Source organism: Copadichromis virginalis, linkage group LG18 (genome assembly GCF_057382275.1).
Source record: "Copadichromis virginalis isolate Kocher_CV1m ecotype Utaka linkage group LG18, C_Virginalis_male_GT1.1, whole genome shotgun sequence".
In the NCBI taxonomy this organism is placed as follows: domain Eukaryota; kingdom Metazoa; phylum Chordata; class Actinopteri; order Cichliformes; family Cichlidae; genus Copadichromis; species Copadichromis virginalis.
The window spans coordinates 1,684,049-1,965,143 of NC_140635.1; the positions used below are offsets into that span (position 1 = coordinate 1,684,049).

A 281,095-nucleotide genomic window follows, 5' to 3' on the forward strand; every position below is an offset into this window, starting at 1 on the left:
TTCATTTGTTATGACTGTGCACAGTCTGACAGCTCCGGTCTCAGCTGATTCCCAGCTTCCTCTCCGCTCCTCTCCCATCTCACTAAAAAAGGGGAAGGAAACCATCATCAGTCCGAACGCCATCAGCTGTTCTCACCTGCGTCTCCAGCACCGCCCCGTTGAGCTCACTGCACCACTCCTCCCCTGCAGCCGTGCTCGGTGTTCTGACAAACCATCCTACTTTGGCAATTTTAGCTGTTAAAGTACGTTTCTAGCTCATGTTGACAAAGGTAGGATGGTTCGCCACTGAATTTTAGCAGTTTAAGTATGCTTGCAGGTGACATTAACAAAGGTAGGATGGTTTGGCAGTTAATTTCATGTTGTGCGCATGCGCAGAAACAACGGGTAGGATGGTTTGCCAAGTAGGATGGATTCCCAGAACACCTGGACCACACCTCCGCCACAAGCGCTTTAGACTTTTGTTCTGCATTTTTACATTTCACAAACAATCACCCGTCTCGGAGCACCTTAGCCAGCTCAGAGCTCAGTCAGAGCAATTGGACTCAGTCCCATTATTTCATTCCCAGGTTTGAATTTCAATATCACTTTAAATTCTTCCATCATTACTTCATGCCTACCATCTTCCTCTTCAAGTGCTCGCTTCCGTGTTGGCGCAGATTTCAACCTGTCCTTCCTAACCCCCACGTTTCTACTATGTCCAATTTATTTCAATCAATGTCCATTTCCTCATCGTCAGAAAGCCCTCCACTACTACTTGCCATTCTGACCCAGTCACAGTCCAGATTATGCCAATCCACCGGCGATCGAGTGTTATTCCAAACAGCAAGCCTCTAACCGAACAACTCCTGCCCGAGCCAGCTGTCAAAGCGGCGGCGCGTCGAGCTCCCTCTGTCAGGTAAGTGAGACAAAGGAGAAACTTAATAGTGGCTGATCATCCCACAAAAACACATAAAAGGGGTAAAATACACAAAAAAACTAACTAAAAAAAATCCAATTCCCCCCATGATCCAGAGTTATGGTATGAGCCAGTTTGCAGTTCTCCATACAGACTTGCTCCGCCCCTTTTCCACCTCTTGGCTCATCAATCAAGAGACTGGAGCAGCTGCAGCTGAGGTAACTCAGAAAACAAAAAGATTAAATCATACATAACAGTGTCAACTAAAATGTGCGCACTTATTTTAGAATACAGTGTTATATGAGTATTTAAATTAATTCTAAACCAAACCCAGTTATTTATTATCCTGTAAATGAAATTCTATGTTCAAAGAAAGAAAAGTGTGAATGTTGTTGGATTGTGTGTCCACAGGTGTTTGTATTTTGCGCCGTAATAAAATGACGGTAAAAGGCTCCGCCCACTCTCTATCCATGTCTTACCATGCAACGACTCTGTGAATGCACTGGAGAAGTGTAGTGGTAGAGTCCTCCGTCAGGAATGAGATATGTGTGTCGACTTTTTATTCTCCCTTAAGATTATCGTGCCATAACGCTGCCCAGAGCAGCTCTGCTAACAGGTTATGGGCCCAGAGCAGCAGTAAAGAGATCCTAGAGATCCTGTAACTGCCAAAGGAAGGGCAGCGTTTCTTGGAAAGCCGCAGGTTACCGGCAGGTGTTAAAAGTTTGGCACGATTGAGTGAGTAAGCGTTTTTGTGCATCATGAGCAGACGCACGGCAGAGTCGGGCAGTCGATATTCCCGTTTGCAGTTTGATGGAGATGAAAGGAAATATGAGATATGGGAAACGAAGTTCCTTGGTCATCTCAGACTACAAGGTTTGAAAGATGTCATCTTAAAGGCTGAGGGTGATGAAGAAGCCGATGGTGAAGATGATGACAAAAATGCAGAAGCATATGCAGAGTTGATACAATTTCTGGATGACAAAAGTTTATCGTTAGTTATGAGAGATGCAGTTGATGACGGACGGAAAGCCCTAAAAATTTTGAGAGGTCATTATGCAGGAGTGGGCAAGCCAAGGATCATAAGTCTGTACACCAAACTTACTTCTCTCACAAATGAAAAGAATGAAAGTGTGACGGACTATATTATCCGAGCAGAAGCAATTATCACAGCGTTAAAAAATGCGGGTGAGTCATTAACTGATGGACTTCTGATCGCAATGATAATGAGAGGTCTACCAGAGAGGTTTAAACCCCTGATTGTGCACGTTACACAGAGCGAAGCAAAAATCACATTTTCAGAGTTTAAAGTAAAACTCAGAAGTTATGAAGAAACCGAGAGAATGCGTGCGGCTGTAACTGATGACAACGTAATGAGGACAAAAGTGCAATTAGACCAGGATTCTACTTCATGGCGAGCAGATGACCGAAGATCAAAGAATAATGAGATTGTGTGTTTTAAATGTGGACTAAAGGGACACACTGCAAGAACGTGCCGATCCAGAGTATGGTGCAGTTTTTGCCGGAGTAGTACACACAAAGATGCGACCTGTAGAAGGAAGCTAAGACGGGATGAAGCGAGAGGGGTTGTGGAGAAGGACTACGCGTTCAGGACGGGCTCCGAACCCCAGAGGGTCCCGGACGGCGGCCAAGAGATGCTGAATAACCAGCTACTGGTGGATACGGGAGCGACGTCACATATCTTTACGAAGATCGAGAGTTTTAAGACTTTTGATGACACATTTCGACCCGAGGCTCATTGTGTAGAGTTGGCTGACGGAAGGCGGAGCAGAGGAGCTGCAAAGCGGCGAGGAGATGCTGAGATAAGTATGATTGACAGTAAAGGACGCAGTCACAAGGTAACATTGAAACAAGCACTCTACATTCCATCGTTTCCACAGGACATTTTGTCAGTAAAAGCAGCTACTAGTAACGGAGCCACTGTGGTTTTCAAACACGGGGACAGTTTTCTTAAACATGTTGATGGAACAAAATTCCCTATATATGAACACGAGAGACTGTTCTTTATAAACACTGTGCAAGAGTTTGAAGAGAAATGTAATGGATGTTTTGATATGCAAACGTGGCATGAAATTCTAGGACACTGTAATTATGAGGATGTTCAAAATCTGCAAAATGTCGTTGATGGAATGGAAATTAAGGGTAAAATCAACAAAAACATGCAATGTGAAGCCTGTATACAAGGGAAGTTTACTCAAACTAGGAACCGAGAACCAGATGAAAAGGCCAGGGCAGCATTAGAGTTGGTACATACGGATTTAGCTGGTCCGATTACGCCAAACTCTAAAGAAGGGTTTAAGTATGTTCTGTCGTTTGTTGATGATTATTCAGGTGCAACATTTGTATATAATCTGAAACACAAAAGTGATACAACTCAGGCAACTGAAAGATTTATTGCAGAGGTGGCGTCATATGGGAAAATCAAGTGCATTCGTTCTGATAATGGAACTGAATTTACAAGCAGACAGTTCAGAGATTTATTAAGTAGACACGGCATTAGGCAGGAAACTTCGGCGCCATATTCGCCTCATCAAAACGGAACAGCAGAGAGGAACTGGCGTACACTTTTTGACATGGCGAGATGCATGTTAGTTGAGAGCGAATTGCCAAAGTCTTTATGGCCATATGCAGTACAAACCGCGGGAGTGATTCGGAACCGATGTTTTAACAAACACACAGGTCAGACAGCGTATAAGATGTTAACTGGAAAAAGACCTGATCTTTCTAGAATGAAGAAATTCGGATCATTGTGCTATGCTTATAAACAAAATAGGGGAAAGCTGGATCCAAGATGCGACAAAGGTGTTTTCTTGGGATATGACAAAAATAGTCCAGCATATTTGATCTATTTCCCAAAAACCGGGAAAGTTGAAAAGCACAGATTGATAAAAATACTAAATCCCGCGACAATGGATCAACAAACACAGAGTGATCAGATGTATGAAGATGAGGTTTATGAATCCAGAAAAGATGGTGAACCCAAACAGACGAAGGATGAGGATATTCCAGATGGTAGTGAAAGCAGTCAAACGGAGTCCGAGGTTAAAACTGATGATAAAGTAGATGCTGGAGCTACACGTTATCCATCCAGAATCAGAAAGAGACCTGATTATTTGAGTGATTATATCACGGATGTGAAAGAGTGTGAAAATGAACAGATGCAAACCAGTGTTGATTATTGCTACAGATTGTTGTGTGAAATACCCACATCATTTAGCGAAGCTATTGTGTCAAGTGAGTCAAAAGAATGGGAAAGAGCGATGAATGAAGAAATTCAATCCCTTAAGGAGAATGACACATTTACTTTAACCACTTTACCAGAGGGTAAGAAAGCAGTGGGGGGTAAATGGGTTTATGCCGTTAAAAAGAATTCAGACGGATCAGACAGATATAAAGCTCGATTTGTGGCTAAAGTGAAACATGTTCTGAGGTATCTAAAAGGTAGTCGAGGAAAAGAACTGTGTTTTAGGAAATGTTCAAGTGGAAAACTAGGTCTACAAGCATACAGTGATGCAGATTGGGCATCCGATGTTTCTGATAGACGCAGTATGACAGGTTATTGTGTAAGCCTAAATGAAAATGGTCCTTTGATATCATGGAAAACCAAAAAGCAGACAACTACAGCACTATCAACTTGTGAAACCGAATACATGGCATTAGCAGCAACAGTTCAGGAATGTATGTATTTGACTTATTTGATTCAAGATCTTGATGAGTTTGAGTATGAAATACCTATGATTTTGGAGGACAATCAGGGAACAATCGCTTTGTCAAAAGATCCAGTGAACAGACAAAGATGTAAACACATTGATGTGAAATATCATTTTATAAGGTCAGCTGTACATGAAAGGAAAGTGCTCATTGATTACTGTCCAACTGAGTCAATGGTAGCAGATATGATGACGAAACCAGTTTCAAAGTCTAAGTTAGAAAAATTCTCTGTATTTGTGTTTGGAATGTAAGATGTTTTTTCCGGAGGATTGTTTTTCCCCAACCTGTGTACAAGTGGGGGTGTTGGATTGTGTGTCCACAGGTGTTTGTACTTTGCGCCGTAATAAAATGACGGTAAAAGGCTCCGCCCACTTCCCATCCAGGTCTTACCATGCAACGACTCTGTGAATGGACTGGAGAGGTGTAGTGGGAGAGTCCTCCGTCAGGAATGAGATATGTGTGTCGACTTTTTATTCTCCCTTAAGATTATCGTGCCATAACGCTGCACAGAGCAGCTCTGCTAGTTAGCAGTGTTACATATAAGCCTCTACACTAATATTTGGTGGATATTACCACTGTGTGGCTGTAACTGCAGCCATCACGTCCTCAGATCAGAGGATACTGACCTAAGGCTGATCTCCAAAAGTTGATTCTGTTCATCTGGACGTCTTCAGCTGGAGAAACGTTTCGTCACTCATCCAGGTGACTTCTTCAGTCTCAGCTGACTGCAGGTTTCCCCAACCTTATAAACAGCACATTTGCATTGAAATTAGCTACTGAAGGGGAGGTCAGCTCCATCATGATTATGCAAATTCTCCAACTTTTGGAGATTTACTTAGGTGGATGAGAATGCATCAAGACTAAGACCCTGTACACCATGAGAAATGACAGCTGGACAAGAGAAAACACAAAGGAGCTTCTTCATTAGTTAAACCTGACAGTAAATATAATGATTTCCTGGTTCTTTGTGTGGTTATATTTGCTACTTCCAAGTGAGAGATGAAGAACTCTGGTTGTTTTCTTGGATATTGTTAAAACGAGAAGAATTGTTGCTCTCAGCTTGTCTGGAGAGTAACAGTGCTGCCTCTAAACTGGACTCTTCTTTGTTTCGTCACAGCTGACAAACTCTGTAACTTCATGATCTAGGATGATCATGAAGGTACAGCGCAGTCAGAAACACACTGACAGCATCTCTCAAACAAAGAGAACCTGATCAAAGATCACTCACAGCTCGAGTTTCATTCATTCATTATTGTTTGTATAGTTTTTTTGTTTGTTTATCAAATCTTACTGGGCATCCTTACCCTTAATCTCACCTCTCTTCTTCCTCTTCTATCCTTCTTACATCTTTCTCTCAGTCACATCACACAGCAGCTGGACCTTTATCTGGCAGACACAAACATGAGTGTTTGCTGACATTCGTTGAGCAGAAACGTTAGAAAATGTTCTTCCCTTCATGCTCATTCCTCGTCAAGATGCTGAAGTCCTGACTCAAAATTTATATCAAATTTATGCTGTAAATAACACACATTTTTAACATATAATTTAATATTTACCTGTTTCATGTTTTTGTGTGATAAGCAATCTTGGTCAAGTTACTTGAAAAAAGTAATCAGTAACTAATTACTGATTACTTCCCCAAAAAGGTAATCCTGTTACTTTACAGATTACTTATTTTCAAAAGTAATTAATTACTTAGTTACTTTTTAAAAACACGATTTACAGCCTGAAGAGGTGATAAAGTAATAGATCTTTCACACAGTGAACAGCAGACGCTAATGTTTTTGTCACTTTTTACAGAATCTAACTCAAAGTAAGGTCAGTACTTCCACGCTTTAAACGCTTTTACTAGTCCCTAACGACCCCAAAGCGCTTTACACATCCACCTTACTTAAAAAAAAGTAATCGGATTACAGTAACGCATTACTGCCCATCTTTGATGATAAGTGATTACACCAATAGGATTTTCATTATCTGTTATTGTTTCCTTTATTTGGGTTCAGATCAGTGTGAAGTTTGAAGACACACTCTTTATTTTCTTGTTTGTTTTGTTTTTGAGTCATAAAGAAATAACAAAAAAGCTGTATAACAATGACCCCAGGAAGTGTTTCAGTGGGAGAAAAGTTTTGTCACTAATTCAGGTAACTCGTTCAGTCTTAGCTGACTGCAGGCTTCCAGCCAATAAACTGTACCTTTGCACAGCGACTGACACCAGCAGCGTCAGGAAAGCGATTCCGCTCCCTGAAGACCAACACAGAGAGACTGAGGAGGAGCTTCTTCCTGCAGGCGATACGGTCTCTCAATCACACCACCACACAGTCCTGACCCACACATATGGTTCTTACACACACACTGGAGATTCTGGACATTGTTTTCACTTCATCACTTAAATCACTTTAAGCATATTTGCACTGCACAAGACATAATGTGGATTGCACAACACTGGTCACTATATTCTTCATTTCCAGTTAATACTTGTACAGCTGCTGTTATTGTGTATATATTTATTTATATTTCTTCATACATTCTTATATAGTTCTATATTGTGTATTTTGTTGTACAGTTATTTTATTTAACTTTAATTTATATATTTTATCTTATTCTTTCCCAGTTAAATTTACCCTTCATTCTAATTTGTGTTGTACAGTTATTTCATTTTTAACCTTAATTTATATTTTATTCCTTCCTAGTTAAATTTACCCTTTTTAATTTTTCATATTTATTTCCTATCTTATTCATAGCCTTTTCCTTTTTTTTTCTTTAGGTCACGATCAGTTGTCTAAGCATTTCACTGCATATCGTACTGTGTATGACTGTGTACGTGACAAATAAAATTTGAATTTGAATTTAAATTTGAATTTGACCAGCAACGAGCTGTGAGGTCAGTTTCATGATCATTAATATGCAAACAGTCTTCACCATTGATCAGTGGTGATGGCAGGGAGAATGCATCAAGACATGTACAATAATGTCATTATTATTATTATTATTATTATTACTACTACTACTACTAAGCAAAGAAAGCAAGCAGACAGATGTATTTATATGTGAGTGTTGTCACTGATTGGAGTCGTGCAAAAACCAGTATTAGTGAATTATAACATTATTTCAGCCAAACAGACCCAAAAATAATTTAATGCCAAACTTTAAAATAGAGGGCTGGACATCTATTCATGGTAGTCATGGTAACGGTTTGTGTTGTGGGTAAAACGGTCACTGAACCCGGAGGAACCACGAAGGCAGACCTGCTGGTGAGATTTGTGGGTCCGTCTGCTGTGTCGTCACTTTGTGATTGAAATCACTGTTCAGATCAAACATGAAGTTTTCTGTGAGAGCGATGTGACAACAGCGGAACGAAAGTTAGCCGCCCTCCACCGCCGGAACTTCCCTATGTGACACCAGGCGGAAGTAAACAGGAAAAAGCTGAAGTAGCCTTAACTTTCCACAGGTGTCGGGGTCAGTAAAGTTCGAAGGTAGCAGAGTGTATAGTTGTGTGTGAGCTGCGGCAGCAACGATGCCTTCAGTTCAGTATCTGAGAGAGTTCATCAACGAGCGACTAACTGCTGCTGCTGAACAAATATTCTTGGAGTTTGAAAAAACGATCGTCCAGTACGAGGAAGAGATCGACCGTCAGCGCAGACTGCTGGATATCACCTGGAAACCCCAAATCAAGCTGCACAGGACGGGTGAGTGTCCCTCTGGTGGGCTGGATTCAGTCACACAAACCGATGTTCTTCCGTGGACCACAAACAGCGCACTTTGACCTTCAGTGGGCCGGTGTTCCAGATCTACTGGCGTTTAGATCAACTGGCGTTGGTCGAACAGATGTGTGGCAGTCTTGCGTTTCAGGAGCTGCTACCGACAAACCAGCAAAAAAACGCCAAATGTGTCACCTGTGACACTTGTGAGGTTGTCTCAAACACACTCCGTCAGTCTTGATGCTGGTGAACAACAAAATGTTTAAAATGTGGCGAGTTTACCTGGTGATATCCTCACGCGCGACGCGATCGCGAAAACAGCAAACAAGTAACACCACGCCGATGTTGTTCACGGGACAGCAAGAGTCAACGATCGGGAGACTCTTGTCGTCGTCATCGTTCCCCTCGCACGGTTTATTTCTCCGGTTTCAGCGTTTTTGCTTCACAACTACAGCGAGCAGTTTACTTTGTGCACTAACATGGACTCGAGTCAACCAGCTGTAGGCTGTAGTGCCACAGCCTACAGCCAGATCAACCTGTGACACACATCTGCACCACGTTTGAATTCGTGTCATGCACATTTGTACCTTTCAATTGTGTGTTTGTGCGTCATGCAAACAAACCTTTGAAAAGAATGAAATGATATCATATATTCCTTATTGGCCTACATTTGTACAAAATTCCAAATTATATACACAAAGTCATAGAAATCACCACTCCAATTGGTCATCATGATTTTGATATTCTCTTTTTCCATAACAATGAAATACGCCTTGGACAAATATGACACATCAATATTTCATTAGTGTTGTCACATCACATCCTGTAAGCATCGTCTGCCTGTGTCTTTTACCTGGAAATTAATATTTCCAGCCAATATAGGCAATCCATCAACATGGCTGGAGTTATATACAGTCTGTATAAGTGTGGTCAATCTAATGAAGATTTGTAAGGAGACGGCAGTTACTGTGAATCCACAGCAGTTACACAGTGATTAGTAATAAACAGCCAGTGAGAGTGAGTGGATTTAAGAAAGTCAGTGACTCAGGTGTGTCGCTTGGTTTGTCATCTGTTTGTGAGACTGGAGGAGACGTAGAAATCTTTTGTTTTAAATCTTAGTTAGGAAGATTCCTGTTTGAAAACAAGCACGTTTTGTGAGAAATGCAAGAAGCACATCTGCAGAAAGCACACAGTTACATTCTGTCCATCATGTGGACAAAACTGAAAATGTTGAGCATTGAAAAACTGAGAACGTTGGGCAAGTTCAACAGAAATGTGTTTGTAAGAACGAAAAACCAAACTGTTCCTAAAATAGTTATGGAAAGTCTAACTGTTGTATGTCTGTGTTCTACATGTTTATCTGATGGGAAATAAAGTTGCTATTGTTTTATTGCAGTTTTTGGATAATTCTGAGTGGATTTACACAGTACAGGTCAAAATGACCCGCAACAAAATCAATGTCACTTTTTGTTCTTCAACATAATACAAGGGTTAATTTCCAAAACTTGCTTATGATCTTCAATTTGTAGCAGATCCACTATCACACAGCAGCTGGAGCAGTTTCAAATGGAGGTCAGTCCACTGCTACCACAGCCTACTACTAGATTAACTTGTGACACATCTGCACCTGCTGCTATGATGAGTAGAGGCTGAGTGGCTGCACTAAACCCTGGTACATCCAGATCTACCCACAAACATGTTGAAAGATGCAATGGCAGCAATGTGGATTGTCAACACTGAAAACAATCAGTAAGCAAAGACAACAGGGATCATTTGTTTCTGTTTATTTAGCACCCACAACATTTGTAGTCGCCTTCTGCACAGGGGACGTCCACACACACTGTGTGGTACCACTTTCCACAGAAGGTGCATTCAGTCTGCAAGATTGAATGAGATTGTCAGAGTCATTGTCTGACTGTTTATTACTAATCACCTGCTGTACATTCACAGTAACTGCCATCTCCTTACACATGTTTATTAGATTAACCACACTTATACAGACTGTATATAACAACCAACTCTAACATGTTTGTTCGCAGAGAAAAGACACAGACAGACTACGCTAACGACATGTGATGTTACAACACTAGTGAAATGTTAGTGTCATTTCATTCTTGTCAAAGGTTTATTTGCATGACGCACAAACAGACACAATTGAAAAGTACAAATGTGCATGAAACGAATTCAAACGTGGTGCAGATGTGTGTCACAGGCTGATCTGGCTGTAGGCTGTGGCACGTGGCCAGAGGTGGCGCTGGTTGACTCGAGTCCATGTTAGTGCACAAAGTAAACTGCTCGCTGTAGTTGTGAAGCAAAAACGCTGAAACCGGAGAAATAAACCGTGCGAGGGGAACGATAACGACGACAAGAGTCTCCCGATCGTTTACTCTTGCTGTCCTGTGAACAACATTGGCGTGGTGTTACTTGTTTGCTGTTTTCGCGATCGCGTCGCGCGTGAGGATATCACCAGATAAACTCGCCACATTTTTATACATTTTGTTGTTCAACAGCATCAAGACTGACGGAGTGTGTTTGAGACAACCTCAAAAGTGTCACAGGTGACACATTTGGCGTTTTTTTGCTGGTTTGTCGGTAGCAGCTCCTGAAACGCAAGACTGCCACACATCTGTTCGACCAACGCCAGTTGATCTAAACGCCAGTAGATCTGGACCACCGGCCCGGTGAGCGTCCTCCTGCCCCTGGAAAGTTTAACTACGCATTTAATCCGCATATGAGAGAAAAAACAAAGAAGCCTAGTTTTAACCGCGTGTCTGCTTTTCTGCTGAGGTCTGTCAGCTCAACTCTTTGTCGTGTAAAGTTGTAGAAAAGCTTCTGGTTGCTCTTTGTCCGGACTGTGTCGTCATTATGAAGCAGGAGAGTTTCATTCATTTCATTCGTATCTCGGCTACCACAGGAGAGGTACACCCTGGGCAGGCCGTTTAGCATCACCAGTTAACCTAACCCCACTAAGTGCACGTGTTTGGACTGGGAGGGATCCAGAGAACCCACTCAAACACGGGGAGAACATGCTAACTCCACACAGGGCCGTGAGCAGGGGGTGGATTCAAACTCAGGAGCGTCTTGCTGTGAGGCAACAGTGCTACCCACCACAGCACCGTGCTGCCCTGGATCACAGTCAGTGTGTTTCTGCTGTGGATTGTTGGATGCACTCAAAGTGTCCAATCACAGTTTGTGTCTGTGACGTAAATGCTGACCAATCAGAAGGAGTTTCTCTGTTCTGTGTTGTACATCAGTGGCTGTGTTTTGGGGTTTGTTTTAAAGACATTGGTGCTTAAGTTTTAATCGTATGTACTGACACACTCACTCATTTAGCTGAGACAACAACAGCGCCTCCTTCCTGCTCCGTCCACACAGGAGAACACATGACCTTTTCGCTCTCTTTTCCAAAACACTTTCTGGTATGACGGAATATTTGCTCCAGGAGAAATTTTCCCTCTTTCCAGCAAACCTCCTCCTTCTCTCTCCTCTGTACAGATACACAATATGTACTATACACAAACCCTTCCTGAGAGTTTCCCTCAGCATGTCAGCTGTGCTTTCCAGTCGTCTGGGAACTCTTCCCTGCCACTCGGAGTCCGTCTCAGCTCCTCCTGAGCTCGGAGCAGCTTCCACCATTTATTCCCTTCCTCTGTCTTCTCTCACTTCCTCTTATTGATTTCCAAAGTTATCTTGCAGACTTCCATCTGATGCCCCCAGCTATGTCTCCTTCAGATTTCACCTTCTGTATAAGATGGAGTTCACCTGTGTGCACCTTCCTGCAGTCTCATACATCCCTCTGTGTTCCTCCCTCTTGTTAAAGTTCAACACAACCTTTTCTATCCTTTCTTTAAAGGCACTCCTACCCAGCGCCTCCTCATCACCTCTCCTCCCTTCACTTACATGTTTGTTGAACTCTCTCTCCCCCTGCAGACACTCAGTACTGCTTCATCCAACTTACTCCAGAATTCCTCTTCTTCTTCTACATAACCGACCCGTGTTATCCACATGTGTACATTGTGCAGTATAGACACACTATAAGCGACTCAGAGGCCTTTTTTCAGCACGCGTGTATTCTCTGTTTTGGCTTTTCTCCGTGTAGTAACTTTGAAAGCTTGTGTGTGTCGGAGTATTTGCCTTTTTATAATATTATTTATTTCTTTTTTGTGTCCTTTTCTACTTCCAGACCTCCCACTGCGACTCCTCTGCAGAGAGGAGGAGGTTCTCCCTAAGCAGCAGCTCTGGGACCAGGAGAGGAGCTCCAGTGTGGAGCAGGAGGAACCAGAAGCTCCACAGATTAAAGAGCAACAGGAGGAACTGTGCAGCAGTCAGGAGGGAGAGCAGCTGGGACTGGAGGAGGAGACGGATACCTTTACGGTGACTGCTACTTACGAGGAAAGTGACCTCAGTAACGCCACTCACTCTGACTCCAGTGTGTTTGTTGGGACTGAATCCAGAGAAGCATTCAAAGTTTTAAATAATTCTACCCAGATCGAGAAAGACATCAACCATCAGCCCAGAGAGCTGGACGTCACCACCAGTGCTGAGACAGATGTGCACAGAACAGGTGAGTCTCACTCTGATGGTCTGGTCCTAATCAGAGCCCTGTTACACAATTTATGATGCAGCTGCAGTTATTTTTCAGAGAGAAATACCATGAAGTATTGTTATAATTAAAGAGTTTCAGCATTAGACTCAAAGTATGTATAAAACGAGTGGATCCATGTCAGCTGCAAACCTACGAGTGTTGTTTGGTTAATGTTGTTGGCTTGGTGCTTAAAGACATGCTTTTGTTGTCATTCAGTGTACAGCAAGTGTACAAGGCACACAGTTTCATTACAGTTGGCGCGACACAGGATGAATATATAGAAAAGCTCTAGTACATTTTAGTTGAGTGCGCATGCGCCATTAGCGTGCTGCCTGTTGTAACCCCTAATTTCCCTCGGGATGAATAAAGTATTCTGATTCTGATTCTGATACATATAGTAAGATGTGTATATATGACGTCAGTGAGAGTTACAATCGGTCTAAAGACTTTAGACCGTTTGTAACTCTCAGTGATCGTTTGATTTATGGACCTGCAGCGCAGTTTGAGCACAGACACGGCTGGTGACGTCAGACTTAAAGACCGGATTACATTTGCACTCAGTAACCTTCCTGTTCTTTCAGAATATAAACAGAATAAATCCACCAACAAAGCCTCATTTAAACTGGTGGAGACGTGTTAGCTGTTAGTCTGCATTAATAAAATAGACAGCAGTTATTTGAGACCTTCAACAATCTCTTGTAGAGTGATTCCAGTCAGACTGTAGCTGTCTTCCGGGTCAAACGATCACTGCGGCGTCACAGAGTTACAAACTGTCTAAATCCTTTAATCTTTAATAAAATAATCAGTGTGGCTGCTCTATCAGCTGTAACAGTTAAGTTTAACATTCAGGCATCCACGAAAACAGAATTTATGAAGTTTAACCGAGTTCGAAGTTAGCAGGGAGTTAGCTCGCTAGTTTCCACCTAAAGATGATACAGCATGTTCATTACCCCGAACATGATTAAAGGAACAATGTATTTCACTGCTTTTCTTTTTCTGGGCTCCTATTGTCCCTGCAGACCTCCCACAGCAGCAGCTCAGGAACCAGGACAGGAGCTCCAGATTGGACCAGGGGGAACCAGAACCTCCACAGCGCACAGAGGAACAGAACAAACTCTGCAGCAGTCAGGAGGGAGAGCAGTCCGTAGTGACAGAGACGAAAACTTCTACGGTGACTCCTGCTCACAGCAAAAGTGACCACAGTGAATCAGAAGCAAACCGTGACCAGCTCCTCACTCACGGCTCTGCTGCAGCTGAGAGCCGAGATCAGGAAGGAGGGAAGAAGGGCGATTCAGACTCTGGAAATCCAGAGTCAAAACTTCATGTAAACAGAAGTCAGAGCAACAATTCTGAAGAATTCCCACCATCAGCGAGTCGGTGTAACACTGACACGGGTCGAAAATCTCTCCAGTGTGACATTTGTGGAAAGTCTTTTAAGAAAAAGTGCCAAATGAAGGAGCATTACAAAATCCACACAGGTGAGAAACCATTCACCTGTAATACATGTGAGAAAAGTTTTGCTCAGAAGAGCACTTTGCTGCGCCACATGACTGTCCACACAGGAGAGAGGTTGTTTTCCTGCCACATATGTGGCAAAACTTTTAGGCAACGCGGGAATCTGATGATCCACCTGAGAATCCACACCGGTGAGAGGCCGTATTCCTGCACAATGTGTGAAAAGACTTTCAGTCAGAGTAGTCATTTGTTGGGCCACATGCGAAGCCACAGAGGAGAGAAGCCGCACCAGTGCGATCACTGTGGGAAATGTTTTTCCGAATCATCGTCACTTAAATTACACAAAGTGATCCACACAGGAGAGAGGCCTCATTCTTGCCAGTTATGTGGGAAAACGTTCATTAAACGCAGTAACCTGCTGCGCCACATGAGAACGCACACAGGAGAGAAACCGTATGTTTGCGAGACCTGCGGGGAAAGATTTACTCTGTCAACATCGCTAAAAAGCCACAACGCGATCCACACGGGAGAGAAGCCGTATCACTGTAAAACCTGTGGGAAAATGTTCCGCCAGAGTCATCATTTGTTGTTTCACATGAAAACACACAACCAGCAGAAGCTGCAGTGCTGAAAGTTTTGTGGAGAAAACAAGTATCTACCAACAACTATTTTGATGTTGTCACGTGTAAAACTGTGTTCTTCATTTGATTTTGATTTTCCGTTCTGCGATGAAGCTTTGTTTCTCTAATGCAGGGTTTCTTTTCACAGTGAGTACCACCACATAAAATATATGGCTCTTAAATTACCAGCCTTTGACCAACATTAGAGTACAGTAGTATACACCTATTAAACACCACATGCAGTTTCTTATATGAATGTTATTTATTAGAACTGTCATAAACAGGATGTGACAGGTGACAATAACAACTGTACTGCATTAAAACATTCTCAGCAGGTGGGATATCCAACCTTTAAGTGATGACGTATGAACAAACTACTCTGCATTTATTAAGGCTGTTGTGTTTTTAACATGTGTCACCAGTGGTACGCATACCACATTTTAAGAACCACTGCCCTAATGAAAACATAACGCGTCTTTTAGAATATATTACATGTTAGATTCCTTTTCCTTTTGGAGAAAGCCATGTTTAAAGTCTTCTTGCTGTGGTTGGTTGGATGCACTGAGAACCTGTCTGACTGACCAGCAGGACTGAGTTCATCCATCTTCTGCTGCTGGGTTTGGGACAGTAGCCTGAGCAGAGAAGCTCAGACCTCCTTCGGGGGAACACTCGGGTATTCCCAAGTCAGGCGAGAGGTGTAATTGTTCTGGATCTGCCTCGGTGCGCATCCTGTGATTTTGTTCTTTCATTTTTTTTATCCTAATTTCTTGTTTTGGGAGATTTCTTTGACACTCTGGAAAAGGACTTTAACTTTTCTAATAGCATTATATCGACCTCTCAGAGATTCCAGTTATTTGTACGTTCAACACGTTTTCAGTGATTTTCTCCAGCAGCTTTTGGATCATTTTCTGACATTTTAAATTTATAATGGTGGTGTAAATATTGAAGTGGAGAAGTAGTTTTTCACCTGGTGTCATCCATCTGCAGTTTTCGAACAGCAGCTGTAACAGTCACACAAACCTTTTCATCGTTACTTTGGTTTCTGTGTGCGTCTGAGTGTCATTTAAACCAGCAGGTATGAGACAATCTCTCACTGATAGAAATGTGTGTTCTTGTTTTTCCGTCTCGTGGTTATTTGTGAATTGTGGGTTCAGATTTTGGAGCGTTGAAAGTGTCAAAGAATTTAATTTCTTTAAAACAGCTTTAATTTTTCCTTTTTCTTCTTTTTTTTAACTGTTTGAGTTTTAAAGGAGACATGAACAAACTGTAGATGTTCAAAGCTGTTAGAAACATTTTGTTATAAATAAAGGGTTTTTTCTTCTAACAGTTCTGTGCTTCCACAGCAGCTCTGTCTCTGTCTCTGATCTTTACTGCTTCATTTCTCTGTTGTCTTTGTCATCAGTCCAATGACACAAGAATCAGAGGTTTAACAGTGTGTGGCTCCCTCTAGTGGATGTTGTGGAGTATTCTGTTGTCTTTGCTCCAAAGGTTTTTGTACAGAGTTTTGCTGTTTCCTGTCACTGTGGGCTGCAGAGCACAGTAGTACACAGCAGAGTCAGACAGCTGAAGCTTCTGGATCTTCAGAGGAACTGATGTCTTGTTGAGTTCAGCATCAAATCTGTGTTTTGGGAACTCTTGAGCGTTTTCAGTTCCAGAAGCATCTCGCCGTAAAACATATTTCAGATAGTCGTTCACGTCCTGTTTGTACCAGAACAAATATGGAAATGTAGAAGTTGTTTCATATTTGCAGTAAAGTGTAACTGTGTCTCCTTCAGCAGCAATGACATCTCCTTGTTCCTGGATCACTTTGTCTTCTCCTTTACACTCTGAGGAAGAACAGAACATGCAGAGATGGATCAATAAACATGGTTAAAATGGTAAATGGCCTGTATTTGTATAGCACTTTACTAGTCCCTAAGGACCCCAAAGGCCTTTACATATCCACCCATTCCACTGGTGATGGCAGCTACATTGTAGCCACAGCCACCCTGGGGCGCACTGACAGAGGCGAGTCTGCCGGACACTGGTGCCACCGGGCCCTCTGACCACCACCAGTAGGCAACGGGTGAAGTGTCTTGCCCAAGGACACATCGACCGAGACTGTCCAAGCCGGGGCTCGAACCGGCAACCTTCCGATTACAAGGCAAACTCCCAACTCTTGAACCACGATCGCCCTCAAAAAGTCACCATTAATCAGACTCACACATTTATTTAAGCAGAGGAAACATGTTGATGTTTGTATCTCACCAAAGAAAAGAGCAGCAAGAATAATCCACAGCCAATGTTCCATCTGTACAACAAGGTTTAAATCAACAGGAGAAACTAGCTGATGTTCAACATTCAGTCTGAGAATTGTTCTCTTCACAGCAGCACTTATTATTGACACAATGGTTGAACACAGTGCAGAAGGAGAGCCCCGCCTACTGGATGATGTCGCCCTCTGTCTCCTCTTTGAGTCTCACTTCTCTCACTTCTCCATCACTCAGCTAAAAGTGAGACTCAGAGTCAGATATGTTTCCAGATTAGATGAGCTATAAATGTGGAGACACCAGAAGAATTTCCAGAACCTGACTCCTGGTGTTTATATATATATATATATGTGTGTGTGTGTGTGTGTGTGTGTGTGTATATATATATATACACACACACACACACATATATATGGTTTATTGTTTAGCATGCCTTTAACATTATGAATCCATGTTTCACAAAGCCAGTACACAGGAATTACAACACAATACATGAAGAGAGACTTAAAAACTAGCAATAAAAAGTAAAATAAGTTATTTGTGTGTGTGGAGCAGCAGATTTGCAAACAAGCTGGTAGATTTGAATTGACTGAAGGATTAAACTCTGTGGTGAAACAGCGTGTGACGCCTGTCGGTTCAAATGTCCATCAAAGAAATGTTAAAAAAAAAACTTCCTAATTTGTCTTTTTAATCATAAAAGAAAAATAGAAAATGGAACCAGCTGGGCCAAATGGACAATGACTTCTAATATGCACTTAAATATTGTAACCAAGTTACCAAGTCTGATCACCAAACCAAGCAATGATACAAAACAGTAAAACAGATTCAATCAAACCTTTATTTAAAAAAAGGTTCATCATTTCACATGAAACATTAAAAACTTTCAATCTCCTTAAAACGTGCAGCTGTTGTTGGATCTTTTTCACTGTAGCATCAAGATGTGACTCAAAGGACAGAGCATGATCGAGAACAAACTTACTTCCAACTGTCCACCAGTTCAATGGCTGCACTGTTTACTACTGTTAGTGCAGGATGGGGGGATGTCCTCCTGGAGTCAGTTACCAGGTCCTCAGTTTTCAAGGTGTTGATCTTTAAGAATGACCGATCGCACCAAGAAACAAACTCATCCACAACAGGCCTATGGGAATATTCTTCACCATGACTGTGTCATCCACATATTTAATGAAATGCCTGTTAGGCTGTGTACTCCGACAGTCATTGGTGTACAAAATATACAGTAGGGGAGAGAGACAACATCCCTGTGGTGAACCAGAAGAATTCAGCTGATTGGAAAAACAGCCGTTTACTCTCACACGCTGACATCTGTTAGTTAAAAAGTCTGAACCTACACAATGGGATGTTTCTGCCTCGCGCCATACCTGGTTCCATAACATTCTTTGTGTTTCATTTTCATTCATGTTTCATTTACTGAAGCTCAGCTCTTCTATGTTGTTTGTTTTATTAAATGTGAAGGACTTTAACCTCCTAAGACCCGAACTCTTCCACAGCAGCGTTTTTAATTTCTCTTTGATATTTGGGCTGATTGGGACCTGATGAATGTAAAAACAAAGAATAACCAGATTTTTTTAAACCTGATTTTTGTTTCTAAGAAAAATCAGAGCCACATATGAGGATATTTGTTTAAAATGTCGATAGAACAGTGGCAGTATAACGTCCTCGTAAGTGGATATCAGGCCCTTGTAGAGCAAAATTGAGTATTTTGGTTTAAATAACCCAAAATGTGATGTCCACATATGTGGACGCCAGGTCCTAGGACTTTAAAGATGTGGTCATCACAAACTTATCATTTTCATTTTTCAAAGGCTAAAAATCACATCATCAGCTCCTTTAATCAGCAGCTCACTGATAAGGTTTTTAGAAACCTGGATGGAAACAATAGTACCATCTGTGACCCACTTAATGAACAAATATAATGAACAACTGGATAATTAATTCAGGCAGAGTTTATTTCAAAACTTTAATTTCCAACAAATGAAAACAGCAAGGTGATGGAGATCATCCGGGACCCTCAGAAAACCTCAGTCCACCCAGTCAGAGAAGCACAGCAGTCATAGATCCTGCTGCTGCCTCTGAAGTAAAAAACACAGATAAAAGCAAAATACAATAAACAGGCTGACTTTTATTTTTTTTACTTTTCTCCTTTATAATGAGCAGAAATAACTCGTTCAGTACCAGTGGAATTTTAGCTAATTTGATTGTGGTCTCTAACTCTCTGCTGGTTTATTTATTTATTTCTGATTTTGGTGGAAATTTGACCGGATACACTCTGCATGGACCCTCACAGCAACGGAGAAAAACAGAAACTGAAAACTTATGGTGGTTATAAAAGTGTTTGGGGATCAAGAGAAACAGACACGTTCGAGCATTACGAAGCGGAACGAAAAGGCAACTCTCCTCTTCTGCCGGAACTTCACCGTGTGGCACCAGGCGGAAGTAAACGGGGGAGAGACGCTAATCTTTTTTTCAGCAGGAGGTCGGTTGTGTCGTGTTGTGTTGTGTGTGAGCTGAGTGTGTGAGCTGAGTGTGTGAGCTGAGTGTGTGAGCTGAGTGTGTGAGCTGCGGCAGCAACGATGCCTTCAGTTCAGTATCTGAGAGAGTTCATCAACGAGCGACTAACTGCTGCTGCTGAACAAATATTCTTGGAGTTTGAAAAAACGATCGTCCAGTACGAGGAAGAGATCGACCGTCAGCGCAGACTGCTGGATATCACCTGGAAACCCCAAATCAAGCTGCACAGGACAGGTGAGTCTGTGACGTTTGTTCTGTAGCGATTTTTCGGGCAAAATAAATCCACAGTGTGAGTTACAGTGGTATCAATATAATCAACCAGCGCCAAAATGGACACATAAGACGATCAAAAGAGCAATTTTTAATTTCAGTTCAATGTATATGGCGCTAAATAACAGCAACCGCATCAAGACACTTTATACTGTAAGGCAAAGACTCTACAGTAGTGCAGAAAAAACTCCAGCAATCAGATGACGCCCTGTGACCATGCTGGTGAATGAATGTTAGGGGCCTCCAAGTTCTTAAATCTTTTTAGAGCCCTTCTTCAATTCAATTTAATTCCCTTTTATTTATACAGCGCCAAATCACAACAAAAGTTGCCTCAAGGCGCTTTATATTGTACAGTAGATACAGAGAAAAACCCAACAATCATATGACCCCCTGAGCAAGCACTTTGGCGACAGTGGGAAGGAAAAACTCCCTTTTAACAGGAAGAAAGCTCCAGCAGAACCAGGCTCAGGGAGGGGCGGGGCCATCTGCAGACCAGTGAGGAGTGAGGAGAGAAAGACAGGACAAAGACATGCTGTGGAAGAGAGGCAGAGATTAATAACTAATGATTCAATGCAGAGAGGTCTGTTAACACACAGTGAGTGAAGAAGAAACACCCAATGCATCATGGGAATCCCCCGGCAGCCTACGTCTATTGCAGCATAACTAAGGGAGGATTCAGGGTCACCTGGTCCAGCCCTAACTATATGCTTTAGCAAAAAGGAAAGTTTGAAGCCTAATCTTGAAAGTAGAGATAGTGTCTGTCTCCTGAATCCAAACTGGAAGCTGGTTCCACAGAAGAGGGGCCTGAAAACTGAAGGCTCTGCCTCCCATTCTACTTTTAAATACTCTAGGAACAACAAGTAGGCCTGCAGAGCGAGAGCGAAGTGCTCTAATAGGGTGATATGGTACTACAAGGTCATTAAGATAAGATGGGGCCTGATTATTTAAGACCTTGTATGTGAGGAGCAGGATTTTGAATTCTGGATTTAACAGGAAGCCAAAACAGGAGAAATCTGCTCTCTCTTTCTAGTCCCTGTCAGGACTCTTGCTGCAGCATTTTGGATTAGCTGAAGGCTTTTCAGTGAGATTGTTGGACATCCTGATAATAATGAATTGCAGTCGTCCAGCCTGAATTAAGAAGCAGAAAGTTAGCGGCCATCCAGGTCTTTATGTCTTTAAGACATTCCTGCAGTTTAACTCATTGGTGTGTGTTATCTGGCTTCATGGACAGATAGAGCTGGGTGTCATCTGCATAGCAGTGTAAATGTATGCTATGTCTTCTAATGATGCTGCCTAAGGGAAGCATGTATAATGTAAACAGAATTGGTCCTAGCACTGAACCCTGTGGAACTCCATAATTAACCTCAGTGTGTGAAGAGGACTCTCCATTTACATGCACAAATTGGAGTCTATTAGATAGATATGATACAAACCACTGCAGCACAGTACCTGTAATGGGTACAGACATACATACCTTTGCTTTGATGCTTCGTTTAATGCACGGCTCTGTTGCACGCTGATGTGTTAAATGATGTAAACACGAGCATTTCATCCACTTTAGCAACTAAACACAGACCTGCAATACAAACAGATTCAGGAGCAGCGTGTGAATAAACAACATTAAGTCCTCACAGCCTCCAGATTTAAGTCTGCAGGGGGGCGTGGGGTGTAATCCACCGTATTCATTTCTAGGCTTTCATAACATTTTTCAAATTAAAAGTGAAATAATATAAAATATTGTATCAATTAAATTGCATTAATATTTTTAAAATATGCAAATAAAAGCTTTTTTGACAAGTCAGTAAAATTGTACATGAACCAATAAACTCTGAGCCACGGGCCCGAGGGTTGTTAGTTTGACACTGAATTATTATTAATATTAATTGATGTTTGTGCTCTTCTCAGCAGCACAAAAACTTAATGTCAGAAACTTTTCCAAGAAAACAGAGTAAAGGTACATTTTTTGCCTTAATTTAGATTCCATATAAATCTTAATTTTATTTGACTTTGACCTTCGACTGTACTCAAAAAAGTTTGATATTTTTTGTGTTTAAGAATTTTTTTTTCTTTAAAAGTTACATTTTGATTAGATCAAGACAAAACACAAAGATTACATGAAGAGGAGATGCTTACATAAGGCCAGTGACTCAAGAGTGGAGGCAGAAAGCTGTTCCAAAGTTTTGCAGTTCAGCATTTGGAAGGTTTACAACGGTGCGGAAATCCTTTAAGACTTTGAAGTCGGACTGGGATTTTCCGTCAGGGCTTTCTGGTCGTCACCCAGAAGCAAAGCAGCCCCACAGCATCACACTGCCACCACCATGTTTGACTGTTGCTATGACGTTCTTTTTTGAAATGTTGTGTTAGTTTTACATCACTTAAAACGGGACTCAAACCTTCCAGAAAGTTCAACTTTAGTCTCGTCTGGTCTCCCAGATTCTGTCTTGCTGTTGAATATTGAGCTAAGTTCTTTATGTGTTGTTCTGTTTTTCTGTGACATCCTGGATGAGTTGTTGCTGTGCTCTTGAAGAGATTTTGGTAGGCCGGCTCCTCTGAGGAAGGTTCACGTTGGCTCTTGCTGTGGTTCGCTGGAATCACTTTGTCAGATGGCTTCTTCTTTTTTTTTTCATTCAGCAGGTCTGGCAGTAACGAGGCCTGCATGTTGGCAGTGGAAAAAAACCTGGTTAATCACAGTGCATTTATTTCACAGCACTGCACTGGTGGTTTGTAATGAACCAGGAAAATAATTTACATTTGAGTACTACTAAACGAGTCGGTGGTCAGTTAGTTTCATCATTGGGAGGGGGGCATCTTGGTTTTGTTAGTCCAAAATACTGAATTAGTGTAGACATCCATTAATTTGGAGCCATTTTTACAAAGTGAAAGAAACCTTGCTTCTCAGTACTCTGCACTGCCACAACAGCTGGGATTGAAACCCTAACTTGCTACAATGAACGGTGATTGACACGCTGACTAAGTAATAGGAATATATGGTGATGTCCTATTGTCATAACCGTGTTTGTTTATTTTTCTTGTCTCTTTCTGTCCTTCCAGACCTTGCACAGCAGCATATCTGTAAGGAGGAGGTTCTTCCTGAGCAGCAGCTTTGTAACCAGGAGAGGAGCTCCAGACTGGACCGGGAGGAACCAGAACCTCCTCAGAGTACAGAGGAACAGCAGGAACTGTGCAGCAGTCAGGAGGACGAGCAGGTTGTAGTGAAGGAAGAGAATGATACCATTTTTAAGGTGACTGTTACTTGGGGGGAAAGCAACCAGAGTGAAGCAGAACCAGACAGTGACCAGCTCGCTGCTCACAGCTCTGCTGTAGCTGAGAGCCAAGATCGGGAAGGAAGCAGGAATGTCAATTCAGGTTCGACTGGAAATCGAAGCAGAAGTCAGAGCAATGATACAGAAAGCTCTCCCATGCCAGCTGATAAGTGTAACACTGATACAGGTAAACAGCCTTTGAAAGGAGATGGTTTTCCCTTAAGAAAATGTAAAAAAGCCTTCAAGAAAAAGTCTCAAAAGAGGACACGTCACAGAATGCAAACAAGCGAGAAGCATCATACCTGCAAAACGTGTGAGAAAACCTTTAGTGAAAAGAGCGTTTTGTTGCGTCACACAAAAACTCACACGGGAGAGAAGATTCATTCTTGCAAAACGTGTGAGAAAACCTTTATTCAACGCAGTGATTTGATGAACCACATGAGAATCCACACCGGCGAGAGGCCATACTCTTGTAAAACATGCGGGAAGTCTTTCAATCAAAGTGGTAATTTGATGGCCCACCAGCGAATCCACACCGGTGAGAGGCCATATTCTTGCACAACGTGTGGAAAAACCTTTAGTCAAGGTAGTAATTTGTTGAGCCACATGCGATGCCATACAGGAGAAAAGCCTCACGTTTGTGAGACCTGCGGGGAAAGATTTACAACGTCAGGGTCGCTTAAAATCCACACCACGAGCCACACAGGAGAGAGGCCTCATCCTTGCCAAGCATGTGGGAAAACCTTCACTACACGCTGTAACCTTCTGCGCCACATGAGAACGCACACAGGAGAGAAACCGTATGTTTGTGAGACCTGCGGGGAAAGATTTACTCTGTCAACGTCACTTAAAAGCCACAAAACTATCCACACGGGAGAGAAACCGTATCACTGTAAAACCTGTGGGAAAATGTTCCGCCAGAGTCATCATTTGTCGTTGCACATGAAGACCCACAAACAGCAGAAGTCGTAGTGCTGAAAGTTTTGTGGGGAAAACCGTATTTCAAACACCTTTACACTACTCCAACAACTATTCTGATTGGCAGCATTTGTTCTGATAATATCTGTTCATTTTTCTTTTTTTTGTAAGAAGTCCCTCATGAACAGTTGACCTCCTCACCCGATCACTAAGGAAGGCCAGCACCACCCTTCAGAGGATGCTCATTTCTGCTGCTATATCTGTGATAACGTTCTTTTGACCTTTTGAATTTCAGGGAGTTTCTAGTTTTGGGAGATTGCTTTGCGATTCTGGAAGAAGGGTTTTGTAACTTTTCTAATAACGCTATAATCAACCTTTGAGTTCAGCATGTTTTCAGTGATTTTCTACAGCAGTTTCTTTGTCATATTATTACAACTGTGTAAATTTATAACAATACATTCAAATATTAAAAAATTGGAGGAGCATTTTGTCAGCTGATGGTCTTCATCTGCAGCCTTTGAGATTTTCTCCTGTGACGGAGTCGCACAAACTTTACCTCCATCACTTTGGATTCTGAGTGTTGTTGAAAACCAGAGGATACAAGACGATATCTGACTCTGATTGAAATATCTGTTATTCTTTTTTACTGTGTCTCAGTTGTTTGTGGGTTATGAGCTCAGATGTCGGAGTGGTGATATCTGACAGCTGAAGCAGTTTTGTTTCTGTTTCTTCAGAAGACAAACAAACTGTAAATGTTCGACATTGTTAGAAAATGTTCTTTATAAATAAAGTTATTTTTCTTCTAATAGTTTTGTGCTTCCACAGCAGCTCTGTCTCTGTCTCTGATCTTTACTGCTTCATTTCTCTGTTGTCTTTGTCATCAGTCCAATGACACAAGAATCAGAGGTTTAACAGTGTGTGGCTCCCTCTAGTGGATGTTGTGGAGTATTCTGTTGTCTTTGCTCCAAAGGTTTTTGTACAGAGTTTTGCTGTTTCCTGTCACTGTGGGCTGCAGAGCACAGTAGTACACAGCAGAGTCAGACAGCTGAAGCTTCTGGATCTTCAGAGGAACTGATGTCTTGTTGATTTCAGCATCAAATCTGTCCTCCTGGAACTCTGGGGCTTTATCTGTTGCTCCAGAGAGAAATTTCCGCAAGATATATTTTGGGTAAGCGTTTACTTCTTGTTTGTACCAGAACAAGGTGGGTGTTGTTTGACTTGCAAAAGTACATCCAAGTGTAACTGTGTCTCCTTCAGCAGCAATGACATCTCCTTGTTCCTGGATCACTTTGTCTTCTCCTTTACACTCTGAGGAAGAACAGAACATGCAGAGGAAGAGATGGATCAATAAACATGATTAAAAACTCACCATTAATCAGACTCACACATTTATTTAAGCAGAGGAAACATGTTGATGTTTGTATCTCACCAAAGAAAAGAGCAGCAAGAATAATCCACAGCCAATGTTCCATCTGTACAACAAGGTTTAAATCAACAGGAGAAACTAGCTGATGTTCAACATTCAGTCTGAGAATTGTTCTCTTCACAGCAGCACTTATTATTGACACAATGGTTGAACACAGTGCAGAAGGAGAGCCCCGCCTACTGGATGATGTCGCCCTCTAGTGGAGCTGAGCCATGTGGAAAAATCTTCCAGTACCTTGTGTTTTTGTACATCCTGTGTTAACCTGCTGAGGCCTGCAGAGTCTGAGCTGTAGCTCTTGGGTTTGTTGCAGTTTCACTGAACATCACATGATCAGACCTTGGGATGAATTTGCTGGGACTTCCTCACCTGGGATGATTGGCAGCTTAAATGGTTTCCACTTGTGAATAATAATCTCACTGCAGACAAAGGGAATTAAAACAGTTTGAATACGGCCTCATAATCTCTCCACTATGTCTTTTTGAAACTGACCCACATCTTGTATGGACGGCACGCTCCAAGGTTCAGGTGGTTTGTGCTGCATGTTTCCCTCAGACGCTGCAGGACGTTACAGTGGAATGTGCTGACAGTCTGACCCTGAGGGATAAATGCATAGCGAACAACCCTTTGAGTTCTTTAGGAACCAAAGATTTGCATGCTCACTGTGGAGATGATCTAATGCCTCCTCTTCAAACTCTGACACTGTGGACTCTCCACTGAAAACTGCTATTTGGTGTTTATCAGAGTGGGAACCCAAGAGAGCCCCAAAGTTTCTGTTTGGCAAAGAAGAAAATGTCTTAAACTAAACTGCATCAAAATATGTCATCAGCATATTTTTGTGATTTTATGTCAGGTTATAATTTGTATTTGATTCAGAACTTTCTAATTCATGTTTTCACTCTGACTCAGTTCAGGGTTGATTGTGTGCGCTCTGCCAGCTCGAGTCTCCAGTAGATTTTTTTTTTCATTTGCTGTGTTTTGTGTTTGTTTGGTGCTTTAGACGTGACATTAATTCAATAAGGAGAGATCACTTGGAAGAACTGAACGTGATTTTCTGAGATGGAGAAGTTAATCAGTGTATTTGGAGATTGGACTCTGATGGAGTCCCAGCAGTGACAGAATCTAGGACGGGACTCCCGGCGTTTTAGATGCTGCTGGTGGTGAAGATGAATATTTAGGCTCGGATGGTGCTCTGACTGATTTGGGTGAGGTGGAGATGTGGAGGAGATGGGTTCAATGAATGAGTGGCTGAACGGAAGAATAATGGAGAGCATAGACATAAACCACACAGAGTGGGAGCTGAGTACAGTGAGCACATTTAGAGTTGGGTGAATTGGTTATTTGTAAGCTTTTATCACATCTTTGTTGGCATTCACTCTTCTAGCATGAGCTCTTAAATCTCCGTGCAGCTTTAACTCTGCCATATCGAGCGCAAAGTATAAGACGCGTTTCTTGTCTTTGTAAAATATCTGCACAAAGAGACTGTGTGTTGAAAATAATAGTAAATCAGTTTGTGTGCTTGACTTAAATATTCCCCTCCCAGTGTAGTGCGCTTAGAGAAAGCAACTCCCAGAAATGCACAGGTAAGAACTGAGGGTCAGGTCAGGAGTTTCCACCTCTTACATCAATCTTCTCACTGAGCTCCCTTTATAAATGTCAACAGTACATTTTTTATGTCAAATCCATAAAGGATACCATCTCATTGGCTGAGTAAATCAGGGGGTGGAGCCACAGAAAATAACTTTCAGGGTCTGTTGGAGCAGTGAACCATCTGTTGGTGTTAAACAATCCAGCGAGCTGCAGCGACACGTTAGAGAAATCCACACGGTGATTTTTACAGCTGGTCTCGTTGCACAAGCGTCTGCACAAGTTTCCATATCAGACTGTAAAGTTTAAGGAGGAGAGGATTTGATTGTGTTCGTTTATTTTTAATCCCAGCAGAAGATCAGATCAGAACACACTGAGAGTGTCGATTATTCCCACTTTGCTGGAGGAACTCAAAGATAATCTGCAACCTCCAATCCTCTAATACCTGAATCAACATTTCCTGCAGTATGTTGACAAAAATTAAAGACTTTTAATACATTTTTATTTTTCATCAGGCTTCATTTCAACTCTGGAACAAACACTGAGAAAAGAAATACTGAATTAATGTTATCCTTTATTTAACCAGGAAGTGAATCTCTTTCCTTCAGCTTCACAACATTTACACTTCAGAGGCTTTGAATTTCAGGACCACAGACAGCGACGATGTTTCCTCCTGACTGTTGATGCTGATATAAAGTGTTGGTTTGTGGTTGGTGTGGATTTGCTGCTCGTGTGAATCCTCCCACAGTGTTTCATTAGCAGCTGTAACCACAGTGACTCTGATAAAACAGGAATTAGCAGAATCCATCTGATATGAAGCTGTGCTTTGAATACCACTTCCCTCCTCTTTGAAGAGTAGTCAGATATCTGTGTTCAGGTTTTTGTACAGCCTCTTCTACACTTTGTATCACTGTGTTTCTAGAGCACAGTAGTAGAGAGCTGTGTCTGCCAGGGTTAGGGCTGCTATGGTCAGATTAGTTGATGTAGGTGATGTTTCTGATCCATATCGTTTATCAGGAATATATTCACTTGTGCTGCGTTTTGCCCCTTTCCTTAGTATGAACTGAGGAGCCTGAAGGTCAGAATCATGTCTGTACCAATAAAGCCAAGGAGTATCATCACTCGTCTCATAGCTACATGTGAGTTTGACAGATTCTCCTTCTGTTTTAGTGACTTCAGGTTGTTGAGGAGTGATTGAGTCTCCAGCTGTTAGTCCTGGAAAAAGAAAGAAGAAAAGTAGTGAAATGCAGTCTGTATATCTGCTTAATGCAGCAGCTTCAACTAAACTTTAATCCCTGTTCTTAAACTCACCTATAATGTGAGATAGAAGCAAAAAGAGGTGCAGCAACATGTCTTTGGAGTTATTAAAGCCAGACAGACAGCACATGAACAATGTTCTTCCACTGCAGCACAATGACCAACAAATAATGTCATTGGATGAGCTCAACTTCAGTGGGCGGGGCCAGTTTAATAGCTCAGCCAATCAAACAGTTTTGTGCTTCCACAGCAGCTCTGTCTCTGTCTCTGATCTTTACTGCTTCATTTCTCTGTTGTCTTTGTCATCAGTCCAATGACACAAGAATCAGAGGTTTAACAGTGTGTGGCTCCCTCTAGTGGATGTTGTGGAGTATTCTGTTGTCTTTGCTCCAAAGGTTTTTGTACAGAGTTTTGCTGTTTCCTGTCACTGTGGGCTGCAGAGCACAGTAGTACACAGCAGAGTCAGACAGCTGAAGCTTCTGGATCTTCAGAGAAACTGATGTCTGGTTGAGCTCAGCATCAAATCTGTCCTTCGGGAACTCTCGAGCATTCTCTTCAGCTCCCGTACTGTCTCGCCTTAAAACATACTTTGGAAAGTTGTTCACATCTTGTTTGTACCAGAACAAATATGTCGCATATGTAGAAGTTGTTTCGTATTTGCAGTCAAGTGTAACTGTGTCTCCTTCAGCAGCAATGACATCTCCTTGTTCCTGGATCACTTTGTCTTCTCCTTTACACTCTGAGGAAGAACAGAACATGCAGAGGAAGAGATGGATCAATAAACATGATTAAAAACTCACCATTAATCAGACTCACACATTGATTTAAGCAGAGGAAACATGTTGATGTTTGTATCTCACCAAAGAAAAGAGCAGCAAGAATAATCCACAGCCAATGTTCCATCTGTACAACAAGGTTTAAATCAACAGGAGAAACTAGCTGATGTTCAACATTCAGTCTGAGAATTGTTCTCTTCACAGCAGCACTTATTATTGACACAATGGTTGAACACAGTGCAGAAGGAGAGCCCCGCCTACTGGATGATGTCGCCCCCAGTGGAGCTGAGCAGTGTGCAGAAGTGTGTTTTTGTACACAGTTTTGGTGTTTCCTGTCACTGTGGGCGTCGCAGCAGACTCTCACTGCAGCAGATCAGATCTGAAGAGCCATTCATCTTTGGTCGTCAGCATCTTCTGGCTGTTCTTTTGTTCTACTTCATGTTCCCGGGCGTAAGATGAGGAACTCACATAGTTTTCATGGATATTTCAAGCCGTACTGACATTAGCAGCTTCCACAACAGTCATTTGTATTTCGTGTATGCTGTGTTGTGAAAACCTCTAAAGAGTAAATAAAGATACCAGTCTCTTCAGGTGAACAGAAAGCTTCATCTGCATTACTCAGGAGGGTTTGTCTTTTCTCCAACACTGTGAACAAGATTTTCTCTTAATGAATTACCTGGTTAAATAGTCACTGCACCATCTTGTGGTAGAAAAGTGGTATTGCATAGTAAAGTGTTGCCTGATGTCAGTTAATCTCTTTTTAAGTGACAGCATGAAATTGTTTTGCGTTCTGTTGATAGCTCACTTTATCTTTTTTAAAAACACTGAAATCTTAAAACAGGTACATTTGAATGTTTTTGCCAATTTTTTTCAATATTTTATTTTAATTTTTCCAGCATAGAAACCCATCAACAAACAAATACAGCTCAAGTGCTGAGATAATAGGACAAGAAATAGCACAATAATAATCAATAGAGAAGGACAAAAAAAAAGAGAGATTAGAAACTACAAGTATCCATAATCTGGAACGTGCACAGCCAAAAACTGCAATTTCTGGATTGGGTGAGATGGAGATCCCGTAAGCTTTAGAGTACCAATCAAATATTTTGGACCAGAAGTTGGTCAATGCCTGGAAGCGTGAGCCAATGTGCTCTCTGATACTTTACATCTGTCACATATGGGGAAGTTGAAGGATAAATTTTGTGTAGAACCTTGGAGTAATGTAGCCGATGGACAATTTTAAATTGTATTAACTGATGTCTGCTGTTAACAGAGCAGGAATGAATCTTTGATAAGCATTTGTCCCACATTGATTCTGATATTTCTATAACCAATTCCTCCCTCCAAGCGTCTCTTATCCTCGTAGTCTGCACTTCAATGCTGTCATCAAACAAATGTACAATAGTGTAAATCAAACGATTGGAGTAAGGAGGGCTCAGGAGCACATTAAAAAATGTTCATGTGGAACATCTTGGTAATTCTTCATATTGGATTGCATAAAATGCCTGATTTGTAGGTAACGGTAAAAATGTGAAGGCGGTAAATTGAACTTTTGCTTAAGCTGATTAAATGATGCAAATTTTCCATCTATATAAAGATCTTTGAATTTGATTCAGCCCTTCTCCTTCTAAACATAGCAGGATTCATCATCCCAAGGAGGAAATGAAAACATACCCCAGCCCTTCCCCCCAAAACGCGTCCCCCAGGACCTGACGCATAACATCCCCTCTTCACTTCGAAGGGAGCTGCCGGGCAACTGGCAAGATATCTTCACACCCACCACTCAGAATAAAAACATAAAAGTGCTGTGTATTACCACCACCATGTAACGGGAAAAGCAAACATTCGCTGAGAAAATGTTACACCAGTAAGGATGTCTCATCTGAAGTTGTTGGTATAATGTTGTACTTGAAAGTCCAAAGCCAGTTCTCAGCATGGTGTCTTTTAAGGCTGCAGGCCCTGAATTGGGATACAGCCCACACTTCAAATTTGGGGAAATGAACTGCACATTTGTCGACCGCATTTGGAGTACACTTCGAATTGGGACACCCTTCGTCGCGTCGCTGTGACGTAATCGGTCTACAAATGCGTACTACAAAGCGTGCGGTCGCTGAATTGGGACACAGCCAATGTCTCGAAGCAGACAGTCCAACAGACACTGCACACTGCTGGGTTCCAAGGATGCAGATCAAGGAGGACGCCACTTCTTCAGATACGACACACGATTCAGATAAGGCGTCTGGACAAAGAAAGGAGAAGCTTTCATCCCAAAGAACACCATCCCCACTGTCAAACATGGTGGTGGGAACCTGATGCTATGGAGGTGCTATTCAGAAAATGGACCAGGGAACCTAATCACAGTAAACGGCACCATGAAAAAAAAGAGCAATACATGAAGATTCTCAACAACATCAGGCAGTCTGCAGAGAAACAGCACAACACTGACCCAAAACACACAGCAAACGTGGTGAAGAAATGGTTAGCAGACAAAAACATTAATGCTTTGGAGTGGCCCAGCCAGAGTCCTGACTTGAATCCAGCTGAGAATCTGTGGAGGGAGCTAAAGATCAGGGTGATGGCAACAAGACGCTCCAGCCTGAAAGATTTGGAGCTCATTGCTAAAGATGAACGGGCAAAAACACCTGTGGAGACAAGCTGGTCGGCAATTATAGGAAGCGTTTGATTGCTGTAATTGCCAATAAAGGCTTTTCTATAGAATAGTGAGAAGGGTATGAATAATTCTGGACATGACACTTTTTGCTCAAATGTAAATAAAAGCTGAGAAATATTTTTTCCCACAGTGATGCCTCTTGTACGTCATCTTATCTTTTGGGAGATGCCTGTGTCACGAAAAACAAAACAAAACTTGCAGGTTGAATAAAAGTAACTAAGTCAAAATTTGCCAGGAGTATGAATAATTACACTGTTTGAAGGGGCAGCATCTCCTAAAGCCACCCGATTCTCGTCCACTGCGACGTTTTTGATATAGGCTCCAAACCTCTCTGATCACTGCCAGCTTACCTTGTTGTCGACAGCCTGGTCTTTACCTCCGACTTTACTCTGTATCCCGTAAACTGTTGGTGAATGACTTTCTGTGCACAACACCAAAAATCAAAAGACTCACATGTGCTTTGGTTTCTTTCAGGCTTATCTCGTTGCAGTTGTCTCTGTAAATCTGCTTTCCCTTCAAGCTGGTTTTTACGTGTCCCACATCCTTGATACTTTTGTCTGTGGTCATTCTGATGAGACTTTCAGCTGAAAGCTTAACTTTTAAGTGGGGAGAAGTTCCCACTCTGTGACAGCACCATCACCGTGGTCATTCTCTTCTCACTGAATTTCTCCTCATCATTTCTTGGTCTGGATGATATTTCGTGCCATTTTCAGCTTCTAACACTTCCTCACTTTGTATTTCCTGGCCTCTCGCCTCCTCACCACTCACTCGACCAGCCACGGTGCTGCCACACAGTGATCTGTGAGCAAGGCCTCAAAAACATCTGTCACAGCTGTCTGTGAGAACGACCAACACAGTTGTTCCCAAGCAAAAGAGGCTCTATTGCCAAATGTTCCTATGGTGGTTGCCAGGAAACCCAAACGATGTGTGTTGCTATGTCCATCTGAGAAACGGGGATGTACCTGAACTCATTTACACCAACTGGTGTCTGCTCCATTCATTTGTAATGACCGGTCATCTTTGACTAGGAACACCAAGATTGTACGAATGTTGGATAAAAACACACAAAATTGTATGTAGACTAAAACATTTTGTGTGTTGAAGTCCTCTTTGTGGACAAAGACATGGAAGCTCAGATCAATTTAAACAGACATTCTTTAGACGTCTTGATGCTCATGCGACATTTCTTTTAGAGATAAAATGTTTAAATCTGTCAAATTTGAACACGAGAGTTGACCCCGTCTCCACACCCAGCTCCTGAACCGATTCTGGACTGAAACGACGCTAACGGCCTGATTTAAAGGTTGGTGGTCAACACACAGAAAACTGGACCCAGCATTAAAGGAGAACATAGTTGGTTTTTATTTAAAGTCTGATTCAATCTTTTCTGAAAGTCTACAGAGAGACAGAAACACAAAAAGCCTTAAAGTAAAGCTCAGATCTCAAACGTGACTACAAATCTGCTGTCAGAGCACAAACCGACGAGGACCCGCCGCCCTGAAGCCTCCCAAACATCTCCGAGTGGAATGTCATCGACGATCCAAGTACATCAAGTAACTCATATGAGAGTCAGCAGAGATCTACGTGGTGAGCTTCTGACACGAAAACAAAGAGGATCTTCTCCTTGACACTTCTGGTCGAATTCGCCCTCACGTTCAGGAATATTTTATCTTTATTATTGTTCAAATACACTTTGTAAATGCAACATGAAAAGCACAATCACACAGAGAACAGACACGTCTCTCTGAAGTCCGCTTTCGTAAAATGCCCCACCAGGAAAATAAAAACAGGCTTTCATTTCTTCCTCCTCAGAACTTTATTTTCTAAACATGGAAAACTGTTTCCTGTCGGTTCAAACTGTCAAATCCTGCTCAAGCCTGGCATCCTGATTAGCCAGCTGTCGCTCTAAAATAATGACAGCGTGACGCCACAGATGCCCCCAGATCCAGCATCAGCCGTTCCCACCGCATGAACCTTCCCGGGAACTCGTTTAGACCTAAAAATCTACTTAAAGATGGACGAGGATCGAGTTTGGCTTGTTGTTTTAAAGCGGTTAAATACGACGGCAAAAATATAAAAACAAGACACCTGCAGTCTAACCTCTGCCTGCGTCATTTAATGAAGGGCGAGCCACAGTAACGAAGCGAATAACATCCAGCAGGTCATCATTACCCGGGCCGGGGGAAGGGTTTGAGTTCAGTGCCTCAGTTTGGAAATTAGTATTTATCTTTTTAAACGGCAAATATAGAAACACAAGTGTGCTGATGATACCACACTGAACACTTTATTGTTAGTGGCTGATAAAAACTGAGCCGTGAACTTTGTTCAGCTCCTAACGTGATGCGTTTACATCAGATCCTGAGTTTTCCCACAACGTGATCACAAAGTCGAAGCAAACACAGGCCAGCCGATTCTTGAGGGCAGCTTGAGCTCAATGGTTCAACTTCACTGTAGCTCAGAGGTCACAGGACAGAAAAACGTTTCAGTATTCATGAGGAGAAACTGTTTGGTGTCATGGCAACGGTAAATCTGTTTAGGATCCTGCTGCTCACACATAAACATTCCCGTCGTCCGAGCACAGAAAACCGTGACGTCAAAGGTGGCGTACGAGACTTCATTTGAAAGAACATTTTCACGTTTACGCGCAGCCCTGAAACCTGGTCACTGGCGGCCTGAACGATGTTTCAGAGGACAGTTAATGAGCTATCCTGTTTTCCCCGTCAGTTTGGAACCTCGTGACTTTTTGGATAAACTAAACAAAACGGTGAAACCTATTTGGGGCTAAATCCTTAGGTTATGAAACAAAGCACACAGACTGCAGATCCAAAGTTTCACGCGGACTCTGTGATGGTTTTTCTTTTCCACAGGTCCGACCCGCCCCCCCGCACTCCTCTGAAAAGTGAAACCTGCAGTAAAGACCTTAATAATTACATGTTTTCAATAAACTGCACTGCTGATTAATAGACAAGTGAAATACTGACGTTGGTGTTTGGAGCTAAAGTGTTTAAAGCAGACTTTGTTTCCCTGCAGAGCTGCTCGTGATCTGCTCTCAATTATTCAAAGATTTGCTTTCGCAAGGTTTCAGTACTTCTTTCCACTGAAGCGAAAACTATTTTAAAAAGATATCTGCTCTGGTTTTACTGGCGTGAGATCAAACTGGGCTGCAGGTGAACCTTCTTCTTTCAAATGAAGCGAAAGCAACAAGAAGTCCGTTCATCAGCGAGTTAGACGTTTTACATTTTTTCTGAACGACGTTGCAGGTTTGTTAGAAAAAAATCAAATGAATCTTTAAACCCTTAAAGAACGAAAGGAGAGCAGCAACGGCGAAGGACCATGAGAGCGCCGCCCTTTTTCTGTCAGTCACAGGAAGCTGAGCCGCTCTTACAGGATTGGTTAGAAGCAGCAGGAAACGAAACACTGAAGGAATTTTTAGTCGTCACAAATGATTCACTGATTAAATAAAGAAAATAGATTCTTCATTAAAATAATTTCTTAATTGCTTCATATTTCACTCTGCCTGTGCTGAGCGAGTTACTCAGCGTGTCCTCACCTCCTCACCACCTTCTGCATGTTTTTACTTTTATGTCATTAAACTAAATATTTCTGTATTTTACAGCAAACCGGGAAATATTTTTGGCCTACTGGAACCTGCAGATTAACCAGTAATCAAATACACTTTTTTAGCTGTTATTTCTTGGTAGCTTTTGAGTCTGGTTAGGGTGGCTTTACACTGAAGGGGGCGGGGCTTCACTCACAGGTTCAATAAAAGCAGAGCTACAGGGTCTCCAGACGCTCCGTTCCATAATAATAATAAAAAAACAAATTTGCTGCACAGCCTCGAGCTGCAGTCGTGCTTCTCCAAGAAAGGATAATAGAAAACGTTCTGGGCGAGCTGCATAAAACCAGTGAAGAAGAACGGCAACAAAAACAAACAGTAAATGCAGGTAAGCAAGCAGGGTTACATATTTCCATTTTTTCTTCATTACGTAAAGAAATAACAGGAAGAAGAGGTCAGAGAGGAAGAGAACCCCGAAAATATCCAAGCAGGAAGCTAATAGACATACCTGTATCACCCGGAGGGCGCAAAGCTAAAACGGCTACGAACAAATCACAAAGTACATTTTCTATTTTTTGTGTTTTTTTGTTAATAACTGCAATCTCTTGAAGCTAACAGTGACACTATCCCTACGGTCGACAGGGTGTTTATGATCTTTCCTCAGTCTTTCCTGCGATGTTCATCGTGAAGCCACCCCGTCGTCGGGCACCGACACAAGCGGGCGCTCAGCCCGGGAGGCGTTACACCCGGCTTCACAACGTCCAGTCCTGATTCTCACGGCTAAGACACAAGTCCAACTATGGCAATATATATTCACGTATATATTTATATAGCTGAAAACTTTCCTTCCTTCCTTTCTTCCTTCCTCCCTCCTCAGTAATGAAAATGAATGGAGATCAGAAAGTCCAGTCTTGTTTTGACCCCCCCGTGCATCACCTGGCCTCCCCCCAAACCCGACAACCACATCATTCTGGCTCTCGAACGGCCCCGCTTCAGTCTACAGCGGCGGCGGAGATGCTAAAAACCGGCTCTCCATCGGGACCGAGCAGACGTCCAGGAGGTCGTTCTTTTTTCCGTTTTAATTTTTTTTTTATCTTTTTCCAAAGAAAGAAGAAGAAGTTCTTCCAGATGACGAGTTCGTGGAGATGTGGCGTCTGTCCATAACGGGGGGGCAGTGATGTGAAGGGGGGGTGGTTCCTCAATGTTCAGATTTCCACCGGTTGAATGAAACCCGGCGGTGGCGTGGTGCGTGGCACCGCGGTCGAAGAGATCCCGCGCCCTCCGATCCAGGAGGGGCGTCACCGCTCCTTGACAGCCGAGGGGGGTGGGGGTGGTGATTCAGCCTCGTCGGGGGGTCGTGTTGCCTCCCCAGCCTCCACCGTTTCTCGCCGGTTTAATTTGAGTTGGAGCTTGTTTTCGTCAAACATCTGTGGTTTTTTTCCCCTCCGTTTCTCCTGGTGGTGGTTTGTTGACGTCCGGACACAAAGCGCCGCCTCGCGCTGCCGTTCAGTGAGGCGGGTTCATGGCGCCGTGACCTCGCTGCTGCTTCTGCTTCTGCTGCAGGAGGAGCTGCTCCAGCGCCGAAGGGCCCGGCTGCATCATGGAGCTCGACCAGATGGACTGTGGGGGAAGGCAGAGGGTTAGCGTGAGGCTAAATCCAGCAGAGGTCGCACAAGGGAGAAAACATCAGCGAGTCAGACGATAAACACGACTCATTTCTTCTCAGGCGTCTGAACTTGTGGGCCTGGTGTTACCTTGAGGCTGTCAAGCAGCACGGTGGAGGACGACTCCTCCATTGGAGAGTCCTGATTGGTCCAGGAGCTGCCCGTCGATCCAGCCTGGTGCCAGCTGCTGTCTGATGCAGAGGAGGCCGTGGTTGGCAGGTAGTCCAGACCGAATCCGCCGACTGCTCCTGAAACACAACGAGCACACGTGAGGCCCTTCTGTCACGTGACCTTTACTGGCTGTTTATTGGCCCACAGTGTTCGCTTCTTGATCAGCTGCTCCTCTGATAAAAATGTTAAACCGTAGACTTTTGTTTTGAAAAAGTTAAACTGAACCAAACATGGTCAAAATCTAAAGGATCACAGACATCAAACGGCTCCGTTAGCAAGAGCATTTTCCAGGCTCACCACTCTTGCTGGCCTTCCAGCAGTCCATTCCCCTGCGGTCCCGGTTGTCCGGAGTCCCGATGGGCCCAAAGTTGGAGAAAGGCATGGCTCCGTGGTTGTGGGTTGGAGGGGAAGACGGCAGGCTGCTGGGATTGGACGAGTGAGGAGACTGGCTGGCTGGCGTAGAGTGATCTGCCAATCAGAGCACAGTTTCCATTAGCCGCACGTTCCGCCCAGCACGAATGAATATTAATCACATCTCTGTGACGTACCTGAGCTGGCGGGGAGAGAAGGGGACCACGGGGTGCCCTCAAACAGCGTGTAGAGGGACGTCTCCTGGTGCACCATGGGAGCGTCGGGCTTGGAGCTGGGCGGCAGGTTTTTACCGTAGGCCTGACTGAAGATGCTGTTCTGGTTGTACTCCTGCACACAAACACAAGCTGCCGTCAGCCTCGTATTTATCATTATTATGAAGGAAGACTTCAGTGACATCATCTATTGCTAACAAGCTGAGCAAACCACGAGTATTCAAATGTTCACATTTACCATCCGTGAACCGATGCTGTCATTTATTGCCTGCAAACTCTTTGTGTTTGTTCCTCACTGTGGTCGTACCTGCCACTCTCACTTATTTCATTTGACTATTAATCCATCCTATTCACTAAAGCAAAGTCACGCAGTCAACATCATCATTCTTCTCAGGCTGATGGTCTTAAAAACTAAACTCTGCGCAAATATCGAGTCTCACAAGAATGTGTGATGGTGTGTGTTTGCATTAAGTAGAGCTGGAGAGGTCAGCAGGACCGAGGCCAAGGCTCTGACCTGCATGGGGAAGCCGGGTATGGGCAGCAGAGAGGACGACTGGCTGATGACCTCGGGGCCGCTGTCCACTCGGGTCTGGTTTGGCAGCTGGAGAGAGAGAAGATGATGACTGACCTCAGATCAGTGCAGGAGTGAGTCATGAAGCTGTTCCACAGTAAAAGCCCCGGGGAGGAGTTTTATTGTGAAGCAGCTGCATCACACATCAAGTAAATCTTTGTGATGTGCAGCTGGTGGTTTCTGAGGTTTCCAAACTGGATCCTTGAAAGTCATTGCAGGAATTTAAATGCGTCGGTAATCAATCACTCAAATCTTAAACACAGCTCTCCTAACTCAAGCCTCACATTTGGAAACCCAAATCAGTTTCAATTGATTTGTTTCCGAAAAAAGGATCCATAATATTTCAGTCTCCAGCTGTTTCCCCGTGTTTCTCTTAAAGTTTGAAAACATACAGCATGCGATTACTGAAGCCGCCTCATCCCAGAAAAATCCCCTCCACTGTTAGCTCTCTACTTCTGTCACAAACAAGGCCAGGCCAGCGTAACAAAGACTGAGAATACTTTCAATTAATAAATTCAAGCTGTGCTTCAAAACATTGAACATCTTAGAAGTAAATCAATGAGACTATGAGGCATGTTTCAGTTTGACCTCTAAAGTCCAAGCCCAACATAAACTTGGCTGATCTCTCGTTGTAGATCACCGTCGTGCACCTCAGAGCAGTTTTCAGCTTGGATGAGTTTTACGGCTTTGGGAGGAAGTTCTGTCCTGGTGTATCTGAGCTTCAGTGAGGAGCGCTACAGCTCCGACAACACCATCCTTAAACTTGATTTTCATTTTGAGAAGGGCGGAGTTAACCCTGCACTCTGAGCCGCAGGCGTCAGTTTGACCCTTGGTTCCCTCAGATAGCTCTGACATTAAACTACAAGTAAAAACTGGCACCGTGGAAGACGACTTCAAGGTGCACAACCCCATAAAAGTCAAAGGATGAACACGGCTGGACTTTGCGGCTAAAAACAGTTCGGCTGTAGTTTTTTTTAGTTGAAGCTTTTATAAGCAAGAAGAGGGTGAGTCTGTGATTAAAACACGACTTCCTGGGAGCGATCTAAACATAGCAGCTGAGCTGGAAGGTGTCTAGATACACCTGAGAGGGTGACCTCTGCTGGGAGATCAGCCAAATTCATATCAGGTAAGGTCTATCAAAGGATGATGCTTGCATGCTGGGATGAACTCCTTTGTCCCTCTAAATGTGAGGATTCTGCAGATTGTGACAATAACTCTAACATCTGGAAATGTGAGCAGCTCTGGTGAGCAGAGGGTGGCTTCAGACTAGATGCAGGGAAGTCAGGGTTTAAGGATGGGGAAGAGTGCTGGGTGAGGAAGACAGGGCTACATACAAATATATTTGGTCCAGGAGCAGTGCTAAGAGGGCCAGCCAAGGCCTGGAAGAAATCAGGAGGCTTAGTAAAGACGAGCTCCTCCTCCTCCTCAAAATCTGCTAGAGTTTTTAACAGGTCAGGAGGTAGAAGAGGCGAGCTCTTGTTGTCCTAGTGAGAGATGAAGCAAGAAGAGGAAGAACAGAAAGAAGAAAGAAAATGAGAGGGGGAAATGTAAAGAACAGAAAACGAAAGAAGGCAAGCCAGTAAGACCGAGGTGGAGAAAAGGGAAGTTACGCTGAAGGCTACCAAAGCTTGCAAGCTGACAGAGAAAAAAGAAAAATCATCACTAAACAAGTCCGAGCGTCTGCTCATGACCAGGTTTCTTTACACATGCGGAAAACTACCACAGAGTTTCTGATATCAGTATAGAGTGAGCTTCAAATTCATCAACCTTCTGTGAGAGGCAGAGGAAAAGAAGAAGTGTGGGTCCATTAAACTTTTCTAAAAACATTTTTATACTGGCAGGAAATTCTTTAAAAATCTAATTTAATCTCCTTTAAACCCAGATTACCTGGAAAATGACTGATGTACATAGGGCAGGGCGATATGGCCAAAAATATATATCACGATATATATTTGAAAATTTGTGATAACGATATAACGATATAATGTCTGCGAGACAAAATGCAACTCCACAACTTTACTAGTGCAAAAAAAACCATCCATTCCTTTTACTTAAACAAGCAGCTGTTTTTATGTGCATTAAGGCTTTATAAACATTTAACAGTGCAAATGCAAATTCCTTGCTGAAAGTTTAACCAAAAGGCATTTCCAGTAGAAATGGGCTGACATATCCTGAGCATAACCATGTATAATATCCACTGAAGTTAAAAAGAGGTGCTTTGCAACATTAAACTGCAGTGTGCAGTATGTATTTTTCGGACCATAAGGTGCACGGGATTATAAGGCACATTAAGCGAAACAAAGCAGTCAGATAAATCAAACTTTATTAAACTCATTCTTCTTGCTTCCTCCACTTCTGTACCATTGATTCATTAATGCTGTATTCTATCACAGCGGCTCTATTCCCATGTTGTTGCAGTATATTAATGACTAACCTCGTATTGTGGATGGATTAGCTCAGTTGTTCTCCTGACTGAAGTTTGGTCCGTTTACAGCATCCTGCCATGCGATTGCATTTGTCTCTAACCATGAGGAACCTTCACGTTAACTTTTATAAGTGGAAAAGTGTTAGTGTTCGTCCTCCAGCTTCACTGTTTATGTTATGCTAACATAGCTGTGTCGCTAGCGATCACGTAGCACATCATTATATACCAGCTAGCCCAACTTCAGTAACCCTACAAACGTCACTGCTGTTTAGTTTCCTGTCTTCATTTATGTTGGAAGTGATAGCAGAGCTGTACGTTTGAATGTTTTCAGAAATCTCTCAGTCAGAACATGCTATATCATGCTTAGGTAACTAGCGAAACTAGCGAGCTAACTTCCGCTAGCTTCCTGCTAACTTCTAACTCCGTTAAATGTAATACATTTTGTTTTCATGGATGCCTGGAAGTTAAACTTCATAGTTACACCTGGTAAAGCAGCAATGCTGATTGTTTTATTAAAGATGAAAGAATTTAGACAATTTTAAACTCTCAGTGATGTTCGTTTGACTTCGGGACTTTAAAGGATGGAGTTTAGGACCCAGATTACTCCCAGATTTACAAGCACCTTGGTCCAACAAATACGGCAATAACGACGGCCGCTTGCATGTTGTACAAAGAAAAAAAGTGCTTTGTTGTGTATCTGACGGACAAACACCAAACCAGTTAAGTTGCACCATTTTTACAAAACAATCCTGGCTCATCCGTTTCACTCAACAATCTACTTTCCCCGTTCACATTCTCCGTTACCGTGCGTTCTCCGTGCTTTTTCGGCACTGCGCATGCGCGTTTTACCCATATTCTATCTCGATATGTCATTTTCTTATCGTTGCCTAGCGTTGTACCAGTATTACCGTGAACGGTATAATATGGCCCAGCCCTAGATGTACATATAAGCCAATCAAATTTCTCCATTTACTTTGTAATGTGTAGCTATGGAGAAGGCATGTTTTATTGAAACACACCGACACAAGTAATCTCGCCTCTCTTTTCCTTCTTGAGGAATTAATGCGATACTTAAATATTATGTGCGATATATAAATAATATTTAAATAGTACAAACGTGACTTTTGGCAAATTTTAACAGCCTGAATCAGGAGAAACGATTACTGCAACAACAGTTACACCCAAGTTTAGATTTAGATTTTAGTTCATCTAAAAAATAAATAAATAAAAAACCAAAGTTAAAAGAAAGAAAGAAAAAAAAAAAAAAAGCAGGAAAATAAAGAAAAAGAAGCAGAAAAAGCAAAAAGCAGCAAAACAAACTCCTCCCTCTGCGTCTGCTGACAGCAGCTCACCTCAAACGGGGGTCCCCGGGGCCCATCCTGCTCTGAGCAGATACCCCCCGGCGATGGCCTCTTCATTCTGTCGGCCAGCACAGCCAGGCTGTCCCCGATCCTGTAAGACGAGTCCCAGTAGAAGTCCTGTAACTTCACGTCGGGGTACTTCATCTTCTTGTCCATGCTGGAGACCTGAGCCGACGACTGCAGCTGGTGCTCGTACATCTTCAGAGGATCCTGAGCTGCCATGTAGAAGGCCTGCTGCTGCTGCTTCTGCTGCTGCGGCTGCTTGATGGGCATCTGCATGGGAGACACCTTCTGCAGGGCCGCCTGGGCCTGGTTCCACATGTGACTCGACTGCTCCTGGACCTGCATGTACTGCTCAGGGCGGGAACACAACGAGAAGGAAACATCAGTGGACAGTTCAAATCTGAGGCGCTCACACTCAGATTTCCATGTTTTTGATATTTTGAGACCTGAAACCAAGTTACATTTAATGGATGTAAAGAGAGTAAAACACGCTGAGGTAAACAATGAGCTGCCTCAGTGTGAGAGCCTGGGAGGGGTCAGCACAGAGACAGAGGAGAAACGAGGCACGCTGGTTGTGCTCAAGTTCATTAGCGATGCTCACTATAAAAGCTGTGAGCAGGAAAGAGGCACTCTGAGCATAAACATCACATTTCACTAAAAAAAATGGAAAAAGAAGTGTTTCAGCCGCGAGTCTTTCAAACAGGAATCAGTTTAGGAGCCGAGTTAATCGCTCTTTCAGCTGATGACTGTATGAAGGTAGTGACAGTCATGTGACCTGACCTGCTGCAGTCCTGGGTGGTGAGGTGGACTCTTTCCCATCCCAACCTGCTGGACTGGTTTGGTGGGTGACTGCTGCTGACTCATCGTCAGCTGGACTGACTGCTGCAAGGCCTGCTGGGAGGGAGTCTGAGTCTGGCCCTGCTGAGCCTGGGACGGGCCGTGTCCCGAGGATCCCGGCCCCTGACCGGGCCCCGGGCCCGAGGGCCTCTGCTGACTGTAGGGAATGTGAGACTGCTTCCCAGCTTGGACCTGGGTGCCCGCCTGGGTGTGGACAGGCTGCTGGAGGAAAGGCCCTGGGACGGACACACCGGTGGAGAAGGTGAAGCCCGGATTCACCTGGAGTCCAGGGAAGGCCACGGGAGAAGGGATCACATAGGCTGAGGGAGGGAAACCTGCAGAGGAAGCGATCGGGATCAGAGTTTGGAGCCACAGAGACAACAGAGATGAAGCTCACGGAGAGGCATATTCGTTTAAGATGAGGTCAGCAGACCCAGTTTGGTCTGAAGTTCAACAACAAAAAAAGTTTGGACGAGCTCAGTGGTTCAAACCCAGGCTGAGCCCCTCTGTGTGAAGTCTGCAGATTCTGCATGTGGCTGTGCACGTTTTAGACAGAAGCTCTGGTCTTTCCCACCATTGAACATGCAAAAATCGCCCTAATGGTGCCTCTGGGACCAGTTCAAATTTAAAGTTTAAATTTAAAGAAAAAGGTCCAAACGTACCGGGTCTGCTGGGCAGAGGCGGGAAGGCTCCTGGATGATGGATTGGGATGAACTGGGATGAGCAGGTGGTTTGAGTCTGAGTGACAGGAGTCTTCTTAGCCTCAGACACCGGAGTCTTCCTCAGCTCTGTCTGTGCCTTCACCTGAGCGAAAGGAAACGCATCATCACGCCGGCTCAAACCTGCAGCTTCATCAGTGAAAATATTTCAGCGTCTCTACCTGTTTTCCAGCATCGGCCGTTTTCTCATGGACGCTCTTCTTCAGCTCGCTCTTCCTCTTACCGTCCCTCTTCAGCTCTGTTTTCCCACCAGCTCCGTTGCCTTTGGAGAAGTCTCGGCGCTCCTTGCCACCATCTTTCTGATGGTGGTTCCTTGTGGGGTCACGGCTCTGCTCTCTGGGTTTGATGTTCTCTTTGAAGGTGACCACTGGACGGTCGCTGCTGTCGGGCCACGAGCTCTGAGTCTTCCCCACCGAAAGCACGGACTTCAGGCCGGAATTCCCGCCGTCGTTGGCCGTCTGCTCGCCATTCAACGACTCCTGCAGCACGGGTACCTCCTTTTCCTGCGGCTCCTCAATGGCCTCTTCTGGAATGTCAGTCATGAAGATGAGGAGGCCATCCTCGCTCACTCTGCACTGGATCAGTCTGCAAAGGGGAAACAGCCATGACACACCAGTCCGTACACAGCACGACGTCACAGAGCGGAGTAACACTCACCCCGGCTGGCTGTCAGCCACCCATTTGCCCAGGCTGATGAGTCGCTGGTGTCGGGCATGCACCGGCAGGCCGTCCCGGTCCACCAGGATGCCCTGATGTCCTTTGGTGAAGTCCAGACACCTGAAACACAAACACACATCAGAACATCTGCGCTGACCAAACACTTTAAACAATCACCAAGAGAGGGAGGCGAGTCGTCACCTCAGAGCAGGACGGAGAGCCAAGAAACCCTGCAGCTCAAACTCCTCAGGCAGGGGTGTGACTGTGGAGAAAACAAACATCCTAGAATCAAGAATGAACTTTGTAAAAAAATTAACCAACGAGTTCGATTAAAAGTTAAAAAACAAATGTTTTGGTTTATTCAGACAGGATTTAAACTGTGAGGGTCGCAGGTTAAACTGCTGCAGTGCTAACAGTGACCGAAGGGACTTCACTTCCTGTGAACCTCTTTGTATCAAAACTGGCTGAAAATGCAGCAGATGCACAACAGGGGGCGCCTGTGAACTAGCTCACTGTTCACAAGCAAAGGACTTTTTTTTTTTTTTCCCCCCCATTCGCCCATAAAACGCCAGCATTCTGCTAATGCACACCGACTAAAGATTTAGAACAGGACGCCGTCCCATGATGGCGCCCGTTTGCTGGTTTTGATGGCTGAAGGTGATGCCGTCTGGAAGCAGCACATCTGGAGGATGCTGTAAAGCGGCTTGTGGATCTTTGATGTTTCCTAATACTTCCCTAAAATTTGAGGAAAGATTCCAGATTCAAAATAATTACTCCAAGAAACGTACAGAGTAGCAGTCATGGAGTCATTATAAGAGGATTTATTCTGTGAACACAGCCTTTTGTTTTATTGTCAACTTTAACCTGGAGAATGAAACTGTAGTGAGATGAAAGCACGCTAGCAGCAGTTTTCCTGCTTTCTCAGTGATCTGTCACTTACTAAGGCGACGTTTGCGTATTTTACAGCGGTCGGTGTGAACAGGAATAACAGAACAGTCTGAGCTCGTCTGCTGTGTGTAAGAATCAAAACGTAACCTAAAGTTACAAAGTAGTTTCCAGGAAATTAGGAGCAATGTCCCACCTGAGGAGCAGGACAGGTCGTCCTCTTTGGGCTGGAAACTGTTGAGAATGGACACGAGCCAGGGCCAAACGCTGAGAGAGAGGAAGAGGATGCAGAGTTACAGCTTCAGTACAAAACTCTGCTGATTAAGAGAGAGAAAGTGGGCAGGACTTACTACTGCCGTTTAACAAGAGCGGCCTCGTGGAAGACGCTGGGCCTCAGTTTGAGCCAGTCCAGCGACACCTTGATGGCCGGCAGCGGGCACTCGCCCATGATCTCCTCCCCGCGGTTCTTGTTGAGCAGCACGCGGCTGCACATGACGCCCAGGAAGGACACTGAGGAGACAGTTTTGAGTTGTTGCAGGTTACACGTATGAGTCGCTGTACTTCTAATAAACGTAAAAGCCACCATATAAATCTGACATGAGTATCATTCAAACAAAGCAGGAGCCGTCCACGACTCCATCCATGTAATCGGCCATTAACAGTTTTCGGTTCTTACTGAAAAGGCCGAGGAGCTGGAACCAGCTGATCTGCTGCTCGCTGCTGTAGCTCTGCTCGCTGCCGTCAGCCGTCAGGTCTCTGAGGTGGTGCAGCTCAAACAGGTTAATGACGGTGATGTGGACGAGCTGCTGAGAGCTGAAGGCTTTCTGCAGGATCAGCCTCTGCACACGCAAACACACAGCAACACCCGTGTCATACAAACGGACTCGCACAGATTTGCACGTCGCGGTGCATCAAACAGCGTTTAGTTGTACCTGAAACTGCTCCTCCAGTTTCTCTCTCAGGCCGTCCAGCTTGTCCAGACTCTTACTCAAGTAGACGTGACCGTGAAACTTGATGAAGGCCTTGATGAAATCGGACACGCTCCACTTGGTTTTCACTTCATCGCGACTGCAGGACCACAGAAGGAGGATTTAACAGAGCGGAAATGAGACATCGTCACACTTCGAGACAGTTTAAAGAGTTTGGTTTTCCCTTTTCAGATGAAATCTTAGATCATTTCCTTTGACTCTACAGCGGGTGAAATAGTGTTTGTGCTGTGAGCTAGTACCTCTCCAGAGCCTTGGACAGCGCCTTCTGCAGGTTGGTGGAGGCTGCTGGGAAGGGGAACTTGACTGCAATGCTGCGGCAGTAATAGAAGATGGTGGTGAGGTGGTCTCCTTTAGAGGAGGCCAGGATGGCCAGCTGGTTGTAGGGCTGACCTGCAGGAGACACGGAGAGGCAGCACATGAGCAGGGAAGAACTACAAACATGGCTGCTTCTCGTCATTATGAATACCAAACACCAGAACACACATATCATTTCTTTAGATTATATTATTCAGTATCAGTGTTTTACAGCAGAGCTTTTAAATGTCAGTAATTCATCTTTAACATCAGCTGTCCCTCACATGTGACACTATTTACAAGAGGCAGAGTGGTAACTATAGCAACCCCAGCATAATTCAACCACATTTCTTTCTCAGTACTTGAAAGCTGCAAGAATTACGCGCGTATGACATTCAGATGAAACGACTCAGTGTTTGAATGTGTTTAGAGCTCAGCTGATAAAGGGACAGATTTCCAAAAACAGCTAAATCTAAAAGCCAGTTAAAGAAAACGTGCGGGGACTCACCGTTAGATGGAACCAGCTGAGCTGCGTGCCGGTAGTAGGACTCGGCCTGGCTGGTCTGGTTACGATATCGAGCTGAAAGACAAAGACAAAGAAAATAAGCTCTGAAAAACCAACATCAGGGCTGGTTTTTCAAATGAGCTTCCCGTTCGCCGCTCACGAACGGGAAGCTTTTCTCACCGATGTCTCCGAGATGGACGAGGCAGTGCTGGCAGATGTAGGAGCAGGAGCTGGGCTGAGGGGTGACGATGGCGCTGGTGTTGCTCTGCTTATTGCTGATGATGCCGAGCTGAGACGACTTCACGTGGCAGGGCAGGTCCACGTTGAACACGGTGCACAGCTCCTGCAGTAACTGGAACACGGCAGACACAGTGAGACGTCGTTTGAATGGTTTCTATCGGTGGTGATGTGGGGCTTTAACTCCATTCACTTTGTCTGTGTGTTAGCAGGATTACTCCAAACAAAAATCCTCCCAGAGGCGGAGCCTAGACCAGCTTAGAAATGACTGCAGGGATTATTTCTTTAGAGCAAAACTGGACATTTTTTCATAACTTCACAAACACAAGGTGAGCCTACCTGTGTGTAGAAGCCACTGGCAGCTTCCAGAAACAGCGACAGGTTGGCCTGGACCTCGCTGCGGTTGGGGTTGGCTCGGTTCTTGGCCTGGCTCTGAAGCGTGGTGATCTGGTTCTTGAAAGCATGATTCCACCTGCAGGCAGAGAGAAACCCACATCAGGACCCAGATGATTGGTAAAGGGATCCTGACTGGCCAATCAGCAGCACGTAGTCGGTTGACGTCACATTTTCGGATCAGCTCACAGCGCTTCGAACAAATACATCCTAAAAAGTACCAGCTCCTTCTGCCTGATGGAAAAGCCCACAAACTGAGTCGAGGGCTATATTACTGCCTTTTTATGTGAAACTGATCTTTGGTGTCAACACATCAAAAATTCTAAATATTCCGACAAACTTTTGACTTCGTGAGAATTTCTGCAGTAACCAACAAGGAGCGACAGGCTTTCAACAACTTACTTCACAGACCCCAAATATTAAAAACAGTCTCCAGGTTCTCATATATCAGACATCTGTGTGTGTCTGGAAGCTGTGACGATGTGTTTTATTGGTGGAGCTGAACTGGGGCCAGGAAATGACAGTTTAGCACGAAACACAATCGACACATCTGTCCATTATTACGACTGATGATCCACCCACAGCTGCAGGCGGAGACGTGACCTGTAGCTGCGATACATGAGTCAAAGCTTCACACACTGACTGCGCGCTGAATACATCAACACAGAGGGAACAAAGTGGACTCTGCAGATTCATGGATGTCGGACCTCCTCTGTCATCATGCTGTAACCATGGTGACACCATGCGGTCCAAAAGCTGAGCTCAGTTTGTCTTCAGTCACACATTTATTATCACCATTTAGCCACCAAATGTTGCATTAATGTTAAAGGATGTTAGAAACTGAGCACTGCAGCTGATTTGGTCTCCATCAGCTCCATCAGCTCCACCAGCGACTCTGAACCTGCCTGCTACGAAACACTAATAGTGAGCGACTCCCGTTCACACTTTTTGAACCAGGTTATTCTAGAAAGACTTTCTTGTAGTTTTTTTACTGATACCTGTAGATTATTGCTCGTTATTTCCCTTCACTCGTGTCCTTTTTCTCTGCAGTTACAGCAACACTGGTCTAAATTAATTGAACTGAAATTGTTGGAGAAAATTATGTTGTGTGATGCAGAGCGGAGGAGGGGCGGCTTACAGGTCCTGCTCCACCTTCTTGTCCAGAGCATACTCCAGGTCTGTCACCAGCATCTTCTGGTAAAGGTCCTGCAGGGCCTGCCGGGACGTCCACACCTCTGCTGCCCCCAGCTTTGAATCTACACACACACACACACACACACACACACACACGGTTTAAGGACAGCACCAAAGCAAAGTGGTTCTGATGGAAATGTAAAAGACTAATCTGAGACTTTAACAGTGAAAACACAGGAAACTGCTTCAGTTCAAATGTGGTGGTTTATACGTTTGCTTGGGGAGAAAGGGGTGCTGGTTTGATTCCAGTCAGAGACACGAATCCACTTTACGTTGGGTCAGGAAGGGCATGCGACCTCACACTGCCAAATCAAACACAAGCTACCCCCTGGGAGAGCCCCTGTGACAAGGGAGCAGCTGAAAGTCCCTATAAATACTTGATACACTGTCTCTGAGACACAGGAGCTTATTTTCGAAACCGAGCAGAACCTTCTTGCGAGTGCTGATGACATTTGTGCAACTTTAAACTTCCTGTCACGGGCAGACGGGGGAGCCGTGCTGCGGTTGGGGCCGCAGCCCGGTTAGTCGATAACATCTCAGAAACAACAACTAGCAGCACGTGCTTTTGTACGTGACCACACAAAGGAGATGCTACAAGCACGAGAGGGCGAGCTGTCAAACATATGGCCTTGGGACCAGAACCATCCCACCAAACGGTCCAATCGGGACAAACCACTTTGGAAAGACTGTGACCAACTGGAAGCCAAGAATCCAAAAATACAACAAAGAAGATGTGTGGAGCAGTTCAGATCCTCTATGAGGCAACAATGGGACAACATTCCTTTCCCAAACATCCAGCAGCTGCTCTCCTCGGTTTCCAGCCGTTTATAGACTGTAGTTAAAAGCAGAGGGATGCTACGCAGTGGAAACATGGCCCTGTCCCAACTTTAATTACACCTGCTGCTGCCCTCAAATTCAAAATGAGCTCATTTAAAGTTTTCTCACTTTAGAATTTGACAGCGTCACGTTTTTGGGATTTTATGCACCTGCAGGAGAGCAAAGCATCATATGTCACCTGATTTACACACAGTGAACGTCTGCCTGATTCTTCATTGTTTTTCTTCTTCACATTTTTATTTATTTGAATTCTTCTGTTTAATTTTTGTCATGCATGACATATGCATCTCTGTTGGACACGCCCCTCCCTGTAGCTGCCCGGTGGAGGACGTGTACATGGATGTATATGATTGGTGGAGTAGAAAACACAACACAACCAATCTGATCTAAAGTGTAACAGAGATGAGTATTAATGACTATTTACATTATCTGCACCCAAGAGCTAATTGTTTATACTAAATTCTGGCAAAAGTCACCTTGATGACAGCAGACACACAGTTTGAAGCCTTTATGACAAAAACAGCATCAATCCAAGAGTCTGAAATGTTAATAAACTCCAACCGTGATGGCGTCCAGCATCTCCGTGTTCCTGCGCCGACTGACAACAAAGAGATACCGACATGCCTCCAGATAAAAACATGCAAATGAACCATCATAACCGAGCTCGGGCTCACTGGAGGCAGCTCAGCTAGACAAACTGGAAGGTTTCCAGTCATCGTGAGAAGCCGCTGCTCTGCTTTAAAATCAGGCTGAGGCAGCAGGTCTAATGGATTCACTGGTCTGCTGTAAGACCAAACAACGACTTCAGCTTCAACCAAACTGGAAGTAACACGTCGTCTGTGTTGATTACAGCTGTGGTCTGGTAACAGATGATTTTCCTGGTGTCTGAGCCAAGACCTTCTCCTCCTTCCTTCTGATGATCGTTTTTTACAATTACAGATGACTCTCTGAAAGCTAATGTCGGATTTGTGTTTGTGTAGCTCTGTGGTTACACACAGAGGGAACTGAAGCTACAGAGGCGTAGTTATGTGCAATCATTCAAAAAGCCAGCTTCAAGCCCGGCTGTGATGACCTGTGCTATGAAGGGAGAATACTAATTGGTTGACTGGTTTTGTCGGATAATGTCCTGACCACACGGACCGTGTACCTGCCGGCAACCAAAGCCTGCTCAACCCTGACTGAACCACAAACTAGAAATCACCTGGTGCCAAAAAACAGCACATTCTAGACATTTTTCTGTTTTACTTGTGGATCAAATGCTTATTAACCAGGAGCTGCATCTGTATTTGTCAGTTTTCTCTAACTCGTAATATTTAGCTGAGCTACAGCTTTACGTTGCTAAAACACTGATTTAGTTCTTTTTAGCATGAAGCCTGCAAGTGAGCCCCAGACCTCCAAGTCCCCCCAATAACAGCAGATTCCCAATGTGTGTGCAGGCTCCGCGTAATAATAACTGCAGAGCGACAGGAGCTCAGTCACACCATCAGCTGAGCTGGTCCAAAGAACTGAAACATTTCATCACATCAGCAAAATAAGGAACCAGCAGGGTTTGTTCTCCCTGAGGCTCTTCAAAGAAACGTTCGCCTGCGCTCACGCTTTCATTTAAAGCTCGCGTCTCTGTTTCAGCTTACATACCTCACAGCTTTGTGATGCACATAAGTCTCTTAAACAGAAATCATCACTTTGAATCAATCTTTGAGTTTTAACTATCGTTCATCTAAAGTAAACTAAATAAGTGTGAATTAAATAAACCCTGGCGTCGTCGTTTACAGAGAAGTGAAAGGAAAGAAGTGACGAAGGGCTATCTGTCAGCGTCCACGTCGACCCGCTCGATACAGGCCGGTGAGTCAAAACTGCTGGAAGTCCGTCTGCTTCCCTTCACCTTGGTTTTAAAGCAGGTGCCTCACACACATCAGCAGCACTTTAACCAACAATTTTCATCCAATTTGCATTTTTCCATTTCATTGATGACAAAAAGAAAGTGCAGAGCCGCTCGTCTCAGCAAGCTACACACCACAGCGGGACGCTTTCAAAGTTAATGTCAGATATAAAAATATATATATATAGTTCAATAAAAAAAACCTGAATAAGCAACAATTTTTGTAGTTTCTGGAGGTTTCTGCTGTAACAGGAATTTACCAACTTTTTTAATTCTGCTTTCCAACTTTTAGTATTTTTCAAAGATGATTTAAGAAAACTTCTATTTATTTATTTATTAGCCCACACAAATGCCAAGAAAAACAAATAAATAACAAAGACTTGACATAACTGGAGAGAGCACAAATTACTGAGAGAAAAGCTGAAGGCTGAAGTTTCAGCTTGTTACATCTTCTCTTTTCACAGTGTACGGTCTAAATACCTTCATAACTCACCTTCTAAAACAAAGATTCACATCAAGACTTCTGCATAAATGACCTTTTAATTGTGTTGCCTTCCAGCTGTTTATGCACACTGAGTGTCTTAAAAAGCATCTATAAATAAAATGTATCATCAACATTATTATTCTTACTACACTTAATGCCTTTTAAACACACGAGTTACCCAGTGGGTGTCTGACCTGATGCCTGTATTGCGAGGCGGGTTTGGAGCTTACTGAGGTACCTGCAGGTTTAACCCTGAGTTTTGTTATGAAGGAGGTTCACATCTTACCAGGATACATCACCATGGCAACTTATGCTGCAGACCTGACCTGCTCTGGAGTAGATCATGTCTGAGATAAGAAACCAAGTGGTTTAAAATCCTTGCATACTGACCATTCAGATCCATGAAAACAACTTTACCATTCCTCAGAGCTCAGTGTGCAAACAGGAGGAGGAGCGGAAACTTTAAGGAAGTCTAAAGTTCAAATTCTCAGAAGAAGCTTGTTGACATTTATTATTAAAAAAAAAAAAAAACTGGCTATAAACGGGGAACCATTTACACTTTATTACCTCGTATCAGATTTGTAAGCAGACTGAGTCTATGTTTGAATTCTGTTTCATTTTCCTCTCAGAGCATTAAACACAACCAGCACTGCAAAGGAAACAATAAACCTGTCTCACACACATCTAAACATTCACTTTGTGGAGCAGCTGTAATCCGATCCTCCCGTGTCTTCATGTCTGTTAACTTGCACAGTCGACACTTTTGCAGGTTCTCTTTCCTGGCTTCAAATAAACTAAACTTTATTAACATCTTAAAAGCCAAGTCCACAAAACTTACAATCCTACAGAGGTTTCCTTTCACACATATGCTCATTCTGATGCCTTCAGAGTGAAATGTGTTTAATATCGTATGTGCATCTCATAGTTTCGTTTTCCCTTTCCATCGCTCTGCTCCCAGCAGATCTCTCCATGTTTCTGATTGGTCAAATGCTCTGACTCGTTTGTCTGAACGATGAAGGACTGACCCAGGCTGACTTATCAAGCTTTTAACCACCTCTCAACCTAACTGATGATCTCAGGTTCAATGAAGCCACATTAAGAAAAGTTATCCTCAGACTGCTGAACCTGCCTGAACTGCAGGCCTCCAGAGATGAGCAGGTGAAGGATGAACAGGTGTGTGAGTAAGCAGCGGTGGGGACTTACCTGTCATGTCAGCTTTCAGGGCCTCTGCCTGTCTGCTCGGATGTAAACAGAGAACAGGAGGTTAGAGGCGCGAACACACACAAACACACACAGAGCATGACAACCTGACAGCACCTGTCTCCAGTCATAACAAAGCCTCATACAGCACTTCCTTATTACTGACGATCCACAGATACTACGGAGGCTGCTCCGCCCGTTATCGCTTCATTAAAGCACTAACAGCTCAGATTAAACGTCGTCAGCACGGCACGGAACAGATATCGGGCTCAGCCTACTTCCTGGATACAAAAACTTAGCAATACAAATAGATTTTCGTTACAAACCCGCCCGCTGATTAACGACCACGCGCTGTTTATTAACACCTGTGCACGTAAACCATCGGCACAAACACTTAAACATGCTGATGAAGTAAAGCTGAAGGAGGCGGGTGTGTGAATAGATGCCCAGAGTTCATATGTGACAACCTCAGAAAGGAAATGCTAACATGACATACGCAGGTGGAAGCTAGCTAGCGGGCTAAAGCTAGCAACAACACAGTGGGAAACGTATGGCGGGTAAACGCTCATCTGGCCTTAAATTAGCACACCAAACATCACACCTGTGCGCAGCTGAATGTGATTTAAATAAATAATCCACATCTCAGACTAAAGGAGCGTGAGGCGGCGACATGCAGAGGCGCCGATTGTTTGTTGATGTATGAAGCTAACAGCTAACATTAGCTAAGGGGGTGGTCCCTGGAGCAGCTAGCTCCTGACATACTAAAAGCTGAGCCAAACAAGCCTCCTGTCGGGTCAAAACGTCCGGTTCTGACCGCTCCTGGGCCACCGAGCGACGGACAGAGCGCTCCGCGGTGAACTTACCGGAGGTACTGGGCGCAGAGGTTCATCCTGCCGGATCACCAGTCTCTCAGACAACGACTGGTCCCGATGCTAACGTTCCTCCCGGCGCCATATTGTTCCTGTCTGACCCACACAGGGCCGCTGAGGTGGAGGAGGGGGGGGGGCTGCTGTTAATAATTAACCAATAATTAAAAATATATATAAATGTGTGATAATGTTATATCAAACCAGGCGAAGCATTTTAGTAATACGCATAACAAAATATATTTAATAAAAAAATCATAAATAAAAACCTGAAGTCAGCTGCAGATGTTGTCGTTGTCAGGTTAGAGTCTGGGTAAACAATACTGTACACAAACTGAAGTTCTTCATTTTTCTGCGACACCAGAAGTGGAAAAGCCCCGCAGCCGGTTATGATTTCAAACTGAAAGAAGTTTCCTACAGATGAAAACACAGTAATCATCAGCAGACAGAGCAACATGAAGGAGAGACACTCTGGGTGTGAATGACATCTATGGATAATATAAGAATATTACCCTCATTCCTCGCAGCTGCTGTTTAACCTCTGCCTAAAGAGCTAAATAGATGTTCAATCTTTACCTCTAATTTTAACTCTGAAAACTATTTTTGAGGGTTCAGACTCAAACCTGCATCACAACCGAACATTATGTCAACAGAAAGCTTTGGTTTTTTGCACGATTCCATCACTTTTGATGTTTCATAATTATGTAGTTTGTAAGTTATCTGGAAAACTCAGAGTCGACATGTAGATGCAACATTTTCACTTTGATCCTGATGAAAAATGGTGACATTCATCAGTTTGTCCTTGAATGTGAGCTTCATGCTTGAACCTAAACAAAGACGCCACCCTTTTATTTTTATGCCACAGCTCGACTCTTTGAAGTTAAATAAATGTGAGTGACCAAACACTGGAAACGTCTTTTTTAAAGTCTTTTTATTCAGCGTACACATACAGATTTCTTTTTACTGGCATATCAGACACTTTAAACCCGTTTGACATTCAGCTCCAACGTGAAACGACAGGAAAATGATAGCAGATGATGACGACACGATAAAGGCATGTTTTTATTTGCTGAAACCTGCTGCAGTAAATGTTCATCACATTGCCTTGTGCCTCGACCTCTCAGCAGCACATATATTTATTTACTTTGACCTGTTAGGTTTAGGATTCATGTGTCAACCTCACAGCCTGAGGACCAAATCTGGCCCAGCACACAGCTGAGAATGATCCCCCAAACAGTACACATCATCTAACTGCAGCTGTGGCCTGCAGAGCACGTGGAAGAAAGCTGAGATCGCCCCGCTGTGCCCCGATACCGACCCAGCTTCATGAGTGGGACCCAGATATGTTCCATCTCTGCTTTCAGCATGAAAACGTCTTGAAAATGGAGACTTGATTGCACAACAACCCAAAACAGAAAACGTTAACCTCGGTAACTTTCTCAGGTATGCCTGAAACAGCTGGCGTTACCATGGAAACTCAACTCAGTCAGTCAGTAAAATCACAGCAGTGATAAAGTCACCTGATGACAAACAGCACACATGTATCGAATACTGAAGCTGTTTACCTGCAACACAAAGTGCCTCGAGGTGACGGTTGTTGTGATGAACTGAATTACATATAAAACATGCAGATACATAAATAATCTTTACACATCATTTAGAAAAGCAAAGAAGCAAATCTGTGACTTTGATGTTAGAAATGTGTTGTATCAGTGAAACATACATTTTTTTTAGGACTCATCGAAGACCAGCACCTGTCCATCGAGGTGGACGACCTCACCAACGGCCCAAAGGTTAAATCGAATAAAAATAATCTCAGTTTAAAAATAGTCAAACCTCAGATTTGAAAATCACCTTGATACCTGAAGCCCCTCCCCCTCCCTCAGGCGTTTCAGGCCGGCTTGGTCTTTCGCGTGTGGATCTTCATGCGGCGCAACAAGTGGCTCTTCTGACTGAAACATCTGCCGCAGGTTTTGCAGTCCAGCGTCTCACCTGTGTGACTTCTCATGTGAGTTTTTAACATCGCGGACTGAATGAACCGTTCCCCGCAGGTGTCACAGGTGTACGCGCTCTCTCCCGTGTGCGTCCTCATGTGGAGCGCCAGCTTATCGCTCCTCACGAAGCCTTTTCCGCAGGTGTCGCAGGCGTACAGCTTCACGCCCGTGTGGATCCTGCGATGTATCATCCGGGACCTGTGCTGAAAGGCTTTTCCACAAACATCACATTTCACCCTCTTCTTCCCGCGTCTGTCACACAGTGGCGCTCTAACATGTGAGAGTCGTTCACACAGTTTATGCGTGCTGTGTAAGTATAGTGACCATGAAGGGATCGCTCTGCTGCCCGACTACCAGCTGCTCCTCCTGCTTCCCTTCGATCTGTGGAGCTTCTGGTTCCTCCTGGTCCACACTGGAGCTCCTCTCCTGGTCACAGAGCTGCTGCTCAGGGAGAACCTCCTCCTCCTCACAGACCTGCTGCTGTGGGACGTCTGGAGGGATAAAGGGTTGATAATGTCACAAAAAGAAAAAAAGATCACAGCTGATCTACATGCTTGAAATCAGGGCTGCTGAGTCAATATTAAGATGATTATCATGGAAAACATAATGGACAAGAAGGAACTGATCTTTTAAAATGTAGCGGCTCTGCAACTTTAACAGTTCATAAAACTTCAAAGCTGGAAGTAACGTCTGATCTATCCTGAAATGAACCAAGCCAGCACAGGGAAGTGAAACTTAAAGTCTGCATCTGCGGCTCTTTGTGGCTGCTTCCACGAGAGGTTTCACTCATGTAGGGAACATTTGGTCACCACTCAGGAAGCAGCTTCCTGCTTTCAGCCCATGTTTGCGTTATGACGAGCTGCAGACGGGAGCTCCTCGACCTAAACAGGTTAGAGGAACTGAGAAACGGGGCCGCCCGGCAGGAGTGTCGGAGCAGGCTTTTGTTTTTCCATCAGGTTAAACTGGTGAAGGTTTGAGGCCAGCACAGAGTGAATCCACAGTTCCAAACGATTTCAGGAAAACTGGGAAAAACTAAAAGGTCTAAAATGTACACCGGTTGTCTTGAGTTCTCCTGTTTTCACACATGCACCTCTGCTCTCTTTGGCAGTGCGTCGCAGCTGATAACCCTCCATCTCCTCCTACCCCAGCATCCTCCTCTGTCCTCCTTCATTACACCCATGAACCTCCTCTGAGGTCTTCCTCTTTCCCTCCTGCCTGGCAGCTCCATCTTCATCCTCCTTTGTCTGATATATCCACCCTCCCTCCTCTGCACGTGTCCAAACCCTCTCAGCCTCTCCTCTCTGATGGACTCATCTCTGATCCATGCTGCTCGCTGAACATGTGATCATCTTCAGCTCGGCCTCATGTCTTCGTGTCAGAGCCACCGTCTCCAAACATCCATCCCAGCAGGTCTCACTGCCAGCTTTAAACTTTCCCTTTCACTCCTTTCACTTACGCTGCTGTCCTTTTGTCACAGATCACCCGTGACACTCTCCACCCTGCCTGCCTGTTTCGATGATTGACCCGAGTTATTTAAACTCATCTACTGCTGCCCCCTTCAGCTTCCCCTGTCTCCCTCTTTTTTTTTTACTGCACTAAGATGTTGACTTTTGACATGTTTTCTGTGTTTGCAGTTGTAAACGTGAGCGCTAATTTCGTGGCTGACCTCAAAAACACCTTCTACGTCCATCAGTGCGTCAAACCTGAGACCCTGTGATCCACACTAGCTCACACTCAGGCTGTGCAGGAAACCCACGGCCTGTTCGCTCGCAGCTGAATAAACGTCCCGCAGAGCTGTGATCAGGATCCTCCCTCAGAGGGACACTCACCTGTCCTGTGCAGCTTGATTTGGGGTTTCCAGGTGATATCCAGCAGTCTGCGCTGACGGTCGATCTCTTCCTCGTACTGGACGATCGTTTTTTCAAACTCCAAGAAAATTTGTTCAGCAGCAGCAGTTAGTCGCTCGTTGATGAACTCTCTCAGATACTGAACTGAAGGCATCGTTGCTGCCGCACAGTCTCCGCTCAACAGAAATAAAACTACTATCTGTTTACTTCCTCTGTGTGTCACAGTGAGAGGTTCCGACAGCGCATCGGCGTCTAACTTTCGTTCCGCCTACACAAACGAAGCGTCCACGTGATAAAAGGTAAACACTGAAAACTAACGGGTGTGAAGAAGGAAAGTCAAATATAAAATCATCTTCGTGGAGATTTGAATTTTATTTTTAACCCATCAGAACATTTTTGATGCTTAAAAGTTACAAACTCTAGAACATTCCTGTTGTCCGTTTTTCAGATCTAATAATGGGAGTCTGTTACTTCCCGATCGTTGTCTCTTGAGTCACCACAAAGCCTGGATGCAGTGTAGATGAAACTGCTTTCAGCTGCTCCTTTATTCACACCGGGTAGCTCCACATGTTAGCTTTGGTACTTTTTACTCCAGATGTCCTTCCTGATGTGTCCCTGAAGGATTTGTGTCTGCTCTTGGGGTCAAACCAGGGATTTTTCACTTGTTAAATGTAAACCCCCACACTATCTGCTTTTGATCAACTAAGCATGTCTAGAATGAGTCATCTTTCAGACAGACATCGGCTGGGATTGGAAAGCGTACGATATCAGGCAGATTTTCAGGAAAACATTCATGAGTCCATTGTTCCCTCATTATCCACCTTTTCAGGGCACAGACACTGACTCGTTCACAGTGTTGGGAAGGTTACTTTTAAAATGTATTCCGTTACAGAATACATGCCCCAAAATGTATTCTGTAACGTATTCCGTTACGTTACTCAATGAGAGTAACGTATTCTGAATACTTTGGATTACTTAATATATTATCGTGCTTTTTACAACAACGTGAATGTACTATTGCTGTGTGATTTATTACTATTACTGAAGGTCCGCGACTCCGAACTGTAGTAAAGGGACCTCTGACTAATACGGCGGGGTCCCTGTCGGCTCGTAGCCGAAAAATAGCTTTACTTTGTTGTGTGGGTCAACTTTGCTAGCAGAGACAGAGAGAGGTGTTGAAAGACTGCTCCAACGGAACTTATTGTTTCGGAGGGAAACACGAACGTGGTGTACAGTCGAGTCTTAATAGCTTACTTACAACTGGGCTCGTCAGGCACTCTTCTTGGCTGCAGTGGTTATTATTATATTTACATGCTTCCAGCTCCCGTTTTTCCTCGACGACAACTCGTACCTTTCCACTCCCCTTTTTCTCCCTCCTCGCGCTCACAGACCCATAACGTGTATGGCAGTCCATTCTCCCTGCAGCACGGACTACACTGCCCATGATGCTACATTCTTTAGAGCTATGCTTGTAGCATTCAGCCTGTTAGCTTAGCACAACAACAACAACGAAAAGGCGCTCTCTCACCCAGGAAACACACAGTCGCAGAGAGAGAGAGAGCGTCGCCCTGTAACCATGGCGACCGTAACGCTGCCGCCTGGAACAACAGAACGTAGCTGTCAAACAAAACCCAAACAGTCCTGACCCGCGACAAAATGAAACAGGAAAGTACTGCAGTGTAATCCATTTATTTCAACAAAGTAACTGTATTCTGAATACCACCTTTTTAAACGGTAACTGTAACGGAATACAGTTACTCATATTTTGTATTCTAAATACGTAACGGCGGTACATGTATTCCGTTACTCCCCAACACTGCTCGTTCATCACAAGCAGCGTCTTCCGCAGCTGGAGGTTACATCCTGGCCTCCAGCAGATTTGCACACCATTAGTTTAGTCACGGAGAAAAGGGGCCAGAGAACAGATCAGGGACTCAACTCAGAGTTTAAGCTGGCTCACATTTTTTAACAGTGCACCATCTGAGTATTATCGCTCTGTTCACCCAGATCATTAATAAATAATGCACTAAGCTGCATCCCTGGCCTGCATGGGATCACACACCATGTGATCACACAACATCACACAAATACTTGATAATCAGTGCTCACTAACATCCACATAAAATCCTAGAATGTCATTCAGCAGGACTACCTGGATGCTCTGTTATTACTAGTTAACTGCAGCTTTTGGTGCTTCAAGAGTGGAGGGAGGGAAGTGAAAGCAGGTTCTCAGTGGGCCGGTTCAGTGGAAACTAGACTAAGACTGGGTGACAGGAGAAACTGGCCTAATGCAGTTTTCACTCAGGCCAAACGTAACTGAGCCAGAAGTGCAACAAGTCGCCCAAATGCGTCTGTGATGCGGGGTGACACACGCAGTGTATGTCTACAAATGACCTGCAGGGGGCAGCGGTGCGCCTGCGCTGAGTTTAGTCTGCCAGGAGAAGAAGAAAACCCACTCAAGGTTTATTGTTAGCTTAACTCCTCTGAGGGCTGGAGTGGAAGGCGGTGGGGTTTTCTTTCTTACCCTGTTTCAGGCCCGTGTTTCCGCAGGTGCAGTAATGATGACCTTACATCGGGACCTGAGACGGTTTATTAACGGCCGACTAACTGCTGCCGCCGAAGAAATATTCCTGGAGTTTGAAAAAACGATCGTCCAGTACGAGGAAGTGATCGACCGTCAGCGCAGACTGCTGGAGATCACCTGGAAGCCTCAGATAAAGCTGCACAGAATAGGTGAGTCCACGCTCAGCGAGAAAAACACTTCACGGAGGATCCTAACCGGAGCTCCACGGCACATTTACTCAGCCAGGAGCTGAACACGAGCTGCGGGACAGTAGGCCGTGTATTTCCTGCGGGGTTTGGATTGTTGCGGGAAGAAACGAGTGAGGCCGAACTAACATGGCTGTGATCGGCACACAGTCCGTGGGCCCAGCAGCACGCAGAGCTGGGCCGGGCTAGAGCCGCTGTCAGCGGACAGCGAGGTGGCGATCCGCGTTCAGCTCTGCTTTTACGCGCGGGGTGATTGATGAAGCAGGAGTGCTGGGGCCAGAGTGGGCAGAGGGTCACGTCATTAAATACCTCTCACCTGAAAACAATTCCCGGTGAAAGTTCGACCTCTGACTGTCTGCAAAGTGTCAGGGCCCTGCTGCCATTGGTGCTCTCAAACATCCTTGAAGGGTTGGAGGGAGGCTGTGTAAGATTCCAGCATCTATAACGGCCCTGAGCTCGGTCCTTCACAGGGTTCAGGGTACATAGCTGCTTCTATGAATGAACCCCTCCAGTTTTTGTTCTACAGCAAACGGTGGAGGCATGTAACCCTTAGTGGGGGTTGTCCCCTGTGAGACAGTCCTGAGGGACGTTACATGAGTCGTGTGTGAAAATGTGCTTCACAATGACCCGGATGGCACAGACATGTACACGTCCTCCCAGGCATGACACCCGAATCCCTTCAGGGTTGCACCAAGAATCAGTGTAAAGTCTGTAAATCAGACCTGTGGAGCTTCCTGCTGTGCAAAGCAATAAGAGAGAAGCAAAAAAAAGTAACTTTTATACACAAGGCGCAAAATATTCTTTTAAACAGTCGGCCGCATGTCTTCTTTATTAAAGCCTGAATATGGAAACTCTTTCATCCAGCCTGTGTGATATTCCCCAGTTATGACACCGTGTACCAAAACCAGCTGTTTTAGAAAGACCACGTTTCTGTTCATAACGTATCCAAAATCTGTGACGGTCTTTGCTCTCATTTTTCAAATATACATCTATGAAACACTCCTATGTCTTTCTCAATAGAGCCTCACCTGTGGGATTGTCACAGGGGACTGTGGGAGGTCTCATGTGACCAACGTGCTGTCAGTAATGGAAGGAAACACTAAGCACGTAGGAGGCGCATCTGTAACAGATGGAACGGATGGTTTTGTACAGATGTCCATGAAAATGCAAACAAACACATGATCAAAGCGTTAGTCCAAGAATCCCTCTGTTTGAAGAGTCGCTCGTGTTGTTGGTTCCTGCAGCTGCGACGGGGGTTTGATGTCATTTGATGTCGTGCATGATTAATAGTGCGAGCCACCCGCTGTAGCGCTGATTGCTGATTGTTTGGTGGCTCAGAGAGGAGAGTGCAGCTGCAGCTCAGGAAAGAGGAAGGAGACAAAAAGAGACACCAGGGAGTTTGTTTATTTTCCACTTCCTGCTTGAAGACAGAGCAGCGCCTATAAATAGCAGCAAGAGAGGAAAGAATCACATTTGAAGGCACCGGATGAAGGCATTACTCTGCGACCTGTGACAAACACGTCGTCGTTAATGTGTCGTGAATGAAAGCGTTGAATGGAGAGGCCGGAGAATCAGTGTCTGGAGATTAATGAGAAGCCGAATGAGGAAACGGGCTTGACACTGTTAGCAGCAGCAGCTCTGCTCGTGGTCACCTTCCTGTTTTTATTATTGAGCAGCTCTGTGAGCCCAGATAAGAGGAAGTAAAGCTAAATGAAGAATCAAAGCGGACACGTGTGATTCAGCTGAGGAAGAACATCCGTGACATGCAGACCACACTCATACCTGGTTTTTCTGTTCCAGTATTTACTTTCCTTTTACTGACAGCAGACGCTGAGCCACGTCAACCAAACAAGCAGTCTGTGGTTGAAAAGCCTGAGATCCCTGAAATTTGAACCCTGCTGATGGTTTCGCCCTCAGCTCAGTCACGGTTGGATCTCACAGAGACACACGTCCATCTTTATTGGTACATGAATCCTATAATTACTCCTTATCAGAACTGTAATCGCTGCCTTTTTGCTGACCCAGTAATTTGAAATATCTTTGAGCCTTTCCGGCTCAGATCTGCACTCCTCTACGGTCTGCTGGTGATTCGTTCAAGGACTCGTTTAAATGCAGAAAACTACATGTGCTGCATACAGCAGCCTGCAGTTACTAATGCCTGGGATTTTGACTTGATCACAGACTTGCATTCAGAGCTGAAGTTGGTGCATGAAACGTTAATGCTGTCTGACTCTTTCCAGTCATGAACTACATTCAGCCATCGATGTGCACACACTCTGCTGCTGTGTGGTCGTTGTGCTCCTGGGACTCTCTCAGAAAAGACTGATCTCAAACAGAATTATTGATCAATAAAGTTTAAAAGGATAAAACACACCTGACAGGAGGTAAAGTTTGTGGGTCAAAAACGGGGACGTGCAGCTAAAAGTATTTTGTACTCTGAGCTTTGCAAATGACACACATGAAGCAGATTATGTGTTGATTATCGTTAAATTCCAGTTGTGTGTATGAGCAGATGTTTCTCTGTCATCGCACCGGTGACCTTCCTTTTCTCTCTCTGTCCCTCCAGGCCTCCCACAGCACCATGACTCCAACAGGGAGAAACTTCCTACAGAGCAGGAGAAGCTCTCCAGCCTGGAGCAGGAGTCACAACATGATCGTAATAAGGACGAGGCTCCTTCTGAACAGGAGACCTCCAGCCTGAAGCTGGATCCTCCTCAGCAACATGACTGTAATAAGGAACGGGTTCTTCCTGAGCAGGAGGGGAACTCCAGGCTGGAGCAGGAACCTCTGCAGGTTAAAGAGGAACTGGAAGAACTCCACACCAGCCGAGTGGAAGCAGCGCCTCTGCAGATTAAAGAGGAGCAGGAGGAGCTCTGCACCGCCTACCAGGCAGAGCACCTTATAGTGAAGGAGGAGGACGATACCTTAATGGTGACTCTTACTTACGGGGAAAGTGACAGTGAAACAGAGCCAATCAGCGAGCAGCTCCTGTCTCACAGCCCGCCTGCAGCCGAGAGCCGAGATCAGGAAGGGAGCACGAACGCAGCCTCGGGATCGGGCGCAGACGCAGAGCCAAAGCCAACGAAGAGACTCGCTAAAAGCAGAAGTGACAGTGCAGAGCGCGCTCCCATGTCAGAGAGTCAGGGTAATACGGACGCAGGTAAAAAGCCTTTGAAATGTTACGTTTGTGAGAAAGTTTTTAAGGATAAGTCCCAAATAAAAAGACACGTCAGGATCCACACGGGCGAGAAGCCGTTCGCGTGCAGCACCTGCGGGAAGAAGTTCTATCAGATATACTTACTGAAATATCACGAAAGGACTCACACGGGCGAGAAGCCGTACTCCTGCAAAATATGTGCGAAAAAGTTCAGGTGTAGCGACAGTCTGTTGGTCCACATGAGAATCCACACGGGCGAGAAGCCGTACGGGTGTAAAACGTGCGGGAAGAGATTCATCTGCACGTCAAACCTGAAGAGCCACACGAGGATCCACACGGGCGAGAGGCCGCATTCCTGCAAAACCTGCGGGAAGAGCTTCACTCAGAGGGGCAGCCTGACCGTCCACATGAGGACGCACACGGGCGAGAAGCTGTACTCCTGCAAAGCGTGCGGGAAGCGTTTCTGTCAGAGCGGGACGCTGCTGATCCACATGAGGACGCACACGGGCGAGAAGCGCTACTCTTGTAAAATTTGTGAGAAGAACTTTACTCAGAGCAGTCACTTGTTGCGCCACACGAGGACTCACACAGACGAGAAGTCGTCCTGAAATCTCAGCAGGGGGCCGGGGTGAAAACGCCCCCTCCCGGGCAATAAGCAGAGCGTTCGGACGAGCTCCGGCACCGTGCAGGGCGGAGTCATAAAAGCTGGCTCTGGCCCGAACAGCACTGCATTTGTAGCTTTCACAGTATCGCTTTTGTTCTAGTATTTGGTAAAGTGTCCGACGCTGACCCGGGTCGCCGCCTCTGAAATCTTAAACATTCAGCGACGGTGCACCGACGGCCGAGTGCGTTCCCTGTGTGACGCTGTTACAGTGGCTTTGCATGATTCTCTGCTCAAAGCGATCTTCACCTGACAGCGAGCTGTGATGCAGCGTCCGAGATCGTCCTGCCTCCCTTTAAGCTGACTTTTTTTTTGATTGGCTGTCCGTTATTGTTGTACGGAGGGTGTCAGAGGCAAGACTGAACATCAGTACAGGTATTAGAAAGAATAACCTTTTAAAAGCGGCGATTCTCAGGCTACATCCACACGTACACAAGTATTTTTCTAAATGGAGATTTTCCATTTTCAATAACAAAAACAAAAAAGTATAAAATCCACACGTGCATGTTTGAGATCTCCGTCCACATGTAAACGCAAAAAATGAAGTCAAACGCTGTCGAGAACATGCCAAATCCTAACCATGCAGAAATGTTGGCCAATCAGAAGTCTTGCAGGCCGGGAGGGAAAGAGTAAACAAAGAAACGAGTCGTACGTGTGGACAGACATTATTCCTCAACATCACACTGGAAACAGCAAAAAACAAGAAAGTGTGTAAGCGTGTAAATACTGCAGGCAGCACGACTAACACCAACAGTTTGTCTGCACCACTGTAGAAATCCATCATGTAAACAAAAGGCGCTGCAAGACTGAATCTCTCGTCCACACGTAAACACAAAAACTGAGTTTTTGAAAATCTCCACCCTGGGAGGAGTTTAAGTCTCAGTCTTCAGTGCTCCAAACGGCGTTTGGAGGGTGGATGAAAGGCCAAACGCAGAGAAAGAGCTGCATCTTCAAAACTACGTGTGGACGTAGCCTCAGTGCTGCAGATCTCCAGACTTTCATCGGCGCCTCATCAGATACGCGCCGATACGTTTTTACCAAACAAACTGAGGATATTTAGGATCTTTTTTAATAAGCAGCTCGTTAAGATCGTCGCACAGACGAGCTGGTTCTGTTCGTAGCGTCAGATTAGCTGTCGCTCTCTCTCCTTTGGCTCATCTGAAACTTTAATATTCACATCTGTATTTTAAACTGCGTAAAAACAGAGCGCGGGCTCGTTACTGATGCGTGTCTGGGTCTAACGTGGTTGTGAAATCAGAGCGAGCCGGGCTGTGTGTCTGTTCTCTCTTCTGCTGCTCTCACGGTTGTCGTGTTGCGTTGTCGTCTTCTCTGTACTTTTGTGGAGGATTGTGTAAGGGCGCTGAGTCCCACATGCTCTGCCAGTGTTCTGTTACTGTGTGTGCCACTCTTCCACAGAATAAACATGCAGATCCAATCCCTGCGGTCACTGGTGTTTTTTAACCCACGAGCAGCCAGTTTGGAGCAGACGCTGTCTTTGAGGTTTGATTTCTGTCGGCGATCATGCAAACAGGTTCATTTCAGAGTCCCTGCAGCTGCTCCTGAGGAGTGGAAGAAAAACTAGAAAGTGGGATTCAGGAGATCATCCAAGCATTCCTTCCTCTCCAGCTGACGTCAGGAGTGTGGGCTGAGAACCGCTTCCCCCGCCTGAGTGGCCTCAAAGTCGGCTGGTAGTCCTGCTCCAGCAGCCGCAGTGGAAGATTTTCCCCAGGCTGATCTCCCAGCTCCACTCCCACCTTGTGTGCTTGTTATGTCTGCAGTCATAGCAAAGTTAATCCTAACAGATCTTTAGACGTCAGCTGGCTAAATAAACTTTGAAAAGCCTCCTCGCGGATGCCTGGATGTTACACGTCACTGGTTTTACAGTCACTTTGTTTCCTGGTGGAAGCTGAAGGCGGATTTCTGAAGCAGCTTCTGGTCATCAGGCTGAACAAGCTGGCAGAGACGTGATGTCAGTCTTGTTGTGCAAACACAAAGCTGAGTGCAGACGGCGGCGTCGCCCTAAAGCTCGTTTCTCCACCGAATTATGGAGACAGAAGCTGCTCTCTGAGTCCTGAGCTATTATCTTATTTGATCATTTGCACATACATTACCCCGCAGAGCTCTAATAATTATAAGTGAAATATTTCTCCGGTGTTTTTCTGTCATCACATTCGTGTCATTCTGTCCCTCCAGACCTCCGACCGCGACACCTCTCCGAGGATGAGGAGGTTCTCGTGAACCAGGAGAGGGACTCCAGCCTGAACCAGGAGGAACCAGCAGCTCGACGGATCAAAGAGGAGGAGGAGGAGCTCAGCATCAGTCAGGAGGGAGAGCTGCTCATTCTGGACGAGGACGGCGACACCATCATGGTGACCGTTACGTACGGGGAAAGTGACGACAGCGACCCAGAACCGGAGCGGGAGCAGCTCCCCTCTCACAGCTCTCCCGTGGCCGAGAGCCGACGTCAGGACAGAGGCAACCACGTGGACTCGGGATCGGCTGTGCAAGCGATGTACAACAACGTGGACAACGGCCTGATATTTAGCGGCCCTGTTTACATGCAAGGCTTTAGGAATGAACCTCTGATGATGCAACAAGACATAAGCGACCCGGACGAGAAGCCGTATCCCTGCAAAATATGCGGGAAACACTTTCGTAAACGCTTTAATCTGGAGATCCACATGAGGGCTCACACGGGCGAGAAGCCGTTCTCGTGTAACGTGTGCGGGAAAGGTTTCACTCGGAAGGACAGCGTGATCCTGCACATGAGGACCCACACGGGCGAGAGGCCGTTTATCTGCGGCTTCTGCGGGAGGCGGTTCGGTCGGAAGGATAATTTGGCGTCCCACATGAGGATCCACACCGGCGAGAGACCTCATTCCTGTAAAATTTGCGGCAAAAGTTTCTGCCAAAGTAACGACTTGTTGCGCCACACGAGGACTCACGCCGCCGAGAAGCCCGTTCCCTGCGACATATGCGGGAAAAGATTTCGGGACGCCTCGACGATGAATTTTCACAAAAAGAGGCACAAGTGAGAAGTCCCGAAGTGTTCAGGACTGAAAGGGAAAACGGTTTCATCTTTGTACAAGTAAAACACATCACGTGTGTCACGTCATAGCTCTCTACCTCCGCTACATGTGGGCTGTTTGGACACATTTTGTCTTCCTGGGTGTTCTGTGACTGCGTCAACTTTGAATCGTTTTAGAATTACGAGGCGTTGCTGACCGTGGGTACAAACTTTATCTTCCTCTGTCCGGATTATGTTTGCTTTCGTCTGCAGCCGCATGAGGATATCTGAGCTGTAAGCAAAAGGTCAGAGTCTGCGTGAAGGTGTGGTCAGAATATCTGAAGTATGAAAGTGCTCCCAGTGCAAGGACGGCCCCAGAAATGGCGTGGTGATACAGACCTGTTGCGCATTAAGTGCCATTGAAGTTTCTGCAGCATCAGCGGAGGTGGCTGAATTCTCCGGATACTAAGGAAAGGTCATACAGTGCTTCCTTCACTACATCCTTCAGCAGAGGATCCTTCAGGGCACAGGTGTCGAACTCCAGGCCTCGAGAGCCGCTGTTCTGCAGGTTTTAGACGTGTCCTTGATCCAACACAGCTGATTTAAATGGCTGAATTATCTCATTAACATGAGGGCTGGTAATTAACTAATCAACCTAGCCCTAACTAACCCTGACCCAGGGTGAGATCTAAAACCTGCAGGACACCGGCCCGCGAGGCCTGGAGGTCGACACCCCTGCTTTAGGAAAACGAGACGATGCCGTCCCGTTTCGGGAAACGAGCGATCGAACCGAGCGACGCGGCTCAGATCATGAAAATGTTAATCCTGTGTTTTCCATTTTATTCTGATTCATTTGACCCTTACAGGCTGTGATGAACCCTCAGCTGAAGTATGATCATCATATTGTGATACAAATAAAATCTGCTTCTTGTAAAGTTGTGTTGTGCGATTTAATTTAATCTTAATTTGTTAAGATTGAGCTGTTTAAAAGTATCTGTGGGTTTAGGGTTCACCGGCATTCAGGCTCATCATGGTTGAAGTCCTTCCTGAGGTTGTGCTGGGTCTCTGCAGCAGGAGATGAGCGGACAGGAAGTGCAATTAACCAGAATGTGAGAAACATCTGATTTCCCTTTATGGGCTGTTTTTGACATCAAGTAAATCTGAATAATCTTGATGTGTTAATACAGCCTGCATGAAGACACGCCCAGAAACACGCCCTGCATGGCTGAGCTGCCAGCAGTAAACTGATAAAGCCTGTAACAGCACACAGGTGAGCTCGGAGGATCTCATCTGGTCCTCAAGATGTTGTAGTTTCATTACAATGGACCCACATCAACAACATCCACCGACACAGCATTAGGCACGCTGCATCAGAACAGTCGCATCTTTCCTTCACCTTAATGTTTTCCATCGAGGACAAGAAACAGGAGGGAATTTGTTTTTTGGGAACCATTCATCCAGATTCCTCTAACACTGTCAAAGACAGAATATGCTGCGCTAAAACCATCACGAGTCACAAAACAGTTTCAGCCTTGTAATAAAGTCTGGACAGTGATCAGATTTTCAAACAAATCCATTAAAATAAAACAATCAAGATCCAAACTAAATGCTAACTTTGAGTAGTTAATACATTTGTTAAGGGAGCAGGAGACTGAAACCCAGAGAAAGATGGAGCAGAGAGGAATGCACAAACAAGCACACGGAGCAAAAACATCTCTCCACAAAGGGAAAGACGAGACCACACGGGACCGATTACACAACGAGACGCAGCTGGGAACCGAGCACAGCTGCAGACAATCAAGGCGGGGCGGCAATCACACAGGAGGGAAGACAAAGAGGGGAAGGGAAGACAGGGCAGGCATGTGAGGAGAAGCAATCGCTCAAATAAAACAGGAAGAGGGACCCAGGACGGCAACGAGAAGCACAACAAACCCAGAACCATCAGAGTTTAACAGCAACACTGCAGTAACCATGAGGAGGAGTTTCATCTGTGTGTTTCCAAGAAGCTTTTGTTTACTAATCAGCAGGAAGCAGAACAAAGGGAGATGATCACAGGATCATTTCTTCCCACAGTTTTCGATGTCTTTGATTATTTCACTGCAGGGGGAAGAAACGAGCACAGATACAGAAGTAAAGTCAGTTACAGTAAAGGTAAAACATCCCCACGGTGCAGACTTCAGAGTCTAATCTGCAACATTTTACTTACTGTCCAGTTACAGATCGCATGTATCACATGACCTCAAATGATTTGTTTGTGAACAACATGACATGAAAGCAAATTAATTCACATTAAGTTCACTCCAGAGCACATCTGCTTATTCAAAGGGCTTAAAGTTGACCTCAAAAGGGCCTCAGCTGCCTGAGTCCAGTAAAAATACCTGTTAAAGCTTCACAAGGTTTTCCTTATTCTTCAGCTGCAATCACATAAATCTCCTGTTCAAACAAACTGCCCTTTATAATTGAAATGTGTGTTTATATTGCAGACATTTTATAACTGCAGACATGATCATCTAAAACATGAGCACCACACGTGGAGCTTAACTGGCAGCACAGAGGCCAACTGAAGACTGAGCTGTTCAAACACAGCTTATTAAACTACAGGTGGAAACAATCAGGAAAATCACAGGGCAGGAAGTCAAACCAGCACACTGCATGAAAGAAAATCAAACTTCAAAGTCAAACAGGAAATAATCAGAGGAGACTAAACCTAACATGAACGCAGAGCGACCGAGACATAAAAACAGCCCGAGACAGAAGGTGGACGATCAGCAGCACAAAGACAAAGACCTGAACCAACAACCAGGCAGACCTGAAGCAGCTGAAGCTCACAACCACTAAAAGAAGAAGCACGGTTACATTCAGATAATGCAGGCTGCACAAGAAAGTGTGTGTGTGTCTGCATGCCAAGTATCCTTGGGCAAGATACTAACCCCAAGTTGCTCTCTGGTGCATCCATCGGAGTGTGAATGTGTGCGAACGTCGTTAGAAAAGCACTCAGTTTAGAGTCAGTGCTTGTGAGAATGGGTGTGATTGGGTGAATGTGCCATGTTGTAACAGCACTCTGAGCACGCCGGGAGAGTAGAAAAGCTCTATATAAGAATCAGTCCATTTACCATTTACACACACACACAGAACCAAAAACACTGAGATAATCATGGAAACAGTGTAAAAATCAACAAACTCAACATTAACTCAAAATTAAAATTAGAAACAAATTTGGAAAACGTTTTGTTTTTTGGGGTTTTTTCCTAAATACGCCCACTCGACGCCATTTTTCTTGTACATGTACAAACATTTTCTCATAATTTTTCCAAATATTTAAAATTTGCCTTCTTGTTATTTTGCAATTTTCTCCAAAACCTTTATACTGTTAAACTACCAGAAATGTACCATTAGTGGTCATTTTTAAATTAAAATGTATTATTATTATTGTTATTGTTGTTATTTTGTTTGTTTTTGCAGTTTGTTGTTGTGCTTCTTGCCCTTTTTTGTTAATTTTTCTTGCTTCTTAGTTTGTTTTGTTGTAAACTGGTGAAAGTTTTCTTTGAATTTCTTCATTTTTACTTATTATTTATTTTAATCTTCAGTCTCAAACGTCTAAACAGATCGCAGATCGGCTGTGATCGAGTCCGGCTGTCCAACAGACTCCTGTCTGTAGAGGGCAGCACGACATTTCACAGTCCGCAAGCTGCTGGAAATTCATCAGACGAAGAAGAAATTCGGCGGAAGTAATCAATGAAAACTGTTGTTGTTGTTGTGTGAGCTGAGTGTGTGAGCTGCGGCAGCAACGATGCCTTCAGTTCAGTATCTGAGAGAGTTCATCAACGAGCGACTAACTGCTGCTGCTGAACAAATATTCTTGGAGTTTGAAAAAACGATCGTCCAGTACGAGGAAGAGATCGACCGTCAGCGCAGACTGCTGGATATCACCTGGAAACCCCAAATCAAGCTGCACAGGACAGGTGAGTCTGTGACGTGGAGCTCTGTGGGAAAGCTAGAATCATTTCCACGGGCTTCGTGACAGAAACACTGAGGGTAAAAGAACCAGCAGAAGAAACGCGTCACGCTACACAGCAGCGAACGCAAACGGCGTTAACAGATTACTGACGTCACGTTTTTGATCAGTGGTTGTTGATCGATGGTCGTGATAATTTGCATATTAGTGATCATAAAGTGACGTCACGGTTTCAGTCATCGTGCACACGTGCTGTTTGTTTGGAAACCTGCAGTCAGCTGAGACTGAGGAAGTCACCTGATGATGATGAGAAGTTTGTCCCGGTGAACAGAATCAGCCTGTGGGGAGGTCACGGTGGACAGGGCACGCGCACATTTTTTCTCTGATTTCATGAGAACGTTTTTTACTTTTAATGTTCATTCAGTACTTCCGGTGTTTCTGTCACGTGTCCGTCCTGGTAGTTGCAGTAGAGACTGGATGCTGTGTGAAATACAGACACATGAAAATGAATCCAGTGATGCGCTGATCTCATAAATCTGGACTGTATTCACAAAAGAACAGAAAACAAATCGTTTAAAGTGAGAAAAAATGAGCATTTCTTTGTCAGCTTATTTTAAATGTTCACGTTTTAAATGTTCACGTTTAAAGAGTCAAGTCGGATCCACGGTTTCTTCATGGATCTCTGAAGCTTTGGCCAAATAAAAATAATCAGCAGTAGTCGTATGTTTTAATGTGGTGTTTTCAATAAAGCACTCGACCTTTGCTTGCCTTGTGCTTTAAACATGTGCAGACGACCCACAGCAACATGTCAGCAGGGAGGAGGAGGTTCTCCCCGAGCAGCAGCTCTGTGGCCAAGAGGATCCAGAACCTCCACAGATTAAAGAGGAACAGGAGGGAGAGCAGCATGTAGTGAAGGAGGAGAGTGTAGACGTCATCATCTGGAACGAGAGCAGTCCTCAGCAGGAACACAAGGACGTCACCTGCAGCCCACAGATGAAGACACAAAGGACAGGTGTGTAGCATGAAACCATTTCAGTGAACCACAGCCGAGTGTGACTCCTGTGGATCTGAGTCAGGATTCAGTCTCAGCAGAAGAGTCCACGTTTTCATTCAGTGACATGTTACCAGCTGTTCCTCCTGATGCTGCCCGCACATTTATCCAGGCTTGGGATCATTGGGAAGCACAGACAGGCCTGTGTCTCCTCCTGGTCTCAAACCTGTGATCTCTGTCAGTGGAGCCACCGGGCACAAGTCATCCCATTAATGTTCTGAGCCTAATTTATCCCCCGGTGTTTGTACCAGACTTAATAGGACTAAATGCAAACATACCAACAGAATATTAGTTTACCTTCATCTCCTTCTCAGCTTCACTAATCGGTCATTTTTATTTCTTCTATGCAAAAGTGGAAATAATAACTTATTTCTTGTGCACCTTTGTTTAGACGTCCCACAGCAGCATGTCTGTGAGGAGGAGGAGGAGGAGGTTCTCACTGAGCAGCAGCTCTGGAACCAGGAGAGGAGCTCCAGTGTGGAGCAGGAGGAACCAGAAGCTCCACAGATTAAAGAGGAACAGGAGGAGTTCTGTCAGGAGGTGAGCCAGGAGACTGAGACCTTCATGGTGGAAGAAAGTGAGAAAGGAAGCAAGAATGCTGACTCAGGATTAACTGTGAGTTTCGGTTTAAAGCCAAAAATGAGAAATCGCAGACGTCTCGGTGCAGACGACGCTCCGAGCCAGCGTCGCTCTGACACGGCCAGCAAATCTGTAACATGTGACGTTTGTGGAAAAGGCTTCAAGTACAGATCCCGGATGCAAAGACATCAGAGAATCCACACAGGCGAGAAGCCGTATCCCTGTGAGATGTGTGGGAAAGGTTTTTCTCAGAAGGATGCTCTGACTGTGCACATGAGAACACACACAGGTGATAAGCCCTATGTTTGTAACACCTGTGGGAAAAGATGCTTGACCTCATCGACCCTTACCCGGCACGCCGCGGTCCACACGTGCCAGAAGCCCTATTCCTGCAAAACGTGTGGGAAAGGTTTTGCTCAAAAGTCCATTTTGCTGGTCCACACGAGAGTGCACACCGGCGAGAAGCCCTATCTGTGCAACATCTGTGGGAAGAGATTTTTTAAATTGTCAACGTTTAACATGCACATGTTTATCCACGCAGATGAAAAGCCGTATTCTTGCCAAACATGTGGGAAAGGTTTTAATCGAAGAACTGATTTGTACGTCCACAGCAGAATTCACAGAGGTGAGAAACCGTTTTGTTGCCCAACATGTGGCAAGTCTTTCAATCGGCGCAGTAATTTATTATCCCACACAAAAATCCACACGAGTGAGAAGCCCTATTCCTGCGAAACGTGCGGGAAGTCTTTCAATCGAGGCAGTAATCTGTTACGCCACATGAGGTCTCACACAGGGGAGAAGCCTTATGTTTGTAAGAGCTGTGGGACCAGGTTCGCTGACTCGTCGTCACTTAAAAGGCACAGAGGAGGAGCTGCTGAATGTGGAAGAAAAGCTTCTTTAAAATCCTCCTGAGAAACCACACAGCTGAGAGGCCGTGACTGTATCAGCGTTACTGCACCACGCAGCGGAGACGTCCTCTTGCTGTGCACCATGACATCCGCCACTGAATTAATCGAGTGGCACTAGCAGTGGGAGTGGGCGTGTGTTTTTGAGTCTAAAGATATGTTTTGAGAAAATCTTGGTTATTCAGTCTGTGTGCCTGTATGTGCTTCCTGTGGTAATGTCAATTTCCACAACAGCCTCTGTGGAATTTTGTCACAACAGTGGGGAAGTGGAGGGGAAGCTACTGGGAGTCTGAAGTTTTCAACAAGCAGCTTCTATAAGTTCTCTTTCCTTCCAGAGTCCGACGAACCTTTTCACCCTTACATTCGTCGCTGTGGCTCACGTGCTCCTGAACTTTAGTGTGGCTGTGCCACGAGCTCATTTGTAGCCCATCAGTTTTCTCCCACTTACAGACCTCTCTCTCTCTATCCACCTGCTCGTCCGTGGAGCGGATATGCAAGTGTTCTCAGCTGAATCATGGGGCGGATGCTGTGTTATTGGACTCGACAGCTCCAGACCACACAGGGTTTAAACCAGACGGCAGAAAGATTAAACGCATTTTCATCAGGTGTTTTTCAGCATGGTACCCTACAGATGAAGAGAATAAAGAACAAATATGAAAATGTGTCTTTGTTGTTTTTACTGCTACTTTGTGCAATAATGCATTTTTCAAATAATTTCTTTGCTTCGTGGATGGATGTACTTTATAAAAACAAAGCTTATCTGATGAGTAAAGTGTGAAGTGTAAAGCTTTTATTAAATAACTCGGAAAAACAAAAATGATTTCTTCTGCGGGTTTATTTGGTTTAGCTTTAAAACTTTGGATGATTCTGACTCATGAAGCAAGTTTTTCATCTTAATCCTGCAACCTGCCACAAATCTCTCCATTTTAGACATTTTACATTTGCTTTTCGTCTGTACAGGGCTTTTATTATGAAACTCTGGAACACGAGTAAGCCCTTTGGGCGCATGCGTAGAAGAAGCAGGTTTGCAGCAGCGGCTCTCCTGAGGCGCGGACCGAGCCGGAGCACGGTGTAGTATTCCCCCGCTCAGTACTCGGGTTACTGCAGTAGTCATGTGTACTCTTGAGTATCTGAAGGACTTTATCCAGCGGAGGCTGACGGCAGCCGCGGAGGAAATCTTCAGCGAGGTGGAGAAAACCTTCGTGCAGTACGAGGAGGAGCTCGACCGTCACCGGCAGCTGCAGCGGAAGCTGCTCCTCACAGGTGTGTAAAACCTGCACGTGCCGGAAATCCAGCCAGCGGTGCTGCGTTCGAGGTCAAACTGGGAGTCGGAATTTTATTATGAAACGTAGCCCACGAGCCCACATCCAAGATGGCGGCAGTGAACGTAAACTGTGGTAAAACTTGGAATGTGTGCAGCACAGCTGTGTACCCGTGACTCACTGGCTGTGTCCCAATTCAGGGTCTGCAGCCTCAACGATCCTCAAGGGCCGCGTGCTCAAAGGCCGCTAAGGCCGGAAGTGCGAGGTTTGTGAAGTGGGACGGTCTAGCCTCCGTTGCGCTGCCCAGGTTGCCTAGCAACCATGATACTAACAGCTGGAAACGTTTCATACAGCTGTGTTTGACAGAAATGAAGGAGAAAATCTTTTGTGCATTTGTTTGTTTGTTTCTACATGAGCTTTGATCATTCTCTGTGAGATTAAGCTCAGCTATTGAACGGCGTATATTTCAAAGTAAAGGCTTTAAAACCAAGTTAGTACAAACGTCACTAATGTCACATGACTTTGCCGACATGTGGCCAACAGTAATGTTTTAATGTTCTTCGTTATTAAACATTTGCACATAAATAAGTGACATAATATTCACTACTTAAAGTTTACTCTTCTTTTTTTTCGGCAAAATTATCCACCCCCACCGCCGCGCTATGCATTCTGGGATATGTTGGGCCACGAAGTCTACACCGCCACATCCTTAAAATTCAGGGAAATGAAGGACGCATTTGAGGGCCGCATTTCGAGCAGCCTTTGAATTGGGACAGCCTTCGGCGCGCCGCTGTGACGTAATCGGCCTTAAAATGTGGCCTTTAAGGCTGCAGACCCTGGATTGGGATACAGCCACTGACCTGCTCCACCCATGAATGTGCTGCACAGGTGCCAGAAACTGTCTGATGAGCTGAGCTCAGCAACAACAGGGAGGCTGCGCATCAGCTCACCTGAACACACCTGGCTGATGCACGAGCTCTGGAGCCGATCGGTGGTTGGCTGGATCCGCTTTATTCCAAACATGTAAACAATATACCGAAGTTAATTTAGCAAAGACAAACAAACAGCTTTACAAAATAACATACAAGGAAAGGAGTGGGAAGAAGTGCGCATGTCCCGCCCCTTCGCCACAGTTATCGGTCAATATTCAATCAGCGTCCTTGTTGATATAATCTGCAGTCATAATGATAACGAACATATTTCTAACATAATATACACACCACATAACATCACTTTGTTTTTGCCTCCACACAACAAAACCGACTCCTCCAGTTATGAGAAGTTAGTTGTAGAATCCAATAAGCAGGAATGAAACTCTGTCCACGGCCTGCCGGGAGACAGAGCTGTCAGATCATCAGCCTTTGTTTCCTCCTCACCTTCTGCAGGGAGGGCACGTCTGCTGAGACCCCTCTGACCCAGGCTTGGATGAGTCAGAGGAACTTAATGGATGGCTGGATTTGTTATACACCTATAAAGCTGAAACTTCTCCCCAACAGGAAATCTTTGTTTTTAGTTATGAACCTCTTGAAGCCATTCTTTCTTTTTTTATGTCTCATATTTAAAAACTGGATGTTAAATCTGATGCTCCTGACCTTTGCGTGTGTGTGAGTGAACCACAGAGTTCACTAACCCTCACCAGGATCTCTGTGGGTTTTACTATCATCATACTGTTAACTTATTTCTTGTGCAACTTTGTTTAGATGTCCCACAGCAGCCTGTAGGTAAGGAGGAGGAGGTTCTCCCTGAGCAGCAGCTCTGGAACCAGGAGAGGAGCTCCAGTGTGGAGCAGGAGGAACCAGAAGCTCCACAGATTAAAGAGGAACAGGAGGAACTGTGCAGCAGTCAGGAGGGAGAGCAGCTGGGACTGACGGAGGAGACGGATACCTTCATGGTGACTGTTGCTGAGGAAGGAGAGCACAGTGAACCAGACATGGAGCAGCTCTTCTCTCAGGGGCCTGATGCCTTCATGGTGACTGCCACATATGAGGAAAGTGAGGAAGGAAGGAAGCAGTTTTGTTGCCCAACGTGCGGCAAGTCTTTCAATCGGCGCAGTAATTTATTATCCCACACAAAAATCCACACGAGTGAGAAGCCCTATTCCTGCGAAACGTGCGGGAAGTCTTTCAATCGAGGCAGTAATCTGTTACGCCACATGAGGTCTCACACAGGGGAGAAGCCTTATGTTTGCAAGAGCTGTGGGACCAGGTTCTCTGAGTTCTCATCACTTAAAAGGCACAAAGCACATTTTGCACAGAGCTGCAATATGTGGAAGAAAAGTTACAGCATGTCCTTAAAATCCACGTGAGAACCACGCAGCTGAGAGGCCGTGACTGTGGCAGCTACACCACGCAGCTGAGACGTGGTCGTCCTGAAGCACCGATGGGCAGAAAACGTGTGGACACATCGACTGGACCGCGCTGCAGCAGCAGACTCGTTTCACACGAGGCTGCTGCTGCAGTGGGGCAAAAAAGTATTTAGTCAGCCACCGATTGTGCAAGTTCCCCCACCTAAAATGATGACAGAGGTCAGTAATTTGCACCAGAGGTACACTTCAACTGTGAGAGACAGAATGTGAAAAAAAAATCCATGAATCCACATGGTAGGATTTGTAAAGAATTTATTGGTAAATCAGGGTGGAAAATAAGTATTTGGTCAATAACAAAAATACAACTCAATACTTTGTAACATAACCTTTGTTGGCAATAACAGAGGTCAAACGTTTACTATAGGTCTTTACCAGGTTTGCACACACAGTAGCTGGTATTTTGGCCCATTCCTCCATGCAGATCTTCTCGAGAGCAGTGATGTTTTGGGGCTGTCGCCGAGCAACACGGACTTTCAACTCCCGCCACAGATTTTCTATGGGGTTGAGGTCTGGAGACTGGCTAGGCCACTCCAGGACTTTCAAATGCTTCTTACGGAGCCACTCCTTTGTTGCCCGGGCGGTGTGTTTTGGATCATTGTCATGTTGGAAGACCCAGCCTCGTTTCATCTTCAAAGTTCTCACTGATGGAAGGAGGTTTTGGCTCCAAATCTCACGATACATGGCCCCATTCATTCTGTCCTTAACACGGATCAGTCGTCCTGTCCCCTTGGCAGAAAAACAGCCCCATAGCATGATGTTTCCACCCCCATGCTTCACAGTAGGTATGGTGTTCTTGGGATGCAACTCAGTATTCTTCTTCCTCCAAACACGACGAGTTGAGTTTATACCAAAAAGTTCTACTTTGGTTTCATCTGACCACATGACATTCTCCCAATCCTCTGCTGTATCATCCATGTGCTCTCTGGCAAACTTCAGACGGGCCTGGACATGCGCTGGCTTCAGCAGGGGAACACGTCTGGCACTGCGGGATTTGATTCCCTGCCGTTGTAGTGTGTTACTGATGGTGACCTTTGTTACTTTGGTCCCAGCTCTCTGCAGGTCATTCACCAGGTCCCCCCGTGTGGTTCTGGGATCTTTGCTCACCGTTCTCATGATCATTTTGACCCCACGGGATGAGATCTTGCGTGGAGCCCCAGATCGAGGGAGATTATCAGTGGTCTTGTATGTCTTCCATTTTCTGATGATTGCTCCCACAGTTGATTTTTTCACACCAAGCTGCTTGCCTATTGTAGATTCACTCTTCCCAGTCTGGTGCAGGTCTACAATACTTTTCCTGGTGTCCTTCGAAAGCTCTTTGGTCTTGGCCATGGCGGAGTTTGGAGTCTGACTGTTTGAGGCTGTGGACAGGTGTCTTTTATACAGATGATGAGTTCAAACAGGTGTCATTCATACAGGTAACGAGTGGGGGACAGAAAAGCTTCTTACAGAAGACGTTACAGGTCTGTGAGAGCCAGAGATTTTCCTTGTTTGAGGTGACCAAATACTTATTTTCCACCCTGATTTACGAATAAATTCTTTACAAATCCTACCATGTGGATTCATGGATTTTTTTTTCACATTCTGTCTCTCACAGTTGAAGTGTACCTCTGGTGCAAATTACTGACCTCTGTCATCATTTTAAGTGGGGGAACTTGCACAATCGGTGGCTGACTAAATACTTTTTTGCCCCACTGTATCTGTTTTCAGTCTGAGGGAAACAGCACCAACAGTTCAAGGCAGAAAAACGTGAATCTTTCATGTTTTCATGAAGTCTCGGTGGCTCGGTGTGAGCCCCGTCTTTTAGCCTGTTTGTTTCTCTTTAGTTCTCCGAGCGGGATCACCGACATCTGTCACTGAGTTAGAGTTAGTGTTCTGGGAAATAAATGAGTGTAAAGACTGAGCAGTGCGAGCGGCTCATGTGTTTGGACGTTTTCTTGGTCTGTGTGTAAATAACAACATTAGAATCCAGCAGAAACACTGAGGTGTTTTTAAAAAGCTCAAGTTTCTCTTCCCTTAACCTAAAGGAGCCCACCTCTCCCCCAGACCTCCCTCTCTCACCCAGACCTCCCTCTCTCACTTCGACCTCCCTCTCTCACCCCGACCTCCCTCTCTCACCCAGTCCTTCTCTGCTGGAGAATCCCAGCAGATTCAATCCATCCAGCTCTCAGAGAAACTGGAACAAAAGCTCCATCTCAGTCTCTACAGGCTTCAGTTAGCATGTCAAAGGTTAAAGTTCATGACATCACAATTGCAGGAGAAAGCCTCCTCTCTATAGAAAGAGCACGCAGCACAACTCAGGTCTGCGACGGCACAGGCCGAGTCCACAGCTGAACCCAGCAGAAGAGCTGTGGTGGAAGTGGAACGAGTGACACGACGCTGTGAAGAAGAGCGAGCTCCAGACAACTTTACACATCTGTAACTTTATACTCCTGTAAGTGTCCTTTACAGTCACATTTTTACTGAGGTGACATACTTTAATACATATTCTGAATTTTGATATTTGAGAATAATTTATTTGTGATTATTTCATGAAATTTATTGTGAAGGTTTGTGTGGAAAATAAAGGAGTGAACAAAGTGGTTTGACTCTTGTGTCCTGGGTGCGCTCCTTTTAAATATAAATAACATGAGAACTGTAAGGAGTTCAAATGGACACTACACTTATATTAAACTTTTATGTATTTAATGTGTGTTGAGACTCCAGTCGGGTACATCCTTCCTCTTTCTTGTGGTGACCTACAAATAAAAGAAATACACAAGAACAAACATGAAAATATGGTTCTTTATTTATTATTATTTTGTGCAGAAATCCTCATTTTTCCTTTTTTCGATTTTCTTCTGTGTCTCTGTGACATTTCACTAAGTTGCTTTTCGTCTGTACAGGGCTTTTATTGTGAAACTCCGGGAGAGGAAGAACCCTTTGGGCGCATGCGTAGAAGAAGCAGGTTTGCAGCAGCGGCTCTCCTGAGGCGCGGACCGAGCTGGAGCACGGTGTAGTATTCCCCCGCTCAGTACTCGGGTTACTGCAGTAGTCATGTGTACTCTTGAGTATCTGAAGGACTTTATCCAGCGGAGGCTGACGGCAGCCGCGGAGGAAATCTTCAGCGAGGTGGAGAAAACCTTCGTGCAGTACGAGGAGGAGCTCGACCGTCACCGGCGGCTGCAGCGGAAGCTGCTCCTCACAGGTGTGTAAAACCTGCACGTGCCGAAAAGCTAGCGAGGAGTTGTGCCACAGCGGTCTTGCACGCGGGTGTCCGCGCGGACAGCCTGAGCCAACATGGCCGAGAGTCACGGGGTCACTTCCGGCGTCATCCTCAGCTTTCGCCCCCCTTTGGTGTCAAACCTGCGCCTCTGGGCTATGCGTTGGCTGTACTGATGTAAGTTTGCCTGCTGTCAGTGGTTTACTTTAAGGGTCCACGAAGCTGTGACGGCTCGATAGTAGAGCTGTGAAATGTAAACGGCTTCACTGAGCTCGATTCTTCAGTTTGAGGGTAAATCTCTGAACACGGAGCTCGTGAAGGATGTCGCGAGTCTGACAGCAGGTTGGGAGGTCAGTAGAAACCAGACCTGTCCGGGTGTAACAGCGTCTCAGACACGAGGCACATCCGGCTCTTTAAGAATCTAAAAGCTGGATGATGTCACACATTAAAGCTGAAAGTTGTTCCTGTTACTATTATATCCAAACTGTGTGACGCTGTTCTCGCTCATTGTCGCTCTGATATCATATCAGTGTAATGCAGTGACTGTTACAGAGGAGAAAACCATCTTCCACGTCGAACAAGATAAACCAGATTAGAACATGCTGCTGTTTTATTCTGATAAGTATGCTGACAGCACGCTGCACTCCTCCCTGCCTGAACCTGAAATGTGTTACTTAAAATATAAAACTAATAAACTACCAGTTAAAGTATTTACTGTTGGCCAATCAAAAGTCAAAGGAATCATTCTGTTTCCTTATCTGCGTTTCATGGATCGATATCGGTGCTGCATCATGTCTGTGCCATCACATGTTTGTATTAAAGCAGTGTGAGAATGGTACTAATGGAAGATGACGGTGATGTGGTATCTGAACAGCTGGTGGAGCCTCCACTTGTCTAAAATTGTGGCTTTAAAGTCAGAAAGCGATTTGAGGTCACATGTTTGCTCCTGATTCGTGTCAGCGAATGTTTCTATTCGTCCTCTCACTGACACAGAGATGCAGAACAGTAATAGTCACCTGAGACGATTTCCCAGCAGCGTTACACCAGCGGCAGGCTGAGCTGCCGATGCCGGCAGGATGGATCCATGTTTCCATGGTTGCTCTGACCTCGAGACTGATCATACCCGGAAACGTTTTTCCTTCTTGTGTTTTAGTTTTAGTGAGACTGAAAACTGTAGCCTCGGTGTCTTGTCCGTTCTGACAGCGGTGGTACCCGCTGTGGTCTTCTGCTTCAGGCTTTAGCATGCCGCCCATTCAGAGATGCTCTTCTGATCACTTTGGATGTGACGAGCAGCGATTTTAGTTACTGCTGTCGTCCTGTCTCAGAGTTCTGCCGTTCTCCTCTGACACAAAGAAGGTACTTCCTCTCAGAGAACTGCTGCTCTCCGGATAGTTTCTCTTTTTCAGACCTCCTTTGTAGGGCTGGGCCGTATCATACCATTCACGGTAACACCGGTATAATGTTAGGCAATGATAAGAAAATGAAATATTGTGATAGAATATGAGGAAAAGGCGCATGTGCAGTGTTTTCATAAACACATGGCAGAAAAAGCATGGCGGTGACGGAGAATGAGAAGAGTGAAAGCAGATCGCTGAATGAAACGGATGAACCAGAACTGGTTTGTAAAAATGCTGCAACTTCAGTGGTGGAGCTGGTTTAGCTTTCGTCCGGCACTCAAAAGTCTGTCAAAAAATGTTTCAGTACGACTTTGCTAAGCTGCGAAGCTGCACCGCTTGATGGACTGTCGGAGCATTACGGCTATCGTAGGCTGAGCCTCGCGGAGTGATGCGTACCGTGCTTCAACATGACGTTACCGTATTGTTTGTGTATAAGGACCCAAAATGGCAGCTGTTAAGAGACGTGCGCATGAAGCGGATTTTAAACTCAAGGCTATCGGTCATGCAGTAGAACATGGGAACAGAGCAGCTGTGAGAGAATTCAGCATTATGAGTCAATGGTACAAAAGTGAAGAATGAGTTGAGTCAAGTTAGACATATCTGACTGTTTTTTACTGCAGTTCCATGTTTCAAAGCTCCTCTTTTTACCTTTGGTGGTTATTATACATGGTTATGCTCAGCATATGTCAGCCCATTTGCCTTTTGGTTAAACTGTCAGCACGGAATTTGCATTTGCACTGTTAAAATGTTATATATACACATAAAAACAGCTGCTTGTTTACGTGAAAATACATTCATGGGGTTTTTTTGCACTAGTAAAGTTGTGGAGTTGTACAGTATTTTGTCTCGCATCAATTATATCGTCCGTTATATCGTTATCGCAAATTTTCAAATGTACATCGTTGTAAGTATTTTTGGTCATATCGCCCTGCCCTACTTCTTTGTAAACTCTGAGATGTCTGTGTGGGAAAACCAGCCAATCAGCAGTTTCTGAAATAGGACACTAAAAGTTTCTTAAATCACTTTTCTTCCTCAATTTTCTGATGCTCAGTTTGACCCCCGGCTGATTGTCGTCACCATCTCTACATGCATAAATACACTGAGCTGCTGCCATGTCATTGGCTGATTAGAGATTAGTGTTAATGAGTGAGTGTAGACCACAGCTTGGTACATCTGTTATTGTTTGATATTCATGAGCTGTGGGCAGAAACTGAGTGAGTGAGATCACAGATGAAGGCGGAGAAAACGAGCGTCGTCCAAACGGTGTCTGGACTCTGCGTCAGAGGGAGGGTGAGGAGCTTGGTTATTCAGGAGCGTCTCCGAGCTCCTCAAGGAGCAAGTGGAGATATTCGGGCATCTGGCCAGGATGGCTCCTGGGTGAGGTGTTCCAGGCATGTCCTACCAGGAGAAGCCTCCAGGGCAGACTTGGGGCACACTGGAGAGATTACGTCTCAGATGGCTTGGAATGAGTTGGAGAAGCTGGCTGGGAAGAGGGAGGCCCCCGTGATCCGGAGCCTGGTCAGGAAATAGGTGGAACCAGTAATAGGTGTTTGAGTTTCAGTAGAGATCTGTAAGCAGTGACAGGAAAAATTCCCCCAGGTATTAAAATGCTAATTTCCAGGTTAATATTTGTTATTCTGAGGGCCTGAAGGGCTTTAAAAGTAAAAGGAATTTTGCATTACTGCCCCCTTGTGGCGAGAGTAGTTATTTAAAACCAAAAACCTCCAGTGGTGATTGTAGAGTCTGTTGGGCCCCCAGGCAAAAATTCGTATTTATTCATTATTTATAAAAACAAACAAAACATAAATAATCATTTAAATAATAAGCAAGTTCAATTTTAATTTTCCTAAGAAGTTTCCTGTCTTGGTTGATGGCAAACGGATCCTCTGAACATCTGTAATTAACACAAAGTCTCTTTATATGTAGCTACTTAAAAACATCAAAGGTGCTGATATTGATATGAGTTATATGACTAAACCTAGAACATAAGACACACACAGCTGTACCTCAGCGTCAGACCTAGAATGAGCCTGGCAAACAGAAATGTGGCTCTGCAACAAATTTTATTGGAAAAATATTTTCACTGTGAGCAGCAGCAACTTCCCATCTCAATGAGAATGACTTGAAAGAGGAATACAGTGGCTATCCTGTGATGTACAGGTCCTTCTCAAAAAATTAGCATATTGTGATAAAGTTCCTTATTTTCTGTAATGTACTGATAAACATTAGACTTTCATATATTTTAGATTCATTACACACAACTGAAGTAGTTCAAGCCTTTCATTGTTTTAATATTGATGGTTTTGGCATGCAGCTCATGAAAACCCAAAAGTCCTATCTCAAAAAATTAGCATATTTCACCCGACCAATAAAAGAAAAGTGTTTTTAATACAAAAAAAGTCAACCTTCAAATAATTATGTTCAGTTATACACTCAATACTTGGTCGGGAATCCTTTTGCAGAGATGACTGCTTCAATGCGGCGTGGCATGGAGGCAATCAGCCTGTGGCACTGCTGAGGTGTTATGGAGGCCCAGGATGCTTCGATAGCGGCCTTAAGCTCATCCAGAGTGTTGGGACTTGCGTCTCTCAACTTTCTCTTCACAATATCCCACAGATTCTCTATGGGGTTCAGGTCAGGAGAGCTGGCAGGCCAATTGAGCACAGTAATACCATGGTCAGTAAACCAGTTACCAGTGGTTTTGGCACTGTGAGCAGGTGCCAGGTCGTGCTGAAAAATGAAATCTTCATCTCTATAAAGCTTTTCAGCAGATGGAAGCATGAAGTGCTCCAAAATCTCCTGATAGCTGCATTGACCCTGCCCTTGATAAAACACAGTGGACCAACACCAGCAGCTGACATGGCACCCAGACCATCACTGACTGTGGGTACTTGACACTGGACTTCAGGCATTTTGGCATTTCCCTCGCCCCAGTCTTCCTCCAGACTCTGGCACCTTGATTTCCGAATGACATGCAAAAGTTGCTTCCATTCGAAACAGTACTTTGGACCACTGAGCAACAGTCCAGCGCTGCTTCTCTGTAGCCCAGGTCAGGCGCTTCTGCCGCTGTTTCTGGTTCAAATGCGGCACCTGTAGCCCATTTCCTGCACACGCCTGTACACGGTGGCTCTGGATGTTTCTACTCCAGACTCAGTCCACTGCTTCCGCAGGTCCCCCAAGGTCTGGAATCGGTCCTTCTCCACAATCTTCCTCAGGGTCACCTCTTCTCGTTGTGCAGCCTTTTCTGCCACACTTTTTCCTTCCCACAGACTTCCCACTGAGGTGCCTTGATACAGCACTCTAGGAACAGCAATTTCTTTCTGTGTCTTACCCTCTTGCTTGAGGGTGTCAATGATGGCCTTCTGGACAGCAGTCAGGTCGGCAGTCTTACCCATGATTGCGGTTTTGAGTAATGAACCAGGCTGGGAGTTTTTAAAAGCCTCAGGGATCTTTTGCAGGTGTTTAGAGTTTGTTTGTTGATTCAGATGGTTAGGTTAATAGCTCGTTTAGAGAACCTTTTCATGATATGCTCATTTTTTGAGATAGGAATTTTGGGTTTTCATGAGCTGTATACCAGAATCATCAATATTAAAATGATGAAAGGCTTGAACTACTTCAGTTGTGTGTAATGAATCTAAAATATATGAAAGTCTAATGTTTATCAGTACATTACAAAAAATAATGAACTTTATCACAATATGCTAATTTTTTGAGAAGGACCTGCACATATGGTCCGTGTAGGGCAAAAGTTTTGGGCGTGAAATAAAGAGAAAGACATTTCTTCCACTTTGTTCTCCAGACTCAGTTTTTAGAGCAGGTGATGACATCATCCAGTGGCAACAAAATTCCTTGAAAAGTCAAATTCTAGATAAAAATTGGTGCCCGTTTTTTTCAGACACTCTCAAATTCAAATGAATCGGGAAAAATTCTGTTTTTTGGATTTTGTGAAAATCATGTGACGAATCACCACCGAAAGTCATAGCACACTATTCCCCATCAAGCCTCACACAATAATATAACAGGTTGCGAGGCGTTTTGCTTCAAAATTTAGAAGTGAGCTGTTGCATCAGCACAATTAATTAACTTGGAGATTCGGATCTGGAATTGATATGTCACTGTGAGATGATGGTTTTATTAGAGAGGACGTCTCACTGTAAGGGAGAACTTCAGAAATGCTGGTTTTGGCCTTCCACCGAAGAAAACTCACCAGATTTCTGATAAAAACATTGTTGCACAGTTTGGTAAAATAAGGTGTGGTGGGACGTGGTCTGCGGTGCCGTGCAGGGAGGGCAGACGCACCTGCACGGCACCCGTAATCACGCCCGCCGGGTTAAAACACGGGGACTCAGGTGTGTGTGGTTGTTGTTGTGGTGAGTGTGAATAAAAATGGCTCAAAATGATATTCCGTGGTCCCGCCGTTCCTTATTCTCACCACCACAAAGGTTTCGCTTACTGATGCTTAAAATACATTGTTGTTTGTCCTATGGACAAAAATGACAGGAAACAAACGGGTATCTATGAGTAAAGTGACAGAGTGTTTGCCTGTAAGCAATAGTGATGACTAACTGCACGTTGAATTTATGGCAGTGTAACAGACTCATGCTGCTTCAGCCTTTTTCTCTCCAAAAGATCAGCGAGATAAAACACTCCTCTCTGATGGTTTATGCTCTGTAATGAAGTTAGGAAGTGAGCTAACGTTTGATCTGCCGTTAGCCGCTTTGAGGTCTGCTCTGACTGAAAATGTGTCGCCCAAATTATTTGGCACACTTCAGATTTCATTTGTGTAGTAACGTATTGCCTTTGTTCCTCCAGACCTCCCACAGCAACGTGAAAATGGAGAGGAGGAGATTCTTACTGACCAGGAGAGACCCTCAGGTGTGGACCAGGATGAACCACAGCAACCACGGATTAAAGAGGAACAGGAGAACCCCCAACCTCCACAGATAAAAGAGGAGGAGGAAGAAGTTAGCACCAGTCCAGAGGACCCAGAATCTTCACAGATTAAAGAAGAAGGGAAGGAACCCTGCACCAGTCAGGATGGAGAGCAGGTCGTGCTGAAGGAGGAGACTGATACCTTTACGGTGACTCCTGTTCACGAGGAAGATGGCTGCAGTGACGCAGGACCAAACAATGTTCTGCTCTCCCCTCTGAGCCCTCCTGACGCTGAGAATGGGAAGAAGTACTATCGTATTTACACAATGAAATATCTTGAAAGAATTCAGACAGTTGACAAAAGATACTGTTGCAAAATATGTGGGAAAGGTTTCGCTCACAGGTGTAATTTGGTGGACCACATGAGAATTCACACTGGTGAAAAGCCATACACATGTGAAACATGCGGGAAAAGTTTCAACAGAGTTGGTAATTTTAATGCCCACATGAGAAACCACACGGGTAAGAAGCCCTATGCTTGTGAAACGTGTGGGAAAGGTTTTAATCATCGATGCAATTTGGTGGACCACGTGAGAATTCACACAGGAGAGAAACCATACACATGTGAAACATGTGGGAAAAGTTTCAATCGAGTTGGTAATTTTAATGCCCACATGAGAACTCATGCAAGTAAGAAGATGTTTTCTTGTGAAACCTGCGGGAAAGGTTTCAATAGAAGGGGCCACTTTAATGCCCACCTGAAAACGCACACAGGTGAGAAACCTTATCCCTGTTACACGTGTGGGAAAACATTTATAAATGCATCAAGGCTCAAATTTCACATGATAATTCACACCGGTAAGAAACCCTATTCTTGTGAAACATGTGGGAAGCGTTTCATTCGAAAAGTGCACTTAACCACCCACGTGAGAATTCACACAGGTGAGAAACCTTATCCCTGCGAGGTATGTGAGAAAAGATTTATTGACGCGTCAACGTTGAAGTGTCACATGAGAACTCACACAGGTGAAAAACCGTATGTTTGTAACATCTGTGGGAAAGCATTTTCTGTCTTATCGACCTTTAAAAGTCACACCTCGGTTCATACAGGTGAGAAACCGTATTCCTGTGAAATATGTGGGAAAACATTCAGTCGCAGTGGTCACTTGACTGTACACGTAAGAACTCACACGGGTGAGAAGCCATACTCGTGTAAAACATGTGACAAAACTTTCAGTCAAAGGCATCATTTGACTTCCCACATGAGATCTCACACAGGTGAGAAGCGGTATTCTTGCCAAATGTGTGAGAAAAGCTTTGTTCAAAGCAGTCATTTGTGGCGCCACATGCGAACTCACACAGGCGAGACATCGTCGTCCTGAAACATCTCTGTGGGATTATCTTCAAGTGACGCTTAGGAAAATAAAAGAGGTTAACAGAGGAACTTTCAGATCTCAGAGCTCTGTAGTTTATTGCATGTGACAAAGTACTCGATGGATCAAATGAATCATGATTTGATCTTTCAGAGCCGACAGTGAGGCTGTCAGATTTGTCCGGTCTGTAAGTTTTGATTTTTACAGAAACACGTTGCATATTTTGAAAAATGCTGCCTTTCGTCTCCTGTTTTGTTCACTTTTGTGCTGTTCTCATGATGTAAACATGAGAAAAAGAAGTTAATGTTACAACATGTTAAGGCTTTTACTTTTTCTTATCTCTCTTCTTTTTCTCGTCACCCCCCCATGGCAGTTGTGCAGGCTACCCCTCGCTGGGCCTGGTCCTGTTGGAGGTTTCTTCCTGTTAGAAGGGAGTTCTTCCTCCCCACAGTGCTCCATGTGTCTGATTGGTTCTCTTCAAGAGTGTAGTTAAGGCTACTGTTATAGAGATAATCATAGTCACAATTACTTAGATCATTATTGGCCAGTTATTGAACTTAAAATGTCTTTTTACTGACTGTATACACACACACACACACACACACACACACACACACACACACACACAACCCTTATAGTTAAAATAAAAAGTGGTTTAATCCTAATAATTTTTTTCATCATTGAAAGCAAAAATCTGCAGACCTCATTCTGGGATGTGAACCTTACCCATAAAGCTCTTTGAGATGACTGTTATTGTGAACTTGGCAGTGTTGGAAGGTTACTTTTAGAATGTATTCCACTACAGATTACATAATACATGCCCCAAAATGTAGTTTGTAACATATTTCATTAAATTACTTAATGTCAGTAACATGTTCTGAATACTTTAGATTACTTGATATATTGTCATGGTTTTTACAACTACATGGATGTACTGTGTGATTTGTTACTATTACTGAAGGCTACTTGCCACTGAGCTAATATTGTTAGCTGGCGTTAGCTGAGGTTAGTTCATAGACTGCTTTAGGAACTGCACATGATTATTTGCACCTAGCAGGCTGTTAATGCTTTCCACCAAGTTTAGCAGTCTGCACTCTAATAGTAATAAATCACACAGCAGTAGTAAAATCGAAGATACTGAAGTGGCACATAACCCAGGTAGCTACCACAACTAAAACAAGGTAGCTGCAGTCGGCTAATGTTAGTTTTAAAAAAGAGCTTACTTCCAGATGTTTCTTTACGTTGGAGTCTTTTGACGCTGAAAGCAGCTTGGTTGCTGACAAACAGTTTTCATTGCACGGTCAGATTTCATCCCTTTCTTCTTTAAATATGAAGTATTGTTGGAAATTCCAAGTAATAAATGTATTCCTACCTGTGCACTGTTGGTTCTGTTGTGCTGGCTCCAGGTCCATTGTGTAACTGATGCCACCAACATTAACAGGACGCTTGCTTCAGAGCCTTTATTGTGTGTTTGTTTGGGTTTCTGACAATGCGTTTAAAAATTAGAGAGGGGACAGCCGAACATATGAAACATATGTATGTATCGTATGTAATTATCACCTTTTTAAACGGTAACTGTAACAGAATACAGTTACTCACATTTTTGTATTTTAAATGTCTTCCATTACTCCCCAACACTGGAACTTGCTCTATTGATAAAACTGGCTTGAGCTGAGCAGAGGTTCCATCTTACTTTGTCTTTGTTTGCATGTTTATGCGTCACGTTTCTCTTTCTTTGTGCGGCTGGATTTACAGGAAGTGTTCCAGCTCCCGCACCATTAGTGTAGTGTCTAATATTACAATAGTTTTCTCATTATTTTAAGTATATGTTTCCAAAGAGTCTTTTTTTTTTTTTTTTACATCAGTGTTTCTCCATGAAAACACTTCCTGAGTTTGGTCAGTTTTAGTAGAATTTTCTTTTGCTTAGTTTATATTTTCGTCTATTTTATGATTAGTCTTTTCACTGTTTCACTCACTGCTGTAAATGAACCTGTAGAAATAAAATTCCTTTTGTCAAAGAAACCTGATAACATTTCTTTCACTGCTCCTTAGAGTGTGTGTGTGTGTGTGTGGGGGGGGGGGGGGGTAATATGGGTGTCATCAGACCAGCTAAACTTCCTGCAGTGGCTCATCCAGCGATGAGAGCTGATGATGGTCGGGTCTCGGGCTACCACCCAGTTTTCAGATGAAGAGTTTCCAAAGGGAGCGCATCAGGTGAGAAGTGCGAGGACCATGAGGCATCCATCAGTCATCCCAGAGCTGCGATCTGAAGCCACGCAACGACTACAGACCGTTGGTCAAATTCATGACTGAAGCAGCAGCAGGTGTACGAGTGCAGAGTTAAACCGCTCTCAAGTCTCAGGTGAGTAAAGCAAATAACTACCAATGGAAGTGAAGGATATCGCCTGCTGACCTATCAGGGAGTCGTAAATGCATTTTAGCTGAGGTCACCAATAGGCGGGCTGCGGCCCGGATGATTACTAGATTCTAGACTAATTTTAATCTGCCTCACCGGCGTGAAAGTGCTGCGAGCGCACCAACATGTTTATGAAGATGTCTCTGAAGGTGAGGCTTCTCCACCTCACAGCTCCACCCAGGCCGTACGCCACCTCCTCGTGAGCTCAGAGATCTCGGGTCCCTGTTGCTGCTTCCACATGGGAAACTGGAAAAACCTGACGTCATTTCCCTGGGGGTCCCCTTCTGGTCAAGTGTGCGGTTGTGACAGTTTATAATGCAGCAGGCCACCATGGCGACCACTTTATGTCCCATAATGCACTATGTTATGACAGTCCAAGAAAAACCAGGAGTGGAAGGAGGAGCAAACACCTGATGAGTCCGTGGGTGGATTTTCTCTCAGATGTGGACACAGTTCCACAAACAGGTTTGGCCTCAGCCCCCCCCCCCACACACACACACACACACACACACACACAGACACACAGGCTTCTCATCCAGAGAGTCATTGGTGGGGTTTTGCTGTGTTTTGGTGATTCTGTGCGAGAGATAGTGAATCAGTGATCAGAGACATGGAGCCAGACGCTCTGCCTGTTCCTAAATAAAAACCAGTTCATCAGCAATTCTGCTCCCAGGTGTAAAATGCACAAAAGAAATGCACAGTTATAGAAGTTTTAGTGTATTTTATATAAACATATGTGTCCGCTGGTTAATTGCATAATGACGTGGAAGCAGGGACCTCACAGCACAAACATACTCCCAGCCTGGTGTTAGTAGTAACAAGAAGTCACCAGCGAAAGGAGAACCATGACACACGTTTAACGAAGGAAGGTTTAATCATCAAAATGATTTATTACAAAAATAGACATAACAGTGGGCAGAGAGAACAGAGTCACACTGAGGCAGATTCAAGCTGCTCTTCATATGTTTGTCCACCAGGTGTCACCAGAGGCCTGTGTTTAAAATAGCAATGAACTGTTTTTAATTACGATTCAAAGCTTCGTTTGTCCGTCGCTGGTTTGGACCAAAGATCCTGAACGTGGGACAATAACAAGGACAAAGGAATTTGACCCTTCCTGAGCATGCGCAGTAGACGGTCAGGGCTCCGGTCAGACTGATGCGCTGCTGGTCGTTAAGGGAACGACTGAGCCCGCGCGCCGCGCGCGTGCCCTGAACGCGGTGCGGTGTCTGTAACGCACTGACGCTGCCGCAGCCGCCCCCCCCCCCCGCCCCGTCTCTCTCTCTCTCTCTCCCTCCCTCCCTCTCTCTATCTCCCCATCCCTCCCTCCCCCCCCCCCCCCTCTCCTCCTCTCCCCCTCCCTCTCTCTCTGCTGCGGCTGCTCCTCTATAGGCGAGCTCCACAGAACCGACAGGACCGGGACCAAGACCGGGACCGGGACTAAAGAAGAGCGAGGAGAACCATGACGGAGAGCACGAAGACCCACGTCATCCTGCTGTCCTGCGGCAGCTTCAACCCCATCACCAAAGGACACATCCATATGTTCGGTAAGGAGGTGGGGGATGGGGTGGTGGCAGGTCTGGGTGTGTTTGGGGATAAAGATCACCGGAACCCCGGTGCTGAATATCCGCGCTAAAGCTCCGAGCCGGACTCCGGCCGCTGTCCGGGAGGGTGGTGCTGAAACGGGCGACGGCTCCGGTAAAATCCCGACGACTCAAACAAACGCAGTACGGAGCAGCCCGGGCCCACGTTCAGGAAAAACACGGAGCTGCCCCTCAACCCTCCGAGCCAAACCGTGACAAAAACACGCACACTGGTGTAAGGAGGCCGTCAGCGTGCGGGGAGCAGACCGGGGGTGTTAGTGCCTTGCTCGGCCGCCTTTCCCTGCGCGTTAGCGGAGGTTACAGGTCGGAGTGTGGTCAGAACATGTTTTCATCATAGAATCAAAACGACTGCAGGATCAATGATGCGACTGTTAGTGTGACTGTTCTGCTGGACGTTCAGAGGCCTTTCATCGCGTCACAGCGGAAAACACGACGGTCAGCGATCAGTCTCCCCACGAAGAACCGCGTCACGAATACAGTCAAATTAATAAACAGGTTTACTGTAATATCAGGAGGCACAAACAGAAACGGTCTGTTCTCAGCTGGAGACATTCTCGTGATTCATTTCTGGAAGATGAATAATTCACAGAGATGGAAAAACGTAACAGAGTTTAACGTTCAGCTGATGTCATTCACTGGGCTGTGTCACGTGACCTTTCAACGAGCAACGATCTCTTTGAAGTGCAAAGATCGATAAGAGTCATCGCTGTTTGTCCTTTAAATCCTTCTGAACTGCAATTTATCCATTAAAACAAACATCAAGTCATTGTGAACTCAGCTCTTCTCCAAACGCAGTTCCCTGCTGGTTAACTTGTGTCCCTGTGTATGTAGGTCACCTAAAACCAGGTTTGTGGCACCGAATTAAAACTAAATGTGGAAAAAACCTGAAACGATGTCCTGCAAATGTGATGCGAACGTTTCTGTATCACTGTGAACCGAAGAGATCTTTAAATATGACACCCACCATTTACACACAACTACGTCCCACAAAATGACATTTAAAATATAAATCTATAAGAAGGCTGTTAGTTTGTGTTACTGCACACTGAGTTTGAGGCATATTCACGATCACACTGTTAAAATGTTCAAACTTTAAACAATAAAACATTAAAATGAGAAAAGATTTTCTTCTGTTTCCTGTTTCCTGTTCTTCAGCGCCTGGCTTTGCTTCTCTCTCCTTGTTTCGTGGACTTCCTGTTTTCTTGCTGAACTCTTCTCCACGTCCTGCTTGTTGTTCTTCCTCCCGCTGAATGTCTGAACTCTGAAACTCTTTAATCTGAAGTTTTCTGCCTTCATGTGGTCAGAGCTTCTTTTTCATCCGCTCACAGTTTGCTTGTTGAGGCTGATTCTTCATTAACAGCTGTCACCCCCTGATGGGACAGGCGACGAGTTCTGGATCAGAGGGTCACATAAACTCTAACGTGGTTCCCACGCCTTTGTTTTAATCAGATACAAATACAAATGTAAGCTTTTGACAGTGTGGAGCAAATACAGCCGGATAGAAAGCGATGAGTCTTTACTGTTGAGCTTTCTAAAGGTTTTATCCTCATTGATTAAACAAAAGGAAGTTAATGATCTTTGATCCTGAAGACGCTTCAAGTAAATAAAAGTTAAAGGCTTCACGACTGGGCTGAGAAACGTCGTGCCATCGTCTCTGCTCTCGGCCTGCGACTGCACATCTTTCTTGATGTGTGGGTTCAAACATGGAAGCAGCTCTCTGTGAATAAATGATGTTCTTAGAGGATAAACGAGGCTCCTTCTACACTCGGTGAAGATGTAGGCTCTTCTGTCCTCCATCTCTCATTATATTATCCACCTTTTTCTTTTGTTAGCTTGGAGCTCCAGTGGAGACGCCTGTGTGTTCAGTTTGATACGGCCGTGAGTCGCTGCAGAGACCACAGCCAAAATATTTCAAGAACCTAAAGTGGGACAGAAAAACAGGAAAAAATGATTTGGACTTGGGGCTTGAATGTAACAAGCAAAGGAACTAAACCCAGCTGTGCCCCCGCTGACCGTCGTTAAAGAGTTTTTCTAGTTTTTGTGTTTTATTTTAGTTTGTTTGTTTATTCGATTCATTTTTGTTTTCTTGTTTTTATTTCAGTTTAGTCTCAGGTGTTTTCCAGAGTGACTTCTTTTGTTTCACTTTCATTTTTATTGCTTTGACTGTGACTCAAACTGGCAACAGACAAACTGAATCCAGTCCCTCTGTTTATGTAGCGAAGCGTGTAGCAGTGTGAAAGTGTCAGTGATGGATGCTGTTTAATGTATGCAGTGTGTTAAAAAGTGTGCAAAAACCTAAATAACCCAACAGACCAGTGGAAGCTGCCCAGAGAGGCTGAACGGCCTGAGAGAGCCGGCTTTATACTCTTCACCACATCCACCCTTCAGGTGCAGCCACTCACTGCTTCACCCAGGTAGAAGCAGGAAGCACAGAGGGCGCTAGGCTAGGCTAGGTTCAATTAGATTAAGCTAGGTTTAATGTTTTATAACTTTGGAGCTAATTATGATGAAGGGATTCAGCGCTGGTATTACAGCACGGACACTGAACTCACGTCATGTAAAGATCTCATCAAACCACCAACTTCAATTCACTTCATTTTTTGTAGTTTTTATTTAACTTGAATGTTTCTCCATCCCTGTTTTTAGGCTTAGCTCAGCGTAACTTTGCCATAGATTTGGTATTTGTTTGTAAGTAAACCAACCTGCTGCAAACATTGAACCATGGCTGACAAAATCTTGGACAATAAAACATTAAAAAAAATCTTTTTATGTTTGTTCCTTTGTTTGCAGAAAAAGCCAGAGAATATCTGCACAAAACGGGACGCTTCATTGTGATCGGAGGGATCATCTCACCGGTGCACGACTCCTACGGGAAAGCTGTGAGTGAGCCTTGAATCGTTTCATGGGGTCGGTGGCAGTTCGTTCTGTTTTTCTAAACTTTCCTTCATGAAGATGATAAAGGATCATTTTGTAATTCTCAGTTTGACCTCATGCCTCATTGTTTCTATGCATAAACCAGATACAATGATGCAGGAGCTTGTCTGTTCATGTTGTTGTTGCAGTGTTGTGTGGTAGCTTCAGTGCAGAGCTGTGTTTTCCTTATAGGCTGGCGTTATTAGTTGATGAAGGTCGCTGATGAGGAGGAGTTTTTCTGAAAAGTGACAAAAATGATTCAAGTCAACATCGTGAGAGTTCAGCCCTGTTCAGGATAAAACCCGTATAGCTCCTTCAGCTAGAATTAACCAAAAACACATGTTTCCATTGTTAGGGGCGTGGCCTCTTTGACTAACAGGTGGATGGTGACACGGGCGGCTGTAGCTGCTGCTAGGCTTCATCTGAGCCAACTGTAGCCTCTGAAATGGCGCTCTGGACGGCGTTTGTGCCGTTGGCTGCTGTGAGGTTGTTGTACTCACAGACCTATCAAGACGGCTAAGCTGCAGTTTGGGTGCACAGTGAAATCCTGTGCTTGGATGTAGCTTGCTAACTAGCATTAGCTAATAACCCGTCACTGCTGGCACCATAAAAACAACATAAATGGCCAAAATGTTGACGTGAAGCTTAAAAACCAACAAACAAGAAAATGTCCTTGTGACGTGGCTACTTCCATCATTTATATACAGTTTGTGATCATTGGACTTTTCTGCAATAAATAATTTAAATCTTGAAATCTAGGTACAGTTTTTCCCAGAAGTGCAACCAACCTCAGTAAATAAAACTGCACGTTGAAAATGACGGTAACACGTACGCAGTGCTGTGAAACAGAACGCCAGGAGGACCAGATTGGAATGAGGCCAGCCAGGCATGCGCAGAAATATAAATCATCCAGTTAGAACCAAACAATTTCTGCTCCGCACGAATGGTAATAAGGTTGAAAAACAGATGTTACATCTTGGTTATTGTTAGTATTGCGGACAGATGCCTTTAACATGCGGCTTCATCCTCCTGCAGAGTGCAGACTGTGTTTCGTATGTTAGAGTCGAGCACAGATCACGCTGTCTGCAGCTGCAGCTTTCCACTCTGCTTCCTGCAGGAATTAATGAAGGTCTCGTCCTACTTTTGCTCTGCCTCTACAGAAACACACAACATGAATAATAGATGCTACAGAAATCCAGTTTCATCCACTTTGCTGTTCGTTCCAGTTATGTTTGTTTTCCAGCATCGTCACCTGCAGCTGAACGATCCCAATGATGGATTGTTAACGATGGAGATTATTCACATCGCTCATCTTATTAGTGTGTCAGGCCCGATGACTCACAAACCTCTCTGTCCTCAGAAAGCAGTGCGTCAGGCTTTATTCACAGGTGGAAAACGCGACGTGGCCGGCTTTAGAGCCACCGTGAAAGCAGAACATTTCCCACCTGCTCTCCGTCTGTTTTATCCAAACGACTCCTGCTTTCATATTTCATTGATCTGGATTTCCCACCATCCCCTCTGAACGGCACACATTTTCTTTAATGAGCTACCAGAAAGACTCTTAATTACTTTGAAGTTTTTTAATCCTTTTGGTGGGAGGAGGACCTCGCAGGGGTGAAACACATGAGACGACACAGAAAACTGTGGCTTAAGAAAAGATAAGAGCCTGATCGATGGATGAATCTCAAATCTAACGAGGATAATCAGTCAGAGCTGAAGATTTGTTTTGATCTAGATCTTATTTTGGTTGGAAAACTCATCTTTCTGTTACCTGGATATTAGTTTAATTAAACACCTGAGCTGAACCGTCCGAGGCAGGGTGGAGTGGGTGGAGGACGAGTGTCAGGGGTGAAAGGGAATGTTTACAAGATGGCAGTGAGACCTGCTGTGATGGTTTGGAGACTGTGGAGGCCGAGCTGAATGGTTCAGATGTTCACTGGGAGTCAGCAGCATGGGCGGGATCAGAGTCACAGAGCCTGGTTTGCACACGTGCAGGAGGGAGGGTGGATGTATCAGACAAAGCTGCCAGGCAGCAGGAAAAGAGGAAGACCGCAGAGGAGCTTCATGGATGTAGTGAAGGAGGACATGAAGAGAAGGACTTAAATTCAACCTAATTTGCTGGTTAAAGATGTGAATAGTGCACATGAACTACAGGACTCTGTTTAATTCAATTTAGTTTGATTTATACAGCGCCAAATCACAACAGTTTACACTGTCAGGTAAAGATCCCACAGTAACACAGAGGAATCTCAGAAAAGCCCAACAAGCAGATGGGCCACTGTGAGCAGGAGCTTTGGCAACAGGAAGGAAAAGCTCACTTTTAACATCTTCTCAGTGAGTTTAGGATGAGTTTCCTTTCATGCTTGTTTTTCATGTTTTTTAAACGTGGCTGACGGCGCTGCTCTGTGTCTGCAGGGTCTCGTGTCCAGCAGACATCGCCTCACCATGTGTCAGCTGGCCGTGCAGAGCTCTGACTGGATCAGGTGAGACTCTACCCCCTTTAGAGGCTTTTACTCTGGAAATAAACACGTTTGAGCCATGTTAGAGACAGGACTTCCTGCAAGGAGTTTCACATTAAAAGCTCTGAAATGCCAGTATGTGGCTCGTTGTTTATTTATTTATTTTGGGGCCGTAAATCATAAAAGCAGCAAAACTTTTGGTAGATAAGTTGCAGAGTTGTGGACGTCATGCAGGTAGAAACATGAGAGTTATTATTATTATTTAATAGAAATAACCCTGATATCAACACTTTGTGTTTATTGTTTATTATATGCTGTCATCAGCTCGGTGGTTTTCACGTTTTTGTTGAAAAAACAGCCAACGTCAAATAAAACCACAGAAGAAGTGAACAAATGTCCCCTCAGAGAGACAAAGCAGCTGTGCTGGTGCTCAGTGGCCAGAGCCGGAACATGAAGTGCTCCTGTAATGTCCACATAACCGTGTTTGTGCTGTTGGAGCCTTTTTAATGCATTTATCTGAACGATAATATGGCTGCTGTGAGGTCACTGTACCAACAAGTAACGGCCACGAGGTTTGGGGTTTGGGTGGCTGAAACTGAGAACAGGACACTAAAATCAGGTTGCTGAATTTGAGTGAAGCCACAGGTGATTCGTGTCCAGAGAGAAGCCGTGAAACACTGGTCAAAACCAGACGATTGTAAAGAACCCCGTCGTTCCCCGCAGGCTCTTAATGTGAAACATCTGCAGGACGTTTTATTGGCAGCTGAGACTGAAACTAGCATTTGTGTCCTCATCATTCTTTACCTGTTTGTTTGGTGAAGGGTGGACCCCTGGGAGTGTTACCAGGACACCTGGCAGACCACCTGCAGCGTGCTGGAGCATCACCGCGACCTGATGAAGGTGGGCGTTTCTGACTCTGTGTATCTGCAACGCCCCTCAGTCTTTTCATTTCCATTAGAATCGGTCATTGTAGTAACAGCGGCTGGAAAGACATCGTCGAGCCCTTTGTTGAGTCATTTCCATGACTCTTCTTTGGTCTCACTTTAACTGGTTGAGCTGCTAAAGGTCTCAGGATCAATTCAAAGTTTAAAGACGCGTATTTTAAATTTCTGTATTCAATATTATTTCAAACCTTCCAAAATGAAAAAGCGTCATCAGAAGGTGACAAAAAAACTGCTCTAAACTGCTCTACACCCGTCACTGAAATGAGGCTCAACAGCAACAAACATTCCCACTAGTGAAATGCTGCCCCCTGCTGGGGAAAGAGTTACAGAAAGCACCTGTAACAACTCCGAGATGAAGTTACAGAAGAGTTTCTAACGATGTTTGCGTCCTCAGAGAGTCACCGGCTGCATTCTATCCAACGTCAACACGCCGTCAACCACTCCTGTGATTGGTCAGCCACAGAACCAGACCACGCCCATCTACCAGAACAACAACAACATGAACCACACGCCCACAGCCAGTGAGTCATATTTCAGGTTCTTAATGAGTGTTAATGAGCTGATGTGTGGTGCTGGGCTCTAAACGTCCTCTCTGCCTCTCAGTCAAGCTGTGGGGGAAGATCAGCGAGAGTTTGGGCAAAATCTGCTGCGCGCGCCCGCACATCGAACGCTTCACCTTCGTTGGTAAGAATTTACAAATAAGAACATTACAAAATAAAAGCTGAAGTTACAAAATAAAAGCTCGATCCCTTATAAATGCCAGTTCGGATCGAGGACGAGATGGAGAAGCAATCAGAATTTGATGTCTTGACTTTACACACACGACCACAACATTCACACATAATGAAAATAACCAATAAACAAGTGTTTTTATGTGGATACATGAATATGTTCTTCTGTGCTGTTCATTCTTTCTTTCTTTCTCATTACTGTCTAACATAAAGTTTTGCTATTTCTCTATAAAAGCAACAAAAACACAGCTGATCTGGACGATTCCCTCCTCGTGCTGCTCTGGACTTCCTCCAGCACAGCTGCTGTTTTTAGTGTTTGAACCTCAGTTGGGGGATTTTTTTGGAAATGGTGATGTGAACTTTGTGCTAATTACTTAACAAAGCGATTTTCAAATTGAGGAAGCCTCGGAGTTTGTGCTCGGGTGTAGATAAGCTCACAGCACAGGTGCCACCCTCACCTCTTCAAGCGTGCCGCGGCGCAGTCTGCTCATGTGACTGCATTAAGCCTGCACGTTTTCTAGTGGGGGGAGAAACCAAACATTGACATGTGCAGAGCGGGGACATAGATGGAGCTGCCAGGCTGGAGGAAAAAGAGGAAGACCTCAAATAAGATTGATGAAGGTAGAGAAGGTCTGTGTGACCGAGGAGGATGTGAGGAGATCCACTGTAGTGAGCCCTGGAGGGAGCGCCTGAAAGAAGAAGTAGTAGTAAAGGATGAAACATGCTCCTCGTGATGCTCCTGACCTGATACCTGATGAGCGTGCTGCATGGTCAGATCTGCAGACTCAGCTCTTCTCACCTGTGATGATCAGTGGAACAGAAGGTGATGCCTGATTGGTCAGAACTAGCAGGTGTGGCAGAAGTCCAGAGGTGCAGAACGAGAGGCCCTTAAAGTTTCAATCAGCTAAATTCAAATTGGGGTTTTTGTATGAGCGGCGTCACAAAACATTTGGTTCCACTTCACAGCTCAGTGTGTCAGTAAGAGCTGTCTGAAGACAAGGCGGCACTATCACGAGGAGCCTGCGTGTGCCCGTGTTTTGCTTCACCGCCGTGTAATCACATGTGTTTGTCTCTCTGTGTCAGATGAAAACGCCAACCTGGGGACTGCGATGAGATACGAGGAGATCGGTGAGTGGGGTCTTCAGTGTGTGGACCTGAGCGGACTCGTGTGTCGTGTCCTCCGGTTTTCCTTCCTGCTGTGTTTGTTTGTTTGGATCCGGTAAACATGATGTTTACTGAGGGCGTGTCTCTTTCCTCCTGCCTGTTTGCCGTCTGTAGAGTTGCGCATCTTGCTCCTGTGTGGCAGTGATCTCCTGGAGTCCTTCTGCATCCCTGGCCTGTGGAAGGACAGTGATGTAAGCATACCATAGCCCCTCCCACTTACATGTAGCCCCGCCCCACTCACATGTAGCCCAGCTCCTCAGCTCTTTTCCCAAACTGTAGGCTGGATATAAAAGATGGACGTAGCTTTTGGGTGTGCGAAGTGAAGCCGGTGCCTCGAAAACTATTTGATGTTCATTTTGGAAATAATGTCTCCATCAAAGTAACGCAGGCAGTAACCCGGAGAGCAGCTTTCACAGCTAAAGCTCTCAGAAGCTTAACTCAAGGCTTCAAAAGTGGACTTCAGGGGCTATGTCCATTTTCAATATACAGTTTAATCCCAGGACTCGGCTGTAACGATGAATGTTGTTGACAAGGGAAAATTTTCCAGCATTATTCTCTCCAAAGCGGCGCTGCACGCAGAGCAGGCGATCCATAAATGAGATTTATGCAGTGAAATTCACCAGAAACGCAGCGAGGTGTTTTTAGAGGCCGGCTGGAAGTGTCCGCGCTGTCTCTTCAGCCTTCGGCTGCATTAGAAGATGTAAAGTTACTAAACAGCCTGAGCAATAACAAGAAATCCAGATTTCTCACTTCCTGTCGAATGTTTATTTGGAGAAACAGAAAGACTTTAAGAAACGTTTCTATGGAAGATAAACGGGGACACCTCGTGTCGGTCTGTTTGTACGACTTCAGTGAAACCGTAACACTTCACACATGAGGCTAGTTACTTTTATTTTGAAGTCTTTCGAACTGGAGGACACAGAATGGTCCCGTTCTGATTGGCTGCAGTTTTCCTGATAGCAGCGTTTCAAGGCGTGACGGGCCTGAGCTGCACAGACGGCTGATTTATGATGCCGGTGGGGTGAGAGTGCTGCTGCTGACATCACTAAAGGCAGCTTCAGGTTTTGCAGAAACGTCACTTTCTGTGTTTTCATGGAGAAATGAGTCTTACTAAATGAAGACTCATAAACGCTGTGATCCAGTTTTAACGTTCGTTATAAACTCGCGAGGACTGAAAAGTTGCAGCAAACTTTCCTGCGTCAACAACCGAGGTGAAGTGAACAGGAGGCGATCGATCGACCGCTTGTCAAAGAAAGCGTCAGTGGTTCACTCACCTGGTGTGTGTGTCAGAGCTAGGAGGAATTTATTTGACTGCAGGTGTGTTTCCATCCACCTGTTTTTACTCACATTTTCAGTCTGAGATAAAAACGCGATGGAAACGCCAAAAATCAAATAAATCTGAAGTAATGTGACTTGATCGTCCACCGGAGAGACCAGAACTGCTGAAACGAAGTCATCAGCTGTGATTGAAGCGGCGAGGAAACGGTAACCTTCCTCATGTGAACGCTTAAACTGACAGAAATGTCTTATTTTATCAGATCATTCAGGTGATTCCATCACATTAACGTGTTATTCTTGGATTCTTCTAGAGCAGCTTTGCATGATTTACAGTTTAAAATAATCCTACTGTGTCTTATACTGGGCCTCAACGCAGCCCCTCAGTTCATGCTCTGTCTGAAATGTGCTTTTTAAGCTCCTCCCCCTTTGAGCCATCCTTCTTCTGGTTGGCTAATCCCTCACAAACAGAAGGTTTCAAGTCTGTGTGCCTGAGGTGACCATGTAAGGACAAACCCTCTCTGTGACATCATACGTAGCCAACAGTGGAACAAAACGGAGAGTTTAGAGCAGCTCACAGGATTTAGATTCATGTTAACTGGAGATGAGCATCAGCCATCAGAACAGGACATAAAGAGAGCAGCTCAGTCAGCTTTTCTTTTGCTCTGATGAAGCTGAAGTCGTCGTCCTGTCGTTCAAACCGATCTCAGCCTGAAGCTCGTCTTCCTCTGCTTTCAGATGGAGGTGATTGTGGGAGATTTTGGGATCGTGGTGGTTCCTCGTGATGGCGCCGACACAGAGAGGATCATTAATCACTCCTCCGTTCTGCGCAAGTTCAAGGTCAGAGCTCACCTCCAGATCACATGACCTTTGACCCAGAGAAACATCCTCCAGCGTCTCAGCTCATTTCTGTTCTGTTTCAGGACAACATCATCGTGGTGAAGGACGCGATAAGCCACCCGATGGCCATCGTCAGCTCCACCAAGAGCAGGTGGGAACTCAGATATTTAGAAAACGCTTTCGCACCAGCGTCCACGTTTCAGTTTCATGGTTTTCAAAGTTTTAACATTCAAAGAGGTTCATTAAAATGAATTCACTCTGGATCCAAACTGTTGAAAGCGTGACCTTTACGCCGTCTGTTTCTCCGCCCACAGACTGGCGCTGCAGCATGGCGACGGCCATGTTGTGGACTACCTGAGTCAGCCCGTCATCGACTACATCCTGCAGAGTCAGCTGTACATCAACGCCTCGGGATAGAGACGACAACAACCTGCCCGCATGAAAACAGGGAGACTGGAGGAGGAGGGGGAGGGGGGTCCTACCTACTACCATCATCTATTTAAAACACGAGCCCTCCTCCTCCTCAATCGAAAACTTGTCTGTCTTCTGTGTCAAACATATACTCTTCTTTGAGCTGTTGCTTTCCAACAGGAGCGTTAGTGCTCCTCCTTCTGTCTGTGTCATGTGACTTTACATCAGGGGAGGGGGAGGGGGGTATTTTGGGAGGTCTTGGGGACGATGCACAGAGGTAACTCCTCAGGGCTGTGGCGGCGACGGCGGTGTTTTCTCTTTCTCGTTCTTTATTAAGGTCTGCGAATGCATGACACAGTCGGGCATGCTCAGTGTGCGCAGGATCGTGCTGGGCGGGGCTTCATGCAAGAACCATTCATGAGCTCAGGATGCCGGCCCGGCTTACACATCCACAGATACTTAGTCCCAATCTGAAATACGGTCCACTGAAAGAGACAGACAGCTGCAGCAGAGCAGGATGATCCCCATGAATTTGTTTGAGCTGTTAAAGATTTCGGCACAATTAACCCCGTCACCAAACACCTGATGTTCCACCAGGTTCCACCTTTAACCACACTTCAACCAAGAAGCGCCTCCGGCTGACTGAAGATGACGGAGAGCTGCAGCGGTAAGATCAGAGCCTCCCTGAATCGACACTCCTTATTTCCTTAGACCACGTGGACCAGTCAAAACCTCTAGGCTGGATCAGTGCGTGGGTCACTCAGGTTGCAGTACCATGTAACGGCCACTAGTTGCTGACTCCAGTTCAAAACCTTCTTGTTGGATGACCTAAATGTGTAATGATGGCGTGCAGGAAGTCTCACCACCACCTCCGGCTCTAAACTGCTTTTCTCCACACACACCAGAAATACTTTAAGGACCCAGAGCACCAGGCTCAGTCTGTGCACGGTGCAGCTACAGTAGCTAACACTGACCCGTGTTTCCAGTAAGCTGTGAAACACCAACCCCAAATCCTTCCCAGGCTTTTCCCAGGCGTCACACTCGCACGGTGTCCGAGGAAGGAGCTCCAGGGTCGGAGCAGCGCAGGGCGAAAGGGTCTAGAAGCTTCAGTCGTCATTCAAAACTAAAGTTAGAAAGAGCTCACACCAAGTGTCCGAGCGTGATGACTCAGCAGCACCAGCAGGTGGCATTATGCTTCATTGTGTCCATCTTTATTTACAGTCTGTGGCGTTCTTGCATGAGGCCCGTCGTTTCCTGCAGCTCTTCTGCAAAAATGTAACACCGCGACGCTGCTGCCACATAATCCGGCTCTCTCTTCCACACGTAGATGCACCAGGAACCAGAGCTCGGCACATACTGCAGGTAACCATCAGGCTGTAGCCAAGCTTAAGCTCTGCAGTGATGAAGATGATGTCCTCGGCGGCAGCAGTGTTCAGCATCCTTCCTCCTCGTTTGCTCCCGTTCTTAGACTGCATGCTTAGACAGTTTGGTTCTGGCATGAGTGTTTATCACTTGGTAGATTATAATCTGTTGTGAACGTGTTTGCAAAAAAAGAAAGAAGTTAAAAAAAGATCAAATATCTATATGAAAAAAATAAAACATCGCTGCAGCGGGGATCATCACCTCCCACGTCCGGCCATTTCTATTCGCTCTGTACAGAAGGCATCCCCGGGACACGTACGATTTCTACACGCGGTCAGGCGTGTGTGTGTGTGTGTGTGTGTGTGTGTGTGTGTGTGTGTGTGTGTGTTTAAAGGATTCGTTGCTTTCAGTCACTTTTTTTGTATCATGTAGCTGAAAATTCGTATTTTTTTAATTAATCTGCCTTTTCTGTTGCACTCACTTCTTCTACATGTAATCTGTGATGGCATTTTAGGTGTGTGTGTGTGTGTGTGTGTGTGTGTGTGTGTGTGTGTGTGTGTGTGTGATTTATGAGCACAAATGTGTGTTTACAGATCAGGACAGAGGTTTAATTACAGTCATCAGTGTCACTCTCCAAAGAGGATGTAAGGAAACGTGAGTTTGACCGTTTTCAGCTGTTTGTTTGTTTCGCTGTGTTCGTGTCCACGTCACCGCTCTGCTTCTGAACTCATTTGAAGCTGTGGTTACATTCACACCTCGCTGCTGCCAAAATAAAATATTTCTTTGACTAAAGCACCTCAGCCTCTCTGACTCAGATGGGCTCATTTCATCCTGCTCGTCTTCAGCGTCCGGTCTGTTGCGTCGGATGTTTGACCCACACACAGAAATACCAGTTACATGAATCTAAGAAGTGATGAATAATGAAGTGAAACATGGTTTAAATGTCAGAACTTTTATCTTTTATTTTCATATAAATATTCTTGGTGGTCAGACTCGGTAGAACAAAAACACTGAATGCATGAAGGTTTAAAAACGATGGTGTATGTACAGTTATAAATACTCTAACATATATTCACAGAATGCAAACACACAGAATATATTTTTATAAAAACAGCAGATACTCCCCGCTGAGCGTAGAAGGAAACAGCAGTGCGTTAATCTGCTCCAAAAGATCCTTTTACTAAAAACTGAATGATTTAGACAAAATCATTCAATAGAGAAAAATAATGTGTAAGGAGCACATGTCTTATGCCTACGTGATGAGTTTAAGGTGTCGTACAGTTTAGATTTAGGGACAAATGAATGAAAACATCGGAGGTGATTTGTCTTTAAATTTTAAAAAGCAAGATTCAAACTCAGAGGTTTAGAAACGAGTTAGCACGTTAGATACGGATTCTAAATAATTCAATATTTTTATGTATTACAGACAAAAAGAAGGTTGTCAGTAGTTGAAAAGTGCAAAAACACAAAGTGATGGCAGTAAGTCAGGTCACGCTTTAGGCCTCCTCGATGGGTGGGCTGTTGTAGCAGCCGTTGGGGATGGATGCCAGGATCTCCCTGAGGTTAGCGATGTCTGCCAGGATGGTGTCGATGTCGCGGTTGATCGAGTTGAGCTGGCGCATGTGCGCGGCCTCCTGCTCCTCCATGTTTCTGAGTCGGGGGCTCAGATTGCCCTCCACAGCTTTCTTAGCACCAGCCAACGAGTCCTCCAGCTGCTTCACCTTCTTTAAATCCACAGCACTGGACTGGTCTGAGAAAAGAGAGTAGACGCGGTGAGGAAGCAGCTCGTGCTGCCTCAGAAGGGCACTCAGGCCTTTCTGGAGATTGTGAAGCTGACCCCGTTAAAAAGCAACGTCTCCAGGAAAAGAAATCTCCAACAGTTGATTCTGTTTCCCACAAACGCTACGTCCAGATGAACAGAATCAACTTTTGGAGATAAAAAGCAACGCGTTGCAACTTCATAAATAAAACAGGACTTCAGGTTAAACTCCCAAAGTGTGAGTCAGATAAAAAGTGTACGTACTGGTTTTAGCCAGCAGACCCTGGACCTCTCGCAGAGTTTTCTGCACTTCCTCGCTGACCAGCCTGGCGTTGTTGTAAGCTCCACCCGCTCCCAAAGACGCCTGCAGGGGAAACATTTACATCTTTAACCCCGTGTCCATCGTTTTATACAAGTGCGTCTGTGCGTCTGTGACAGGTTACTTCAGTGTGGTCAGTTTACCTCCTGGGCGTCAGCATGCAGGTTTTCAGCTTTCTCCAGCTCGGAGGCCAGATCTCCAACAACGCCTCCCGCCGTTGTTTTCAGGTTAGTCGCCTCTCTGTTCAGTTTGGTAGCTTCTTTCAGTATATTGTCATGAGCCGGCAAAGATGCAAATTCTCCCTGAAGGGTAAAGACAAAAGTCTCCGTTCAACTTAAAAAATAACCAATCAAACACATTTGAGTCAATTCTACAGCTGCTTTCTTCAACAAACGTAAACTTGTCCCTGACGTCTCGCCTGTTTTATCATTTCCAACATAAAGAATGCGTCATAAAGTAACGCCACAGTATTCATGCTACCTCCAGACCAGTGACCACGTCCCCGAGCTTGTTGATGTTTTCCAGGGCGTTATCATAACTGTCCTGAACATCTCCCAGGATGGACAGCGTTGCATTATTATTGCCAGCAGCCTGCTGGATGGTGGTCTTGATGTCAGGCAGACGCTTGATGGCAGCGTCTGCCTTTGTTTTGCTGCCTGCGATCTGCTGGTCGAAGCCTGACAAGAAAGAAGAGTGGCATCAGCCTGCCGCTAGAGTTATGGTGGTGAGTGCCGCCCCATCGCTCGGTGAGTGCCGCCCCATCGCTCGGTGAGCCTACCTTTCAGGGTTTTCAGGGCATCTTCTAGCTCATCACTTTTGCTGTTGATGAGTTTGATGGCTCCTTCGGTGTCAGCTTTGGCAACATTGACTCTGTCCACGAGGCCGTTGTACTCCTGCAGCGAGGGATTGAGAACAGAGGTGTTGATTGTTAAAACGTCCAACGTTACAGCAGAAATAAACATGTTTACTGGTACTCAAACGATTTTGGTCATTTAGCCATTTCCTCCTTTAACTGGACATCTCCTGCTCACCAGAGGTGAATCTGTGACACTTTCGTACCTGCTGGGCAGCTTTGCCGTTGGCCAGCAGGTCCTCAGCGACAGCCTTGTCTCTCAGTATGTCTTGCTGCAGCGCATCAATGCCTGCGAGGTTCTCATCCATCGCCTCTGTCACTCCATCCACCCTGGAACGCATCGCATCAGTCGCCCCCTGTGCATCATGGGAGAACAAAGGAGGTTAGAGACACTGAACAAGTAGATGATAATAAAAAGAAGAATCTGTCCTCTCCAGCCATTACCTGCAGAGATGGGGGGAGGTTTTGCTCCATGTTGGCGATGTCTTTCAACATGCCGTCCGCCATTTTGCTCTCCTCTATGGCATCGCTGCTTAGACGTTTGGCTTGGTTCTCAAAACCCTTCACCTGAGCTGAAGTCTGTTCATACCTGGACACACACAGGTGGCTCCAGTTTAGTCTTTAGGCACCGGGTTTAGATTCTGCTGTCATTAACAAATCTGAAGCGTTTACATGCAAAGTGCATGTAAATCAACAAAGTGGTTGATTCAGAGTCTAAAAGAGTCTTTGTCTCTGAAGCTCAGAGGAGATACTTACATGGTTTTCAGGTCTCCAATCAGCTCTTTCACTTTGTTCTCTCTGTTCATGAGGTTTCTGACCAGAGTCAGACTCTGCTGCGAGTCACTCAGAGCCTTGTTAGCGTTTCTTTCCACAGCGTCTGCGAACGTCTGATGACTGGAAGGCAAAGGCGTCGGCGTTAGAGACGGTGGGTAACGTGGACCGGTCTGCGTGGTAGCCAAAAAACGTCTTACTGATTTGTGAAATCAGCACTTACTTGTTAGCCAGGTTGGTAGCCGTCGTCACCAGCGAAGACAGGTCGTTTGAACCCAGCGGAGAGTCGCTCTGAGGTACATCCTGAAAAATAAACAGAGGTTAGACAAGAAAACATCGTTGCCAATTTGTCAGCTTCTGTTTTCCCAAAATTTCTTGTCTTCTCTAAACCTTTGCCTGTTGCCTCTAAATACACGCACACCCAAATACAACACAACCCCTCTAAAATAAAATAATGATTCTGTCAAACACGACGTGTTCATCTCTGCGTCTGTCAGCGTGGAGCCTTACAGCGAACTCGAGGTCAGGTTTGGCCTTCTCCAGCTGGACTTTCATCTCCTCGATCAGCTTCTGGACCTCCCCCACCTTCGTCTTGTACGTCTGTTGCTGCAGTTTGATGTCAGCGGCTGCGTCCTTGATGTTTAGGAGATTCTCCTCCTCGTCCAGCTGCTGCTTGCTGATGAACGACAGGCGGTCCTGCAGCCTCTTCTCCACTTCTGTTACAGACAAACAATAAGAAATCGACTTTATTTTAACCAATGAAACCTTCTCCAGTACATCTGCTATGGAAACCTGAGCGAAACCATTCGGCTGCAGGTCTACTAAGTTCTTCTAAAAACTGCAAGTTCACTTAACCAAGTTATTGAGTAAAAATTTCTTATTAAAGCTTTTACAATGTGGATTTTTATTTTTACTAACTGTAACTGTAACAAACAGCAGCTGACTGATCACTTATAAACATAGGAATTAGTACATTTTCCCATTATACTCACATATTTTACTTTTAACATACAAGAAGTCACAACATGTTCAGCAGTCACAGGTTTAGTTTAGTGTTTGGCAAATTGGTACTGGGTCCTAAAAGCCTTCCGGTGATGGCACAGATAAGGTGCTGTCTTACTTGTGAGTTGCTTGGCGTCTTCCATCATGTCGTCCACCTGCTCCATAGCATCTGTCAGAGCGGCCTCTATCTCCTTGTTATTAGCTGGTTTCAATCCTCCGTCCGTGTCAGAGAACAAAGACTCCAGGTCCCTCAGTTTGGCAGCATAAGCAGCCATCTGAGCCAAAAGGAATACGTTTAGATGCCACAGTGTCTTAATAAGCAGATGAAACTTCAGAGTTTCTATAGGGTGATATTGTGATAATATTGTTTTATTATGATGATCATAAACTGCAAATGTAATATCTCAAAGCCTCAGGTGGTATGATATGGAAAATATAGCATCCACACAGCAGGGGGCGCTCTGTAAAATAAACGTAACACTTTCTGTGTATGACAGCAGGCGCCTGTTACAGGTACCCCACCTTTGCTTTGATGGGGGTGAAACAGGCGGGGCAGCTGGATCGTTGGCACCTCAGACCCTCGAAGCCCGGTCTGCACCGACACTGCCCGGAAGCATCGCATTGATCGGACTCCGAGCGCTGGACGTCACAGTTACACGCTGACGGGAAAACAGGAAAAGATGTTACTGCTGGATCACATCTGGGAAAACCGTCACAGCACAAAAAGTGTAATTAAAAGGTGCACCAGCAGGGGGCAGCATTCCACCTGTGGGGGTGTTGAGAAGTTTCCAGATGTGGGCCAATGTTTTGTGCTTTAAAGGTCTTTGAAACTTTAATATAAACTAGCTTTGCTCAAATTAATGATCATGTTGTTTTTTAAACTTGGTTCAAATTTAAATTCAATTTTCACTTCACTGTTTTCTGTAACTGATGCTTATTCTGCATATTCATTAAGTAAATGATCAATACAGCACCAAAGAAAAACAAGATTGAGCTTAGCGTTGATCAGCTGATACACTTTAACACATCGAGGTAACCGCAGCCATGTTTAAGCTGTTTTAGCTGCACACAGTTGCTGGGCAGCTGCATGCTGCTTTGCAACCCAACACCACCATCAAAAACCACAATTCTGATGATTTTCTTTGCTGTGAGCTTAAAAGATTATTAAACAGCTTCTCTCTGAGCAGCTCATGAAACTGAAACATGTCAGTTCTGTTTGTAAAAAACTGTTTTACTGCTTTCTGACATCTAAGATTCAATTTTACAGTAAAGAACACAAAGATTTCCCTGCAGATGAAACCCAGAGGTCTACATCAGAAACTCCTCTGACTGTGCGTCGTTCTTACGTTTGCAGGCGTCGGTGGGCTGCCTGTGGTAGAAACCTCTCACACAGTCCTCACAGTGCCGTCCCTTCGTGTTGTTCACGCACTTCAGGCATTCGCCGCTGTTGCGGTCGCAGCTTCCCAGCACTCTGACGTCGATGTGACCATTACAGTGGCAGGGTATGCAGGGACGCTGCACACCTCCGGTACCCAGGGGGTCGCCATAATAACCTTCCTGACAAACGTCACAGCGAGGACCTGAGGACAGAGACACACAGTCAGGTTAGAATATTCTAGAATTATTCAAATTCAACTAAAGACGTTTAAGAGCTGAAACAAAACATCAACTAAACATCATGTTGTTGATGTCGTCTCACCAGAGGTTCCTGATGGGCACCTCTCACAGCGAGGCTCCAGAGAACCAGGACCCAGTGAGCAGGACACGCCATCCGCGCAGGGACACCTCACGCAGGTCTCCGGCCGCCTCGGGTCTCTGTAGAAGCCCTGGGAACAGCTCTGATCCGCGGGCGTCTCATCGGCAGAGTAACAGTCTCCAGTTTGCGGGTCACAGCTGCCTCCTCTGCAGCTGCAGGGCTCACAGGGGCTGAAGGCTCCATCTGCGGGGTCTCTGCGTTTGAAACCGGGCGCACACCGCTGACAGAACTCGCCCTCATGACCCGGCGGGCAGCTGCAGGGGTGCACCCAGCGGGCCGGGACGCCGTCTCCACGCTGCGCAGTCACCAGCTGCACGCTATCGAGGTAGCCACGTCCTGAAAAAAGAAACAACAGCTCATGAAACTGTGTGCGAGAGCCGCTCATCCTTCACTCTTTGTTGTTCTTTTCTTGGATTTTATCTCTTTCTTCTCTGTGGAAGAGAAGGAAAAGGGCTCACCGGTGTCTCCAAACGTGGCTCGGATCTTGATGGCTGTGAGGTTCTGCAGGAGCGTCTGGAACTGCAGGGCGGAGAGCTGAGGCCTCCACTTGCTGCCGGGCCGCTCGTCCAGTCTGTTCAGAAAAAGACAGAAGTTCAAACAATGTTTCAGGAAGACGACGTCTTCTCCCTGCACTGTCCTTCAACATGGAAGCTCGTGAACCTCCGAGAAAACAGGAATCATTTTGATGTGTTTCTTCTTATTGCTTTGCTAATATTTGGACTGCAAGTGACTTCTTGACTAAATCAATCCAGATGTGTAGCCAGATGTGCAAACAAGAAAGAATTTGGTATCACGATGACATTAAATCTCATTAAATGTATCAGAGTCTGAGAGAAATTCTGATTCGGCTCATTGCATTCAGCTCCGAAGGTCCATCATAGTTTCACCCACGTGTGCATGAGGAGAGAGGCATGAAGAACATCTGCAGGTCAGACTCCACGTTTATTGGAGCAGTGTTGTTCCACCCACTTTCTCCACATCGCTCATGCAGTAAATCCCTCGTAAACACAGCCAGGTACTAACGGAGTGCCTGAGATTCTTGCTGCGTCTCTACTTGTTGTGATTAACAGCCTCGCCTCAGGAATGTTCACGCCTCAGAGAAGCCTGGCTGTCTGAACCTTTGATAGCTGGGCTGGAAACGTTTTCACATTCCTGTTGGACAAATGATGTCACACAGAGATGCCAGTCACAGTGTAAGTGGGAGCTATTCTGCCTCATCAAAACACGACACCTGATATTTCAGGCCAGTGTTCTCAAACTGCAGAGCTGCTGCAGGCGGCTGGAACAATGCATTAAAGTTCAATGACTTTCACTAACATTCATTTATAGCAGAAACTGAGGAGAAAGCAGCAGTGACAGTCCCACTAATGCCCACCAGGGGCTCCAGCAGTGAGTCCCCACAGACTCCCATCCATCCATTCGCTTCCGCTGATCCTTTTCAGAGTCGCTGGGGGCGCTGGAGCCTATCCCAGCTGTCATAGGGCGAGAGGCGGGGTACACCCTGGACAGGTCGCAGGGCTCCCACAGACTCCCGTGGGAGTTAAGACTTAAGTTTTAAAGTTTGCATTATTGTGGGCGTGGCCTCTTTGACTGACAGGTGGATGGTGACACAGGTGGCTGTAGCTGCTAGCTGGACCTCTGAGCCTTTTTACTCCAATTATCTGACCAATAATAACACCCGACCAATCAAATCTGTTCTCCACGTCATGTTTAGCGCTTCAGACAAAACCATCAAACTTTCAGCGACTTCACACCGTGGATTTTCTGACCTGAAGCTGTAGGTGATCTTCTGACCACAGGGGACCACAGATCGCAGGTCACCCAGAGAGGCAGCGACTCTTAAGCCGCCACCTTCCAGGATCACGTCGTTGACGGACGGGTATCGGACGCCGCGGTCCAAACGCAGCGAGAAGGAGAGGTTCTGGCCGTAACTCAGCAGCTGGTTCCCGAGGTAAGAGTCTGTGAGAAAGGAGAACATCAGTCATGACAGGAATGAAAAGAAAGACAAAGAAGTGTGGGTGGGGCTATGCTGTTAGAAGAGGTGGGGCTTGACTCACCTGGGGCATACAGGTAAACCGGCAGGCTGTTTTTGGAGATCACCTCCACGTCCTGGTGTTTCGGTGACCAGCGGAAGTGAGTATCGGCTGGAGTCTCACCTTGCATCGTCCCCACCTTCCAGTCCTCCACACCTGAAGCACACCAGAGTCTGTCACCTCACTTATTGTGCACTTTTACTTTGAAATGTAGGAAATGGTAGGGTTCTTTTATTATGAAGGTAACGAAGGAGAAAGGTTTACCGGTGGTGAAGGTGGAGGTGATTTTGTGGACCGAGTAACCGGATCGTGCTGAACATCGGCTGCTGTGGCCGTAACAGAAACACGGCAGAGTCAGACTCTCAGATTCCTGCCTGGGCTGACGGCTGAAAACGCAAGAAACAACAGGAAGTGAGCCATGTACTATCAAAATAAGACAGGAGAATATTTCTGTGAACTAAAAACTGAAAAATAATGCAAAGAAGGCTGTGGAAGAAGTGGGCTGTTTAAAACTGCTCAGATGTGTTTGTATTCATCTGAAGCACATAAAGTACTTAAAGCTACTTAAAAACCTGTAATGGAAAGATGGAAGCCAAGCACTGAAATCAATAGAAAAGAGCTGTGGGCTGAAGTTAAGGACTGAAAACTGTAAAGTGACTGAAGACAGAATTCAATGTAAACATTTTTTAACTGCAGTTACAAAACCATTCATCAAATAAAAGACACCAAATGTAAGCAATGACATGCATTAAAGTGCACTGAAGGTGTTGAGAATTGAAGCATATGAGGTAACATTTGTCTCTCACCTTTGGGGGCAGCCGTCAGCTCCGATTGGTCCGCTGGGGCAGCGGTCACATTTGTCTCCTGTGACGCCTTCTTTACAGCTGCAGCGCCCCGTGCTGTCACATGACTTGCTGACAGAACCTGAGGAAAAACAAGCCCGGGCAGAACAACTTAAGTAAACGATGACATCGGTTCGTCGTCAGCCCCAAGTGGCCATTAAAGGAACTGCAGCTTCATTTTTCCACAGCAATGAGTTAACACATTGAAGCAAAAACGTTCAGCCTCTCATGTTTGGAAACTGTGTTTTATGAGACCGGGAAAGTAAATGTGTCGTCTCTAAAGACGTGCCAGGAACACAGAAAGGTTCAGACAGTTTTGATGAGGCATGTTTGAGGTGTAGTTTTCGTTTCCAATAAAAACATAATGAACTTACAGGATATGTGGAGGATTGTATCGATCTGATCTGGTGCCAGCGTTGGTACTGATACTATGGATATTTGAATTGATCCTCCCACCTCTGCTCTCTGGTTTGTACGTCTAACATTTTCCACACATAAGGGTTTTGTGAGACTTGCACTCACCTGTAGGGTTGCAGCGGCAGGGCGAGCAGCTCTGTCCCGCCCCCTGCAGGTAGAAGCCATCCTTGCAGCGCTCGCAGTTGCGGCCTTCCGTGTTTCCCTGACAGTCGACGCAGTGCAAACCCAACGCGTCGTGCAGGCAGTACTGAGATCTCCCATTGCACTCACAACGCATTATCGCTGCATGAGAAAGTAAGAGGTCAAAGGTCAAGTTTAGATGCACTTCCATGTATTTTTGTGGCTTCACAGGTGTTGGACTGGTGCTTTTCCAGTCTGACCACAGGAAGTGCTTGCATTATTGTGAGGACTGTGGGAGGAAGCTGGCTGTTTACATTTCAGTTGTGCACTTTCTTCTGTTCTCCACTTTCCCTCCAGCTTGCATGTGAATTACTTGTTTTGTTCGTATTGTGATGGTGAAAGAAAAGAAGGCACATCCACAAGCTTCCTGAGCTTTAATCTAACAAACAGCAGCATTAGAGATGTTTACAGAGTGTGAAGCGTTTCATATGGTTTGTGGTTTGTTCTGAAATCCCAGCAAGAGCCTGCACACAAATCATCACAATCTGACCAGCCCCGCCCAAAAAGCCAGCACCTCAGCCCCTTCTGTGTGCAGCGAGCTCACCGGGATCACGGCTCAGAAAAGCAGCCCTGAAAAGACTTGCACCCGCTCCTTTAAAGCTTTGATTGAAACTGAGGGAGAGTTTCAACAGGCTGCTGCTTGTTCCTGCTGTTGGCAGAGAGGGCCGATCTCCCCCGCAGTGAATGCAGCAACAGCAGTTTGTGGTAAACCAGAGCAATGATGAAAAAAGTGAATCACAAGGCAGCCTGCAGCCTGCAGGGGCAGCCTGGTACAGAGAAACATTTCATGATTTTATTATTGCACCCTTTGCAGTGACCATCCTGGCAATGCAGCAGAAAGGGGACGACCACCAAACTGTTCTCATCCAGGAGGATATGATGTCACTGCAGCCACAGGATATGATGTCACTGCAGCTAATAAGCTGCCGCAGATCTTTTTCTGTGTGTTTTGGGTCTGTTTGGTGTTTGTGTGTTAAGCTGTGCCACTGAAGCATTATTGCATCAATATTTGCACAACACACGTGCGAACGTTCGCCCCTGACCGACATCAGGGCGATCGGGAGTCTGACCGACAGCTGGGATCAAGTTACAGAAACCAGGTTTACCAAGTGACCATGAAGGCCAGAGATTTCCCTCAAACTTCAACTCGGACTCGCAGACTATCTCCCGTGTGTCAGGTTGTGTCAGCGTCAATAAGCCACGCTTCTCTCTGTTGTTCTGCCAGGAGAATCCGAGCTGATGCAACTGTGGCACCAGCTGTTTACTCAGGTGAGGTGACCTCAGTCACAAACATCTCGAGCCGCTGGACTTAATCAGCATGAAGTTTGGAGGCAGAGGAAATGCTTCATGTCCCTGTGTTACTGTCCTGAGCTCAACGTGAACCTCACACAGCTGATGAGGAAAAACTCATTTTAAACAGGGTTTTGGGGTTTTTTGAAAGTGTGTTGAGAAAATATCCCCCAGCGATCGGTGGCAGAGGGCTGCCCCCTCCCAGGTTCTGTTGGACGTCTCCTCTTGTTCCTTCCCAGCGTCACCAAGTGCTGCTCATAGGGTGTGTCTGACTTTGGGGGTTTTCTTGAACACGTCCTGTCCTGGCAGGAACATTTTAACCTCACTGTGATGTTTTTTCTCCCCGTATGAATCTGAATACCTCGACAGTGACTGTAATCAATTTCTTCTTTGATGTAAGCGCTCAGAGGGAGGCTGAGGTGTGTTTGTCTGACTGTCAGATTCAGCAGACGTGAACTGCTCGTTCTCTACAGTTCAGAGTGCATCACACTGACTCACTCTCTTATAACACTTATTGTTCACCTGATTGCCTCCGGCAGCGGTGAGCTTAGGTGTTGTGTCTCTCATTGGACAGTTTCCAACTTGTGCGCCTCTAAATATTCAGCCTAAAGAAACATTTTCTCTCCAAAGGGAACGTGTTCACTGTGTCATAACTCTGCTTTCTTTTCCCCGGAGGAATGAAAAACAACAAAGACACACCTAGAGACGGTTCTTCTTACATCACAGTGTCAACTCCGAATCTGGTTTCATCTTTAATCTGAGGTTAATGCTTTAACAAATAAAAGACTAAAGCACCGTCTGTGCTGTGAGCACTGACTCATGTCATGATTCAGCTGATAAAACACTGCACATGTCAAACGTCTGCACTTGGTGATGCTTTTTTAAGCTTTGAACCAGTTTGTAGAAAAGTGCACTGCCTCCCACCTTTAAGTTGTTTTTTGGGGAATAATTTAACTGCGTTTTTGCTCCTGCGGGTGATGACGTGGTTTTCATCACCTTCATGATTTGACAGTCACTCGCAGTCTGTCCTGTATTGAGCACTGACTCAGCAGCAGTAAAGGCCAAACAGCCCAATATAATAAAAATAATCACTGCTTATCAATAAATCAGAAAATAAAGAGCTGCATGTATCTTGATGAACAATGCAGTTTTTACATTTCTCTCATTTTGGGTAAATAAAACGCCACAAAACGCAGTATTTTTACAGCAAAGCCGGTAAAACTGAGCTATTTCCATGTTTCCTTAACCCGGCTACTTACTATCTATCTATCTATCTATCTATCTATCTATCTATCTATCTATCTATCTATCTATCTATCTATCTATCTATCTATCTATCTATCTATCTATCTATCTATCTATCTATCTATCTATCTATCTATCTATCTATCTATCTATCTATCTATCTATCGATCGTCTCAGCGTATGAGGCTGGATTCTTTTCTTCAGCACATCAGTAAAAGTTCAGCAGATAATAATTTCTCTCCCTGAGGGGCAGGCGGTTCTCCTCTGACAGCTCAGGTTCTCGTGAGCCTCACCCATGGGTGTCTCCCTTTTTCCACCAGCTAGTCTTTGTTATCTTTTAAGACAAATTTGAAAAATGAAATGATCCTAATGAAAAGTTATAGAAAGCCTTCCTGTTCTGACTCGTCTGTGTGAACGGGTTTGTTAAGCTGCATGTTGTTGTTCTTTTACTTTCTTTAAACGTTTTATTTTGTCCTGAAGTCACAGCTTTATAGTCACAGCTTTCTCGTAATTTAAGGATCAGCCTTCGTGTCTATTTAAACTTCTTTAGTGAGATTTCTTAATTCAGCTGTTTGTGTCTTATTGTTAATCAAATCTGAGGAGCAGTTTACTTAAAATGATTCAGGAATCGTACTTCTGGGCTCTGCTGTGTTTCCTCTGACTCATCGCTGAAGCTTTATCTGATCTGCAGCTGTCCCAGCAGCTTCGTGTCTGCACCGGCAGACTTTCAGACACGAGTGACATGAATATGAATAACTCACAGTCTTATCTCATATTATCTTCACACACTTCATTAATATCACAGCTGCCTCCCCTCTGTGATTTTCTTTGATTCCTTTGTTTGTGCGCTGAACACATTTTTCAATAATTAACAAAATCACCAGACTGAGCCTTTAAAACAAACATATTAAATCCACAGCAATAAATACTGTACTACCTCTGAAATCAGTATTTAATGATTATTGTTATTATAAAATGAGGATCAATACGTCGTTTTTTAACGTCCCATCTTACCGACCTATGTTTGTCGTCTTGATTTCATGACGTTGTTGTTGCCTCTCCTAAACATTACCACAGCTATTAGCAGGCTGAGCTCAGGTATGTTGGTTAGAGTTTAAAGAAGAGAGTTAAAGGATCTTAATGTCTTTCAGCATCTTGCTGATAGCAGTAACAGAAGAAGCCGAGCCACTTACAGTAGTATCTGTAGGTCGCCCGGACGGCGCAGACAGCAAACAGAAGCCCGCAGAGTGAAATCCATCCGTTCCTCATGTTGTGTGAATCCTGAAATCAGATCCGAAAGCTGCAGCTGATGGAAAACTCCTGCACAGCTCCTCAGAGTGATGCTTTTTAACTCCTCTCCTGCTGCAGGTCTGTACACGCTGCACGTACAGGCCACACTTATTCACGTGTGATTCACAAAACACACACCGTCAGTCAGAGGATATGACGGCTCCAGTGTGTGTGTGTGTGTGTGTGTGTGTGTGTGTGTGTGTGTGTGTTGTAACAGTGTGAGCCGTTGTCCTGGAGCTTCACATTTGCATTTGTACAACACAAAGACGTCTCACAGGACGGAGAATTAAAAATCAGATTTCTGTGAATGAAGTGAATCTGCGCTCTGTTCCAGATGTGGAAAACATGACAGATGTTTCCTGAACATGAACTCTGCATGCAGCTGCTGAGAGTTCAGATTAAACCAGCAACAGTGCAGAGGCTGACCATTCACAGCAGCAGTCATGTCAGAGGGTTTTACAATCTAATGTGTGGACCTTAGAGAAAACACAAAGCCCTGTGACTGACCTGTCCAGGTGTGCCCCACCTCGGCCTACTGCGGCTGGGATGGACCCTGACTGGCAGAAGCAGAAGAAAATAGACAGGTGGCGTCCCCCACGGCTCAGTTTTAGGCCCGGTTTATGTTTTTGATTTCACCAGTCAGCAATATTCCTGTTATCATTACATTTAACACTGCATTATTACATCGATCCTATAATTATTATTATTAACTTTTAAATAACCAGGGAGTGAAACGCAGACACCAGCTTTAACCAGTGTTTCTTATTTTGGTTGATTCCTCTCTGGACTTTCTTTTATTTATTTCAAGGATCATTTATTGAATTTTGACCTTTAGTTTCTGAACTTAAAATAAATCGTTCCATTGTGCTTGGATTAATGCGCGTTTTACGGTATGTAGTGGAGGTGGCTGATATCCAGAAATCCTACCAGTGGCTGGACAAAGCTGGACTGAAAGACAGCACAGAGGCACTAATCATGGCAGCACAAGAACAAGCTCTGAGTACAAGATCCATAGAGGCTGGGGTCTATCACACCAGGCAAGACCCCAGGTGCAGGCTGTGTAAAGATGCCCCAGAGACAATCCAGCACATAACAGCAGGGTGCAAGATGCTAGCAGGCAAGGCATACATGGAACGCCATAACCAGGTGTACAGGAACATCTGTGCCGAGTATAACCTGGAAGTCCCGAGGTCAAAATGGGAGATGCCCCCAAGGGTGGTGGAGAATGACCGAGCTAAGATCCTGTGGGACTTCCAGATACAGACGGGCAAAATGGTGGTGGCTAACCAACCGGACATAGTGGTGGTAGACAAACAGAAGAAGACGGCCGTAGTGATCGATGTAGCGGTTCCGAATGACAGCAATATCAGGAAGAAGGAACACGAGAAGCTGGAGAAATACCAAGGGCTCAGAGAAGAGCTCGAGAGGATGTGGAGGGTGAAGGTAACGGTGGTCCCCGTGGTAATCGGAGCACTAGGTGCAGTCGAGTGGATCCAGCAGATCCAGTTTGTAACATCTCTTTATTACTATAATCATTGTGATCAGTTAGTTAAAAGACTAGTTGGAATTATATAAGGAATTTGAATATTTTTAATACAACTTAACAAAGTTTATGTTAAAGCTTAGCATAACTTAAATGTGATAATTCATGTTAAACCATGTGGGAAGCTTACATAAAGCACATACAAATATGTATAAAATTAATTCTATATAATATATGAAAGATATCACATTAAAGAAAATCTGAGTACTAATATTAAATATTTACTGTTTAAAGTATGTTTGAAACAGTAAATATGAGGTCATCTATCAAAGTTGTGGAATAGTTCTGATGAGGAATCGAGATTTTTCCAAGAGGAAAAATATTTTTTGTTCTTTCCTTTTAATTAAACTGTTTACTGTAGTTATTATCGCCGTGGTGCGTTCAGGGAGATATAAAAGGTTCAGGATGTGCTCGGGGTTAGAGTTTTATTCAAAAACCAAAGACAGCCACAGACGTTTATTTGCAGTCGCCACAGATGAAAGCACATTTCACCTCCTGCTGAGTTTGGAGCAAACACAGTGTTTGTGTTTTGTGTTGTGGAGCCCTGACTCTCGCCTGCAGGCACGTTTTCTCCTCCTCCTGCTGCTCAGGTAGTTTCCATGTGTAAGATGTGTCCTGAGGCTGCAGGTGAGCCAGCAGACACACCCTGAGCCTCAGACACACACTTACTCACACACACACATTATGATCCATCACACACACCCTGCCTGCTTACACACAGAGTCGCACCCAGTTTGACTGTGTTGCCGTACCAACACACCTTAACACACACACACATTTAGTTTATTGAGTCATAATAAATCTTCAGTGCAGATTTTATCGCCAAGTTTGTGAAGAAATTGCAAAACTTTCTGGTTTGATTTCAGCGCTGGTTAAAAAATCTAAATAAGAAGCTGAACTCAGTTAAAGAATCTCCTGGTTTAAAGCAAATACTCTAAATATTATTATTATAAACTGTGAAGTCTCTTCTGTTGGAACAAATTAATCATCAGATGTGATCACGCAGTTTGTTGCTTTGCTGTTAATGTTTGAACAGCTACAATTTCTGTAGTTAAATGCAGAAAGTTTCAATGTCCTGAACCAAATGACTCAGTTTTGTCTTTACGATGTGAAAATACTATTTTAGTTTCCTCTTTTTCTGCCTCAGATGCCCTAAATTAAATCAAGTTCCCACTGAAAATCCATTTGTTTCCTCAAAAAAAGAACATAAAACACTCTAAGAGATGCAGGTAGGGCTGTTAGATCATTTTCTACTATTGTTTTCAGGTGATCTATAAATCTTATTGAGCTCGGTCCTTCAGGTGCTTCAGGTTAAATATCTGGTGCCTTCAGGAGAGGAGCTCAGGTTAACACAGACTGATGGATGACAGAAGTTTTATTTAAAGTCTGTCATGTACAAGAAACATCATCTTTAAAACACTCCAGATCAGCTGGTTTCACGGGAGTTAATGCCTGAATACAAAAAAATATCAATTCGGTATATTTTATCTATTCTGTTCTATTTTTTATTCTATTCTGTTCTTTTATACTTTTCTAATACTTATACTAAATATAAACTAAAGGTTTATAATGGCCTGGCTTTAAAACTTTCACTGTTTTGATCATTTATACTTAACAGGCATTTATAACTATGGAGCTCAAATCTGTTTTGCTGGTGTAAAGATGACTGACCAAAGTGTTCATGAAAAGAGGAACATGGAGCACAGCTTTCATGTATTCTCTCCACTGTGTTAGAACAATAAAGGCAAAAAAAGATAGTAAAAAAAGAAGAAGAAGAAACAGAACTTGATGGAGGCCGATTCTCCCTCCGGCCTGAGGGGGCGCTGAAGCACCGGGAGTTACGTTTATTTTTAACCGAAAGTGAAGCGTAACCGGAGGAAGCCAACGCTGATAGTCTGCCGGCGCTTAGCTGCTGAAGTGTGGAGCAGCTTTTGCAGTTTTCTGCCCTGGCTGTAAGTACAAGTACTTCGGATTATTTTCCCCCGCATTTCTTCTTAATTTAATCATATTTTTTTGCGACGCGATGTGAGTTGAACTTCCGGTGATAAGTAGCTAGCAGGGGCCTAACGTTAGCCTGCAGTCACGCATTTATCAGAAACAATTTTTTATATAAATTGTACTGAAAGTTTAAAGATAAGTGACTTAAATTCGTGATTATAAGTCATCAATTTAATTTTACACTTTGAGGCTAATGTTAAATGCTAGCCAAACATTACAGAGTTGAATCTAATGAATGCTAACAGTGTTTTATGAAATCCAGCCCACAGTAAAAACAACCCGCTGTGCTAATGACGCTGTTATCGTTTGTATCCAGAATCACCGCAGACAGCGGGATTTATCCTAGCGGTGGGCAGTAAATGCATCCATCAAGACTGGGTTTGAGTTACTTCATTTAATTTGCATATTTATGTTGAGTAAAGTGATCCGTACAGCCATGTTTACATAAGTGAGTCACTATCAAAGATCCGTTTGTGTTCAGGCAAGACCAAAGTTCATCTTAAAAGGTGGTAAGCAGACAGCAGCAAGGCTTCTACCAGAGTTTGGCCAGTTAGTTATTGCAGTAATTTCTTAGATGTGATATTATCCGTCCTCAGTTCAGCAACATTTACTGACTTTCATCCCTCTGTGACTCCAAACCAAATGATTCACAGTAAGTGCCAGATCTAAGCTAAATATCAAGGAGTTTGACAGCAGTTTGTTTCTCAGATTAACTGGTCCACGGAAGAGAAGGACCCTCCTGTCAGTCCACCATGGCAGACATCAAGAACTTCCTGTACGCCTGGTGTGGGAAAAAGAAGCTGACTCCAAACTACGACATCCGAGCAGCGGGCAACAAAAACAGGCAGAAGTTTATGTGTGAGGTGAGCGTTCATTCTGACATCAGGGGGTTTCACTCGGTGAGGTTTTTGTTAACCTTACACCGTACTCCCTGCAGGTCCGAGTCGATAGCTTCAACTACATTGGGATGGGAAACTCCACCAATAAGAAGGACGCGCAGACCAACGCCGCCCGCGATTTTGTCAACTATCTGGTCCGAATCGGAGAGATGAACGCAGCAGAGGTCCCGGCCCTCGGGGTCAGGAAGCCGTTCCTGTTTTTCCTTCTGTTTTTTTCTGTAGAGATAAAAACTGATTGTTTCTCTCACTTTGTCTTTTTTAAATGAGTAAGTACGTTTTCTGCCATCAGGCGAGCGCTCCCATCGCAGATCAACCTGATGCAGCTGCAGATGCTGGCTTTGGAAACCTCCCTTCTAGCGGTCCTCTACCACCTCACCTGGTAGTGAAAGCTGAGCAAGGTACCGGCAGCATGGTGGCTTTAACGACTCCAAACATCACAAGTTCTTACTTTAATGTGGTGAGGCGGGTCGGATTAAACGGGTTCAGATATTCAGCCGGCTTCTTTCTGCTTCTCCTTCTTTATTGTTCTCAGGGGACAGCAGCGTCAGTGGGCCGGTTCCAGGAGTGACCGGACTGGGTTACGCAGGAGCAGGAAACTCGGGTTGGGGCAGAGGAGGAAGTGACGAAGGAGCTCAGTGGGACCGAGGAGCCAACCTGAAGGAGTATTACGCCAAGAGAGACGAACAGGAAGCGCAGGCGGTACAAGATAATTCCAAATTACAGTGCAGTGAAAAGCATTGGTGATGTTAACATTAAGCTCCTTAACAGGAAGTAAGCTGCTCCTAAGTTACAGGCGTCCCCCTAAAGCTCAAATCTGAACCAGAACCTTGGACAGATTTACTAAACTTGGAACAACCAGCCAAGTTTACACTCCGAGGACTCTGCTTTCATGAAGAAAACTGGCACTCGGGGAATACGTTTCTACTTTTATTTTTAAACTTTGGCCATTAATAATATGCAGATGCATCATTAGAACCAGAATGAGTTCCCTTATTTTTTTTTCTTCAGGTATGATTTCTCTCCCTCGCTAAACGAACTCCCGCCTGTGTTTTTGTTTGCAGACTCTGGAGTCGGAGGAAGTGGATCTGAACGCTAACCTTCACGGAAACTGGACTCTGGAGAACGCCAAGGCCCGTCTGAACCAGTTCTTCCAGAAGGAGAAAACCAGTGCTGAGTATAAATACAGCCAAGTGGGACCGGACCACAACAGGTCTGGAATCTCAGAGCTTTTTAGACCGGCTGGAAATTCTAAACCAGATCCAGTCTGAGGGGTCACAGCTGGAGCCGAAACAAACGCTGATGGTGTGACTGTGATTTTAATGAGCTTCAGCTGCTTAATAATTCTCTTTAGCTGAAGAAAAATCAGAAGGATTTCCTAAAAGCAACTGTGATTTTGACCAAAGGACTTGATTTCTCCATTTGAAGAGAATTGATTGAATCTCTGCTGGAAGTGTTTGTCTTTTGTTTCCCTTCAGTTTGGATTTGGTTTGGAGTTCACAGCCGACCTTCAGCCACACACCTGTTTTATCTTGCATGTTCAGACATTCAGTTTCTGATTGTACTGATACGTTCTGATAAACGCTGCTTATTTTAGTCATTCAGCTCACAGATTCTACATAAATGTATCAAATCCATTGGAAAATACAATAATGGCAAAGATTGGCCCCGCCCCCAAAGAGCCGCTCGGCAACCAGACTGGGAAACGCGAACTAATCATATTTTTGGCCTGAGCTACAGCAAAGCTTTACAACAGCTTTAGTTGTTTTCTCAGTAAAGATGGCGACGAATGAACTTAACATGGCGTTTCTTCAGTGTTGTGGGAGGAGTCAGAGATGGTGGCATCTCTAGACTGAGCTGTTGTGGAACTTTGTGCATGTGCAGGAGACGTGTGAGGGTGTAAGCTGAAAGTGTTGATCAACAGGGTGGGGGCGGGGCTTCAGCAAAAATAATCGAAGCTCCGCCCGGAGAGCGAGCGCTGTCCTTGAAGTGACGGGTGGTAACGCTCAGAAGCGCCTTGAGCCAACTGTTGTTGTCATTTGGCGCTTTATAAATAAAATTTAATTGAATCTTCTTTGTAAAAAAAATAAAAAAATTGCCAGTTTATGTAAAACAAGACTTGGAATTTCTGATTATTCTAAAATAATTTCCTCCAAAGAGCAGCGCGAGGGTTTTACAGGACGTGTTGATTTTATGTCCTCCCCTTCTTCTCCTGCTGTTTCTTTCTGTTTCCTCTTGTTTTCATCTCCTGCTTCCTTTTGATCTTTTTACATCTTTCTCTTTATTCCTGCTCAGTTCTCCTGTTATTTTCCTCGTTGAATGAAATTCTTAAAGGTTATATTCTCTTTCAGCACGCACCAGCTGGGTCTCAGCTCAGCCATCATCGTATTCCCAGACACCTGTAAACACGTCTTCTTTGTCCTTGTGCACATAAATGTGTGACAGTAGCCTGAATACGACCCAGCTGGTGTGTGTCGCGCTGCAGAGCTGACGTGTGTTGGTTGGTGGTTGATGTTCAGGACGTTCCTGTGTGTTTTTCTGCTGGACTTGCTGTAAACCCAGAGACCTCCAGAGTGTGTCGGCTACACCAGAGAGCTCTCACTGTTCGAACTGAGCGCAGACACCAGCTAACTCGCACTGAAACAAGAACAACTAGAATAACTAGAACCTGAGCCCGACAAACCCAGACTGGTTTGAGTTGATGAATTGTTGTAATGTGAGAAATGAGCTGTGATAAATGTCAGCTGGTGAATTGGGCAGGAGGTTACTTTCAGAGGCTGGAGTGAGTTTCCTGCTCCATCAAAGAACACCGAGGTGATGCCAGAACTCACAACCACACCAAAGGAAGACATGGGACAGTGTTTAGGTGCACTAAAGCTGTCCCATGGGTGCAGCTCAGGGCTTGGTGGAGTCTGGTTGTGATTTCTGGTGTCGCTGTTCACCGCAGGGCAGAGCGCAGCCAGGAGAATCAAAGCTGTTGATTGGTCTTTAAAAATCCCAAAGTCTGGCAGAAAAACATGCAGGCTTCCTCCTGAGAGTGGAGCAGGTGAGTTCAGCTCCTAAGTCTACGTGCAGTTTGATGCTTTTGTTCTAGAAACAAGGAGTGAAGCCGTGACGTTTGTCTTTGTGTCTGCAGGAGCTTCATAGCAGAGATGCAGCTTTTTGTGAAGCAGCTCGGCAGAAGTAAGACTCCAGAACATTTCCTATTAAATGCTGAAGTTGTTTTAGATGATCAGCAGTGAAAGAGGTCAGAACAGGACGCAGAGAGAGCGCTACAAACCAAAATGGCAACCACACCGGACTCTGTGCGAGCGTGCCCGAGAAGAATTCGATTTTTATTAGTCTGTTCTCGGATTAACACTGGATGGAAAAGTTACAGAAATTGTGATAAATGTGATCAGAAACCATGAAACACCAGTTGCTTTCTGTTGTTCGTGTGAGTCAAACGTTGCCGGGTTTGCTCTGCAGGGATCACGGCTCGAGAGCACGGCTCCAACAAGAAGCTGGCGGCTCAATCGTGCGCTCTGTCTCTGGTGCGACAGCTGTATCACCTGGGAGTCATCGAGGCGTACTCCGGGGTCACCAAGAAGAAGGAGGGAGAAACTGTACGTTTAAAAACAGGCAGAGACTGAACGACACATCACGCAGCTCGTTTTTAAAACAGGATTTTGTTATTTTGGCACAGTTGGAGGCGTTTGAGGTCAACGTGTCCCCAGACCTACAGCAGCAGCTGGCCTGTGTGGTCCAGGAGCTCGGAGTCAGCGTCCCCCCACCGGTGAGTCGCATGAAAGCGTTCGCACTTGCTGTTCAGTGTCTGTCAATCGAACCCACCCTTCAAAGGCAGCACGTAGCAAATAAAGCAGTGTGCTGTGACGAATCTGAAGTCTGTCGCGCTGATGTTCGTGGACGTACGCATGAAACCAGTGAAACACTCTTCAGTGCACCGGACTGCAGATGTGATGTGGTGATGCTCTTCAAAGCAAACCGTCAGAATAAACGGAGCGTTTACATTCGATTCAGTAACATGAAGGTTTTTATGTTCCAGCCTGCAGACCCCAGCAGCCCGGTGTCTCTGGTTCAGGGGAAGCTGGCGTACTTCGAGCCGTCACAGAGGCAGACCGGAGCCGGAGTCGTCCCCTGGTCGCCGCCTCAGGTCAACTGGAACCCCTGGACCAGCAGCAACATCGACGAGGGGCCGCTGGCCTACGTGAGTCTCACGAACCCTGAAACCCTAAAGTAGGATCAGTTTGTGGCTCGTTGATCTTTATTAGCAGGTATTCAGAAATCATGTTATTAATTCGAGTCCCACAGGCTGTGCAGACACTCGGTGTCTTACAGTCATCAGAGTCGTGCAGCTCTTCCCTCTGTCCTTTGTTTTCCTGACAAAACTCTGATTTCTAAATCGGAGCGAGTCGTGGTGAAAGCCTTCCGTAAAGACCCCGTTCTAACCCCTTCAGTGCCCTCCGGAGCAGATCAGCGGCGACCTGCACGACGAGCTGCAGTACCAGCTGGAGCATGATGAAAACCTGCAGAAGGTCAGTCTCCTTTACCTTTACGTCTGCGTTGATGAAAGCGTGCCGTGAGACTTAACGATGCTGTCGTTCAGATCCTGATGGAGCGCGAGCAGCTGCCCGTCAAACAGTTTGAGGAAGAGATCATGGCGGCCATCGACAAAAGCCCTGTGGTGATCATCAGAGGAGCGACGGGCTGCGGTAAAACCACTCAGGTCCCTCAGTACATCCTGGACCGCTTCATCAAGGGGGGCCGAGCATCGGACTGCAACATCGTGGTCACGCAGGTAACGCCGAGGCGTCCTTTCACCCGCCTCGTTTACCTGAGAGCTTACAGCCTGTCTTCTGTATTGTTGATCAAGCAAACATTAAGCGGCTTTAAGCTCACTTCATTGCAGTTTGAGGTCTGATCCGTGTTTGAGCTCCGTGTGCTCCGTAAACCTCCGCACAGCAGCCCTGACCTCCTTCTTCTCTGCAGCCCAGAAGGATCAGCGCCGTGTCCGTGGCTGAGAGGGTCGCCTTTGAGAGAGCAGAGGATCTTGGGAAAAGCTGTGGCTACAGTGTCCGATTTGAGTCCGTCCTGCCTCGACCCCACGCCAGCATCCTCTTCTGCACCGTCGGTATGGAAACCACTGTGCTGCTGCCTCAGCAACTAAGCAGCGAAGCCGTGGTTACTTCGCTGGGCGGGGGAAGCGATTTGGCGGTCCGGCCGTGTAGATCTGAGTGTTTTCTGTGTTTCAGGTGTTCTTCTGCGGAAGCTGGAAGCAGGAATCAGAGGCATCAGTCACGTCATCGTCGATGAGATCCACGAGAGAGACATCAACGTGAGTTTGTTTGTTCGCTGATTTTTAGGGACTCACTGAGCCAAAAACACCCCGGGGGCTTCTGTCCATGTGTCTGACCCTCTGTGTGTCCGTGCAGACGGACTTCCTCATGGTGGTCCTCAGAGACGTGGTCCAGGCATACCCGGACGTGCGCATCATCCTCATGTCGGCCACCATCGACACCACCATGTTCAGAGAGTACTTCTTCAGCTGCCCCGTCATTGAGGTGTTTGGACGCACCTTCCCTGTCCAAGGTACCTCCGACTCACCGGCCTCACCTGTGTGTGGAAACATTAAAATGATGATTGTCTGTGGACTTTCCTGTAATATAAACTGAGGATAAGCACTCATACAAGTGTTTGGTGACCCGTTAGCCGGGAGGTTTGGGTGTAATGGTGAGCGTGGTGCGTCCTGCAGGTTTTAGATCTCACCCTGGGTCAACACACCTGAATCAAATGATGAGTTGATGACCAGGCCTCTAGAGAACTTCAGGACATGCTGAGGAGGTCATTTAGCCATTTAAATCAGCTGTGTTGGATGAAGGACATCTTAAACCTGCAGGACACCGGCCCTCGAGGCCTGGAGGTCCCCTGCCCTAAACTGTTTAAGCCAATAATCAGTGTAGTAAACAGTTATTGTTATATCAGCGGGTTTGAAAAAACCTCTTCCTTGTTTTCAGAGTATTTCCTGGAGGACTCCATCCAGATGACAAAGTTTGTGCCTCCACCGATGGACCGAAAGAAGAAAGACAAAGACGAGGAGGGAGGAGACGACGACGTGAGAAACGTTTTTAAAATTCTTCTGCACTGTGACGAACGTCAGAATTACATGTGATTGCAAAACGTTTCTCCCCAGACTAACTGTAATGTGATCTGCGGGCCGGAGTATACGCCGGAGACGAAGCATTCGATGTCTCAGATCAATGAGAAGGAAACGTCCTTCGAGCTGGTGGAGGCGCTTCTGAAGTACATCGAGACGCTGCAGGTGGCCGGCGCCGTGCTCGTCTTCCTGCCCGGCTGGAACCTCATCTACTCCATGCAGAGACACCTGGAGAGCAACCCACACTTCGGTACGCGTCACACCACACAACACCAATAACGCCTTAAGTGGAGAGTCACTGCTGTGGGGACTGTTGACCGAAACACTCCCCCTGACACTGCAGTGGAAAGCAAGAGACTTCTTGGATCTTGGTTTTTAGCTGGTGTTGTGTAGCGTTGTTGCTCATCGTGCGAGAGCACTGTGAAAAATCTGGTATGCTGTGCTTTTCAGGAAGCAACCGGTACCGAATCCTGCCGCTGCACTCTCAGATACCTCGAGAGGAGCAGAGGAGGGTGTTTGAACCGGTTCCTGATGACATCAGAAAGGTCAGTGACAGGAATACATAAAAGCTTCATCCTAAATTTAACTTGTGGAATTCAAACCGTTTCAACGATGACCGACGTGGATGAGATGAAGTGTGTCTGATATGTGCTACATGCACTGAGCATGTCTGAACCACATGCTGACGTTTCAGGTCATCCTGTCCACCAACATCGCCGAGACTAGCATCACCATCAACGATGTCGTCTACGTCATCGACTCCTGCAAGTAAGTGTCGCTGCGCTCACAGGTGTAGTTTCTCTTCCTGAGGTCAGCGTCTGAGCGGGTTAGGGGTTAAAGGTCGCACTGTTTGCTGTGCTAACAGGCAGAAAGTGAAGCTGTTCACCTCCCACAACAATATGACCAACTACGCCACCGTCTGGGCCTCCAAGACCAACCTGGAGCAGAGGAAAGGTCGAGCCGGCAGAGTCCGACCGGGGTTCTGCTTCCACCTCTGCAGCCGCGCTCGATTCGACAAGTAAGGCGCGTTGATCCTCCGGCACGCCGCGGGCTGCAGCGTTTGGGTGTTAACATCTGTCTCTGTGTGGCTGTGCAGGTTGGAGACTCACATGACTCCAGAGATCTTCAGAACTCCGCTGCATGAAATCGCCCTGAGCATCAAACTGCTGAGACTCGGAGGCATCGGCCACTTCCTGTCTAAGGCTATCGAGCCACCGCCACTGGACGCCGTCATTGAGGCCGAACACACCTTGAAAGGTACGAAAGGCCTGGTCTGAAGGGAAACGGACTATCGGGGCTGCTGGGAACTTAGTTCTGTGTGTCTTGGTTTGTCCTCTCACAGATCTGACGCTCTGATTTATAGATTTTAAATGATCAGCCCTGCTGTGGCCTGTTTTTATGCCTGTGTTGGGGTTCTATGCCCTTTGGTCTGATTCTTGTCTGTACTTCATAAAGTTGACATGTTATGTTTTGTTTTTGAAGATCCTTTTTTTGCCGTCAGTTTCCACATGAATTATTTTCACTGTAATCTCCGTGTTTGTTGCAGAGCTGGACGCTCTGGACTCCAACGACGAGCTGACCCCTCTGGGGCGGATTCTGGCTCGGCTGCCGATCGAACCTCGGCTGGGGAAGATGATGATCATGGGCTGCATCTTCCAGTCAGTTTTTCGTCTCTCTGCTGATTTTCTGATTCTCTCAGCGTCCCGTCTTTAAATGAAATTCTCATTTTCGTGTTTCCCTCCAGCGTCGGCGATGCGATGTGCACCATCTCGGCCGCCTCCTGTTTCCCAGAGCCTTTCATCAACGAGGGGAAGCGTCTCGGCTTCGTGCACAGAAACTTTGCTGGCAGTCGTTTCTCGGATCACGTGGCGCTGCTGTCCGTGTTCCAGGCCTGGGACGACGTCAGGTCTGTGCCGCGTGCTCTTACAAATGAATAGCTAAATCAGAAAAATGGTAAACTTCACATGTAGAGCGGTAAAGTTACAAAAGACCTCTGCAACACGAGTGACAGGAGGTGTCGTTTTCTCCCTGAAACGTCTCGTTTGTGAACACTTGTTGTTCTGCTCAGGATTAACGGAGAGGAGGCGGAGAGTCGCTTCTGTGACCACAAACGTCTCAACATGTCGACTCTGAGGATGACCTGGGAGGCCAAAGTCCAGCTGAAGGAGATCCTGGTGAACACTGGATTTCCTGAAGGTACCTGAACGCACCATCCTGACACACAAAGCTGATTGAACCGGCCGGGAGCTCACCTGCACTTTCGTTTCCCTCAGAGTGTCTCATGACGCAGATGTTCAACACGGTGGGGCCGGACAACAACCTGGACGTGGTGGTCTCTCTGCTGACCTTCGGCTCGTACCCCAACGTCTGCTACCACAAAGAGAAGAGGAAGATCCTGACCACCGAGGGGCGCAACGCCCTCATCCACAAATCCTCCGTCAACTGTCCCTTCAGCAGCCACGACATGATCTACCCGTCGCCGTTCTTCGTCTTCGGCGAGAAGGTGAAACCCAAAACTGCCACGTTCACCTTTTAACATGAATATTATTGCTTTTGTGTAAATTAACAACAGCAGGTGGTTTTTTCTGTAGGTTTTCTCACTAAATAAATTTTTAGATGAATTTACGGCCCTCGCAGCATCACAGCCAACATTTCTCTCGGGTGGGGACGTTTCTGTTTTCAGATCCGAACCAGAGCGATCTCGGCTAAAGGGATGACTCTGGTCAGTCCTCTGCAGCTGCTGCTGTTCGCCTGCAAGAAGGTGACCTCTAACGGAGAGATCGTGGAGCTCGACGACTGGTGAGTGACCGACCGACCTGCAGCTCGTCAGCACTCTCACTCACTTCCTGTTTCCTCTGAGGCACTGCGATTCGCTCTCCTCTCAGTGACCTTTCACTTTAATGATGGCAGGATCAAACTGACGATTGCTCACGAGGTGGCGGGGAACATCCTGGCTCTGCGGGCCGCCCTGGAGGCGGTGGTGGTGGAGGTGACCAAAGACCCGGAGTACATCAGACAGATGGACCAAACCAACGAGCGGCTCCTGAACGTCATCAGACACGTCTCCAAACCGTCGGCGGCCGGGCTCAACATGATGGCCACCAACCAGAGGTAACGGACGTCCTCAGACAGGAAACGCAGCCTGCCTGTTTCCTTTTTCCACATGAATGAAGGAACGTTTTAGTTCATCCTTTCAAATCGCAGATTTTTCTCCCTCGATGATGAAACTTTGATGTTTTGATCTTCTTTGGGTCTCTGCTTCATCCTGTTATTACTCACATCGCCTCTGAAAACAAACTTTAGACCTTCAAACATCTCATCTCCTCTGTTTGTGTGTCTGTGCAGGATGGGAGACGGTCCACGACCTCCGAAGATGCCGCGTTTTGATGGAGGAGGCGGCGGCAGAGGTTACCAAGGAGGAGGAGGCTACAGGGGAGGATATGGAGGAGGAGGAGGGGGATACAGAGGAGGTGGAGGATATGGAGGAGGAGGAGGATACAGGGGTGGTGGAGGATATGGAGGATACAGAGGAGGCGGTGGTTATGGTGGAGGAGGAGGTGGTTATAGGGGAGGTGGAGGAGGAGGTGGTTACAGAGGAGGAGGTGGAGGATACAGAGGCGGCGGCGGGTACAGAGGAGGATACTAACCTTAAAAATCAGTCGCCTCGTCTTCTTCTTTCGTTTATTTTGTAAAAGATTAATGTGAAATCGAGCGCCGCAGTTAAAATGATGTTTGACTGGAACCTGCTGATGTTGGTTTTTATGGTCTGTGAATGAAAACGTCTCAATAAATCTGTCCTGTTCCTTCATCGCGTTGGCTCATTCTTCCTCTTCACACATTGAAAGTCTGAAGATCCAACTCATCAGGATTAGTTTGAGTTTAAACTTAAAATTAAAAATCCCACAAGTTTGGACTCGTGTCAAACAGAAGTTATTGCTTAAAGAGTGTCCACAAAATAAAAGCAGAAACTACTTTAAATAATGCAGGTTAACTTAAAAAGGTTCTGGCTGTGAGGGCCCAGCAGGAGGCGCTGTCTCACGCTTTCTTTTTTCTAAATACTTCTGTTTTTTTAAATACATGAAGGTACAAAAGTAAAATACAGATTTTAAAAATACTTTTTTGTTAAATAAACATGAGGATAGATTAAAATTGACCACAATTAAATCACCCCACCACAGACCCATCCACCTGCAGGAGGACTGACCTGGATGGGGTGGCATCACCTCCCCGTGGGCAGGGACCCTCAGGGACCCTCAGCTCCCCGTGGGCAGGGACCCTCGGCTGTTGATATGTGCTAGACATCTTCATACTCATCTCAGTCTCCTGAGAGGAGCTGGGCAGGGGTGGGTGTATGTTGGGTTTTTCTCTGATGGATAAGACCCGTCCTTTTCTTTGGCCACCTCTCGTAGCTTCTCAGTACAGTCATGGCCAAAAGTTTTGAGAATGACACAAATATTTGATATATTGAAGTAGAGCTGCACAGGGGCGGATCTAGAAGGGTGGCATGGGGTGGCAAGTGCCACCCTAAAATGATCCCTTGCCACCCCAGTTTTGCATATGACAGTGTTGTTTATTAAAATAAGATAGCATTAACATTTTGAGCGTAGTTACAGTCAGCAGTGAATATAAATGCTAAAACTGAATATATTGCATAGTGTTCCCCCTGCACCAGTAACAAATGGTTCAGCCCATAGCAGGACCGGCTTTTTTCTTGTTTTCAGTAGCAAGCGATGCTTATGATCGTGCCAGAGCACATTCTGAACAACACCATGGGAATTTCGCTTTTTACACAGGTGGGTGGATGTTACACTGTGGAAATGGAAGGAAGGTGAGTGTTATTAACCCTCTGTGGTCCACGGACACGCTGCACCTCCAGATCACATGACTAATGTAAGCTGACACAGCAACAAGCTGCAGCCACGCTGAGTCTCTGTTTCAGCCACATTGAAAGTTCGGACTTCAAAGTTTTTAAATTTTAATTACAGGCCAGTAAATCCAGAGTTATGATCATATATAGAAGCCACGCTTTTTTCTAAATACTGTCGTCACGTTTGTGTGTGTGTTTGTGTTTTAAGCGTTTTCTAAGGACAGCGCGAAAACCCTCTTTCCTATAGGTGGAAAAATGCACCATGTCGCCCAATTTAAAAAACAAAAGTCAACATGTGGGATTTGGTTGTTTAGGAAGAGGGAAAACTTTTGAGGGTGACGGTAACGGCAGCGAGACAGAGCGAGCGAGAGAGAGAGAGTTTAGATGTGGCAGATTTGTGACGTTTAGTGTGGAGTGTATACTTAGTGTGTTGTGTAGTCGTTGTTTTGTTTTGTGTCACAAAGGCACATTTACAATATAAACACTGTCACTGAGTAGAAAACCAGTGGAGTGATACAGCTGCTGTTGTCAGGCCTGCAGGTTTATCCCTGAGCTCTTCTGTCTTTTGGTGGACAAGCTTTTTTTACAGGCACACATCATTTGTGGGGCATCTTATTGCGAAACCTGATTGTTCTCTCACTTTAGTTTTAGTAATATTTTTAAATTCTTATACAAAATGAAAAAAAAATGGCAGGTGTATTGGCTGCATTTTTAGATAAATAGCTGTATATGTTTACAAAATGTACATTTTATATTTGCATTTCAAGTTATAAACATTTGCTCAACATGTCTGTGGGTTTTTGTTTAGAGTAAAAAAAAATACTACTAGGATTTTAAGTTCTTTGTGTGATTTCAGATCAGTAATACTAATGCAGTATGTCAGTCAAAACAACTAAATTCAGTTGAGCTGAAAAGATACCAAACAAGGCAACGGGGGGGAAAATTTAACAATTTGAGGGTGAAATACAAACGTAAACTCAAAAGGAGTCAAAAATGGCCGATTGTATTTCAGACCTCAGTGGGTTGATCCAACAAATCAAGAAAAAATTAGGTTTAAATTTTTGTTCATGACAGTGCAGATTTCTGACATTTTGTGTAATTTAAGCTGTAACAATGTGACTGTTTTCTGACAAAAAACAGACTTGCATTTGTAAATGAAGCGCCCCATGTTGTGTAGCTTTCTGGATTTTATACTTATTGGGCTACATATTTATTTATTATACAGGCTGTACAGTACGTAGCATCAAAACTCACATGTTTTATGTAACTAAAGTGTTTAATTATGTGGGCTACAGACAATAATTAAGTTATATGACGTGTATGCTTACTTTATTTGGATTATTTTAACCATATATAACCACCTGCATATGTGTAAGAAAAAAAGGGCTTCGATTTTGCCACCCCATTTGATTTCTTTGCCACCCTGATGCCACCAGAAAATTTCTCTAGATCCGCCCCTGCGGTGATTGTCCTTTGTCTTCGTCCGGGAGGGCAGGCAGTACCACCAGCCTCGCCACAGGTCGGGTGAAGGTCCAGTCCTTCACCTTGATGTCAGCAGACATGATGTGCCCTTCGGGACTGGGGTGGACTTTGGAGATGCGACCCACGAGCCAGGAAGCGCGAGGCAGCTGAGGATCTACGATCATCACCACCAAACCTTCTGTGACATCTGCGGGGGATGACCGCCATTTCTGCTGAAGCTGCAGGTTTCGAAGGTACAGCCGGATGAATCGAGACCAGAAGTGGTCAGCCAGCACCTGGGAGTGCTTCCACCTCCGGCGACTCAGGAGCTCTTCTTTGGGGCAAGCCACTTGAGGAAGTGCTCCATCAGGCCGCCCCATCAGAAAGCAGTTGGGGGTCACTGGATCAGGATCACTGATGTCAGACGGGACATAACCTAGTGGTTTGGAGTTCAAGATGCCCTCCACCTCCACAAGGACCGTGCGGAGGACCTCTTCCAGAAGGGGTTGGGATCCTACTGTAGTGTAGAGTGCCGTCTTGACAGACCTAATCTCCCGCTCCCACACTCCCCCGAAATGAGGAGCCGCTGGTGGATTGAAGTGGAAGACAATCTTATGGGGAGCCAGGAGCTTCTGCAGGTCAGAGGTCATGGCTGCAAAAGCTGCTTGGAGTTCTCTGGCCCTGGATGACGCAGGCGACTGTCGACGTCCTGGATGAACAGGCGGGTGACTGGATGTGTTGGATCCCAAACTAAAGGATGGGAGACGTCCACCTACACGGATGACCTCATTCTCGTGGTCGAACTCAGGGGATAGTGCAAGGAAACGACTGCTGCGACTGATAGATTTCCCCTGCTTAAAGAGTCGATAATTCTCAGGGAAGCTCTCCTGTTGAGCTTCTCTCAGGACGTGCATCTCTGCTCGAATATAGTCATAAGCCGATGAAGTTCCACCGCCTTTGGCCGCCCCATGCAACTGCGTAATAGCAGCTCCAGCAGCTGTGTCCAGGTGTCATATTTGCTGAAGTTCGAGGTGGTGGGGTCAAAGGTGGTAGAAACTCCACGAAAGGTCTCTTTACGGAGCTCAGATGGGCCTGGAGGCTCAGCCAGGGTGCCACTTGGCTCTGGAGGCCACTGTTCTGGACCTAGGAGCAGGAAAGGAGGCCCTTGACTCCATCTGTTGGGTCTGGTCAGCTCGGGAAGGGACTTCCCACGGGTTATATCATCCGCAGGGTTCTGGGCTGAATCCACATAACACCAGGTGTGCGAGTGAGTTACTTCGTGGATCTCAGCCACGTGGGTACCGACGAAGACCTTGAAGTCGACCAACTTCTCTATCTCCGCCCGGTAGATCTTAACTCGTTCTGGATCTTTCTGGAGCCTTCTCTCCACACTTGTCAAACTGGGAACGACAGTGTTAGGGCTAGCTTTAAGGTGTGGCATGTTCTGGCGGCGAAGGAGGGGGGTGGCATAACGTTGGATGCCCTCGACTTCTACACGAACTGTCTTCTGCTCTAGCAGGCTAACTGCATAGTTGTCTTCTCTTGAAAGGGTAACCACCTTGCCTTCTGGCACCGGGACAACATCTACCTGCCATAACTTCTCTACATGTTTGAGTAGCTCACTCACCTGGGGAGGAATGGCGGTCGTGAAGAGGCACTGTTGTGGCAGCGAAGAGGAACCTACAGTGGGGCAAAAAAGTATTTAGTCAGCCACCGATTGTGCAAGTTCCCCCACTTAAAATGATGACAGAGGTCAGTAATTTGCACCAGAGGTACACTTCAACTGTGAGAGACAGAATGTGAAGAGAAAATCCATGAATCCACATGGTAGGATTTGTAAAGAATTTATTGGTAAATCAGGGTGGAAAATAAGTATTTGGTCAATAACAAAAATACAACTCAATACTTTGTAACATAACCTTTGTTGGCAATAACAATTCAATTCAATTCAATTTTATTTATATAGCGCCAAATCACAACAAAAGTCGCCTCAAGGCGCTTCATAGATACAGAGAAAAACCCAACAATCATATGACCCCCTATGAGCAGCACTTTGGCGACAGTGGGAAGGAAAAACTCCCTTTTAACAGGAAGAAACCTCCGGCAGAACCAGGCTCAGGGAGGGGCGGCCATCTGCTGCGACCGGTTGGGGTGAGAGAAGGAAGACAGGATAAAGACATGCTGTGGAAGAGAGACAGAGGTTAATAACAGATATGATTTAATGCAGAGAGGTCTATTAATACATAGTGAGTGAGAAAGGTGACTGGAAAGGAAAAACTCAATGCATCATGGGAATCCCCCGGCAGCCTACATCTATTGCAGCATAACAAAGGGAGGATTCAGGGTCACCTGGTCCAGCCCTAACTATATGCTTTAGAAAAAAGGAAAGTTTTAAGCCTAATCTTGAAAGTAGAGATAGTGTCTGTCTCCCGAATCCAAACTGGAAGCTGGTTCCACAGAAGAGGGGCCTGAAAACTGAAGGCTCTCCCTCCCATTCTACTTTTAAATACTCTAGGAACAACAAGTAGGCCTGCAGAGCGAGAGCGGAGCGCTCTAATAGGGTGATATGGTACTACAAGGTCATTAAGATAAGATGGGGCCTGATTATTTAAGACCTTGTATGTGAGGAGCAGGATTTTGAATTCAATTCTGGATTTAACAGGAAGCCAATGAAGGGAAGCCAAAACAGGAGAAATATGCTCTCTCTTTCTAGTCCCTGTCAGCACTCTTGCTGCAGCATTTTGGATTAGCTGAAGGCTTTTCAGTGAGTTTTTTGGACATCCTGATAATAATGAATTACAGTCGTCCAGCCTGGAAGTAATAAATGCATGAACTAGTTTTTCAGCGTCACTCTGAGACAGGATATTTCTAATTTTAGAGATGTTGCGCAAATGGAAGAAAGCAGTCTTACATATTTGTTTAATATGTGCATTGAAGGACATGTCCTGGTCAAAAAATAACAGAGGTCAAACGTTTACTATAGGTCTTTACCAGGTTTGCACACACAGTAGCTGGTATTTTGGCCCATTCCTCCATGCAGATCTTCTCGAGAGCAGTGATGTTTTGGGGCTGTCGCCGAGCAACACGGACTTTCAACTCCCGCCACAGATTTTCTATGGGGTTGAGGTCTGGAGACTGGCTAGGCCACTCCAGGACTTTCAAATGCTTCTTACGGAGCCACTCCTTTGTTGCCCGGGCGGTGTGTTTTGGATCATTGTCATGTTGGAAGACCCAGCCTCGTTTCATCTTCAAAGTTCTCACTGATGGAAGGAGGTTTTGGCTCAAAATCTCACGATACATGGCCCCATTCATTCTGTCCTTAACACGGATCAGTCGTCCTGTCCCCTTGGCAGAAAAACAGCCCCATAGCATGATGTTTCCACCCCCATGCTTCACAGTAGGTATGGTGTTCTTGGGATGCAACTCAGTATTCTTCTTCCTCCAAACACGACGAGTTGAGTTTATACCAAAAAGTTCTACTTTGGTTTCATCTGACCACATGACATTCTCCCAATCCTCTGCTGTATCATCCATGTGCTCTCTGGCAAACTTCAGACGGGCCTGGACATGCACTGGCTTCAGCAGCGGAACACGTCTGGCACTGCGGGATTTGATTCCCTGCCGTTGTAGTGTGTTACTGATGGTGACCTTTGTTACTTTGGTCCCAGCTCTCTGCAGGTCATTCACCAGGTCCCCCCGTGTGGTTCTGGGATCTTTGCTCACCGTTCTCATGATCATTTTGACCCCACGGGATGAGATCTTGCGTGGAGCCCCAGATCGAGGGAGATTATCAGTGGTCTTGTATGTCTTCCATTTTCTGATGATTGCTCCCACAGTTGATTTTTTCACACCAAGCTGCTTGCCTATTGTAGATTCACTCTTCCCAGTCTGGTGCAGGTCTACAATACTTTTCCTGGTGTCCTTCGAAAGCTCTTTGGTCTTGGCCATGGCGGAGTTTGGAGTCTGACTGTTTGAGGCTGTGGACAGGTGTCTTTTATACAGATGATGAGTTCAAACAGGTGCCATTCATACAGGTAACGAGTGGGGGACAGAAAAGCGTCTTACAGAAGACGTTACAGGTCTGTGAGAGCCAGAGATTTTCCTTGTTTGAGGTGACCAAATACTTATTTTCCACCCTGATTTACCAATAAATTCTTTAAAAATCCTACCATGTGAATTCATGGATTTTTTTTTTCACATTCTGTCTCTCACAGTTGAAGTGTACCTCTGGTGCAAATTACTGACCTCTGTCATCATTTTCAGTGGGGGAACTTGCACAATCGGTGGCTGACTAAATACTTTTTTGCCCCACTGTACTGACCTTACTTTGAGTTTGATTCCATAAAAAGTGACAAAAACATTAGTGTCCGCTGTGCGTGGGAAGAAAACTTCTTTTTACAGCGAAAAACCCCTAAACTTCCAACAAGCACCGAGTAGCTACGACGTAATGGGAAACTCACAGAGAAACTCGCGGATTCTTCCACTGACCGCGGCACACCTGCACCAGGGTAACCCTCCGCCTACCCCACTCATGCTTTTACAGGTGAAAATAGAGCAACAGGACCGCTGAGTCTTTGACTTTATTTATTTTCTGCTGTGTTTTACTTGCATCTATTTGAAAGACTGAGTGTAAACACACAAAATATTTTATTTTATGTGCTGGAATGTGCAGAAAATAGGTTTCAATGTTAAACTAATTTCTTCCAGTCAGAGAATGTTGCATATAATTAAATTTTTGCTTGATGCATAAAGTTAAAAGATTAAAACTAATAAACAAGTTTTAAAAAGAGACTTTTCCATTTGATTACATTTTGTATGATGATTATGTAGAAAAAGTAGAATTGGGCTGAAAGATCTATCGCTCTATCACCTGTTCAGGTTGTAAATCGTGTTTTTAAAAAGTAACTAAGTAATTAATTACTTTTGAAAATAAGTAATCAGTAAAGTAACGGGATTACTTTGTTGGGGAAGTAATCAGTAATTAGTTACTGATTACTTTTTTCAAGTAACTTGACCAATACTGGAAATCACGCAGCGTGTTGGTGCCTTGAAAGCTAAGCACAAATGAATAGTTTGAAAAGGTAACTTCACAGCTTAATACAGAAAACTGACAGGTTCAGCAGATTTGGACAAGTGAGAAAAATGTTGGAAATGTTTGAACGGAGTGTTTTTTAATCTGTTGAGTCGCATGAATCACCAGCAGAGGGCGCTGTCTCACTTACATCGTCTGGGTTTTTATATACTTGGACCAAAAAAAGAGAGTTTTAAAAAAGAGCGAGAGGCATGGGGACAGATGTTGAGGTAAAATAAATGCTGATTAAAATTAAATGTATAAATAAATTCGTTCACTCACGGGCGGTTTACTAACGCCACCCTGCTGTTGCCTGATTGGACCTCGTTTACCTTCAGAGTCTTCACGGCTCTGACTCAACGTGGAGCTGCAAACATTCCTCTGATTCTGGTCTGATATGACGTAATCATGACATCATCACGCAGCTGCTGCAGCTTTGTCTTCCCATCCAGATGCTCGGTTTGTGCTTCAGAAGGTCTCTACGTGCCTAAATGCACTGAGCTGCCACGTGATTGGCTGATTAGATATCTGCAGGTGTGCCTAATAAAGTGGCCAGCGACTTTATTTTTGGCAAATAATTTATATATTTGTCTTTAGTCAGTTTATTTCACCTGTATATATATTTTCATTTTTTTCTGCTTTATTTATGAATTTACTGGCACTATGACGTCATATCAGGACCACCAATAAAAATGTTCATTAGAAAATATTCATCCCAGGATAGTTTAAAAAATCCAGGATTAAACTTTCAGAAAATTCCACATTTTTTATGTAGAATAATCCACAAATGATTATGACACCACAGACTGCAGTAAACACAGCGCTGTTTGAACAACACACAAGTGTTGTGTGTTGTACGACTTATGGTCTCTGCAGCTGAACTGGAAAAACTCATTCATGCATTTAGATTCCTGTAATTCCCTGTTCACCAGCTTGGATCAGTCATCTCTGTCTCGCCTCCAGGTGATACAAAACGCAGCAGCCAGCCCACGAACTCGTTCTAGCTCCCGTCTTATATTCTTTACTTTGGCTCCCAATAGATTCTAGAATTCGTTTTAAAATTCTTGTTTTAACATACAGAGCACTAAACGGCCCCAGATTATTCATCCGAGCTTCTTACAAAATACGCTGCTCGTCGTCCACGCGCACAGACGCAGAGTCTGTTGGTTGTTCCTCGAACACGACCGAAGCGGGCAGAGCCTTTCAGTCTGTGCACCACGGCTGTGGAACAGTTTACCATCACTCTACGTTTGGTTGACTCCGTGGATTCTTTGAAAAAGCAGTTAAAACGTTTCTGTTTAAACAAGCCTTTTGCTGATCTACGTGTTTTATATTCTTCACATTTTTAATTTACATTTAAACCTTTTACATTGTGTATAATGTCCATTGATTGTACTGTTTATTTTAATCTTTGTGACTGTCTGTGAAAAGCGCTAAATGAACTTTACTTACTTTCTTACTTATTCATTTTTTTAAAAATATATTAATTTAACATGTTTTTCTTTATCTTATTTTCTGGGCTGGTGTTTATCTGTGTCCTCTGTGTTTTACTCAGTTAACGATCATTTTGAATGTGCTGTGAGTGAAAACAGCCGAGTCCTGCAGAGCTGCTGTCGTGGATTCTCTGCAGGAGAAGCTCAAGAAAAAAATTTACATTTTCAAGTCAAGAGAGTCTGAAGGCGCCTCAGAGAAAACCCCACAAACCAGACTCTGTATTTTTCTGAGGATTTAACGCAAATCTCAAAGTTCCTCTAATCTCAGAGTGCCAGTCATGCTGCACCAACTCCACTGATACAAGTCGCAGTTTAAGGTTCGGTGGTTTTCCTTTAGACGTGGCTCTGTGCTGAACACGTGAACTAAATGTGCAAAAGGTCCTGTCTGAGACAAGGACGGGGCGCAGGTCCCTGAGAGGGTCTGCTGTGGAAATGTGCCACAGCAGCTGGGAGAAGCTCTCTGTGTTTCTGTTTCTGTGGTGATGACTGTGACTGCGTTAGACATCACCTCAAACATCCAGAAACATGCAGAAGAGTCAAAAACGACCTTTTATTGGAGCTCGCTCAGAGCCTGAAGCAGGAAGTCTGGATTAACTTCTCTGAGTGGGGTTTAGGCTTTGTTGTTAAAGCTTACACAAAGTCTGGATCTGGATTGTTAACACAAACCTCTGGTGTCTGACGTCTGTGTTCTTGTCTTTAAATAAGTGAAGATGTTCCTTCTATTAAAAATAATAAAATCTCACCTTCACCGGAAAACACCTGGGAATGTTTAGAGAAGGCCCACTCCCCCTCACCCACCCACCCCAGGACACACAGACTTAATGTCCGCCCGTGTTGATGAATAAGTGAAATTGTTAAGATGAAGAAGAGAGGTCAGGTGATCTGCTGTTCGTCAGACTCGTGTTTGACCTGAATATAAGACTTCACGCCCCAAGGACCTCAACAGCTACAGGCCGGTGGCTCTGACATCCCACCTGATGAAGACCCTGGAGCGGTTGGTCCTGGCTCAGCTTCGGCGCCTAATAAGCTCATCACTGGACCCACTTCAGTTTGCCTACCAGCCTGGCATTGGAGCGGATGATGCCGTCATTCACCTCCTACATCGTTCCCTCGCTCACCTGGAGACCGCTGGAAGCACTGTGAGAATCATGTTCTTTGATTTCTCCAGTGCCTTCAACACCAATCTTCCCTCGGTTCTAAAGGACAAGCTGGTGAACTCTGGAGTGGACCATCACCTCACTACCTGGATCCTGGACTACCTCACCGACCGACCACAGTATGTGAGGACTCAGGGCTGTGTGTCGGACAGGGTCGTCTGCAGTACGGGGGCCCCACAGGGAACGGTTCTGGCTCCGTTCCTCTTCACCATCTACACTGCAGACTTCTCCCACAATTCCACCCAGTGCTTCCTGCAGAAGTTCTCTGATGACTCTGCAATAGTCGGCCTCATCACTGATGGGGACGACAAGGAGTACAGAGGTCTGACCCAAGACTTTGTGGACTGGTGCCAGCTGAACTACCTCCAGATCAACGCCAGTAAAACCAAGGAGCTGGTGGTAGACTTCCGCAGGCACAAGCATTCTCCACTGCAACCACTGAACATCCAGGGTATGGACATTGAGGCTGTGGACAGCTACAGGTACCTTGGTGTTCATCTGAACAATAGACTGGACTGGACTCATAACTCAGACGCCCTCTACAGGAAAGGGCAGAGCAGGCTGTACCTGCTGCGGAGACTCAGGTCGTTTGGAGTGGAGGGCCCACTCCTGAAGACCTTCTATGACTCTGTTGTGGCTTCTGCTATCTTTTATGGCGTGGTCTGCTGGGGCGGCAGCATCTCTGCTGGGGACAGGAAGAGACTGAACAGGGTGATCCGAAGGGCCAGCTCTGTTCTAGGATGCCCTCTGGACCCAGTGGAGGTGGTGAGTGACAGGAGAACGGCGGCTAAGCTGTCATCCCTGATGGACAACATCTCCCACCCCATGCAGCAGACTGTGACAGCACTGAGCAGCTCCTTCAGTGGGAGACTGCGGCACCCACGGTGTGGGACGGAGAGATTTCGCAGGTCTTTCCTCCCCACTGCTGTCAGACTCCATAATAAAGACTTTAACTGATCAAGCACACACATCCACACATATGCAATAATACTAAGTGCAATAATCCTTTCTGTCATCGTTGTATTTTTACTCAGTTGTATATAGTATTTGTATTTGTATTCTATTTTTATCTTATTGTATATTTATTTTTATTTTATTCTACTGTATATAGTATTTTATTTTATTCTATTCTGTACAGTTGTGTACTGTATTTATTCTTATTGTATTCTAATTTTTGCCTCATAACTTTTGCACTGTCCACTTCCTGCTGTGACAAAACAAATTTCCCACGTGTGGGACTAATAAAGGTTATCTTATCTTATTTAACTCTTTACTCTGTTCTTAGCGCTTCAGAGTTGCTCTTTGGGTCAGATAAGCGCGTTTTTATTGTAAATGCTGAAATGATTTCATGTCCACCGCTTTTTCTGGGTCTTTTTCACCTGCGGGACGTGTGCAGGTGAAAAAGTGGCTCGCGCTGTGATTTCCGAGGATTTTTCTGCAGATTTGTGACGGAAGTGGCGGAGGGTCCTCTGCGCCTCGGAGCTGCGCAGTAGCGCACTGGGTGTAGTCTGGACTCTCGTCTTTTCCTGCTGGAGTTTGTTGCATGGCGGCGGCGGACACAAAGAGCTGAGGCCGAGCGCAGTCCCGCACACCCCCACACAGTACACAGCACAGCCGGACACGAGCTGCGGAGGCGGCCGGGACGGAGACACCCGCCCTACGCTTCAGTCGCTGCCCGGAGACGGTTCATGTCGGTAACCGGGGAGTTTCTGCAAACTCTGAAAAGTTGAAGGAGAGTTCGCGAGGGAGCCGCGCGCAGTCTTCTGATCGTGAGGGAGGACGGAGGGGGCAGGAAAAATGCCGAGTGTGATCCGGGCTCTGGTGGCTCTGAGCTGGGCGGCGGCGCTGTGCGTGCGCGCTGCCATGGACGAGTGCTCGGACGAGCGGGACCGGCCGCAGCGCTGCATGCCCGAGTTCGTCAACGCTGCCTTCAACGTGACGGTGGTGGCCACCAATACCTGCGGCTCTCCGCCCGAGGAGTACTGCGTGCAGACCGGCGCCACCGGGGTCACCAAGTCGTGCCACATCTGCGACGCCCGGGACCCGCGGAACCACCACGGCGCCGCGTACCTGACCGACTACAACAACCAGCAGGACACTACCTGGTGGCAGAGCCAGACCATGCTGGCGGGGATTCAGTACCCGAACTCCATCAACCTCACCCTGCACCTCGGTAAGACCCCGAACACCTCTCGCGCTCACCTCCGCTCCGAACCTCCTTTAAGAAACTCCACATTTAAGCTTTTCTTTCCTCCCCGCTGAAAACAGCTGCACAAACCAACACAGACACAAATGTTTACGCATCTGGATAAGTCAGTCTTTCATTCGGCTTACAGTCAAAACACTCAAACCACACAGTCTTACACGGAATCCCATATTTAGTGTTGCGAGTTTCTGCGCTTTAGGTCCGAGGGCAGCTCAGTGAGCTCTGTGTGTGTGTTTGGAGAAGTGTTTGTTTCACGAATTGAATGCACGTCCTCACATTCCAAAGCAGATGGAAAATCTGCGGTGGAAGCAAACTGGATGGAAAAGTTAAAGTAGTGTAATTTTCTATGGAGTCTGGCTGGGAAATAAAGAAGTTGCGAAACTCTGGAGGAGATTGATTACCTGATATGGCTTCAAACAGTCAGAAACAAGAGAGGCATACGTGACCACCGTGTACTCAAACTTTCTACTCAGTCTGACCCCCTGCACGCTCCTCTCCGCTGAGCCGAACCCCCCTAAAAATGTAAATTTCGTGTTTCTTTCTTTTCTGTTAAAACTGCCACACGAAACGACACAAACACACATCTGCGGGTCCCTCTCTTTTATTCGGCCTCAGTCAGCACATCAAAGCACTCTCTGTTTAATAGAATTACACTATAAACTTGGCGCTTCTGCTCTAAGTGCAGCGCGCTGAACAGCTGTGAGAGGTGGAAAGGCTCCGGGAACATTTAAATCTGTGGAATTTTCTACGGAGTCTGGTGAGACTTTCTTCAACAGGAGAGAAGACTGTTTTCTGGCAGTATGACGTCAAACAGGGTCAGAGATGACATTCTACTTGTATTTACTTGAGTTCTATTTTTTAAGATGGCGCTGGAATCAGAGGTGTGTGTGTGTGTGTGTGTGTGTGTGTGTGTGTGTGTGTGTGTGTGTGTTTGGGGGGGTCGCAGCTATTTTCTGACCTGACTGAAAGCAGGTGGAGCTCGTGCTGGGTCTCCATCACGTCTGTGCCATTTGCTCGCTCATGGTTTGAGTTGGCAGCTCGGTGTCCCAGCCGCCTCTGAACGCACCACCAGCACTGGCTTCAGTTGTTGGTGTTTATGATTCTCAGACATGCTCAGGGTCTATTTTGACCTCTTTCAGCCGCATCTCCTGCTTCCCCCGGGAATATTCATCCTCCCTGTTTAAACAGGATGACGTAAATAAACTGCAGCTGAGCTCTTGCAGCTCATGAGCTCAGTCATTTATGCATCGCTGCATTTCTTCTGCATCAGCCCTCCTTCAGTCTCCGTGCGCTTCATGTTGGCATATTTTCAAGCTAGATGAAAAAGTTTAACCCTGAAGAGCATTTTTTTTTCTGATTTGACAGGAAGTATGCACCAACTGTGAGGTGCAGGAGAACGCTCCCAGCTGCCTCCTGTCGCTGCTGTGCGTCTGAATGTGAAGTGAAAGGTTTGGGTTGAGCTGTTGTAAGATCTGTCAGGATGATCTGTGTCTGCTGGAAGTCGTCTCAGTCTTCCTGACTCGGCCTTTTAAAAATACCTGTCTATTTCTGCCGCCTGAGGCCTCCTCTGTTTTTAACAGTGCTCCACATTCCTGAGGCCTTCGGTCATGCCGTTGCTTGGAGCTGAGCTGGGCTCTTTGTGGCCTCAGGTGCTGCTGCCTTAATTACACGCCGCCTTCTCTCGGCCCGCGGCGCTGCGTGATCGGAGCTCTGCTGCTTTCAGGTGTGTGAAGTCATTGTGGCACAGATCGGTGCAGTCCAGGGATCCATGTAAAGAAAGCAGGCAGTGAGCACCTGAGCGCCCCCAGCTGAGCCTCCAGGGTGTTACTGAGGAGTCTCGAAGAAGTTGTGAAGGTCGGCGTGCTGCTGGTTGACGGACACATGAGTCCACGAGCGCACCGGCGTGCACGTCTGTTAACCAGGGGTGTCCAACTCCAGGCCTCGGGGGCCGGTGTCCTGCAGGTTTTAGATCTCACCCTGGGTCAACACACCTGAATCACATCCGGCCCTCGAGGCCTGGAGTTCGACACACATCTGCTTCCAGCACCTTCCACAGAGAGTCCCGTCTCCACCTACACCATCAGCAGCTGGTGGTGCTGGTCACTCCTCTGCTCGAGACGCCCTCAGCAGTCGGAGATCCGGTTCACGTGGCGCTGCATCGAGGACCAGTCAGTCAGTCAGTGCTCGCGCTCTGCCGCGGTCCCGCCCGAACCTCAGGACGCGCTGACGGTTCTCAGGTTTTAATCTCTCAGGAAGTCATCGCGTGGCTGTTTGTTGATGGTTGAACAGCTCGTTGAGTTTCCTGAACGCAGAGTGAAGAGGTCATTTCCTGCTGATCCGATCTCCTAAATACAATCGTTTCTCACAGGAAGCTCAGACGGAGCAGAGGAACTGTCCGAGTCATCTCTGCTCAACGTTACGAGTCTTCACTTCAGCTTTGGCTGTAACACAGAATCAGGTCCTTCATGTTCATGCTGAGAGCAGGTTTGATGCTTCACTTTATGGAGCGTGATATTAAAGGTTCAGGAAGAGTCAGCTGAATGTCTGCAGTAACATCACTCCTAATCTTCTTACCGAAGCCTGTAAAGAGCGCGTGAACGACGTCAGGTGCTGCTTCGTTGAGCTGTTTCACAGGTGGAGCAAATTTAAGTGAATGAGCTTCAATTTGTGCAAAAGTGAAATCTGAGCAGAGGATTAGAAATCAGCTCGTGCTGTAACGCAGGCGGTGAAGACGCAGGCGAGTGCTCGCAGCGCGCTCGTGTTTCATCTCTAAACCTGCGAATGAGTTTAAAGTGTGCGGATGATAAAGCTGCAGCTTAATCTCAGGAAACCCGTGTGTGCGTGAGTGTGTGTGGGGATTCTTTGATGTGCTGCAGTGCGTCTGCAGCGGGAAAGCGACATGTCCCGACTCGATGAGGGTGACATGAAAGACCCACAAAGAGGAACACCCCGTGCAGATGGATGCAGAGGGGCCCCTCATTTATCTGGATTCACCAGCACGAGGACTTCACAGGACAGGCTGACGGCAAATGTTTGATGTAGAATTAACCAAAAATTGAATGAAGTCTGGTCAAAGAAGAGCTTTGTGGGTTTCTGTAACAGACTGAGGGAGAAACGTTTCGGTTCTTCACGTTTTGATTAAACGAACTTTATCACGTCTGTCTGAGTTTGTTCAGTACATGATGACCTAACGTACACGAAGGCTCCTCCTCCAAACCCTCCACATTCCTCTGCTGTGAAGAGCTGAATATTAATGTGACCCTCCCCCTCCCCCGCCTCCACCGCCACATCGGAAACTTCCTTCTAGCTGAAACCAAACCGGCTTCCAGCTATTATTGAAACAACATTTACTGAATGTCTGAGGTTTCAAGTGTCGGTTGGCTTTTGGTGTCACTCGCTGTCGCTTCTTCTTCTGTGGTTATTGTGGTGGCAGAGATTGGTGGTTACCATGGCGAGATGAGCAGCGCTGTTTTAGAAAAGCTTTTCTGAGCCTGGAGTGAAAGTTTCAGTGTAGGTCTCATTTATCGCAGACCCTCTGAAACCGCGTGCCGTCACCTGTCGGGCGCTTCAGGAGAAAAATGGGCGACGCGGTCCACGATGGCTGTGATTGGCCTGTTCAGTACCGCTGTTTCCTCCTGGGCGCTCCCTGTGTGTACCCGGCATAAGTGTGGAAGGTGCGTCGCGGTGCCCAGAGCAGGTGAGGAGGCCAGGAAGTCAGACACAGGAAGGGTGTAAAGAATCCTGTCAAAATAAAAGCACGTGTGCGACTAAATTCTGTGGCTGTGATTTGGAGCCAGGTGATGGGTGCATCAGAGAATCTGAGACACCAGCTCTGGTGTCCCACCTCCACTTCTTCCCACCATTGATCCCCCCCCCCCCCCACCCAAAAAAAACCCCCCAACTGTTAGTTCAGTAAATGCAGTTTGTTACATTCATAATGACTCATCTGTTCTGACATTTTCGGGGTTGTGGGAGCAGCAGATATGCAGACCTCCCCGGCCACCTCCTCCAGCTGCTCTGAGGGGACGCTGAGGCGGTCCTAACCAGCCGAGAAATAAAATCTGTCTCCCAGGTCCGATTCCTGGACGTGAGACGCCTCACCCAGGATGCCGAACCACCCCAGCTCTTTCACACTGCAGACCAAACATCCAGATGTTGGGAGTTGGCTGCGTTTTGGATCTGATGATCCTCGGCTGAACATGACGATGATGATGATCGCTCCACAGCAGCTGATGTGTGAGGCGTCTGTTCGCTGTGAGTCAGAGAGCAGTGCACTGTGGGAAAACCCACAGTGCCATCAAAAGACGTTTTTCTTCCTCTGGAGTGTCCAGCTGTTGCAAATCATACCAGGCTGGGGCTGAGTGAGGGGGAGGGGGGCATTGTTTGGCGTCTCAGGAATGAGCGCAGCGTGGGAAACTGGGATGTGGAGCAATTACGAGAGCTGCACAGCTGGACGATGGCTGCTGGCTCATTGCAGCTGATGAGAGAGACCTCCAGCCCAAAGCCACCCTTAACCCTCCACTACCTTTAAATTTCCCCTCTGGTCCCTCTGGTCTGACGGCCTCGTGGCAGACGTCGGCCTGAGGCGTTTAAACCCCCGTCAGGTGTTTCTTCAGAGTCACAGGTTAAGTTTAAATCTTCCTCCTGCTTCTGAAGATTCCCGAGTTTTTCATCTTTTGATGAATTCACTGATGTTCGGCGTCCATGTTCAGACTTCAAAGAGACGCTCAGGTACTGAAGCGAGTAACGGACCCCTCCCCAGACGGTCGGAGCGAGGCCAGCTGTTTGCATGTGACGCTCAGGCCGCTGGTCTTAAAGGAAACTCGCTTTCTTTAACTTAATCCCAAAGAGTTTGGATCTTTGAAGCGAAGCTTGATCTGCTGCTGTGGACGAGGTCAGCGGTGAAGCGCAGTTCAGCCGTCTGGTGTTTTTACCTCTTCCTGTTTGAATAACAGCCTTTACACACTGAAGCCTTCGCGTCGCTCTGCGTGGAAGCTGCAGGTGCCTCTATTGGGTTGATGTTTGTGCTGCGAGCCTCTCAGGCTCAACTGTTTCAGCTAAAATGAGTGTTTTTCTCCCTGGAGTCTGGTTGGACTGCAGAGATGGTCATCTGAAGACCTTATGACCTCCAACAGCAGAACTTTACCATCCTTTGTGTTAAACATGTTCTTGAAGTTTAGTTTTCACAGTTAAATGAGATGTTGAATCATTTGTGAGCTTTGGGTGGTGAAGTTGCAGAGCTCAGACAATAAAAAAACTCATTAAAAATGCTCCAACAGCACAAACACGCTGCAGAGGTCCAGTTCTGGTGAAGCTAGCAGACAGCTAGCAGCTACAGCCGCCTGTGTCGCCATTTACCTGTCAGTCAAACAGGCCACGCCCCTAAGAATCCAAACTTTAAGCCCTGATCCTGTTTAAACAGATGGGTTTCATAGAGTTGTCACATCTACAGCTGAGTCTGTGGCCACCGACGCGCTGCTGGAGCCTCTGGTGGACGGCACAGGAACTGCAGTTTCTGTCAGCTGGATTAAAACCAACGCTGGCTGTAATCCAGGTGAGTTTGAAACTTTAGAGGATAAATAATCGGCAGAGACGGCGGTCAAAAAGGAAGCGAGTCTGCGAGGTTGAAAGGCGAGGCGTTTAGGGCCCATCTGATATCTCGTAACCTTGGAGCTTAAAGCCGAAGCGCCGACGTCTCGGGCTGAAAGTCAAGGTGACTCGTCTGCTGCAGATAAGACGGGAAAACATTTCCCCTCAGAGGGAAGCGGCAGCTGAGAGGCTTCCACACTGAAAGTGTCTTTAATCAGGTTTTTATGGGACGTGGTTTCAAACCTCGGGGCTGTAATCACGTGATCGCCTCCTCGCACCGTTTCTGTTTGGGGGAGTGATTGACTTTTATTATTCTGGAAAGCAACAGTTGCAGTATTGAAGTCGCAGTTGGCTGTCAGCTGTGTTTATTATTCTGGATGTGATTTCCAGCCGGGCGGTGTAGCGACACAGTTGGTGCTCTCAGTCAAACGGCTTCTCTTCCCATTGGCCGGGCCGCCTGCTCGACTGGCGTTTGTCCAGATTCACGTTGCTCGTACGAGACAAAAGAAAAGCTTCAGTGTGAGAAGCAGGAAGAAAAATCAATGTGAGCATCCACAGGATTATCGAATCTGGCCACCTCTGACCTCTGACCTCTCAGAGGTGGGTCAGCTTTGTCTGTCCATAGTTTGAAACAAATACCTGAATATTTGAATTCTGCTGCCGTCCTTCTATAACAGAACAACACGAGTTTCTGCTCCGTGATGTTCGGACGTGGTGTGATGTCATATCCACGTGCGTGACCCCCGCACATTCACCTGCAGCGTTTCATTGGTCGGGACAAACATGGAGGAGCAGCTGCGCGCTGAGGAAGCTTTACCCACCGTGTGTCTGAAAGCCTCATTCACACCGTTTCTACGTCTCCACAGTTTAAAGGTCAAAGTGGGCTGGCTGTGTGACAGGAAGCACTGGCTGACATTCGGGTCCGTGACGCCGTCCTTCGCCGTGTGTTTTCTTCTGCATTCATTAACAGAAAGTCTTTTAGCTGCTCTTAAATCGCCTGCCGAGCAGCTGCTCTGACGACTCCGGACGGATTAATCAAAGTCTGGAGCCCGAGGCGCCGTCTCGCGCTGCCTGATATGAGTCACCTCGAGCCGGCTGCTGCCTCAGATCGCATTAAGAAACCGCACTTCCTCCTCTTCCTCGGCAGCGTCACCCTCAGCTCTGAACCGTCAGTCATCTCAGGAATTCAGACTTTTCCTCAGACCTAAACAGTCTGGGATGAGCTCCCATCCCCCTCCATCACAGACAGGATGAATCCTATCAGGAGATCAGAGGCAGGAGGCCTCGGCTCCTCCAAACCCACAAACCTCTGCTCTGCTTTCTAACGTGGAGGAGGCGGCGGTGTTGGGGGAGGGGCCGGCGTCTCAGCCGCCTGTGACAGAAACTTGGTTTATGCTGCGTTTATGCCCAAATATCAATATTTTAATAGAAACCTGCGGCCGCTCGATCAGACTCGCCTCAGCTGAGGTCGGGCGTCCTGAGGACGTTTTGGTGTCACAGATATGATGATGATGATGATGATGTTTAGATGTTTAGCCCTCTGTGATTCCCGCTCTTTTCTCAGAGACGGTGGGACGGACTCTGAGCCCGTGGGCTCTCCTGATTGGCTCATTCGTCTGTAACTTTTCTCTGAAACAGTTTCTGTGAATACCTAAAATCCATCTGCTTGCATGTAACACGCCGCAGAGGGCGACCTGGCCGCAGAGGGCGACCTGGCCGCAGAGGGCGACCTGGCCGCAGAGGGCGACCTGGCCGCAGAGGGCGACCTGGCCGCAGAGGGCGACCTGGCCGCAGAGGGCGACTTGGCCGCTGAGCCCAGCGAGCTGTGAAACTGTCGTGTAAATGGTTAAAAGGAAATGTTGGTGCAGAACAAGAAACTGGGCCCTGTGGGTGGGTGTGGGGCGGGGGGGGGGGTTGGTCTAATGAAGGTGAAGCAGCCGACACAAACAAACAGACTGAACTATTTGTTCATCCAGCTTTCAGCTCCAGGGCCTGAAATTCAGATATTCCAAAGTTGGGGGAATTCCCCTTATTGCTTCCCACAGAGGGAGTTTGTATATGATCCAGCCTGCAGGTTTCCATCACCCTCTTCCTCCCTCGGGGTGTTTTGCTGTGATTTCTGCTCTGTCTGCGTTTTCTCTCGTCTCCGCGGTCGATCTGCTCCTGCCGTCACCTCAGGTTGTCGTTGGCCGTCAGAGGATCCTGAGGATTCTCGCTCACCGGCACTGCTGATCAGTATCCTGCAGTCCTGCAGGCCGTGACTGTGAGCAGAAACTTCAGCGTGCAAACTGTTAAATTGAGTGCGATGTGTGGGTGAACGGCGTCTTACACCAGAAGCTGCGCTCGCTCTCTGGATCTGTTTCATTCATTTTATTTGCGTATAAACGTCCACAGGTCTCCCTGATCTCTGAGAATCAGCCACGTTTGCTTTGACGTGCTCGTGGACTTTGAGAATTCACTCATTACTTCACCACAGTGAGTCTGGATGTCTTAATCCTGAAAACTGGAAATTTCCAGGCTTGTTTCCAGCTGCTGAAGCGTCTTTATTTACCCCCCCCCCCCCTTCACTCCCTCCATCCTCCCCCCACAACAAACGCCGTCCTTTTCTTCTCCTGCTGTTTGTTCACTCATCGCGCTTCACTTTAGAGTACAAACTCCACATTCTTGTTGCTGTGCGCTAATTAAAAGGCCTGCGGTGCGTTCAGGGTCACTGCGGGACTTCTGTACCAGCGCGAGTCCAGTCCTGTCCCAAACACTGAGGCGGCCGTGCGTCGCAAACGAATTCTTTTTCCTTTTTATTCTTAGTTTGTTCGATTGATGTGCTTTGAGTTGCAGACTGTGGGGGTTTGTTTTGATTCATCACATGTCTCTCTATAGTTAAATAAGTGTATGAGAAGCTGAAGCAAAGGGAACATTTCTCTGTTCAGCCCACAATTCTGCCGACCAATCAGGTTTGAGCTGGCTGCAGGAAGTTCTCCCTTGATGTCGATTGTTTTGACCCTCTGCATGAATTGAAAGGGATCTGTTCAGGAGGCGGGGCCTTAATAGCGCGTAGCTGCCATCGTCGTGTACAGTCTGTGACCTGAACGATGGTCGGTGTGCGACGTCGTCTGCGGCGTGTACGAGCTCGTCGGTGCATTTATTCTTCCTGTCACCTCCTAAACTGTGGAAGCTGCGACAGGCTGTTATTAAACTCACATCTGGATCAAACCTCCGCCGTGACGCCAGGCGCGCACAGGAAGTTAGAGCTGTAATTACAGCTTCACGTCGGATACTTTCCACCGGAGACGAGCTGATGAGAGTTTATAGGAGCTGCAGATTTACCTGTTTCACTGCACGTGAACATAACAACGAGCAGCAGCTGATTTATTGCTGCAGCTCGGTGGTCGTTCCTGCGTCTGAAGCAGCTTTAATCTCCGATTGTTTCTCTCGTCCTAGATCCAGGAATGAAGCGCGTTTGTTATTTCATGGAGTCGTCGTTTTCCCGGCAGGTTTTCCGCTGCATGACTCGATTTTAGCAGCTGGTGATTCCAGACGTGTCATTGAATGCACCGTGACTTTGTGAAACTTGGATTTTTGTTGCGTTTAGTTTCATCTGCTCACCTGAAACCTCAGGATGTCCTTAAAACTCAACGTCACAGATCACCTCTTTGGTCCTTTAACTTCCGTTATCTCCCATCACGTGAAGTTTCCGCCTTTCTTCCCGCCGTCAGATTAGAAATGGGAATAAATGCGCTCATGTTGGCTCAGACTAAACAAACCGAGATCAGATAAAGCGAGCGGGTTCAGAGTGGAGGCTGAAAGAAGGGAAGATGTCTGTTCTCTTATCGTGTTTCTTTAAAGGATTAGACAGGAAGCGCAGACACACGAGGGGAATCGGGACAGACGCATCTTCTCTCCTCTTTTCTTCCATCTTCTTCTTTTATCTTTGTCATCACGCTTTGACCTGAGCTTGAATGCCTCCAATCTGGGGGAAAATCTGCTGGTCCTAAAATGCAAAGTATGCCAGAAGCTGGTGAGTTTCAGATATTTTGTGCTGAAATCTCTTGTCATCAAAAAAGGTGAGAAATGTGAAAAGACGTTTGTGTCTCGGTGATAGAAAGCTTTGCTGCTGATGACCCGGTTTGTGTTGAGCTTCAGCTCTGAGTCTGTGGACAGAGGAGGTCCTCTCAGATGGAGATGGCTCCTGCACCGCGCTGACAGATGGTCTCAGCTGTTCGTGCTGAGTTTGCTTCTTGTGCCTGATGGATAAGCATCTCTACTTTGGCTTCGTCTGCCTGAAGCACACTGTTCCTGAAGTCTTTGACCTTTAACCTGTTCACTGAGGCCTGCAGAGTCTGAGAGCTGTTGGGTTTTCTGCTCTGACCTTGGGCTGAATTCCCTGGGAGTCCACTCCCCAAAGATGGGGTCATTAACACGAACCCGAATGCTTCAAAACCTCTGCTTGCACAGAGCTGCTTAAACTTTATGCACATCAGTGAATTAATGCATTAGCTTAGCAGCACCGAGCTGCTCCGTAACCCTTCGTTCCTGTAGAAGAAATAAAAATGTGCAGATTTTCTCAGAGTGCATGTTTTCCTCGTTTTCACTGATTCTGGCAGGTTCATCAAACCGTTCATCGTCGGTGGCCCTTAACTTTCTGGTTCCCCTCAGCCGCATCATAACGTCTCTTTTCAACACACTCACTCACTCACTCACTCACTCACTCACTCACTCACTCACTCACACACTCACACACTCTCTCTCTCTCTCTCTCTCTCTCTCTCTCTCTCTCTCTCTCTCTCTCTCTCTCTCTCTCTCTCTCTCTCTCTCTCTCTCATGTACCTGGTTGGTCAGAGGGCCCGGTGGCACCAGTGTCCAGTGTGTGGATGACTGGATGTGTAGAGCGCTATATAAATACAGGCCATTTACCTGAGTGAACACGCAGGTGCACCAAACCTCTGAAAAGCCTTCAGACGTTATTCGATTATTTCAGTCGTCATTTTGATGCTGATGTGAAACTTTGCGTAGCCGACCTCTTTAAATCGTGTTTTTCTTGCATGGACTCTGGTCTGGTTACAGTTATAACTTCCAGTCCTGTCAGAAAACTTTGACCTTTGACCTGACTGTAAGCTGACTTAAAGTGCTTCCTCCTGTGGGAAGACGAGCTGCTGTGGGAATTCAGCAGGATGGGAAAAGGCTCTGAGGGAAGCGGCTTGTGACCTCGGAGGAAACTGAGCCGGAGTTTGTTAAAGCAGCGGGGGGAGGCTGGGCAGGGGGCCCGGTGGGCCCGGTCCTGCTCAGACTCTGAGGCTGCGTCCACACTAGCGTTTTCAGAGTCGTGCGTGCACATTGCAACGGCCCAAACGCTTACGTTCCAGTCCTGCAAAAGCAAGTGAGAGTTGAAGAATCTGCAGGAAAGCTCTCTGGAGCATGTGCAGACTGATTCATCTTTTTTAGGGCTGTCAAAATTGAGAGTAATCAGAACGACTGTAATGCCTCTGCTGTCTTTGTTTAACTGGTTTTAATCGTTTTAGAAAGTCTGCGCTTTCGAGCGTCCACACTGCGACGGGACAGCTCCGTTTTGAAATGTATGCGTTCTTGTGAGCGTTTGTCCTTGAGGAAAACGCCGTCTCAGCGTGGACGGGAGGCCAGAACGATGCGTTTTCTAATGAAACCACATTAGTGTGGACTTAGCCTGAGATTTGCTTTGCAGGAAGTGATTCAGCGCCCCAGGGAGAGCAGGGAGCCCGGGGGAGGGGGGGTTTCTCTTATTATAGACGGCGTGGAGTCTGTGAACAAGTAGAGATGCATTACAGGGACAAGCAGATGCATGCAGGGTAATTTTAGCCCTGCTGCCTGGGAGGAGGGGGCAGATAGCGAGGGAGAGTAAAACGTTATCAAAGCAGGTTGAGGGTAAACACGCGAGCTGACTGTGTCCCGGGAAACGCGATCGTCGGCTGTTTGTTCGTGTTTCTTCCACTCGAGTGGCGTAATTACACGGCTGATGGAGAGGCGGTCCCTCGCCCCTCCAGCTCGAACCCCGGCTGTGGAAACGTCAGGTCTGTGGAACTCCGGGTCACAGGGAAAGAGCTGCAGCTGATGGGAAACCTCTGTCGCCAGTGGGCGTGGCCAAAAGTGAAAAGTGGATGGAAATTATTCCAACACAAAAAACAATCAGTGTAATTTAATATGGCAGGATGTTGAGCTGTGCACGCATTCGGTCATCTTCTCCTCAGCGTCCTCGGTGTGACCACGCGGACCCGTAATCTCCTGGGATTAGATTACAGCGTCTCGTCTTCACTCACAGCTGAAGATAACATTCCTAACATCACAAAGTCAAACATTAAAACTAATGTAAGCTGTTTAAGTTCTGCGTTTGCTCCATGTGAACGTTTTGCACAGTTTACTGATGGCGGTGTCGTCACAGCAGCACGTGTATTTGTGAGTAACGAGGCGGACGGTTCAGACGTGGCGCGTTCACGCCCTGGTTGTGACGCCGCCGCTCGGCCGGCGCTCTGGCTCGCCGTGCAGCTGCTGGGCGTTTGAGGACCCGCGGGTGGTGTTGTTGTCCTGACGCGTCCCCGCTGAGGCCTGGGCCGTCGTCTTCTGTAAACAGCGGCCCGGCTTTTGTTTCCAGGCTCCGTGTTTGCGCAGGCAGAGCTGAAGCTTAATTTAATCTTTGATCAGCTCTCAGAGACGATCTCAGCAGGATATGAGTTTTTTTTAATAATCCCCTCCTTTGTTCAGATGAGCAGATAGTAGCTGAGCGTCCTCGGGCGCTCTGAGCTCATTCGCTCATTGTTCTGCTTGTTTACGTCTCGACTGATGTGGTTTTTATATGAAGGCGAGCTGCAGCAGATTTCCAGATGTTTTCTCTCCCCTGTGCTCTCCTGACAGAACACGATGTTCTCGATTAATCCCGCCGACGTGCGTTGGAGTGTTTGAGCTTCGTGTCCAGCTGCTCTCCTCTGACACCAGTAAACCTGACAGGAGCCAGGCGGCGTTTGGCGAAGCGAGACTGGCGCATCAATAAAAACAAAATGAAACGGCTTCGGTGAAGCGGCGGCAGCTGTGTGGAGACTGAAATCTCCCTCACATCCAGTTTTATTTTCTTTGGTTCAAAGTGAAGCTCACTCGGTGACATCATGTCTCCGGGTCCTCTCGTCTTCAGAGGATTATTAAAGCGAGATTAAACACTCGATGGCCTTCATGTTGGCGTCTCGCTCTTTCTGTTTATTACACCTGAATTAACAGAAGAATCTTCGATGCTTCGTTTTCCTTTCCAGTCACAGCCGATCTGATCTGCTCATTTCCAGCTCTGTGGTTTTTGCTCCCGAGCTCTCCTGAAGCCGCTTTGCATGAGCAAAGTTCAAAATAATCCTTCTTTATCTTAATCCGGACATCAGCACAGTCTCTCTCCGCCCCTGGGAAGCAGTGGTTGTGTGGGTGTGGCTTGTTTCTGCAGGCTCTCTGTTCTCAGGTCACGGTTGAGTTTTGGTTCTTCTCATCTGAAAGGCTTCCTCAGAGTCAGCCCTTTCCACCTTGACCACTCGTGACGGTGGGATTGGACGACTCGCAAACATGTCCTGATGTGTCAGGATCACCTGCAAGGCGATGACCTCACGAAGGTTAAATACCCGGGACCCCGTCAGGTCTTCACAACCTGTGCACAGGTTTTAATCCTCTCCCCGTGTTTGGCACCAAACTCTGTGACGTCAGGTTCGGCTCCCTGCAGCTGTGAACTCTTTGTCGGGGTTGTTGGTGGTGCTGTAGGTGGGGGTGGTGTTGGGGGTGGGACGCCCTGCTGGGACTCTTAGTCTGTGGTAACGAGGGCCGCTGCTGTTTGTTCCTGACGTCCCGGTGTGGTGACACCTCCGGGCGGGGCGCCCGCTTCTTTGGTGGTCCTGCTGCCAAATCCTCCCCAAACACCCTCCTGTTAGGAGGTGGAGGTGGTGGAGGAGGGGGAGGGGCGCCCTCTGATTAGATCGCAGCTTCTTCACTGATGGGAATCTGCTGGTTATTTCTGGCTCTCGGGGAGGGGGGGCTGCCGAGCTCGTGAAGAAGAAAAGGCTGCATTTTGTCATGACGTCCTGAGGAGGAGCCGATTGTTCCTGTTCTGCAAACATCGTGAGCGGAATCGTTTTGGTTTTTACGTATTTAAAGAAGAAATACGAGACAAACGAGTGAGAAAAGAAACGAGTTCCAGCTCGTCTGTTTGCTGCTGAACTTTTAACTTTTAAGGATTAAATTCAGATTTTTTCTTCCAGCTTTTGGGGAAAAAACTCACTTTTTACTTTATAAGATATCTGAAGGTGGAAACTGATCTGCTCTTCAGACAAGCTGAACTCGCAGCTTCACACTCATAAAGGAAACTGGATCAAACTCTTCATCAGTCATTTCGGGTCTTTTCACATTAAGAGCGCGTTGCAGCGCTCACTGAATGATGACAGGGCTTCTTCTCAGCCATTAAAAACAATCATTGCCTCCCACCTTCACTCCCTTCCTGCTGCCCTCCCCCTCAAACACTTAATTGGAAATCCCCCCTCTGAGACACACACACTCACACACTCTCTCTCGTTTTGATACCTTAGTGAGGACATCCATCCATGCTTCTCCCAGCCGCCCAGCCTAACCCTTAGGAGGTGGTTGTGTTTAGGGTAACTGTAACACTAAACCACAGTCTGTCTCTTTTGTCCTCACAAGTGACGTTTGGTCCCCACAAAGATGTATAAACAGGTGCACACACACACAGGAGTCCGTCCTTCCATCCTGACCTTTGCAGACTTTGTTCGTGTCGTTCTGCAGCTGCGTCTCACAGAAGGACGCACAGCTAGAAGGTCAGCCTGCTTTCCAAATGTAGGCTCAAAGGACACTTTTCATCTGCTCTAAGTCTACGCCGACACGAGCTTTCACAGTTTACCCACAATGCACTTGATGTGTTCTCCATTAGAGTCAGAAACGTCCAGGCCTCTGCTCCTCTGTGTCAGGCTGAAGCTCAAAGCTGAGCGATGAGGAGAGTGTGGGTGTAAAACTGATGTGACTGCAGTTTCCAGCTTCAGTGTTTTTCAGCCCTGAAAATATAAAAGGTCCAGGATGACCCTGATTTACTTCGCAGGCTCATAAAAATCTGTTTCTCTTCACAATGGGCTGATTCAGAGGAGGGCAGGAGGAACTTTTCCTGGGTTTGATTATTGGATCAGAAGCCCCCGCGCTTCACAGCGCCTCACTGTTACAGACAAATGTTCCAGTCATTCTCTTACTCGTGTTAAGAAGAGTGAAACATCTCTTTCCCCAACACACGCTATGGAACGTCGGGGTAGCGTGTGAGCGTCGCCGTGCTGCTCGTGCTCAGAGACTTTCATTTTTATTTTAAAGAACGGCTTTAATTTCACTGCTCGGTCACATGATCAGCGAGCTGTGAAACTCCCACAGGCAGGTCACGGTTTCTCTGCCGGCTCGTGACCATCGTGACCTGTGCTGATGTCACGGCGGCGGAGACGCTCGGCTCAGTTTATGTTGGAGCTGCTGACGAGCGTTCAGCTCCGCCTGCAGCCTCGTTATCACTCACACACACACACACACACACACACACACACACACACACACACACACACACACCTCTGCATTCTCACCTCGACATCCAGCCTGCCTCTTTAATCTCCTCACAGCCAATCGGAGCGCTCGCTCAGCCAGCGGTTGTTTATCAAACAGATGGAGCTGATAGCGGCTTGGACTCGTCTTCGGCTCCCCTCTGACTCTCTGCATGTTTAGAGATAACACCTGGTCGTTATCACACATCTGTACAGCGTTCTGCATTCTTCAGTCTTCTTCATTTTCAGGAAACTTTTAAAGCGTCGGCTGTTTCTACTTGGACGTATGAGCGTGTGCACGGAGGCAGGAGGAGGTCACAGCTTCTCACACAAAGCAAACGAATCTACGAATAAAGATAAATTCAGCAACTAGTGAATGAAGTCTGGAACTGTGTGAGGTTTGTTCCTTTAAGGTAGCAGCAGGTTGGAGATTAACCGGGACATTAATGTGTAACTGCACTGCACATGTCGCGGCCGCAGTCAGTGACCCGATTCTCGTATCTGTCACGTATCCTTGGAGACGAGGACGCAGCGTGGAACGCCGCGGGGCGTAAAGGGTTAAACGCTGCTGCATTCCTCGCGTTGCTCCTCCTGCGTCATCCCCAGCAGCCTTTCACAGAAGCCCAATCCAATTTGATGGTGCTTTTTATCTGTGAGCGGCTTCAGCCCGCTGACCTCTGACCCCGGCACCTGCTGGGAGACGAGCACGCTTGGTGGAGGATCCTCGCAGCTCTCGACAGGGTTTAGTCTTTAATGAAAGTTCGTTTAGTTCCATTGTTCAGTCAGAGACTGGGTCAAAGTTCATCTTTGTACGTAAATGTGAAACACGCTTCACTTGAAACACTCGCACGTTTCCGGCAGCGATCGCCGATCGATCAGCTGATTTTGGTCATTGATTAATCGTCTGGTTCGTAACAAAGTTTGGTCCTCTTTGTTTCCTGTTGCCTCATCTTGTTTGTCATCACTTTAAATCCTTTTTTACAACCCTGCAGCCCTGGAATAGCAGCTTTATCCAAACTCCCTTTTAAAATCAGCTGATTTGGTGATGCTTCCCCCGCAGCGAGAGCAGCTGCGTTTAAACCCACTCATGATGATCTCACTTCATGTTTTAGGCTCTTCGGCTGAATTCGGCATTCAAAACATTTTCACGTGTTTGTTTCCAAACACTGAAAGTCTGCAGTGGTCCTCAGCCCGCTGCGTTCACGCCTGAGCTGACAATAATCGGATTACTGGAGTGGATGTAAATAGAGAGAGCGCGCTCAGTGCGACCTTTGACCTTTCTCCTGCGCGGTACCTGCTGCCCGGACTCGTCAGCGCGAGTTCGAAGCTCGGCGGTGCCCACACGTCCAAAAGTCAAAGCGGCCATTGTTCGTTTCCCTGGAGAAGAATGCGGTGATGTCATGGGAGGAAATTTAATTGGACCGTGCTGTGAGCTGAGGCGTGCCCCCCCCCCCCCACCTTCACAACAACTGTAACCCCCCTCCCCCCTCCCAGCCCTCAGGACGAGCCCGGGAAGTTTCCAGAGCTCCCAAACATCCAAGAAATGTGTTAAAGGAGCTCAGCCCCCAGTTTCGTGGAGTTTACACTATAAAACACGGAGTTTGAAGACCTGACAGAAGCTACGAACGGCCATGTTTGCACGTTTATTTTCATTTCTTCTAAGGAAATATGTGTTTATAATGGCAGGACGCGAGCGACACAGTGAAGCTGTTAGCCTTCATCAGAGTCACGGATGCTCTGAGATTTGTCACCTTTTCCTTTTCTGTCATTTCGTTACCTCGGAGTACTTGAACAACCCAAGTGCAGTGTGCTGGTTTCTCTCAAAACGTGATTTAATGCCAAACTGCCAGAAATGAATGTTCTCAAAGTGAAGAGCAGCTATGAAATGTGACAGCAGAATTCATTTCAAGAATTTATTTTTTTACTGTGAGGAAAATGTCACAGCTCTGAGAAAAATGCGATGATGTCACCGGGCCGCACAGCGTGCTGGGGCGTGCCCCTCCCACCCCCACCACCCCTCAGGCCGACCCCGAGGCTCGGATACGTTCGGAGCAGCGATGTCAGGAATCCACGAGAGAAAAAAACGTCTCCTGATCCTGGTTTTGTTCTTCAGCCGGGCTGACGTGTGACGGCTGCTCGCAGTGAGGCCTGCGTCCGGTTATTTGTCCGTGATTCTTTACAGTCTTTGCTTGTTTCCATGTGGGTTCATCAGGTTTGAGTGTGTCAGAGGAAACAGCTGCATCTCGAACACGTTGAAGGACAGCTCGTGATTTTCAGGTCTGGCCTGAGCGAGCCGACTGCATCGGCTTCCTCCCCCTGCCTCATCTGTCCTCCAGAAGGACGTCTTCCTCGTTAAACGCCGTCCTCTGTGGACGAAGAACATCTGCCTCTGAAATAAAGCCTCCTTTAAAAGAGACTATCTGAGGTTTGTGACCAAACGCACCTGACTGTGTCCACAGTTGCCAAAATAAAAGCTCAGATGGCGACGGCGCTGATTCATCTCTCCGGTTTATTCAGACGCTGGTTACGGGCAGTTTGCGTCACCCTTCTCATATTTTTGGAAGCATTTCCCAAACAAATTCCTCTTTGCCATCCCGTTGCCGACCTGATCCTCCGCTTGCAGAGTGGCGTGACGCAGACGTGCCGCGGGGAGCCGAACACGCGCACATGCTCAGTTGATCAGAGCTGCAGAGAGCGAGGCTGCAATAAGAATCATCACGCAGCTCAAAGTAAGACAGAGTACCAGATCAGTGAGTCACAGCAGCGGCCTTCATATCGACTCCTTTGAGACTGTTTGCTGTAATCGTGGCCTCTCTGGGCCTCCGTACATTTGAGTTTTTCCAGCTAAAGTTCTGATAAGTTTGTTGCTTCTGATCCAAACTTGGACTCCAGGCTTAGACTGGGAGATTCAGGCCAGAGGTCAGAGGTCACATGGAGCTACGGAAGCTGTCGGTCTCGTTACGTTGCTCGCTGGCACTTAAGCAGAGCTCGTCCTCCCTCGTGCTCGTTTGCATTTCTGCTCACTGAGTCGTCGTGTCTTCCATATCAGGGCAGGAAAAACTCCCAGCAGCCCCCTCTGCCCCCTCTCCGTCTTTGAGTTTCTGTGGTCTCTTTCTTCCTCCGTCCGTCCCTCCGTCCGGCGTCACTATGCCCAGCGGAAACACATTCCTGTCGTGTCACCCCCGTCACCCCCACCGGTCCCTCGGAAAGAAAAGCTGCTTCTCCAGAACGACTGGAGGCTCTTTTCATGTTCGGGCGTGACTCTGAGGCCCCCCGAGGAGACTCTGGCAGGGTCAGCGTGCCACAAAAGGCGGGTTAGCGCCGCTTAAAGCAAAACCAGCTAATTGACGATGTCTGCGTTTGTTTCTCAGCGGCGGCTTTGCTGCAGGAGCATCTTAACGGCAGCTTAAATCCTCAGAGGCTCCAAGGAGGGGCAGACAAAAAGCTTCTATAGTGAATTTGGCTTAAAGGTTGAGTTCACTGTTTTTTAATCCGGCCTTTATTAAAGCGCCGTTTCCTGTTTACAATATGAGAGGACAAAAGCTCCTCTTTTACTCACTTCTTACACTTTTAGGAGGCTTAACGTGTAAAAAATGATCTCAACTGGTTTATTCCAGGTCACCGTGTTAGATAATAGAATACTTGGCTTTGCTGATGAGAAATAAATCAGAAAAATAAAGCTGTACAAAAACCAAATCTCACATTTTCAAATCGAGGAAAAACGTTCACTTTAATCTGTGCGAGTCAGAAACTGCAGTTCCACTAATGTCCACCGGGGCTCCGGTGAGTCAGTCCCCATGAACTCCCATGTTAACGTGTTTGCAGCTCTGGTTGTTAAGTGATGACGTGATGAATCCTACTTCCGGGTCTAAAGTAGTCTGCGTTTAATATGGCTTTTGTGTTGTTAACATGTTTAATGTTTTGTATTTTCTTCTATTTGATCTCAAAAAGCTCCTAAAACAGTCAGCGACCACTGTTGACCTCCCTCGGCTTTTATTACCGCTAACCATTTATTTAAGCTCAGTTTTTAAAACCTTAGGATGTAACTACAGCCCAGCCCATGCAGCAGTATATGAATGACTAACCTCGTATTGTGGATGGATTATCTCAGTTGTTCTCCTGGCTGAAGTTTGGTCCTTTTACAGCATCCTGCCATGCGATTACATTTGTTCCTGACCACCGAGAACACTCCCGTTAACTTTTATCGAGTGGAAAAAAAGTTAGCTTGTTTATATTATGCTAACATAGCTGTGTCGCTACCGGTCACGTAGCACATCATTATATACCAGCTAGCCCAACTTCAGTAACCCTACAAACGTCACTGCTGTTTAGTTTTCTGTCTTCATTTATGCTGGAAGTGATAGCAGAGCTGTACGTTTGAATTTGTTTCCAAAACCCCGCAGTCAGGACATATTGTATTTAGATAGAAGCTAGCGAGCTAACTCCCTGCTAACTTCTAACTCCGTTAAATGTCATAAATTCCGTTTTCATGGATGCCTGGATGTTAAACTCAATTGTTACACCTGGTAGAGCAGAACGCTGATCATTTTATTAAAGATGAAAGACTTTAGACAGTTTTTCAACTCTCAGTAATGCCACAGTGATCGTTTGATATATGGACCTGCAGCGGAGTTTAGGCCCAGACACTGCTAGTGACGTCAGACTGAACAACCGGATACATCGTTAGGGGCGTGGCCTCTTTGACCGACAGGTGGATGGCGACACAGGCGGCTAGCTGTCTGCTAGCTTCACTGCAGCTAACTGGAGCTGTTGGAGGTTTTTGGGGCCTTTTTAATGACACCATGTGACCTGCTGTGAGGTTACTGTGGTAACAGACCGAGAAGACTTAAACCAGTGTGTGACGTCACAGCCTGCAGCTTACATCCAGCGTCTGGAGGCCTGTGACTGTGCAGAGGACAATAATCTGATTTACTTGATGTATGTTTATTTTTCTTTTAATTAAAATACTTTTTTAAACTCTGACAATAAAGCGATCCCTGGGGTGAAGGAGCTTTGGTGCACCCGGCTCTCCTGGGTGAGGGGTATGTTTGCTTCGCTCCACCTGCGTGCTCAGTCGCTGTAGCTAAGCGCTCGTAGTCATTTTAAGGATGGCTGACCTGTTCTGTGATTTAGGTAAAAAGACGAGAATGAAACAAATGTCAAATATGTGAAACGGACACGTCGTCCAGCTGCAGGCGAGGCTGTTAACCCTTCACCTCTATAGCTCTTGTTAACTCCCTGTAATTCATCTCCATAAAACCTGAATCATCTCAGATTTATGAGGGTTTATTCTGCTGGAAGGCTCCACCTGCTCTCATAGAGCCACGTCTTCCAGAGTTTTAAGTTTCATCAACTTTCCTCTGTGCATGCTGGGAAACGGATGAAAGATGGTGGCAGCATGAAGATGGCTCCTCGTCAGCAGGAGCTCGGTTCATCCTCGGTTTGTTTTTCCAGTCTGTGTGGCTTCCTCTTTGTGTTCTCAGGACGGCGCTTTGTCGTCTGTCTGCAGCGTCACTTCCTGCGGGCCCCTCCGGCCTCCTGTCCCAGCAGCCACCTGGACTTTGTTTGCCTCCCGATTGCTGCGACAACAGACGCTTTTGTCCCGTCCGTGAGGATGCGGAGGCGTGTTTCTGTGCGGTTTCTGAAGAGACGTCACCGACGGGTTTGTGTTCCTGTCAGTGGCGTTCGTCTCCTCTGACGCCTCTTCATAAACCTTTGATCCGAGGCCGGCGAGGCTCCACGGGACGTTTGCAGGTCCCACGTGTTCGCCGTCAGATCTGAATGAAACGGCCTTTTATTCTGAAACTGGTGAACTTCACTCAGCCCAGTTTGTTCCAGGAACTGAACCGGCTGTGGAGGAATGTGTGGGAAACCATGACGGAGCGCTTCCTTTTCATGCTGTGATCTCTGCGAGCACACCGGCCTGTGAGGGGACGTTCTGGGGAGGCTACATAAAAGCAGCACGGTTGGTGTTCAGACCTCCGTCCACCCGAGGCCCGTTCTGCTCCCCTCACAAACGTCACCTCAGCGTCTTCCTTTTGTTTGATCTTGTTGCTCCATCTCTGCGTTTGAGCCGTTTCCCACCTGTGATGGGAACAGCTTTTGTTTTATGACTCTGTAAATATGTAATCATGAATGTTTGAAGGATATTTCAAACTCGATTACTGTAAACAGCCTCACAAGGCCGACACTTTGGGAACGCAGTGACACACATTTAATCCGTTCTGAACATTTTCTTCATGTCTGGTTTTCATTCTTCTAAGAAAACACCTCCACCCATGTTTGACTTACCAATAGCCAGTGTCCATGCTTTTATTTTGACAGTCTACAGTGTTGTGGCCCCTGATTATAACTCGGCGGCTCTGCGTGACGGTTGGTCCTGGATCTGCTGTGGAGAGCAGGTTCACGGCCGTCCACGCCGACCCTGAGTTGGTGCAGAGGCGGCTGGTTTCAATCGTCTGTCACGTCAGGAAATAAAAACATCTGCTTCTGTTTGTTTCACGCCGAGTTTGGTTTGCGGTGAAAAGACGAAGCGAGCGTGTTTGTGAAGATGAAAGCAGCACAGTAGCAGTTTGGTCTTCATGAGATGTGCTGATGCGTCCCTGATCCAGCGCTCCAGGGTCGATGCTGTTTGTTAAACCGCTGCGTGAAATTTAAAACCTTCAGCCTGACCTCTGATTGGCCGCCTGTGTTTGCAGCGCTGTGTGAACGGAGCGGCCGGTAATTCAGAAAATGAAACCTCAGCGGTGACGTCGCATCCACCGAGGCTTTGATTGTGAGCAGTAAATGGGCTCATAAACTCGGTGTGGTCCTCAGAGCGTCACGCACACACGGGGAGGACGCCGGCGGCGTGTTTGCTGTTGCTTCATTGTTTCCTGTAATAAACTGCAGCTCTTTGTGCGCTTCAGTCCTATCAGCAGCTTCACCTTTATTTGCCGTTGACACAGAGGGGCCCCTCCAGACCGGGGCCCTGTCAGCGCACTGTTTACAGAGCAGATTCTTTGGCTGAGCAAACAGCCGTACCCCCCGCCGCCCGGCTCAAACGCGGCGGCCTCCCTTTGCTCGCTGACTGACGGCTGCTGGAGCGCTCAGGCCGACCTGCTCAGACTCGCCAAATATGCGGAGACCGTCCGCAGCCCCGAGTGTCGCAGTCAGAGGAAGAACTGCACTTCACATTCCTGCTCAGCATTTCCCAAATCGCCCGAGATCATCCCCCCGACAGCGCCCGAGCGGGCGTCAGGAAACAGTCCTGCAGAGACACGATGCTCCGCAGAGATCCTCAGGTTACAGTCAGGGCGGAGGTACAGCTGCATCCAGCTGTGCTGTGCATGGTTTAACCTCCGCCCTGGAGCATCAGTATTTTTGATCCTGCAGCTCGTCCGACTCTCAGCTTCTTTCGGTCTGCAGGTTTTTAGTCTCCTTCCATCTGTTACACAAACTAAACCTAACCTAACGCTCCTCCCTCTCTCTGCAGGTAAGGCCTTCGACATCACCTACGTCCGCCTCAAGTTCCACACCAGCCGGCCGGAGAGCTTCGCCATCTACAAGCGGACCAGCGAGGGCAGTCCCTGGGTGCCGTACCAGTACTACAGCAGCTCCTGCGAGAAGACCTACCAGAAAGCGAACCGCGGCTTCATCCGCACCGGCCAGGACGAGCAGCAGGCGCTCTGCACCGACGAGTTCAGCGACATCTCGCCGCTCACGGGAGGAAACGTGGCCTTCTCCACGCTGGAGGGACGGCCCAGCGCCTACAACTTCGACAACAGCCCCGTCCTCCAGGTGAGCGCGTTTTTACTTCTGATTTTACCTCATGAATCACTTTTAAAGGCTCTGAGAGCAGAAACAACATCAGCTCCACAGAAAAGTGATGTTAGAAAATCTGAAAACAGAAATGTGACGAGAATCATGTTGAGGCACAAATTTGACCTTTAATCCTTTTAAACGTGTCTTCTGTTCTTCATGAAGTTCTTATTTAGAAATAAAATAAGGACACCGTTTGAGCCTCAGTAACTACGGATGAAGGCATGCGTGTGACGCCACCTGAGACATCGTGACTCCTCCCCTCACAGAACGAGAAGCCGGAGGTTACGCCGCACATCTGGGCACAGGGAGGTTTAGTTTGATAAAGAGCAGCAGCTCCGTGAAATCAGAGTTCGGTGGGAGTCGTTCACACAGTCGGAAAAGCTCACATGAACCAGATCGCTGCTTTCCCCTAAACAAACTCTCCGTAACCATCAAAGATTCTTTGTCTTTTGAATATTCGATTTGTTCCCTTGGAGCCTGAAACTGATGAAATATTCCCAGAATGAAGGGAAAGTTTCAGACATCAGCATCTGCAATGCTTTTGTAAGCGAGTGTTCCCTCATTCTGCAGACAGAAGTTCTTGAGCAGCACCGCCTGCGCTGCGACCCGCTTCCAGGCGACGCCCCCGGATTTCCCAGCTCGGTTTGGCCCGAGCGCCCGGCAGCTGCAGCGCGCTCCTCGTTGTCCCCTCCTCTTCCTGTCGCCCGTCAGCATGTTTGTGATTGCTTCATGAGCAGGAAGCAGAGTCTGTGTTCATTCCTCTCGCCTCAGTTTTTGTTTTGTAAGGTCACTCTGACACACACACACACACACACACGCACACGCACACACACACACACACAGTGCACTAAATACAGTTTATAGGTTTTATCAGTAACAAGAGGAACACTGAGTTTCCCACAGTCATCACACTGGAGGTGAAGAAACACGAATGATGCAGTGGGAGAGACTCTCATGATGAATGTTCCTCTGTCAGACTCTGCGGGAGAGTTTGTGGCATCAGTGACTCACATTATTCATTTAGAGCTGATGTGTTTTAATCAGGACGGTCCTGAAAGGAGGCTGTGTGTAAGTATTTATTCTGAAAACAGCGAGTGACAGAAGGTCTTGATGGATGGACGGAGCTGCCCGTCCATCAGCGTTTCGTCTACTTTGCTGGTTCGGTTTTTATCAGATGAATTTATTCGTGCACTGTCTGCAGACGGTGTTCCTCATAGCTGCTGCAGGTCTCCGGGACATGCTGGAGATCAGATCTTCATGCATGGAGATCCTTTTTAAGGACGGATCATAGTTTCAGTCAGGATCTGACGCAGCTCGTTGTTTCTGAACCGTCGTCAGTTTTCAGTAAGGTCGGTCCTTAAAAAGCCGAAGCCCACGAACTCTGAAAGTCTTTCGTGTTATTTTTCAGTCTTTTCCTATTTTAGAACATTTGATTTATTTAAGTTTGGCTTGATTTTAAAGACGATATTAAAACAAAGACTAAACGTTGAGAAGAGTCAGCTGATGATAAACCACCAGCCATGACCTGACGTGACCTGTGTGCTGGTGATTAACTCAGGAAGTATATGATCCGAGGAACTCAAAATACAAATCTGCTGTTGCGCTCTCCGCCTTAACCTCAGATAACTAAACCCCGACGGAGGTTCAGGTGTCGATTGGCTCAGATGAAGGCTTGTTAAAAAGTGCAGCTGGTCCGGTTATCTGCTGACCGTTTTAAAGGCCGGTTCTTCTCCCATCTCCGACATTCATGCGGCATAAACGCATCCGGCCCGTCCAGCAGCTGCAGATCCTCACGCTGTCCCATCCAGGAAGCCAGAGCAGCCTCGTCTCCAAATCGCCGCTGTCTAAACTGTAGCGAACATTTGTTTGCCATCAATCAACTGCAGCTCCGTGCCAGTGTGGAGGCCTCGCCCGGGATGTGTTTTCTTGAAGGAAGAATGCTGCTTGGTTTTAGGAAGTCCTCCGGGCATCACAAACATTCAGCCTGGAAACAAACAGCCTGTCAGGAGGCGAACGAGAGCGAGCAGAGACGCAGCCAGTGATTATTTTAGAGGTGGAATAAACGTCCAGCTTCAGCTGTTTAGTCTGCAGCGTGTCAAGTCTTCCACATTAAAACTGCTCCACGGATTGAAATCTTAATCCGTTCTTCCTCGAGTCCAAGAGGGGGAAATTCCCAGAGATGTCCTGAAAGTGCTGCTGGGATTTTGTCCAGATGCGCTGTGAGCGTCCGGGACGAAAGATCCGACTCGTCTCCGTTAGCCGACCGACGTCAGCTGCAGATAGGGCTGCTCAATTAATCGAATTTTAATCACGATTACGATCTGGGCTTTCAACGATCATTAAAAATGACGGAGCCGATTATTAGCCCCTCCCTCATTTATCCGCGACACCTTAAAGGCCGGTCCGTGAAAATATTGTCGGGCATAAACCGGTCCGTGGCGCAAAAAAGGTTGGAGACCGGATGATTAAGAGGAAGCTCGGAAAGCTAAGCAGAAGTTATTTGGAGAGGAGAGTGACTGCTGTTGGTTGAAAAGAGAGGTTAAAAAAAAAACTTCAGTGGTGTTGCACACCATTTTATATTATTTTTTAAAGTCATTGTTAACCCTTTAAAACCGGTCAGAGCAGCACGCTACGTTTTGTGTAACTATTTTTAAATCCCGGTAGCTCTGCAACCACGTGAGCTAGCGCAATAATTTGTTTTGCATATGAAACCGGAGGAGTTGTACTTACATCTGATGCCATCAGCTTGTCCTCGGTCACAGTTTCCTTCCACATAAAGCTTTGCAAAAACTGCATAAAAAGCGCTTGCAGGAACAAAAACATAATATTTCAGAAACACGCTTTGCCGATCCGATCAGCTGTTCCTAACATTTCCCACATTGAAACAGACGTCAGCGCGAACTATCTCATGTCCGCCATTTCCTGCTCGAAACCGGAAGCGACGTCATTTTCGCGGGAAATGTAGTTTTTTACTTGTAGGCCTTAAAAGCCTATACTGGTGTTTTTATAAGTCATGTTTGACTTTTCTGAATAGTTTCTGGGATGCTTAGAACTCATATTGCACTGCTGGAAATAGTTTATTTTGATGCACCTGCTGTTTTCTTTGCAAATTTGCATCATAGGATTGTTTTTTGTTTTTCCTGCAGTATATAAAAATTGGTGTATCTCCAAAATAAAACTATGAAGACACTCAAAATAAATTTCCTGTTGTTGTAAACTATTTTTTGCAACTTTTTTGTATTTAAAGTTTTGAGGGATAAACCTCTTAAATTTCTCCAAGTAGAAATATATGTAAAAACAAAACAAAAACGACTTTCAATTTTTTTGTAGTTTATTGCACTTTTTTGCAATTAATGTAGTTACTATGGACTTAATGCATACATATTATTAAAATATGGGCTATAACAGTTGTATAGCAACTTGAAATGCTCCCACAAATGGCACTACAACATGTAAAAAATATAATATAAGCTCTGGCAGACTTGGTTCTATAGTAGGTCTTAAGGGTTAAATAAATATCGTCAAATAATCGAGATCTCAATTTCAGTGAAAATAATCGTGATTATCATTTTTGCCATAATCGAGCAGCCCTAGCTGCAGACGTACCTGTGTCTTCCCGGGTGTTTCTAGAATGTGTAACTCAGGAACAGTGAGCCTGCTGGGGCCACGTTACGCAACATTAACGGTTGTAGCTCCGGTTGTAGCGCACACCTAAAAGCGTGGGAACAGACTGTCACTGCGCCTGTAACTGGAGGTGGCGCCCTCTGCTGGCTCGTTTCAGCCAAACATCGGTTAAAAACCCAAAGACGTCGATTCCAACACGATGCCGTAAACGAGCAGAGCGCTCAGACCCTTTGAGCTCAGTCTGTTTGAAACAAAGGACACAGCTCAGACAGGAAATGACATCAGCAAGCTAACAGGAAGTCTGGTTCACTTCATTTCAAAATTAAAAAACTGTTCCTGTCCTTTTCCTGCATCTGCCATGTCTCGTTATCTTTTCCAAAACGTTGTGTTTTCTGTTTTTTGAAGGGGTTTCCCACCTCGGGGCCACCGTAGGAAAAGAAACCCGGAGCGTGACATCTCCATCAGCCACTTTAACATGTTAGCTAACTTTCATGTAACGGTCGCGACATTTAAGGCTGATTTTTGTCGTGGAAGCACAAAGTGGAGTAAATGTGGTGTCGTTGGTCAGCAGATGGTTTATAGTTCAGCAGCTGCAGACGTGAGTCTGACAGGAAAGAATAAAACGATCGATCTAAATATAATAAAGATCCTGTGGATGTCTAAGGCCACAGTCCTCGGTGAGGATGGTCCAGCAGGGGTGAATCAGGGATGTTGCATTTCTCTGCGGCTCACTCAGAAACAGTTAGAGGTGAAAAGTCGGGCCTGTAAACACTTGTGCCAGCAGCTCTCGGCTGTATTTAACGGCGTGATGGTTGATCGTCTGCCCGTTGAGGTGGACGCTCTCAGCTGCTGGTTATTTCCCGCTCAGAGATGACAGACAGCAGGAATGTCACAGAGCGACAAACAGCCGTCTGACGCCTCCGGCAGGCCGCCGCCTCCAAAAAGATCCTGGCTTTGGTATAAATAGCTCGATGCCAGCGGGACAAATAAGGAAGTTTAGAGCTGAGCTGCAGAGCTAAATCTGTTCATTTACACAGAGAGGAAGTACGAGGCTCGAAGGAAGCAAGGGAGGAAATGACGAGCCGTGAAAATGCTTTTCCAGAAGGCTTCGGCTGATCGCTTTTCCAAACTGGGATGGGTCATGTGATGGGGCAGACTGCCTGAACTGAAACATAGTCAAAGGTTACACTGAAAATATTACCAATAAAAAAATGAACTGGTTGTTTTATCAGCGTTTAAATGAGTTTACAGCTTCCTAATCGGCTGATATCGCTCCACCGATCACATCAGAGTGTAACAGAGTTACGTGGCAGCTAATTCTGCATAAATGCCGTCTTTCTCTGAGCATCTTAGAAGTTTTGTGTCTGGATAAAGGTGGACTGTGGGACCAACTTAGTAATGCACATGTGGAGGGTTTGAAAGGAGGAAACACAGTATAGCTGTGACTTCATTGGCCAGCATTTCCTCAAAGAGCAGCCTTTGGTCTCAGGACGCCATCATGGAAGTGAGAAACCTGCAGTTCCTGTAGCGTCCACTGGAGGCTCCAGCATTCCTTTATAACTCGCCTAGATTAGTTTGCATTAGGGGCGTGGCCTCTATTCAATTTATTTAGATTCAGTTTTATTTATACAGCGCAAAATCACAACAACCGTCCTCAATGTGCTTTATATTATAAGGTCGACCCTACAATAATACATACAGAGAAAATGATATGATATGAATCATATGACCCCCTGTGAGCAGGATTTTGGTGACAGTGGGAAGGAAAAACTCCCTTTTAACAGGAAGAAACCTCCAACAGAACCAGGCTCAGGGAGGGGTGGGGCCATCTGCTGTGATTGGTTGGGGTGAGAGAAGGAAGACAGGATAAAGACATGCTGTGGAAGAGAGACAGAGATTAATAACAGATATGATTCAATGCAGAGAGGTCTGTTAATACATAGTGAGTGAAGAAGAAACACCCAGTGTATCATGGGAATCCTCCAGCAGCCTACGTCTATTGCAGCATAACTAAGGGAGGATTCAGGGTCACCTGGTCCACAGAAGAGCGGCCTGATTATTTAAGACCTTGTAGATGAGGAGCAGGATTTCTGGATTTAACAGGCAGCCAGTGAAGGAGAAATCTGGCTCTAAAAACCAAGAGTGGTGGAGGCCGGCACGCTGAGTCTGTGGAGCTCCTGGTCATGGAGTAGCCTCTATAACAAGAAAGCACAGCTTCATGTTTCAGGAACCGGCTGTCGTGTTCAGAGCAGATTATTTGTGTTGCTCATGTTGGGAATGAACCCAGGAAGTTGTTTCAGTGCCGGTCGGCTGTGTTACCAGGCTACATGTGTGACACGGTTACATCAACATTTAACCGTCGTGCTCGGTGCTTTCAAGGCTTTATGCTCTGCTTGTTTCCTGTGAGGGTCTTCACAGGATTACCTCAGGACAGGTAAACTTCCTGTTTCCGAGCCTGTGAGTCGCAGGCTGTTCCACATTCCCAGCACTTGTCCGAGGATTTAACAGGCATGCGCGAAGTCACAGTTTTTCTGAGTGGGCGGACAAACATGGAGCAGGTCTGACAGCGGGCCAGCTCGCTTATATTCAGCTCCACTTTCCCCTCGAGCCGCCGCTTCGTCTTCAGCTTCTCCGAAGCTTCGGGCCTGACGAGCTTCCTGCTGAACGGAGCTATCGCTGGCTTTCCCACGAGGCGGGATGTTGAGTAACTTTCTTTATCCTCTGAAACACAACAGGTGTCCTGAGTAATTCCCTCCATCTGGATCTTGTATCGTAAGGCCAAGAAAATAAATTCATTTCTGTGGAAATGTCACAGTGTGAGGGCCTGCTGGTGTCTGCGTCACTGTTTTTCCCACAGCTGGAACTGAAACCACTTCTCTGTTTGCAGAGTACAAAAACCAGGATGTTTCACACGCCTGCGTTTGCTTTGAGTTTAATTAAAGTAATCAGATTACTGGGTGAGGTAGTCATGCTCTCTTCAGTGTGATCTTAAATCACTCTTGGGGCAGAATCGGCACAAACATGCTGAGGCTCATCCAGCAGTGACATCGTTCCAGCTGTTTGGATAAACGGGAGAAAAACCAAATAGTTTTAAATATTTCTTTAGTAGTTGGATCATAAAGACATAAATTATTTCCAGCCAATCAGGACATCAGAGCATGGTCAGGTGTATGAGCATGCTCCGTTGGCAGGTGATGCTCCTCTGTTTGCCCTCGTGTGTCTAACGCAGCATCCATGTTGTGTCTGTTGCAGGACTGGGTGACGGCCACCGACATCAGAGTGACCCTGAACCGGCTCAACACATTCGGAGACGAGGTCTTCAATGACCCCAAGGTCCTCAAGTCCTACTACTACGCCATCTCTGACTTCGCGGTGGGAGGAAGGTAAAGCCTCAGATTCACTGCAGGTCCTGTTTTTCAGTCGAGTCCTCCGGCGGAGCTCTGCTCTGCGGTCAGGTCCCGCCGTGTCACTGTGTGGTCCGCTTCCTTGTGACCGGCGCAGGATCCACACTAGAATTCGTTTTCGACAGGCATTACTCGAGTGTTGCACGGAGCACGACTCTGCAGCCATAATCTGTTTGAATGTGGAGCACATTTCCCTTACACCGCCAGCATTCCTGAAATTCCTAGCCGGCAGGGCCAGATTATAGGGAAACCGGAATGAGGCGGTCCGACAGCCGTGACGGATGGAAGAAAAGGGGCGATTCCCGAGCCGAGCACCTGGAGGATTTAACCTTTACTTGTCCCAGGAGGAGATTTTCCTTCTGCACCTTCACCTGGATCTACCTGAGCGTGCTCAGCTGGCAGCTCTGTGGGCAGATTTATCTGCACTTTATTATATCAACACTTTTCATTGTGCAATTCTGCCAGTGACTCATTCATGCAAACACACAGCTCATGAACGCTCCTTTGAACTCCTTGAACTCGTGCAGCAGCTTGAAGCAGGTAGAGACTTTCTGAAAGCAGCAGCTCGCTGCTCATTGGACAGAAGATCACCTGGAGTTTTTCCCGTTTGCTCACGTTTTGGCCGGGAGGGAGCAAAGGGTTTAAATCCAGCTTAACATGTGTGATGTTCAGGATTTCTTTCATGCTTCTCCCTCCGTGCCTGCTCGGGTTCGACTGAACCTCCAACAATCTTTCTGTTTTTGAGGTCTTGTGAATTATGTGTAACCAGGAAGGTTTCTGATCCTGTGTAAACCCAGGACACAGCCACGGAGACAATGATCTTTATAGTTTGCTGTGAAGCGGGCGCAGCGATTTATTGAATTGTGTGCAAACGTGAAAATACAGCTTTTAATCCAAAAACGGAGTTTAACGGGCTCGTGAGTGAATCTTTGGTGTGACCTCCTTCAGCACAGCGTGAGCTCTGCTTTCTTTACGTATCGTTCGGAGCTCTTCTCCGTCAGGCTGATCCCACCAGCTGAAAACTGCTCCAACCACGATGGAGCCTCCACCTTGTTGCACAGAAGGACCTCTGTCCCGACCTCCTCCCTGAACCAAATCTAGATTTATCAGATTTCCCATCAGAACGGTTCCACTGATCAGTCCAGGTCTTCTATAGTGTGCATGCTGGGGCTGGGCCATATCAAACCGTTCACGGTGATACTGGTATAATGTTGGGCAACGATAAGAAAATGAAATATGGCGATAGAATATGGGTAAAACACGCATGTGCAGTGTTTTCATACGCACATGGCGGCGACGGAGAATGAGAAGGGCGAAAGCAGATCGTTGAATGAAACGGATGAATGAAATGAAACGGCAGCTACATTGTAGCCACAGCCACCCTGGGGCGCACTGACAGAGGCGAGGCTGCCGGACACTGGCGCCACCAGGCCCTCTGACCACCACCAGCAGGCTACGGGTGAAGTGTCTTGCCCAAGGACACAACGACCGAGACTGTCGGAGCCGGGGCTCGAACCGGCAACCTTCCGATTACAAGGCGAACTCCCAACTCTTGAGCCACGATTGAACCAGAACTGGTTTGTTAAAATGCTGCAGCTTCAGTGGTGTGGAACTGGTTTGGCTTTCGTCCCTCAGATACACAACAAAGCACTATTTTTGGTAGCGCATGCTAGCGGGCCGTCGTTATTACCGTGTTTCTTGGAAAATACGGCGCACTTACAATCAATCGGAGCATTACGGCTATCGTAGGCAGGAGCCTCGCGGAGTGATGCGTACAGGTGTCCTTTCTCTGCGCCGAGGTGAGCCAGGCTTTCAGCTCTGAGAATCACCTCGTTGGTGTAAAAATACTTGGTTGTCAAACTGTTATTTCTAACATTTTTCATTTGAACTAAAGAAATGGGAGCAGACGATGTTTTTGCGACGGGCCGATGGAAACAAAGAGCTTAAAACTGGTTCTTTGCTCGGTGGTCCAAAGAAAAACTTTGAAAGAGCTTCAGAAATCCCGAACTCGAGAGCACCTCAGTAAAGTCTGGCTCCTTTGAAGCAGCACATAAAGAAAGGACTCGAGACTTTTGCACAAAAGTGTGTGGCTCTGTCCCGCTAACGGCCACAGACTGCCTCCTTCTGCTCTTGAGGAGTGATTGTGGGGACATCTCACTGAAGCCTTCGCACTCACCGCAGGAGAATAAAGGACGTGTTGTCCCACGGAGGTTCTGTGCGTCACTAGATGGCGGCGTATCTCCGACACATTCCTCAGCGCTGCTCGTGAGTCGCGCTGACTGTTTATCTGTGCGCTGCTTTATCGCTCCTTCGTTCTGTGCCGTGAGCTCCAGAAGGGCTCAGGCTGCATGCTGAAGTCTGCACGTTTACAGTATTAAACCCGCTGCACACTGACTCAGTGCTGTAAGCCCGAGGCGGTGCAGCTTTAACAGCTCGGAGCACGAACCCAGGCCTCTCTTCCTTCCCACTGTCAGTTTTTCCAACAGCTCGCTGCCAAGAGACACCTGAGACCATAGCCAAAGGTGGCTGCTGAGCAAGTCCCGTCCTGCTGAGGCGGGTGGCTGCGCTCCCTCGGGAGGTTTGAGAAAACCTTTGCTCGGAGCTGCAGAGCGGAAAAACCTCATCGGGAGCGAAAACAATGACGACAGTAAACTGAACAAAGAGTTGAGCTTTAATGACGGTGTGTGAGCGTTAGCAGCAACCTGGTCCAGGTGTGACAGGTGTGCTTCTCTACTTCCAGGTGTAAGTGTAACGGCCACGCCAGCGAGTGCGCGAGGAACGATGGAGGACGGCTGGTGTGTAACTGTAAACACAACACCGCCGGCGACGACTGCCAAGAGTGCCAACCGTTCTTCAACGACCGGCCCTGGAGGAGAGCGACGGCCGACAGCCCCAACGAGTGTCTGCGTAAGTCTGCCGCACGTTTGCCCCGTCACCGATGATTTCACTGCGTCACGAGAGATTTTGGTGCATCTTCAACTTTTTCACTGTTACCTGTTTCGGGTCTTTTATTGTGAAACTCTCCATCTCTCAGCCTGCGAGTGTAGCGGGAAGAGTGCCGAGTGTTTCTTCGACGCCGAGCTGTACCGGGCCACCGGTCACGGCGGCCACTGCAGGAACTGCGCCGACAACACGGACGGCCCCAACTGCGAGCGTTGCCTCGACAACTACTACAGAGACCCGGGCGCCAGCCGCTGCCTGCCCTGCCTCTGCAACCCCGTCGGTGAGTGGTGCACACTGGAGAGTGTGTGTGTGTGTGTGTGTGTGTGAGAGAGAGAGAGAGAGAGAGTGGCCTTTCCCACGGACATTTGAACACACCATGAATGAACAGTGATGTGCTCACGTTTACATTTCCACTTGAACACAACAGTCAGACGTGTGTGTGTGTGTGTGTGTGTGTGTGAGTGTGATCGTTTGTTCTCGCGTTGTTTCGAGTGTTTGCTGATTATTTTCTCTATTTGATCTTTTTTTGGCCTTTGTTTGTGTTTATGTGGTAAATGTTTGTGTTCGTGATGCTTCTGGATGTTTTTGCAGCACGTTGAAATCACTTGTTTGCTCTTTGTCACCCGTCTTGACATTCTGTCGACTCCTTGCAGCAGTTTTTCTCTCTGGTGTCAGTTTGTCGGAGGTCTCTGTTGTGATTTTTCAGGAAATCTGTCGAGTCGTTTGCAGAGAATCGAAACACAAATTGCAGAAAAGGTTTAAAGATCAGTTTTGGTGATTTTGTAAATGTTTGAGTGAAAACATGTGAAACCGCAGGCATGGACTTTGTGGTTTTCAGCAGTTTTTAACGGAGCGCAGCAGGAAACCACCGCCTAATGTGAGCCAGCTGCTCCACCCGCTCTGCACTGCGACGGCTCATTAATGCAGCTGATTGTTTGCATGTGGTTGGAGGTTAACGTGTGTGTGTGTGTGTGTGTGTGTGTGTGTGTGTGTGTGTGTGTGTGTGTGTGTGTGTGTGCAGGCTCTGTGTCCCCTCAGTGTGATGACCGCGGCATGTGTGCGTGTAAACCCGGAGTGACCGGAGAGAAGTGCGACCGCTGCCAGCCGGGACACCACAGCCTGACGGAGGCCGGCTGCAGGTACGCCGCTAACCCCAAACATCAGCTGAGCTCAGAGACGCGAGCGTGGCCCGGCAGAGGTCATCAGCTCAGGTTGACCTCCTGCTGGGTGCACGGCTCTCTCACAGCAAACACTTTGAGTATCTCTGTCACTCGCTGGTTTTCCAGCTTGTTTGGTGACTGACGTCAGCCGGTCAGGAAGTCACGTTTCCTTCTGCAGCAGGTTTGAAAGAGCAGGAGGTTTCCCAGTTCAGGCGCATTTACATTCCAGGTCTCCAGAAACAGCAGAAAACACATCAGCAGCACGACTCGACTGAAAAACAGCAGAAATCACAATGATGTGAAAAATCCGTCCATGCTCTTCCACTCATCCTCTTCAGGGTCGCGACACCGAGCTGCCCCACGTGAGAAACATTTAAAAAATGAAATCATGTATAAAAAATTGGAACAATAAAGTCGGAGCAGAAGAAAACTGGACATAAATCAGGACTGAAGACAGATTTAAATTGTCCTGTGTTTGGTTTTATGTGGGGGGCAGTAACAGAGAGCCCGGCCACCTTTGGGTTTCAGGTGAGAGGCCGAGCTGATCCGTCCTCTGAGCTGACACGCTTTTTCTCTGAAGTCCAGCAGCCGGGCGTCCACAGAGCTCCGGCAGTCCAGCCGGAGGTGACGGAGCCGTGGCGTTCCTGTGTGGGTCAGATACGACTCTGCTGAGCGGAGCTGTCAGCTGCACGGCGCCAGCTTGTTAGAGAGAAGCCGGACGTCTCAGAGACAAACTGAACCGTCCAAAGAGGAGACGTTCTCCCACGTCAGGAGTGTTAAACCCCGTTTCAGTGAAGAAGAACTTGAACTTTGACCCAGGAGGAAACAGGGTCAGGTCAAGGGTCACGATTACATGAGCTGAAGTGTGGTTGGCTGCTGGAGAATGACCACTGAGCTGTGAGCGCCCCCTGCTGACTGAACTGTTTCAAACATCTTTTATTAGGAAGTATCATGGTTGTTACAGATTGATAGAACTTATGCCCCTTTTTTCTCCAAGCTAACAAAACAGACAAATAAACAACAACAAAAGAAAGAGAAAACAAACAAACAAAAAACCTGATGAGTCTGACTCTCTCTCTCCCCCATCAGGCAGTGCTCTTGCTCGCCCTCAGGCAGCACGCAGGAGTGTGACGTGAACACGGGTCAGTGTCGCTGCAAAGACAACGTGGAGGGCTTCAGCTGCGACAGGTGACGCACAGTCCCGCCCACACAGGGCGGGGCCCGCCCACAGCCCCGCCCACACACGTTCCGTTAACATGCAGCGAGTGAAAGTGCAGTTCGTGCAGCAGCACGTCACAGGTGTGTTCTTGCTGCTTGTGCCCCTCAGGTGTAAGCTGGGTTACTTTAACCTGGATGAGAACAACCCTCAGGGCTGCACGCCATGCTTCTGCTTCCAGCACTCGTCCGTGTGCGACAGCGCCGACGGCTTCAGCGTCCACGCCATCAAATCTGACTTTAGCAGAGGTAACACTGCCTGCAAGCCCCACTCAGGACAGAGATGACCCCACTCTAACTCCACTGTACATGCGCTAATGTGTGTGTGTGTGTGTGTGTGTGTGTTAGATGATGAGCAGTGGACTGGTCAGGAGCGTGATGGAGCCAGGGGCCAGGTGCAGTGGTCATCCAGCGGACAGGAAATCTTCCTCATCTCAGAGGACTACTTCCCCATTTACTTTGTGGCACCAGGTACACACACACACACACACACACACACACACACACACCAGCAGAGGAGGAGGGGGGTGGCCTATTTTGGCGGTTTGGTCGTTTCTGACTCTGTAGAAGTCGTCTGTGGATTATCTGGTGGGCGTTCTGGGTGCAGACCCAGGAGTCCACACACAGGTGGAGGCCCCACCTCAGAGGCAAGAAACAAAACATGGATTTGTTTTTGTCCCTGTGTGACGCTGCTGCTGATTGGTCGGTGACTCTGACTCGTTTCTGTGTCACAGAGAAGTTTTTGGGGAACCAGGTTTTGAGTTATGGGCAGAACCTGACCCTGAACTTCCGAGTGGACCGGCGGGACAGCCGTCTGTCGGCCGAGGATCTGGTGCTGGAGGGGGCGAACCTGCGGGTGGCCGTCCCCCTCATCGCCCAGGGCAACTCCTACCCCAATGAGAACACGCAGACATATGTGTTCAGGTGAGGCGCCGTGTGTTGTTTTCCCAGTGAAAACCAGTATTTAATCCAGCAAACTGGAGCAGATAATCTGCACCAGTACGTTTGCTCTCAGCGTTAATCTGGAGTTTTGGGTGTAAATTAAACTCATAATCTGAACATAATCATGCAGTTTTTATTTACAACCTGTTCACATAGATTGATTTAATCTGGACTGTCTGGTTGCAGTCCCTGACATGTTTTGCTGACACAGATTATTTGCTGTTAATTTCTTCATAGTCATTTAATCTGGATTAAATTGAAAATATTTTGGTCATAAAATTTAAAATGATTAGTTGAATTGTGAACGCGGGGTGATTACTATTAAACTCCACTAATACTCTCTTAATCTGGATTAAGTTAGAGGTTTGGTGGTAATCTGTTTTGTCCTCCTTGTTTTGCAAATAATCTGGATGAAGCTGTGATATTTGTATGATTCTCAGGATTTGTTTCAGAATCTGCTGATGATGTCAGCTGATTTAAACCCTGTAGATTATTTGATAATCTGATTTTCCTTTTCAATGCTTTTGTCTTTGGTCTGGATTAAATTTGGTTCAGGCTCCACGACAGCACAGATTACCCCTGGAGGCCGACCATCAGCCACGCCGAATTCTACAAACTTCTCCACAACCTGACGGCCATCAAGATCCGCGGCACCTACAGCGACAGGAGTATGCAGCGTGCACGCACACACACACACACGCACGCACGCGCACACGCACACGCGCGCACGCGCGCACACACGCACACACACACACACACACACACACACACACACACACACACACACTCTTATCGTCTACTATTGTTCACTAATCACTCACACCCTCCAGGTGCTGGTTACCTGGATGATGTCTCCTTGGTGACAGCAAGGCGGGGACCAGGTGTCCCGGCCCGCTGGGTGGAGCAGTGCACGTGTCCTCAAGGTTACCAGGGTCAGCACTGTGAGCAGTGCACGGTTGGATACCGCCGCGCCCAGCCGGAGCTCGGACCCTTCAGCTCCTGCGAGCCGTGCAACTGTAACGGCCACAGCGAGACCTGCAACACCAACACAGGTGAGGGTGGTGTCAGCGCGTCACAGAGGGCTGAGTGATGGGTTCGTTAATACTCAGGGCTGCTTTTTCTGTCCTCCACCCAGGAGCGTGCGACTGTCAGGACAACACGGCCGGTCTGAGCTGCGAGCGCTGCCAGGACAGTTTTTATGGCGACGCCACCCAGGGAACGCCAGGTGACTGTCAGCCATGTCCCTGCCCGCCCGGAGCCACCTGCGCTGTCGTTCCCAGAACCAGAGAGGTGGTGTGCACCAACTGCCCCACTGGGACTACAGGTACCAGATGCTAAACTGTCAGCCATTAGTCCAGTGTGAGGTGTGTTGTTCTTCCATGCTGTGCCGGTGTCGGGCGTGTCCCCGGTGCCCTGTAGGTTTCATGAAGTGATTAAAAATAGGTTTCCTTGATTAACTGTTACGTGTGCCAATCACGTGACCTCACCTGTGTGCAGGTAAGCGCTGCGAGCTGTGCGATGATGGATTCTTCGGCGACCCTCTGGGTCAGAACGGCGGCGTAGTCCGAACGTGTCGGAGCTGCAAGTGCAGCGGCAACATCGACCCCAACGCCGTTGGAAACTGCAACCGCGAGAACGGAGAGTGCCTCAAATGCATCTACAACACCGACGGCTTCTTCTGCGACCGCTGCAAAGAGGGTTTCTATGGCAACGCGCTGGCCCCCGAGCCTGCCGACAAGTGCAAACGTAAGAGGAGTCCAAAACCGAAATCCTTCCCGTGATGTTTGAATTGCGAGCGCAGCGAGGAAACAGTGTGATCTCTGATTTGTCCCCAGCCTGCACCTGCTCGCCGCTCGGCACCAGGAACCAGCAGACCAGCTGCTCTCAGGGCACGGGTCAGTGCGAGTGCCTCCCCAACGTGGCCGAACGCGACTGCAGCGCCTGCATGCCCGGCTTCTTCAACCTGCGGAGCGGGAATGGCTGCGAGCGGTGCGTCCATCACGCTCACACATCTGTAGCTGTGCTTCGGTTCTGAGCGCCTTCACGGGCTCACGGCACGAAACCTCAGTCTTAGTCACGCTTACAGCGATAAACTTTAAATTCTCTTTCATTTCCAGCTGACTGGAAACCTGTGATTAGTCGATTCTGAGCAATTCTTCCAGGAAAACGCAAACATGCACGTGTTTCATTGTGTTGTTTACTCATAGATGATGTTCTTCTACTTCCCCCCACAGGTGCAACTGCAATCCCATTGGCTCCACCAACGGCCAGTGTGACATCGTTACGGGACAGTGCGAGTGTCAGCCGGGCGTCACCGGCCTTCGGTGCGAGCGCTGCGAGACCAACTTCTTCGGCTTCAGCGTGTCTGGATGCAAACGTGAGGAAACTCGATAATGTCACAGCGAGTCCATCGCTGTGACGTTTTAGCATTACGTGAACAGAACAGGACCCAGAATAGATCCTGGTGGATCTCCTCCGGTCGGAGGTCAGCAGGCACCGGCTCAGGTCTGTTAGAACCAGAAACATGAAGCCATGATCAGCTTTTCAGGGCTTTGCATCAACTGCGTGCACGAGGTGCACCGTGCACCAGGAAGTGTTTAAATCTAGTTTCTGCACCTGCACAGATCCAACCTGCCAACACGCTGTTTTTGATATCATATTGTACGGCTCCAGAATAGATCCTCTGAGAACTTCCTTAACCCTGATACCTGTTTAAGGTAAACACAGCAGTTTGTAATGTCACAGCGCGCCGTCTGTTAGTGTGGAGTAAACTGGGACTGAAAGGCAGGATCCCAGTTTGCATTCCTGCACACTTGGACGCTGCAGCACCTGCTTCAGTGAAGACTCAGACCTTCTCTGCTCTAACAAACTGTAAAGTTCAACTTTATTCAGCCTGCAGTTTGCAGGTCTGAGCCGCGTCGTCTTCCATCACATCAGGCAGGCTCAAGTCTGTGTGTTAGACAAAACCGAGTCCTGTAACTTTAAGAATCCTTTGAGCGTTCAGGGTGACGAGCTGTGCTGTGTGTATGAGAGCTGTTATTAATGGACCGACGTCCTCGTCTTTGTTCCTGCAGCCTGCGATTGCGACCCCGAGGGCTCCGTGTCGGGTCAGTGTAAGGAGGACGGTCGCTGCGAGTGTCGGCCCGGCTTCGTCGGAGCTCGGTGCGACATGTGTGAGGAGAATTACTTCTACAACCGCTCGGTGCCGGGCTGCCAGCAGTGTCCTTCCTGCTACAGTCTGGTCAGAGACAAGGTGAGCCCGACTCCGAGGCAACGCCTTCGCTCTCCTCGCACAGAGGAGCTAACGTTTCTGTCTGCGCGTCCAGGTGAACCAGCAGAGGCAGAAGCTTCACGAACTGCAGACGCTGATCGATAACCTCGGCTCGGGTCAGGACACCGTCAGCGATCAGGCCTTCGAGGATCGTCTGAAGGAGGCAGAGAGGGCCATCATGGACCTGCTGGAGGAGGCCAAGGCCAGCAAAGGTGAGACCTGAACTGAGATCTGACGTTTGCAGTTTATTTCCTGTTGCTGAGCAGAAAGCCAGACTGAATGTCTGTGACCTTTGACCCCGCAGAAGCGGACCAAGGCCTACTGGACCGCCTAAACGGCATCAACAACACTCTGACCACTCAGTGGAACCGTCTGAAGAGCATCCGAAACACAGTGGACGACACCGGCACTCAGGCCGACCTCGCCCGGGGCCGAGTACGCGACGCCGAGAACCTGATCGACCGCGCCCGCCAGGAGCTGGACAAAGCCAAGGACGCCATCAGCAAAGTGGTGAGTGAGGGTGCTGTTTCCATGGCGACTAACCGAGCTCTAAGGCATTTGGGGTTTTTTATAAAACACGACTGATGTCATCGACAGGACATCAAACCGCCCGGCGGCACCGGAGCGCCCAACAACCTGACGCTGCTGGCCGAGGAGGCGCGGAAGCTCGCCGACAAGTAAGACCCCACGACACGTGTCATCAACACGCGCTGACGGCCTGACCTTAACCTGAATACTCGTCAAAGACACAAACCGTTTGGACTTTTCTCCCTGCAGACACAAGATGGACGCTGACCAGATTGAGAGGATCGCCAAAGACGCCAACGATACGTCCAACAAAGCATACAACCTGCTGCAGAAGACTCTGGAGAAAGAGAGGAAAACGAGCGAGGAGATCGAGGAGCTCAACACGAAGTACGTCCCACCGCCTGACGAAACCTCACTTTAGTTAGTTTTTCCCTGCCGTCATGGTTACAGGTGGTTTTTGCCTTTTTGTTTTTGATTTGTGAGTTTTTTGTTGCTTTGTGTGAGAAATCCTCCTCGGTTTGGCCCTGTGGAGGTTTTTTGGAGGTTTCGTCTCCCCTTCATTTGTTTTTCATCCTTCCTGCTTCAGTTTTGTCCACGTTGTGGTTTTTTGAATCTTCGGTCACATCTGTTCAGTTATTCCATCCCTTTTTTTGAGTCTCTATTTTTTTCTTGTTCTTGTGGTTAATTTGCTTTATTTCGACTCATTCTTGGGACCTTTGTAGTGATTATACGCGGCTCTGTGGTCATTTTGCATCTCTTTGTGGTCATATTGTGTCTCCTGGTCATTATAGCTGTGAGGAATTTTTTTTTTTTCATTTTTAACTATTTTTATAGTAACTTTCTGAACTCCTTGGTGGTTTCTTTGCATCCCATTTTGTTGGCCAGTTTGTCTCCCCCCAGGGCTCTGGAGTGCAAATGTGACCAAATTTTTCAATGGTGCAACTAAAAAAATCTTAGGTCGCACCGCATCGACCAACTGTTTGAGTAAAAAAAGAAAAAGTGTCTGCAACTCTGAAAGTCTCCGTGTGGTCAACAACAGACGCACGTTATCGTTGTCTAAACCAATCAGAGATAGTCAGGGGCGGGACCTCTCTGATTGGCCGTGGTCCAGTTGAAAGTGCAGGCAGAGAGGGAGGTGAGTAGCTTGAATAAAGCGATATCGATTCATTTAATCCTGAATCGACTTTTAAGTATAACCGTGTTTTGCCAGAAACGCCAGAATCTCAGGTTAAATATTTCCACAAACAGTAAATGAGAGCAGGCACACGGACTCCACACAAAGACGGAAACACAGACCCGAAGCATCAGAATCAGTTTTCTGTTTCGGCTTTCTGACCCGACGGCCCGTACACGGACACGCCGTCGGGGCTGGAAGCCGACAGCTCGCTGATGCGTCGGGTCCGCGCTGTGTTTACGTCTTTTTTGTGTTGATTCTGAGCTGCAGGTTTTGTCTCTCGCCAACCAAAATTCACTGAACCAGCAGCAAAAGAAGATCAAACTACGCTCCACATTTGATAAACATCGTCATGAATTCCCTCTGAGCGTCGCTGTTTTGCTTCCACCACAATAAAACTCACACACACAGTTTCTCATCTCAAATCTCTGTTTTCTGTATTATTCATTCTCTTATTATAACACTGCGGTGTTCAGCAATGCGGTTGAAAAACTTGGGTGCGCCTAACTTTTCTGCTGGTGCGGCACCAGTGCAACCGTGGCGACCCGTTAGTCTAGAGCTCCGCCCCTTCAGTCATTTTCCTTTTGTCGTTACTTTGCTTCTTAAAGTCATTTTTCATCCCTTTATAATACCATAATAATGCCAATCGCTGGAATTAATACTGAAGTTTTTGGGATTCTTTTAATGTTATTTGATGCTCTGCAGCTCGTCCACACGGGCTCTCGTGCATCCAGCAAGCTGTTCATCAGATCGTTTTGGAAAGGACAGAAACGTACAGCTCGTTCTTTGGTCTCACAGCTGGCTTCAGATCCAGAGTGATTTTTGTTGTCAGACATTTCCTTCAAAGATGGAAGAGGAAGAGTCGTTGAGCAGACTTCCTGATCGTCTGTGTTTTGTGTCCTGTCCAGGTACAACGAGGCGAAGGAACTGGCCAAGAGCCTGGAGAAACAGGCCACCAAGGTTCAGACCGAGGCCGAGGAGGCCGGAAACAAAGCTTTGAAGCTCTTCGCTAACCTGACCAGCCTCCCGCAGATCGACACCAAGGCCCTGGAGGTGAGAGATGGACGCCGCAGTTTAATGTGAAACAGCGGAGGAAAAGTGTCGTAACTCACGTTTCTGTTTTCAGGAGGATGCCAATAAGATCAAGAAGGAGGCGGCGGACGTCGACAAGCTGATCGATAAGACGGAGAAGGAGTACAACGACCTCCGAGAAGACCTGAAGCCCAAAGAGCAGGAAGTGCGCAAACTGCTGGATAAAGGCAAAAGTGAACAGCAGGTGAGTTCAGGGCCTCTGGGAGCTTCTCAGGAGAAAAAAACGCAACACACAAAACTGTTTCCTCTTCCTGTGCAACAGACGGCCGATCAGCTGCTCGCTCGAGCCGACGCCGCCAAAGCTCTGGCCGAGGAGGCGGCGAAGAAGGGCCAGGCGACGTTTAAGGAGGCTCAGGACATCCTGGACAACCTCAGAGGTACCCGAGTGTCCGCCGTTCACCGGTTTCTGTCCGTGCTGCGTTATTGGTCCGTTCAAAACAAGATAATTAATAAAAAATCCTGTAAAACTGTCCATCGAGGCTTTGAGTTGACTTTAACAACAAAAAAACCTCTTGAAGGTGCTAATAGTTTGTAATGCGTCCCCTTTTCCATTTTCCTGAAATGCACCATTTCTGCTTCAGGCTCCGGGTGAGATGATAAAAATCTGCACGGAGATTTAAAATAAAGCCGTTTTCGTCACGTAACTCTGATCCTCGTCCACCTGCGGGGTTTTTCTCTCTGACTTCCTGCAGATTTTGATAAGAGGGTCAACGACAACAAGACCGCCGCAGAGGAAGCCTTGAAGAAGATCCCCATCATCAACGCCACTATCATGGCCGCCAACGAGAAGACCAGGCAGGCGGAGGAGGCGCTGGGCAACGCTGCCGTCGATGCTCGAGAGGCAAAGAGCAAGGCGGAGGACGCCGAGAGGATAGCCAGTAATGTGCAGAAGGTAAAGCGGCGGCTCGTCATTGGCCTGTGTCAGCTCGCCGGTTTCTCTCCTCTCACTGTGATTAAACTCGTGTCCTCGCAGGGCTCCGCCAAGACCAAAGAGGAGGCGGAAAAAGCCTTCCAGGACACCACCAATCTCGACAACGAGGTCAACGACTTGATGGCACAGCTGACCGACGCAGAGAAGGAGCTCGAGGAGAAGAAGGCCCAGGCCGACCAGGACATGATGATGGCGGGGATGGTACAACTCGCTCGTCACTGAACTCTCAGACTCTTTCTCCGGACATTATAAAAAGTTTAACATCCGTGTTCCTGTCCTCAGGCTTCAAACAGTGCAAAGGACGCCGAGGATAACGCCCGCAAAGCGAAGAGTACAGTGAAGACGGTCCTGAAGGTCATCACGGACCTGATGAACCAGCTCGGTAAGAACACCAGTCGAGCTGCAGCACCTGAACTTCTGAGAATGACTCGTTTCTTCGGGAGAAACCATAACGCTGCCTTTTTAATTAAAGAACTGAGCGATTGACGGGGAAACTAACTGTGGTTTTGTTTCGTGTGCAGGAAACATCGATAAGATCGACCTGAGCAAACTGAATGAGATCGACGAGTCGCTGAAGAAGGCCAAGGGCGAGATGGACAAAAGCGACCTGGAGAAGAAGCTTAAGGAGCTGAACAACGTGGCGCAGACTCAGGAGGCGATGATCAACGACTACGACCGGCAGATCCGCGAGATCCGCGCCGACATCGCCAACCTCAACGACATCAAGAACACATTACCCGAAGGCTGCTTCAACACGCAGTCCCTGGAGAATCCTTAACCCTAACCCCGCCCTTCTCTTCCTCTAGCCCCGCCCCTTGCCCCACACTCACATCTAACACTCCGGCGAGCACGCCGCCTTTTACCAAAAACACTTTTTGTTTCAGATTTTTTTTTCTTTGACGAGACAGAAGCCGACGTGTGAAACCATGATCACGTTTTCAGCCGCCGAGAAGCAGCTGATTTTTTTTTTCCCGAGACGCAGGGGCGTGGTTACGCTCGAACGAACTAAACGGCGTCGAGAAGCCGTGCGGAGGAACCAGAACCACAAACCCGACGTGACTGCAGCCGTCTGCTCCACAGCAGGAAGTTTGAGCGACGCAGGAAGCTCTGCCCGCATTTCTGTTTTCTGTGTCCCACCAGCCATTTCCCATCGTGCCCAGGGGCGCTTTCGCAGCGTCCGCTCACTGAACGCCACTGCCTCCTCTAACCGGCAAACACAGTGAAGGAACCCTCGCTTTTCCTCTGAAGCTACGTGTCCATGCAAACAGCAGGAGACCTCCTCATCCTGCACCTCCTCCGACAGTGTTTTCTCCTCCAAACAGGTTAAAGATGCAAACTCGGCCGCTCCGCGACGAACCGCAGAAATCCAAAAACATTTCAAAACTAAACTCGTTTCTAGATGACGCATCGCGATGATATCAAGATTTCTCGTCAAGCTTGCAAAAAATTAAAAATGTAAAACTTGGAATATTGAGCCTGAAGATGTAAACCTGGGAGATTCTCTCGAGTTACGAAGGTAAAATGAAAGCGCCGTCATGACTGTGAGAGATGTGAGATTCAGGATGTTGTTAAAAAGATAAAATGCCGAGTGAGCGTTTTTACCCAGAATGGCTCTAAAACGCTGATTTCTTTCTTGCAATGAGATGAAATCTCGATGTTATTTCGATGTTCTTGACGATTTCCTGTCGCAAGACGATCTGGGAGAGCGACGCGAGCATTGCTGCTCCTCGGTGTCGATAAGCTGTCGCAGGTGTTTGGCAGGAAGTCTTTTCAGTTTTGTGTTTTCGGGGCTTTTCCTGCTTCGTCTTCGGCGCGCTCTCCACGCTTCAACGCTCCCGTCTGGACTGTCACGCGTTAACGCTTCGCTCCAGGCTCGATCCAACACTATGCAACTTTGTACATTTTGCGTAGCGAGAGTTTTATCTGATACACTGGTGCTAATAATAATTATTTCAAATGTTCTATTTTTGTGTGAATGTTTTTTTTATTATTCTGACACAGAGTGAGGAACTTTTGTCGTGTGTAAATATCTGATGATTCAGGACGGGCTGATTTTCTCCACCCTGCAAACAGCCTCCATCACAATCAATCAACGGGAACCTCCAGCATAAATATCTATAAATATCTATAAATATGAATATCTCATCACATGTGCCTAGTTATTATTATTATTATTATGCTTGCTTGTATACAAGGCTCAGTGTTGCTGCCTCATAGCGACACCATTACGTTTGTGTTTTGATTCTCGTGTTTGTTTTCACCCTCTCACCAATCAGGTTGTTTTTTGAGTGGGCGTGGCCTGCCTCACCAGTCATTTCACTGAATGGAGTTAACAAGTCACATGTGGCTAAAGTAGCTTTTGATTAGTGTTTTTGTGCCTTAATATTAAAGTTCCTGCGAGGGCGTCCATGCTTTCATTTTGTCCTCGTGTCGGTACTGTTGTTTAAAAATCAGGTCCCAAACAGAATTTAAAATGCCACTAGACTATTGTGCTTTTATTTTGAAACCCCCTCCCCTGACCAGTGCTGGGGAGGCTTTTGTCTGTTTTTATTTCCCTCCTCCATCCATTCGGCCGCTCTGCAGGTGGTGCAGCTCACGTGATGTATAAACAGTATTTTAAGTTATAATGAACCGCTTATTCGTTTTGCACCGCCCCCCACGTCGCCTCAGACAGTGATGTGCGAGCTGCGCGGCGTGCAGGGCCGCACGTCTGCAGCCCTGTGAGGACCTGAACCACCCGAGTGTTTGTTCTTGTTTGTGCCCACGTGCCTGTAAATCCAAACGTAACATTTGAATAATAAATAAATTCCTACAGTTTGTTCGCGTGTGCTCCTGTTTTCTCAGCAGACTGTAACACAAAGATGGACGTAAACGCCACAGAGCCTTAGCGCTAGTGTTACAACGGCTGCCATGCTGGTTTCCTGGAGGCATGACGGAGACACATTTGGAGGATCGGGTCCCAACACCACAAAGACGGTCCAGGGGTCGGGTTAGCTTAAGTGAAGCCCAGCAGACAGCTAGCGGCTCCACCCACCTCTGTCACCATCCACCTGCTGGTCAAAGAGGCCACGCCTCTAATAATGCAAACCTTAAGCCTTAATAAATGTAAACAGGTGAGCTGTAAGAACATCCTCCCCCTGTACAGGTGTTAACTGTAAACATTTTAACATGGAGCCTCCAGTGGACGTTAGAGGAACTGCAGGGTTAGCTTTTACTTTTGTTTTTATAAGACTGAAAATTGGAAAACTCTGGAAAACTCCGGGAACTAAAGAGGGAATAACTACATGCATGTTTCCATCCGTGGGCTTTTCCTCCTAAACAGAGTGTTTGAGTCCTTGCGCACACCGAATGTTTGACGTGTTTTCTGTTGCCAACTCTCGTCATCCAGACCAACCACGCAAAAGTTAACCGCCGACGTCCTGAGGTCATGAAACCGAACACGGAGGGCCGAGCAGGTGAACTCATCAAGCGACACCTGAAAACATCTGGGCTGCTGCTGTGTGAAAGCTCCTGTGTCAACTTTATTTAAACCTTTTTTGTGCATCAAAAGATTCCTGAATATAAAATATACAAAGTGATGTCTTATTTGTTGAAAAGGTCAGAGGTCACTGCATTCATTTTTTATATTTCACACAAAATCCCAACATTTAAATAAAACAAAATATTAATATCAGTTCTGATCAGACTGACACCATATTTACTCTGGTTCCCTTTGAACACAGATCAAAGCAAATCACATGAAAAGAAAATTTTATTGGGTCTCAAACTTCTGCATCGCCTTTAATAAAAACTAAAATGAGAGGAAACTGACACGTGACCTGTGTGTCTGTGCTGTTTTTGAATCTTGTCTTTTGAGAAATGTTTAAAACGATCACTTAGGAACAGCAGCGAGGAACTTGTTTACGTCCCGTGGATGTTTCATTCTTTCAGTGTAAATTTTAAAGGAATTTTTAAGCTAAAATGTAAAACCTGAGTCAAAAAGTTCTTCTGGCATTCAAAAGAAAACTTTCATGGAAAAATCTGATGTCATCAACCAAATCCTGTCAGAATTAACAGGAGTACAAAACTGAATCTTCTTCTTGTCTAAAGGTTTAGAAAGTGTGAATGTTAAAGATTTTAAACTCTTTTGAGCTGAGATTTTTATTGCGCATGAGCTCTCAGTCCGGCCTGCAGTACCTTCAGGGCCCACCAGAGGGCCATGACACACAGTCTGGGCCTCACTGATCCAGAGGGCGTGAAGAAGTGTTTCTGCAGGTGAACCGTGAGCCGCGGTCTGCAGACACCACGCAGGTTTTTATCATCGTGAGACTGCGTGGAGGTTTAAAAGTGCACCAGGTGTGAATGCGGCCTCCAGAACTTTAACAGGAAATAAGTCACGGCCGTGGCGTCTGCGGCGTCCTCGAGCCCACGTGACCTCGTTCCACTTTTGGGCTCTCATTGGTCCGTAACTGACAGCGAATGGCGGTCGACCCCGCAGCGCCTGATAAATAATCCAGATTATAAAAGGAAAAAAAAAAGTCCTGATTCACGGAGTGGCACCACCCAATCTGTGGTAAAAACAGGAAGTGTGATTTCCGCCCACAGTCCTCGCCACCCGTCAGGACGCCGCACTCTCACCGTGGTTTTTCATGTGGCGCCGCAGCGTGTACACGTCGCTGAAGCAGCGGTTGCAGTGGCTGCAGCAGTACGGCCGCTCCTCCGTGTGGTGCTTCATATGGTGTTTAAGTGGCGTGCTGAGAGCGAAGCCCCTCCCGCACACGGGGCAGGTGTAGGGCTTCTCGCCCGTGTGCGTCCTCATGTGGATCTTCATGTCCGAGCTGGCCGTGAAGCCCCTCCCACACATGCGGCAGCTGTAGGGTTTCTCCCCGGTGTGCGTGCGGGCGTGGCGGATCATGGAGGAGGTGATGTTGAAGCCCTTCCCACAGATGGTGCAGTGGTACGGCTTCTCGCCAGTGTGCGTCCTCATGTGAATCTCCATGTTGTTCTTGCGGGTGAATCGCTTCCCGCACAGCCGGCAGCTGAAAGGCTTCTCGCCCGTGTGGCTGCGTGTGTGCACCTTCAGCTCCACCCGCCGCTGGAAGCTTTTCCCACAAAACTTGCAGACGTGGCTCTTCAGGTGTGTCCGTAGGTGCTCCAGCAGGCGTTGCCGGTCAGCCTGCGGCTCGCCGCACACGCTGCAGAGGCAGCACTCGGTGGCGGCGTGAGTCTCGGCGTGGTTCAGCAGAGAGCCCCGGTAGCTGAACTTCATCCCGCAAACTTTACAGCTGCAGGAAGTCCCACCTCCTCCACCGCCTTCACCAACAGCAGGAGCACCATGCGGAGGAGGAGCAACGGGCTCCTCACAGGAAGTGCTCGGCTGGGCTTCGTCTTTCATTATCTCCACCATCTGAGCCTCCTCCTCCTCAGGCAGGTCATGCTTGAATGGTTTAACATCCTCCTCTGCTGCCTGAGGAGCGACCCACACCTCCTCCTGCTGCTCCTGCTGCTCCTGCTTGATGGTCGGCGGCTCAGACTCCTGGAGGTGCTGAGTGTCTGCAGAGGACGAGAGCGTGTTTTTTTTTATTTCTGGAGAATATTTGAAACATTAAAAAGATTCTTGAGCTTAAAGAAAACAAACAGAACCACAAACTGCAGAAAACAAATCGACGAGCAGCTCATTAGTGAATGAAAATGGTGCAATAAATGTATTGTCAGAAGGACATTTTTCCAAACACTTGAATTTTCTTGCATTTACTTGAGTGGGGTTAGGGGTCGCCACTTCAGCATGCAGTCAAGTTCTGTACTCTTGTTAATGACCTACTAGTTGCATTCAGGTGTGCTGCAGCAGGGACACATGGAAACGTCTCAGGCCCTCGAGGACTGGAGGTCGAGACCCCTGCCGTGAATAAAAGAATCAGGAAGAACGTGACAGTTTTAAGCTGACACTGAAGATAACCTGCTCGCCACCGGGTGTGATCAGTGTAGGTTGCCATGGCGACTTAACCACGCTAGCTAACCCATTCATCTCCCCATAGACGAGCCCAGGACAGGTCTCCCTGCCTGCTGACCAATCAGATCTCTGGAGGACCCCTCAGTGCAGGTGGGAGGGTCTGAAGTCTACCTGAAGAGCCTCAGTGAGAAACTTTGACTGTTGTCTGAAAGCAACTTTAAAATCCTTTTACGATGATTAAATCAGAACACCTGCGTTTGTCTTTATTCGTTTTTATACTCAGAGTGTGAAAGCCTCGCACATTAAACACTCATTTATTATAATCCATCAGGTCAGCCTGTGTTGATCTGCTCACTGATGCTGGGGGGGAGGGGCTAAAACTAGCCCTGATAACGAACCAAAGCAGAAATAACAGAACGTTTGTTTATTTGTTCAAAGAGCTTGGAGCCGGCTCGAGTCAAACATCACCCGATTAATGAAAGAGTTTATTCAGCGTGTTTCCTTCACCCTCAGAGGAGCTCAAACCTGTGACGTCAGGGGGCGGAACCAGGTGAGGAAGTTTGACGTTAGCGGGCCTGTCAGTTTTCGTTCCGCTGAAGCTTTTATTGTGAAAAATAAACAACAGAACCAGAAGCTCGCTCACGTTGGACCGGACCTGTGTGCGCGTCCCCGCCGACAGTCGCGGGCTTCGTAGGTGCGTACAGGCGGATGAGCTCGTCCTCGCGCTCCACCATCACTCTCTCCACCAGCACGAGGATCTCCTCCGCCGCCGCCGCGAGCCGCTCCGTTACCGCCGCGCGGAGGAGCCGCAGGTGCGCCATGCTGACCGGAAGAGCCCGAAAACAGCCGAAAACAGGCAGCAGCCGCCGGATTTTAGTCCCTGCAGCGCACTGCGGCTGCGTCAACAGCAGGAGACGGAAGTTCCACTTACACTTCACAATAAGAGCTTATATTTGTATATTTCTGTTATCCTGCAGCCTTGAATATTTTTTTAAGTTATTTTATATGTTTTGTGGATTTGAAATGTTTTTCTAGCAGTCTCAAGTCTCTCTGTGTATGTGTGTGAGAGAGATCTTTTTTTTGTTTTCTCGTTCTTTTCGGTCCTGAGTTTTTTGTTCAAAGGTTAATGAAGGTAAAGTAAAACCAGATAAGAGCTGCACATGAAGTGTGACTGCGACTTTCCGTCATCGGTGAGTTCAGATCCTGTACAGGACTCTAAACCTGAGCGCTCCCAAAAATAACTACAGTAATATTGGAAATAAAGCATTTTATTATTCTGACATTTCACCTGAATATTCTGCAGGCGGTGCCGTTGAATGGGAGCAGGTTTAAACGTCGGTGTCAGTGATGTGCGCGCTCACACAGAGGCGCTGTGTGCTTTAATAAATCCAACTCGTCCTGCAGCAGGAAGAGGACGAAGACTTCATTTCATGAAATCAAACAGACTAGCTGAAATGTTGACGAGCAAAAGTCCAAACTCTTGTGACGATGCAGGGCGATTTAAAGGTAGGTTTTAAAGGTAGAAAAGCCAACTGGCTGCTCTCGGGGGCTCTAAGTAGAGCCCCAGACTTTTCTAACCCTCTGTCAGCCAAATGGAAGCGAACTTGGCTCGTCTTTAGTAGTGATGGCCAAATGAAGCTTTCTGAAGCTTGTATTGAAAAACGGTTCATTACTCGAAGCTTTTCAACACCGTCCTCTCTGGTGACATCTGGTGGCCAAAAATATGAAGAGCCGCTTGAATCCACAAAATAAAACCAACTGCTTCATTAAGATTGCCCACTACAGAGCGGAGTTCTGTCTGATATTGGGCCGCCGTTGTGTTGCGTTGAACGTGTATTCTTTGGTGGTTAAAAATGTGGTTTATTTGGTTAATAAATAATTTTGACCAGTAAGCTTTCCTTGTTTAAACATGCACCATTGTGTGGTCTTTCTTTGCTTGTGACTTCTTGATGTTGGTAAATACAATAATTGAAAAATACCACATTACATATAATATACATATGATAATGTACAACACATTATGGAGTATGCTTCTGCTGTGAGGTCCTGCCTCCATGCACTTATGCAGTTAATCGCTAGACAGGTATATTTATAAATAATATTATATTAGGGAAATTTTCCAAGACATATTTTTGACCTGGGGGTAGAACTGATTGTGAACTGGAAAGGGAAAATGCTTATGAACTTGCAAATGAAAAACATGATGCATTTAAGGTAACCCTTTTTCATTTGTATTTAAGAAGAAAATTTGTTCCACTGTGCGATGGCCGAACCTGTTCCTTTTCGTGGCGATAATTTCTCCTGCCTTAAGGAAAATCCCTTCACATGGCACAGAGGAGGCTGGAGTGCAGAGAAACTGGTAGAGATGCAGGTATACAGTCTACCTGGGCCCCACAAACTATCAGCTAAAGAGAATAAAGAAATTCAATTGCTGCACATTTGGCAGACTAACATTTTCAGATTAATTAAACAATAAAATATATAGTTTTACAACATTACATGTAAAGAGTCAAGTGGAAGTCTTTCTAAAGTTATTTAATGATATTTATATTATGGAAGCAGATTTTTGACATTTTACCTTTTTCCCGTTTTCAGATATAATAAACACGCACAAAACAAAAGCAAACGGCCAGAACACAGAGCTGGAAAACCCACCCGATCGACCAAAATCAACTCAAAATTCTCCCACACAACAGAACCTCCTTTATTCCTCGCTGGCTCCAAATCTCTCAGTGGAATGATCAGTGGTTCGCTGTCACCATCAAAACACTCCACAAATCCCGCGAATGATTCACTTCCTTTTAAACCATTGAATCAGACACCGAAGCAGTTCGGTTCTAAATGAAGCTTCGGACGTCACTGATCACGTGACTCTGGCCAAACGAATCAAGCTTCGACACAGAGCTTCTGAAGCAGTGTGTTGATTTTTTTGACACACGCACCGGAGCGTCAGCTTCAAGCGGACCATCACTAGTCTTTAGCATCAATTCATATGTAAATTAGGTCGTTACCTGAGAATTCTGGAGGGGAGTGGGTGTGTGTGAATGATTGCTGATGTGTAACTGCCAACTGCCTCTTTGTGTGTGCGTGTGTGTGTGTGTGTGTGTGTGGGGGGACTTCCTTTTGTGTTGAGGTGGATACAATCTCACTGCATTTAGCCTAATCCTTCATTGCCCTGAAGAATTCTGTGGTGTACGAACCTCCTCTCCAAGGAAAGAAAATGCAGCGGGCCTTGGAAATGATCCTGAGCGAAGTCAACCCTTGTGACTCGGATGGAGAAGACCTAGAACTTCAGCCGGATTCGGACTCGGAGCTGTCTGATCAGTCTTCAGGTTAGGTTTCATTTCATATTATTTCCTATTTCATTTCAAACAAGTAAGTGAGAAATACTAAAAAAGCAGAGCAGGATTAGGGTTAGCTAGTAACCCTAACTCTAGTTGTTTCTTTTTATTTAGGAAGACATTTCATTTCATATCATTTCCTATTTCATTTCAAACAAGTAAGTGGATGTAGTAAGTAAGATATTTCAGACATTATTCTGATACAGAGGAGGAGATACTGGAATTATAATTAGTATCTATGCATGCATTTGTGATTTTGTTTGACCTTCCCATTGCTCACAATTTGAATTTGTTCACACTGCAGATGAGGAGACTGCTTCTCCACCTAAAAAGAGAGCTTGTTTGGGGACTGAGACAGCGAAAGATGGCACAGTGTGGCGTGAAGAACAGGTGGGGACCTGTCTCCCTTTCACCCCAATAGAAGCATACGCTGCAGATGGAGAGCCAACGGCTGAGGCCAGGAAAAGTATCTCAAGTCGCCTTCAGAGCTTCCTGTGTTTCATCACTCTTGACATGCTTCATAGCATTCAAGAATGGACTATTCAACATGCACAGGAAACGGAGCATGTTCATTGGTTCATGGACCTCCCTGAACTAATGGCATTTATTGCAATTGTCATCTTGCGGGGAGTTAACAGGGTTCCATCTCTACGTGACTGCTGGTCAGCAAACCTGGGAAACCCACAGATAATTGGAACTATGGCACGAAACCGCTTCCAAGACATCATGCAACACCTACGCTTTGATGACAAGTCCACCCGCAGTGATCGAGCAAAGACTGATAAGTTCGCTGCAATTTCCAGTGTGTGGGGATCATTTGTCACCAACTGCATCACGTGCTACAACCCTGGTCTGCATATCACCGTTGATGAACAGCTTTTCCCATCAAAGACTCGGTGCTGTTTCCTGCAGTATATTGCAAGTAAACCTGACAAGTTTGGGATCAAGTTTTGGGTGGCCTGCGACCTAAAATCCAAGTACATTTGCAATGTCTTCCCATATCTTGGCAAGGACCCCAATCGTCCCAGTGAGGAGAGACTTTCTGAAGATGTAGTGATGAGGCTGATGGAACCATTCCTAGACAAGGGCAGAAATGTTACCACGGACAATTTTTTCACATCGCTTTCACTTGCGCAAAAACTTCTTGGACGGAAAACCACCATCCTCGGCACAGTCAACAGGATTCGCAGGGAAATTCCTCAATCCACTAGACAGACAGATCGCAGTGAATTCACCACTAAGGTATGTTACAGGTCTTTTGTGGTTCTATGTTTATGTGTTTCATTGTGTGTAAAAGTGCTATGAAAATAACAATTTATCTTATTTCTTAGGTGTTTTCAACCTCTGCTGCCACGCTGACGGCGTATGCGGCCAAACGGAAGAAGACAGTCTATATTCTTAGCAGCATGCACAGCGTGGTTCAGACTGATAACACCACCAAAAGGAAGCCAAACACTGTCTCCCTTTACAACAAAACAAAGTGTGGCGTGGATGTGATGGACCAGATGGTTCGGGAGTACACTGTCCGCAAAGGAACACGGCGCTGGCCAGTCGCCGTGTTTTATAACATGATTGACATGGCAGCACTGAATGCACATGTGCTGTATCAAGCATGCACCGGGACGAAGGAAAGACGGGTGGACTTCCTGGTGGAGCTTGCAAGAGAGTTGGCTCACTCTCATGTAGCTGCGAAGAACGCAAGAAAAGAACAGTTGCTTTGGACACAACCCTCCACACCGAGCCCTGGAAAAAGAGCCATGTGTCAGGTCAAACACAACTGCAAGAACAATCATGCCACTGAGCGATGTGTTCGCTGCTACAGATACACATGTGGTAAATGCAGACTACAGATACCATGGCAGTGCCAGGATTGTGAGTGATTGCTGAAAATGTTGAAATGTACTCACTCACTTTTTATTATTATTTGTAAATATGTGTACAAATGGTTGGTTTTTTGTACTGTTTTCATCAATAAATCTCAGCAACAAAGGACCTACACCCATGTGTGTTGATTTCTCCCTAAGATGGCAAACTGAAACACTCCAAGTTGGTGACTTTTGGAGATTTATTTCCCTGGATGATTGAGAATGCATCAAGATGAACACAAAAGGAAGTTCACAGCTTTTAGCAGCTCCCCCACCCCCTCATTCACACACCCGCACTCCCCTCCAGAATTCCCAGATAACAACCTAATTTACATATGAATGACTAGACAATTTAGCTTCCACTTGGCTGAAGCTAAAGCCTAGCTAAAAGCCTACCAGCCATTTGGAAGGCGGGTTTTAAAGGTAGAAAGGTGGAAGCCTGGGCACTGCTGCTCTCGGGGGACTCTAAGTGTTAAACCTGGCTGCAGGTTACGGCCTCCTGTTTGTTTCAGAGCAGGTTTTAAGACTGAATAAAGTTTGATTTAAAAGCTGGTCATGCTTTCATCTCCTGGTAAACAATCAGGGAGCTCCAGAGTCTCTGAAAAAGCTGTTAAACAAGGGTGTTTTACCGCAGGAGGCTTTCACACGTCAGACCAGCCACAGTCCAGCCAATCAGAAAGCAGCACCACACCTCCATGCTGGACATGGTGGCGTAAAAAAGAGGAACAGGAGGAAAGAGCAAAGTAACCTGATACGACACTGATGTGTCAGCAAACAGAGACTGGTGTCTGCGTGCTGACTCAGCAGGACACATTAATAAAACAAGAAGACTTAATGACTTTCAGCAGCTTTATGCTACAAATATTTTTAAGTAAATGAATGCTGGGACATGCTGCTGGCAAATATATTCAGGCCTTCATAACTCTGCACAGCTTCAATCACTCATGTGATTACACATCACGTTACAGTGTGAGCTTCCAAAGCAGCTCAGGGGACGACGTGTCAAAGAATAATTCAGAGAGAATCATCACAGGGCTGTTTACCCTGTTTCAGGTAAACCTGCCAGTTTTCAGAAATGAAACATGGGGCTAAGGCTCAACCATGTTTATCAGATTTATCCACAGAAACTAGAGCAGGGCCCTGTGCTTCGTACGTCGCTTACTACATCCAAGATCAAATGAAACATCCAAGACCAAACCATCGCGCTAACCATGAGCGCGCTAATCCGGTTCCCCGAACACACCTGCTGTTGACGATTAGTACAGCTGGACGCAGTAATGTGACATCACTGGGTGTCGTAAAAGGGGCTACGCATCGATAGTAGAAACATTGATCGGCAACCCTCTGATTGGTCGGCGAAAATGTCGACGGAGCGCGCTCGGCTCGGTATTTTTCGGCAGCAGAGCAAGAACTCTTGAGTGAGGGATTTCAGGAGTTTCAGAGTTTAATCAGAACGCAAGGGAACACTGCAAAGGCTGCAAAAGCAAGGAGAGAGGGCTGGCAGGAAGTTGCTGACAAATTAAACTCGTAAGTAATTTAATAATAACAATAATAATGGAGTGGATTTATATAGCGCTTTTCAAGGCACCCAAAGCGCTTTACAATGCCACTATTCAGTCACTCTCACATTCACACACTGGTGGAGGCAGCTACGGTTGTAGCCACAGCTGCCCTGGGGCAGACTGACAGAAGCCAGGCTGCCATATCGCGCCATCGGCCCCTCTGACCAACACCAGTAGGCGGTAGGGTAGATTTATTATATTACACTATATTATCCAATATTATATTACATTATATTATAATATGTTATATTTTATCCTCTTTCACATTAGAGCCACGACAGGACCCACTAGAACATGGGAACAGGTAAAAGTGAAATATAAGAATATTCTACAGAATGGTAATATTTATCACTTATATTGCTTTTAGTCTCTTGGAAAGAGACCCTGGAATAATCTGTTTGTTTATAACAGCAACCAAGAAAAGGGCAGAGCAAAAAAAGACAGGTGGTGGTCCTGCACCCCCTCGTCAACAAGTTGGTTAAGTGAATAATACCCTCACGGGAAAATCGATATCTCTCTATGAGCACACTGTCGCGCTGAGCTAAAGGATCCTGTCTATCCCGCAATATACGCTGAATTCTGAGGACTCTCCTTATCAATCTTGCACCTTCCACAATGGGTGGCTCGCGTATACGGACAGGACATGGCTGCGACAGGCTTCCCAAATCCACCTTCGCTTTTATAGCCGTGGTCTCTCATCTTGATTACACGAAGTAATTTACTATTACTACTCTGAAATATGAATTACATCTGTAATAATCACATACATGTAATAGAATGTTAATAGTACATTTCCCTTTTTTAGGAAATGACCTGTATGTATCTGTGTGACATCAATAAAAGGATCAGGTGCTGCATTATCTTTAGTTACATTGATGTTATTTATTTATGGTGAAACAGTGGAAAAATATCGCTGTTGCTTTCGTATGAATGACGCGGACATACCTGCGTGGCCGCGATCTAATCCTGTTTACATAAAGTAAACCTGCTCCCCAGCAGGTTTACGCTTACGGCTCTGTTGCTATGACAGCAAGTCCCGGATGAGCTTCGGAGAACCGAACGATCCAGGATCACGCGAAATCGTCAACAATCTCATCCAGCTAACTCACTTAGCGCGGTACGAAGAACGGGCCCCAGCTGTTTAAATCAGAGCAGATGTGAAGAGGGATGTGCACGGTGTTGTTTCAGCCTCCTAACCACACAGAGAGACAGTCCACCAACTGAAGCAGCATCATTCAGCACGGACAGGAAAACCAGGCTGCTGCTCCACACACCGAGACAAGAAGCAAACAGAGAGACAGAGAGCTGTTTTACATAAAACTCTTTATTATAAAGACTCAACACTGACACCAGCACACTCACCTGCTTCTGTCTGCCGTCGTCAGTCAGCTCTCGCAGTGAAACTCTCCACCATTTGACCTTAGAACTGAAGAAGCTTCTCGGATGAGAGGTGAAACGTCTTCAAGTAACTTAAAGAAGTCCAGACACTTTTCTTTGCAAGCTCCTTTGACCTCACAGTGAAACTGAGTTTACAACCCAATAAAAACTATGAAATGATCCATATTTAAAACCGATGTCTATGAGTCATGGTTGCTGTCAGCACCTCAGTTCACCGTCAATAAAAGTACTGCAGACAAACGTCTTGATGCATGCTCGGTCATCCAGGTGAGAGATACTGCAGACAAACAATGAAGCCCCAACTTTAACTTTACTAAAATACAATGAAAAAGTACATCAGCGCCTTCATTGGTTGATATATCAGAGGACTGATGGCTCACAAATCTAAAAGCAGCTCATAAAAGCAGACATGATGCTATTTAGAGAACAATCACACATAAGCAACACTTTAACACTTAGAGTCCCCCGAGAGCAGCAGTGCCCAGGCTTCCACCTTTCTACCTTTAAAACCCGCCTTCCAAATGGCTGGTAGGCTTTTAGCTAGGCTTTAGCTTCAGCCAAGTGGAAGCTAAATTGTCTAGTCATTCATATGTAAATTAGGTTGTTATCTGGGAATTCTGGAGGGGAGTGTGGGTGTGTGAATGAGGGGGTGGGGGAGCTGCTAAAAGCTGTGAACTTCCTTTTGTGTTCGTCTTGATGCATTCTCAATCATCCAGGGAAATAAATCTCCAAAAGTCACCAACTTGGAGTGTTTCAGTTTGCCATCTTAGGGAGAAATCAACACACATGTGTGTAGGTCCTTTGTTGCTGAGATTTATTGATAAAAACAGTACAAAAAACCAACCATTTGTACACATATTTACAAATAATAATAAAAAGTGAGTGAGTACTGTGGTGTATTCATAATTGTCTCTGGTACATTTGTTGTATGGGCAGTATGTGTTCACTGTTTGATTGTGTAATTACGTGTTACGCACTGGCAATGCATGCCGGTAGATGGTCATACAGGAGGTAAAAGAGATGGTCTTACCGCACACAGTGGTCCCGCGTACTTATTCAGATTCAGAGTAAGAATCACACATGGTGTCAGAAGTGCTGTGTGACTCGTAAGACTCCATACATCTGCCGAGTGTGAGGAGAAGAGGAAGGTGGAAACACAATGCCGAATGACGACGTAGACGATCGTCCGAGGGCAGGAGTTAGCACCGCGGCTAGCACTCCCAGCGCTACGTTTAGCATCCAACCACCGGAGCCCTTTGATTTTTCCAAACCACACGAATGGACAAGATGGGTCCGTCGCTTCGAGAGATTCCGCCAGGCAAGTAATCTGTCTGCGAGCTCGGAGGAAAATCAAGTGAACACTCTCATATATTGTATGGGAGACGAAGCGGATGACGTCCTGAGAGGACTAAAGTTAAGTGATGTAGACCAACGGGACTATGCTAAAGTGAGAGATAGCTTCCACAACTTTTTCATTGTCAGGAAAAATGTTGTTTATGAGCGCGCACGTTTTAATATGCGCAAACAAGAGCCGAATGAGACTGTTGATGCATTCGTGACTGCCTTGCATGCATTAGCAGAGCACTGTAACTACGGACCGCTCCACGATGAGCTGATAAGAGACAGAATAGTAGTGGGCTTGGCCGACACGAGGCTGTCTGAGCGCATGCAGATGGAAAAAGACTTGGACTTGGATAAAGCTATAAATATGGCCAGGCAGTCAGAAGAAATCAAAAAGCAACAGTCAGCTTTGAGAAGTGAAACAAATGTAATGCATGTAAATGCGAAAACAGTTGACAGAGTGATACAAAAGCACGACAAAACAAAGTTCAACATGTTCAAAAATAAAACTGTCAAAACACAACAGCAATATAGCAAGAGACAAAGTAACAAATGCTACAAGTGCGGAGGCTCTCCACATCCGAAACCTGAGTGCCCAGCAAATGATGCAAAATGTCATTTATGTGGAAAAAAAGGTCACTACCAGCGAGTCTGCAGACAAAGCAAGACAGTGCAAAGTATTGAGGAGGAAGAGGAGCAAGGTTTCTTCCTAGGCTCAGTTTCCAGTGACGGCCAGGCGTGGACAGCCATCATACAAGTGAAAGATGCAAAAATCACTTTCAAACTGGATACTGGAGCAGATGTGACTGTAATAGCTGACTCGGACTTATCAAAGATTTTTGCTAACGAACACAGACCAGTTCTCCAGCAGCCAGAAAAACCTTTGTTAGGCCCTGGAAAAACACCACTGGACGTTGCAGGTTTTACAAAGCTACAGCTCAACTACGGAGCGAAACAGACAACAGAGAAGGTCTATGTTGTAAGAAACCTGAGCACTCCACTGCTAGGCCTGCCCGCCATTACAGCTCTTGGCCTGCTGGTGCGAGTTGACGGGGTTTCAATGGACACTCTGAAGACTACTTACCCTAAACTTTGCAATGGTCTAGGGAAAGTGCAGCAGGCCTATCACATTAAACTCAAACCGAATGCTGTGCCGTACTCACTCACAACTCCGTGAAGGCTTCCTCTGCCTCTGATGGGAAGGGTAAAAGAGGAACTCCAACGAATGGAAGAGCTTGGTGTCATTACCCGAGTTGAGGAATCAACGGATTGGTGTGCCGGCATGGTTGTTGTTCCAAAGAAAAACAGCCCTAGGCTAAGACTTTGCGTAGACTTTACCGGACTAAATGAGTATGTGTGCAGGGAAAAATATGTGCTGCCATCGGTTGAACAAAGTCTCGGAATGCTCGCAGGAGCCAAAGTGTTTAGCAAACTGGATGCCAACATGGGCTTCTGGCAGATTCCCCTGTCCGATGAGTCTGCCAAACTCACCACCTTCATCACACCCTTTGGGCGGTTCCACTTTAACCGCCTACCGTTTGGGATCAACTCAGCGCCCGAACACTTTCAGCGCATGATGGCGGAGGTCATCGAGGGTCTCGAAGGAGTGGTGTGTCACATTGACGATGTGTTGGTGTGGGGACGTAACCATCAGGAGCACGACTCCCGTCTCCATGCTACACTGCAAAGACTGGAAAAAGCAGGCATAACGCTGAATGTTGAAAAATGCGAGCTCTCCCAGAGCAAGGTTGCTTTCTTGGGTCACATCATAGCGGATACAGGAATCAGTCCCGACCCGAAGAAAACGGAGGCAATTACAGAAATGACAGAGCCAACTAATGTGTCAGAGTTGCGCAGTTTTCTGGGCATGGTGAATCAAGTGGGCAAGTTCATCCCCCATTTAGCTGAAAAAGACAAAGCCCTGCGAGATCTTCTTTCCAAAAAGAACGCATGGTATTGGGGAACTGACCAAGTGAGAGCTTTCAAAACATTACGAGATGCCCTGACCTCACCCCCAGTGCTCGCAATGTATGACCCCAACAGAGACATTAAAGTATCAGCAGATGCTTCATCCTATGGTCTCGGAGGTGTTCTTTTGCAGCTGTGGGAAGAAGGATGGCGACCAGTGGCGTATGCATCGAGGTCCCTTTCTCCTACAGAACAACGATACGCACAAGTGGAAAAAGAGGCACTGGCATCTACATGGGCGTGTGAGCGTTTTCGTGATTTCCTGATTGGTAAACATTTTTGTCTTGAAACGGACCACAAACCTCTCGTTTCCTTACTGGGAGGACAAGCTCTGGATCTCTTGCCACCCAGGATCCAGCGATTCAGAATGAGACTCATGCGTTACTCGTACACTGTGCAGTACGCCCCAGGGAAATCGCTCTGGACAGCAGATACTTTGTCCTGCTCACCTCTGAAAAAACCAATGAACCTGTCAGACAAAGAGCTAATGGAAAGCACAGACATATATGTGGACAGTATTGTAGCAAACATGCCTGTCAGTTCATCATATATGCAAACACTGAAGGAACAACTGAAAAGCGACAGTGTGTGTGCTCGCGTCATGGACATGTGTACCGAAGGCTGGCCAGAACATGCAAAACAAGAGCCTTTACTGCGAAATTACTGGCCTGACCGAGCCACGCTCACTGTTGAAGACGGCCTTTTGTTAAAAGACACACGGCTTGTCATTCCTTCAGCAATGAGAAACGAGGTGCTGGAAAAACTACACGAAGGACATCAAGGTGTTGTAAAATGTAAAGCTCGTGCACGCCAAACAGTGTGGTGGCCCGGGCTGAGTCAACAAATCTCTGAGATGGTGCTCAAGTGCAAAACGTGTATTCAAGAAAGACACAATAACAGTGAGCCACTCATGCCAACAGAATACCCTGCCCGCCCATGGCAGAGAGTGGGCACAGATCTTTTCGAGCTGGGAGGGAAAACTTACCTTCTCGCTGTTGACTATCACTCTAGATTTGCTGAGATTGCTTTGTTAAACAGGACAAAATCAAACAACGTCATTACTCACCTGAAATCTTTCTTTGCCCGTCACGGCATCCCAGAGGTCCTCATGTCTGATAATGGGCCACAGTATTCAGGTCAAATCTTTACAGACTTTGCAGCAGCATACGGCTTCAAACACATCACAAGCAGTCCCAAGTTTCCGCAAAGTAATGGAGAAGCAGAACGTGCTGTGCAGACTGTAAAAAATCTTCTGAAAAAAGCAGCTGATCCTTATCTAGCTCTTCTTGCCTATAGAGCTACACCACTGCAGTCCGGATACAGCCCTGCAGAGCTTTTAATGGGCAGACGTCTGCGAACCACACTGCCGATGCTTCCATCGCAGCTGGAGCCTACACTGCCGGACGACGCACTGCTCGCTCGAAAGGAAAGGGAGAAGAGGATGATGGACATGGCAAACTTCAACAGGCGCCACCGCGCAAAACCTTTATGCAGCCTGTCCCCAGGAGAGCAAGTTTGGGTGACTGATGTCAAAACTACAGGCACTGTTATCCAAAATCACTCTACACCCCGATCATACACAGTGGAGTTACCACAAGGGACTGTGAGGCGTAATCGTGTGCATTTGATTCCTTTAAGTTCACCTGTGCATGAACCTGCTAATGTGCCTGTGTTGCAGAAGCCTCAAACACCCAGTGTGATCGCTGCTACACCTGTTAACACTGATGTGGTCAGAACCAAGTCAGGGAGGCCAATAGTTAAACCTAAAAAGTTAGATCTGTAAGAGAAAAAAAAGGTTGTTGTTATGTAACTGTGTTATAATGGTTTTGTAGAGCACAGTAAAATAAAGCTAAAAAGAACAAGAAAACAAAAACAAAAGGTTAAAAATGTAATGCAGATTGTTTGCCAGATGTTCTTGTATGGCTTTGAAATAGAGAAAAAAAAAGAAACAAGAGGTAGTCTGGTTGGAAGTTCTGTCCTGAGAAAAGGAATATTCTGTTTTTGTTTAAAAGGGGAGATGTGGTGTATTCATAATTGTCTCTGGTACATTTGTTGTATGGGCAGTATGTGTTCACTGTTTGATTGTGTAATTACGTGTTACGCACTGGCAATGCATGCCGGTAGATGGTCATACAGGAGGTAAAAGAGATGGTCTTACCGCACACAGTGGTCCCGCGTACTTATTCAGATTCAGAGTAAGAATCACACAAGTACATTTCAACATTTTCAGCAATCACTCACAATCCTGGCACTGCCATGGTATCTGTAGTCTGCATTTACCACATGTGTATCTGTTGCAGTGAACACATCGCTCAGTGGCATGATTGTTCTTGCATTTGTGTTTGACCTGACACATGGCTCTTTTTCCAGGGCTCGGTGTGGAGGGTTGTGTCCAAAGCAACTGTTCTTTTCTTGCCTTCTTCACAGCTACATGAGAGTGAGCCAACTCTCTTGCAAGCTCCACCAGGAAGTCCACCCGTCTTTCCTTCGTCCCGGTGCATGCTTGATACAGCACATGTGCATTCAGTGCTGCCATGTCAATCATGTTGTAAAACACGGCAACTGGCCAGCGCCGTGTTCCTCTGCGGACAGTGTACTCCCGAACCATCTGGTCCATCACATCCACGCCACACTTTGTTTTGTTGTAAAGGGTGACAGTGTTTGGCTTCCTTTTGGTAGTGTTGGGAAGCTGGGAAGAAGGCAAGAAAAGAACAGTTGCTTTGGACACAACCCTCCACACCGAGCCCTGGAAAAAGAGCCATGTGTCAGGTCAAACACAAATGCAAGAACAATCATGCCACTGTGCGATGTGTTCGCTGCTACAGATACACATGTGGTAAATGCAGACTACAGATACCATGGCAGTGCCAGGATTGTGAGTGATTGCTGAAAATGTTGAAATGTACTCACTCACTTTTTATTATTATTTGTAAATATGTGTACAAATGGTTGGTTTTTTGTACTGTTTTCATCAATAAATCTCAGCAACAAAGGACCTACACCCATGTGTGTTGATTTCTCCCTAAGATGGCAAACTGAAACACTCCAAGTTGGTGACTTTTGGAGATTTATTTCCCTGGATGATTGAGAATGCATCAAGACGAACACAAAAGGAAGTTCACAGCTTTTAGCAGCTCCCCCACCCCCTCATTCACACACCCCCACTCCCCTCCAGAATTCCCAGGTAACAACCTAATTTACATATGAATGACTAGACAATTTAGCTTCCACTTGGCTGAAGCTAAAGCCTAGCTAATACGTTCATAGTTGAAGTGCTGATGACGTGAAGTCCCGCAGCGTCCAGCAGGGGGCATCAGAGCGCTGCTTCGGTGCCTGTATGACAGCGTGAGGGAGATTCATGGATGCAAACACACACAGAGCGCGCACGGACACGGGAGGACATGTTTTACTGCTGCTGGGACACGTTTTTAGTGGGTTTTTAGGATCACGTGATTCCACCGTAATTTAAACGTCCAACGTGTGACGTCATGAAGGATTTTAATCTGGAAGTTTCTGATGAGACTCTTTAAAAAGTTTATGAATGGATTATTCAGTGACTGATGAGTGTTTGTGTTGCATTAAATGTATGTTCGTGTTAAAACGATATAATAAAACTAAGTCAAAGTGTTTATTTGTCTCTTTTGATCTGATTTTGTGGAAGTATTCATCTTCTTCATTTTCCATTTTTATTTATTTATTTGCATCCTGTTGCTGCTTTCTGAACACGCGGTTGTGATGAATGTGTTTTCTGTCCTCTTGTGATCATTTGGAAACTTTTTAATTTTCTTGTGTGACGTTTTTCTGAGCTCGTTTTGTGTTTTTATCGTTGTTCGAGTTGTTCGAGGGCCGCTTTGTTCTTGTTTCATCATCGGGCCTGTTTTGTGTCAATTTGTTATTTAGCATGTTTGTGAGCTTGTTGTTTTGTTAGAATTCATTTAATGTTTTTGTTGGATTGTGTGTCCACAGGTGTTTGTACTTTGCGTCGTAATAAAATGACGGTAAAAGGCTCCGCCCACTTCCTATCCATGTCTTACCATGCAACGACTCTGTGAATGGACTGGAGAAGTGTAGTGGTAGAGTCCTCCGTCAGGAATGAGATATGTGTGTCGACTTTTTATTCTCCCTTAAGATTATTATGCCATAACGCTGCACAGAGCAGCTCTGCTAACAGTTTTTTTCATCTTTTTGATCGTTTTCATTATTGTTTGTTCTTGTTGTTCTTGTTTGTGTTTATATAAAGTATTGTTGCACCTGTTTTCCTCGTATTGACGTGTCTTTCTGATCTCGTGGATCTGTTTTGGCTGTTTTGAGGCCCTTTTTTGATCACCCGGGCTCTCTGGACTCGTTTCGGGCTTGTTTGTTAGTTTGGTGGCATTTTTAAAGTTATTGAATAAATGTCCTTTTGTTCTGAGTCTTTGTCTCAGTGGGTCACTGGACTTGTTTTGCAGGTCATCTTGTCACTTGTTGTGTGCATGTTTGTAATGTGAGTGTTTTTGTGGATGTTTATTACAGCTTGCAGTCGGGTTGGGTTTCTTTTCGGGTGTTTTCGGTCGTTTGCGTGTCTGTGGGGTTACTTTGCACCACCTACGCGGTCTTTTGTGTCGTCACGTTGCGTGTCTGTGGGCTGAGGCCGAGCTCTTATACAGCCGGACCTCAGTGCGGATGCAGAAGATCCTCCGGGCTCATTAGAACCTGGTAATACTGACTCGTGTCACGTGGTCAGGTTCAGGGAAACATCCCGTCAGCCAGACGTCCCTGCGCGCTCCTGACTCTCCTGGCAGGAGCGCGCCCGGTCAGGCTCGTGCCCGTCCCCGTGCGGTGGACTGTGAGCAGCGGCAGCGGCAGAGAGGGGCAGCCCGCCGGAGGCACAGAGACCACCGCGTGACTCTCGGTGTCTTCCAGCGGCTTTCGCGGACCTAACGGCTGCCTCTGTGTGGACTTTTCTCGGGGACAGAGGTAGGGCGCTCCCGGTCTCACCTGGACGCTGGTTTGGAGGAAGTTTGCCCCTTCAGCTACGCCGAGAAGCGGAACAATGAGGGAGAGCCAGCCGGGCAGCCGGACCCGAGCTAACGGCTAACAGGGAGCAGCTGGGCGGTGAAAGCGACCAAACTGTCCCGTAACGGATCCTCCCGACACTTTTTCCGCTTCCTCTCCGCGCGTGGACACTTGGACTCGCCGCTCCGGGACTGTCTCACACTTGTGGAGGGACACTTGAAGCCACAGCAAGTTTTTTTCTCTGCTTTCGGACATGGAGACGGACTCGCTTCCAGGCGACGTGGATTCTCTGCGCGGCGGGCTGAGCCTCCTGGATCCGCTGGTGGACCGGATCCTGGGGGACGCTGTGTCACAGCAGCAGGGCTGGCTCCGGGTCTACGGTAAGAAGAACACACTGGGGGGGCAGGACCGAGACCCGGCGGCCGGGCGGGTCTCGGGACCGGGGTCAGCAGGTAGAGAGGGCACCGGCCACCTTTCGGATAGCCAGGTATCCGCCTAGAGCCCAGGCCGAGGTCATGGAGGCCACCGGGGGGACCGGGAGCTGCAGCTCCGTGAGGTTTCGACTCAGCCTCCTTGAGAAGGGTTCCTGGGGCCAGACTCTTAAACTGCTCTGGTTCCCTTACCCTCTTAATAATCCCTTAAAACTTTCTTGTTCTCTGAAGGTTCAGGGTTTAAAGCTTAGACCTCCTGAGACAGACTGTCCTTACAGGAAGCACTGCAGCGTTTAATCGCAGCTGAAGCAGAAAAGGTCTCACTGAGTTTAGTTTGTCAAAATAAAGCAACAACACTGCTCTTAATCTGCACTCAAACCAGCTGACCTCAGTAATCTGAATCGTCGGGGAACCTCTCAGATTAGATTAGGGTCACACAGTCCTGCGTGTATTCAGGAAGCGGCTCAAAACCACAGAAACGTCCCAAAACATTCAAAGTAACCATACAAATGCCACAAAACAAGAGTGTTCACAACGCGATGCAAAAACACCACAAAAGCCCACAAAAAACAAACAAGTCCCAAGTGACCAAAAAGAGACGCAAGATGAACCAATAAGGATGCGAGATAACTTCAGAAACGCTTAAATCTCATAATAATCAAAACATGACTAAAGTCTAAAGTGTCCAGATCTTTAGAATGAGACGTAAAGTGATGAGAAAGGAAGTGCAAACAGTGGCGTTAGTCCTGAGCGCTGAGTTTATCCGGCGTGTTGAGTTTTATTCACAGGTGGAGTCGCTGATGTTACTGTTTTAAAGCGAACAAACCTCAGACACCCACAATAAAGCCACATGAATACAGCCACAAGTTTCCAGCTTCCAGTGTGTAGCGAACGAGAAGCTGACAGAAAGGTCAGAGGTCGCTGAAACTGTAAGGAGACGTCTTATTCGCAGTCACATGGGGCCGTGTGGGGCTGTGACTCACAGCGGCGTCCTGTGAGGCAGAAAACGGTAACATGACTCAGTTTTTCTGCGCGGACTTCACAGGAGAGGCCGGTGCTGCAGCTGCTGTCTCATGTTTCCCTGCAGGACTGCTGCTGCTTCACTTCCTAAAATAAAAGCTTCAGAGCTCTGTGAGACCGAACAGTTTTCCAGGACAGGCGGTCACATGGCGGCGTTGGCGAGGACTGAGAATGCACTGAGTAATCACTGATGGCTGCAGTGAATTACAGAAACTCTTCTGTGTTTATTTAAATTCACCTGAGGGACACAGCCTGCAGGTGATGTTGATACTTTCAAAGGATCCTGAAAACATGGGAGAAATGGGCGTCTGAGTCGCTGCTCTGTTTGGACCCGACCCTGATAAGGATGAGCAGAAGAGACTGGATCGTGTTGCTTAATGTGACATCAGAGGGCGAATTTTAGTGTTTTTCTCCTTTCAAATCTCCTTTTAGATTCAGAATGGAAAGTCAGAGTCATCCAAAACACTCAAAATAACCAAAAGACATTCAGAGCAGCAAAGTGTTCAGAATGAGACGTAAAGTAACTGGAAAGAGTCTCCAAATGACCACGAACACGTGGAAAGTCATTTCTTAAACACTCAAAATGAACAAAAAAAGAGACACAATGACAAAAGAAACACAAACAACCACAAAGAGGCTCAAACTGGCCACCAAACAATGAAACACGACTCTAAATCACACAACATGACGCTAAAAATGGAACAAAATGATCACAAAGGGATGTAAGCAAAGAAAGCCACAAAAAACCAAGTCAAGAACTACCAGACAGATGCACAAATTAATAATAATAATAATAAGGTGCAAAACTAAAAAACCAAAGTGTTGAAAGACAAAACCAGCACAGAGTGAAAACACTGAAGAATAGTCTGACTGCCTTTAATCACCTTAATGATCCCAGTTATAAAGTTTAAAACTTCTAAATTCATTCAGTCTCAAACTGAACCCAGAGTTTCTCGATGTTAATGTAAGAATAAAGTCGTGTTTGTCACTTTAGACCTAAAGGCTCCGGCGGCCCATGAACTCATCCGAAACTGGGAATAAAGTGGATGAGTGAGGCTGAAGTGGTGGTGACGTCCTGTGAACCAACAGGGTGGAGCATTGAAGGCTGCTATGACCCATCACTGATGTGTTCATGAACCTGAGCGTGATTATAACTCGGTTTATTTTGAACGTAGATGTGCACGCTCACAGAGGCCTGAATGCAGCGCTGCTATCTGTAGCTGCGAGGCTGCATCAGGATGTTTGCTCTTCCTCCTCCACCTCCTCCACCCTCCCGCTGTTGGCAGGGTGTGATGTCAGCAGCCAGTTTGTGCCGGTGATCTCACCGGGCAGGACTCCGGCTCTGGCATCGGGTCCTCGCTGCCCTCCGCGGCTCGCATTCCTCAAATAGATTCAACAATGGCTGCTGCCGTGCTGCCTTCAGGTCCACCTCACTGCAGAAAAATGCAGCGGCGGGTCGTTTGTGTTTTTCTGCTGCATTCACGTTACATCAGAGGGTGGGGTCTCCTCCACCCTGCCGGTGTATTTACAGAGCAGGCTGGGGCCTCGTGTCAGACTGTGTTGAGTTTGTGCTGCTGAGACGCTGTAGCAGCTTCCCGCTCAGACGGGAGGAGGTTAGCGCTGGAATTTCTAATCAAAGAATACCAAAACCTGCACTTCCTCTTAACGTCCACTGGAGGCTCCAGCTGTGAGTCTGTCCCACAGATGCCTGTGTTAAAATGTGCACCTTTACAGCAGAAACAAACATCTTTTTAAAGCCTGTTTAAAGTTAGCATGATTAGGGGGTGTGGCCTCTTTGACCGACAGGTGGATGGCGACTCAGGCGGCTGTAGCTGCTAGCGCTCTCCTAGCTGTCACCCCTGTACCATGTTGGTGCTGTTGGAGCATTTTAATGACATCATGTGACCTATAACGTTCCTTCCTTTCTGAGCTAACCAGGTGTGAGGTGATACCTCAGTGATCCACCCTCTGGTCTGTGTACAGTCTCCTCTGGGCCCAAGAGTCCAGCCTGCCCGATCCTGAAAGCAGAGAGTGTGTCCGTGTTTGTGTGTCTGTGTGTGTGTTACGTTGTGTTGCAATAACTTTATTTGTGGTGGGCGTTCTGCCCCGATGGACGTACGACACTAAGAAGCGATGAAAGAGCGATCGATGCGAGACGTTGATCAAACTGCAGGTGAAGCTTCCTCCTGCTGCTGTTTGGATCCAGCGTCTCTCTGAAAGCATCGACAGAGTGCATTATCCAGAGAAAGGCTGCTGTACGTAAGCCTATTAAAGCTGACCGCAGACAGACGCTTAAACACATCGCAGAGCCTCCTCCTCCTCCAGCCCACCGGCTGAGAGTGTCAGGAGTTAACACTCGCACTCCGAAGGTTTCCTTCCTCCTGCTGTCATGTTGAAGCCCCACTGAGGTTCTCAGCCTCCATATTGGACGGGGATTCTGGGAGTTTGCTGCCGGTGAGCCCATTCACACCTGAGCTTCCTGCGGGACTGACGGGACGTCACGTTCCTCTGAGGCTGCACGTGAGAAACGAGCAGAAACGGATGTTTTCTTTGGCCGAGTCTGTTCTGTAAAAAGCGTAAAGCTGTCGTGAGTGGGTGCTTTCCCAACTTTTGGGATAAATATAGTAGATCTTATCTTGGAAAACAGGATGTTTAGGTCCAGAAAAAAGGTTTACTGATGGGACAGATGTGCAGGAAAGACGAGCCGGTACATCAGCTGTGGTTGTTTTACTGAAATGCAATCAAAGTTTGAGAAAAACAAGGTGATGGGTTGTTTTTTTCTTCCAGCTTTGATCAGATTCCTTCAGATGTGAAGTGGAATAAAATCCATCTGCCTGAACATGGATACAGAGCCACACGAGCTGATTATTTAACAATATGATGGTTTCTGTCAGCGTTTCAAACTCGTATTGAAATACTTCAATTTTCTGATTCCTCCTGAGCTGGAGCTGTCTGCACGAATCAAAGAAGCTTTTATAAGCAGGAAGAAGCTGGAGAGAAAGGGGCGAAGCAGTCTGTGAGCAGTCTCCAGGGTTGTGGACAGACTCGGTCGGTTGCACCACGTGAGAAATCTGGCTGGAAATAAGCGGTTAGCTCAGGGAACAGCTCGATCTTCTGTATGAGTGTGTGTCGTCTGTGACGGCTGAGAAAATCCTGGATCTTTTGTGTGTGTGCGTAAACAGACGGGACAAGATTTAGAGCCGGATCCCAAACGCAGGATCCAACCGCGGGGCTCGCCTCAGCGCTTGGCGTGGGCGTGTCCGTGCCTGACCTTTTGATGATGAGTTGGTGAGGACTGAACGATGGATGTGATCCACTGGCGTGTGTTTGAAGTGCTTCGTGTTTGACGTGGAGGCTCCGGGGCAGGAATGGAAGACGCGGTCGTTTGCTCTTCAAACTGAGACGCATGTAAACATATTTTCTAAGAGTCGGATTGATCTTCGCGGATCTTCAGGGAATCTCCGCCCAGAGTCTGCGTGTCTGAGTGGCGGTGTGGTTCATCAGTGTCGGGGAATGGGTTCAGGTCTGAGCGGTGGTCTGCAGGACAATGGAGGCCGATGGGAGCAGGAAATGGAAAGTTCCTCACAGGCCTGGCTGTTTTCAGGATGGGGGCGGTGAGGCAGGATTTCCTCTCTGAAACAAAACAGGAGCAGTCCTGCTTCTCTGGACCAAAAAAAGCTGCTGTCTATTTCAGGGCAGGGTAGGAAAAGCACCGGAGGATCCTCGGGGACGACACGCACTCGGCGTAATCACACAGCGCTGGATGTGTGTTTTTATTTGTCTGATGCGAAGGGAAATCAGTGCTGTGGTAATCAGGGTTTGTTTTAGATTCAGGAGAAAGAAACCATGAATAAAAAGATTTGTGTCTGTTATTTATAGATGTCAAATGAAATAAAATGATCGTTCATCCTATACCTTTACAAAGAAACCCTCTCTTATGTCTGCGTGTTTTATATACTTTACATTTTGCTCTTACACTCTACCAGACTCCATTCACAAAATCTATGATTTTACATCTCATAACACACAAGCTGTTTGTCTGCCTCCTTGAATGATTATGGTTAGTAGTCTTGGACCTGAATGTTTTCACTGTTTGTTTGGGATCTAAACTGACCAATAAAAATGCAAAAGTCACACAAAGTAAACCAGCAATTTTTTTTTTTACCTCGAGGTAAAAGATGCTGTTGTCAGTGGACTGTGGACTGCAGTGAGTTAAAGGGTTTTAGTGGGTCAGTCGCAGCAGTTTTGGTCTCTATAGCTAATTTATCTACCTCATTATAACTGTGGGGTCAGGTTTTTATAACACACCTGATTCAAGTGTATTAGGGCCTAAAGTTTACAAAAATAGGGGTGTGGCCTCTTTGACTGACAGGTGAATTTTCCAGATGCTTCGTATTTTTCTTCCCTTTTCAGACGTTAATGAAGGGAAACCAGCTTTCCTGTTTATGTGTCACATGATAGCAGGCTCCTGCATTCAGCAGGAAGTAATCAGATTACTTCAGAGGACGTCTGCTGCTCTGAAAGCTGTGAGCGGAGAGCAGAAGTGGATCACTGTGTCAGAGCGGCTGCAGATTAAAGCCTGAGTTGTGGATGAAAATTGGATTAGTCAATCGTCTGAGCACCAAACGCTGCTGCTGTCTGAGGAGGACGCTCACGCCGCCAAACAACCAATCAGACACCTTGTTTGTAGTTTAAATCAACACCTGAGTGTTTGGGCGATTAAGCCGCTCAAAGTTAACTTGACCTCGAGAACATCAGCCGACTCGCTTCCTGTTTGTCGCTTCACGAGGCTCTAACGTAGATATTTTCAGCTCTGTTTAGCTTCAAACTTGGATTAGAAGTTGACTTTATTGCCTCGGGGTCGGTGTGTTAGCTGCTGTGGCTTTCAGTCACCTGCCGATTAATTTGGAAATGAGTAGTTTATCCATCAGAGGCTTTTATTTTAATATGCTCCTGGAAGAATCATTGATTGATTTCTCCAAATGAACTTGTGACTTTGTAAAACGTTGGACGGGCCTCTCTGGGTTTTAGCTAATCTGAAGTATGTGTGAATGATGGGAAGGCGGCGTGTGGTGGTGTCACAGACCGCTGCGTTGATCTACCGTGCCACTGCTGTCACAGGCTAAATTCTGGAGCTGCTTTGGCTCCTTTCAGATGATGTTTTTGGAGTGTTTCATGCGGCCTCCTCACATCCAGCCGCTGATCTTGAACTTCCTGTTTTCTGGAAGCGTGCTCCGTCCTCAGACCGTCGAGGGCCAGCCCGCCGGCCTCCAGCTGAGACTCCAGCCTGGATTCTTGAGCTCCGAGTGGCTTTGGTGCTATCAGCTGCTGATTTACAGCTCTCTTTATGGCTGCGAGTTATTTTTAGCTGGAGGCTGCTGCTGCTGCCCGCTCTTCTCCTGGCTTCCTGCAGGACGGAGATGAAAAGTGAACAAAGTGGTGCCTGATGAAGGCACCAGCAACTTTAAGCTGTTGCCCCGGGTCAGTCCTGCAGCCTGTTCTGCTCACTTTGCAGCAGTTTTATGTGTAAACATGTGGGCCTGGAAGATTTCTGCATCACGTCTTGAATGAATGCAGACACATTAATGAAGAATGAGAGAAAGTGAGCAGTCGAGTCTGTCAATGAGGAAAAACAACCGAACTAAGGCTGAGCTGAGTCTGCAGTCAGTGAGAGGTTTCTGTCGCTGAATCTGACAATCGATCACGGATCAGTTTGTGCTTCTGATCCACTCTGATTTTGTGCAGAAGTTTTCATAACACTGATTCATTTTAATGCAATAAGACTAAATTATACCACAACACTCACCAGAGAAGTTTTAATCCACGTCTTCCGTGTCACTGCTGGCTTCCACCTGACTTCCTGTTTGTCTCCTCTCTTCCTGTTTTGTTTCCTTTCTCTGGAGGAGCATAAATGTTTGTAGGACTTCCTGTTTGGCCTTTAAACTCAGGAAATTGGGGAGAAGCATCAGTCCGGTTCAGTCAGAGTGAGCTGTTAGAATCGGGGCTGGTATCTGAATGCAGGTGAAATGAGACCTGCCTGAGCCTTGATGTTCTCTTTGCTGCTTGATGGCTTTTGGGCGACTTTTCAGACGAAACAAAGGACTCAAAGCATGCGTGGCTTCTGAACTGGCGGTCCACTCCTGGAAATTGTAATTTAGATTTGTAATGTTGTCTGAGGTATTTATGTTTGACGTTAGCGAGCCGGTTTCGGTCTAAAACGTCCCATTCCTTCGATCTTATTGGAAGTTTATCCTGAATCCATCCATAGAAATCTGTCCACAGCCTCTTAAGAGGAGCTTTCATTATTTGTAAGATTTGTTTTTTGCATTTGGCCTTTTTTGGACAGCACGGTGTAGATCGGAAAGCAGGGACAAGTACGAAGGAATGAAACGCAGGAAACAACCTCGGGTGGACACGATAGCTTTCGTTTGCCTGATCAGTCAGGTGAGCTGTAGCAGCGCCCGTGCTCTCATTTTTTAATTTCTAAAGGAAGTGTTTACAGTTGTGCGTTTAGCTGCTTAGACTTGGCGTGAACATGTGTTTAAACTGACGTGGAAGAGGAACCGCTCGTCCTGATGTTGACGTCTGGCCTCAGACTCGGTCAGTCGCCGCTGGCTCGAGGAGGACTTGCCTCCCTCTGATTCCGCTTAACCTCCCCGAGTCTTAACTCTGACCTACATGCAGCGTCGCTTCATTATCCAATCAGGGCTGATATGTGGGTCAGCCAGGGCGGCGTGCCTTTAAAGTCCCAAGAAGAAGAAGGTTGATCTGAGAGTTGGAGAGAGTTTGATCTTTTTCCTAACTGCATCAGGGCCACGAGGAGCACATGTTTGAATCCTCCAGGAGCTCAGCTCTGTTTTCTGTAACGCAGTCTCACGGCAGTTTGTAACTAGTCAGGGACTCTGAACATGATCGTTCATCCGTCCGCTCTCTGTTTGTACCCATTTACACAAAATGAATATTCTCAGAGGTTGGAGATGTTGGGGTTTTGCTGCTCACAGACCACATGTTGATTCTTAAATGTGTCAGAAGTTTCTATTTATTTTGTATTATTTTGAAAATGTTGGCATTATTAAAATATGTTAGTAATAATCATTAAAACTATTTAGAGCGACTTTTTGGGTTTAAATTCTAAAAAGTTAAAACTTCTCCCAAAGCGCCGTTTTCTTGGTACTGCGTGCTCGCCAAAGACTACTCACAGGAAATGTACTTCCTGTTACAAAGCCGCACTGACCATCTCATAAAAACAGGTCAATTTGTGTCCACGATCAGGGACAAACGACTTTTATGAGACCAAGCCGACCAAGCTGGTGAGGTCATTGTTGCGGGTCCCACAGACTCCTCCTCCTCCGCGTTGGGCTGCAGTAGATCTACGTGTCGCAGACAGGGATGGTCCTCCTGTTCCTGTGACCTGAACGGTCACTCTGACCAGAACCTGCCATAGGTGGAGAACTGGTTCATGAGCCATGAGGTGAAAACTATCATCACAAGCTTCGTTCCACAACAGCGGAGATGGAGTCCACTTCCAGTCCGGCCACTGGGGGGAGGAGCTTGTTGGAGAGCTGGTTGATATTTGTTTTTTTTACTGTCACAAAGTGTGTGATGATATGTATTCGGGGGTTGTTTGCAGCCTGAGATCGCCCTCAGCTTGTATCTTGGCCACGTTTGGCCTGCTGCAGGTGAACCTCCAGCTCCACGTGGAGGACTGAACGCTCTCACATGTAACCTGCAGCCTGAACAACAACGACAACAAACCTCCTCATTTCCATATTATGAAACTCGCGGAGTGAGCTGCGGGGATTTTTCTATCTCGCTTCTGCTGCTTCAAAGCTTCTCTATCAGCGGGGCTTGAATAAAGTGTCCTCAGAGCTCCTCCCTGCTCTCTGGGACTCTGCTCCTGTTTCCTCTCTGGTCACAGAGGCCTCGGGGGACGGGGGGGCATTCTTCAGTCCTCATGAATATTTAGGGACCACAACATGTATGGAGGCCTGAGAGCTCAGAAATTTAACCCAATAAACAGAGAATGACTGGCCTGAATGTGGGTAAGAGCTTGACTAAATTACACTCAACTATACCAGTTAAATGTTTTTGTATCAGCGCGTCCAGATTGTGTTCTGGCCTGTGTTACTTTCATAGATAGTAAACGTACAGATCTTGCCTCCTATTCTTCAGATCCTTCTCTGCTGCTACGTGTAGAATGAATGGAAATGGGTATTATAAATATTAGAGGATATCACTGACTGAATTTGGCACTCTGTGGGTTACTTTTCAGCTACCGAAACCCTTTTTCTTTCCATCCACCTACTATTTCCAGCTGCCCACCCTACACCACAGACTACAACCCATCCTGGTCCCTCGCAAAGTGCATAAATCGCCAATGTGGGAAGTATGAAAGGGGGATTTCCCGCCTATTTTGGAGCAAAATTCAGGCTGTTTGCAAACTGCAGCAAGTCTACAGATCTAAATCCATCCATATGATTCATTATGAGAGCTCTGCGTCATCGTCATCGTCGTTGCTGCTGAATAAGAACCAAACCAGGAAACTGATCAGAAAAAGGAGAAGCTGATGCTCGACGCTGTAGTCTTCATAGGGGAAACCACAGTCTGCTGCTTTGCCTTTGCTCAGCCCTGATTGGCTGGCCTCGGTCTTTCTCTGGCTCTTGACTTCCTCCCAGGAAGACGAACGTCAGCCCACAGAAAGCGAGCGAACGGCAGCTCCAGCTCGGCGTGCACATGAGGACAACCTGACGAATCCTCATCCGTCCGACCCGCCGGGGTCGTGTGTCCGTGTCACAGCACAGCTGTTGGCGAACCAGCAGTGACGGCCGTTTTGGGGGCCTCCATCTGCTCGTTGCTGCCTGGAGGAAGCTTGCGTGTGCTAGACTATGAGTGGAAGTGGCGCCCACCCTTTGATCGGTGAGGGTCTAATCCAGGGGACCTTGTACCACTGGCACTTTTACAGGAGGCCCTGGCGGAGAACCAACACCCCACCGGCTTCTGAGCAGTTATTGGACAAATACAAATGGGAGACATCTGCTCGCCAGGCGCCGAGGTCGGCCGGTACGTCCACTCCCGAGGGCAAAGCACAAACCATGGAGCCTTCTCACCGGCGACTGCTCAGCCTGCCGAGGTTCGGCACCCTCCCAAACCCGAAAAAACGTAGCGGGGAGCCCGGCGCCCTGCAGAGGTTCTTTCTCCGGTCGATGTCCGAGCCCGGCGCCAACAACGACAACAATAGGGAACCGCTCAGGAAGGTAGAATCGGTCGCCGAGAGGAGCACGCCATCCGTCAGCAGCTTCTTCAGCTCGCTGTCTCGAAGGATCGGCAAAGTCCTGAGGGAAGAAGGCGGAGGCAGCGAAGATGAAGGAGGAGAGGACGGTAGGGGTGTCTACGTCATGCTTGTGTCCTCTTTTAAAAAGTTTTCTTTTTAACAGCTTCATTTTCACTTAACATATTAAAAGCACGATGAGATGAAGAGAAGACAGTTGTGTTGCCTCCGGCTCAGAAGCTTTGACGCCAACACAAATAGACACCAGGAACTAGCCTGAATTATTCTCTAAAGGGAATCCCCCAGAATTCTTCCCGGGTGGTTTTCTCTCAAACAGCAGAACTTTCAGAATAAACAGGAACCTCGTTCGGGGGGAAACCGAGCTGTTAAAACAGAGTTTTAAATCCTTACCTGAATGTTAAAGAGCAGTCCGTTGGTGTGTTCGCTTCAATGTGCTCAGAGTTGGTTTGTTTTTTGGGATCAAAGTTTTGCATTCGTAGGGGGATGGCCTCTCTCCCTGGCAGGTGGATGGAGACGCAGGCGGGTGTAGCTGCTAGCTGTCCACTAGGCTTCACCACAGCTAGTTGGAGGCCCTGAGCTGGACCTCTGGGCCATGCTTGTGCTTTTGGAGCCTTTCAGAGCTTTTTTAATGACATCATCTGACCAGTTATGTGGCTGCTGTGAGGTTACTGCACTTAGACCGTCACTAAGGTCTGCAGGGTTCTACGATTTTATTTGGGCATTAATTAGCAGGTATCTGTGATGCACCACATGCAACACATTCAGCATAATTTGTTTGTTTGTCTGTTTTCTTTTTCTTGAACGTTGTAATGTCGCTCTGGCCGTGAAAATCTCAGCGGTCAAATTAAATTAAGAGCAGTCCGATTTAGCTGGATCGCGCAGGTCTATAAAAAGCATTAGCATCATTTGTGTGAATAAGGTAGAGCGAAACATTAAAACGCAGTTCAACCAGTCTGTCTTATCAATACGGTATAATTACCTCCTCATTTACCTCCACTAGATCACTGCCTCAGAAACTGACCTGAACTATTATTATGACGATGATACAAAAATTCCCACATGGTGAAGTTAAAGCAGAGTGATGTTTCTCTCCTGTGGCCCCTGCAGCTTCATTCTACTCTAAGGGAGGAAAACCTCGGCTGTCCTTTGTGCTCTCAGAGAGGTTTCCTCCTCCTCCTCCTCCTGCTCCTGCTCCTGATTGAAGGCTGGAAATCTGTCTGCAGCTGCTTCACCAAACATTTACATTCATGCAGAGTGTGTAAAGCTCAGACAGGCAGCCAGTCTGAAGGTTAAGTCATGCTAATTGCAGTTTCCACTACAACCTCACATGAGGAAACATTTAGAGCCTGCAGATAATAAATGTGTGTTTTCATGCAGAACTCGCTGCTGCATCAAGTCCCATTAGTTCTCCAACACAGCTCCTCTGAATATGAATAATTGTCTGAATTAATTTTCTTTGGCTGATATCAGAGCCACAGAGATCTTTGAATGACGAAGTCTATAGAAATTCAGAAAACACAATAAAATACCCATGTATGTACGCAGAAGCAGCTTTTGAACATCAGGGAAAAAACAGACCCGATTCTGAAATCAGAAACGAGTCATTGCAAAAATCCATCTCAGTCCAAATTCAAGATTTAAACCAGCCAAGTGTGAAGCAGTCCTGGAGTCCAGTTTGTTCGGGCCTGAATTATAAATAATTTCAGGGCGAATGAAACCAGGAAGTAATGAAAGTCGCGCTAACCTGTGCACAGGTGCACCGAGCAGAACCGGGTCTGCTTTATCCTTGGTCTCCTTACTGCTGTGCAGGTTTGGATCTTTGGCAGCGTGCCGGATCTCCTCACCTCGCCGGCTCTTGTTTACCATCAGAGCTCAGGCTGTCCTTTTAAATCAGATGCTGCACGTTTCACAGACTGCACATGCAGAGTAAATATTTCATGCTCAGGCGCATGAGGGACTGAAACGCTGCTCAAAACACGTGATGTAAAAAACACAAAGCAGCTGATCTGAGTTCACCGTGAGCTTAAAGACATGCACATACATGTTCCTGTGAGCTTACTGATAAAAGGATTCAGGGTTGGGACCTTCTCATAGTATCGATGTGTGAACTCGAATATTTTCTGACTCCAGAGGTTCCTTATCACAGATTTTATTCCACCTCCTGTCTGTGACCTCTGACCTCTCTCTCACTGAAAGCTTGTGTTATGAGGGAAATGGGATCTGTTGTGGTACACCGTTCTGGTGACCGTGTCAGATTAATGTGTGCCTTTGGGCATCGTGTCTCTGCTTCGCCAGAGTCCGACCTGTTTGATAGACGCATATATTTCTGTCGTCATCCATCATCCTGAAACGGAGATGATGCGTGTTATCTGTGAGCTCCCAGCGTCCCCGGCATGCCACGTTCATCGGAGCGTTCAGCCTCGCCGGAAATTTGAACACAGCATCGAGGAGGAGGAGGAGGAGAGCTGATCAGGGATGTAGAAAAAGATTTAATTTAATCTGTCTGAGCTGGTGGTTTATGGGAAACTGGTGTGAGAGCAGAGTCAGAAACAGAAGCTGCTAATGTGCTGGGAGCACTGGTGGGAGCTCAGAAGCAGAACACATCTCAGCCTGCAGAGGCCTCATTTGCTTTACTTCTAAACCTGCTTCAAATTATTAACTCAAGTTCCCATAATGCTTTGGGGAATGTAGAACTGTAGCATGAACTGGGTATCAGAAGTTCCTGCTTGTGGTTTTACCCACAGATGTACAGAAAACTGTCAGATTTTTACCTCAGTACTGACGAAAACTTAACAATTCTCTCTGAACTCTTTCTAATCAGGTCCTGACCTGGTTACTGACATGATGCTCAAAGCAACCTTAGAGTGCTCCTAAAATCAGTCCAATACTATGCCCAGAAACTGGTCTGCAATAAGTTTAAAACCAGTTCTAAACTAAACTGAAATCAAGTGTGGAACTAGTTTTAAAGCAGACCCCACAGCCTGGGTTTGGGCTTAGGTTTCTTTACTCATCACCTGCTCCATCCCAGTCTCAAATCTACCGTAAAACGTTTCTAAAAAGTCCAAAGTCCAAAACATTTAAGCCCGTAAGTGGTTTAAAACCAGTCTGAACTCAATCCCAAAATCAAGTTTGAATCCAGTTTCAAAGCAGTGCTAAATTAGACCTAAAACAAGCCCAGGCTACAGTCCAAATTCAGTTCCAGAGCAGGTTTTAAACCAGTCTTGATTCAAACTGGGAACCAGTGTAAAATCAGTCATGAACAAGTTTTAAAACTTGGCCTAAAATCAGTTTTAAAATCCGGTCTGAGCCGGTCCCACATGCGGTTGTGATGAGTGGTAATCTGACCCTGGCTCAAAACTTCAGTTCACCAGATATACTCTTCAGGGTCGCCGTGCCCTAGAGCCCGTCACAGGGCGAGAGGCGGGGCACACCTGCACAGGTCAGCAGCCTGCTGCAGGCTGTTCTTCCTTTTACTTTCAGTCTTGTGTCAAACTATAAACTACAGCTCCTACAATGCTCTGGAGGCTGTAGAAAAGTGTGCGTATTAGTTCCTGCTGTGGTTCACCCACAGATGTACAGCCAGCTCGGTGTATTTCTTAAAAACATGTGAACGCTCGGGCAGGTTCAGCACGCAGAGCTTCTGGTTTCTACACCGTCGTGTGGTCGCTCAGAGCGGCGATGCCCCACCAGCCGTGCCAGCAGGGTTAGTCAACACGACATGACTGCAAACAAGAAACTAACCCAGGTCTTTATTGTGAAAACTTTTTCCCTCTACTTTATGATCTGTCAGTTTGTTCTGCCTGAGACTTTGAAGTAGTTGCTTAACTTTAATCTGCAGAAAGCCTCAAGTCACTGTGTTTGATTCTGCTGTGACTCAGCAGTAATGAAGAGCACACAGAGCCGTACAGCGTGGAGCACAGTGAAGTATTTGTACACAGTTTCAGGACTGCAGTAAATGTGTCTGCGTGAACAGAAGCGGCTGTAAACAGACACAGTGTGAAAGTTTCCAGCATGCCCAGAGCATGCTGGGTAATCAAAACCACAGAGCTCTCACTTCTGTAAACACACACACACACACACACACACACACACACACACACACACACACACACACACACACACAGAGTTGGGTTAATTAGACCCCACTTAGCAGTAGCTGTTCATTTTCACATGGAAACTGAGTGTGAGAACTGGGAGGGTGAATCAGGCTCTTTTCTCTCTGTGTGTGTGTGTGTGTGTGTGTGTGTGTGGCTGAGGCAGGATATGTGTGGTGGTGTTCTGGCTCACGGCATCCTACAGAAACCCTGTGTGTGTGTTTGAGGCCAGGACAGCTCCTGCATACTCAATGAGGTGTGTGTGTGTGTGTGTGTGTGTGTGTGTGGCTGGCTTCAGAGCCAGCTCAGCTCGTCCTCATTCCCAGAGATTAAATGAAGCAGTCTTATTGGGTCTGCCTCACCTGACTCTCCGTTTTTCAACCCTAACCCAGTGTTTTTATGCCTAACACTGTTTGGTGTTTGGACCTCGTGCACGTGAGCACAGACTGTAGCGCCACAGACTCTTTATCAGTCTCTCAGCTCAGTCTCTTACTAGACGTTATCTAACATAACCAGTACATCAAGGCACAGATACAGAAAAGTGTGATGAGGCAGAGTCAACGCTGGTCAGGTTCAGGGAGGAGGTTTGTGATCATGTGACCCTGTGTGGACAGGAAGTTCAGACAGCACTTCCATCCTTAAAGCTAAACTGAAGGTCCAACTGATGCGTTATGTTAGCGAAGGTCCTCACACTGACAGAACAACACGTGTGTGTGTGTGTGTGTGTGTGTGTGTGTGTGTGTGTGTGTGTGTGTGTCTTCCTTTTGTATGTAAATTGGCCCTCCACAATAAAAGCTTCTGGGTAACAAAAGCAGCCCTGAGCTCATTAACCTTTCGGTGCTCCGAATAGCGGCGGTGGGAACGTGGAGGCTCCCACATGAATGCGTCTGAAAACAGGTTGTTTTGTGTTGCAGCCAGAACCCTCCAGACTGGACTGTGTGACGGCGCCGTCCTGCTCCGGGTCCACAGGCGTTTGGCAGGATAAACCCTTTTTAAGGGGAAAGATTTTTTTTTTTAACCAGACTGCTGAATATTCAATTCAATTTTATTTATACAGCGCCAAATCACAACAACAGTCACCTCAAGGCGCTTTATATTGTACAGTAGATACAGAGAAAAGCCCAACAATCATATGACCCCCTATGAGCAAGTACTTTGGCGACAGTGGGAAGGAAAAACTCCCTTTTAACAGGAAGAAACCTCCAGCAGAACCAGGCTCAGGGAGGGGCGGGGCCATCTGCTGCGATTGGTTGGGGTGAGAGAAGGAAGACAGGATAAAGACATGCTGTGGAAGAGAGACAGAGGTGAATAACAGATATGATTCAATGCAGAGAGGTCTGTTAACACATAGTGAGTGAGAAAGGTGACTGGAAAGGAAAAACTCAATGCATCATGGGAATCCCCCGGCAGCCTACGTCTATTGCAGCATAACTAAGGGAGGATTCAGGGTCACCTGGTCCAGCCCTAACTATATGCTTTAGCAAAAAGGAAAGTTTGAAGCCTAATCTTGAAAGTAGAGATAGTGTCTGTCTCCTGAATCCAAACTGGAAGCTGGTTCCACAGAAGAGGGGCCTGAAAACTGAAGGCTCTCCCTCCCATTCTACTTTTAAATACTCTAGGAACAACAAGTAGGCCTGCAGAGCGAGAGCGAAGTGCTCTAATAGGGTGATATGGTACTACAAGGTCATTAAGATAAGATGGGGCCTGATTATTTAAGACCTTGTATGTGAGGAGCAGGATTTTGAATTCAATCCTGGATTTAACAGGAAGCCAAAACAGGAGAAATCTGCTCTCTTTCTAGTCCCTGTCAGCACTCTTGCTGCAGCATTTTGGATCATCTGAAGGCTTTTCAGGGAGTTTTTAGGACTTCCTGATAATAATGAATTACAGTCGTCCAGCCTGGAAGTAATAAATGCATGAACTAGTTTTTCAGCGTCACTCTGAGACAGGATATTTCTAACTTTAGAGATGTTGCGCAAATGGAAGAACGCAGTCTTACATATTTGTTTAATATGTGCGTTGAAGGACATGTCCTGGTCAAAAATGACTCCAAGGTTCCTCACAGAGTTACTGGAGGCCAAGGTAATGCCATCCAGAGTAAGAATCTGCTTAGATACCATATTTCTAAGATTTTCAGGGCCGAGTACAATAACCTCAGTTTTATCTGAATTAAGAAGCAGAAAGTTAGCGGCCATCCAATATCAAAGCAAATGTGATTTTTAGGATCAGAGACTGGAAAATATTGATGGATTATTCTTTTCTGTTCTCACATCTGTGTCTCGTACTGTGAGCAGTCCTCTTCCTGTCGAGGTCTGCAGGACCTCCTTTGAGGGTTATCGATCTCTGATCTGCTGTTCACTCGTTTGCGAGGCCGATACCCGTGATGGACTCGTGCCCGGGCTTTTCTTCATCAGATCGAGTATTTGACACTTTACACAAACGTTAGCTGTGAGCTGAACTGACCAGCGACTGAGTTTGAGTGTTTACGGAGGTGTCAGAGGGTGCGCTTGATTTATAACACGGGAAATTAAAAAAAGCTTTGCGGTGAAAAGTGATTTTTTTATTTTTAATAATTTGTTTTCTGCTGGAAACTAAAATTGCGACTGAAATCAAAATCCAGCTAATCTTGCGGCTCTTACGTGGACACCGCACAGTTGAATGAGGTCAGGATACTTTCCACCCCTCCCACAGGACATGTGACAGCTGCGCTCATCGGCATCTCGTGACATCACAAGAACCGGTGGGTTAAACAAAGCTGTCGTACCGGACGTTTCCACGTGTGCTGCAGCGCCTGTGTGAACACAGCAAACCTCCTTCAGTCCTTCGGGAGCTCCTCTGCTGCTCCCTCGGGTGATGGGAAGCGACATTGCCGCTCACCTTTGACCCCTTCAGACCGCCCCCCTCTGTGCAGGCTGCCGCCATGATTGACAGCAGAGAGAGAGAATCTGCTTTGCAGATGCAAATGCAGCAGAGTACAGCTGAAGTCAGCACGTTTAAATATTAAACCAGCCGCCTTCACTTCAGGCTGAGCATCAAAGAGCCGCCGTCGCTGCTGCCAGGACGCGTCGAGTACAAGCGATAACAAAAAACCATCGATTAATGATTGATTGGAGACTCAGACTATTTATTCATTATCAGAGCAGCAGCAGGAACAGTGTGAGGGGCCAGCAGGCTGGAGCTTCACACATAATGAGATGTGAGAGAATCAGATTTAGCTGATTCATTTTCCACAAACCAATAAAATAAAATGAACTCGACATGATTGAGCAGGAAAACTGCAGCTTTCCCCGATCAGCAGAGCGGAACTTCACCGTGTCCCTCGGAGTGGGTGGGGGAGGTTGGGGGTTGGTACGTGTGTTTAGGTGGCATCCACACGAATAACTGGACCCAAAGTTTCCCAGCAGAAAGCTTCACTTTAACCAGGCGATCAGTATTTTCAGCCAGCGATGTGGCTGGTTGGTGGGCCTCGGGCGGCCTGTTTGGGCTGTGCTCGCTGCTCTCGCGCGGCTGTTTTTGCAGGTTTAAATGCAGCGAGGAGCTGCAGCACAGTTCAGTTTCTGCTGAAGTAAAATGTCATAAAAATGACCTCCAGACCGTCCCTGTACGCGGCGTGAGGAGCTGTTAGCAGACTCGTGTTGACGTTTCTGTGCTGCTGAGCGGAGTGCTGTCTGCGTCCTCTCCAGAGAGCAGCGATGACATCAGGAGGACCTGCAGCAGAGCGAGCTTCGGCTCATCCGGCACATTTTTACAGCTTGAACTCACAACACAGCACAGCGGCTTCATGTCCCGTCCCTGGAAGTGTTAGTGTACAGATCCTGCAGTAAATTCCCCAAAATGAGCGCACTGATATTTCTAACAGCCCTTTGTTTTATTACGTCAGTCTCACGGCAGCTCTTACAGCCATAAACTATAAAGTGAACCTTTAATTTTACACAACGTCCATGTACACGAAGGGAAGTTGTTAAATCAGGAAGGTTTAGACACGTGAAAGTACTGATCCTCAACTCATAGCGCCACCATCAGGCCAGAGTTTAAATTTGTCACCTTGTTTATATTGACATTTATTAGCTCCAGCTCTGTCTGTGATTGGTTAGGTGTGGAAACACCATCGCCACCTAGTGTCCAGGAGGTGTCATGATATATTTACATAAATCCGAGTTTTGGAAACTTTTCAAAGATACTTCAGTTTGTCCCCTCATCGATCATGAAAACACGTTTATTTCTCACACTTGCAGCTTTAACGTCTCCCCGCAGACGTCCACAACCTCGACGGTTTTTTCCTCCTCCCGCCTGGACGGAGGGCAGCTTTATAAAAACACTGTTTCTCTGTCCAGGCTGCTAATTGCTGTAATTTCCTCCCTCGGACAAAAGCTCCCCTGCAGCCTGTTTAACACCTCAGAGCTGCCGATGGCTCCTCTGGGTTTAACGGCTGAACAGCTGCCTGCAGAGAAATACCAAAGCACGGTTTCCAACTGTGCGTCACAAGCAGACAAACGCTGCTATCTGCAGGTTGGCTAATGAGAGATACTGCGATGCCGTGTTTGGATCGGCTGTCGCTCGGCTCAGAGTCGTTATGGTCTTCTGTCAGAAGACGACTGCGGCGGTTATGCTTGATGTGTTGGTCATGTTGGGGTGTGCACAGCTAGTTGACCGCATGGTTCAACCTCACTGGTCACAGGTCGGTGTCCTCCATGTGCCGATCCCAACCTCGGATAAATGGGAGCTTCTGGAGTAAAATGTGTGCCGAATCAAACGCACGGCTCCATCTGCTGGAGCGATTCCTCAGGAAGGGGAGGAGCTGGCCGTACCTTATTAAATGAATTATCTTCATTTTTATTTTATCGACTTCCAGCGACACGTTTAATCTCCTCTCTCCCATCAGCACGCCAAAAATAAATTCTGCTCTTATTCCTGTGAATTTTCTGCTTTGCTTTCCTCGTCTTATCCGATCACGTGATCAGTTTTCACCAGGATCTCTGCACTCCCGTGAAAAACTCCACCCTCACTGTTAGGACTTAGGAGGGTCAGCCAGGTGCTCGTGATCAAACACATTGACTGATCTCTGCTATAAGAGCAGAGCATTTGTCAGTGTGCAGCCCTGGAGCCTTCTGGTGGGATACAATCTTCACAGCTTAGCTTTGCAAAGCTGATCGAACCACACGGCTTCAGCAAACGTGACAGATGAGACCAAAGTGCAGACGTTCGTCCATAACACACAAAACCAGCATGTCAAAGACCTCAGACCAACTCTAAGCACAGTGGTGGAGGGATGATGGTTTGTTTTTCTGAGTGGACCATGAACAATGATCTGATCCAAGCTGCTGCAATCAGACCTCGGCCTGACTTTAATGCTGTGAAGCTTCAGAGAGCTGTGCATAAACAAATACCTGCAAACCTCAATGAACTGAATCAGCGCTGTAACGAAGAGTGGGCCAACTCCCTCCACAGTGATGCGAGAGGCTGATAACGCCACACAGAGTGCTGCTGCTGAAGGAGGCGCCACACGGGGGGAGCTCAGGTCTGCACAGGGTAAACCCCTCTGACTGCATGTCCAACAAATCTTCCCATCAAGCCTGAACAGCTGCTGGAGCAGCAAATATTTTATCATCATGCAAATATAACAAATATTCTCTTGTTTACTTCTCCATCACTGGTTTGTGCTGCTTCCCTGATGTAAGGAGGACGCATGTTCTCCCTCCATAATCACGTTTTCCAGAACTGCGGCAAAGCTGCACAGAGTTGATTATATGTGTGTCACATCAACATCGGGGCAAGCACAGGTCTCTCAGAACATTTGTAATCTGAAGAGTTCCGTGTCTTCGTTAAGTGATATATTCGATTACCTTTATTTAAGTCAGGAAACAGTTGAATTAAGTTTGTGCAACATCTGAGGAGGAGTTGAACCTTTAGGTGTCAAAGTGCAGCCTTTCACCTCTGACCTCCACGTCTGATCAGAACAGGAAGTGTGTGCTGGTATTGATCTGTGTGCGTTATCTGCAGCCTGGGTCAGTCTCGGTGACACACCCCTCTCTGTTCTCTTTTTGGTTTCACCTCCCGACTTCCTGTTGGACCGTCCCATCTTGATAAAGCAGCAGTGTGATGTCACCGCAGTATGATTGGAGGAAAGCGTCCGTGTTTACCGGCTGCTATAGCAACTGGGCCTGCCTGCTGCTACAGGTTGACAGACAAAGCGGCCTGTGTGTGTGTGCGTGTGTGTGTGTGTGTGTGTGTGTGGGAGCTGTGGTGTCCCGGCAGGTGTTAGACACGACTTTGGGAACAACACAGCAGGATTCTTATTCCCTGAGTTTGACTTTGAGACTTTCGTTGATCTGTTTTTGAACGATTTGGGGAGAAACTGGTTTTAGTCACACATGTATGTTTTTGTGACGCGCTAACTTCACCTGTCTAACTTCTCATTGGTCCGCATTTTTGGGCGGCGTGCAGGTGTTCGGTTTGCGGGGTCGGGTTTCTGGCAGGTGGAGTTTCAGCCTCCGTCAGTCGGCAGCACGAAAATAACCGTGTGAAAAAACAATTAGAGCGAGTCCAGATATACTCATGTAAACACAAACACACTGAGAGCGTCACGGGCACGCCCAGGGTGTGTGTGTGTGTGTGTGGAGAAACCTGACTCCGGCCAAACCTCCACTGGGAATGTCTGAGAGTCCACCACCTGTCCACACACACACACACACACACACACACACACACACACACACACACACACACACACACACACACACACACACACACACACACACACACACACACGTTGGGATGTCCTATCTTGTGGGGACATCTGATTGACATACTTTCTCTGACCATAACAACTGTAACCTGTTACTCAAACCACATTTTGTGTCTCAAAAATGTCTCTAAATTTGTGGGGACGTGGATTTTGGTCCCCACAAAGATACGAATACACACTCTCACACACAAACACAAAGTTTATTTTGCTCTTGCCTCGTTGTGACCACTGCAGGTGCTGTGCTCATGGGCACGTGAGCAGTTGATACGAGTGATTTGAACACAGTGGGAATGAACGTCTGTGAGCGGTGAGGGGAGACCTGTTCGGTGTTTTAGACCGTGAGTTTTGGAGCGTGTCCACCTGCTGTGTGAACCCAGGTCGAGTTTTTTATGTTTCAGTTTCTGATATTTCTGTGATGAGCATCAGAAGACTTTTATCTGCAAATAAATGAGTCGTCGTGTCAGTGTGTCTGCAGCTGGAGTGGGACAGGTGTATCCTGGCCTCAGCTGTGACTCAGAGGTGAAGAAGCTCATGTTCGGCTCAGACGTTGGCCATAAAAAGCTGGAATCCATGACCCAAAGTGCACAGAGCAGTTCAGCCCGACACGCATCCGCTTTGCGTGTGAGTGGAGCGCATGGATGACGGAGATCCAACATCTCACTTCGCAGTCGGACGCGCCTCGCCGCCGACATCGAATCGCTTTATAAGAAGAGTTCATCAGACCATCACGCGGCCTGTTTGGCTCATCAGCTGATTAACGCTCTGCAGATTGCGGCGTGTCCGGTAGCAGCAGACAAATCGTTTTCACTCTCTGGTGAGCTCGTCATCCCGCCGGCCGGTTCTGACCTTTTCACCGGGCCTGGATCATCCAGCCGCTCGGCAAATATAGAAGCTTAATCCATCACGCAGGCAGGGAGGCAGGCGGCAACAGAGGGGGGGGACTTCCTGTGGACCGCCACCTCACAAAGACCGCAGCGCAGTTTCACAGACGGAGACCGAATAAGTCGTCTCCACTCGTGACGGAGTGCAGAAGTCCGATGTCTCCGGCTGCTTTCAGTCTTCGTCACACGAGCAGCTTCAGGTTCTCGTTTCCTGGAATCCTGCCAGATGAGTTATGGCGGCGGTTAGCTGCTAATCTCAGCAGATATGGCGATATGAAAACGTGTACAGTGATGACTCTGCCCCACGCACAGCTGATGACACAAAAAGCTTTTTGTAGCCGAACACCGAACATGTTCAAAGCTGTAAAGTTGGATGTTTTAACGTCGGAGCCTCTGAGGCATGACTCGCTTGTACACCTCAGAGCAGGTGCAGCTTTTGGAGTTTCACTTTTTTAGCCCTTGAAGTTGAAGTTACTTCTTCAAATTTAACGAGCCTCATGATTAAAAGTTAATAATAATAATCAGTTGTGAGAGAATTGTGAATATATGTGGAGCATGTCAGATAGAAACTGGGGAGGAGTGATTTCCCTGCAAGAAGCACGAAAACAAACATCTGAAGCTCCGCTGGTCTCTGATGGGTGGAGCTGTGTGGAGCTGTGTGGGGTTTAAAGCAGACGAGCTTTGTCTCTCTCCTCCTCCTCCTCCTCTCCTGGCCGAGCATCTCCGTGGCGGTTCAGGCAGGTTCGTGTTGTTATGTAAGGCCGGCGTGCGGCGGCGTCCCATCTCTGCTTCCTGTCTTTGTTCGGCCCTCTGAGGCGTCCACATGTCTCATCAGTGGCAGCAGACCTGAGATCAGCTAATTATCCGAGCTGGAGTCCCTCGTGGACAGGACGAGACAGAAACATCCAATTATCCTTCTGTTCGTGCTCGCCGCTCTCTCGCTCGGCGGCTCTGAGCAGAAGCAGGTGTGCGTCCCCTCGCCGTCTCGGGGGCTTTGGAGGCCCGAGCGTGACGTGGGTGATTTAGTATGCAGCCAGAAATAGTCTGCTGAAAATGTAGCTGCTCAGCTGCTTTCTGCAGCAGCACGGCATCCTCGGTGTTCTCCACCTTCTGCTCGGAGCCCAGACACAAAGGTGGTGCAGGGTACCTCCACAGACCTCCACCTCAGAGTGACCCGAGTGTGTTTGCAAGATTGTGATGGAGCTTTTGTGTTAATAAAGTTACAGATTCACAGATGAAGACCGGTCTGGTTTCACAGTTCCAGATAAATCGACCCAAATAACACATTTGTTTGGTTTATTCTTAATTATGTTGATAATTATCCTACGAAATAAAATCCTTAATGAACTTTTTGTGTATTTGCAGTGTGTGAGTGTAAATAACAGACAAACTTTGGGTTTAGTTCTTTTTTTAATTAGTTTTAAGCTAATTTAGGTTGTTTAGTTACAAGAGGACGTTTATTTAATGATGTATCTTCAAGTAAAGTCATTAATTAAAAACAGCAGGGGGCCTAAACTTGAACCTTGTGGTATACCTGATGGAATATGAGGAGGAACAGAGCTGAAAGCAGATTCTAGGAAACTTGATCCTAATCTTTAGACGGTGAAGGACTTAAAGAGGTGACGCTAAGAGCCAGACTGTAGATTTCTGCTTTTTATTTCCACCATGCTGAGTTTTGAAGAATGTGGAAGTTGATAACGTCTGCTTGTCTTCCCTTTTCTCTGCAGCTGTAAATTTAACCTGAAAGGGAAGAAACTATAAAAAATGTGGAACATCTCGAGCTGTTAAAAATATTAAATATTTACAAAAACAATAAACACGAACAAGTGAATTAAACAGAACAAAGCCACAGCCTAGATACTGTGTGTGTGTGTGTGTGTGTGTGTGTGTGTGTGTGTGTGTGTGTTTGCTTGCAGAGCCACACAAACACTGAATGATCCCAGCACAATTAGGCGCAGTGACAGCACTGTCTGTTTACTCGAACAGACGCCGGCACACACAGCGTTGTCCACCTCTTCACACACACACACACACACACACACACACACACACACACACACACACACACACACACACACACCCCTCTGCTCTGCTTTTACCCTCCACAGAAAAATGCATCTTTCAGTCCCGTCTGAAGGTTGATGAGGTTGATTGTGTCAGGTTGTGAAATCTGTTTCCCTAGAAGAAAGTTTCTCAGGCTGTGATGAACCTGCGTCAGCACATGAGCACAATCTTCATGTAACAACAGTAACATAATAACGACTGCTTCAGTGAACGAGCCCGTCAGCCTGCAGCGCAGAGCTGTGTTCGTGATGCTTACATCATCGTGGGAACTTTTTTTCTTCTTATTAATAATTTAACAACAAACCAACAGCTGATTGGCTGAAAGTAAAAGTGAGAAATCAGAGCTGAGCAGCTGGAGTGTGAAGACTTCCCCTTTAATACACAGTGACGTGACCTCTGACCTCTGCTGAGTCAGCTGATGCCTCACATCACTTTCGTTTTTATTTGCCCTTCTTCCTCCTCTCCTCTGCTGGAGCTGAGAGCAGGCTGGGAAGTTTAGATCCACAGCGCCCCCTGCAGGAGCAGCCAGAGCTCTGCAGGCTTCAGTCTGACTGCAACCTGCACATTTATCCACCCATCCATCGTTTTCTACCTCTTATCCGGGTTGTGGGGACAGCTTCAGACCTTCTGTGCTGATATTAGACTTTCAGTGGATTTGACTGAGATTAATATAGATTTGAATGCTGGATTATTTCTGGATTAATAAAGAATTTAGTGTTTCAACTCTGGAATTTTAATATAAAAAATATTAAACTGAAACAGAGATATATATGGAGAGAGAGAGATCTATATAGATATTTAAAATAATTATTTTTGCCAATAAAAACAGTTATCTTAATGGTTTTTTTTTAAATTGTTATTTAAATTCTATGAAACGACTGGAGGCCTTTCTTTGTTTTACGTGAGGAAAGTAGAACGGGAACAATTCTTTGCTCAAATTATTCTCATGTTATCTCTCCATCTTTCTGATGTGTTTGACGCCACTAATCGTAATAAAGTCGTCTGTCCTGCGTCTGTCGCGCCTGACTGGCAGAAATCTTCCTCTGATTTGAGCTACTTCTGTTTCCAGATGTTAAAGGTCCTCCGGCTCACCGTTTCTCCTGCGGTCAGAGCCCGTACACCAACAGCGGCTCCTGGGACAGGAAGTTCTGCATCCTGACCGACACCCAGCTCATCCTGCTCAACAAGGATGATGAGGTAAAACTGAGCAGCTCCCACAGGTCGTGACCTCTCCACGACACACTCTCTGACTTCCCTCTCCTCCTCTTCCTCCCCCTCAGGTTCCAGGTGACGCTCAGGAGAGCCCCACAGACTCTGCGAAGGCTCGCAGCCTCCGCAGGACGGTCAGCGTCCCCTCAGAGGGACAGTTCCCGGAGTTCCAGGCAGAGGGCGCCACCGCCATGCTCGGTAAGATCAGAGCTGGTTATGTAATACCAGGTGTGTGTGTGTGTGTGTGTGTGTGTGTGTGTGTGTGTGTGTGTGTGTGTGTGTGTGTGTGTGTGTGTGTGTGTGTGAGGCCAAACCCTGCTGTCATCAGGAGGATTAGAGTGAAAACAAAAGAACGGCTGTGATGAGGAGGGTTTGAGTATCTCTGTGACGATGTTCACGGTCATGTGATCACAGACAGAAACCTGCGTCATGTGATGTCACATGAAGAGGAAGCTTCATCCTGGACTCTTCAGAGCTCTGTGTGTGTGTGTGTGCGCGCGTGCACGTGTGCACGTGCGCGTGTGTGCGCGCGCGCGTGTGTGTGTGTGCGCGTGCACGTGTGTGCGTGTGTGTGTGTGATTAAAAACTATAAAACAGATAAAAATTATTTTAGCGTCGAGCTTTTGTGCTTGTTGGCGTTTTCGGCGTCACGGCGACCTGTGGTTTGACTTTAATACTGGGTTAAACACTAATCCTATATTGGTTTAACTGTGACGTTATACTGGGTTAACTAGACTGGAGAAATATATTTATACTGGAGACTACTGGGACGATATTTGCTTAGAAGCTGGATTCATACTGGTTGTTGTGGTGGTTTGTATGAAGCTGGGCCCTGATGGTGTCAGTCTGGGATTTATGTGGGTTTGAAACTGGTTTTACCCATAAACTCGGTTCTATCCTTGGTTTCATACTGGTTATTTGATTTTTAGTGATCCTGTTTTCATGACGTTTGTCGGCATCATAACAATCATTGTATTAAAGATTTTTCTACTAAATTAAGGATTCATATATATTTTAAATATAAGATTTAAAAGTGTAAAATATAAAAAAGTCTTGATTTTATTCACTTTGTTTGCATCTAAAAGAAAAAGCGAATATTTTCATGATGTCTCCTACACAAGTTTGAAGTTAGAAACCAGTCGTGGAGCATTTCTGGTGAATTTCTGCTGGTGGATGTTTCAGCTGCCAGATGTTCACAGCTGTCTGAGGCGTGAGAGTTTTTGTGTGCAGTTTGGGAGGTTTGTGTGTAACCTGTGATTGCAGCTCTGGCTCCTGTGACGTGTCGGCGCGCTGCGTCTCTCAGGTGGATGTTTGTCTGCTGTAATGAGGCGTTCGGGTGCAGCCTGTAATTTTGCGGCTCTGTGTGGGAACGTCGCCTCTGACCGAGGAATGCCTGAGGACAAAGCGTCCAGTGTCCGTCCGTCTGAAGGAACGCGGGTGACCCCCGCTGCCCCCGACGCCCGGGCTGAGGGGATTCCCACCCAGAGCTGCAGGGGTCCGCGAGGCTGTCGGGAAACAACACGCCGACAGTTTAAAAAGCTTTGACTCGGAGTTACCCGCATTGATGAGTTTATTGATCAGCTAGAGGACTGATAGAAGCCCCCCCCCCCCAAGCTCACCCCCACGCTGACCCTCACCCGTCATTCAGCCACACAGGAGCCCATTCATTCAATGACCTCCTTAATCCCCCACCACCCACCGGCCCCTCACAGGGGGGAGGTTATTTATATGTTAATGTGGCCGGTCTGCCCCCACAAAACAGGCCCCTAACAACCAGTATGAACTGGATCTCTACTGGGATTATTCTGGTATTAAATCAGGCAAGTGAGTGTGTGGATACTGGTGTAAATACTTGTTTGAAAAAAAGCTTAACTGGTTTAATACCAGGCTACTGGTGGGAATGTAACACTGGTTTTTAGCTTGGGTACAATATCAGATTTATACTGGTTTCATACTGGAAATTTACAGGATCTAATGATGGAATTTTCTGGGTTTAATGCTTCATTCAAACTGATGTCATTGAAAATGTTCCTGTGTTTACAGTCAATACAGCATTTATACTGGGCAACATTTATACTGGGCAACATTTATACTGGGCAACATTTATACTGGGCAACATTTATACTGGGCAATCGTTGGTTTAACACTGGAGTTTCCTGGTTTTTATTGATGGTCCAGAGCAGACTCACCCTGAGTTTATACTGGTTTAACTGGGTTTATAATTCTGGGTTACAACTGGTTTTATCTGCAAAAACCATTTTGTTGTAGTTACTGGCAGATCTGGATTAAAGCTGGATTATGGCTGGATGATGTGTTTGTTACTGGGGATGAAACCAGTGTCTGTTGGCTGTTAATACTGAATCTGCGGTTTAATACTGGGTTGAATGTTTGATTTTAAAGGTCTGAGGCAGTTTAATAAGTTATACTGGAAATACTGGAAATTGTGCTTGATGAGTCACTGGTTTCACACTAGAATTTTCCTGTATTTCATGCTGGATTTAAAGTGGATTTATTCGCAGGTGTAGACTGTTCAGGATTAATACGATGAGCGATCTTTGTCTGTATCCTGTTCCAGTGCTGTTAGATTTATTTGTTCTGTGTTTTTAGCTGAATTCAGTCTGGAGTCAAACTGATTCGTCTTTACTGTTCAGACTGTGTCCAGAGCGTTTTTGAATCAAACATTTCTGACCCTTTCTCTGAGTTCACTGGATGTTTTGAAACACCCGACGCTCTCTGAGACTTAAAACCAGGGCGTGAAGCAAAATACTAAATCAGGAAATTAAACCCTGTTTTATTCTCCTCCTCCTCCTCCTCTTCCTCCTATGCTTCTTTTTGCTTGTTGTTTGCAAACTGAAGGCCGAGCAGCAGTGACAGAGCTGAGATATAATTGTAGTCCTCTGTCTTCGGTACAGTCTAATTACAGTGCTGACTGTGTGCTCATTAAGTGTCTCAGCTCTGCAGCCTCCTCCTCCTCCTCTTCCTCGCTGTGACACAGGAGCGTCCAGCTGAGGTTCTTCCTGGGCCGCGGCCTGATCGCAGCAGATGATCTGTTTGTGAACGTAGCCCCAGGCCTCAGGTCACGCCTTCGCTCACCTGTGCAGGTGACTTCCTGTCAGGCTGCAGGTGGTCACAGCAGGAGAGTCTGTAGTTAAAGGTCAGTCGGTCAGTTTTGAGGGTCACGGGACTGGAATCCAGGCTGTCAAATAAAAGCAGCACTGGTTTAACTGGAGTAATACTGGGTTTAGGTAAGCTGGACTACTGTAGTACAGATTTATGGTTTAACCGTCTGACTGAGGCTGAATGATGAGTTTCATACTGTGTGTGGCAGACTCACTCAACATTGGTTGGATCCATTCGACCAATCAGTGTTAGTAAAGACATGACTGCTGAAGGGTCGTCTCTCTGGTCACGTGATCGCTGTCGGGCTGCTTTTGAATCGTTTCACAGCTCTGAGATTTTCACTTCTCTCAGCCAACCGGAGTACGAGCTGGAAGTCACACAACACATTTTCAGAAATCCCAGGAAGTCCGGCGACACCTTCTCCTCTGCTCCGTCCCGTCTCAGTACAAATGCACGGGAATTTTTTCAGAGTGGCCGTACGGGAACCATTGCACTTCCTGTTCCCCGTGTACTTGTATATTATAGATACATTATTACACGTGTCTTATTACACACGCACAAAGACATGATTGTGAAACGTCTTCGTACTGAGTTAACGGCACGGTTCTCCTTCATGTGTTTGAAGCCAGACCTTTAACCTGAGCTCTCGGAGTGCTTTTCAGTGTGCCTGTCTCTCCGCGTGGGTCCCACACAGGCTCTTTTGTTTGGGGCTGTTTTTAAAGCTCTCGCCACTCTTTGCCGCGCTCTCTGTTCAGCTGCTGCAAAAGTCTCCAAAACGGGTTTTTGTCTTCGCTCCTCGTTGTTGTTTCAGGCTGATCTCGTCTCGCTTCATCTCTGGATCTGCTGCATTCCTGTCTGCTCTCCACCTGTCTGCTCCACCACAATAAAACCACCACCTCCTGCTCCAAACTCACCTTCAAAGTAAAAGTCTGTGACACAAGTCTGGATTCAGTCCATAAATTCCTCAATAAAACAAATGCTGCTGATATTAAAAGTGCTCCCTCAGGCTACATGTGACTCTGTCGTGTTCACACAGACTTAAATCATTCAAGTCAGATCAGTTCAGTCCATCAGCAGCAAAACTACAAATCTGAAAAACACCATTTATATTTGCATCATTCAGATTTATCTGTTCTTTGACGTGTCCTCGGCCACTGATATTTAAACTGAATGCACTGATACTTGTTTGTTTTTTTCACTCTAACGGTTAATTTTTCCTCCCGCTGGACGTGGCAGATTATAAAGGGGCTGTCCACCACACTGGATGTGATGTAACTGCTGGTCATGAGGGTTGGCGAGTGTCTGCAAACACTCTCCAACTGCTCTCTAAGCAGGTTTAACATCTAAACATCACCTTTTTTTATTTATGTCTCCATCATAAAAGCCTCCGAGAAGCTTTTGTTGTTGTTTTGTGAGGTTTGAATTTAACTTGTTGAGCTCGTTGTGTAACGGGACACAAATAGCAAGAGAGAGCCACGAAAATAAAACTGCCAACAAGCTGCTTTAAATGCTGGCTCGTTGTGTTAGAGAGCCGTGGGTTGTAAATGATGTTATCACAGTTTTATACTGAAGGCCGAGCGCTTCGCTGACAGCGCAGTTTCCTGGTTCGGACCTTTATTGTGAAGGTGCGGGGGAAGTGTGCGCTGAGCTGCTGTTTGCTGACGGAGTGAGACCGTCCGGACTGAGTGAGGACATGACTTTAGAGTTATCGCGGTTGTGATGGACTTTCCGGGTGAGTGTCTCTCTCTAACCCTCCGGTCGGACCTCCGGAGGTCGGGCAGACACCGGGAGAAGCTCGGTCTGCTGCCCGCCTCCGGAGCGCTCTCCGCCGGCTGCGTTCGGGCGCGTGTTCGGTTGAAGTTTGCCTGCAGAGCTGCAGCTTCAGGCTCCGCGAGGAGTCGGACCGAGAGGAGAAGTTAGTTTCTCCGATCAGCAGCCTGGCATCAGTTATCGATAAGTTATCGATCACCATCAGAGGTGAACGTGTTCAGCTGATGGATCAGTCGAGCTGCTGCTGGTCTGAATTTTATTCAGACATGAAAGAAAAGAGACGTTCAGCTCTGAGCTTTAACAGGTGCAGTCATAAACTTTCTTTATACAGCGCTTTCAAACACAAACGGCACAAAGAAGTGACGACGAAGATGTGAACAATGATGACAACGTTGTGATGATTATTCAGGAGAACACATTTCTGATTTCTCAGGCCCCAGAATTTGAATTTAAGCTCGAGTGTCTTTTAGTAAGATCCTGACAGTCAGCAGGACTGAGGTGATGAGAACTGCTGGGTGTTTCTGCCTCAGACGTCTTTGAAGGGATGACTGTGCATATAAGCACTAAACAGTTTTTATGTCAGCTCTGTGGGTTTTGCTCTGGAGGAAAGCCAAAACAGCACGGTGGCACGGTGGTTAGCACTGTTGCCGCACAGCAAGAAGGTCCTGAGTTCAATTCCAACATCAGGCCGGGGTCTTTCTGTGTGGAGTTTGCATGTTCTCCCCGTGTTTGCGTGGGTTCTCTCCGGGTACTCCGGCTTCCTCCCACCGTCCAAAGACATGCAGCTTGTGGGGATAGGTTAATTGGATAATCCAAATTGTCACTAGGTGTGAATGTGAGCATGAATGGTTGTCTGTCCCTGTGTGTTGGCCCTGCGACAGACTGGCGACCTGTCCAGGGTGTACCCCGCCTCTTGCCCTATGACAGCTGGGATAGGCTCCAGCGCCCCCCGCGACCCTGAGAAGGACAAGCGGAAGCGAATGGATGGATGGAAAGCCAAAACCTCTCTGTTATGTGTTCATGTCGTCTGTCCTTCCTCTGCTCTCGGCTCGCAGCGATGCAGCTCCTCGCACACTGAGTGGAGCAGGCAGTTAACGACATGCTGTGTTACTGTTATGGTGCAATAAAAGCTTCCTAACAAGTGTTAACCTAACGCAGCGAGCGTGCCAGCAAGGTAACGGGCTGTCGCAGCGCGGCACTTTAATCACCTTTTGGTTCTTTGGTCCCGATCATTGCATCCCTGTCCTGCAGCTTGGGTCGTCAGGTGTACATGAGTGTGTGATGTGGGCGGGTTAAAGCCCTGTATGTAACAGGAAGTCTGTGCAGAGTAGCTGAGGTGGGGCTGTGTCAGAGTCCACATGATGGAGGCTCATGTTCCTGGAGAAAACATGGCTGCGGCCCGTTGGTGATTTGAATGTCAAATCAAAGCTCCGTGTCAGAGGTCACGCCCAGACTGCAGGCAGGATGCGTGATGGCGGAGGACAGGTGAGAGTCAGAATCATTTAGACATTAAAGGTAAACATGTATTTAGAAATGATGATGCATTAAAACCTCCACGCTGAGATCTGAAGCAGAACCGACTTTAGCTTTCAGATCGTGGTTGAACTTTAAAACCAGCTCTCGGAGCATGCTGGGAGTAAAACCTGCTCCAGGGTTATTACACTGGACTGAGACTACAGCGAGTGTGTGGAAAAGAACAAGAGCTCGACTGTAGGAAAAAATAAGATCGACTAAACCTGTATTTTATCAAACCGACCATTATTTCTAACCAGGTCGTTAGAAACCAAGTGCACATGACAAAGGTTGAGAAGGCTGTGGCCCTCGCTCTCCTGACTCACAGTCCTCTGACTTAATCAGCAAATAAATGTTTTCCAGCTCGTTTCTCTAAAATAAATGATATATATTTAAGTGTGAAGCATCAGCTGACAGTCAGCGGGACGTTGTCAGTCCTCAGTAATGCAGAGGTGTGACCTCAGCCAGTCCTGTAGTCACCTCAGCAACAAATCTGGTGACACCTGAGGTCAGGATTCTTCCTCTTATCTCCGAGTTCATTCACAACACATGATGTCATCTTGAGAAACCGGGCGAGCCCCGCCCAGTCTCTTCTGCCTGCGGTCTGTCATCACTTCCTGTGTGAGGACAGTTTAAAAAACAAAAACCTGTGTGGCTGCAGCACCATGGCAACCATTATCACAGCTTACAGTCATTCACTGCTCGGAGTCGTCAGCGTCCGTCCCATGATGCACTTGTTGCTCCAATGCAGAGCCGCTCGTCATCAGGGACAACAATAAAGATCAAAGTGACCTCTGAGTGACCTCAGTTTCATTGTTATTAGTGCTCAGTAATGACCTGCTAGTTAAAGCGTATTAACGAGCTCATTGATGATGGTTACTATAACGGCCAGCCTGAGTCACACTCAGTGTGCAAACACGACTTCAGCCTCTCAGATCTGGAGGTACGCTGACGTCTCCTTACTGCGGGCGCCTGGTGCTCGGCGGCTCTCACGTTTCTTCCGGCTCCGTGCGCTCGGCTGCTCGTCATTATTAACGTTAGCCTAAATCGCGGCGCTCCAGCTGTCCCCGCTCCTGCTATGATTAGATCATTGTGTCCCAAATTTCCCGAAGACGACTCCCATCTGAGGATGCACGCAGCATGACGGGAGCTCCCTTTAAAGGAGCACGCCACTGTTTCCTGCAGTTTTGTTTTTAGAGAGTTTGACCTTTGACCTTGCAGGAGGCGGCGTTATGAAAGACCTACAGAGATGCTTCGTGGCAGCAGAGACCACGCGTCTCCACAGGCGCCTCGCTCGCTCTGATCGAGGCTGTAACTGTGATTCTGTCACTCTGGAGTTTAATGAGGGCGGCGTCCTCGCAGCACGGGAAGACGACTGACCCCAGGTCAGATTCGACTGTTTGTAACAGGAGTTTGCAATAATAGGACGAAACAAAATAACATTTATTCAGACTAAAGGTTTATTCCAGAACTTGGAATTAAGAGCTGTGGAAACAAATCTGAAGTCAGCCACAAATTCACGCTTTACATTCGAGCTGATCTGAAATTAAAGTGTCGCAAACAATAATGTAGAGCTCAGAACAGCAACGGGACTTTAAAGAAGCTTACCAAATAACAGAGCAGCAAATGTTTTCAAATCCAGAAACATTTGAGTTAAAAATCAGGTGAAGACGGCGCAGCGTTCAGAGGCTGAGCTGCCAGGAAGTACCAGGAAGCTCCCGGCTCACCGTGTCTGTGCTGATGTTAAAGTCAAAGGATGAATTCTGCAGCTACTGAGTCAGCAGAGCGTCAGCAGAGCGGCAGCGACTTTCATGCATTAAACTGCATCAATGTCCCTAAACACGACTCAGCAGAGTCGCTGCCGCTCTGACATCAGCACAAACGCTGCACCGCGGTGGCGTCCTGTTGCAGCCCACGCTCGAGTTCACGGAGCTGGATCTCGTACACCTGTGGCATCCAGACTGAAAACACCTGAATTCAAAGATACAAGCTGCGGCTCAGGACTGCTTTTAAATGATCCCAGTTTGAGCTCTGCAGGTGAAGATGACCTGATGCTCCACACTGTTAATGAAGCCACAGCTTCAGGAGGTCTGATGAAGCAAGAACGTTTAAGGTCTGCGAAATGTGACAAAACGATCAAAACTTCAGCTTTGATTACCTGTAATAGAAATAATACGTGTAACTGAGTGTGTGGACCAGCTGTTTATTATCCGACACTCGTTCCAAACGTCTTAAATCTGCCCCGACATTCCTCACGACAGAAACAAAGCGAACGACATCCGAGCCGATCGGGCAGGTGACAGCAGGTTGAATCCTGGCGCCGTGGTCGTGGTTTGAGCAGCGGCAGCGGGGCGAGCTGGTGGCTCAGAGTTTCACTGATACTGTTAATTTATTCAGAGGAATGTGAAGCGACGCGAGAGGAGGCGGCCGACGCACACGGGCCGAACGAGGCTCGACAAACAGAACTGGTTTCATTATGTGAAAAGAAATTCTTTGAATATTTGTTGTGAAAGCGGAGCTGAGTGTGAGGAGGAGGGCTGACGGGGTCTCGTTGTTTTTATCATTCCTGCTGAGAAAAACTCTGATGACAACTGAAGAGAAGGAACAAAGCCGGCACAACAAGTTCAAAAAAGGCGAACGCCAGAGAACGCGGTCGTAGCCCTCCACAGGATCCACGCTGTTCCTACCGTCAGTATTTTCACATTCAAACACTTGAAATTGTTTAAATGTGGAAAGAAGTGATCCCTTCACCCACTGTCACTCTTCAGTGTTTTTTGTTACACGGCTCCGTTAAGAGGAATCTTTTAGTTTGTTGTTTTCTAATAATCATATAAAATATGTGAGATTTGCTGCAGGCTGACAGCCGTTAATACAAAAAATGTGTAAACACTGATAAATGATGTCATGAGCCATCAGACCTGTGATGTAACGGCCGTGAGCCCAGACACATGAGGCTGTTTCACCTTCATGCAGGCGCTGTGGCCTCACGGCTCTGCTCTTAGACACGCTCCCACTTTGGGAAACATTCGCTAAAACCAGGACTTTCTGGGAATCTCACCTTATACCTGCTGCTGTGAAAGCTCCGCCCACTCTGCCCTGCAGACAGCTTCACACAAAGGTTTCTTTGTGCAGCAGACTGGTGTGTGTGTGTGTGTGTGTGTGTGTGTGTGTGTGTCAGGTGTGTCAACTCCTGAATGAGCCAGAGTTCAACAGAGGTCAGCTTCAGCATTCCTTGCGCTCCTTTCTGATGACATCACATCCACCCATTCATCTTTTCTGAGCGGTGTCACACTACTGACCCACACACACACACACACACACACACACACACACACACACACACACACACACACAGGTGACAGGTTGAACCACTTATGATGGGAGGAGGGTGCTCACGGTTCAGTGTTTACCTGCTCGCTGTCTGCTGAGATGTGATTGGTCAGTATTACCTGGTTGTTTATGTGCAGGTTTCTGTTTGTGGAGGTTTGTCCTCACAGAGCTGCTCATTCATCAGGCGGTCGAGTCGATAACTCAGACATTAAACTAATCAGCCAGCTGTGAGCGGACAGATGTTCAGGGAGCCCTCGGAGGCCGACGGGATTTTAAACTCAAACAGGCTGAAACCATCGCGTGCGCCGACACCAGCAGCTGATGGATGACTTTCTCTGACACCCGATAGCCTCCTCCTGTCCCTCGGCTCTGCCTCTCTCTGCCCTCAGGCTTATTTTTAGCAGCGGTTTTCCCACGAGTCCGTCCGGGAAGCTCGATACCTACGAGCCGACACGTGAGCCGATTTAACCCAAAGTCGTGGTGGTCAGAGGGAGGGCGGCGGAAAGATCCAGCAACTGAAAGCCGTCCAGAGTCCCTCAGTGTGCATCTGTTCACACGTTCATGCTTTTATACCTGCAGTTCCTCTAATGACCACTAGAGGCTCTGGCAGTGAGTCAATGCTTGCAACATGTTTACAGCCTGCTTAAAGTTCGTATTATTGGGGGCGGGGCCTGTTTGACTGACAGGCGGCTGTAGCTGCTAGCTGTCTGCTAGCTTGACCTGAACTGGACCAATGGCGCGTGTTTGTGCGGTTGGAAGCTTAATGACATCATCTAGCCAATAACATGGCTGCTGTGAGGTTACTGCTAACAAACGTGGGTGTTAGCACTAATTAGCAGCTAGCTGCATCAGCTGACAACTTTGTTTTTTTTTAAAAGCATATTTAGATGAAAAGGTGCAAAGTTTCAGAAGCAGTGCACGTGCATGGTTTTACCTCAGTCTGTTAGCTACAGTGTTAGTGTAAGCCACGCCCACAGGTCACAGACCTAAGCAAAAATAGACCAAAGCACCAGACTGGCGAGCTGCTGGTCTCTGGTTTGACCGTGACCCCGTCTGTGAAGGTCGCGGTCTCTGGTGGATCCGCTGAAACGACAGATTGAGCCGAGTTCCCGCTGATCAATATCTCGTTAGCAGCAGCAGCAGGAGGAGGAGGAGGAGGAGGAGGAGGAAGGTGAAAACCTGAGCAAACTGATGATTACTGTTGATCACATGTCACATGTTTGCTGGTTCGATTCCTGGTGTGGCTCATCTGCTGATTACTTGTCTCAGAGTACAGATATTTGAGACACAGCTGATCAATAGATATTTATAGATGATCAGAGGATCCACTGAGTGTGACAGAGGACACTTGGTCATGAGTGGGTTTAAATTTTGCTGCACTGAGTCTACCTGTGTGCCAACAACAGCAGGTGTGGACTGATGCTGATGGTCTGAACGACTCAGGTGCAAAAACAGGAAATAATATTTAAGCTGAACAGCAGGCAGAGCGTCTGCAGACGCGTCTGATTACTGTTTCATAGTCTGCACGCAGCTGCAGGTACAGTTTCTAAAAGTTTCAATAATTTTCATTTTAGAGCAGATCTTTAAGAAACTCTGAAAGTCTTCAGACTCAGAGACAGGCGTCGGATCCTGTGCTGAATGGTTAAAGAGCCAGAGTGTGAACATTTGTGTTATTAAAAAGCGTCGACTCTTCAGTGCCGGGTCACCGATGACATAAATTATGCTTTTGAAAGTGATTAATGGTGATTAGCGAGTGATCGGATCAATGAACAGACTCTGAAAATAGAGTTAATTTGCAGGCCTGATGTGATTCGGCCCCCAGAGTTGTGTCCCACATCAGCCGGCTGAGGGGAAACTTATTTGGTAATTATCCTCCGAGGGCAGCGATAAACGCAGCGAGAGAGGAAGAGGAGGGAGGTGCTGCAGAGACAGAGAGAGAGGGAGAGGGAGAGGAGGGTCTGCAGAGAGGAAGGAAGACACGAAGAGGAGGAGGAGAGACAGCAGAACGGAGCAGTTTGTGGGATTGATTGAAGAAATGCGGTAAAACCTCAGCGAGCGGACGAGCGAGACTTAGAATTACTGCTGAGTGGAGAGAGAGGAGGAGGAGATGGGAAAGGAGGCAGTGTGAAGGAGGAGGATGCGGTGCTGAGGAGGGAGGGGTGGCAGAGGGGAGGGCTGGGGGATGCCAAAGTGGAGGACGGGACAAAGACGGATGTTTGCAGCTTAACCTCATTGGCTGACAGGTGGCAGCGGCTCCGGCCAATCCCGTCTGACTCTGTGTGTGTCCTCTCCTCAGATGATGGGGAACAGCTGCGATCGAGGTACCGTCTCCCTCTCTCTCCCTCTGTGTATGTCTCTGTCCGTGTCATGTGACCGACCTGTCATACCGGGCTTCCTGCCGCATGTTGCCTCAACTTTGTCCCGGGAGTGAAAGACCAGCGCTGATGGCGTCCCCGTCAGCGCTCCTCTTCCTCCATCGTCAGGGGTGGTTCGGTTGGTGGGGTGTGGGGGGTTGCATGAAAGTTTGTCCCCGGCTTCCTCGCAGCGCTGCATGCCTGCGGCGTGCATGCGGCGAGCGCCTCGTCCTGCAGCTGGAACCTGATACAGCTCCCCGCTGCTGCATGCTGCGCTCACTTCCTGTTGCAGAGCAGCACGTTTTGTTTCCTCAGCATGTAAACATCATGTTGGCTCCATACGCTGCCGGTCGGACGCCAGCGTCTCTCCACATGTTGTTCTGGTGTCGCCATGACACTGCTGGCTCCGTATAAGGTAGCGGCGGCCTGAGCTGGGTCGGGGTGGAACTCCCACAGCTGATTGTGGCTCGTGTGTGTCTTCATGCTCCAAACGGCTGCGTTATGAACTCTCATACAGAGGTGTCAAACATGTGGCTCGGGGCCCAACCCGGCCCACTGGATGTGTTTGCAGAGAGCTGCAGAGGAGGACGCGGAAATGTTAGACTCTGGTTTCTGCAGCAGGAAGCTTGGCGAGCTTCACAGACGGGCCGATACAGATTATTAAAGAGGAGGAGAGACAGGAGCGATATCTGAATGATTTACAGGTGCAGAAAGAATCTGGCGTCATGCTCTCATCACTGATGTTATTTATTATTAGTCGTGTACTTTTGAATCCTCTGTCATTGAGCCGTGGAAATCCTGGTTAGTGTTCATATTAAATAACGTAGAGATGGTCCCAGCACTGCTTCTGTCTGCTCCTCTTCTGTTTGCTGTTCACATGTTCAAGTTTTAGCTGAGCTGGTTTCAGGAAGTCTGAGGCTTCCTGTCCATGTAGCTGCTAGCATAATTTAGCCTTTTTGTCATTAGCATAGCCGCTGTGGCGCCGTCACAGCTGATTTGTCTTCATGTTTTAAAGTTTGTCTCATTAAAGTTACTCTCTTATTATCGTGACTCTTTCAGCTCATTTGTTTTTGCTGCTTCAGACTGAATGTGTTTCTCTGTTCTCAGTTCTGATTGGCTTTTACTTCTGATGTGTAACCAATCAGACTCTCCCGTAGACCTCATGTGGAACATCTGCCTTGACTTACAGTCCAGTAAATGTTTAAGTTTCAGTTAAATGTTAAATCAGGACACGACCCATAAGACGTGGCGGCTCAGATGATTGCACTGGTCAGCGGCAGTCGTCATGGTTACGTGCTGTTGGCGCTCTCTGGTTTTCTTCCTATTTGAACCTTTCAGTCCGTTTGCAGCACTTTGGTTGGTGAAAATGACTTGAAGTGTGTTGGCGGCGTGATTACTGGAAGAACGTTTGACAGAAGGTGTAGATATCTGCGACCCGACGTCTGTCCTCGTCCTCCGTCATGTCTGAACGTCTTCGCCTGTCCTCCGTCGCTCAGCTCAGAGGCTGATGATGCTGGTTAACCCTCCCTTTCTCTCTCTCTCTCTTTGCAGAAGTTTCTTCGGAGAGATCTCCGAGGAGGAGGAGTATTTCCGGTTTGGGGAGCTCGGAGAAGAGCGTCGCAGTCGACAATCCAAACACGTCTCCGTTCAAAGTGCCGGTGAGTAACGGGAACGCGTCTCTGCATGTATTTATTTACTGCACGCCATCACAGAGATCTCAGGCCCGTCTCTGCTCCGTCGTCCTCTCTGGTGTTCCTCCACCCTCAGAGCACGGACACGTGTCGCCTGTTTGCTGTATATCAGGCTGTACATAAGGCAGAGTTCCTGTTACCAGCAGGTGGCGCTAAAGTCTGAATACTTGATATTAATAAGTTACGTGTGTGTTTAGGTCGTGGCATCACTCATCAACGCCTCGTCAGTTTTTCACAGCCAGAAGGGAGGGTGGCATGCTAATGCTAACTAGCTTGGTTATCAGGTTATCAGGAAAGTGCTCAGTAAATAAAATGTCGGTGCAACTGAACACAGGATATTACTGCAGCTGTTGTTTTTGTTACTGCAGCTGTTGTTCTGTTAGTTTCCAGCGTCTCTGTTTGAAGCTCTGCTGCGACTGTTTTCCCGTCGTTAGCACTTTGAAGCAGAGCTGAAACTCTGTGCTGAGAGTTTGTGTCGCAGCTCTCAGGTCGTATTTTTAGTTTCAGACGTCTTCACGCAGATTTAAGTAAACACGGCCGGGGAGCATGCTGGGAGTTCATCAGTGGTGAGGAAGTGACACGAAGCTTTCAGTCGTCTGTTCAGCGATCCTCAGAGACCAATAATCGTGATCAATATGTGTGATTGGCTGTTTGGTGGAGGCGGTTTTTAAGGGTGCAGGCGGCCTGTTTGAAGTGTTCCTCGCTCTCTGGCAGGATGCGTCTTTATTCTGATGCATTAAAAGGAGCCAATGAGCCTGAAGGGAGTCTGCAGGGGAGGGGGGGAGGAGGTGATGCGTTTGAGGATATTAATATCTCCGGAAATGAGGCCGCTCACTTCCACAGCTCTGCACGGGGCTTTTATTGTGACAGACGACCTGAGAGCTGAAGGGTTTGATCAGAGTTTGATCATAGATGGAGATACAGGGATGACTCATCAGTGTGGAACCAATCAGCACTCAGCCTGAAGCAGGCCTGGGTGGTGTCGGTGTGTTTAGATGTCAGAGTGATTTTTAATACCAGCAAAACAACAGACACATGAATCTTCTACCAGAAGTCTCAGAGTGGCTGAGCTGAAGACATTTATTGTTTCTCCTGCATGAAAACGCCACCAGGGGGCAGCAGGTGCTGGTCAAACATGCTGCTGAGCTCAGCGACCTGTGAAACATTACACTACACTGTGCTGTGGACGACTCAGACCCCACCGCCTTTCACTGCAGCTGGCGCAGGCGAATATCGCTGTAGAACTTGGAGTTGTGTCTTCAGTGCAAACGTGACGGAGTTACAGTCGCTCTAAAATGAGCTGAAACGCACAGGTGTGTGCGGATGCTGTGCTCACGTCATTTATTCCACCTGCATGAAAACACCACCAGAGGGCGTTTTCTAGTCGAGGCACGTCCACCTGAGCCCGTTCATCGCTGCTGAATCGCGTACAGTAATCACCAAAAGAATGAGATTAAACCTGACTGCAGCTGAAGGTGGTGGTTTGTGCTGAGGACTGAGGGATGGTGCTGCTGCATCAGTGTTTCATCTTTCTGGTGGATCACCTGGAGTTTGTGAGGTGGAGGATGGAGAAGTGTTTCTGTGAAGGACCTCGCTGGCTCAGAGCGGAGCTTTGTGTGAGCCACAGCAGCATCGCTCACAGCGAGGCTCTTGTGACAGAAACAGGATGGAAAAAGGACGTGTGAGACGCTGTTGAGAGATCTGAGAGTTTTTAGGGTGGATCAGTAGAAACAGGAGCTGCTTTTATTCTTGGAAGGCGGTTTGAGGTTACAGTCGAATATCTGAAGCGATTACTCACCGATCCAACGCTCATGAAAGTCCACGTTAACGTGTCTTTGTGAAGATCAGTGCTGCTCTCGTGAAAATCACCATCTGTGACTGATTCTGACCTTTGCTGTTTCTCCTTCAGGGGTTTTTCAGTAAACGTCTTAAAGGCTCCATCAAAAGGACGAGGAGTCAGACCAAACTGGACAGAAACACCAGCTTCAGACTGCCCTCCATCCGGCCCGCCGATGCCGACAGGTAACACCTCCAGAGCTCGAGCTGTTCTTCAGCTGTTCTTCGCTCAGATTTGAGTCTTTTACTCCATTAAATCTAAACATAAACACACTCCAGCCTTGGTGCAGACGGGATGTCTGTGCACAGTCCTTCCTCCGCCTGCAGCCTGATGATCTCCACCCGCAGGCGACGCTGTCAGGCCTCCTGTTGCGTGTTCGGGGTCCACCTCGGGCTCTCTGCTGGTTCTGCAGGGTCCAGATGGACGGTTCAGACCCCCCTGCTAGAAACAGGACAGCCTGGCCTGGAACAGGCACTGAGGTCCTGCACAGTGTGTTTCCACGTCTGTTCAGTTTAATTTCATTATTTAGGACAGTGCATGTTAATGAACATAAATGTAAACAAATTACATGAATTTACGGACAAATGTTCCTAAAATTCAGAATTTATAAACGTAAACTGATCATATGAACACAGACGAGCCAGGCTGAGTGCTTTTACCCCTGATATGAGCAAACAGCATCACGTCTGCCTTTCACGTGGGGGTCTGTGGGGGCGACTCACTTCTGAGCCTCTAGTGGACTTTGGAGGAACTGCAGGTTTGCTCAGGCCTGGGGGGTCGACTGAGTCGGTCTCTAACAGCGTTTGTTATGAAGGAGGAAACTGGCTCCATAAGAGGTCTGCTGGGAATCGTGATGTGACGGTTTCCTTCGGTCTCGGCGAGCTGGTGATGGTTTGATTGGTTTGTTAGAGAGAGCTTCTGACTGTGGGCCGGGTCAGAGTCGCGGACGCGTCGGTTTGAGTGAATCTGCAGTTCGTTCATGCTCAGTGACGCTGAGCAGCAGACTCTGATATTGCAGCTCATTTCCTGCTCTGGCTGCTGCTTCTGGTCGCTCTGCGTTTCCTCCAGTAATGACGCCCGGCGTCCTTCTGTCACATGTGACAACTCTGTGCGGCAGACAGAGGGCGGGTCGGAGAATATGCAGCAGGTCTCTCCTCCTGCCGATGGTGGAGGTTGTGGGCTTTCCCTCTTTCCATTAACCCGCCCAGCCTTCCCAGCACTGCCTGGAGGTGGTTTTACTGGAATCTGCTGCACTCTGCAGAGGTTTGGTGGGTTTGTAAGATAACGTTTCCTCCTGAGATCTTTTCCCTGGAAAACTTCCAGGTATGACTCTGTTTTCCTGTTAAATCATTTTTAAAGTCGTGAATGACTCGTTTCCTGTCTGAGCTCTGATCCATGTGTGTCACCAAGAAAATATGTCATTCAAAAACGTCCTTTAACAAAAATGTTTTTCGTTTCCTCGGCGATTTTGATGATAGTAAACAAAGATATTTGACACAACAGCAGTCGGACGGTTTGTACAGCTGTAAAGACTCGACACCAACCATCACCTACAAGCAGCACTTGGTGACAGTGAGGAGAAGAAGCCCCTTTAAGCAGGAGCAGGCTCAGAGACGGGCTGCCGTCCACCACGCCCTCACACGCTGTGGTAGCACTTCCTCTCACTTCCTGTCTGCTTTTTTTAAGCGACAGTTTAACCAGTCCAAGATTATTTTTTCTTTGAGGGAAAATAATCAGATTTAATCCGAGCATTACAGCATTTATCACCATGGTTACTGCGTCCTGACTTATTAAGACAATCGGCACTGTTAGAGTCAGCATCGAGGTGAGTGTGTTTCCTTATATGGAGAAATGGGGGCGTGGCAGATTTCAGACCGCAGCGATTAACCTGATTCACCAACATGAGAACAAACATGGTCGGCGTGCGCGTGTCATGACAGGAAACTGTGAGTGAGGAATTAATCCAGATGCAGGTCTCCTCCTGGATTCATGCAGGTGTGGGAGGAGCTTCAAGCCTGAGCGAGGTTTAACGGCCAACAGGAAGTGTGTGACACCAGGAAGTGTTTGCTGAACCTCTGCACAACATCTGTCCCAGCCTCTGTGTGCGTGGTGCTGATGCTGAGTGCAGCTTTATAACCGACAGAGTGACAGCCAGCTGGACATCAGGATAATGCTGCACACTCACACACACACACACACACACACACACACACACACACACACACACTCACACACACACACACACACACTCACACTCACACACACACACAGCCTCGCTCTCAGTCAGCTCTGAGCTCTGACTCCTGATGGATGGTTCGTCCTCTCTCCTCCGCAGAGCTCGGATAGCTCAGCTCTCCAAATCGCTCCGATTCAGGTAGGACTGCACTCGCGCGTGTGAGATGAAAACGGTGCGTTGTGATTGGTTGACTGACTCCTGCTGTCTTTGGACGGGAGTCTCCGGGTTTGTGGGCGATGGAGAAGCGCTGACAGACGTCTCAGATGAAGTTTGAGGTTGAGCTGAGCCGCAGGGAGCCGCACCGCGAGCTCCGGTGTTATCTGAGCGCAGCGGCTGAAGTCGAGCTCGTTACGGAGCAGAGTTAATGTCCTGTGGTGCCGCAGAACCCACGCGACGGGTCGACAGCCAAAAATAAATCTGCGAGCAGCCTCAGAACCGTGAAGGTGACCCGGTCTGCCGAGCGCGGCCTCGTTGCTGTTTGCTGCGCTTCAATAATGTTGCTACGGGAGCCCCGAGGAGCCAATACTGTACACAGAGAGGTGCACTGTGGGAAAAACTTTTAAGAAAACTCTGGATTTCTGTGTCTCCTGGTCTCACACCAGAAGATGTTCTGAGCTCTCGACTTCAGCGAACTGAAAACTTCCTCTGATTCACCCAGCTGTGCCCTTCATCATCATCATCATCACAGGAATTACCATAGACAGAGATGGGGTGTGTGTGTGTGTGTGTGTGTGTGTGTGTGTGTGTGTGTGTGTGTGTGTGTGTGTGTGTGCGCGCTTAGACCTGTAAGTGCTTCCTCCCCGTCTTCCTCTGGCAGCAGAGTGGATCAGGTTTCTGTCCTAATGCAGGAGACCAGCCCTTCCTGTGTGTGTGTGTGTGTGTGTGTGTGTGTGTGTGTGTGTGTGTGTGTGTGTGTGTGTTTACACTCTGCTGACACTCAAAGAAGCAGTCAGGTTGTGTGTTTTATGACTGTCTCTTTTATTTGGTGAAACATGGCTTACTGTGTTTCACCGATGGAGCGTTGCGGCTGCAGGTCACATGACCAGGCAGGTCTTAGCAAACGTCTTCTAACCGGAGCGCTCGATTCCTCTGCTCGTGTTTGAACTCGCGCTGAAACTGCAGGTTTTTGGATCTAAAGCAGGTCGTGAGCGTGAAAAGTTTCCCACTCCTGGGTTTGTGTTGATGGGTGCCAGCTTCTGCACATGCTCAGTAGTGGTTTAGTTTTAAAATTGTAATACCACAGGCGACCACCAGGGGAAATTAGTCTCGAGGCTAGGAGCTGCCTTCAAGGTTAATTAATGCATCCACAGTCTGAAGCTTCGAGCTGCAGGGATTTCCAGATAAGGAGTTTTTTCCTTTAATCATCCTGACGCACACCTGATCAGAAATCAGCTGACGGGACAGGAAGTCAACCCCACAGACTGTATACAAATGATGCGTGTGCTCACACGTTGGTTTCTGCACTGTGTCGGCATCTTGATGAAGTCCTGCTGTAAAGCTGGATTTTAACAGGCCGGTGTATAAGACCTGACTCACTGCTGGAGCCTCTAGTGGACGTCAGAGGAACTGCAGGTTTGAGTGAAACTTGGCGAACTGCTGACCTACAGATAGATCTGAGGTTATTTGTCGTACACCTGAATTCAGTGAAAGCGTGACGATGCTTTAAAATGAGTGAAGAGCTTCTTCTGGTTGGTGCTTTGTGGACGGAGAGTCAAATGTCTCGGATTAGTCAAATGCACAGCGATGCTTCCAGCTGAGCGTCGCTGTTGGTTTGTGACCAGCCTTGATCAGGATGGCAGATGATGAAGCTCGTGCATCGCTCGGTGTTTAACCTTCAGTCTCAGCTTTAATAAAAGCAGTTTTTTTAATCACGAGGCCGACAATGATGGAATCTAACGGTCAGAGCGTTTAATTCAGCATCATGATGTCACAGCATCACTGCTGATCTCAGGCTGGTAATCCGGGTTTATGTAACTCATCTGACACAGCGGGAGGATTACACACACACACACACACACACACACGTTTCCATCACATTGATTAGTTTCCTTCTGGTTTAACCTGGACGTCTGCACAGGAAACCGTGATGATTCACTTCACGCTGTTGTTTTTGTTGCTCTCAGTGTGACTCTGCAGAAAGAGCTGCGTCGTCACTGCATCAGCAGAGAAAGTGCACAAACACACTCAGTGAATTCGAAATGACCCCTGATCTCATGCAGAGCAGTGAACGCTTACACAACACGCTGTGGTCTGCAGATGCTCCACGGACGGGTCTCCATCTCATGATCCAATCAGAGGAAACTCTGGTGTCATAACCGTGTGTGTGTGTGTGTGTGTGTGTGTGCGTGCACATGTGTGGGAGGGGGCTACGAACCAGCCGACCCTTCGATGAGCTTCGGGGAAACATTTGGAAACCAGCGCTGGATAAACACGGGGGAAGTGAAACCACCTGAAACAGGAGCTTCTCAGAGACGCAGGTTCAGATTTTATCTGCAGAAAACTTTGTTTGAGGCTCAAATAAAAAGCAGAAGTTGTGGTGTGGCTGATGTGAGCGGGTCCAGCCGGTCGGAGCATTAAAGGTAAAAGCAGCTTCACCAGTTTCTGTTTAAAAATCAGCTCTGAACTGCAAAAGCGCCGTCGGCGCCGTCACGTGACCGTGAAGCCTCGCTGCAGAGTTTATTCTGATTTATTGGAGCTGTATTGAATGATTCAATATTCTTCTGCTGCTCGTAGCGCTGCAGCTCTTCCTCGTTATTGCGTCCTCTGAGACGCTCCTCGCTGCGTCACACTCGCTGCCAAGCGCCGGCTGTCCCAGCGGGGGCCGCTGCCACGGTTACGGTCCCGCAGGCAGGATGCGATTGGCCGTCTCAGGATTTGTTTACCGGCTGCTGGACTGTGTGGGTGAAGCGCGGCGGCGGCGGTGACCAGAGCTGCTGCGCGTCTGCCGGAGGGTCGAGGTGGGAGGGATGCTCTGGGGCCCCCCCCTCTCCTGGCTCTGTGGTTGTTTTTCGTAGGTGCTCTCGGCTCGGGTGGAGTTTGGTGAAGCCGGTGGCGCCGCTTACCGGGCTCAGCGGCGCCCCCTGTGGTTTAAACTCGCCCTAACATCCGTTTACCTTTCCATCTCCTTCCTGTCTTCCAGATCTCGCGTGCTTCCCAAGCTGAAGGAGTCGAGCTCCCATGAGTCTTTGCTGAGCCCGGGCAGCGCGGTGGAGGCTCTGGACCTGAGCATGGAGGAGGACGTGTTCATCAAGCCTCTGCACAGCAGCATCCTGGGACAGGAGTTCTGCTTCGAGGTGAAGCACGGCGAAACGTCTGAGCTGAGCTTCAGTTAAAGCTGATGATTAACAGCAGAAAGATTTTCTAATTAATTGTTGTTTGTGTTGGAGGGCAGCGTTCGTTTTTACTGACGCTCGTGAAGTGGATCCACGCTGCTCGTTGTGACTGATGTAGCTCCACTTTCACGTCACAAAACTGATAAACGATGAGTTTGATCAGGTCCTTTCAGCGCTGTAGAATAAATAAAGACGGATATAGAAAAGAGCAGATATGTTTTGTGTCCCGGTCTTGTTACCTTTGGATGTTTTAGCAGGTACCTGTAAGTAGTCGTGTCACTTTGCACCCCTGGTTGTTTCGATGACCCTCCCTCTCTGTCTCACCTGTCAGGTGACGTACTCAGGCGGCAGCAAGTGTTTCAGCTGCACGTCGGCCTCAGAGAGAGACAAGTGGATGGAGAACCTGAGGAGGACGATTCAGCCCAACAAGGTGAGACGAGCTCTAACTAGAGTTTGTTCAGTTCAACGCCGACTTCCTGTCCTGCTGCACCCATGAAATATTTACTTCTGCTGTAACGCCTCTAGTGGCCATCAGAGGAACTGCAGTTGCAGTCCGTTAGTTTGTGCTGTCACAAAATCAGTTTAACAAACGGTGTCTTTGCGTTCGCAGGACAACTGCCGGCGCGCCGAGAACCTGCTGCGACTCTGGATCATCGAAGCCAAAGACCTGCCGCCTAAGAAGAAATATTTCTGCGAGCTGTGTCTGGACGACGTCCTGTACGCCCGGACCACCAGCAAGACCCGCCACGACAGCCTGTTCTGGGGCGAGTACTTTGACTTCTCCAGCCTGCCCGGCGTGCACAGCATCACCGTGCACATCTACCGCGACGTGGACAAGAAGAAGAAAAAGGACAAGAACAACTACGTGGGCCTGGTCAACATCCCGGTGGCGAGCGTGACGGGCCGGCAGTTCGTGGAGAAGTGGTACCCGGTGAGCACGCCCACCACCAGCAAGGGCAAAGGCGGCGGGCCGTCGATCCGCATCAAGTCGCGCTTCCAGACCATCTCCATCCTGCCCATGGAGCAGTACAAGGAGTTCGCCGAGTTCGTCACCAACAACTACACCATGCTGTGCTCGGTGCTCGAGCCCGTCATCAGCGTGAAGAACAAGGAGGAGATGGCGTGCGCGCTGGTCCACATCCTGCAGAGCACGGGCAGGGCAAAGGTCAGAATCAGCCACGCTGACGTTTGACTTCCTGTTAGCTAAACATGTCGGCCCAGAGGTTTAAACTGCAGGTAGCGCTCGCTCTGGACCCGCCTTCACACGGGTTCCTGAATATCAGCATAACAGCAGAAAATCGGACCCAAATACGACGGCGTTTCCATAAATGCTCGCTGCCGGAGGATTCCCATCCTCGATGATTCCAGTGAATCCGTGCAGATTCAGTAAAAGCCCAAAATGATCCATAAAGCACGTTTACTCCATAACTCCATTAACATTAACCAGAGTTGGTCAGTGAAGCTCATGTCATGGATCACAGAGGAGGCGTGCAGCGTTTGTAAATGCACCAATGTTGTAAGTGAGCCGATTAACTATGATGGCGCCCTCTTCATCTCCGCCTCTTCTTCCTCAGGACTTCCTGACAGACCTGGTGATGTCAGAGGTGGATCGATGCGCCGACCACGACGTCCTGATCTTCAGGGAGAACACGCTGGCCACCAAGGCCATCGAGGAGTATCTGAAGCTGGTGGGACAGAAATACCTGCACGACGCGCTGGGTGAGCCTCGCACACACCTGTAACCTGCCGTCTGGTGGGCGGAGTCACCTTGTTTATCCTGTGAATTTTTAAACTGTTATTGGATCCAGAGGTTTACAATTAAGAAAACAAAATATCCAAATCTAGTCTCAGAGAGGTCTTAAAAATGATAATCAGCTGTATTGATAATTGGCAGTTAAATAATTAATTAGCATCTAATCAATGAATCAGAGTTATGAGCAGCGCCGAGCCGCTGACTAACCGTGCAGTTTCACACAGTTTTTGTACTCTTGGATTCGTACGATGTCATAGAGATGAGGTATCCTTTTATAGTAATCTCAGAAGCCACGCCCACCCGCCGTTTCTGAAAGTTGGTTTAAAGGAGGAGGAGCTAAAGCTGCTTGTTTCAGACAGGATAAACTGAGGAGCTGTACAGAGTCCTGGTGTCAGATAAAGGAGGATTATTATGAACTGTGAGTCATGCAAAGCTGCTCCACAGAGCAGACGCCACCTCGCCGGCAAAGCTGACGCCACGAAAAAGAAAAAAACACATGAAGAAGAAAGTCGGTGAAGATTTTGTCAGCAGACTGAGTTTTTAAATTATTTTTAATTATGTGTTTGCTCTGCTGCATCATCCTCATCCTCCTCCGGCTGATTCTGCTCTGCTGTGAAGAGACGCTGTAAATAGTCGAGGCCGTGACAGCAGAAGGCCCGCTGAGACCGCCGCCATTACAAACCAATAAAGCTTCTTCAAACTGTTACTGAGAGACGCTTCAAAGACACGAGCAGCGTCACCCTCGTTAAAATATTTATAGCTTCATGTCTGGAAATAGAAATAAGTTCCTGCCTCCTCGGCAGGTTTCATCGATTAAAGGCGTTTGACTGTCACAGCGACTTTTTATTGTCGTATTTTCAGCTCATCAAATTTTCAGCTCGCCGAGTCGTGTCATCGCGCTGTGTCGCCCGTTAAACAGTCATCAGGTTCAGAGGGCGACTCATTAAAGATTAACAGGGATGGAAGCTGTAAATACAGAGTTTCTCTGCTGACAGTGAAGGCATCACTCTTAATGAGAGAGCCAGAAAGGTGAAACCAGTCGCTCCAGTTCATATTTAAATTCATACTGGTTTGGACCTGGCTGCGTTTCACTCTGAAACAGCATGTGTGACAGGTGGCTCCTCAACACAGGTGCTCAGATAAGATAATGTGCTCAGACGTGCTGTGACTCGTGAAACGTTAAGAGTATGAAGGGAAGACGTGTCCAGTAAATTCAGCCGCCTCCTAAAAAACTGTTTCCTGTGTGGTTTGATTCGCCCGGTCGTCAGTTTGTCTTCATGCCTCGTCCGTCTGTGTCTGCAGGCGAGTTCATTAAAGCTCTGTACGAGTCGGACGAGAACTGCGAGGTGGACCCGAGCCGATGCTCCACCGGAGACCTGGCCGAACATCAGAGCAACCTGAAGATGTGCTGCGAGCTGGCCTTCTGCAAGATTATCAACTCCTACTGGTACGACTGGGTCCCAGCAGCTGAGGGTGTTTGAGAGGAGTCTTCAAACTTCTCTCAAACACCCCCTAAAGAGCTTGGCTTGGTATGAAAACAATGGCAGGGCTACAGACCAAAGCTAAAAGTAATATCACGTTAGAGGGGTTTACCTCTGACAAACGTCTGGCATCAGTCTCAACAGTTTTTACCTGCGTTTTGAGAACTTTGACTGTTCTAGGCAGACCGGCACCATCACTCCCCCATCATGTTGTATTGATGGGGGGGTAGCTAATCTCTTCAGACACACTAAGAGTAAGAGTCCTGGACCTGACAGCGTCTGTGGACAGGTGCTGAGAACTTGTGCAGATCAGCTGAGTGGGATTTTCACCTTCTCTTCTCACTTTCTTCAGAGCTACAGACGGTGCCTCAGCTTTGGAAACATGCTGTCATTGTTCCTGCTGCTGAGGGCAGTTCTGCTAAGGCACTGAATGATGTTAGGCCTGTGGCTCTGACTTCTTTAGTGATGAAGACATTTGAGAAGATAATTAAGAAGAAGATTTTAATGCATGTTGAACACCATCTTGACCCCGTCCAGTTCGCCTGTAGAGCAGGGAGAGGTGTGGAGGACGCTGCTGTCACACTCCTGCATCTTGTATAAGCATCTTGAGGCCCCCCACACCCACGCAAGATTATTATTTGACTTTTCATCTGCATTTAATACAATTCAACCCTCTTACTTGCTGACAGGCTTTAAAATCATTTTAAACTAGTGTGGTCGGCTGGGTGACAGACTGTCTGTGTGAGGGTGAATCATGTGTTTCCTGATGTGCTCTCCTGCTCTGCTGCATCACCCCAGCGTGCTGCCTCCTTCTGTTCATTCTGTACACGAGTGAGTGTCGCAGCAGTTTCACAAACAGACACATCCTGAAGTTTGCTGACGACACAGTGATCGACAGTCTTCTAGTGGGGGCGAGTCAGGCCGTGGACAGGTTGTAGATGATGTTGTGGATTGGTGTGATGAGTCCTTCCTGTCACTTAATGTGTCAAAAACTAAAGACATGATTATAGATTTTAGGAAGTCCTCTTATAGCTCATCACCCTCCATCATTAAACCCGCTGATATTGGGATCGTTGAGAGTTATAAATATCTGTCTGTGGTACTTGATCATAAACTGTTTTGAATCTCATGCTGATGCCACTAAAAAAGTTCAACAACGACGGTTCTTTTTAAGGAAAATGAGATCTTTTAATGTCTCATCTCATCTGTTGTCTTTGTTTTATAGAAGTTTTATAGAATCTGTGACGTCCTTTTGTATCGCTGCCTGGTTTGGTAACCTGACGGTGAAGAATAAGAATCGGTCGGGACTTCTGGTAAAAACTGCTAGCAAAATTTCAGGGCGCAGATGGACTTTGGCCACTTACAATAGAAACGTGCTTAGAAAGGCTCATTCTGCTGTTAGTTGTTCACAGTGAGTTTGAGCTGTTGCCTTCCAGAGTATCTGAGAGGAAGACCAGACGACTGCAGCTCTGCTTCATCTCTGCTGCATCTTGTCTCATTAAAGGCAAATAACCATTATTTATTTACCTCTAATTTTATTTACGCGTGCGTGCGTGCGTGCGCGTGCGTGCGTGCGTGTGCGTGTGCGTGCGTGCGTGTGTGAGGACATTTAAAAAGACAAAAGAAGCAGAGCAGGAGTAACTGTGTTACTAACGTGACAGCATCAGGGATCAGATAAAACCAGCAGAGCTCAGTGAAGGTCGTCTACCGTTAACCTCTGCCCCCTGCTGCCACCGGGAGGCCTGTTTGTTCCTCTGAGCTGACCTTTGACCTGTGAGTTTAATCAGGGTCACAGCAGGTTAACATGGTGATTGGATGAAACGGCAGCAAAGTGTTACAGGAAGTTGTGAGGTGGCGTCTGATGTTTGAGCTCTGCTACTGAAAATGAGCGAATTAAAAGCGTTTGAAGGTGAGATGTTTCCTGTTTGTCCAATGAGCAGCCAGACGACGGCGCTCCGGCTTTGATGGAGACGTTTTATGTTTTCTGGGGTAAATTAAAGTCGTCCTCCTTCAGATGCTCGATGGCCGTTCGGTCTGACCGTGAAGCTGTCGCTGGGATCGGTTTGAGTCTCAGAGACAGGAAGTTGGGATCCGTGTGTGTTGGCGTAAACGACGTTATCCTGCTCGCTGAGGCGTATTAAAAGCCTTCAGCGTGTGGCGGGAAGCAGCAGCTACCTGATCCTTCCTTCCTGCTCTGAGTGCTGTCGGCTCCTTCCCGTCTCCGCAGCGTGTTTCCTCGTGAGCTGAAGGAAGTGTTCGCCTCGTGGAAGCAGCAGTGCGTCGCCCGCGGTCACCAGCAGGACATCAGCAAGCGCCTCATCAGCGCCTCGCTCTTCCTGCGCTTCCTCTGCCCCGCCATCATGTCGCCCTCGCTCTTCAACCTCATGCAGGAGTATCCCGACGACCGAACGTCCCGCACGCTCACGCTCATCGCCAAAGTCATCCAGAATCTCGCCAACTTCACCAAGTGAGTATCTGCAGGTCAGCGGCGCCGCCGGGGTTGTTCTGAAAAAACGAAATCTCACTTTGCGTTTCCTCCAAAGGTTTGGAAACAAGGAGGAGTACATGGCCTTCATGAACGACTTCCTGGAGCACGAATGGGCGGGGATGATGCGTTTCCTGTCGGAGATTTCCAACCCGGAGACGCTGACCAACACGCCGGGGTTCGAGGGCTACATCGACCTCGGCCGCGAGCTGTCCGTCCTGCACGCCCTCCTGTGGGAGGTCGTCTCTCAGCTCGACAAGGTACAGACACACGAACCACCAAGACAGTGTGTGTGTGTGCGTGTGCGTGCGCGTGTGTGTGCGTGTGTGTGTGGTGAACACTGACTCACACACAGCTCAGGTGCTGCAGACTCAGCAGGCGTCCCTGTGACGCTCAGAAACATTAAAACACTTACAGGATGTTGACCTGATGCTGAGCGAGTCGAAGTGTTCCTCTAAGTTTTTTGAGCAGTTATTAAAGCAACATGTTGCAAACTGCACGATGCTGGACCGAAAACAGCCCGACCAGGCCGGTAGCAGCCACGGGCGGCGTCCTCACAGGACACCCTGACCCCACTGGATGACATCACTGTGTGCAGAATGTGTCTATCAGCTGATCGCTGAGTGGTGTGTTCGATGTGACATGTTTGACTTCATCTAACCACATTAACGCTGCGTGGCTGAACATCACAGCATGGCCTGAACTGCTCCTCCCCCACCCTCCAGCTCACCCTCCAGCTCACCCTCCAGCTCACCCTCCACTCCCCCCCTGCCTCACCCGTCTCAGCATGGCTCTGCTGTGTCGGTTCTGGTTCTGTTCAGTAGAAGCATGTCGTTCTAGTTGTTTTCGTTCTCATTAAGTTTCCCTCATGTTTTTTCCTCCCCCCCCCCCCTCTTTCTGTTCACTTCCTGTCTGTTATGTGCTTCCCCACCACCACCACCACCACCACCGCATCTTGGTGCTTCCATTCAAACCATCCACGAACAAACACACAAACGCACACACGGCGACCACAGGGTGAAAATTCCTTCCTGCAGGCCACCATAGCGAAGCTGGGCCCGCTGCCGAGGATTCTGGGAGATATCACTCGCTGCCTGGCCGCTCCAACGCCCGTCCAGCAGCAGCTGCGACGCTTCCAGGACCACAGCTCCGCCCACAACATCAGCGGCAGCCTGTCGTCGGGATTGCAACGAATCTTTGAGGACCCCAGTGACAGGTAACCAATCAGCAGACAGATCAGGTGTTTAACAGGTTTCTGGTGTCTTCACCACAAAGATTCATCAAACCCGCTTCTGTGCAACACTTCCTGTTCCTGACATGCATGAATGTTTAAATAGGTGCACAGCTGTTTCAAACAAGCTTAGCTTCATAAGACATTTCTGAAATATGTCAGAAGAGATGAGATTTGCAGAAGATGGAGGTATAAAGGGGAGTCACCAGAGACAATGCTGTTGGTGTGATTATCAGAGACCCCAGAATCGATCCCTGAGGAACGATCAGTCAGAAAAGTTTCATTTTCTCTAACTGCTGTTCACGTCTCACTTCCTGCAGCCGCAGCGAGGTTCGCAGTCTGCAGACACCAGTTCGGGGTCAGCGCCCCCTGTTGCCTCAGCAGCATCCCTCCAACCACACCAGCTTCTCCGACCAGGAGGAGCGCGACACGCTGCTGCCCAACGGTCGCAGCATCTCTCTGGTTGACCTGCAGGACGCTCAGAGCCTCCACGGCCACGCGGGGCCCCCGCCACACCACGAGGCCCCGCCCCGTCTCAGCAGGGTTGGCTCGCAGGCCTCCGTCGGACATGCCGTTGCCCCGGTTACCTACTCCCACTCCAACCCTCTCACACCTCAGCCGGCACCACACCAGGCCAAAGTCCCGCCCAGAGATGGACAGCCACAGAGCGCTCCGCAGGTGAGGCGGCCGCTGCACGCCTCCGTCAGTCAGCAGCGCAGCCTGCAGCCGCTCTCGTTCCAGAACCCCGTCTACCACCTAAGTAACCCCGCCCACAGCACGACAACACGCTCCGCCCACTCGCTGCGGCAGGACTCCAGCTCCGAGAACCTGAGCACCGAGAGCTCCCACAACAGCCACAGCAACTCTGACGACTTCGGCAGCCAGGTGGGGGGCAAAGGTCGCGCGCCGTCCAACAGCAGCCTGGACGAGGTGGGCAGCAGGCGGAGCACGCAGAGCGAGGACTGCTCTATGCCACGCCGCCATGCCCTGCAAGACCTCCCACCCGGCACCGCCACAGCGGTCGCCATCCCTCGTCAGAGCACAACAGCAGGCACCGCCCACATCATAAAGGTGGAGCAGCAGAGCAAAGGGGGCGGGGCAAGGACGCCACGGTCCGCTGCACACAGCGCCTCACTGCGCAGCAGCAGCAGCGCCAACACCGAGCCAACGCCCACCCCTGCCGCTGGCATCATCAACCGCCAACCGTCCACCTGCTCTGTGGAGAATGTGGCTCCGCCCCCAAAGAGCACCACCAAGCAGATGCCACAGGTACGACAGAAATCCGCCGAGTCTCAGACTTTTAGCGTTTCAGGTGCGTTTCTGATGATGTCACTGCTTTGTGTGCAGGTGGCGTCTCCAGTGGAGGCGGTGGCGGTGGCGATGTCTCCCGTGGAGAGGACGGCGGCATGGGTCCTAAACAACGGCCAGTACGAGGAGGAGGGAGGGGAGAGGAGCAGGGAGGAGGGCAGGAACACAGAGAAGGTAACAGGCACACCTGGGCTGCAGGCGAAGCCCATAAGGAAGTGACGAAGGCTCATATCTGTGAAACTGCTTCCTGTTTCCACAGTACGAGCTGGAGATCTCTCGGCTGAAGGAGCGCCTGCGCGTGTCCGGGCGGCGCCTCGAGGAGTACGAGCGGCGGCTGCTCGCTCAGGAGCAGCAGATGCAGAAGCTGCTGCACGAGTACAAAAACCGGCTGGAGGACAGCGAGGAGCGACTGAGGAGGCAGCAGGAGGAGAAGGACACCCAGATGAAGAGCATCATCTGCAGGTACGCACACACAGGTCACATGATGGAAGGGGCGGGGCTGATGTCACAGAAAATGGGCTTCAGGTGTTCAGGAGGAGTTTAAGTAAATCAAACCAGGGTCGTGTCCAAATTCATGGGCTGCATCCTCCTGAGGACCCGGCCTTCGCGGCCTACGTGGGCCGGGTCCTCAGAAGGTCGGGTCGGCCGGAAGTAAACGGCCGTGGAATTGGACGGTCCAGCCTTCAGATCGGCGTCGCCGCTGACTCGGTGGAGTTTAATAACCTCAGCCGTCTGCTCCTTGCTGTCTAAAACATACAGTGAGATGCAAACGTTTGGGCCGCCTTGTTCATAGTCATTATTTATAAATCGTCAGTTAAATACATCATAGAGGAGACGTACGCAGGGATATTTGAGAAGTGAAATGAAGTTTATTGGATTTACAGAAAGTGTGCAAGAATTGTTTTAACAAAATCAGGCAGGTGCATAAGTTTGGGCTCCACAAAAAAGAAATGAAATCAATATTTAGCAGATCCGCCTTTTGCAGAAACTCCAGCCTCTACACGCTTCCTGTGGGTCAGTGAGAGTCTGGATTGTGGTTGAAGGTATTTTGGACTGTTCCTCTTTACAGAACATCTCTCGTTCAGTCAGGTTTGATGGCTTCTGAGCATGGACACAGGTTTCAATAATACTCAGGTCTGGGCTGAGATGAACGTTCCAGGACGTTGTCCTTGTTCCTCTGCATGAAAGCTTTAGTGGATTTTGAGCAGGTCGTTGTCTCGTTGGAAGATCCAGCCCGGGCGCAGCTTCAGCTCTGTCACTGATTCCTGGACATTGGTCTCCAGAATCTGCTGATACTGAGTGGAAACCATGTGTCCCTGCACTGCCCCCACAGCGTGATGGAGCCACCACCACATTTTACTGGAGGCAGCAGGTGTGTTTCTGGGACTGCTGTGTTCTGTTTCCTCCGTGCATAACGCCCCGTGTTATGCCAAATAACTCAATGTTAGTTTCATCTGTCCACAGCAGCTTATTCCAGAATGAAGCTGGCTTGTCGAGATGAGATGAGATGAGATGAGATGAGATGAGATGAGATGAGATGGCCTTTATTTGTCAGTTGCAGGTCTTTTGCCCACAGCCGAGATGACAGACCTTGCCGACCGTACATACAATACAAACATCACATTGGGGAGACAGGTCAGGCCAGGTAGCGAGGAAAAAACAATGTGTAAGACAGAAGGGTAATACAGGAATGCACAGATATCAACACACCACAGCACAATAAACACAGACAGCAACATGGGGAAGAGTTCCAGTGTGGACATCTGATCTGGGACCGCTGCGATCTTCGACTGCGCCTGTCTGTTTCTCGGTCTGACACTCGAGCCTTAACTTGAGCTGAGCCTGTGGTCTTTGATTGCCTCAATATGTTCGTAACTGTGGAGACAGACGGCGTAACTCTCTGAGGCAGCTTTCTGTGTCCTTCCCACCATGATGACAGTTGTTCTGAGACCCCCGTGTTGCTACTCTTCAGAGGAAATTAAAAGAGGAGGGAAACTTTACGATTGACCCCCTTAAATTGGATTCACCTGTGTATGTAGGTCAGGGGTCACTGAGGTTACCAGGCCAATTTGAGTTCCAGTAATTAGTTCTGAAGGTTTTGGAATCAATGACATGACAACAGATTTCTGCACCTGCCTGATTTTGTTTAAACAATTCTTGCACACTTTCTGTAAATCCAATAAACTTCATTTCACTTCTGTGTGTCTCCTCTATGATATATTTAACCAACATTTTTTTATTGTAACAACTTATGCAGGAAAATAATGACTATTAACAAGGCTGCCCAAACCTTTGCATCCCTCTGTAACAGGACACTGGAGTAAACTCTCGACCGTCTCACACTTCTGTTTAATCAGTTTTCTGTTTGACGTTTATTCAGCTGTGTGAAAACCACCCGGGGCATTAATAAAGTTTTACTTTATCTAATCTAATAACTTTAATCTCAGCCAAACCGATTTACTCACAAACAAATAAAACCTTGAAAAAAGCCCAACAAGAACATGTTTAGGTTGTCTCAGGTACTTATATATTACGTTTAAGTAATAATAAGCCTAACCTAATTCTCGGCGGCTCCAGTGACCCTCCAGCGCTCGGTCAGCTCTCCAGCTGGTGGGAAACAGACGTCTCTGAAAACGTCGGAGCACCTCTGCAAATATGCGATGTCTTGATAAACCGAGCAGATATTTGATGTTTACACAGCTACAGTCTCGCCTGAAAATATGTTAAAAGTTTATTTTGTGACCCAGAAAGAGTAATAAGAGTAATATTAAAACTTAATAGCGGCCGCCATTGTTGGAAACTGGAATTGGCTGGGCTGCGCTATGAATTCTGGGATATGGTGGGTCACGAAGGACACACCTGACCCATCCTTCAAATTCGGGGAAAAGGAGGACGCGTGTGTCGGCCGCATTCGGAGGAATTTGGACAGCCTTCGGCGCATCGCTGTGACGTAATCGGCCTACAAATGCGGCCTCAGGAGGACGCAGCCCATGGATTTGGACACGACCCAGATGTTGATATTTAAGGTGATGATGATGATGATGTTCTGTACATTTGCAGACTGATGGCGGTGGAGGAGGAGCTACGGCGGGACCACGCAGAGATGCAGGCAGTGATCGAAGCCAAACAGAAGATCATCGACGCTCAGGTACAGACACACCTGTGGCACAGGTAATGGGTTTCAGAGGGAAGCAGCGATGCGTCGTGTTCAAGCAGCAGCTGTGACGGAAACTTTAAATCTTTTGAAACGTCTCACAGTCTCTCCACTGATTTCAGGTCAGTAACGGATGTGAAATAAACCAATCAGGCAAGTAACTGTAGCCCCGCCCCTTCCTCCACCGCCACTACCACCAACGCCACGCTGTGTGTTTTTTGTTTTTATGAATTTATTTTTAGGGGGGGAAAAAACACTGCCAACACACCTGACACCTGTTGAACCAGCCAATCAGAGCGCAGAGTTTCAGCATTGAGTTTATCAAGAGCTCAGGATTAGTGCAGCTGTCGGCGCCCCCTGGTGGGCGCCCCCCTCTGGTTCACGTGGGGATAAAAAACTGTCAATTTGACAAAAGAACGTTCACGAACAGCGTCCTTCCTTCAGTCACAGTAAATAAGAACATTTATTAATAATTAAATATTTTCACTCAGCTTCATCTTCAAAGTCGTTCTTGGGCCTCGGGGGCTCCTGTAGTTCAGCTGACGGCTGGTTCCAGCTGCTCTGTCGGCGTGTTGCGCTCTCGGCTGGTTTTGTTTAAGTTTGGCTGCAGACCCCACCTCCCCCTCCCCACACCACCTCCCACCCCCCTCCCTGTAAACCACCACAGCTTCTAGTTCACCCTTTCAAAATAAAGCGAGTCGTCAGCAGGCTCAGGAGACGGCGTTGGACTTTCACCTTTTTGTTTTTTCGCTGGTTTGAGCTTTTTTGGGCTGCTGTTTATATTTTCGGCTGCTGCCCTCAAACTTCCTGTGGTTGTTTTTGTTTTCACGTCGGGTCAAAACCACGTCGCCGCTTTTATTAAGCTGAACCGTTTTTAGATTTTGTGTGAGCTGGTCTTTTTTTCAACCTTTTTAAATCATTTAATGTTGCGTTAAGAGGCCAAATCGTCCTTTTAAATCTGCATCGTTTCGTCGGTCGCACAGGTTTTATTTGAACGTGTCCGATTAAAGATCTTTGTAGTAAACTTTGTGTCACTGAACATGTTTCACTGATAAATCCATTAGTGTTCAGAAAGCTGTTGAAATGTTTTCATTAAAGCCTGATTTGGATTCAGGTGATTTCAGGAGCTCAGGGTTAAGTCGTTTTTATTAAAAATCTTTTTTCTTTAGTTGTTTTTTATCCGTCACCTCGTTTAATCAGTATTTTAATAAAAGTTTCATTAAAGTTTCTTGGATTTAAGGGATGTTACTTTCTATTTTTCCTTGTGTGGTTTTGACCCGACTCTCCGATCAACACCAAACTGCTTTGTTGTTGTTGTTTACCTGTCGGTCTGACTTCCTGTCCCGCCCCCTTTCTCATCTTTATCCAATCAGGAGAAAAGGATCGGGTCCCTGGATGCGGCGAACTCACGGCTGATGGCGGCGCTGACGCAGGTGAAGGAGCGTTACAGCACGCCCAACCTTCGCAACGGCCTGTCGCCAAGCAACCCCACCAAGCTGTCAATCACTGAGAACGGAGAGTTCAAGAACAGCAGCTGCTGATTGGTCCTGCCCTGGGTGGGGTTTAAAGTATATAACTCCCTCGCCCACGAGATGAGCTGCAGACATCAAAGAGAGAATTTAAAGATATAGAATCTATAACACGAGTGTAAATACTGATGTTTGATCTGATGTACAGAGAGTGTGTGTGTGTGTGTGTGTGTGTGTGTGTGTGTGTGAGAGAGCGTGTGTGTGTGTGTGTGTGAGAGAGCGTGTGTGTGTGTGTGTGAGAGAGCGTGTGTGTGTGTGTGTGTGTGTGAGTGAGTGTGTGTGTGTGTGTCACAGAAGCACAGCGAGGAAGAAATAAACCAAAAACTGAAACGTTTTCTAATCGATTTTTTATGAATTCCTTTCGAAGCTTCTGTTTTCGTTTCTCGTAGCGTGGAGTTCCCGTTGTTCTTGTTTTTTACCTGACGAGTTGTTTTGGGTTTTAATTTATTCCCCCTCGTTCTCGTCCTGTTGCTGATCTACTGAACAGACTCCTGGAGGATCAGGGTCAAAGGTCACGCCTGTCTGCTGTCCCTATGTTGACAATAAAGTCTACCTGAAAGTTTGACTGTGGTCCGATTCCTGTTTGGCGTGCTCGTGTTTCTTTGATGCTCACGCTGCCGTCGCTTATTTCATGTTAATTTTGTTCTGAAGTGAAAACGAACATCGGTCCCACAGGTGAGCGCGCACCTGAGGAGGATCAGCGCCTCCTTTATACCATCGCCATTGGTATAAACTGCCGTCGGGCTCAGTTTGCGTTCGTGAGGCTGTTTGTGGTGGTCAGACTGCGAGTAATCCCAGATCTACTGCGGCTGTTTGTAGGAATGACGAAAATGGTCAAAGGTTCACCTGGACATGATGTAGCTGCAAACAGACGCTTCACCAAACATCAGCTGTGATTTAAGCCGCACCGTCATTAAGTTCAGTGAAATCGTTAAAAGCTCAAAACTACCCCAACAGGCGATGGCAGCGTTTAACTAAGTTTATCATGAAACTTTGAAAGAAGTCATTTTAAGGTGTCACAGTCTCGGGCAGAAGTTTAGGAGGCTGCTGTGTTTCCCACTGACACCAGTCTGGATGACATCATCAGCGAGTCATTTCTGACCAGGACATGATCTGTAACTGCTTCTTTCATCTGATCAACATCTCTAAAGTTAGAAACATCCTGTCTCAGAGTGACGCTGAAAAACTAGTTCATGCATTTGTTACTTCCAGGCTGGACGACGATTCATTATTATCAGGATCCCTGTTAAATCCAGAATTTAAAATCCTGCTCCTCACATACAAGGCCCTAAATAATCTTAATAACTTTATAGTACCATATCACTTTGCTCTCATTAAAACTGCTGAGCGTGAGGAGCGTGGAGCCAAAATATGAAACACACTAAAGGTAAAAAATTATCTCTCACTCTGGACTCTGTCACGTTTTATTCTGAAAGGGTTCCCTCTGCACCTCCGAGTTTACGTTGTTTACACTTTTATTGTGAAAGGCAGGAACTGGAAGAATCCCTTTTCGCACATGCGCAGAGCACACCGGGCTTTCCGGATGGACGGCGGAGTTAGCATTAGCTTTAGCTTCACTGAAGTTTAATCTCACGTTTTTCTCTCGGCTGCATCAAAAATGTCTTCCCTTCAACTTCCGGCTGAGTTTGTCACCGAGGCCGTGACTGCTGACGGAGGAGGAGGAGAAGCAGGAGGTGGCAGAGAGTTTGAACAACACACCGAGGAGGAGATGGACCGCGAGCGCAGGCGCAGACTGCTGGACATCACCTGGAAACTTGATAGGCAGCCGCACCGGACAGGTGAGCAAAACCGGAAACGATCAGAGAGACACTGGCTGTGTCCCAATTCAGGGTCTGCACGCTTGAAGTACGCATTTCAAGTGCGGTTACGTCACCGCCACGCAACGACGGCTGTCCCAATTCGAAGTGTACTTCAAATGCATACTCCAAATGCGCCGTCGATTTCCCCAAATATCACGCTTATCCCACAATTCATAGCGCGGCGGTGGGTGTGGATAATTTTGCCGCAAAATACGGCAGAAGGGAGCGGCCGAAGAGTGAACTGTCAAAAGTACTGAATATGACGTCACTTATTTATGTGCGAATGTGTAATAATTAAAGTCAGATATATATATCATAATAATCTGACAATACTATAATATTGTCAGATTATATTTACATTACCACAGTGAGATGACTTTAGTCTCATGAACAACATCAGCTAATTGTTATCTTTACTAACTAATCTTAGTAAAGATTACTAAGATAACTAATCTTAAATGACTGTTCAGCACAGACATGAAGCCCAACAATCATGTTTTACAGTCCTGTGGTCTCAGCCTCAGATACTCAACTAAAGTGATGTCATGACAAAAACGAATGACCAACAAAACATGTTTCTCCTTCATTTCTGTCAAACAAAGCTGTAACGTGTCTCGCGGTTAGTATCATGGTTGCTAGGCAACCTGAACAGCGCGACGAAGCGTATGCCGTCCCATTTCACAAGCCTCTCACTTCCGCACTTCTCGTACTTATAGTACGCACCGTACGTAGTGCACGTACTTCAAGCGTTCAGACCCTGAATTGGGACACAGCCGAAGAGAGAAAAGAAAGCGGGTGATCTGCGTCATAAAGGATTCTCCACAGGTGGGCTGTTAAATCTGAGCTCACCTGTTTAATGTTTCCGGTTCACCTGGCGGCAGCTGGGTCATAAAAGCCGATTCAGCTTTTACGCGGTTTGACGACCGTGTTTCGGCTCCTCGTGAAACCTTCAGCTCACTGAACGGGACATTTCCCTCCAGGACAGATCCACAGGAGCCATGTTTCTCTCTCCAGCTGTGAACATCTGTGTGACAGATCCACGAGCAGGAGTTGGTACCTGGCTGTTTGATTACAGAAGTGCATTGTGGGTAAACTGTGGTGGAAATTCTACAGTAAAATAAAAGTAATTTTTTCCGCATTAAATTCAGAAAAAGGGAGCGTGTGCAGGTAAACAGGTGTGTGTCATCAGCAGGGTGCACAGGCAGGAGCCAATCAGAGCTCGGTGTGACAGCGAGCCTTGCTGTCGTGGTCATTATGTGGACGTCCTGCGTCAGCTTTTGCGGCCATGCCTAAATGTTGCCATAGTTACTTTTAATTGGAAGCTCAGTATTGCTGCTGGATCAGCTGATGCTGTCCTCCAATCGTGGGCTGCCTTTGTTTAAACAACAGAATCCCTTCCAGGGGCGGAGCTGCTTGACACCTGGTTGCCAGTGATGGTGGTTAAATTCCCATACTTCCCAGTTCTGCTTCCACCAAAGAGTCACACGAACACTGTACAGCCAACAACAGCTGGATTTAGTCTGCCTCACTATTCAGTCCAGCTGTTCACTGTAAACGTCCTGCATTGGCTCAGGCTGCAGGTTTCCAGATGTTTTCTTCCTTAGAGACATGAATCAACAGGGTCACCTTCTAGCTTCCAGCTGTGCTCTCTTCACCGCTACAGTCTGCTGGTCCACCACTGAATGCACCTGAGGGTCTGCAGGGTTGGATCCAGACTCCCTGGAAGCATCTGTGGTGGACAGGAGAGCCTGTTCAGATCCACACGAGCACTTTTTGCGTCAAAGAGCAACTTGGGGTTTAGCATTTTCATGTAGACTGGATGACCTGCTCTACCTCCTGAGCTACAGGTGGGACTTTACCCAGCTGGTCTGCGTCTTCCTCGTGAGACCTTATCTCTCAAGCAGTGAGCTCTTCAGCTGCATTTCCAGCAGCAAATCAGACTTTTTGCTGCTGATTGTTGGACTTTGTCGCCTGTTGGAGTGACTCTGCTCATAATTTGGGTTGTGGGGACGGGGGGTGAAGGAGTCCTCTCTGGAGGTCTCAGGGTCGAGTAATGACCTCTAGCAGCCACTGTGATGGCTTGCAGAGTGTGAAGTAGTCCCACCTGAGGCCACGGTTGTGATGGACGGCGATGATGATGATTGTCTAAAGGGTTTTAATTTTTTTTTTACTGTCATCACATCTATAACATGTTTGTCTCTTTGTCCTTCAGACATTCGACAGGAGGAGGAAGAGCTCTGCAGCCAGGAGAGGAGCAGCAGTCTGGATCAGGAAGCGCGAGAGCTGCCACAGATCAAAGAGGAAGACGAGGAACTCTGCACCAATCAGGAGGAAGCAGAGACTGAACAGATGAAAGAGGAAGAGGAGGAGCTTTCCATCAATCGGGAGGAAGAACAGCTCATACTGGAGTCTCAACGTAACACTGACAGTAGCTCGAAGTCCGTGCAGCACAGCGTTTACGCAAAAGTGTTTAAGACAGTGTCGCAGACGAAAGACGAGCACACGAATAAAAAATCTCACGCCTGCGAAACGTGCGGAAAGACTTTTAGCAGTAACTTCCACCTGGTGACTCACATACGCACCCACACAGGTGAGAAGCCCTTTGCTTGTAAGACCTGCGGAAAACGTTTCAGCCGCAAGTTCGACGTGAAAGCTCACGCAAGAACCCACACGGGCGAAAAGCCGTACACGTGCGAGCTGTGCGGTCAGAGTTTTAGAAGAAACTATCGGCTGACAGTCCACATGAGAAGTCACACGGGCGAGAAGCCTTTTGCATGCGAATTTTGCCGCAAAAGTTTCAGCTGTAATTCTAATCTGAAAATCCACCTGAGAATCCACACAGGTGAGAAGCCTCACGTTTGTGAAACCTGCGGGAAAAGCTTCAATCGCAGCGGTCAGCTGAAGATCCACCTGAGAAACCACACAGGGGAGAAACCGTACTCCTGCAAGCTGTGTGGAAAATGTTTCAGCAGCAGCTCGTCACTGATAGGCCACATGAGAACCCACACAGGTGAGAAGCCTCACTGCTGCAACACCTGCGGGAAACGTTTCTGGCAAGCAGTGTCTCTGAAAATCCACACAAGGAGCCACACGGGCGAGAAACCGTATTCCTGCCAAACGTGTGGTAAAGGGTTCAGCAGCTGTGACTCGCTGACCGTCCACACCAGAACCCACACAGGTGAAAAACCTTACTCCTGCAACACCTGTGGAAAGAGATTTAGGCAGTCTTCGGGACTGAAGAGTCACATGAGAACTCACAAAGGTGAAAGGTTGTACTCGTGTGAGACGTGCGGGAAAAGCTTCACTAAGAACGTCAGCTTGCTCCTGCACAGGCGGACCCACAGAGACAAGAAGTCTTACACCTGCCCCACCTGTGAAGAAAGGTTCATCTGCCCTTTAGAGCTGGACAATCACATGAGAACTCACACAGGTAAAAAGCTTTATTTCTGCGAGACGTGCGGGAAATGTTTCACTCACAGCTCCACTTTGGCCGACCACATCAGAACGCACACAGGTGAGAAGCCGTACGCCTGTGAAACCTGCACCAGGCGCTTCAGTAGTCGCGCTTACCTGAAAGTCCACATGAGAACGCACACAGGCGAGAAACCGTTTTCCTGCAAAACGTGCGGAAAAGGTTTCAGAAGCTGTACTCACCTGATAGCCCACGTGAGAATCCACACAGGTGAGAAACCTTACACCTGTAAAGTGTGTGGGAAACGATTTAGCCGCTCGTCGGGACTGAAGAACCACATGATGACTCACACAGGTGAAAGCGCCTTTTCTTGTGAAACGTGTGGAAAAAATTTCTCTAGCTGTCCTCCTCTGATAGTCCACATGAGAACCCACACAGGTGAGAAGCCTTACTCCTGCGACACCTGTGGAAAAGAGTTCAGTAGCACCTCTCATCTGAAAAAACACATGATTGTGCACACAGGTGAGAAGCCGTATGCCTGTGATCTCTGCGGTAAAAGCTTCACTAGCAGCTCCTACCTGAAAGTCCACATGCGGAGCCACACAGGTGAGAAACCGTATTCCTGCAAAATGTGTGGGAAAGGTTTCAGCAGTAAGCCGCCGCTAATAGTTCACATGAGAACCCACACAGGTGAGAAGCCTTACACCTGCAATAGCTGCGGGGAAAGATTTACGTATGCGACGGTGTGGAAAAATCACATGAGAGCTCACGACTCTCACACGGCATCCTCTTAGGAGAGGAGCAGCTGAGGAAACATTTGAGGTCATCAGCAAACGGGAAGAATCGGCGCGGTTTCGACCAGGAGGGACTGACTTCAATCTGAAGTGACCAGCACTGACTGGTTCTTTCAGATTAAAGGACAAAACTTGAAGGTCAAGTAAGCTGGAGGCCGTGTTGGAGAACCTTATTCTTTGACCGCAGGCTGTAAAGGCTGATTTATGGGACTGAGTTTTGTTTTTATTCTGGTGTTCGATGTTTTCTCAATACACTGGATGAAATGCTTCATCATGGTTTCCATAAGTGTTTTGTACAGTTTGGAGTCAATGATGTGATTCATGGGCTTTATATATTATAAATGAAACAAAGAATGCAGCAGTGATGCAAAGCTTTCTATCAATAAAGACATTAATAAAAATGAACATCGTGTTAGTCATGCTTACAGCGCCGAGTGCCACAGAGGTGGTTGTAGTTCAGGAGGTGGAGCAGCTCATCTATTGTACTGTTTATATTGTGCAAAATCACAACAACAACTCAAAGCACTTTATATTTGAAAGTAAAATCAAATATAAAGTGCCAAATATATACTGTGTGTAAAACAGGGGTCTCAAACTCGTGGCCCATATATTGGGTGACGTTACTTTTTTTGTTCAGAAGGATTTGTTTGTTTTTGAGTGCAATGTTAAAAAAAAAATGATTTAATGGAAGACAATATGAGCAGAGTACACAAACACGCAGAGGGATAGGCTGTTAGTTCAGTGAGAGTCAAAAGCTAATGTGTTCACTTATGTCTGCGTTTTTAATGTGGTCATCTGTCTGTCTTCCTTCTGTCACCCCAACCAATCACAGCAGATGGCCCCGCCCCTCCCTGAGCCTGGTTCTGCTGGAGGTTTCTTCCTGTTAAAAGGGAGTTTTTTCTTCCCACTGTCGCCAAAGTGCTGCTCATAGGGGGTCATTTGATTGTTGGGTTTTTCTCTGTATGTATTATTGTAGAATCTACTGTACAGTTTTTTCAAAAAGGTCTCAAAGACTTTAGAGTCAGACCTGTTACAGATCGTCAACTTTTCTTTAATATCAGGTGTGTTTCCAGAACCACTAAAAACTGCTGTAATAAAACCTATACTGAAAAAGGACAATCTTGACAAGACACAAATGAACAACTACAGGCCGATCTCAAATCTCCCATTTTTAAGTAAGATCATTGAAAAAGCAGTTTCTCAACAGCTCAATTACTTCTTAAAACAGAATAATTGCTACGATGCCTTCCAGTCAGGTTTTAGACAGAACCACAGCACTGAAACCGCTCTGACCAAAATGTTTAATGACATATGTCTGAACACAGACAGTGGAAAAATGTCAGTCCTAGTTTTACTGGATCTCAGTGCAGCATTTGATACAGTTGACCACAACATATTACTCAAACGACTGGAGAACTGGACAGGTCTTTCAGGAACTGTACTAAACTGGTTCAAAACATACGTAGAAAACAGGAAATACTTTGTATCAATAGGTAACTTCACATCTGAGCAGACAAGTATCACATGTGGAGTTCCCCAAGGTTCCATCTTGGGACCCCTTCTGTTTAACATCTACATGCTCCCACTGGCACAGATTATAAACAACAACAAAATAAACTATCACAGCTATGCAGATGACACACAAATATATATCACAATGTCACCAGGAGACCGAGGCCCTGTACAGGCTCTTGGTAAATGCATTGAGGAAATCAATGACTGGCTGTGCCACAATTTTCTCCAGCTAGACAAAAACAAACTGAGGTAATAGTCTTTGGCGCCAAAGAAAAACGATTACAGGTCACCAGAGAACTTCAATCTATACATCTAAAAACCACAAACCAGGCGAGAAATTTGGGTGTAGTGATGGATGCAGACCTAAACTTAGAAAACCACATTAAGACAATAACAAAATCAGCTTACTATCACCTCAAGAATATATCAAGGATAAAAGATCTGATGTCTCAACAGGACCTGGAAAAACTAGTCCATGCATTCATCTTTAGTAGGCTTGATTACTGTAACAGCATCTTTACAGGTCTACCCAAAAAATCAGTCAGACAACTACAGCTCTTTCAGAACTCTGCTGCTCGAGTCCTCACTAAGACCAAAAAAGTGGACCACATCAGTCCAGCTCTGAGGTCCTTACACTGGCTGCCTGTCCGTCAGAGGATAGACTTTAAAGTTCTGATGCTGGCCTATAAAGCTCAGAATGGTTTAGGACCAAAATACATCAATGACCTCCTGACCCAGTATGAACCTTCCAGATCCCTCAGGTCATCTGGATCCGGTCTTTTATCAGTTCCCAGAGTCAGAACCAGACACGGAGAAGCTGCATTCAGCTTTTATGCTCCTTTATCCCTTGGAGATCCTTAAAAAAAGACATCCACCTTTGCTTTTAATGGACATAAATGTCCATTCCCCAAAAAGTGCTATAAAAACTTTATATATTAATATTTTTTTCCACTTTAAATTGGTCAGTCTTTTAAAACTACTTCTCCCTGAAATATTCATATAAAGTTTTAATTATATTTTCGTTGTTTTAACCCTTTAAATCCCAGTTGTATTACACGAGCGCCCTGTTTTTTTAGCCCCAAAAAAACTAAATATTTTCCAAAAAAAAAATTTGAAGTAATATTTGATTGTTATTATAATTAGGCCTTTAGATGGTCCAAAGATTGGCACCAAAATTCATTTTGACCTGCCATTATTTTTTTTGCAGGAGCACATTAAAAAAAAAATGCATCCACCTTTAAGCCTATGTCCATTCCCCAAAATGTGCAATAAAAATATTAAATATTAATTTTTTTTCACTTTAAATTGGTCAGTCTTTTAAAACTACTTCTCCTTGAAATATTCATGTCAAGTTTTAATTACATTTCGCGGATTTTAACCCTTTATATCCCGGTTTCGTCACATGAGCGCACTGCTTTTTTTTGCCCCAAAAAACATAAAACTTGAATATTTTCCAAAAAAAACATTTGAGGTAATATTCAATTGTTATTATAATTAGGCCTTTAGATGGACTAAAGATTGGCACCAACATTCATTTCGATCGCCTTTTTTTTTTTTTTTCAGGACCAGAAAATGGTCTCCAGGCGGCAAATGCTCCTCCTCTAGGCCGAAATAAGTGCATCTTCCCGGGGTAAGTCGCGACGATTACCGGGGACTCCTTTTTCCAGCACGTACGTCCGATACCACGTGACAACAAATAAGTCATTTCCTGTTGACTAAAAAAAAAAAAAAGCACCCTCTCACGGCCCTAGGGACCGAAAATGGTCCCGCCCGATCAGCGGGCGAAGCCGCTGCTGCACGCCGGAAATGAGGCTTCATTTCCCGCAGGTCTGTCTAAGCAGCCCGGGGTCAAATGTGGAGCAAGGTCGCCACCAGGTGGACAAATAAAAAAAATTACAACTCTAAGGCCCGTCCTGCAAAACGAAACGGAAACATAAGTAATCACCAAGACATTAACGGTAATAATTCTGCAGTGAAAAATAGCGTTTATAATGGAAGTCAATGGGGACATTTTTGTCCGAAGAGACTAAGGTGGATGCATCTCTGTAGCTTAGCCATTTTAGGCTAATTCAATGAATTTACACCACAATTATAAAATATAATTAAAAAGAAAATTCTTTGACAAATTTGGCTATATTCCACTCAACACAGTGAAAATGGTTTAAAATTAAAAATGCAAAAGACAATAAATGTCCCTAAGGACCTCTGAGGGTTGTTAAATCTGGAACAAACTCCCAGAAAGCCTCAGATCAGCTGAAACACTCAGTTTATTTAAATCCAGGTTGAAGACTCACCTGTTCTCAGCTGCATTTGAATAAAGCACCAAATCCACACTTTTAAGCTTAAATTTCAAAACTTACATTTAACTACTGATTTTATGTTTTGATTTTATCTGTTTTGATTTTATATACTGTTTTGTTTGTTTGTTAATTAGTTTGTTTGTTTGCTTGTTTTAATCAATCTTAAATCATGCTTTTTATTTGTTTTTGTTTCTAATGTCTCTGTAAAGCACTTTGAATCACCTTGTTGTTGAATTGTGCTGTACAAATAAACTTGCCTTGCCTTACAATAGAAAGTGCCTTGAGGCAACTGTTGTTGTGATTTGGCGCTACGTAGAAAAATGAGAAATAAAATGAGAGCAGGGGCGCTGCCACATGTGTGGCCAGAAAGAGGACCATTGTGTTTATTTGGTAGTTCATTGAA

At 46.7% G+C, this 281,095-nt stretch overlaps 13 protein-coding genes, 2 long non-coding RNA genes and 1 pseudogene across 26 annotated transcripts; 11 read left to right on the forward strand and 5 right to left on the reverse strand.

Annotated features, from left to right (window-relative positions):
- The first annotated feature begins 7,799 nt into the window (after nucleotides 1-7,799).
- On the forward strand, nucleotides 7,800-16,308 carry LOC146686868 (uncharacterized). The gene is made up of 3 exons (XM_085440228.1): nucleotides 7,800-8,310; nucleotides 12,506-12,886; nucleotides 13,927-16,308. The coding sequence occupies exons 1-3, from the start codon at nucleotides 8,139-8,141 to the stop codon at nucleotides 14,991-14,993; spliced, it is 1,620 nt and encodes a 539-aa protein (XP_085296354.1). The 5' UTR covers nucleotides 7,800-8,138; the 3' UTR covers nucleotides 14,994-16,308.
- Nucleotides 16,309-19,656: 3,348 nt separating this feature from the next.
- LOC146686869 (uncharacterized) lies at nucleotides 19,657-25,019 on the forward strand. The gene is made up of 3 exons (XM_085440246.1): nucleotides 19,657-19,749; nucleotides 19,788-19,994; nucleotides 23,082-25,019. The coding sequence occupies exons 2-3, from the start codon at nucleotides 19,823-19,825 to the stop codon at nucleotides 24,263-24,265; spliced, it is 1,356 nt and encodes a 451-aa protein (XP_085296372.1). The 5' UTR covers nucleotides 19,657-19,749; nucleotides 19,788-19,822; the 3' UTR covers nucleotides 24,266-25,019.
- A 3,377-nt stretch (nucleotides 25,020-28,396) lies between these two features.
- LOC146686870 (uncharacterized) lies at nucleotides 28,397-29,514 on the reverse strand. Its single transcript, XR_014916587.1, has 3 exons — nucleotides 29,339-29,514; nucleotides 28,533-29,217; nucleotides 28,397-28,436 (listed from the first exon to the last, which is right to left on the reverse strand). It is a non-coding gene; the product is annotated as an uncharacterized LOC146686870 (long non-coding RNA).
- Nucleotides 29,515-33,263: 3,749 nt separating this feature from the next.
- Nucleotides 33,264-54,607, reverse strand: smg7 (SMG7 nonsense mediated mRNA decay factor). 2 transcript variants are annotated; one of them, XM_085440190.1, is made up of 24 exons: nucleotides 54,506-54,607; nucleotides 54,234-54,353; nucleotides 53,374-53,405; nucleotides 48,915-49,032; nucleotides 47,723-47,855; nucleotides 47,327-47,498; nucleotides 47,150-47,221; nucleotides 46,587-46,737; nucleotides 46,291-46,426; nucleotides 46,035-46,197; nucleotides 45,709-45,868; nucleotides 45,555-45,625; nucleotides 44,675-44,735; nucleotides 44,474-44,593; nucleotides 43,978-44,401; nucleotides 43,760-43,901; nucleotides 43,041-43,432; nucleotides 42,249-42,608; nucleotides 39,806-39,955; nucleotides 38,415-38,501; nucleotides 37,865-38,015; nucleotides 37,614-37,784; nucleotides 37,236-37,393; nucleotides 33,264-37,101 (listed from the first exon to the last, which is right to left on the reverse strand). In XM_085440190.1, the coding sequence occupies exons 2-24, from the start codon at nucleotides 54,257-54,259 to the stop codon at nucleotides 36,988-36,990; spliced, it is 3,564 nt and encodes a 1,187-aa protein (XP_085296316.1). In that variant the 5' UTR covers nucleotides 54,260-54,353; nucleotides 54,506-54,607; the 3' UTR covers nucleotides 33,264-36,987. The 2 variants fall into 2 exon arrangements, with proteins under 2 accessions (XP_085296316.1, XP_085296317.1); XM_085440191.1 differs by lacking the exon at nucleotides 39,806-39,955 and having other exon boundaries at nucleotides 54,506-54,604.
- A 1,812-nt stretch (nucleotides 54,608-56,419) lies between these two features.
- On the reverse strand, nucleotides 56,420-59,243 carry LOC146686872 (uncharacterized). Its single transcript, XM_085440295.1, has 2 exons — nucleotides 58,060-59,243; nucleotides 56,420-56,721 (listed from the first exon to the last, which is right to left on the reverse strand). Exons 1-2 carry the CDS (start codon nucleotides 58,229-58,231, stop codon nucleotides 56,528-56,530), a joined length of 366 nt encoding a protein of 121 aa, XP_085296421.1. The 5' UTR covers nucleotides 58,232-59,243; the 3' UTR covers nucleotides 56,420-56,527.
- A 438-nt stretch (nucleotides 59,244-59,681) lies between these two features.
- Nucleotides 59,682-68,600, forward strand: LOC146686873 (uncharacterized). Its single transcript, XM_085440229.1, has 3 exons — nucleotides 59,682-60,810; nucleotides 63,413-64,006; nucleotides 66,858-68,600. The coding sequence occupies exons 1-3, from the start codon at nucleotides 60,636-60,638 to the stop codon at nucleotides 67,697-67,699; spliced, it is 1,611 nt and encodes a 536-aa protein (XP_085296355.1). The 5' UTR covers nucleotides 59,682-60,635; the 3' UTR covers nucleotides 67,700-68,600.
- A 2,724-nt stretch (nucleotides 68,601-71,324) lies between these two features.
- LOC146686874 (uncharacterized) lies at nucleotides 71,325-74,961 on the forward strand (annotated as a pseudogene). The gene is made up of 3 exons (XR_014916578.1): nucleotides 71,325-71,633; nucleotides 72,417-72,638; nucleotides 73,069-74,961. The product of XR_014916578.1 is annotated as an uncharacterized LOC146686874 (transcript).
- A 201-nt stretch (nucleotides 74,962-75,162) lies between these two features.
- Nucleotides 75,163-90,645, forward strand: LOC146686875 (uncharacterized). Its single transcript, XM_085439446.1, has 5 exons — nucleotides 75,163-75,424; nucleotides 77,124-77,724; nucleotides 79,908-79,999; nucleotides 80,757-80,972; nucleotides 87,197-90,645. Exons 1-5 carry the CDS (start codon nucleotides 75,274-75,276, stop codon nucleotides 88,636-88,638), a joined length of 2,502 nt encoding a protein of 833 aa, XP_085295572.1. The 5' UTR covers nucleotides 75,163-75,273; the 3' UTR covers nucleotides 88,639-90,645.
- A 1,733-nt stretch (nucleotides 90,646-92,378) lies between these two features.
- Nucleotides 92,379-105,540, forward strand: nmnat2 (nicotinamide nucleotide adenylyltransferase 2). Its single transcript, XM_085440273.1, has 11 exons — nucleotides 92,379-92,589; nucleotides 95,437-95,525; nucleotides 97,975-98,042; nucleotides 98,840-98,918; nucleotides 99,357-99,483; nucleotides 99,566-99,646; nucleotides 100,777-100,821; nucleotides 100,972-101,048; nucleotides 102,871-102,972; nucleotides 103,056-103,123; nucleotides 103,287-105,540. The coding sequence occupies exons 1-11, from the start codon at nucleotides 92,505-92,507 to the stop codon at nucleotides 103,387-103,389; spliced, it is 924 nt and encodes a 307-aa protein (XP_085296399.1). The 5' UTR covers nucleotides 92,379-92,504; the 3' UTR covers nucleotides 103,390-105,540.
- Nucleotides 105,541-105,687: 147 nt separating this feature from the next.
- Nucleotides 105,688-118,602, reverse strand: lamc2 (laminin, gamma 2). The gene is made up of 21 exons (XM_085440192.1): nucleotides 118,406-118,602; nucleotides 114,603-114,779; nucleotides 114,045-114,162; nucleotides 113,503-113,624; nucleotides 113,263-113,394; nucleotides 112,975-113,164; nucleotides 111,664-111,776; nucleotides 111,149-111,541; nucleotides 110,796-111,029; nucleotides 109,972-110,108; nucleotides 109,568-109,724; nucleotides 108,958-109,163; nucleotides 108,671-108,750; nucleotides 108,433-108,570; nucleotides 108,121-108,265; nucleotides 107,883-108,032; nucleotides 107,602-107,716; nucleotides 107,304-107,500; nucleotides 106,967-107,125; nucleotides 106,769-106,868; nucleotides 105,688-106,495 (listed from the first exon to the last, which is right to left on the reverse strand). The coding sequence occupies exons 1-21, from the start codon at nucleotides 118,479-118,481 to the stop codon at nucleotides 106,242-106,244; spliced, it is 3,393 nt and encodes a 1,130-aa protein (XP_085296318.1). The 5' UTR covers nucleotides 118,482-118,602; the 3' UTR covers nucleotides 105,688-106,241.
- On the forward strand, nucleotides 110,102-112,021 carry LOC146686878 (uncharacterized). Its single transcript, XR_014916586.1, has 3 exons — nucleotides 110,102-110,188; nucleotides 110,804-111,053; nucleotides 111,152-112,021. It is a non-coding gene; the product is annotated as an uncharacterized LOC146686878 (long non-coding RNA).
- Nucleotides 118,603-121,874: 3,272 nt separating the features above from the next.
- Nucleotides 121,875-132,901, forward strand: dhx9 (DEAH (Asp-Glu-Ala-His) box helicase 9). 3 transcript variants are annotated; one of them, XM_085440184.1, is made up of 28 exons: nucleotides 121,875-121,997; nucleotides 122,752-122,906; nucleotides 122,981-123,121; nucleotides 123,232-123,340; nucleotides 123,475-123,641; nucleotides 124,004-124,152; nucleotides 126,076-126,122; nucleotides 126,408-126,544; nucleotides 126,625-126,714; nucleotides 126,985-127,146; nucleotides 127,397-127,474; nucleotides 127,546-127,737; nucleotides 127,929-128,070; nucleotides 128,192-128,274; nucleotides 128,372-128,528; nucleotides 128,954-129,051; nucleotides 129,130-129,343; nucleotides 129,544-129,638; nucleotides 129,788-129,861; nucleotides 129,959-130,111; nucleotides 130,190-130,350; nucleotides 130,640-130,751; nucleotides 130,838-130,999; nucleotides 131,162-131,289; nucleotides 131,367-131,596; nucleotides 131,777-131,892; nucleotides 132,004-132,204; nucleotides 132,439-132,901. In XM_085440184.1, the coding sequence occupies exons 2-28, from the start codon at nucleotides 122,796-122,798 to the stop codon at nucleotides 132,737-132,739; spliced, it is 3,810 nt and encodes a 1,269-aa protein (XP_085296310.1). In that variant the 5' UTR covers nucleotides 121,875-121,997; nucleotides 122,752-122,795; the 3' UTR covers nucleotides 132,740-132,901. The 3 variants fall into 3 exon arrangements, with proteins under 3 accessions (XP_085296310.1, XP_085296311.1, XP_085296312.1); XM_085440185.1 differs by lacking the exon at nucleotides 121,875-121,997 and adding an exon at nucleotides 122,072-122,421; XM_085440186.1 differs by lacking the exons at nucleotides 121,875-121,997; nucleotides 122,752-122,906; nucleotides 122,981-123,121; ... (1 more) ...; nucleotides 123,475-123,641; nucleotides 124,004-124,152 and adding an exon at nucleotides 125,918-125,985.
- Nucleotides 132,902-144,656: 11,755 nt separating this feature from the next.
- lamc1 (laminin, gamma 1) lies at nucleotides 144,657-191,413 on the forward strand. The gene is made up of 28 exons (XM_085440177.1): nucleotides 144,657-145,315; nucleotides 167,984-168,288; nucleotides 175,189-175,319; nucleotides 178,081-178,247; nucleotides 178,375-178,563; nucleotides 179,305-179,422; nucleotides 180,533-180,631; nucleotides 180,771-180,907; nucleotides 181,007-181,129; nucleotides 181,393-181,582; nucleotides 182,156-182,268; nucleotides 182,431-182,652; nucleotides 182,736-182,924; nucleotides 183,098-183,346; nucleotides 183,436-183,589; nucleotides 183,835-183,977; nucleotides 184,675-184,853; nucleotides 184,927-185,083; nucleotides 185,176-185,381; nucleotides 185,469-185,548; nucleotides 185,649-185,786; nucleotides 187,482-187,626; nucleotides 187,700-187,849; nucleotides 187,928-188,042; nucleotides 188,358-188,557; nucleotides 188,639-188,797; nucleotides 188,879-188,978; nucleotides 189,118-191,413. Exons 1-28 carry the CDS (start codon nucleotides 144,940-144,942, stop codon nucleotides 189,372-189,374), a joined length of 4,791 nt encoding a protein of 1,596 aa, XP_085296303.1. The 5' UTR covers nucleotides 144,657-144,939; the 3' UTR covers nucleotides 189,375-191,413.
- Nucleotides 191,414-192,097: 684 nt separating this feature from the next.
- On the reverse strand, nucleotides 192,098-195,429 carry LOC146686881 (uncharacterized). 3 transcript variants are annotated; one of them, XM_085440252.1, is made up of 3 exons: nucleotides 195,181-195,429; nucleotides 194,397-194,471; nucleotides 192,098-194,128 (listed from the first exon to the last, which is right to left on the reverse strand). In XM_085440252.1, the coding sequence occupies exons 1-3, from the start codon at nucleotides 195,344-195,346 to the stop codon at nucleotides 193,194-193,196; spliced, it is 1,176 nt and encodes a 391-aa protein (XP_085296378.1). In that variant the 5' UTR covers nucleotides 195,347-195,429; the 3' UTR covers nucleotides 192,098-193,193. The 3 variants fall into 3 exon arrangements, with proteins under 3 accessions (XP_085296378.1, XP_085296381.1, XP_085296379.1); XM_085440255.1 differs by lacking the exon at nucleotides 194,397-194,471; XM_085440253.1 differs by lacking the exon at nucleotides 194,397-194,471 and having other exon boundaries at nucleotides 195,169-195,429.
- A 15,346-nt stretch (nucleotides 195,430-210,775) lies between these two features.
- rasal2 (RAS protein activator like 2) lies at nucleotides 210,776-270,960 on the forward strand. 6 transcript variants are annotated; one of them, XM_085440179.1, is made up of 19 exons: nucleotides 210,777-211,375; nucleotides 236,589-236,716; nucleotides 236,800-236,926; nucleotides 250,366-250,472; nucleotides 252,415-252,527; nucleotides 257,718-257,871; nucleotides 258,242-258,340; nucleotides 258,521-259,075; nucleotides 259,485-259,629; nucleotides 260,966-261,110; nucleotides 263,372-263,611; nucleotides 263,688-263,889; nucleotides 264,646-264,845; nucleotides 265,181-266,129; nucleotides 266,208-266,342; nucleotides 266,428-266,630; nucleotides 269,229-269,316; nucleotides 269,445-269,475; nucleotides 270,696-270,960. In XM_085440179.1, exons 1-19 carry the CDS (start codon nucleotides 211,249-211,251, stop codon nucleotides 270,830-270,832), a joined length of 3,885 nt encoding a protein of 1,294 aa, XP_085296305.1. In that variant the 5' UTR covers nucleotides 210,777-211,248; the 3' UTR covers nucleotides 270,833-270,960. The 6 variants fall into 6 exon arrangements, with proteins under 6 accessions (XP_085296306.1, XP_085296305.1, XP_085296304.1 ...); XM_085440180.1 differs by lacking the exon at nucleotides 269,445-269,475 and having other exon boundaries at nucleotides 210,776-211,375; nucleotides 264,667-264,845; XM_085440178.1 differs by lacking the exon at nucleotides 269,445-269,475 and having other exon boundaries at nucleotides 210,780-211,375.
- Nucleotides 270,961-272,370: 1,410 nt separating this feature from the next.
- Nucleotides 272,371-277,278, forward strand: LOC146686883 (uncharacterized). The gene is made up of 2 exons (XM_085440208.1): nucleotides 272,371-272,650; nucleotides 274,884-277,278. The coding sequence occupies exons 1-2, from the start codon at nucleotides 272,470-272,472 to the stop codon at nucleotides 276,875-276,877; spliced, it is 2,175 nt and encodes a 724-aa protein (XP_085296334.1). The 5' UTR covers nucleotides 272,371-272,469; the 3' UTR covers nucleotides 276,878-277,278.
- Nucleotides 277,279-281,095: the final 3,817 nt, after the last annotated feature.

Excerpts from the sequence above, each read along its gene's own strand:
- LOC146686868 (XM_085440228.1), top strand. The coding sequence starts at position 8,139 with ATGCCTTCAGTTCAGTATCTGAGAGAGTTCATCAACGAGCGACTAACT. Across the intron at positions 8,311-12,505 it reads AATCAAGCTGCACAGGACGG|ACCTCCCACTGCGACTCCTC; the intron begins GTGAGTGTCCCT and ends TTCTACTTCCAG. Across the intron at positions 12,887-13,926 it reads GACAGATGTGCACAGAACAG|ACCTCCCACAGCAGCAGCTC; the intron begins GTGAGTCTCACT and ends TTGTCCCTGCAG.
- LOC146686869 (XM_085440246.1), top strand. The coding sequence starts at position 19,823 with ATGCCTTCAGTTCAGTATCTGAGAGAGTTCATCAACGAGCGACTAACT. Across the intron at positions 19,995-23,081 it reads AATCAAGCTGCACAGGACAG|ACCTTGCACAGCAGCATATC; the intron begins GTGAGTCTGTGA and ends CTGTCCTTCCAG.
- smg7 (XM_085440190.1), bottom strand. The coding sequence starts at position 54,259 with ATGAACCTCTGCGCCCAGTACCTCCG. Across the intron at positions 45,869-46,034 it reads CCAGCTCCTCGGCCTTTTCA|TGTCCTTCCTGGGCGTCATG; the intron begins GTAAGAACCGAA and ends CTGTCTCCTCAG. Across the intron at positions 42,609-43,040 it reads ACCACCCAGGACTGCAGCAG|TACATGCAGGTCCAGGAGCA; the intron begins GTCAGGTCACAT and ends CGCCCTGAGCAG.
- LOC146686872 (XM_085440295.1), bottom strand. The coding sequence starts at position 58,231 with ATGCCTTCAGTTCAGTATCTGAGAGAGTTCATCAACGAGCGACTAACT. Across the intron at positions 56,722-58,059 it reads AATCAAGCTGCACAGGACAG|ACGTCCCACAGCAGCAGGTC; the intron begins GTGAGTGTCCCT and ends TTATCCCTCCAG.
- LOC146686873 (XM_085440229.1), top strand. The coding sequence starts at position 60,636 with ATGATGACCTTACATCGGGACCTGAGACGGTTTATTAACGGCCGACTA. Across the intron at positions 60,811-63,412 it reads GATAAAGCTGCACAGAATAG|GCCTCCCACAGCACCATGAC; the intron begins GTGAGTCCACGC and ends CTGTCCCTCCAG. Across the intron at positions 64,007-66,857 it reads TCAGGGTAATACGGACGCAG|ACCTCCGACCGCGACACCTC; the intron begins GTAAAAAGCCTT and ends CTGTCCCTCCAG.
- LOC146686875 (XM_085439446.1), top strand. The coding sequence starts at position 75,274 with ATGTGTACTCTTGAGTATCTGAAGGACTTTATCCAGCGGAGGCTGACG. Across the intron at positions 75,425-77,123 it reads GCGGAAGCTGCTCCTCACAG|ATGTCCCACAGCAGCCTGTA; the intron begins GTGTGTAAAACC and ends AACTTTGTTTAG. Across the intron at positions 80,973-87,196 it reads GCGGAAGCTGCTCCTCACAG|ACCTCCCACAGCAACGTGAA; the intron begins GTGTGTAAAACC and ends TTGTTCCTCCAG.
- nmnat2 (XM_085440273.1), top strand. The coding sequence starts at position 92,505 with ATGACGGAGAGCACGAAGACCCACGTCATCCTGCTGTCCTGCGGCAGC. Across the intron at positions 95,526-97,974 it reads ACGACTCCTACGGGAAAGCT|GGTCTCGTGTCCAGCAGACA; the intron begins GTGAGTGAGCCT and ends CTGTGTCTGCAG. Across the intron at positions 99,647-100,776 it reads CGAACGCTTCACCTTCGTTG|ATGAAAACGCCAACCTGGGG; the intron begins GTAAGAATTTAC and ends TCTCTGTGTCAG.
- lamc2 (XM_085440192.1), bottom strand. The coding sequence starts at position 118,481 with ATGAGGAACGGATGGATTTCACTCTGCGGGCTTCTGTTTGCTGTCTGC. Across the intron at positions 108,266-108,432 it reads ATTGGAGACCTGAAAACCAT|GTATGAACAGACTTCAGCTC; the intron begins GTAAGTATCTCC and ends GTGTGTGTCCAG. Across the intron at positions 107,126-107,303 it reads ACGTGGTCACTGGTCTGGAG|GGAGAATTTGCATCTTTGCC; the intron begins GTAGCATGAATA and ends TTTACCCTTCAG.
- dhx9 (XM_085440184.1), top strand. The coding sequence starts at position 122,796 with ATGGCAGACATCAAGAACTTCCTGTACGCCTGGTGTGGGAAAAAGAAG. Across the intron at positions 129,052-129,129 it reads AGGAGGGAGGAGACGACGAC|ACTAACTGTAATGTGATCTG; the intron begins GTGAGAAACGTT and ends GTTTCTCCCCAG. Across the intron at positions 131,893-132,003 it reads ATCGTGGAGCTCGACGACTG|GATCAAACTGACGATTGCTC; the intron begins GTGAGTGACCGA and ends TAATGATGGCAG.
- lamc1 (XM_085440177.1), top strand. The coding sequence starts at position 144,940 with ATGCCGAGTGTGATCCGGGCTCTGGTGGCTCTGAGCTGGGCGGCGGCG. Across the intron at positions 185,382-185,468 it reads AGGACGCCATCAGCAAAGTG|GACATCAAACCGCCCGGCGG; the intron begins GTGAGTGAGGGT and ends TGTCATCGACAG. Across the intron at positions 187,627-187,699 it reads TCGACACCAAGGCCCTGGAG|GAGGATGCCAATAAGATCAA; the intron begins GTGAGAGATGGA and ends TTCTGTTTTCAG.
- LOC146686881 (XM_085440252.1), bottom strand. The coding sequence starts at position 195,346 with ATGGCGCACCTGCGGCTCCTCCGCGCGGCGGTAACGGAGCGGCTCGCG. Across the intron at positions 194,472-195,180 it reads CGGCGGGGACGCGCACACAG|GGGTCTCGACCTCCAGTCCT; the intron begins GTCCGGTCCAAC and ends TATTCACGGCAG. Across the intron at positions 194,129-194,396 it reads AGCACACCTGAATGCAACTA|ACACTCAGCACCTCCAGGAG; the intron begins GTAGGTCATTAA and ends CGTCCTCTGCAG.
- rasal2 (XM_085440183.1), top strand. The coding sequence starts at position 221,332 with ATGAGTGGAAGTGGCGCCCACCCTTTGATCGGTGAGGGTCTAATCCAG. Across the intron at positions 261,111-263,371 it reads AAGATTATCAACTCCTACTG|CGTGTTTCCTCGTGAGCTGA; the intron begins GTACGACTGGGT and ends CCGTCTCCGCAG. Across the intron at positions 263,612-263,687 it reads AATCTCGCCAACTTCACCAA|GTTTGGAAACAAGGAGGAGT; the intron begins GTGAGTATCTGC and ends TTTCCTCCAAAG.
- LOC146686883 (XM_085440208.1), top strand. The coding sequence starts at position 272,470 with ATGTCTTCCCTTCAACTTCCGGCTGAGTTTGTCACCGAGGCCGTGACT. Across the intron at positions 272,651-274,883 it reads TAGGCAGCCGCACCGGACAG|ACATTCGACAGGAGGAGGAA; the intron begins GTGAGCAAAACC and ends TTTGTCCTTCAG.